This window comes from Drosophila innubila, chromosome X (genome assembly GCF_004354385.1).
Source record: "Drosophila innubila isolate TH190305 chromosome X, UK_Dinn_1.0, whole genome shotgun sequence".
Lineage (NCBI taxonomy): Eukaryota > Metazoa > Arthropoda > Insecta > Diptera > Drosophilidae > Drosophila > Drosophila innubila.
This window is the reverse complement of record NC_047626.1, coordinates 37,011,088-37,299,445: the sequence shown is the minus strand read 5'-3', so window position 1 is coordinate 37,299,445 and position 288,358 is coordinate 37,011,088. Positions and strand designations below refer to the sequence as shown.

The 288,358-nt window shown below is 36.8% G+C and overlaps 8 protein-coding genes, 1 long non-coding RNA gene and 3 pseudogenes across 22 annotated transcripts; 9 read left to right on the top strand and 3 right to left on the bottom strand.

The window, feature by feature from the left end:
* Window positions 1-62,157: 62,157 nt before the first annotated feature.
* LOC117793314 (probable 28S ribosomal protein S25, mitochondrial) lies at window positions 62,158-62,961 on the top strand. Its single transcript, XM_034633604.1, has 3 exons — window positions 62,158-62,372; window positions 62,448-62,642; window positions 62,706-62,961. Exons 1-3 carry the CDS (start codon window positions 62,236-62,238, stop codon window positions 62,875-62,877), a joined length of 504 nt encoding a protein of 167 aa, XP_034489495.1. The 5' UTR covers window positions 62,158-62,235; the 3' UTR covers window positions 62,878-62,961.
* Window positions 62,889-63,922, bottom strand: LOC117793313 (probable RNA-binding protein 18). Of its 2 annotated transcripts, XM_034633601.1 has the most exons (4): window positions 63,871-63,922; window positions 63,690-63,808; window positions 63,387-63,600; window positions 62,889-63,280 (listed from the first exon to the last, which is right to left on the bottom strand). In XM_034633601.1, exons 1-4 carry the CDS (start codon window positions 63,880-63,882, stop codon window positions 62,978-62,980), a joined length of 648 nt encoding a protein of 215 aa, XP_034489492.1. In that variant the 5' UTR covers window positions 63,883-63,922; the 3' UTR covers window positions 62,889-62,977. The 2 variants fall into 2 exon arrangements, with proteins under 2 accessions (XP_034489492.1, XP_034489494.1); XM_034633603.1 differs by lacking the exon at window positions 63,871-63,922 and having other exon boundaries at window positions 63,387-63,554; window positions 63,690-63,814.
* Window positions 63,923-65,126: 1,204 nt separating this feature from the next.
* LOC117794158 (kinesin-associated protein 3) lies at window positions 65,127-141,890 on the top strand. Of its 3 annotated transcripts, none has more exons than XM_034634669.1 (9): window positions 65,127-65,464; window positions 82,863-82,980; window positions 84,718-84,883; window positions 84,933-85,226; window positions 109,710-109,846; window positions 109,903-110,088; window positions 139,345-140,832; window positions 141,272-141,510; window positions 141,577-141,890. In XM_034634669.1, exons 1-9 carry the CDS (start codon window positions 65,169-65,171, stop codon window positions 141,701-141,703), a joined length of 3,051 nt encoding a protein of 1,016 aa, XP_034490560.1. In that variant the 5' UTR covers window positions 65,127-65,168; the 3' UTR covers window positions 141,704-141,890. The 3 variants fall into 3 exon arrangements, with proteins under 3 accessions (XP_034490560.1, XP_034490559.1, XP_034490561.1); XM_034634668.1 differs by having other exon boundaries at window positions 141,565-141,889; XM_034634670.1 differs by having other exon boundaries at window positions 141,558-141,650.
* Window positions 141,891-144,148: 2,258 nt separating this feature from the next.
* LOC117794018 lies at window positions 144,149-159,181 on the top strand (annotated as a pseudogene).
* A 3,635-nt stretch (window positions 159,182-162,816) lies between these two features.
* On the top strand, window positions 162,817-165,186 carry LOC117794159 (annotated as a pseudogene).
* Window positions 165,187-168,769: 3,583 nt separating this feature from the next.
* Window positions 168,770-171,132, top strand: LOC117794160 (kinesin-associated protein 3-like). Its single transcript, XM_034634671.1, is given in 6 exon segments — window positions 168,770-168,978; window positions 168,980-169,116; window positions 169,119-169,608; window positions 169,610-170,210; window positions 170,649-170,887; window positions 170,954-171,132. Coding segments are annotated over 6 exon segments (1,803 nt in total). The 3' UTR covers window positions 171,081-171,132.
* A 3,585-nt stretch (window positions 171,133-174,717) lies between these two features.
* Window positions 174,718-184,109, top strand: LOC117794161 (annotated as a pseudogene).
* Window positions 184,110-218,112: 34,003 nt separating this feature from the next.
* On the top strand, window positions 218,113-219,114 carry LOC117794017. Its single transcript, XM_034634479.1, has 5 exons — window positions 218,113-218,149; window positions 218,236-218,426; window positions 218,492-218,645; window positions 218,774-218,865; window positions 219,061-219,114. The coding sequence occupies exons 2-5, from the start codon at window positions 218,313-218,315 to the stop codon at window positions 219,112-219,114; spliced, it is 414 nt and encodes a 137-aa protein (XP_034490370.1). The 5' UTR covers window positions 218,113-218,149; window positions 218,236-218,312.
* Window positions 219,115-229,977: 10,863 nt separating this feature from the next.
* On the top strand, window positions 229,978-257,869 carry LOC117793868 (polyamine-modulated factor 1-binding protein 1). Of its 11 annotated transcripts, XM_034634355.1 has the most exons (14): window positions 229,979-230,258; window positions 230,341-230,503; window positions 230,596-231,173; window positions 231,236-231,323; window positions 231,395-231,504; window positions 231,593-231,700; window positions 243,891-246,470; window positions 251,077-251,172; window positions 254,776-255,071; window positions 255,144-255,243; window positions 255,444-255,743; window positions 255,903-256,169; window positions 256,225-256,450; window positions 256,519-256,537. In XM_034634355.1, exons 1-13 carry the CDS (start codon window positions 230,220-230,222, stop codon window positions 256,420-256,422), a joined length of 4,923 nt encoding a protein of 1,640 aa, XP_034490246.1. In that variant the 5' UTR covers window positions 229,979-230,219; the 3' UTR covers window positions 256,423-256,450; window positions 256,519-256,537. The 11 variants fall into 11 exon arrangements, with proteins under 11 accessions (XP_034490225.1, XP_034490208.1, XP_034490200.1 ...); XM_034634334.1 differs by adding an exon at window positions 257,336-257,869 and having other exon boundaries at window positions 229,978-230,258; window positions 255,903-256,901; XM_034634317.1 differs by having other exon boundaries at window positions 229,978-230,258; window positions 255,903-256,173; window positions 256,225-257,865.
* On the bottom strand, window positions 237,663-238,723 carry LOC117793931. Its single transcript, XM_034634393.1, has 3 exons — window positions 238,627-238,723; window positions 238,289-238,555; window positions 237,663-238,130 (listed from the first exon to the last, which is right to left on the bottom strand). Exons 1-3 carry the CDS (start codon window positions 238,686-238,688, stop codon window positions 237,677-237,679), a joined length of 783 nt encoding a protein of 260 aa, XP_034490284.1. The 5' UTR covers window positions 238,689-238,723; the 3' UTR covers window positions 237,663-237,676.
* Window positions 257,870-260,680: 2,811 nt separating the features above from the next.
* Window positions 260,681-261,574, top strand: LOC117793942. Its single transcript, XM_034634405.1, has 3 exons — window positions 260,681-260,971; window positions 261,130-261,392; window positions 261,452-261,574. Exons 1-3 carry the CDS (start codon window positions 260,699-260,701, stop codon window positions 261,513-261,515), a joined length of 600 nt encoding a protein of 199 aa, XP_034490296.1. The 5' UTR covers window positions 260,681-260,698; the 3' UTR covers window positions 261,516-261,574.
* A 4,651-nt stretch (window positions 261,575-266,225) lies between these two features.
* Window positions 266,226-267,139, bottom strand: LOC117793485. Its single transcript, XR_004618280.1, has 2 exons — window positions 267,069-267,139; window positions 266,226-266,284 (listed from the first exon to the last, which is right to left on the bottom strand). It is a non-coding gene; the product is annotated as an uncharacterized LOC117793485 (long non-coding RNA).
* Window positions 267,140-288,358: the final 21,219 nt, after the last annotated feature.

Below are 288,358 nucleotides of genomic sequence, written 5' to 3'. Positions count from 1 at the left end.
GCTGCGTGCTGCACCATAATATACATCGGAGTCATCTACCGTCGGTTCACCAGAAACATGGCATCGGCCAAGAAGATTAAGAAGGTGATCGCCGAGATAGGAGCGGCCGAGGGCGGCCTTAACTTAAAAGGGGGAGCAGTTAACAGAGGCCAACGACACCAGCTCCAGATGCTGATATAGCACTGGGCCGGATGTTCCTACGAGTTAACAGGAGTCAGCAAAATGCAATATAACACCAGCCACAGATGCTGACATAGCTCTGGGCCGGATGTTCTTGCACGACGGCAGGGCACGAGGCGCAAGCTAAGCATTCTAGCGGCCGTTGTGAAAAGCACACAATAGCTTAAGTGGTTTTGATCAACCTTTTGCAAATTTGGTTTTTAATTCAGCTTTCACTGAGGCACATCGGCCCAGCGATTTCACGCCTAAAGTAACTCGCTCACTACGGCATATCGGCCTAGTGGTCTATAAACTACATAACGTTAATCAACTTTGTGTTACAAAAATAACAAAATTATCGAAATAAAAGTCTTATAAAGAAAATCCGCGAGGACTTATTATTTAAAGATTAATTGGCGCCCAACGTTTTTCGGACTATTTTGTGCTATAATTATTTTGTGCTGTGCAGTGTAAAGAACTAATCTACCAGTACAAGATACTTCGCGCTGTGTAATGTAATAACAATACCCAACCTGCCAGTGCAAACAATAGAAGCTGTGCCTGACCTACATCAATTTACGTCAGCGGCACAAGCCCAATTAAAAGCCATTTGGTACACCGAAGCCGCTGGAGCTCTTCGGGCAGCGACTTGTCACCAAACCAGCGCGCAAGCCGGTTGAAGCAGCAAAGCAAACCAACACCCATAGACTTCAGCGAGGGATCATACAAAAGCATTCGCGACTGCAGCGTTGGAAGCAGTAGTCTTAGATGTAGTACTACAACCCTTGTAGGATCAAATAAAATGTAAGTGGGCCATCATTTGGCACAAACTTTTTTCAATTTGCGTGATTAATTTTAAAATAAAATCCAAAAATAAATAAGTGAGAAATATAAAAAATTGCAATAATTGTGCTCCCAACTAACTTTAAGTAATAAAATTTTGCATCCATCAGCAATTTTCAATAAAGTCTCCTCTGTCAGCATTCATTTAATTTACTGTTGTTGATTTGCCCTTAAAATTGTGTTGTTATTATTGTTGACAGTAAAGTCCATGAACAGCTCGTTTCTCAGGTCCAGAGACCGCTCTGCGAGGGGATCTGAGTCAGACGACTCAACCACCTTAGATAGGAACCCGTCCCTCAAGAAATCGCTGACAATAGGTGTAAAATGGGAATGGAGCCTGAGCAGCTTAAGGCTTTGGTGCATGCCGCTGTGGCCTCCGCCTTAGAAGCACAGAGCGCAGCATTGAAGAAAAGAGATGCTGAACTAAGGGCTTCCTTAAACGCTCGGTTACAAGAATTGGCAGGCAGAATACCTGCCAGTAGTATAGAAACACCGCCGGTCCAGGCATTTGAGCTGGTGGAAATCAGAAACGACGTCCAATGTAATGAACCATTGGACGCCGTTAAATGCTTACCAGAATTTACGGGGGTGCTAGAGACGTACGCCTCTTGGAGACAAGCTGCGATAGCGGCATATAAAATTTGCAAGCCATACGACGGCAGCTCACGCCCATACCAGGCGGTCATTATTATAAAGAGCAAAATTAGAGGGGCAGCGAACGGCGTTTTGGGTCAGTTCGGCACAGTAATGAATTTTGATGCCATAATAAACCGTCTCGATTTCACATACAGGGATAAGAGAGGCATTCACGTCATAGAGCAAGAGATGAGCACCCTAAGACAGGGCTCATTAACAATTTTACAATACTATGACGAGGTTGAGAAAAAGCTTACTCTTCTCACCAATAAGGTAAACATGTCCTATGAACCAAACATGGCACAAGACACTCTCAATTTTTAAGGGGAAGCTCCCTGCTGCCCTACATCAGTAGGAGAATAGCAGGGAGCCAGATGAGATTTCTCATCGACACGGGCGCTTCCAAGAATTATATCAGACCACATAAAAATCTAAAAGGTGTGTGCCCAGTAAATTCTTCCTTCTCTACCCATTATATACACGGCACCACGAAGATCACTTATAAGTGCCTTATATCTCTGTTCGGCAAAACTGCCACATTTTTTTTACTCCCAGACCTATCCACATTTGATGGAATTGAGGGGCTCGACTTGCTCACGCAAGCAGGAGTGTCGCTTTGTCTTTCTTCTGGCCAACTCAAATGTGCGCGGATGTTAACTTTACCAATGTTGACTGCGCCGACGTGCCCGATGCTGTAAAAGATGCATTCCTAAAGATGCTAAAAAGCAAACATAAGGCCTTCGCGGATCCGGAAGAAGCACTTCCCTATAACACATCAGTGGTGGCCACTATCAGGACCACTGATGAACAACCAGTTTATGTCCGACTGTACCCCTGTCCAATGGGAGCAGCGGAATTTGTTAATAAAGAGATTCAAAGCCTTCTGAAGAACGGTATCATAAAAAAATCTGTTTCCCCCTACAACAACCCCATTTGGGTGGTGGACAAGAAGGGGACGGACGAGTTTGATAACAAGAATATGCGCCTCGTAATGGATTTTCGCAAACTTAACGAGAAAACATTCCAATGATTTTGGGGAATCTTGGCAAAGCTAAATACTTTTCGACATTGGACCTAAAGTCCGGCTATCACCAGATCACGCTAGCAGAGCGTGACCGTGAAAAAACAGCCTTCGCAGTTAACGGGGGGAAGTACGAATTTTGTCGACTTCCCTTTGGGTTGAAGAATGCGGCCAGCATCTTCCAAAGAACTGTTGACGACATACTGCGTGAGCAAATTGGCAAATCTTGCTATGTCTATGTTGACGATGTCATCGTCTTCTCAAAAGACGAAAATTCTCATGTCCAACATGTAGAGTGGGTCTTAAAGAGCCTGTACGAGGCAAATATGAGAATCTCCAAGGAAAAATCGAATTTTTTTTTAGAAAAGCGTAGGTTTTCTTGGTTTCGTGGTAACCAGTAATGGGGCTACAACGGACCCTGAAAAAGTCAAAGCGATTCAGGGTTCCCAGAACCAAAGAATATATTCGAGATTAGATCATTTTTAGGACTGGCCAGTTACTATAGGTGTTTCATCAAAGACTTTGCCTCAATAGCAAAACCCATTTCTGATCTTCTAATGGGCGAGAATGGGTCAGTAAGTAAACATAGATCGCGAAACATCCCGGTAGAATTCTCTGAGCTTCAGCGTCACGCATTCCAAAAGCTACGCAACATTTTGTCATCAGAAAACGTCATGCTCAGATACCCTGACTTTAAGAAGCCGTCTGATCTAACGACGGACGCTTCAGCTTACGGCATAGGGGCAGTGCTTTCTTAAGAGGGTCGCCCCATCTCAATGATTTCCAGAACATTGAAGCCCCCGGAGGTGAACTACGCCACCAACGAGCGGGAACTTTTGGCTATAGTTTGGGCCCTTAGCAAGCTACGTCACTACCTATATGGGGTAAAAGACATTAACATTTTCACGGACCACCAACCATTAACTTTTGCCGTTTCTGAGTCAAACCCGAATGCCAAAATTAAAAGATGGAAGGCGCGCATTGAGGAAACGAATGCGCGAATATTTTATAAGCCAGGCAAGGAGAATTTAGTTGCTGATGCGCTATCGCGACAACAGCTCAACGCTCTTGACGAGCTGAATACTGATTCCTGCGCGGCCACAGTCCACAGCGAGCTGTCCTTGACCTATACAATTGAGTCAACCGAAAAGCCACTTAATTGTTTCCAAAATCAAATTGTCATTGAAGAGGCACGCGTCCCCACCAAACGCAGCTTCATTCTTTTCAAGGACAAGAGGCGTCATGAAGTAAGCTTCACTGATCGCACAGCCTTTCTAGATGAACTCATTGACTTGATTAATCCAAATGCAGTTAATGCCCTCTATTGCAACCTGCACACACTAGCACAGGTGCAGGATGGCTTAGTTCGCATGTTTCCAGGCACAAAGTTCTGGCACTGCAAAAACCGAGTTGCAGATGTCTTCAACGTAGACGAAAGGAAAGAAATTCTCGTTGCCGAACATAATAGAGTGCACAGAGCAGCTCAAGAAAATGTTAAGCAAGTGTTATCAGAATACTATTTCCCTAAAACGGCGAAGTTGGCTAAGGATATGGCAGAAAGTTGTAGAATCTGCTCAGCAGCCAAATACGATAGGCACCCGAAAAGACAGGAGCTCGGAGAAACCCCGATACCTGAGACTCCTGAGGAATTTCTACACATTGATATTTTTTCAACGGACAACAAATTTTTTTTTACCTGTGTTGATAAGTTCTCTAAATTTGCAGTCGTACAACCAATTCAGTCGCGCACTATCGAGGACTTAAAACCCCACTACTGCAGCTCATGAATTTCTTTCCACGAGCCAGAACAATTCTCAAACGGTAAAGACCCTGTTGTTAAACAACTACGGAGTCCATATTGTTAATGCGCCGCCGCTGCAAAGCACCTCCAATGTATAACAAGACAATACATTCGGTCATCAACAAGAAACCTGTTGATGCCTCCATGTGTCCCCAGGCGAACCTCAAGGGGAAATATCAGCAAAGTTAAGGAGTGCACAAGATGCGCTCCGGGCTAGGCTGAACGACCAGCGACAGAATAGAGTCTTTGAAGTAGGCGAAAAAGTCCTAGTGAAAAGAAACCGCAGGCTTGGCAATAAACTCACGCCCTTATGTGAAGAACGGATCGTAGAGGCAGACCTTGGCACGACCGTTCTCATTAGAGGGAGGGTGGTCCACAAGGACAACCTTAAGTAGGGCGAGAGCTGAAGTAAAACATTGATTCTACGCATCTTGAATTTAACTATAAGTTTCAACATTTGAGCCACTAGGCTTTACCTTTAAGTTTTATTATTTACGCCACTTGGCATTACCTTTAGAAAGACACGTGGTAATAGTTTGGTCCGTTTTGTCTGTCTCCCGCAGGTTCGGGTTTCTGATATTTCTATTTTTTGCAAGTGCGACAGCGCGTGTGACTAATTACTCACACGCCAAGTATATTCCCATTGTTGAGGGTCAAGTTCTGGTCTGGGAGGAATCAATTTCGTCAGGCACACAGCTAACATCTCTGAGTACGAGAAAATGGTAAACGACACAATGGAGCTATGTGAAATGTTTCCGCAGTCACACATGAGAAAGCTTCTAAGCGTAGATGCGTCCCACCTCAGGGATCTGTTAGAAGCTCTTGGCGTGCACCACAGGGTGGCAAGAAGTTTAGATTTCTTGGGCACAGCCCTCAAAGTAGTTGCGGGAACACCTGACGCCAGTGACTTCGAGAAGATCAAATTTACTGAGTTACAGTTAGTGAACTCTAACAACAGACAGGTAGCTATCAACACAAAAGTTCAAGAACAAATCAATCAACTCACTACAAGTGTCAACACATTACTAAAAGCTGCCAAAAAGAATCAGATAGATTCCGGGCATTTATACGAGACTCTTTTAGCTCGGAATAGAATGTTGCTGATGAAAATGCAGAATTTGATGCTCGCTGTTACCCTTGCAAAAATTAATATCATAAGCCCAAATATATTAGATCACGCAGATTTGAAATCTGTTTGGATCGATGAACCCACAGGAACTTCAATAGCTGACCTTATGTCCGTTGCGTCCGTGAAAGTATTACAATCTGTTAATGCCCTTCACTTTATCATTTAGTTCCCGAAAATCAAAATGGCTTGCAGAAAGGTGATGCTGTATCCAGTTGCACATGAGAATGCTGTGCTACAAATCGACGACAACATTATAGCTGAGTGCGGAGATCAAGTGCTCGCCCTTAAGAATTGCACTTCCACGCCGGGAGGAACTTTTTGTCAACTTTCACCGACCAGCTCTTGTGCCAGAGAGCTGCATGCTGGTGGCCTGGCAAACTGCCAAATACAGCCGAGTCACTAAGACCCGATCACATGGGTCGATGACGGAATTTTGATCATCAATAACCGGCCTGCTAAAGCTTGCACTGACTACGGTACTGAGACTTGGGGTCACGGAACAAATTTAATCACGTTCACTAATTGGGCTCTGATCAACGAGACTAAGTACTTGAATCGCAACAATGTCCAGAGTAAGTTCCCCGGCATCGCGGCATCTCCCCTTCTGAACGTCACCGGCCACCAAGACGTGCTGAGTCTCCCTTACCTTCATCGCTTGAATGAACGTAACCTGGAGATCATCAAGGAAGTCAAGGACGAAATTGGAAGCGTCGACAGCGTGGTAATAGCCTTCTTGTTGGGTGCTGCGTGCTGCACCATAATATACATCGGAGTCATCTACCGTCGGTTCACCAGAAACATGGCATCGGCCAAGAAGATTAAGAAGGTGATCGCCGAGATAGGAGCGGCCGAGGGCGGCCTTAACTTAAAAGGGGAGCAGTTAACAGAGGCCAACGACACCAGCTCCAGATGCTGATATAGCACTGGGCCGGATGTTCCTACGAGTTAACAGGAGTCAGCAAAATGCAATATAACACCAGCCACAGATGCTGACATAGCTCTGGGCCGGATGTTCTTGCACGACGGCAGCGCACGAGGCGCAAGCTAAGCATTCTAGCGGCCGTTGTCAAAAGCACACAATAGCTTAAGTAGTTTTGATCAACCTTTTGTAAATTTGGTTTTTAATTCAGCTTTCACTGAGGCACATCGGCCCAGCGATTTCACGCGTAAAGTAACTCGCTCACTACGGCATATCGGCCTAGTGTTCTATAAACTACATAACGTTAATCAACTTTGTGTTACAAAAATAACAAAATTATCGAAATAAAAGTCTCTTAACGAAAATCCAAGAGGACTTATTATTTAAATATTAATTTATATATATGAAGTTGTTTGTCCAACTGTCTGAGCATTGTATCGGCCAAACGGCTCAAGATACAAGTTTGAAATTTTGACATATCACAGATATGACAAATTCATCGGCGTTTAAGACGGCGATTTGGCAAATTCGCCCTATAAGTGCGTTAAATTCGATGTCAAAGTTCGCGTTTATTTTGATTTACATATAGCAGCGTTTGGTCAGCCAGCGGGTTCAGAACCTAGATAGTGCAGAGGATGGTGTCGCAGACTCACGCACACGATAACGTGGGTCCAAACTCAGGCAGACCAAGCAACATCTTATATTTTAATTTATTTATTTTATTATTTTTTAAAATTATAATGTGTTGCTACATTCCGTATTTTTATTGTTGTTTGTTTTGTTGAATCCAAGGAAAACTAAACCCAAGGCTGTTAAAGGTTCTGTAAGGAAGCTGTCTTACGCTAAAAATTAATTTTCTTTAAATTAATAATTGTTTTTTCAAATTAATATAATGATAGCTAAATAAACCGAATTGTTTGTAAATTGTTATTAAATAAATGCCGCATTTAGTATGCTTATCGATACATCGCTTTGAATACCATATCGATATTTACTTTGCATAAGTATCGCTTCTTTGCATCAATAAATAGCGATACCCATCACTAATTGTTGAAAATGAATTTTGGCGGCGAGAGGATCGGTGGGTGCGCTGCAGCCCGATTTGCAGCTACAGCAGCCACAGCAACAGGCATATTGTTATGACCAACAACAACAGCAGCAAGGCAGCCAGCAACAAAAACAACAGCAAAAGGAACAGAAACAAATGCAGATGAAGAAGCAATCAAATAACTCAAATATTATGAAAAACTTTGTTGTTTTTTAAGTTATATCAACCAAACTCACAGATTTGATTTTGCACGCCAAGTCTCAATTTTTGTTTAACCAAATCTTGATTTTTCCGCCAAATCTGTCTTTTTCCCGCCAAATCTGGCCATTTTCCCGCCAAATCTGGCCATTTTCCCATAGCCCAATTGCAGAGGCAGCGGGCAGCGTGAATATAATTATTCGTTTCTCTTTCAAAAAATGTTATCTTCTATCTATATATATAATATGTTGTTTGTCCAACTGACTGAGCATTGTACCGGGCAAACGGCTCAAGATACAAGTTTGATATTTTAACACAACACAGATATGACAAATTCATCGGCGTTTAAGGCGGCGTTTTTGCAAAGTTCGCATTTATTTTGATTTACATATAGTAGCGTTTGCTCAGCCAGCGGGCTCAATATAGTGCTTGATAGGGCAGAGGATAGTGTCGTAGGCTCACGCACACGGTAACGGGTTCAAACTCAGGCAAACCAAGCAAGATTTTATTTTTGACTTTATTTTTTTTTAATATTTTCTAAAATCAAAAATAAAATATTGCAACATTTTGCATTTTTGTTGATGTTTGTTATGCAGCTTTATCATTGTTATTCTTTGTGCTAATCTCGCACAAAATCTCAAAGGGCTGCAACATAAAATTTGCTTAACAGATGCCAAAGCTGCTGTTAACAGGCTGTGTTAATAGAATGATTTAAATCAAATATTTGTGATTATTGTGATATTTGCCGCCTATCGTATGGGGTCGCTCACATAGTTATCCATAGGTAATATCGGCTCCAAACGTTTTGCCAGACGAAGAGAGGTAGCAATTTCAAAACTAGACAGCGCATATGCGTATACCCCTTTATGCCCCTTCGAAGCAATTGAGTGAAATTGGACTCAAACTGCAGCAACGGTGGGATGAATAGGAGCAAAAGGGATTGAAAACTTTTTCATCAAACCACGTTGCTGCAGAGTATGCGAACCGGGAGTTCGACTTTGCCAGCGGTCAGCGACGGTGGCTTCTTAGATAAATTGTCCGGATTCGTCGAGTTTTTCTGCACGCTGAGCGGCGCTAGACCCAATTCTACGCCCCCGTCCCATTAAAGACGTGTTCCCGCGAAATGTGCCGATCCAAAAATTCCATTCTTTCGTTGTGGTAAACTGAGCAGTCGCTAACGGCTAACGGCCATCTGTGAGCTGTGTCCCGTGTCGCTTACTCTGCAACATCTACTGGCAGCGACGACTCTCAGTGTGTCCTAGTGACGGCAGTTTCCACTTCCGAAAGAGTCGAGGTAGAGGGCGCCTAATAGCAGCAGTATTGAGCCAACTTTCCCGTCACCGTAGGAGAGCATCTCAACAACCATTGTCGTAGCAGGAGGACCACGAGTGAGTCCACTCCAATTTCCCGCCACATATTGGCCAAAATATAGAAGAGCTGCAAGAGAAATTCCTTTTTGTGTCCCCTGTGCCGCCAAGAAGAAACCATCCGCTGTTGCTTTTGTTCTTTGCGCCTAATTAAAGAAAATTTGAAGCACGTCGTACATAAAAACATACAAGTCGACCATTAAAAGAAATTATAAGACCACAAAAAATCCTCTTTACGAGGTAAAAGTCTTGTGACGAAAGCAATTTCTAGCCCCAAAATTTCTGATATCCAATTTTGTGACGAACAAAATTCAGTTTAATTTAAAAATTTTAAATAAAAATATAAATTAATAAAAAAAAAGCGAAAATTGGCATTGTGCACTGTGAGTAAAAAGGGTGAACTTCTTTGTATATAAAAATTACTTATAGCGCAGTGCCGAATGCCAATTTTCGCTTTTTTTTTATTAATTTATATTTTTATTATTATATTAAAATTTAACAGAAATCGTTAGAGCCGTTTTGTCAAAAATCGCCAAAATGTAAGCTAAAAAGCTTATTTCACCTGTAAAATGTTACCTGAGTACTTTAGAAAAAAAGTTTAAAGGTACGCCCTCAAACACACCTTTCTGATTTAGAAGGTTTCAATTTTACCGGGATTGAGCGTTTTTCCGCTAAATTAGCGGTTTTTTCAAAAAGTCGTAGAACGAACATTTCTAAACTTTCGAAAAGGAATAAATCCCCATCATTACATTTAAGCTTCTTTAGCGCTTTGATACAAACAGACAAACAGACAAACCGACAAACCGACAAACAGACAAACAAAGAAACTGACTTTTCATTTCATTTGGAGAAGTCCACTAAGACTTTCAAATTTATTTATCTTTTTAACCAGTTATCGGATTTGGGTGATTAAGGTATCAATCGACGCGTATTTAAGTGGAAATTTTACCAAAAGACCCCAACAGCACCATTAGCTGCAATCATTTAAATTTTTCCGTCATCTAGATGCTTTCGTCACTAACGCGAACTGCCGTCCGCAGTGTTAAAACGTAAAAATACTTATATTAAAACTTATATAAAATTATATAATAATATTATCAAATTAATTAATAATTAAAATTAAAGTAAAATAAAATAAAGAAAAAAGTAAAGTAAAGTAAATAAAAATAATATCTGTATAAATTAACAATAATATATATATATATATATATATATATATATATATATATATATATATATATGGCGCTCAAATTGAAAATAAAAAAATAGAAGATAATGAGTTGCTTTAAAGGCAAATTCCCTCGTATCCGGGATTTGCGCCTCCGATGTCTTATGTGGCACGATAGGTGGCCGATAATCGCTCGGAGTGCGGCGTAATCCCGGAGTACGATGGAACCATTGACTAACCTATGTTTGCGGTGTTACAGGATGAGTTTTTATGGAGCGGTTGGTAAAGCTTGACACCTTCGTATGTTGACGAAGAGCTCGCAGCAGGCTTTCGTAGCCTGGTGGCATCCGCTCAAAAATAAACTATTCTGTTATAAACTGTGATATTAGGTTAGTTTTTTTTTTTGTTGTTTTCAGTTAGTTTATTTATTTACTTATATTTTTCAAAACCAATCTATTCGTTTTGTGTTATTTTGGTTCACGTAGGGAATGTGCTGACCGTAGTTTAGCAGAGCTTCGGCGACAGGTGTCCCAGAGTAATACAGGATCACTTCTACGTCGCACCTGCCTCACAGCGCACCTCAATTGTGGCCAGAACTGAGACAGAAGCCGAATAGAACTTAATTAGCACTTCTGAGATATCGTTCCTCAATCGCTTGAGGAACCGTGCATCTCACAGATGCTTAAATGTTTATCCATGGCTCAAATTGTGCGTAGTAAAATGTTGGTTAGCCTGTGTTAGTTTTGTTTTCTCTCCCCTTTCCTTGTTATATGTATTTTGGAAAATTGGAAAATTGTTGTTTCATTAATTACAGTTTAGAATATATTTATTTATTATTTTTGCGTTATTATTTAACAATCGTATTTGTTTAGGTATTAATTATTTATTTATTCTCTAGGGTTCGGTACAATTAGGCAGTATTTATTTATTTATTATATGTGATTTTTTTTAAAGTAGATTATCTTAAATATAATGATTGAGGGCGCTCAGTTGTCGTTGTTTAAATAATGGCCGAAGAAACAGGTTGGGAAGCTCAGGGAACGCCAGCTCAACAACCACCACGTCCTTCGGGGGGTTTGGCAAGGACTCCGATGAATTTTCGCGGGTTCCCAGAGAGGCAGCCTCCATCTGCCGAAGAATTGATACACTGGGAGGAAGAGGCGGCCAGTCAAGACCTTCAATATCCGAAGGAGTTGCAGAGGGACACGGTTCTCGCATCTGCAGTGAACGTCGCGGTTGCTGCGATGCATCAAACGTATCGAAGCTCGTTTCGTGATGAAATAAGCGCATCCATGCGCGTGGAGATCAGAGCCCAATTTTTGGAAGTGATGATGGTGATAAATGACAGACTGAGACCTCCGAATAGTGGCTCGAGGACCGAAGCCTCCGTAGCGACGCATCCGGACGAACGGGCACCAAATTTGAGCACCGAAGCCTCGGCAGCACCATTACCAAACACAGGAGCCATTCCGAAACGTGCGGAAGTGCAACGCCCAAATAACGTTCCGCCGCCAGTGACGCCAAGGCAATCCTTACAGGTTCGACAGCCGGAGTTTTGCAGTCCACCGTTCGTGCCGGATCCACAGGCGACGAACTGGAGAAATCACACAGGCGGGAATCCTTAGCAGAACGAGAGGAAAGGTGATGAATTTTGGGAGGATAATATGCATTACAACGCTCTTGACCGCACTCACCTGAAGCTGGAGCGATGGAATTTGAAGTTCGATGGCGAGGATCCCATGCACTCCGTCGAGGACTTCGTTTTCCGCGTGGTGTTCCTGCAAAGGCAATATCAGTGCCCAAGAAAAGATGGCCTACGTGAGTTCCACATCCTATTGTCTGGTCGAGCGCGCGAGTGGTATTGAGTGCACGTGAAGCACTCGAGAGCCGACAATTGGTCACAACTACGCCCAGCTTTGATGGATCGTTTCAGGGGCTACCAGACGGAGCATGACATCATGCAGGAGCAAGTGCTTGGAGCTAGTGTTCGGGAAACTACAGAGAAAGCGCGGTGAGAACAAGGACAAGCGCGTTCGGGAATGGCGACCGCGAAACGGAAGGAGTGGAGTTCCGGCCAAAGGATGTAGAGAAGGAGACGGCAACAGGGTCTGAAAATAAAATAAATCAGTTACAGGAATATAATAATTATAAGGATACGGATAAGGATACATTTAAGACATCTAAAAAGGATAATAACCTCACTAGAGGGAAAACATTACGAGGCTTGCCATACGAAGAACGTGTCCGGGCATACATGTCGGCCCGGAAAACAATTTTTGGCGAGCGACAGCTGGAGGGGATGACACTGGCCACTCGACGCATCCTGAGGGCTATAGCGCGTTTCCAGCGACGATGATTGACGAGGCGACAGGTCATCGAGGCTGTACGGCGGGACGAAAACACGGATCCACGTGTGTTTGCAGATGTGGAGATCCAGGGACGTAGGATGAAATTTCTTCTAGACCCGGGAGCTTCGGTCAATCTACTGGGAAGAGGATGTCGGGAATTAGTTGAGGAGCTGGGATGGACTGAGCAGCGATACACGTCGATGGAGAGGACAGCGGCAGGAGCCAGTCGTCCAATTTTAGGACGTGTGGTGCAGCCTGTGAAATACAAAAGTTAGAACAGAGGAAATCGTATTTTACATGTGCCCTGACCTGCCGCAAGAGTTGTATCTGGGAATCGATTTCTCCTGGAGTGCTCGGAGCACCACGCGATGTCGATGTGCGTCCAGAGGCTTCCGAGATCACAGTGAGCAACCCTGACGTCGACTACTATCGGGACGAGGATGACGTCGTGTCTGATCCGGAGATGTGGAACCTGGAAAAGGGGCAGGAGAGTAAGCTGGAGGCCCTTAATCGCGAATTTCTCCAGTTTGAGAAAGACGGTTTAGGGAAGACTCACCTGCTACAGCATCGGATTCAGCTGATTGAAGAAACCGAACCCGTTAAGGACCGACATTATCCTCTTACGCCGTACCAACTTCTGCTGACCAAGCGCAAGCTCTTTCAACTACTGCTTCGAATATAAGCGCAGCGTCAAAAGCAGCGGGTCCGGCTAGGCAGACTGGAATGGATCGCTACATTCAAATAGAGCGAAAACTAAGCCCACAAAACATACAGGGAAATAAAACAAAAACTAAACGCGGTGATTCAAACCAAACTGCTGGGGACCCAATAAACACCAACAATAGGCTTGCACTGGAAAAGGGAAAATTCACGAAATCTAGCTTCAATCAAAAGACGAGGAGCATTTCCGTAAAATCTTCAAGTATCTAAATGAAGCTAAGAAAAACTTCTACACTTACCAACTAAAAAGCAGCAAGGGCCTGCAGGTGGTACTTAAAGGTATTGAACCGGATGTAACCCCTTCCGAGGTCGAAAGTGCGTTAAAAGATAAGGGCTTTCTCGCTAAGAGAGTCACAAATATTTTAAGCAAAAGTAAAATTTCGCAACCTCTCTTCAAAGTTGAGCTCGTGCCAGATAGTAAAGCCCCAAAGAAAAATAAAGTGCACCCGATCTACAAACTACAGCTCCTGCTGCATCGCCGGATCACTGTTGAGGAACCACACAAAGGGAATGGTCTAGTCCAATGCTCAAACCGCCAGGAATATGGGCATACCAGGACGTACTGCGCTCGGTATGTGAAGCTTGTGGAGACTCCCATGGCCCTGATTCCTGCCAAGTCAAAAAGAATGACCCTAGTATAAAAAGTGCGGAAACTGGGGTGGAAATCACACAGCTAACAACAGAGGCTGTCCAGTCTACAAGGAACTAAAAAACCGCATCCGACGTGTACCAACAGCGCGCCATCCGCACCTGCCAGGTGCAATTATAGCATCTACACCCGACGTCTTTTTCGTCAAAACAGCTAGGTCCTCATTTGGTCCCGCAAACACTATCAACGGCATATCTTTCGCTAATGCTTTAAAATCTGGCCTTCAAAAATCAACTCCCTCAGCAGCGCCCCCAAGGGTAATACAAGAAGATTCGAGTATGGATAACGCTCAGCAACCCATGCAGCAGTCACAAAGCTCTATTGAAGCGATGATTTTCACCCTACAACAAAGTATGATGGAGTTCTATAAAAAATCTCATGCAAAATCAAAACACCTTACTAACAAATATAATTTTCAAATACGCGGCTACATATTCTACGGTACAGATCATCCGGATGGAAAAGCACACGGCGGAACCGGTATTCTAATAAGAAACCGCATCAAACATGAATTCCACAAAAGGTTTGCGGCAAACTATCTACAAGCCACATCTATAATTTTACAATCGGACATCCGCAATCTGACTATTGCCGCTGTATACTGTCCTCCCAGCTTTACAATCTTTAAAGATCAATTCATGCAATTCTACAATTCACTGGGACAACGATTTATAGCAGCAGGAGACTACAATGCAAAAAACCCGCACTGGGGCTCTCGCCTTGTGACCACAAAAGAAAGGCAGTTATACAACGCAATCATAAAACCAAGCAAAAAACTCAACTATGTTTCCCCGGGTAGTCCAACATACTGTCCAGCAGACCCTAACAAACAACCAGACTTAAAAGATTTTGCTGTGACAAAAACATTTCACGCAATCTGATAAGCACTTTTAGATCTTTCATCCGACCACTCCCCCGTGTTATTAAATCTACTCCAATCCCCGGAATATGTGGAATATTCTAATAGACTTACAACACACAAAACCAACTGGCTCAAGAACAACAAATACGTTAGCTGTCACCTCGATATTGCCCCGCAGTTCAACATCGAAGCGGACATCGACTGCTCAGCAGATTTACTAGAATCTGTACTTGTTGCAGCAGCTAAAAGTCGCCATCTACAAAACATCGCTTTAAAGATGCTTCACGCAGACTCAGCAAAGCTCTTAAGCAAGACGAAGCAGATGCCCAACGCCGCTACATAGAATAATTATCACCAACCAGTACCAAGCAGGAGGGCTCACCCTACGCTAAGTGCGCAGATCGTAACGATAACGCCTTTAAGAAACTCCTAAGGCTGCTGGGCCCATAGCGACAAAGTCAGAGCTTACACATTTGCTGCTCACCTATGTAATGCATTCCAACCAAACCCCGCAACAAATTCGTTTTTACTATCATCCTGTGCATCTCAAAGTCCTGGCGAACCTGAACCACCTGAATTTCGTCCAAATGAAATTGTAAAAGTCATAAAAGAACAGATGAAACCAAAGAAAGCTCCAGGCTGCGATCTAATAACTCAAAAAAATGATCATTGAACTTCCAAACTGTGCTATTTCCCTCATCTGTAAACTTTTCAACGCGATTACAGCACTCGGCTGCTTCCCAAAAAAAATGGAAGAAATCGGTCATTATAATGATTCCCAAACCTGGAAAAGATCATACAATACCATCATCGTATAGAGCAATTAGATTACTACCGTGCTTGTCTAAGCTTTTTGAAAAATGCGTCTTGGCGCGCATAATTCCCCATCTGAGAACACACAACACAATCCCAAAACATCAATTTGGCTTCCGAGAAAAGCATGGAACTATCGAGCAAGTTAACTGAATAACATCAGAAATACGTACAGCATTCGAACATCGGGAATACTGCAGTGCAATATTCCTCGACGTCTCCCAGGCCTTCGATCGAGTGTGGCTTATGCATAAAATCAAAACGACGCTCCCGGTGTACACTCATAAGCTTCTCGAGTCGTACCTCTACAATAGAGTCTTCGCAGTGAGATGCAACAATACTACATCTAATGATCATATTATAGTAGCTGGAGTTCCTCAGGGAAGTGTATTGGGACCAACACTTTACGTAATATACACAGCGGACATCCCCATAAACGAGCGGCTTACAACATCTAGCAATCCTTAGTCGCTCCATATGCCCCATTCAAGCAACAGCACGTCTAGATGAACACTTGGCGGTAGTAGAGAAATGGCTAGCCGACTGGCGTATTAAAATAAATAAACAAAAGTGTATACACATCACGTTTACTCTCAACATGCAAACATGTCCTCCGTTAGCACTGTCTAATACGCTACTACCACAAACCAAAGAAGTAACGTATCTTGGCGTTCATCTTGATAGGCGGCTCACCTGGCGTCGTCACCTTGAAGCAAAGAAAACGCAGATTAAACTGAAAGCCAATAATCTTTATTGGCTTTTGAACCCCCAATCTCCTCTCAGCATGGACTACAAGGTCCTACTTTACAATTCCACCATAAAACCAGTGTGGACTTACGGCCCGCAGCTGTGGGGAAGCGCGTGCAGTAGCAATATTGATATCATACAGCGAGCACAATCAAAAATCTTGAGGACTATCACTGGGGCACCATGGTATGTTCGAAACGAGAACATTCATAGAGATTTGAACGTTATATGCGTCCAAGATGAGATAGCACGTCAAAAGGGTCTGCAGTCGAACCCGCCTTAAACGAAACGACCTTTCAGCCCAGCAATAAACCCATGGGGTGCCGTAGTTCATTTTAAGTCAACATGACTGTTAGTTAAGCTTTAAATTGTTATGAACTGCTTTTTCTCCTTGGGCCGCGCCGGCTGGCTCATCGGTTCTCAGGGTAGAGTCCCATTCCTGGCCCGCAGTCCGAACAATCGATTACACCATCGATACACAAAACATCTGCTGACATACTGCACTTTACAACACTACGACAAAAGACAACATAAATCAACAACAGACGACAACAAAACCTGCAATCAACAACAAAACGGTAAGCAAACAAACAAATATTCACAAAACCTTACACTGATCCACCTCTCGTCCAAACAGAATCCCGGTTCCGGACCCAGGCGTATCCGCCCTGCCTGAGATGACCACCTCAATATCATCTCCCTCATGTTGGCCACCGAATAGACCCTTCTTCAACCTGTGTTGGCCATAGTGTTTCTCCCTCCCCCTACAGCAATAATTACTCGGACATTTTCATCATTAGGTAAGTATTATATTATTCCGTCATGTGATTCTTCTCCATAATTAACATCGTATCTTGATTTCTATTTATGTATGTACATTTCTTCATTTCCAAATCAAACACAGACGAGGAACAGAATGAGATCACCAGAAGGAAGCAACCAAGGAAAGTTGCATTTAAAGTTATACGACACAATGCGGCGGAGACGCCGAGGTAATCATATAAATATAGTTTATATAATATGTAAACTAATATTTAAATAATAAGTCCTCGCGGATTTTCTTTATGAGACTTTTATTTCGATAATTTTGATATTTTTGTAACACAAAGTTGATTAACGTTATGTAGTTTATAGAACACTAGGCCGATATGCCGTAGTGAGCGAGTTACTTTACGCGTGAAATCGCTGGGCCGATGTGCCTCAGTGAAAGCTGAATTAAAAACCAAATTTGCAAAAGGTTGATCAAAACTACTTAAGCTATTGTGTGCTTTTCACAACGGCCGCTAGAATGCTTAGCTTGCGCCTCGTGCGCTGCCGTCGTGCAAGAACATCCGGCCCAGAGCTATGTCAGCATCTGTGGCTGGTGTTATATTGCATTTTGCTGACTCCTGTTAACTCGTAGGAACATCCGGCCCAGTGCTATATCAGCATCTGGAGCTGGTGTCGTTGGCCTCTGTTAACTGCTCCCCTTTTAAGTTAAGGCCGCCCTCGGCCGCTCCTATCTCGGCGATCACCTTCTTAATCTTCTTGGCCGATGCCATGTTTCTGGTGAACCGACGGTAGATGACTCCGATGTATATTATGGTGCAGCACGCAGCACCCAACAAGAAGGCTATTACCACGCTGTCGACGCTTCCAATTTCGTCCTTGACTTCCTTGATGATCTCCAGGTTACGTTCATTCAAGCGATGAAGGTAAGGGAGACTCAGCACGTCTTGGTGGCCGGTGACGTTCAGAAGGGAGATGCCGCGATGCCGGGAACTTACTCTGGACATTGTTGCGATTCAAGTACTTAGTCTCGTTGATCAGAGCCCAATTAGTGAACGTGATTAAATTTGTTCCGTGACCCCAAGTCTCAGTACCGTAGTCAGTGCAAGCTTTAGCAGGCCGGTTATTGATGATCAAAATTCCGTCATCGACCCATGTGATCGGGTCTTAGTGACTCGGCTGTATTTGGCAGTTTGCCAGGCCACCAGCATGCAGCTCTCTGGCACAAGAGCTGGTCGGTGAAAGTTGACAAAAGTTCCTCCCGGCGTGGAAGTGCAATTCTTAAGGGCGAGCACTTGATCTCCGCACTCAGCTATAATGTTGTCGTCGATTTGTAGCACAGCATTCTCATGTGCAACTGGATACAGCATCACCTTTCTGCAAGCCATTTTGATTTTCGGGAACTAAATGATAAAGTGAAGGGCATTAACAGATTGTAATACTTTCACGGAAGCAACGGACATCAGGTCAGCTATTGAAGTTCCTGTGGGTTCATCGATCCAAACAGATTTCAAATCTGCGTGATCTAATATATTTGGGCTTATGATATTAATTTTTGCAAGGGTAACAGCGAGCATCAAATTCTGCATTTTCATCAGCAACATTCTATTCCGAGCTAAAAGAGTCTCGTATAAATGCCCGGAATCTATCTGATTCTTTTTTGCAGCTTTTAGTAATGTTTTGACACTTGTAGTGAGTTGATTGATTTGTTCTTGAACTTTTGTGTTGATAGCTACCTGTTTGTTGTTAGAGTTCACTAACTGTAACTCAGTAAATTTGATCTTCTCGAAGTCACTGGCGTCAGGTGTTCCCGCAACTACTTTGAGGGCTGTGCCCAAGAAATCTAAACTTCTTGCCACCCTGTGGTGCACGCCAAGAGCTTCTAACAGATCCCTGAGGTAGGACGCATCTACGCTTAGAAGCTTTCTCATGTGTGACTGCGGAAACATTTCACATAGCTCCATTGTTTCGTTTACCATTTTCTCGTACTCAGAGATGTTAGCTGTGTGCCTGACGAAATTGATTCCTCCCAGACCAGAACTTGACCCTCAACAATGGGAATATACTTGGCGTGTGAGTAATTAGTCACACGCGCTGTCGCACTTGCAAAAAATAGAAATAGCAGAAACCCTGCGGAAGACAGACAAAACGGACCAAACTATTACCACGTGTCTTTCTAAAGGTAATGCCAAGTGGTGTAAATAATAAAACTTAAAGGTAAAGCCTAGTGGCTCAAATGTTGAAACTTATAGTTAAATTCAAGATGCGTAGAATCAATGTTTTATTTCAGCTCTCGCCCTACTTAAAGTTGTCCTTGTGGACCACCCTCCCACTAATGAGAACGGTCGTGCCAAGGTCTGCCTCTACGATCCGTTCTTCACATAAGGGCGTGAGTTTATTGCCAAGCCTGCGGTTTCTTTTCACTAGGACTTTTTCGCCTACTTCAAAGACTCTATTCTGTCGCTGGTCGTTCAGCCTAGCCCGGAGCGCATCTTGTGCACTCCTTAACTTTGCTGATATTTCCCCTTGAGGTTCGCCTGGGGGCACATGGAGGGCATCAACAGGTCTCTTGTTGATGACCGAATGTATTGTCTTGTTATACTCAATCGTGGCTAGCAAAATGACTTCGACTGAGTCGCTGATGTTTCTCTCCAGCTTGATGCAACGTGCAAGCTCGGCTAGAGTGCTATGGAAGCGCTCAACTTGGCCATTGGAGGTGCTATGCAGCGGCGGCGCATTAACAATATGGACTCCGTAGTTGTTTAACAACAGGGTCTTCACCGTTTGAGAATTGTTCTGGCTCGTGGAAAGAAATTCATGAGCTGCAGTAGTGGGGTTTTAAGTCCTCGATAGTGCGCGACTGAATTGGTTGTACGACTGCAAATTTAGAGAACTTATCAACACAGGTAAAAAAAAATTTGTTGTCCGTTGAAAAAATATCAATGTGTAGAAATTCCCCAGGAGTCTCAGGGATCGGGGTTTCTCCGAGCTCCTGTCTTTTCGGGTGCCTATCGTATTTGGCTGCTGAGCAGATTCTACAACTTTCTGCAATATCCTTAGCCAACTTCGCCATTTTAGGGAAATAGTATTCTGATAACACTTGCTTAACATTTTCTTGACCTGCTCTGTGCACTCTATTATGTTCGGCAACGAGAATTTCTCTCCTCTCGTCTACGTTGAAGACATCTGCAACTCGGTTTTTGCAGTGCCAGAACTTTGTGCCTGGAAACATGCGAACTAAGCCATCCTGCACCTGTGCTAGTGTGTGCAGGTTGCAATAGAGGGCATTAACTGCATTTGGATTAATCAAGTCAATGAGTTCATCTAGAAAGGCTGTGCGATCAGTGAAGCTTACTTCATGACGCCTCTTGTCCTTGAAAAGAATGAAGCTGCGTTTGGTGGGGACGCGTGCCTCTTCAATGACAATTTGATTTTGGAAACAATTAAGTGGCTTTTCGGTTGACTCAATTGTATAGGTCAAGGACAGCTCGCTGTGGACTGTGGCCGCGCAGGAATCAGTATTCAGCTCGTCAAGAGCGTTGAGCTGTTGTCGCGATAGCGCATCAGCAACTAAATTCTCCTTGCCTGGCTTATAAAATATTCGCGCATTCGTTTCCTCAATGCGCGCCTTCCATCTTTTAATTTTGGCATTCGGGTTTGACTCAGAAACGGCAAAAGTTAATGGTTGGTGGTCCGTGAAAATGTTAATGTCTTTTACCCCATATAGGTAGTGACGTAGCTTGCTAAGGGCCCAAACTATAGCCAAAAGTTCCCGCTCGTTGGTGGCGTAGTTCACCTCGGGGCTTCAATGTTCTGGAAATCATTGAGATGGGGCGACCCTCTTAAGAAAGCACTGCCCCTATGCCGTAAGCTGAAGCGTCCGTCGTTAGATCAGACGGCTTTTAAAGTCAGGGTATCTGAGCATGACGTTTTCTGATGACAAAATGTTGCGTAGCTTTTGGAATGCGTGACGCTGAAGCTCAGAGAATTCTACCGGGATGTTTCGCGATCTATGTTTACTTACTGACCCATTCTCGCCCATTAGAAGACCAGAAATGGGTTTTGCTATTGAGGCAAAGTCTTTGATGAAACACCTATAGTAACTGGCCAGTCCTAAAAATGATCTAATCTCGATTATATTCTTTGGTTCTGGGAACCCTGAATCGCTTTGACTTTTTCAGGGTCCGTTGTAGCCCCATTACTGGTTACCACGAAACCAAGAAAACCTACGCTTTTCTAAAAAAAAATTCGATTTTTCCTTGAGATTCTCATATTTGCCTCGTACAGGCTCTTAAGACCCACTCTACATGTTGGACATGAGAATTTTCGTCTTTTGAGAAGACGATGACATCGTCAACATAGACATAGCAAGATTTGCCAATTTGCTCACGCAGTATGTCGTCAACAGTTCTTTGGAAGATGCTGGCCGCATTCTTCAACCCAAAGGGAAGTCGACAAAATTCGTACTTCCCCCCGTTAACTGCGAAGGCTGTTTTTTCACGGTCACGCTCTGCTAGCGTGATCTGGTGATAGCCGGACTTTAGGTCCAATGTCGAAAAGTATTTAGCTTTGCCAAGATTCCCCAAAATCATTGGAATGTTAGGCATAGGGTATCTGTCTGCGATGGTTTTCTCGTTAAGCTTGCAAAAATCCATTACGAGGCGCATATTCTTGTTATCAAACTCGTCCGTCCCCTTCTTGTCCACCACCCAAATGGGGTTGTTGTAGGGGGAAACAGATTTTTTTATGATACCGTTCTTCAGAAGGCTTTGAATCTCTTTATTAACAAATTCCGCTGCTCCCATTGGATAGGGGTACAGTCGGACATAAACTGGTTGTTCATCAGTGGTCCTGATAGTGGCCACCACTGATGTGTTATAGGGAAGTGCTTCTTCCGGATCCGCGAAGGCCTTATGTTTGCTTTTTAGCATCTTTAGGAATGCATCTTTTACAGCATCGGGCACGTCGGCGCAGTCAACATTGGTAAAGTTAACATCCGCGCACATTTGAGTTGGCCAGAAGAAAAACAAAGCGACACTCCTGCTTGCGTGAGCAAGTCGAGCCCCTCAATTCCATCAAATGTGGATAGGTCTGGGAGTAAAAAAAATGTGGCAGTTTTGCCGAACAGAGATATAAGGCACTTATAAGTGATCTTCGTGGTGCCGTGTATTGAATGGGTAGAGAAGGAAGAATTTACTGGGCACACACCTTTTAGATTTTTATGTGGTCTGATATAATTCTTGGAAGCGCCCGTGTCGATGAGAAACCTCATCTGGATCCCTGCTATTCTCCTACTGATGTAGGGCAGCAGGGAGCTTCCCCTAAAAAATTGAGAGTGTCTTGTGCCATGTTTGGTTCATAGGACATGTTTACCTTATTTGTGAAAAGAGTAAGCTTTTTCTCAACCTCGTCATAGTATTGTAAAATTGTTAATGAGCCCTGTCTTAGGGTGCTCATCTCTTGCTCTATGACGTGAATGCCTCTCTTATCCCTGTATGTGAAATCGAGACGGTTTATTATGGCATCAAAATTCATTACTGTGCCGAACTGACCCAAAACGCCGTTCGCTGCCCCTCTAATTTTGCTCTTTATAATAATGACCGCCTGGTAGTGGCGTGAGCTGCCGTCGTATGGCTTGTAAATTTTATATGCCGCTATCGCAGCTTGTCTCCAAGAGGCGTACGTCTCTGGCACCCCCGTTAATTCTGGTATGCATTTAACGGCGTCCAATGGTTCATTACATTGGACGTCGTTTCTGATTTCCACCAGCTCAAATGCCTGGACCGGCGGTGTTTCTATACTACTGGCAGGTATTCTGCCTGCCAATTCTTGTAACCGAGCGTTTAAGGAAGCCCTTAGTTCAGCATCTCTTTGCTTCAATGCTGCGCTCTGTGCTTCTAAGGCGGAGGCCACAGCGGCATGCACCAAAGCCTTAAGCTGCTCAGGCTTCATTCCCATTTTACACCTATTGTCAGCGATTTCTTGAGGGACGGGTTCCCTATCTAAGGTGGTTGAGTCGTCTGACTCAGATCCCCTCGCAGAGCGGTCTCTGGACCTGAGAAACGAGCTGTTCATGGACTTTACTGTCAACAATAATAACAACACAATTTTAAGGGCAAATCAACAACAGTAAATTAAATGAATGCTGACAGAGGAGACTTTATTGAAAATTGCTGATGGATGCAAAATTTTATTACTTAAAGTTAGTTGGGAGCACAATTATTGCAATTTTTTATATTTCTCACTTATTTATTTTTGGATTTTATTTTAAAATTAATCACGCAAATTGAAAAAAGTTTGTGCCAAATGATGGCCCACTTACATTTTATTTGATCCTACAAGGGTTGTAGTACTACATCTAAGACTACTGCTTCCCACGCTGCAGTCGCGAATGCTTTGTATGATCCTCGCTGAAGTCTATGGGTGTTGGTTTGCTTGCTGCCCCAACCGGCTTGCGCGCTGGTTTGGTGACAAGTCGCTGCCCGAAGAGCTCCAGCGGCTTCGGTGTATCAAATGGCTTTTAATTGGGCTTGTGCCGCTGACGTAAATTGATGTAGGTCAGGCACAGCTTCTATTGTTTGCACTGGCAGGTTGGGTATTGTTATTACATTACACAGCGCGAAGTATCTTGTACTGGTAGATTAGTTCTTTACACTGCACAGCACAAAATAATTATAGCACAAAATAGTCCGAAAAACGTTGGGCGCCAATTAATCTTTAAATAATAAGTCCTCGCGGATTTTCTTTATAAGACTTTTATTTCGATAATTTTGTTATTTTTGTAACACAAAGTTGATTAACGTTATGTAGTTTATAGAACACTAGGCCGATATGCCGTAGTGAGCGAGTTACCTTACGCGTGAAATCGCTGGGCCGATGTGCCTCAGTGAAAGCTGAATTAAAAACCAAATTTGCAAAAGGTTGATCAAAACTACTTAAGCTATTGTGTGCTTTTCACAACGGCCGCTAGAATGCTTAGCTTGCGCCTCGTGCGCTGCCGTCGTGCAAGAACATCCGGCCCAGAGCTATGTCAGCATCTGTGGCTGGTGTTATATTGCATTTTGCTGACCCCTGCTAACTCGTAGGAACATCCGGCCCAGTGCTATATCAGCATCTGGAGCTCTGTTAACTTGTATGCGTACATCGGTAAATATCGTGTTATGGCAAAAAAAATAATTGTGAATGTAATTATATGAATTGTAAATCGCTTAAAAGTACCTTGCCTTCCTAAAGAGCTTTTTGGGTTAGTGAAGGGGCGATATTAATGTGTTAATTAGTCACAAAAAATGATGCTAACACTGACAAACGATAATAATATATATAATCATTGATTTCTAAATCAAAATTTTAAGAAAAGGTGTTTGTCCTATGTATTATTTTCTTATTTTGTTGCTCGCATCACTAAAGGTGGTATATAATTTTGAAACCTGTTAGTAACATGGGTTTCGTAAAGAAACAAATTTAGAGCAAGTACTCCTTTCTTTTCGTTATTCTCTCTAAATTTTTTTTAGATGTAGGTATTTTGCAATTTTGTTAGATTTTTTAATTAAATTTATCTATGCATAGCATTTCCTCAATCCTCCTTTATTTTTATATAGTTTGAGAATATTGTTAGCAAATAATTATTATTTTGTATTGTAACATAAAACTAAATGTTCATTTTTAGATTGCATCTATTTGCAAGTGAAACATTTTCTTACTGGCACTACCTTGTGGTTTGTGTCTCAGCTAAATGACGTGAGATTACTTACATTATCGATAATTGTCCGCACCTAAAGCTTTTTTTGCTGTCCTGTAAATCTGTGGTGGCACATCTATTGGATAAGCACTAACATTGCGTGTTATTTGCTTGACGCAGTCTATGTTATATGAGCGGCTGTGATTGGTGAAATTATGCGCTAAACTTAGCGAGAACAACCGTAGCAGTAAAGTTAACGGTTTTCATAAATTTAAAATATCAATTTTGTATGTTTTTCTTTCTTTTCTCTATTATTTGCAGCACAAATCTTGTCCGATCTGGGAGTCGAGTATTGAATATTGCTTGGCTATAATCTTTTGGATCTGCCAAAAAAATCCACCAAAGCGTAAGCAACAGCAAACAAAACACATATTTTACGAACTAGGACAGTTCAGATTCAAGCAGACAAATGCAGCACTCAACCAAGGAGTTTAGGCGCAGGACGACGGGTAAGTGTAGTTGCAGTAATAATTGCGATTTTAATAGCAAACATATTAAAAGACAGGTCATTTTATATAACTATATTTATATAGAAACAAATACAATATGTAAAAAATCGTAAAAACAACTAAAAATTCATAATTTTTTCTTTATTCAAAATTCGTGGCACCTAAGAGCTACGAAGCAGGCTAAAATCTAACATGTTAATGAATTACAGATTTGTTTATTAACTTTCAAGAGAAGATATAAGAGAAACTTTTAAAAGATCAAGTTTGCAGCATTCTTTACAAATGTTGAAAAATTTGAAACACTTCTGAAAATCCTTCAAAAAAGTAGGTTTTAAAATTAAAATAATAATGAAACTCTACCATAGAAAACAACATTTTTTTTGTTATCTATCAAAAGATTAAGTTGAAATCAGAATTTCCCCTGTTCTTATATCATCAGATATGTTATTCGAACGACAATAAATGAATGACGCGGTGTGCCTTAACATAATGTAACATCGGCGGTTCATAATTGTATCCGGTCAAACAGAACTTTCTTGTTACCATTGCCAGCGATAACGGCGTTGATACGCTCTTATCCTCATAATCTGCTGCCTGTTCTATATTGCTATTCAGCCTTATCTTAGTGATTCGCCGTGGCCTCGTTTTCCCTAACGTTGATGACGTTGTCGCTCTTCCTGCTAACGTACCTCGACAAACGTTGACAACAACGCTCGTTCGACAATAGGCGTTGCTGACGACATCAGGCGTGACATGGCGTTGGTTTATCTTCTTCTTCGGTAGCGTACCAGCATGACAACAGTAACGGCTGTTGACGTGATCAGCACGACGTTCGTGCGACCGGCGTCATAATAACGCTGACGTCGCGAACGTTGGCGACGTAATGACGACATGACTTAAACGACGTGGCGGCGGCGACAACGGTTTGTCGCTTTTGAACATTTGGTTGTGCCGGCGTTGACAACGGGATCGCCGCGTAAACGTTCAGGACAACGCGAACGGTTTCGTGCCGTTGTGTTCAGCGCATTGGTTCAGGCGTGACGGTTAACGCGTGGTGCGTCGGCGTGTTTATCAGTGACGTGGTGGTGGTTCGCTCATGGCTATAACGCGCACAATAAACTCACTGCTCGCCGTGTTTCTCATCGCTTATCAAAATCATATCTCCTCGCAACAGCGCCGCTGGAAGTTGTGGTGAGCGGTGGTTGAACGTTGAACGTGGCGAAATGTAACGTTTGGCGTGCTGGTTAGCGTGCCTGGCGTGCGTTCATAAACATCTGTAACATGTTAAGCGCCGCTATAATCTATGACATGCGTGACGACAAACATAACGGTTGACGACGATTGAACGACGAACGGCGCGTGGTGACGAGGTGGACGAAAACGAACGACGATTTTTTGAACTGGATGGTTTATGAACATGTTTGTTCTTCGCATGTTCAGCTGTTGCTCGCCATGTTCTTATCTTTCGTTGGACAACGTACATGATCACGTATTCTTCGACATCGTGACCGCCGCGTGTACGACGTCACTCGTGCTTCATGACCTAACAAATCTGCAAATCTTAAGCGCACCGACATTTATCGCTATGACATAACGGACGCAGTCGTATAGTGGCGTTTAACGGCGGGCAATGTGGCAAATTTTCAAATTTATGGCTTGTCAGTCTCCGTGGTCTCGCATTAGCGCTGGTGTTTCGCTCGACACCAGGTTATGTTGACAAACCGTTAACGGTATGGTTGAACATCATGGTTGGGCAATCAAACGACGCGTATAAACGCGAAGTGTGGCAGAAGGCGAAATGTTCGATAACACGTGAACAACGTTGCGTGGCGCGTATCCGGCGACAATCGCATCGCGTATTCTGCCATGATGTTGACTATCGGATCGTAAACAACATGACAATGTTGTTCTTTATCTGTATTCCATCTTTGCGACGTTGTCATTTGTAAAGTATCCTTCTAAGTCGTATCTTCAAAACGTTCGTCTTCTTCTTCAAACGTGGTTAGCGACATGACGACATGGCGTGGCGGACGACGTATATGGTGAACGGTTGATGTTGAACGGCGTATACGCTCTTATATGCGACGCTTGCATATGCGACATAGCGTACGCTTCATCGGCTTGTTGCCGTACCAGCGGATCATTCCGCCTGCGTTATCAACCGTGACTCATTCGCGCCTCGCTCACCAAATGTGAACGCCGTGAATTGTAGCCTTGTTCATAGGTTGACGGACGGGCGGATGGTGGGCGGACAACGTGGCGGACGTGGACGTTGGACAACGGCGTATGTTGTCGACGTGTTGGCGGACTTGCGTTCAAGGTTTTCTGTGGCGGCGTGACAATCTGGCATGCGTTGTTGGTACGCGACGTAGCGTGAACAATAACAAACGCGCGGTAACGGTAGCGTGACGTATGTCGTGCGCCGTTGTTCGGGCCAGTCTCCTCGCTCTGCCTCATACCTCTGCTATCTTGTGCCAGCTCTTCTTCTTCTCTTTCAGATGTTTTCTTGGTACCCAATATATGTACGCCTTCTTACACTAGCCTGCGCTATATAATGGTTCAGCCGTTGACGACGAGGTGACAGGGGCGTTAATGACCTGACGGCAGGACGACGGATGGTGGCCGGCGCGGATAGTGCGGTTTGACATGAACAATGGTGGACATGAGCGTTGTGACGCAAATAACGCGTGACATACCTTCATATGCAGCTCCTGCCATATCCATATTCTAAGGTGGTATCGTCATGCTATGTTGGCAAGGCGAGACGGCTGTCGCAGCTATGGCAATCGCGCGTAACGACATTCTCTGTTCGTTAACTCGTGACGGCGTACCGTTGCTTGGCTATCATTGTGACGTTTTGTGGCGACGACGTGGTGACGAACGACAACAGGTGATAACGGCTTGACGTCCGTGCAATGGACGCGTATGAAACGTTATAAAAGCGGGCGTGTTTGAACGCCTGTTAACCGTATGTGACGACAATAACGTACGGTTTGGTTCGTGAACGGCGTGGCAACAAACAGCTGCGTGTTTGCGGTGGTCGTGACAAACAATGGCGTGCGTCGCGGTTGAAACAACTTCTCGCAACGGTTTAACGACGTCTCGTGGTATAACGTGGTTTCTTTCCCACAAACATGATAAATAGGCGTCGCGTGAGCTGTACATACAAACGTTGCATTTACGTGACGGTTTATCGTGGCGCTGCGTTCTGAACGTGTCGATTCTGGTTAACGTCTTAAGGCGTTTTTGAAATTGACGCGTGGCAGCGAACGACGCGTGACTGTATGGCATGGTTCGTTTGTGACAACATATCGACGACATACTAGATGCTTTATAAATGTTGGCAACAATGACATTATCGAAATATAACCAAATTGTTTATAGCTGTTTATCAATAAACATTATGATGCGATGAACGGCGTGACGATATCGCTTTGGTTCATATCGATGATGTGGTTGACGGTGCGCTCTTTCATAACAGCGGTACCATCACCAACGTCTTGAACGACGGTGAGCATCGGTGCATCGCTGCCGTTTCGTGGACAACAGCACGTGCAGTTATTCACCTCACAACTCTGTACGGCAACAGTGCAAAACAGAAACAACATGGTTATGACAATGCGTTGCAACGCTGTTCTGGCGTATGGCGTTTTTTAAGTTTCAACCAAACCTTGACGACGCCAAGTCTCAAATTTCGACGATTTCGCTTTCTGGCCTTTTCGTTGGCACATCTGGCGAATAGCAATGGCAATTGCTGAGGCAACGGAATATGCATTCGCATAATCTCAATCAAAACATTTTATATATTATAAATTTGTTCCTACGTATTACATTTAGCAGGAAATTTTCAACAACTTAAAATTTTAAATTCTTCTCAAATAATGTTCGACAATTGCTACAACGGCGGTGAACGTAGTAGTCTGATTTGTTGATGGGATCATAGCACAGCAGCCGATTACTGATCCATCAGAAGAAACGAAAAACCTGCCGAATAAACCCAGTGGCGTTTGCTCTTCTGCCGCCGCTGGCTGCGGTTGAAATGCCTATGCCATCTTGCCATTTTATAACAAATACGTTTATTCTAAACATACAACACGCACGATGATCAGATTTTAGAATCAGATTATTTTGTGGTGCCGGTACAGAAAATTTTATAGATAAAAAATTGTAAGTCCGACCGTCAAACGGTGTCCTAGATAACAGGCTAATGAAGTAGAACAGTATTTTATATTTGCGTAAAAGAAGTTTATTCAAGAAAAATATAAGAAGTGCTTGTCTTTATCACGTTTCAATTTCGCCAGGGAAGCGAGCAGGGGCGGAGCCCCCTAGTTGTTAATAAATAAATGCCGCATTTAGTATGCTTATCGATGCATCGCTTTGAATGTCATATCGATATTAACTTTGCGTAAGTATCGCTACCCATCACTAATAGTTGAAAATGAATTTTGGTGGCGAGAGGATCGGAGGGTGCGCTGCAGCCCGATTTGCAGCTACAGCAGCCACAGCAACAGGCATATTGTTATGATCAACAACAACAGCAGCAAGGCAGCCAGCAACTATTATGAAAAACTTTGTTGTGTTTTAAGTTATCTCAACCAAACTCACAGATTTGCTTTTGCACGCCAAGTCTCAAAGTTTTTGACCAAATCTAGGATTCTTTCGCCAAATCTGTCTTTTTTCCCGCCAAATCTGGCGATTTTCCCATAGCCCAATTGCAGAGGCAGCGGGCAGCGTGAATATAATTATTCGTTTCTCTTTCAAAAAATGTTATCTTCTATCTATATATATAATATGTTGTTTGTCCAACTGACTGAGCATTGTACCGGCCAAACGGCTCAAAATACAAGTTTGAAATTTTAACACAACACAGATATGACAAATTCATCGGCGTTTAAGACGGCGTTTTGGCAAATTCGCCCTATAAGTGCGTTAAATTCGATGTCAAAGTTCGCGTTTATCTTTATTTTCATATAGCAGCGTTTGGTAAGCCAGCGGGTTCAGAACCTAGATAGTGCAGTGAGTGGTGTCGTAGACTCACGCACACGGTTACGTGGGTTCAAACTCAGACAGACTAAGCAAGATTTTATTTTTTAGCATATTTTTTTTAAAATATTTTTTAAAATCAAAAATAAAATTTTGCAACATTTTAAATTTTTTTGTTGTTTGCTCTGCAGCTTTATCATTGCTATTTTATTGTGCTAACCTCACAAAATCTCAAAGGGGTGCAACATAAAATTTGTTTAACAGATGCCAAAGCTGCTTTTAACAGGCTGTGTTAATAGAATGATTTAAATAAAATATTTTTTTCTTTTCAAATTTTTCTTATTCAAAATAATGTGTTGCTACTTTCCGTATTATTCTTGTTTTTTTTTTTTTTTTGAATCCAAGGAAAACTAAACCCAGGGCTGCAGCATATCGTATTTGCTTAGCAGCTGTTAAAGGTTCTGTAAGGAAGCTAATTTACACTAAAAAAATAATTGTCTTTAAATTAATAATTGTTTTTTCAAATTAATATTATGAAAGCTAAATAAACCGAATTGTTTGTAAATTGTTAATAAATAAATGCCGTATTTAGTATGCTTATCAATACATCGCTTTAAATGTCATATCGATATACAATTTGCAGCTACAGCAGCCACAGCAACAGGCATATTGTTATGATCAACAACAACAGCAGCAAGGCAGCCAGCAACAAAAACAACAGCAAAAGGAACAGAAACAAATGCAGATGAAGAAGCAATCAAATAACTCAAATATTATGAAAAACTTTGTTGTTTTTTAAGTTATATCAACCAAACTCACAGATTTGATTTTGCACGCCAAGTCTCGATTTTTGTTTAACCAAATCTTGATTTTTCCGCCAAATCTGTCTTTTTCCCGCCAAATCTGGCCATTTTCCCAAAGTCCAATTGCAGAGGCAGCGGGCAGCGTGAATATAATTATTCGTTTCTCTTTCAAAAAATGTTATCTTCTATCTATATATATAATGTTGTTTGTCCAACTGACTGAGCATTGTACCGGCCAAACGGCTCAAGATACAAGTTTGAAATTTTAACACAACACAGATATGTCAAATTCATCGGCGTTTAACTCGGCGTTTTGCCCTATAAGTGCGTAAAATCCGATGTCAAAGTTCGCGTTTATTTTGATTTACATATAGCAGCGTTTGGTCAGCCGGCGAGCTCAGAACCTAGATAGTGCAGAGGATGGTGTCGTAGACTCACGCACACGGTTACGTGGGTTCAAACTCAGGCAGACCAAGCAAGATTTTATTTTTTAGGTTATTTTTTTTTTTAAATATATTTTAAAATCAAAAATAAAATTTTGCAACATTTTAATTTTTGTTGTTGTTTGTTCAGCAGCTTTATCATTGCTATTTTATTGTGCTAATAGAATGATTTAAATAAAATATTTTTTTCTTTTCAAATTTTTCTTATCCAAAATAATGTGTTGCTACTTTCCGTATTATTCTTGTTTTTTTTTTTTTTGTTAAATCCCAGGAAAACTAAACCCAGGGCTGCAGCATATCGTATTTGCTTAGCAGCTGTTAAAGGTTCTGTAAGGAAGCTAATTTACACTAAAAAAATAATTGTCTTTAAATTAATAATTGTTTTTTCAAATTAATATTATAAAAGCTAAATAAACCGAATTGTTTGTAAATTGTTAACACGAGGTAAAAGTCTAGTGACGAAAGCAATTTCTAGCCCCAAAATTTCTGATATCCAATTTTGTGACAGACAAAATCAGTTTAATCTAAAATTTTAAATAAAATATAAATTAATAAAAAAAAAGCGAAAATAGGCATTGTGCACTGTGCGCAAAAGGTGAGCTTTTGTACATAAAAATTACGTTTTGCGCAGTGCCGAATGCCTATTTTCGCTTTTTTTTTTATTAATTTATATTTTTATTTAAAATTTTTAGATTAAACTGAATTTTGTTCGTCACAAAATGAATATCAGAAATTTTGAACTAGAAACACTAGACTTTACCTCGTAGAGGTTTTTTGTCAGATATCAGAAATTTTTGCAATTGCTTTTGCTTTTGACATTGTAACTTTATCATTAATGCAGGCAAATAGTAAAATATATAAATTTAATTGTTCAACATATTTCATATTTAAAAAAAAATTGTTCTTTAATTATAAAGAAAAACTAGCGGGCTCCGCCCCCTGCTCGCTTTGCTCGCGTTGCTACAGCCTAGCATACTCTACTGTCGGAGACCACGTACTTACTATGAAAAAAAAAAAGTTTTTCATACTAAGACTTGGATTTCGCCCGATCGGTGCTATGACAGCTATATGATATAGTAGTTCGATTAAAACCAACTTTGGTCAATGTATAAGTCTAATTTAAATGCATATTCTATTAGTTTGGGTACGATATCTCGTAAAAAAAAAAAATTGTTCATACCAAGACTTAATATTGGACCGATTGGCTATATGATATAGTGGTCCGATAAGAACTAACTTCGGTCAGGATTTTTAAAACTGACTTAAATGCAAATGCTATCAATTTGGTTAAAATATCTCACTAAACAAACAAGTTTTTCATACTAAAACCTTATTTTGACCCGATCGGTCCTATGACAGCTATATGATATAGTAGTCCGATTTGAACCAACTTTGGTCTGGATATTTAAAACCAAGTTAAATGCATATTGTATCGGTTTGGTTGAGATATCTCATAAAACCAAAAAGTTTTTCGTACTAAAACGTGATTTTCGACCGATAGAAAAATGTATGTATTCACTTAACAGGTAATATCTTCCAAACCCCTCGACCAAAATTTATGTTTCATATACCAAAAAACGCGAAATTGTACGTTTTACAACATAATAAAATTTAACAGAAATCGTTAGAGCCGTTTTGTCAAAAATCGCCAAAATGTAAGCTTAAAAACATTATATCACCTGTAAAATGTTACCTGAATACTTTAAAAAAAAGTTTTAAGGTACGCATAAAAGCCCTCAAACATACCTTTCCAATGATATATAGAACATATCTGTAGCTTTGAAACTGTTGGAGTTTCAATTTTAGCGGGATTTAGCGTTTTCCTGCTAAACTAGCGGGAAATTGAAAAAGTCGTAAAACAAACATTTCTAGATTTTCAAAGAGGAATAAATCCCCATCATTACATATTAGCCTTTTTAGCGCTTTGATACAAACAGACAAACAAAGAAACTAACTTTTCAATTCATTTTAAAAAGTCCACTAAAAATTTCAAATTTATTTACCTTTTGAACCAGTTAACGGATTTGGGTCATCAAGGTATCAATCAACGCGTATTTTTGATAAGAATTTTTAAAAAATAAATAATTTTACCAAAAAGCCCCAACGGCTCCACAAGCTGCGATCATACAAATTTTTCCCCTCCCACTTACACCCCCGTATCTCATTACCCAGGTGAATTAGAAAAAGTTTTAGTATGCCATTTTGTAAGTTAGGACTAAACCTTTCGATCGGTATATAACTCGATCTGATCGGACAGTCGTAGAAAATTTTCCAACTTAGCTGTATATATTGTTAGTCGCCTTTCGCACCCTTCGTGCTGCTTTCGTCACTAACGCGAACTGCCGTCCGCAGTGATAAATAAATGCCGCATTTAGTATGCTTATCGATACATCGCTTTGAATGTCATATCGATATTTACTTTGCAGAAGTATCGCTTGTTTGCATCAATAAATAGCGATACCCATCACTAATTGTTGAAAATGAATTTTGGCGGCGAGGATCAGGTGCTGCAGCCCAATTTGCAGCTACAGCAGCCACAGCAACAGGCATATTGCTAACGCCAACAACAACAGCAGCAAGGCAGTCAGCAACAAAAAACAACAGCAAAGGAACAGAAACAAATGCAGATGAAGAAGCAATCAAATAACTCAAATATTATGGAAAACCTTATTTGTTTTTTAAGTTATCTCAACCAAACTCACAGATTGGCTTTTCCACGCCAAGTCTCAAAGTTTTGACCAAATCTAGGGTTTTCGCCAAATCTCTTTTTCCCGCCAAATCTGGCGATTTTCCCATAGTCCAATAACAGAGGCAGCGGGCAGCGGGAATATAATTATTCGTTTCTCTTTAAAAAAATGTAATATTATAAAAATTTGTTCCTACTTATTGCATTCAGCAGAAAATTTTCAACAACTTAAAATTTTAAATTCTTCTCAAATAACTGATTACTGATAATAATTGCTTCGTACGAACGGTGAACAACGTAATAGTCTGATTTGTATAAGAATGTATCATTTCACTTAGCAGGTACTGATTACTGATCCATTAGAATTAGAAAAAGAACTTCTGAGTAAAAAAAAAAAATCCAGCCAAACAAACCCAATGTTGAAAAAACGACCCTTTGCTCTTAAATGACTGAAACTGTAGTTTAAATGCCTTCACTTGCAATGTTTTTCCTATTATACGTTTATTCTCTTCTTACATACAAACACGGTATTATGATCGGATTTCAGAATCAATAATTTGGTGTAGTGCTCGTGTTACAGACTATTTTATAGATACAAATTGAGTGTCCGAAATATCAGGTTGTCCTAATTAACAAGTGTCAAAATTATTGAAGTAGAACAGTAATTTATATTTGCGTAAAAGTAGTTTATTCAAGAAAAATATCAGAAGTGCTCCTCTTTGTCACGTTTCAATTTCGAGAGAAGCGAGCCAGGGTTATGAGCAGAAGGAGCGAGCTTGTCTATATATATAAAGTTGTTTGTCCAACTGACTGAGCATTGTATCGGCCAAACGGCTCAAGATACAAGTTTGAAATTTTGACATATCACAGATATGACAAATTCATCGGCGTTTAAGACGGCGATTTGGCAAATTCGCCCTATAAGTGCGTAAAATCCGATGTCAAAGTTCGCGTTTATTTTGATTTACATATAGCAGCGTTTGGTCAGACAGCGGGCCCAGAACCTAGATAGTGCAGCGGATGGTGTCGTAGACTCACGCACACGGTAACGTGTGCTCAAACTCAGGCAGATCAAGCAAGATTTTATTTTTTAATTTAATTTTTTAATATTTTTTCAAATTAAAAAAAAAAATTTTGCAACATTTTGCATTTTTGTTGTTGTTTGTTATTCAGCTTTATCATTGTTTTTCTTTTGTGCTAATCTCGCACAAAATCTCAAAGGGCTGCAACATAACATTTGTTTAACAGATGCCAAAGCTGCTGTTAACAGGCTGTGTTAATAGAATGATTTAAATAAAATATTTTTTTTTTTTTTAAATTTTTCCTACTAAAAATAATGTGTTGCTACATTCCGTATTTTGTTGTTTTTTTGTAAATTGTTAATAAATAAATGCAGCATTTCGTATCCTTATCGATACATCGCTTTGAATGTCATATCGATATTTACTTTGCATAAGTATCGCTTCTTTGCATCAATAAAAGCGATACCCATCACTAATTGTTGAAAATGAATTTTGTCCGCGAGGATCGGTGGGTGCGCTGCAATTTGCAGCTACACCAGCCACAGCAACAGGCATATTGTTATGGCCAGGAACAACAGCAGCAAGGCAGCCAGCAACAAAAACAACAGCAAAAGGAACAGAAACAAATGCAGATGAAGAAGCAATCAAATAACTCAAATATTTTGAAAAACTTTTTTTGTTTATTAAGTTATTTCAACCAAACTCACATCTTATTATTTCAAAAGCAAATCTTTGCTTTTGCACGCCAAGTCACAAATTTTAACAGAAATCGTTAGAGCCGTTTTGTCAAAAATCGCCAAAATGTAAGCTTAAAAACATTATATCACCTGTAAAATGTTACCTGAATACTTTAGAAAAAAAGTTTTAAGGTACGCATAAAAGCCCTCAAACATACCTTTCCAATGATATATAGAACATATCTGTAGCTTTGGAAACTGTTGGAGTTTCAATTTTAGCGGGATTTAGCGTTTTCCTGCTAAACTAGCGGGAAATTGAAAAAGTCGTAAAACAAACATTTCTAGATTTTCAAAGAGGAATAAATCCCCATCATTACATATTAGCCTTTTTAGCGCTTTGATACAAACAGACAAACAAAGAAACTAACTTTTCAATTCATTTTAAAAAGTCCACTAAAAATTTCAAATTTATTTACCTTTTGAACCAGTTAACGGATTTGGGTCATCAAGGTATCAATCAACGCGTATTTTTGATAAGAATTTTTAAAAAATAAATAATTTTACCAAAAGCCCCAACGGCTCCATGGCTGCGATCATACAAATTTTTCCCTCCCACTTACACCCCCGTATCTCATTACCCAGGTGAATTAGAAAAAGTTTTAGTATGCCATTTTGTAAGTTAGGACTAAACCTTTCGATCGGTATATAACTCGATCTGATCGGACAGTCGTAGAAAATTTTCCAACTTAGCTGTATATATTGTTAGTCGCCTTTCGCACCCTTCGTGCTGCTTTCGTCACTAACGCGAACTGCCGTCCGCAGTGATAAATAAATGCCGCATTTAGTATGCTTATCGATACATCGCTTTGAATGTCATATCGATATTTACTTTGCAGAAGTATCGCTTGTTTGCATCAATAAATAGCGATACCCATCACTAATTGTTGAAAATGAATTTTGGCGGCGAGAGGATCGGTGGGTGCGCTGCAGCCCAATTTGCAGCTACAGCAGCCACAGCAACAGGCATATTGCTAACGCCAACAACAACAGCAGCAAGGCAGTCAGCAACAAAAACAACAGCAAAAGGAACAGAAACAAATGCAGATGAAGAAGCAATCAAATAACTCAAATATTATGGAAAACCTTATTTGTTTTTTAAGTTATCTCAACCAAACTCACAGATTGGCTTTTCCACGCCAAGTCTCAAAGTTTTTGACCAAATCTAGGGTTTTTTCGCCAAATCTGTCTTTTTCCCGCCAAATCTGGCGATTTTCCCATAGTCCAATAACAGAGGCAGCGGGCAGCGGGAATATAATTATTCGTTTCTCTTTAAAAAAATGTAATATTATAAAAATTTGTTCCTACTTATTGCATTCAGCAGAAAATTTTCAACAACTTAAAATTTTAAATTCTTCTCAAATAACTGATTACTGATAATAATTGCTTCGTACGAACGGTGAACAACGTAATAGTCTGATTTGTATAAGAATGTATCATTTCACTTAGCAGGTACTGATTACTGATCCATTAGAAGTAAAGAAGGGAGTACTTCTGAAAAAAAAAAAAATCCTGCCAAACAAACCCAATGTTGAAAAAACGACCCTTTGCTCTTAAATGACTGAAACTGTAGTTTAAATGCCTTCACTTGCAATGTTTTTCCTATTATACGTTTATTCTCTTCTTACATACAAACACGGTATTATGATCGGATTTCAGAATCAATAATTTGGTGTAGTGCTCGTGTTACAGACTATTTTATAGATACAAATTGAGTGTCCGAAATATCAGGTTGTCCTAATTAACAAGTGTCAAAATTATTGAAGTAGAACAGTAATTTATATTTGCGTAAAAGTAGTTTATTCAAGAAAAATATCAGAAGTGCTCCTCTTTATCACGTTTCAATTTCGCGAGAGAAGCGAGCCGGGGGTTGGCGAGCGAAGCGAGCAAGGGGCGGAGCCCCCTTGTCTATATATATAAAGTTGTTTGTCCAACTGACTGAGCATTGTATCGGCCAAACGGCTCAAGATACAAGTTTGAAATTTTGACATATCACAGATATGACAAATTCATCGGCGTTTAAGACGGCGATTTGGCAAATTCGCCCTATAAGTGCGTAAAATCCGATGTCAAAGTTCGCGTTTATTTTGATTTACATATAGCAGCGTTTGGTCAGACAGCGGCCCAGAACCTAGATAGTGCAGCGGATGGTGTCGTAGACTCACGCACACGGTAACGTGTGCTCAAACTCAGGCAGATCAAGCAAGATTTTATTTTTTAATTTAATTTTTAATATTTTTCAAATTAAAAAAAAAATTTTGCAACATTTTGCATTTTGTTGTTGTTTGTTATTCAGCTTTATCATTGTTTTCTTTTGTGCTAATCTCGCACAAAATCTCAAAGGGCTGCAACATAACATTTGTTTAACAGATGCCAAAGCTGCTGTTAACAGGCTGTGTTAATAGAATGATTTAAATAAAATATTTTTTTTTTTTTTAAATTTTTCCTACTAAAAATAATGTGTTGCTACATTCCGTATTTTTGTTGTTTTTGTAAATTGTTAATAAATAAATGCAGCATTTCGTATCCTTATCGATACATCGCTTTGAATGTCATATCGATATTTACTTTGCATAAGTATCGCTTCTTTGCATCAATAAATAGCGATACCCATCACTAATTGTTGAAAATGAATTTTGTCCGCGAGAGGATCGGTGGGTGCGCTGCAGCCCAATTTGCAGCTACACCAGCCACAGCAACAGGCATATTGTTATGGCCAGGAACAACAGCAGCAAGGCAGCCAGCAACAAAAACAACAGCAAAAGGAACAGAAACAAATGCAGATGAAGAAGCAATCAAATAACTCAAATATTTTGAAAAACTTTTTTTGTTTATTAAGTTATTTCAACCAAACTCACATCTTATTATTTCAAAAGCAAATCTTTGCTTTTGCACGCCAAGTCACAAATTTTTTTTACCAATCTAGAAGTATATATAAATATTGAAGGGTATAAAAATATAAAAATCTGATGGGGAAAGCTTGAGGGAAGTCTCAGTAAAACAAATGACATCAAAGCCAAAGCAATGACTGTTTAGAAATAGACTAGTTACGAAAGCAGCACGAAAAGTGCGAAAGCCAACAATCAATATATACAGTTAAACTGGAAATTAAACTTATTTTCTTAGGTAAAGGAAAAACTTTATGTTTTTGGAGATATCTGAACCAATCTGAAAGATAATTCATTTTAGTCAGATTTAAGCATCCTTACCAAATCTGGTAAAAATCGGTATAGCTGCCTTAGGAACGATCGGTCGAAATCAAGTTCTAGTACGAAAAATTGTGTATGATTTCTTTTTTGAGATATCTCAACCAATCTGACAGAATATACAACATGGTCATTACGCCCATTTATCTAATGAGCCAGGTGAGTTAGCAAAAGTCTATCTTTGCTAATTTGTAAGAGAAGACTTTTCTTAAGGGGGGGAGCTGCCAAAAAATGCTTTTATTCCCGTTAGTCTAACATACTTTCTCCAAGTAAAAAAAACTATAACATAAATTCACAAACTTAAGTTTTAAGCTGCTTATTGTAATATAGGTAGTCCGTTATCCATTGCAAAGAAGTTTAATACATCTTCCTGAAAATAAACTATTTTACGATGAACACTCAGCAAGCATACTATATGTCCGATTAAAAAGGGGGGCAACCGCCCTGGGCGCTAAGATATTAGGGGCGCCAATATTTCAAAAAGAGTTTGAATTTACAAAAAAATTGAGGGGTTGAACCTGAAATAAAATAAATCAGACAACGAAAAGTGCGAAAACAATTTTAATATGGGGCTGCAGATGATAGCAAAAACATACCAGAAACTGCTACATTTCGAATTCCATTTTTAGAATCAATCTACCCCACTTTTTATTGTTTCTGATAATTTGAATTTGAAAACAGGACTTTAACACTAAATCCAATTTGGACAGTAAACTTGAAAAGCATACAATGAATTTGACAACGATTTTTTAACGATTCACATCACATCAGCATTAGCACATCGTTTATTTAGCAAACTTCAAATACATTTGAGCCATTTACGATCATCAATTGGACAAGATAACTTAGCAGTCTCCGTTTGCTATCAATCGAATATCTTCAAATATGTGTAAAGTAATTTGAGTTTCATAAAAGCTAACAATTAATACCTTAATTTGGGGGACCTTAAATCAATTTTACTGTTTTCGAAATAACAAACCATTATAAAATTAAAGTTTAAAATTCTTAATTATAACATGTATTTTTAAAGTATGTATTCAGGATGTAATTGTTAAATTCAGACAATATGCGGAAAAAATGGCAACGACTCAGCAATTTAAAAGTCAAAGAAGTCTAAAATATTTGATTTAAGTAAAAACAAGGGGGCTCCGCCCCCTGCTCGCTTCGCTCGCCTACCCCCGGCTCGCTTCGCTCGCGGTGAGGTGCGGCTACAGTCGAGCACGTTTGACAGTAGGATACCCTGAGCCCATGTACTCTTTTATAAAAGTTGATTGTTGCCCATTTTCAATGGGCTCAGGGTATCAAAAATTACACACGCGAAACTATGAACAACTTTCGGTTTTCTGAAGTCACTGTGCTTATCACTGCAGACTACGTTATTAATGCCTCACTTAACTAATACATCACTCGATTACGATTACGACTAGCGATTTACCAATTTATCAATTTCTAATTAATTTTAAATAAGTTTAATATAATAAACTTTAATATAATAAACTTATTTAAAATTAATTAGAAGTTGATAAATTGGTAAGTCCCAAGTCGTAATCGTATTCGCTTGCAATCGATGTAGCGTGTGTCAAGAGTAGCCACAAACTACAACTTTGCTCAGCCTGCAATCTGGCAGCACCCATTTTCCTCTCTCACTCTCTCCCTCTTACGCAACAAATTCAAGCCTGCCAAAGGCTGCTGCAGTGCGCGCGAAATTTGAAATAAAAGGCAATGTCTAATTTTATGAGATTCTTAAAGCGGAAAATGCTAAGTTTTTTTTTACAACGATAATAAGCAGATACTTATTATATATATGTGTAAGGAATCGAAAATATTAATAATTAAAATTATTATTTTGCAGCTTTCAGTGCTCGGCAAAGATGCAAGAGTAGTGCTGCAAAATGATCGCTATTTCTCTCATGCACTTTCATACATACATAGCTATCAGCTTCTGCTGATTTTTGCCATGCAAAAATACATATTTATATATTAACACAATTATATTTTAATCAAATTGTATATTTGTATATACATAAATTATACAATAACATTTTCATTACATGATATCGATAATATTTTTGCTTATCGCGTAATTCTTATTTGGTATCAAAAAAAAAATGGGTACTAAATCGTTTTGTCTTTGTGCGCGCCTTGCATACAAACGTGAACATGCTGTCTCGCTCGCACGTTTGATTTGCCATCCAAATGTAGTTATTGAATTAAATGTAAACTCCGAAATAACTTCTTTATTTATGGGTCAATCGCTTTGAAATTTTCAGGGTCGTTTAATACGCATACTTCTCAACTGATTGTTCAGTTAGGGAGTGCTATGTCAAAAATTGCGCTTGTAAATCGTTTTGTGCAATTTGCTGGCGAAGGGGGCGTGGCACCTAAAATTGGAAACAAACTTGACCTGCGTATGGTATCCAGGAACCTACATAACAAATTTGAAGTCTCTAGGTCATATAGTACTTGAAATCGAAGCCCAAAAGAAAATTGGTACTATTTCTTACTGTGTTTGTGCGCGCCTTGCATACAAACGTGAACATGCTGTCTCGCTCGCACGTTTGATTTGCCATGCAAATGTAATTATTCAACTAAATCTAAATTCCGAAATAACTTCTTTATTTATGGGTCAATCGCTTTGAAATTTTCAGGGTCGCTTAATACGCATACTTCTCAACTGATTGTTCAGTAAGGGAGTGCTATGTCAAAAATTGCGCCTGTAAATCGTTTTTTTTCAATTTGTGGGCGAAGGGGGCGTGGCATCAAAAATTGGAAACAAACTTGACCTGCGTATGGTATTCACAAACCTGCATTCCAAATTTGAAGTCTCTAGCACTTACAGTCTCTGAGATCGACGCGTTCAAACAGACGGACAGACGGACAGGGCTAGATCGACTCGGCTGTTGATCCTGATCAAGAATATATATACTTTATGGGCTCTGCCACCCCTCCTTCTGCCTGTTACATACATTCTGCCAAACACATTATACCCTTTTTTGCCCATTTTCAATGGGCTCAGGGTATAAAAACATGGGCTGACGTGGGTCTGGCCAAATTTTAAAATTTGATTCCTCTAACTCGAATAGTCTCGGAGATAAAAGTGTTCACACGGGTATACCATAATCTGTCACGAATAGTACCCATTTTTATGTAACGAGCTAATTATCATGTTATAAGTTTTTATTGTAGTAACATTTAATTAATTTTAGTAAACATTTTTGACACTGGAGTTGTCAATTTAATATGTTTTTAAAGGAATTATCTTTTTTTTGTTTATTTGCTTAAAAAATGTGTTGCTAAAAAAAAATTGTAGGGGGTGGAGGGGGCGCCGACAAAATCTTTGCCCCGGGAGCAACTTTTCGTCGCAACGGCTCTGGTTAGGGCTAAACCTTTCGATCGGTATATAACTCGATCTGATCAGACAGTCGTATCAAATTTTCCATATTAGCTGTATAAATTGCTAGTCGCCTTTCTCACATTTCGTGCTGCTTTCGTCACTAGCGCGAGCTGCCATCCGCAGTGATACCCGTTGCTTAAAAAATAAGTAAACGGGTATATTGTGTTCGTTGGAGTGTATGTAACAGAGATAGATTAACCAAATTTGGCACACAGATTTCTATAGACCCCACGCAGATCAACTTTTTTTTTGCAAATTTTAAGCCACGGCCCTTTCTGCCCCTAAAAATAGCGAAAAACCACCACACCCACAGTCTTAAAGATAATACAGTATTTATGGTAAATAACGTAATCTATCAATATTATCTATAATCTCACTTAACCGCAGCAAGTAGAACGGGAGTCATAGCTAACCAAAGTTATAAATTAAGTTATTATTTCAATACAATCACTTAAAAGTATGCAGTAGTTTTAATTAGGTAGTAATTTCTTTAAAGTACTTTTATATATATTGAAATAAGTAACGGTTATTCTATGGTCAGGATCTCGACTAAAGCCTTTTCCATTTGTTAATGTTAAGGTTGATTTTTAGAAATTGTTCGATTTTTGGAAATTGTTTGATTTTAAGATAATTACAGAAAACTAAGGCATTTTCTCGGTGAACAGTTTAAAAATTGGTTTCAGTAAAACGTGATGAAATATTTTATTGTGCGACAAATTGTTTCATCGTGCTTTTTGATTACTTCGCATGAAATATATTTTAAATTTTTTAATCATTAAAAAGCTTTATTATTATAATTGAAGTATTTTCTTTGTATTTTAATTAAATTTTTGATGCTTGAATATTAGGTCATATGATTATTATAATACATAAACTCCATTTTGGAAATCAATTTTTAAGAACAGAGGCATAAATAAGAAAAACTGAATTTAATCATTAGGCATTACAATACAAAAAATTTTTCTGCACGAAAATTTAAAATTATGTAAGTTTATGATCAATTTTAAGTTTTTTTGGTGCGATTAACATTGCTTTGGATTTCCCATATATAAAAACTTAATAACCAAGTCTTTACAGCACGAACGATCTTTTGACAGTTGCTGTCGTACATGGTTGTTGCATAGCATTGCTAAAAGCAGTTCTTAATTCAGGAAACTACATTCCGTCCTCGTTTCAAAATTCACAAAGATATAAATCTGTCAGCGTGCAACTATTTTTCCCTGCCAAAGTTTTTTACCACATTTCTGCTTATTGTTTAAAGTTATTTTTTCTTGACTCCACTGCGCGGTACAAAAAATTTGTGCAAAATATTTTAGTCCGTTAATAATCTAGGATGGGGGGCAAGACATATTCATTAGCCTTTACAATAAGTAAAGCTATTGAAAAACGGTTTTGGCATTTTCGAGTAATTATGATAAATGTGGGTGTTAAGACATTTATCGAAAATACTGAAATTGTCTAGTTAACTTAATGAATTCGCCACTGTTAACTTGTATCAAAGTCTCTCTTGTGTGTTCTCTTCGCTCGCCTTATGCGGCGAATCGAGCTAGAATCATAGAATAAAAATAATGAATAAAATACTCTCGCCCCTTTCCGATGAAAAAAGACAACCAAGCCAGTTCACATTTCTTAAGCGCGATCGTCCAACTAAACATAAGTTGCTTGTGCTGTAACGGCACGTTGGAAGGTTATCGTCACCTATTGTGGTGATTTGTATAACTATTTTTAGCGGCCCCGGGTGGACATATCGCGATAAAAAAACGAAATTATATCTCGTTGGTTATGACTGTGCTTGTGTTGGCCAATTCTCAAGTCGGAGAATTTGCAGTTGGAAATATTCGTTGGATCAAGAATCGGTGGATTCTGTCGAGCTGAGCGACGCTGTTCGTCCCCAGCAACACGTTAAATTTCGGAAAGTTGCATACCTAAAGAAATATCAGAAATTTTGGAGCTAGAAATTGCTTTTGTCACTAGACTTTTACCTCGTGTAGAGAACTTTTTGTGGGATATCAGAAATTTTTGCAATTGCTTTTACTTTTGACATTGTGACTTTATTATTAATGCAGGCAAATACTAAAATATATAAATTTACTTGTTGAATTTCTTTCATATTTAAGAAACATTTTTTTTTAATTATAAAAAAAAACTAGGGGGCTCCACCCCATGCTCGCTTCGCTCGCATTGCTACAGTCAAGCATACTGTTGGAGACCCCGTAATTACTATGAAAAAATAAAATTTTTCATACTAAGACTTGGATTTCGCCCGATCGGTCCTATGACAGCTTTATGATATAGTGGTTCTCTTAGAACCAGCTTTGGTCAGGATCTATAAGTCTAACTTGAATGCATATTCTATTAGTTTGGTACGATATCTCATAAAACAAAAAAGTTTTTCATACTAAGACTTTAAATTGGACCGATCGGTCCTATGACAGCTATATGATATAGTGGTCCGATTTGAAGCAACTTTGGTCAGGATTTATAAAGCCAAGTTTAATGCATATTGTATTAGTTTGGCTAAGATTTCTCATAAAACAAAAAAGTTTTTCACAGTAAAACTTTATTTTCGCCTGATTGGTCCTATGACAGCTATATGATATAGTGGTCCGACATGAACTACCTTTGGTCAGGATATATAAAACCAAGTTAAATGCATATTGTATCAGTTTGCTTGAGACATCTCATAAAATCAAAAAGGTTTTCGTACTAAAACGTAATTTTCGACCGATAGAAAAATGTATATATCACTTAAAAGGTAATATCTTCCAAACCCCTCATCCAAATATTTTACGTACCACAACATACTCAAATTTAATAAAAATCGTTGGTGCCGTTTTGTCAGAAATTGCCTAAATGTAAGCTAAAAAACTTTATCTCACCTGTAAAATGTTACCTGAGTGCTTTAGTTTAAAGCAGCGGTGGGCACGAAATTTGCAATCGGGAGCACTACAACAACATCTAGAACAAACACAACTTCTGAAGTCATAAATTAAAGCAAAATGAACACATTTATGACTCTGTGCGTCGCGACGAAAAATCTGTGTGGTTGCTGTTGGTTTTGACAAACCAAAACAATTATACAATAAAAGAAGCTCTAATTAATTTTATTTGCAAGTCGAACGCTTATTATGTGGTAAGAATCAAAACGCATCAAAACCAACTTTACTTTTTCACACAGAGTACAAGACGCTGCTGAAGTCATAAATCATAGCAAAATGAACACTTTTAAGACCGTACGCGTAGCAGCCGAAACTCGAGCATTTGCTGTGTGTTTGTTGTTTAGTTTTATTGGGGGTCATAAATGATTTGCGCGCAGCGTCAAAAGTTGTTGTTGTAGTCGGAGCCCTGGGAGCAGCGAGAGCAAGGGCTTACCCACCGCTGGTTTAAAGGAACGCTTAAAATCCCTTTCCAATGATATATAGAACAAGTCTGTAGCTTCTATGGTTTGGAAACTGTTGAGGTTTCAATTTTAGCGTGATTTAGCGTTTTACCGCTAAACTAGCGGTTTTTTAAAAAAGTCGTAGAACAAACATTTATAGATTTTCGAAATGAAATAGATCCTTATCATTTCATCTTAGCTTTTTTAGCGCTTTGATGCAAACAGACAAAAAAACAGACAAACAATTTTTTTATCTCATTTTGAGAAGTCCACTAAAATTTTCAAATTTATTTATCTTTTGAACCAGCTATCGGATTTAGGTGATCGAGGTAACAATTGACGCGTATTTTTAATTTAAATTTAAAAAAGTTTTACCAAAAGGCCCCAACATTCCCATTACCTGCAATCATTGCAATTTTTCCCCTCCCATTTACACCCCGTTTCTCTTGACCCAGGTGAGTTAGAAAAAGGTTTAGCATGCCATTTTGTAAGTTAGGACTAAACCTTTTCGATCAGTATATAACTCGATCTGATCGGACAGTCAAAGCAAATTTTCCAAATTAACTGCATATATTGCAAGTTGTCTTTTGCACCTTTCGTGTTGCTTTCGTCACTAGCGCGAACTGCCGTCCGCAGTGATACAAAATGCTTAAATTCTTAGCTGGAGGTCAATTAACATGGAAAGTGCATACATAACCCCTTAAGGGAAAACATACAGTAACCGCCTGGTTATCGCGAGACAGAAAAAATTCGCAAAAGGTGCTCATCTCAGAAAATTATTGCTCGTTTTTCATATCTTGTTCGCCGTTGCTTTCGCTCTCCACTTTGCACACAACAGTTGCTTTCGCTTTCCACTTTACACACAGCCGTTACGTTTCGCCCTCTACTTTGCGAGTACACTCAGCTCTCATCATTTGTCGTTTTTCTTACTCTCGGTCTGTGCATACACACTTGCGCATACAGTCGCAGTTTCAGCAGACAATTTGCAGTCTGCATACACATACTTGCACTCTCGCTCTTGCTCAGAAAATAGGCATAGAGCGGGTGCGGCATACACTTGCACACGCACAAGTTCGTGTGCATCAATAGGCAATCTCGTTGATAGCTCTGACAGTGACCGCGCTGACGCACATTTATAAACATTTGGCTCAATAGCAGCAGCTTAGCATTAACATTTAACACTGCACTGTTAAACGCAATACATCGCGTTGAGAAACAGAATTGGTTGATAATCTCGCTCATATTGTATCGTATTGAACAGAGAATCAAGTTGATTGACTAGCTAGCAAAATGACTGGAAAACGACGTGGGCTTAGAAGTCAAAACTCGGTAGAATCACAGGACCCAGTTGACAGTATCACGCAGTTAACAGCAGTAACCAAAGATATCGCGCGCATTAAGCAACCTATTCATGATCAAAAATTTTCGTTTGACGCACTCAAATTAGAACGTCGATTGGAAATTTTTGACAAATACGTATATCATGCGTTTCAGTTACAGATGCAAATCAATGCAATAAACCCTGATTTGGCATCTCGAGCCGATTTGAAGGATATATGCGTGTCTACAAAGGCGTTGCTTATTTCAATTGGAGCACGTTCTAATCGTAGTCGGAATGAAACTAGCTTGAACACAACTTCATCAAATAGCAATAGCTTGCGCCGCCAGAAGTTGCCAAGACTTGGAGTCAGACATTCAGAGTATAAAAATTTCATTGGGTTGTTTAACAGCATGCTAGACAGAGATCCCGTATTGAACAACGATAAGAAGTTCAATCACTTGCTAACGTGCTTAGAAAAACAGGCATTAGGCACCGTGCAGGCTTTCCAAGTCACTGCGCAAAATTACCCAAAGGCGTTGGCTGCATTAAAGCATGTTTACAATAAGGAGTATTTAATATTTTTTGACAATGTCAGTTATTCATTCAATCTTGAGACCATGAAATGCCCGTCTGCTGCTTCATTGAGAACATTAATCGATACTACTACTGCTATATACGAATCGTTACGGTCGGTAGCAGATGACAAAGCGATTTCAAATGCGATTTTATTTATTTATTTAATTATTTATTTATTGTCAACCTATAAGCAGCCGACACTTAACTATACATTTTAATAAACAAAAAAATTAAAATATTACTGTGTAATTTAAATGTATGAATAAATATAAATATTCCGGGAGAAAACGATTGGTCCAACATTTGTTGAAAGGATTGTGAAAAACCCAGAAAAACCCAATCAGACCAAGATAAAATTAGAGATTAGTTAGTAAGTAAGAATAGTAAAAAATACTAATACACAGGCTTTAATAGTAAGCGAAGAAGACTCAAAACTAATCGTACGGTATAGATTGTTATAATCAGCACACAGAATACGAAAAGGTCCAGTTAGTGGTGCAATGCTGAAGATACAGAGGATTAAAGTTAGAAGTTAGTCTAAAAAGTATGTTGAAAGTAATTTCTTCCATCAAACTAACTGAGTCTACTTGACCCTGTAGTAATTTATGGACGAGCATTACTCCAAGCATAATTCTACGATTAGTAAGGGAGGGAAGATTGATTAAGCGAAGTCTTCTAGAGTATGAAGGCATCTGAATTTCTGAGTTCCAGCTCAAGCCGCGAAGAGCAAATATTAAGAATTGTTTTTGAACCGATTCTGCTGTCACGATGTGATTCGTATTGAGGGGACCAAGTGCATGACCCATACTCAAGAATCGGGCGAACAAGAGATGCTTATAAAAGCCTAGTAATCCCTGCAGGAAAAAATAACTAGTGTCAAAAACGAATATTTCTAGATCTAGTATAAAGGCAACTAGTACAAGGAAAACTAGTTAAGTAAATAGTAATAAGGCAACTGAAATTAGATTGGTTGCAGCCGGATAAGATTTGGGTGTGTTAATCTAGCTAAAATTAACAAAAATGAGATGAGAATTTGACTGGTTACAGAGGACTAAAGTTGTGTGATTTAAAAACAATCCCAAATCAGAACTCCTATCAAGAGTCCTTCTAAAACTGTCTTAAATGTAGTTCAAGTGAGATGAGAATTTAAACTGGTTGCAATGGAATTAGGTTTGTGTGAGTTAAAAAATACAAAAACCATAAATCCTATCAACTGTTCCTTTTAAAACTGTGCTAAGAGTAGTTAAAATAATACGAGAGTATAACTGGTTACAAAGGACTAGATTTGTGTGGGTTAACAAACATCCCAAACTGGAACTCTTGTCAATTGCCATTCTAAAACTGTTTTTAAAGTAGTTGAAATGATATGACAATTAAACTGGTTGCAATGAAACCAGTACCGGGTTGATTAGAAAAGCCAGTATGGCAACTAGAAATAAGAAGGGAGCAAATATTTCCGTAATCACCTAGTTACAATACAACTAGTTCCGATCTATATTATTTTCAATTAGTTAATTCAAAGAAAAAAGACCGAAAAATATCAAGCACATTTGGTTATGATTCGTGACCGAATTGTTCTTATTTTTTGGTTAAAAACCAACTACATTTTAAATTCAAGAAGCATAATAGGCGTTAGATATTTAACAACATTACATTGACATACAAAACGATTAATGCTCCAATGGCGCTCTGTGTAGAGTCACCGCTTCAGTTTCGGAATACCCAGGTTCGTTTCCCACTGTGGTCAAGGACAGTTTTTAAGCTTAATAATAAAAATATGTAAGTACATTGCAATACAAACAATTAAATTATTTATAATTCTTACATTATTCGCTATTGTTTCATTTAAGACGCTATCACTGATTAATTCCAATTAATTCGGACCACCAGAGCAGAAGCTTGGGTTAATGGGGGGCTCGGCCGGACGGCCGTTCAACTGCTGGAACTTGTTTGCAAGCTCTTGAAAAGCTTTATTTTATTTTTTGAATGTTGTTTCATTCTTAGAACAAAAAAAAAAAGACCCATAGGCTTAAAAAATTTCATGTACAATATGAGCAAAAGTTGTCAAGCTGTTTTTGACTACGTTTGGGAACGAACTTAGACCGTTTCGACCGGATTTTTTTCAGAGTGTTCCGATCTATAATATATTCAACTAGTACAAATTTGGGTACAAAAGGATTAGTTGTTACACATCTCTTTTGGCAACTAATTATTAATCTAGTTAAGAAACAAATACTTCAGGCCCATAATACATGCAACCAGTCCGAATCTAGTTGAGAAAGGACTAGTTGGAGGCCCAGGACAAGCCTTTGTTAAATGGGCGACTTCAATACATGGGATTGGACTAGATAGGTTACCAGTTGCTCACCCTTCCCCAACTAGTTTTGTACTAGTAAAAGTAAAAAAACTGGTCGTTTACACTGCAGGGAATATAACACATTAACTCTCTCTGTGTCCAGTCGTGTTTTTTCTGTGCTCTGTGAAATTAATAGTTTTTGTGAATATTAACAACCTATCAATATATATGTAAATCGTAATATATGTGTGTAATTGTGTTACCCATTTGATTGGTATTTTATCTTAAATTTTTGATACTTTTGCAGTGTTTTATTTAGTTAAAAATATCAAATCTTATGTGTGCATCAATTTGTGTATTTATATATGTGTTTTTGTTTATTTTTTGCTTTCTCTCTACTTGATCTGCTGCTAAGTACATTGTTTTTGTTTGGGTATTTAACATTCGGTTAACTTGCTCTTTCGCTCTCAGTGTGCTTAGTTGCGCTCTCACTTAACAACGTCTCAAGCATTGCAAGCGCAAGCGCATTGTTTTTGTTCGTGCGTTAAGCCTATTTCTACGTTAGCTATCTCTCTCACTCTATCTTTGTGTTGCTTTTTGTTTACATTCTGCATTTTTGCGTCGGTTTGTAACCAAGCGTTGATTTTGTCGTTTTCTGTGATCTTGTTTTGCATTGGCATTTCGATTTTCATTCCCTTGAAACTTTTGCACCGACTAGAAAATACCCTATATTACAATGCCATCAGATTTGGTCTGTTATTTTAGCAAGTGTCATGTTACTGATTCCAGGCAAGAGTTTACTGCTTGCTTTTCCTGGACTGGACTTATCATTTAAAGTGTGTTGGTTTAACAACTGAAGTCAAAGATTATCTTGAGAAAAACATTGGTTTGAGATGGCGTTGTGAAACTTGCCGGGACATAGATGTGCAAGTTTGCAAATGTATGGAGCGAACCAGAGAAAGTTTTAAGGACTTATCGAAGCTTTTTCATAAAGCAAATGTCGTTTTTTCGGATTTGGAGAACTTGTTCAGTAATTCGTCATTATTGATTGAGCAACCTAAACGGAAAAGGAGTAGCTCTGCTTCGCTCCATGCGCAGCCTTCCTTTTCGATCCCGCCATCAGACCTGGATCTGCAGCAAACAAATACAAATTCCATTTCTCAATCAACCAATTTATTACCTCAACATGCTAGGACTCACCATAACTCACATGTTAGTGAAATATCTGCCTCACAATCAACACTTGCTTCCAATAGTGTAAATCTTAATGTCACGCCAGCCGGTACGGCAGCCAATCCACGGACTACGGTACCGCCTCGCCTGTCAATGCCCCTCCAAGGCTTTTCCCCTCCGAGTAATAAGAGACATGTTTTTATCTCTAGGCTTTGTATGATGTTTAGGCTTATGTCCAAAACAAAATACAAGGTGCTGATATATCGGTGGATAAAATTAATTTTAATTACCCCAGGGAAACCTCATAATTTAAAGTATCGTGTTCAGAAATTGTTTTTGCTAATATTTGTCAAACACACTTTTAGCCTGAACATATCTTTATCATATGCAAATCGAAAGAGAGATCGGAACCCGATATCAGGTGATGGCTCCTCTTTACCTGTTATATCTTCAAATGTAGTCTCAAAAAACTAATTTCCTCTATCTCTGTGGCTTACCAAAATGTACGACGCCTTAATAGTAAGCCATCTAGACTACTTCTAAACAGTCATTCCTTTGACTTTGACATCATCTGTTTTACTGAGACCTGGCTCAAACCTGCCACATCAGATTTTTCTATTCTTTCTTCTTATTATACTACATATAGATGCGATCGTATTACTCGAATTGGAGGTGGAATACTGTTGGCTGTTGACTCCAATCTCGCCTCGGAACCGATTCCAACCACTTTTGATTAGGACATTGAGTTCATTTTTGTAAAAGTATCTTTCAATAAATTTTCTATTTATTTAACATGTTCTTACATTCCACCGCCTGCTGATGAGACAGTATATACTCATCTAAACGCTATTAAATATATCTCATCTTTAGTTTCTGACACTGACTTGCTCTTTGTCTTGGGTGACTTTAGTCTGCCCGATGTTGAATGGATCGCCTCCAATGACTCGAATTTACTTCTTCCTGATAATTCAGCTGATGGTCTCTCAGAGCTATGTTTGGTACAAATCAATCCTGTTTGCAATTCTATCAACATTTTACTTGACCTGCTATTTGTATTGGACTCCTCCAATACCACTATATCTAGGATTGACCCATTGGCTATGCCAGAGGACCCATACAATCCAACTCTTAATACATGCATTAATTTACCTTTGCGTTCAGATGTATTATCATCTGATACCGCTCTGCGCATTCGGTGTTTTTTTAGAAAACAGATTTCAATAAGCTAAACATTCTGATTTCGTGTATGAAATGGTCTCAACTATACGCATGCTCTGATTTGGATGCCAACAAGCTTTTTCAGCAGTGCCTGCTGCTGAGCCCTTTTTTATTGGCTTGATGTAGGTTTTCTTTTCGGAGGCTTGGCATCCCACTAAGACTCTGTACATCAGAGTTGGTCACATTACCGAGATGTAGATCCAATGCATCAGAGCAGGGGAAAGTCCCCATGTGCGGCTTAGCAACTCCTTGGATGCGTATAGCGCAATGGTGGCTTTCTTTACCCTTTCCTTCACATTGGCTCTCCATGTTATTTCGCTGTCCAACACCGTGCATAGGTATTTGACTTGTGTCCTTGGTGTTAGCAGAACTGCTTTAATTTTCGGGCAGAATTCGGTCCAACTTATCCGATTCGATACAGAGTCCGACTTCTTCCGCCCACTTACATATCTCCCTGAGGGTGAGTTCCATTACGAAGTTGAGGGTCGATGAACAGACTCCCGTAATAATAACGTTATGTAGTCGGTATAGGCAGTTCATTTTGGGGCCCTCCTGTGAAATCACTTGATTAGGTCGTAGGTCAATAAAATATATTTCTGCACAGAAAGTTCTAGACGCTAGAACCAAAATGAAGGAGACGTCTCCTCGAAAACGTGAAGTAAGCTGCTCTCCTTGTGTACAGAACTCGTCTTCTCTGTATCTCTTCTACTGTTTGCGCCCTACGAGCAGACCTTACTCAGCAGCAGAATATCTCTGTACGTCTCTCTGCTGCTATGCCTAACACTTTATTGCAAACTTCTTGCAACAACATGTTGTCAACGAAAACGTAAGCGGGTGTATGTGCAATGGTCAATATAGTCTGATTCTGCGACACGGCCTTCCTGACCATTCACACGTCTTAGTGTGTTGCCATCAAACAACAATAATCTTATACCGAAGGGTTACATTTTTATTTTACATGCTAAAACCATTATTACGGTTCTATTACACGTTCTTATTTTTAAAATCATTCATTTTTTTTTAATTGCTTACAAACTTAAAGTCGCTCATACAGTCATCTAATTTAATTGTTTTCCTAATAACAATGCATCTTAACCAATTAACATCTGTTCTTAAACATTTTGCAAAATCAGGTTAAAATCCATTTTCATCATTGTATAAAATTCCAACCAATTGATGACCATCCTCGTTTTTTAACAATACGTGATCTCCTATTTTGTGCTTTGTAAAATTTGGTTTGGTACTATTAAACCTATATTTGTCATAACGTGCATGGTTTTCCATATTCTGTTTAGCTTACTTTCTTAAATCTTCTCTGTCTATCACATCGTCTTCTTTTTCATTTACTGGAAAGAGCCCAAAAAGTCTGACTTCCTTACTAATAAGCAATTCTAGTGGGCTTACTTTAGTGACTCGATTTACCGTACAATTTATTGCCAGTTGAACTTCAAATAACGCATCCTGCCACGATCTTTGACTAGTTTCTACAGCGGTTAACTCTTAAGTGTACTCATTACCCGTTCAACCTGGCCATATGCCGTGCTTGCACCTGTAGCAATTAAATGTAAGTTAATTTTTTGATAAGAACACGAAAATTCACGAAATTTCGCGAAAATTTGTGCTGGCAAAACAACGTCCTTGATCCGCTATTACGCGTGTGGGCAACCCAAATAAAGACACGACTGATTTAAAGGCTTCTATACATCTTTCGGTATCTATGTTCAAGGTGTGGTAAAAATAGACAAAATTTGAAAAGGCAGCTATTACAACAATAACATATTCTTTCAAGTCGTTTTTGCCACTCATTTTACCGGTAATATCAATGTGCCACGGTATATCTACTTTGGGTATCAGATGTAGCTCTGCCTGTATTTTTCCACTAGGTGGTTTTCATAATTTATACAAGATGCAGCTTTAAATAAATCTATGGACATACTTCGACATATTTTCGAACCAGTGATATCCATAAACCATGTCTAATGTCTTTTCCCATCCCAGATGCATAATAGATTCATGAACGTGATTCATCACTGCTCATCTAAAAGCTTTTGGTATTACTGGACTTACCGTGTTTTTGTATTTTCCTATGTAATATTCCCCTTCTTAATTCATATGTTCTTTCAAAGTTTTCGGATAGTTGGTTATTTCTTTATTTTGACGAAATATTTGATATCTCAGGGTTGTTTAGAAACTAACCAGTTGTCAGTTACCTCAGTCAAATTCATTGGCTATTCAATTATTTTATTTAGGCACTTAGTTTCCCCAGGCAATAGATTAAGAGAAAGAAAATCAACGTGCGCCATTCGGTCGCCTTTTTTCATACTAGAGATCAAAGTCGAATAACTGTAAAAATACCCACCATCTAAACACTTTTGGAGTAAGGTCCAATTGCAAATTTAAGTTCATGTAAATAACGACGGGAATGTTTAATTGCGTTAACGACTGCTAGTGTCGGTAACTCACATGAATGATATTTCGATTCAGGAGGACACGTACATTTATTGTAGTATTCCACAGCAAGGGGCTTATGGGGCAGTATCGCGCTTGCATCCGTATGAAACTCTATTGAATATAGTCGGTCAAATATGAATAAAACTGGTGGCTGTGTCAATACTGTGATTATTTTAAAACGTTTTTTTTTTCATGTTCTGGTAACCAAACGAAATCGACGTTTTTCTCTGAAGTCAGTAAATACAGTGACTTAAGTGTCTCCGAAAATGTTGGGACAAACTGTCGAAAATATGAAGCCAATCCTATAAATTGTCTTAATTGTGAAACGGTTTGTGGAGGTGGCAGCCCTATCAATGCTTGGACCTTTCGCGCATTTGGACGGATTTCTCCGTTACTTATTTCGAATCTGAGATACTCTATGGTGGTTTTGAGAAAAGAACATTTGGTTACATTGAAAGAAAATCCAGCATTACTTAACGTTTCCAGCACTGTCCGCAATCAATCTAACGCTTCGTCATTGAATTCGGCCATAATCAACCCATCGTCAATGTACACGACTGCATATGTACGCGCAAGTGTACCTAATGCTTTCATTATGGCTCTTTGAAATACAGAAGGTGCGTTTTTCAGACCAAAGGGCATGGTCAAAAATTCAAACTGCCCTTCTGGTGTAACAAAAGCAGTACGCTCGATTGAATTTTGCCACTTGCCATGTCTACACAAGAGAAATGTCTTGCAATACGAAGCCTGGCTATCTGGTCTGAGATAAGAGGCAATGGATACTTGTCAGCAATTGTGTTCTCATTCAACATGCGATAGTCCACGCAAAGACGGTGGTTGCCATTCTTCTTCCTAATTAACATCATAGGACTAGCGAAAGGTGAACTACTGGGTCGGATAATGTTTGATCTCAGTAATTCAATAATTTTATACCGTACTCCTTTTTCTCATCCTCGCTAAGCCGATAAGGGCGACGTTCCACTGCCTTTTGTGGATCTATTAATCTAATTTCCAACTGACCTGTGGTGACTCGAGTCTTTGGAATTCCATCTAAAAACCAATCATAGAAACATTTTAAGATATTCCTAAGAGCTGTCATATCTGGCTCATGTAAATTGATATTAGTTTCTACAACATCTTCATATTTTGTCAAACTTAAATGATCTACTCTTTTTGATTTATAAATTTTAAATTGATTAGCATCGATTGTTACAACAAAGCCCTGACTTAGAATCTCACGGCCAATCAGCACATCATAATTAAGATATTTAACCATGATAACTTGCAAAAAAATCTCAAAACAGTATTGATCAACATTTATATTACTTAGAATTTGCATTGTATTACAAATAGAATCATTACTTATGCCATTCAATTTTACAATATTGTGAAGTCTCTTTTCCTTAAATTTATCAGCAGCACTTTCCTTGACCAATGAACATTCAGCTCCCGAGTTGAAGAAAATTGGAATAGACTCACCAGATAAACTTATTGTTCCCGTTGGTGGATCTACGGTGCAAATATTAATACGCTTCTCAGAAGTCTTTCCGATTCCATTTGTTCTCCCCTTCGAACATGAAGATGCGTAATGCCCCATTTAGTCTCATCTAAAACATTTGATGTTGGCCCGATCCTTTGCTCCAGACGTGCTGCTCTCGTTGTAACTCTTTTCCTTAGCGCCATCTCCTTTCTCCAATATGTTCCTTTCCACCTGGACATAAGTCGGGTGACGATTCTGCTGCCATATTCAGAGAAATCTTCACCCGACTTTGGACGACCGTTCAAAACATTCATTAGAATGGCAGCAGATGTCTCAATGCCAACAAAGCGTTGAATAAACAGCTCCTTAAACTGTATCCACTGTGACGCGCTGCCTTCTAAAACCTTGCTTAATGATATGTTGGCAAAGCGAATCCCACTTCTGATGTCGGGGTAGTGGTATTATTTTCCATCGTCGTCAATAACGTGTGTCTGCACAGTAAGTTCTGCTCGTTTATTTTGTGGCGCGTTCAAGAACGTCTGTTCGCTTTAGACCAGCGGTGGGCACGAAATTTGCAATCGGGAGCACTACAACAACATCTACAACAAACACAACTTCTGAAGTCATAAATCAAAGCAAAATGAACACTTTTATGACTCTCTGCGTCGCGACGAAAATCTGTGTGGCTGTTGTTGGTTTTAGCAAACCAAAACAATTATACACTAAAAGAAGTTCTAATTAATTTTATTTGCAAGTCGAACGCTTATTATGTGGTAAAAATCAAAACGCATCAAAACACATCAAAACCAACTTTACTTTTTCACACAGTGTACAAAACGCTGCTGAAGTCATAAATTATAGCAAAATGAACACTTTTATGACCGTACGCGTCGCAGCCGAAACTCGAGCATTTGCTGTGTGTTTGATGTTAAGTTTTATTGGGGGGTCATAAATGAGTTGCGCGCGGCGTCAAAAGTTGTTGTTGTAGTCAGAGCACTGGGAACAGCAGGAGCAAGGGCTTGCCCACCGCTACTTTAGACGCTACAACCAAAAAGAAAAGACGTCTCCCTGGAAACATGAAGTTAGCTATCTCTGTCCGTCTCCCTGCTGCTATGTTATCACTTTATTGCAAACTAGTTGCAACAACATGTCGCCAACGAAAATGTAAGCGGATGTATGTGCAATGGTCAACATAGTCTGATTCTGCGGCATATCTAAAATAGCTTGACCTAATACTTTCATACATTGAGCATTGTACAGGCCAAACCGCTTAAGCTAGATGTTTAAAATTTGGACACAATATACCTACGATAATTTCATCGGGAAATTCGGCCTGCAAGTGCGTCAAAATCGAGGTCAAAGTTCGCATTTATTGTGATTTACTTATAGCAGTGTTTGGTTAGCCGGCGGGCTCAGTACATAGGTAGTGCGGAGGATAGTGTATAAGACCCAGGTGCAAGGAGGCACGGATTCAATTCCCAGACCAAGCAAGCTTTTTATTTTTTCATTTTATTTTATTAATATTTTTTTAATTTAACGACATTTACAATTTGCTCAAAATCGGGTTACTATATCAGATAACTGATATAGGAATCATAGAAACAATTGCTATATTTTAACCAGTCTCACAGATTCGCTTTTGCACGCCAAATCTAGAATTTTCTGCCACATCTAGCATTTTCCCGTCACATCTTGCCTTTCCCCGTTAAATCTGGCTTTTTGCCGGCCAAGTTCAGCTTTATTCCATAGCCAAATCTGGCGACTTTTCCCAAACTCCAACTGCAGGGTGACATTTAAAGCAGCGGGCAGCGTGAATATAACACAACCACACAAAAAAAAAAGTGTTGTTCTGATCTGGGGGTCTCACTATGCTTACTATTTGGTTTTGGGCCGCTGAATCCGAATTTGAAGTCCATTTTGCACGTCAGGTTTTCAATATGGCGGAAACTTGTTTGAAAACTTCATCGGATTTGTATGAAACTCGTTTTTAGGGGTTTTGGTGGTCGCTGATTACAAATTTGAAGTCAATCAAAAAAAATTCAAAATGGCGGATCCCATATGGCTGACACTTAATTGAAAAACTTTCATACGAATCCGATGAATTTTTCAAAAATTGACATTCGGCACTGCGCAAAAAGTAATTTTTGTGTACAAAGAATTCTGTAAGCCGGGCACCACACATGTTTTGTTGATTCTAATATCCGATCACATTAACTTGTTTGTATGCAAGAAAAAAATAAAAGTAGCAAAAGTATGTGCAAGAGAAGTCATTTCAACTGCAGTTTCTGTCATTTAACAGCAAAGGGTTGATAGCTTCTTATTCAAATCAGACTATTACTTTTTTCACCGTTCGTACGAAGCAATTATTATCAGTTATCATACGTTATGAAAAAAATTTGAAATTTTTATTCGTTGGAAATTTCTTGCTGACTGAAATAAATAGCAAACATTTTTTAAAATATAACTTTATTTTGTAAAAGAAACGAATAAATGTATGCACGCTGCTAGGTTTGGCAGAAAAGTTCGATATAAAAAAAGGTTTTTAATACTAAAGGTTAAATTTAACCCGACGTTCATATGGCAGCTAAATAATAAAGTCATCCAATTTAGACCTTATTTGAACAGGGTGTAACATTTAGTAGAAAATACATATTCTGTGAAATTGGTTGAGATGGCTCAAAAAACAAAAAACAAATTTCATTCTAATAGTTAATTTGCATCTGATTGTTCCAATAACAGCTATATGATATGGTTACCCGATGTTGACAAAATTTGGTCAGGTTGTAATAGGCAGTCTCAAATACACAATCTGTGAGTTTGGTTGATATGTTTTAAGAAACAAAAAAGTTTTTCATACTAAAGGTTAAGTTGAGCTTGATTGTACCTATGAGAGCTATATGATATTGTAACGAAAATGGCAACCTTGGGCATAGCAGCCCAAGGTTGCCATTGCAGTAACGAGTTGCCAGTGAAAATAAAGCAGTTCGCTTGTCGCTCATCAGCTGTTGGCGGCCGAACTGTCACACAAGTTAAGCTCAGGAGCGACCCTGCAAGCGGGGAAATGCAAACTTCCTTTTCTTTTTTGGAGCCGCGATCAAGCCGGTGTAGAAATAAAGTGTAATCTTTGTAAATACACGACACCCTAAAATAAAAACATTGCGTTTTGTGTTCTGTTCCGCCATTCTGGAGCTTCACAAGTAGGTTTTGTGTTCCTGCCAGGTGGAACTGCCAATTGGCCTGTAATTTACGCGGCAACTTTCCCACACCAAATATAAAATCCGCTCGACCAACCGCCAGTGACGGAGCGGAGTTCTTACTTTCGTTACAATATAGTCATCCGATTTTGAATAAATTTGGTCAGGGTGTAACATACGGTAAAAAAAACACAATCTGTGAGTTTGGTTGGAATAACTTAAAAAACAAAAAAGTTTTCCATACTAAAGTTGAATATAAACCCGATTGTTCCTATTGCAGCCATATGATATAGTAACCAGAGTTTGACCGAATTGTAAAATATCTTAAAATCTTAAAATGGATATCGATTCAGGGGAAATCTTGTTAATAAAATGAAATTAAAAATAAAAATGAAACCTTGACCTGGGACTCGAACCGCGGACATCTTATGTAACCAAAATATATTGCAGGTCGAATTTTCCAAAACGCATTCTTATCTCCCGATGAAATTAACTTAGGTATATTGTGTCCAACTTTCAACTATGTAACTTCAGCGGATTGGCCTGTGCAATGCTAAATCAGTGAGTGAATGAATCAAGCAAACGAATGAGTAAAAGAAACGAATAAATGTATGCACGCTGCTGGGTTTGGCAGAAAAGTTCGATATTTGCCGTGCAAATGCGAATCTGTTAGTTTGGTTAAGATATTGCAAAAATTAAAATAGTTTTTCATACAAATAGTTTAATTGAACCCGACGTTCATATGGCAGCTATATGACTTAGAGCTAATTTGAACAGGGTGTAACAATAAGTAGAAATTACATATTCTGTAAGTTTGGATGAGATAGCTCAAAAAACAACACAAAATTTTCATACTAATAGTTAATTAGCATCCAATTGTTCCAATGGCAGCTATTTAATATAGTTACCCGATGTTTACCAAATTTGGTCAGGGTGTAACAGGCAGTCTCAAATACACAATCTGTGAGTTTGGTTGACATGTCTTAAGATACAAAAAAGTTTTTCATACTAAAGGTTAATTTGAGCTTGATTGTACCCATCACAGCTTTATGATATAGTCAAAATTTGGTCACGGTGTAACATATGGTAAAAAAAAAAACACAATCAGTGAGTTTGGTTGAAATAACTTAAAAAAACAAAAAAGTTTTCCATTCTATAGGTGAATCTTGTAATATATTGTAAAATTTAAAAAAATGTTAATAAAAATAAATTAAAAAATAAAATCTTTCTCGGTATGGGTTCGAACTTGCAACCCCGTGCGCGTGAGTCTACGACACCATCCTCTGCACTACCTACTAAACCCGCCGGCTGACCAAACGCTGCTATATCTAAATCAAAATAACTTGGCTTCGATTTTGACACACTTGCAGGTCGAATTTTCCAAGACGCCGTCTTATCTCTCGATGAAATTGTCATAACTTTGCTGTCCCAAAATTTTAAACTTGTATCTCGTGTCATTTGGCCTGTACAGTGATACATGAGTGAGTGAGTAAAAGAATGTACAGGACGAACAGCTTTATATTAATAGATACAAAAGAACACGAATATTGGCATTCTGCATTGTGCGCAAAAAGGGTGGGCTTCTTTGTACATAAAAATTACTTTTTGTGCAGTGCAGAATGTCAATTTTTGTGTTTATTATTTTTCAATTTATTTAATTTAACCGAAGCAAAACTTTTTTTTAATACTAAACCCGATAAGCCGAAATTATTCTTACCGAAATAACTAATGTAAACAATTCATATATAACGGTCAATATCGGTTCAATCAAGTATTAAATTCAATTATGTTGCTAAGGTGTAATCATTGTTTTTCAACATAAATTTTATTTTTATTTTAATTTCAATCATAGTCACATAAAGAGATCTTGTTTTTAAAAAATAAAGAGTGTCTCTTACAAATAAACATATTTTTAAAAATTTTAAACCAAAGTGTGCTTTTTTTATAAACCGAATTCATACCGGTATTTCGAAACCGAAACCAAAAATAAAAGTAACGGCTACGAAACCGATAAACCAAGATTTTCGTTAACAATAACAGAAACCCTTACTGATACCAATATTCGATTCGGTTTTATATCCTGAAAAAATATCAGGTATATGAATATTTTGACCACCTTTGCTTGCTTTGCTCGCGGTGAGGTGAATCATAATCTAATCGGAATCTGCCTCAGAGCTCATTTCGTTAATACTTTATGTGTGAGCAGATTTTCCTTAAACTTAAGTTTGGCTAGAAACTTCTTATTGTATTGACTGGTTGTGAACAGCTGATCGATGAAATCAAATTCTAAATAAAATATATTCTGAATCTGTTTCAGGAATACCCTAACTATATTTAAGCAGACCAACTGCAAGGCGAACGCAATATAGTTCATGAGTGACTGAATTAGTTCATTCCTTTGTCTTAATTCTTCATTCGTTACACAAGTGCCAATATTATTAAATTAATATTTCAAACGATTTTCGACATAAATTGAGCCTTAAAACCTACAAAATGCCGTTTATGAAGGGACGAGAGCCCATCCGACGCACGCTGCAATACTTAAAAGCAGGCCGGCTGGTTTTAAAGGATAGGATACGCATTTTCAGTGTTAACTACAACACATACGGCAACCATCATGCTGGAGCCAGGTAAAACAGAGTATTAACATACATACACATATCATCACATTTAAATTAACAAGTTCTCTGCGTGTTTATTTTTAGGGATTTTGTGTTCTGGAACATACCGCAAATACAGTTTCAGAACCCGGAAGTGCAGGTCATTACACTTAAGAATAAGACGCCGTCACCTTATGTGCGCTGTTACTTTGACGACGGCCGAGATATACTTATTGACATTGATAGTCGAAATCGAGACGAGATCATCGAGCATTTGGTCAAAGTGGTTGGCAAGACGCGGTGAGTATATGCTCATATAAATATATGGTAATACTCAACTGATTTTAATTTAATGATTTCCAGAGAGCAACTAGACGCTGAAGCGCGTCTTGCGGAAAGCAAAGATAATCCGGCTAACTTCGGGTACGGTTCTGAACGACATTGCATCTGTGAAATACCCGGTCAAGTTTCGTGCTCTGGTACAGTGCCGTTACCCGAGCACATGCGTGGCAAATATAGACATGCTCCCAAATAGTACGCAACTAGTAGAGTGCTTGTTACATTTATTACGAATGAGTCCATTATACCTAAATATATTAAAAAAAAAAAAACTTAAAAATGCACTGTGATTTCAATCAGCGTCGTTTAGAATTTGGTCGATGATATGGCGCAGATGATTTCGATTTACTATATTTTCCATGCGCCCCGGAGCGTTGTAGGGCATCGCGATCCTTGTTAAATTGATAGCGTTGTATAAAAGGTACGTTAGACTCGCGTCCAGTAGTATTTAGTTCCAGATTATCATCAGTCTGTCGCTCCAAAATCTTGAGTTTAGCTTCGATGGCCCGAATCGCTTCACTTTTACTGATCTTTTCTTCACGTCTGCCGCTTCCTAGTGCGGGTATCTCAATTCGAGGCTTTGGCCGTTGCAAATCATCCTGAGAATAAACGTATATTTGCATATGTATTATGATGATTTGCTTAAGCTGAACCCTACATACATGTACACAACTTTAAACTTCAGCGATAATCGAATCTACTTACGTATTTGATGTTTTTGGCAAGACGCACAACTATCGACCGACTGCCCACATTAGTTCCGTCCAGCCTTGTGAGTGCGTTTGTGGCGCCCTTGTTCTGTGCGAATGTGACAAAAGCGTATCCTCGTGACTGGCCGACCATCGGTCCGCCCTTGTGAAACAGCATGTCAAACTTTTCAATAGCGCCGCATTTTTGCATAAGTTTGAGAAGTTGAAACCGATAGTTGTCAAATGCAATGTGTATATTAGCACAATCTCAGTCATATTTCGTCGATTTCGACGCTCAATCGTACAGTTCACAACTTACTCGGTAATACGCGCGTCCAAATTTCCGACCCAAATGCGTCTATGTTCTTCAGAGTTGACATTCAATTCCACTGAAGCATTTTCGCTAATACTGCTGAGCGCAGCGCTTGATGAACTGCTCTAGATAAATAAAAACACATATATTAAGGTACTACTCACTTTGCTTTGTTGATTGGACTTACAGCATTCATCATATTCGCGGCTGGATACTAGAGTTAGGTCGTTTCGTTCTGTAAAGTTCAAATGAACAGGTCATTGAAATGAACGAGTGAATCTATTCAGTAGAGTTGGGATGTGCGTCAAGTTAGCAACGGTTCGCCAGCAACGAAAAACGGAACTTGGGTCATGAGTCGGAACCAGTTATGAATTTCATAATTTTCAACTGTTTTACGACATTAAATTTTGCATTTTAGTATATTTCCCATTTTAGCTGAAATCACATACATAAAACAACGTGGCAGAACTTGTACATTAATATTAAAATGTGGCACCGCTTAAAAAATCGTTGCTAACTTGTTTAAGCGCTCGGCCCCAGATGCACGCTATGTGGGAAGAAAGGCCCCAACGTGGCAGTAAAATTGGGGCCTATCTTCCAACATATCGTGCATCTGGGACCATGACTTAAATAATTGAAATATATGTAAAAAGTTAGCATCGAAATTATTTAGCAGTCAGCTTTCTGCTGTAGCCATTCGCATATAACCCGAGCCATATCACCCAGTTTTCTGTTGCGTAGTAGTTCAGTTAGTTGGAACTACCAGTTCGATAGGACTTGCTCATGAACTTTTTGGGGTTAATTTACAAAAAATTAATTTTCTAAAAAACTGTCTGATAACTTTCTTTAAATTAAATTGAAAAAGCTTCTCCAAACTTGTAGCTTTAATTTGCTATGTGCCGCTTTTTGGGCTGCTCTTCCTGAGAAAATATATTAAGGTTTGAGAACCAGGCATATATTTTGGCGGTCATTTTGTATGAGCCTTTCACTCTGGTAGCTGCGTTCTTTCCAAAATATCTCAAAAACGTTCTGATAACTTTGGTCTCATTAGAAAGGTGAAATTGTAGGCTTAAATCGTGCATTATCGGTTTTCGGGGCCATCCTCCCTGAGCTTAGATATTTAAGAAATGGTGAAAATTTAATTTCTTTCACTTTCTTTCTTTACTTGTTTCACGCAATTCAAAGGCTGAAATTTCCAAAATATTGCTAAAAACTATAAGTAAATCAATTTTCTATAATTCTTCATCATTACTTTATTGATTAATGTCGAAAACATTTAATTCTTGAGCCAAGATCCGTTTTTCGTTGCTGGCGAACCGTTGCTAACTTGACGCACATTAAATAATACCACCAATATAGAAAATAGTTCATGAATGAGTGATAAAGTTTGCTCGTTCACTTAACCATTCCGTTCATTCGAAGTTATTGTGAACGAAACGACACATCTCTTGTATGTGTAATAATCGGTTTTGAGTGTCAACGCGAATGCAACTTGTTTTTCTGCTTATCTTCCAAGTTACATCTGTCTTTGTGTTGCTCATAATCGTTATTCATTATATTTACTACATAATAAATGCTGTTGCCGGCGGTACACATAACTACACTGGCTCAAACGGAACATATGCCAGCACCATTACCACAATAAATCCATATATAACGCAAACCATCAGAACAACAAAACAGTGCAACATAGTAAAAGTTCCATTGTTGATTCTAAAAACCAAAACTTATTTAAGAGCGAGAAAAATGCAATCAAATGATGATGCAAAATTTATTAAGAAGTGAGTATTATAAAAATGTTGAAAAACAAAGTCTACACTCACAATGTGTAAATTCATATCAGACATTAAAATACGATTTTCCTGTGCTATTGACTTAGAAATTTTCCCCTAGCACTGTTTTTTTTTTTTTTTTTTTTTTTTTATTGATTTTTCATCATCCTCAACCTTTAACCACATACATAGTTTGTATGTATGTACATTAGAGTGCATCGATTTTTGTATACCCTGAGTCAGAAGGGGGTGTGGCAGAACCCCCAAAGTATATAAATTAAGTAAATAATGGTTATCCTTTATTTTTATATGATATATTTTTATTTTATATAATATATTTATTATTCATTCAGACATAACTGATTCGAGCAGCGTATGAATAATGTTGTTGACATGTTGTCTCAAGGCACACAAATTATGAACTAAAAATGAAGACGGCATAAAGTTATTTATCAAGCTAGTCAGCGTTTGTGCTAGAGTCAAACCGAGTCGCGTTAACTTATGTTAACTACTCCCCCCTCAAGTCAAGGCCGCTGCATCGTTGATGATGACTATTCCGTCATCTACTCATGTGATTGCGTCTAGGTTGCTTGGCTGAATTTCGCAATGGGCTATACCGCCAGCATGAAGTTCCTTAGCGCATGAGCTGGCCGTTGATCGTTGACAAAATGTCGTTCTTGCGGTGACTGTGCAGATCTCCAGCCCGTAGATTCGTGCCTGGCATTCGGCGGTAATGTTGTTCTCCACTAGCAGCATATGGCTTTCGTGGGCGACAGGGTAGACTGTAATTTTCTTGCAGGTGTGTTTAATTTTTGGAAAAGAGATTATAAAATATATCATGTTTGTGGATTGTAGAGCCTTAACGGACGAAACGGTCGGCAATGGAACTATCTGTGGGCTCTTCAAACCAAACGAATTTTAAGTCTGCGTGGTGTAAGATGTTTGGACTAACAATGTTAGCTTTAGCGAGGGTAATTGCGAGCATTATGTTTTGCAATTTCATCAGTAACATTCTGTTCCTGTCCAAAAGTGTTTCGTATAAATGGCCAGAATCGATTTGCCTTTCCTTTGTGACCTTCAAAATTTGGTTTACCGTGCAGGTAAGTTGATTGATCTGATCCTGTACCCTAGTGTTTATTTCTACCTCTCTATTGTTTGAATTTATTCATGTCCCATCACCAAAACTGATCTAAAATGAGGTGCCAAGTGGCGTAAAATCTTATATCCTATTAGTTTAACATAAAAGAAAAATGCGTAAAAATGAAAAACTGTTTGCTCTACCTCAAGTTGTCCTTGAGGACCACCCTCCCCATAATGAGAACTGTGGTTCCCAGGTCAGCTTCCACGGCTCGCTCTTTACACAAAGGTGTAGGTTTGTTCACCAACACCTTTTCCCCAACTTCAAAGACCCTATTCTGTCGAGAGTAATTTTCCCTAGCTCTCAGTGTGTCTTGTGCCTTCTTGAGCTTGTTCTGAATTTTCATTTGTGATTCGACTGAGAGGGAACAGACAACATCAACTGGTCGTTCATCAGTGACTGAGTGGACTAAAAAATTGAGAGCGTCAGAATCCCCATCTAAGTCGTCAGCTATTTGTGCCTCAGCACTTCTTACTGCCGCTGCGTATTCCTCATATCCACATTCTTGGCTCTGAGTGGTGTGATTTACCCTTTGGCGCCTCTGACCCGTTGCTCGGTCGGAGGTGTTTGTTCTCTTGTACGCCTCCGGGTTACCCGAGTTGACGTACGCTGTCGCCTGCGATGGCATCAGAACTCTAGACATTGAAGGGTCAACGTCCTTTGGTTGCGGATCATTGTTGCCGTTGCTTTGCCTACCACTACGCTGGTTAGTCTGTTTGGGCTGTCGGGACTTTTGTTGCCGCGTGTAATGTGGGTTTTTTGCAACGGCAGGCTGTGCTTTGACTGCATCCGAGCCCTTTTGTCGTTGCTGGAATCGAGGCTTTTGGTCAGGCTTCCGAGCCCTATCCTCAATACTTCTGCCATAGTTTGCTGCGAAGGTTTACCCTTCATGATTAGCCTCGATTTCTTGTGCAAGTGCTAAAGCAGAGGGGAGATCGAGCGGATTGAACAGCAGAGAGCCTACGCTTAAGGCCAGAGATAAATATGAGCAAGACATCACCCCTAAACTTCTCGCACATTCCCTTTGCTAGTACCATGTCGTATGTCATGTTGACCTTGTTAATGAGCAAGGTGAGCTTTTTCTCGGCGTCATCATAATTCTGAGGCAAGGTAAGCTGTCCCTGCCTGAGGGTGCCCATTTCTTGTTCTATGACATGGACCGGCCTCTTGTCACTATAAGTGAAATCTAATCTGTTGATGATAGCATCAAAGTTTAAAATCGTGGCAAACGAAGACATAACTGCGTCAGCCGAGCCCCTTATCTTGCTTCTGAGGATTATCACCTCCTGATAATGGCGAGAGCTGCCATTATATCGTCTAAATATTTTATACGTTGCCATTGCAGCTTGTCGCCATGAAACATAAGTTTCTTGCGATCCCGAGAACTCTGCTAGACACTTGACCGCATCTTGAAGCTCGTCGCTGCGGACGTTTTCAACGATTTGTATTTCTTCAAAAACCTCGACTGGAGGCGCTGTGACTTTCAGGTCTGTTACCTTTTCTGTCAACTCGGCAATTTGCCGGTTGAAGTTCTCCCTAGGGCAGCTGAAACGGCTGCCTCGACTAAAAACCTGAGTTGCTGGGGATCCATATCTGCTCCGTTTGAATGCACTAGTTTTTTTTTCTGAGTGCCTTCTAGATCTGGGTCCACCCTAATATCGTTGCTATCTGAGTCCTCGGAGTCAGACTTGCTCAAACTAGGATCCCTATATTTCTCGAATGCCCTTCTCATAAGTTAAAGAAAATTACCACTAATTACAGAATCAGATTATGACAGATGACAGAAAAAGATTATTTATCAAAATACCAGAACAGTCAATGGCCAATTAGATTTGCATAACACAACGACTAATATACCATATAGCACAACACGAAATAGAAAATTATTTAATTTAATTTTTTTTTTTTAATTTCTTTCTTTTTTTTCTTTATTTTTTTTAATTTTTTCACGCAGTACTTAAAAATTTGAGTGGATGAAAAGCTCACTTCCATGGCTTATGAATTACAGGGTGCTTCTATTCTTATATCAGAAAATATCTGCAGGTGATGCTGCCTCCCTCGCTGCGGTCACGCACAAAAAGGTTTTCCAACGCTGCCCAGATTATCTTGCGCGCTACACTGGTGGCACACCGCTGTCCAAAGAGCTCTAGCGGCTTCGGTGTATAAAAAAATAATTTGTGTAATTTAGCACACGTGCACCGACCAAGTTGGCGTAGGTCAGGCACACTGCACTGCACTTAACGTAAATTACGCTATACCGTCACAACGCAAAACACAGGTTCAGATTTCCTTTTTATCTGTTTTGAATACTTTTGTTAAGTTGCTTTCTTATGTGTGCACCGTTGGTACTGCAACACAAAGCACAGGTTCAGATTTTTCTTTTTATTTGTTTTGGATACTTTATGTCAAGTTTTTTTTTTTTTTTTACAGCACATTTCTAGAAAGTTTATTTTTCTTTCTTTTTTTTTGTATTCCTCTATGCGGCTATGCGATTGGGACGGAGCGCGAGATTAAATACCGTTGGTCGCCAATAAAGTAAATAATGGTTATTCTTTATTTTTATATAATATATTTCTATTTTATATAATATATTTATTATTCATTAAGACAACTGATTCGAGCAGCTTATGAATGAGTTAATTATAACTTGGACATGTTGTCTCAAGGCATGCAAATTATGAACTAAAAATGAAGACGACATAAAGTTACTTATCAAGCTACAAAGAATTATTAATGTATCAAGTTACGCAATGCAAAATTCATAGCGGCTGCAGAAACGCTTAGCTTGCGCCTCGCGCATTGTGAAGACATCCGGCCCAGAGCTGAGTCAGCGTCTGTGCTGGAGTCAAACCGAGTCGCGTTAACTTATATATTCTTGATCAGGATCAACAGCCAAATCGATAGAGCCATGTCCGTCTGTTTGAACGCGTTGATCTCAGAAACCATTAGAGCTAGAGACTTTAAACTTGGTATGTAGATTCCTGGATACCATAGGCAGATCAAGTGAGTTTTTATTTTTGGGTCGGATCACTATATCATATAGCTGCCATAGGAACGATACATCGAAAATGAAGTTTAAGTATGAACAAGTTTTTTGTTTGTTGAGATATCAGAACCAAACTAATAAAAGGGGAATCTGGGCTGGTATTATACATCCTGCATGCAAATCTGTACTTGAACTTTGTCGCGATGTTAGTCGCAACTTCAGAACTATGTATGTAAGCACGCTTGCCAAACCCTAAGTAAAAACACTCACGCGTTTGTTTAAGAACTGTGCCACTTATTCGGTTTGTATGAGGTTTTATAGGATATCTTTTGTACTAATTAGACAGACTTCAATATAGTGTTGACAATATTCTTGGCGTACTTCTTCTCATCGTATCTATGTGATCTTATGTTTTATTAGGATATAGTTGACATGGTGTTAAAGTATGTTTGACTCTTTCCAACTTATTTTTCTATGTTATTTAATCTATTATTTAAAATGGGTTAACCATAAAGTTAACGTGTACTTGGCTCCTTTTTACTTATTGTATAGATTAGCGTTGTAATATATTTGACTCCTTTTTTCGCATTCTTGTGTTACATGATCTTACGTATGTTACTAGCGTGTATTTCTTATCTATTTTGAGCACACATGTTCACACATTGGTCTATTATTTCTGAGCGCCAGGATTGCGACCCATGTGGTAATCCTACATTGTAGTGACCCTTTCAAGTAGTTTGTGTCCCAAATCTGTCACGCAACCCGAGGACTGTTCAAACCGTATGTTCATTTATGAACATTTTGCGGGGGGCCATTATTAGTAGTTGTCGTTGGTAACCCGAAATCTATATTAATTTTTTGCTTATCTGTTTTACATTTTCTTATTACATATATTGTACCTATTACTATAATTCCAATGATTATCAGTGTTAAAGATGTGTGTTACATTGTGAAATCCTATGTTTCTTAGCTTGAATTTATCGTGTTTTTGTTCTTCTATTAATATCTTAATTTTATCATTTATTCATCATTATTTGCTAACTTAATTAAAGGTGCTGCCAGATATTCCACGTCATCTTCTGTTGTAATTTCTTGAGATGCGGCTAGTAGATGTTTTTCTTGGCGGGCTGTACATCCTTCTCCTAGTCGCAAAATGCCTTGTCCTGCGATGTGTTTCACTTTGTTGTGCAGAGTTCCACATGTCCGTTCCAGAACTGGCTCAGTGAAAATTTTAAATAGCCATGTGTTTCGGGGTTGTAGTTGTATCCACATATCTTCCGTTGTAATTTGTTGGAATTCAATCTGGGTCCAGACTTTGCTTTAACGTTGATACTTCGCATGAGTTATCGGTTGCAGGTTACATGACGCTAACTGGGTTTCTGATATCAGCGTGTAGATATCCTGGTTGAAGTTATAAACTAGATATTCAGCCTTTATTTGAACTCTGACTGTCCTTTTGTGTTTGACGATTGGAATCGGGAGAAGTCGGTAGACAGTTGCAGATTCCTGGTTGAATATCGAAATCTCGGCATTACTAGTCGATTATGCATTATCATGGCTTGAGCTTCCATTAAGTTATATATTTCGTTCAGCTCTGTACCTGTCGATGCTCCTGGAAGTCTTTGTTTGGCTGGTAGCCTTTCTTTAATGAAATTGATTTCCTTTTTCAGTTGGGACTGTTTAAGTAGCTGCGGATTGATTCTCCCATGATTCAGGTCTATAAATAAGTTTGTGATTGCTGATTGTATATTTTCGCAGTTTTCTATTAGTTGAATTATTTGTGACAACATTATTTGGTAAGATAATGCCATTTGGTTTATATATATTTTTTCGGCTATATCGTTGCGAAGTCTTTGAATCTCGTTTTGCTGTGAACTGCTTGTTGACGTCGTCCGTAGTTTTCTTTAATATATTGATTGTCGAGTCTATTATCGACGTTTGTTCTTTGTACATTTTATGAAGATCTTGTAGGTTGTCAAATACATTTTGGATGTTGGATTTTAACATTGTCCGGTCGTCTGCATCCATTGTTCCAAATAGGATGTGATGTATTGATCCAACAAATTCAAAGGGTGTTCGTCTCTTTCTTTTTATTTTTAGCAGTAATTCGCTGTTGTTTTTCAGTTGCGCACATCTAAAGGCCATGGCTTGAGTCATCATGTGGCATGCTCCTTCGAATTGAACCAAATTTCTGCAGTTAATTGCTATTTCCTTATAGCCATTTATTCTGTTCAATTCTAATATGTATGGTTCCAAATTGTAATGAATAATCAGGATCTATTTTGATGAAATTGTGTCCAGTTTTTCTTAAACACCTAGATATATCATTGCGTCCTTGACGATGGGTGTCAATTACACTTGCTCCAGCTCTTTTTCCTTAAGGCTGGCGACGTTATTCGTTAAGGTAAGAATAAGTAGACAGCTTAATATAGTAACTAATGTACTTGATTCGTTTTTGAAGTCTGTTTTATTATTTTTTCTATTTGTTTTCAATTGACAGATTTTTCCATATATCCCTAGGCGACATTCTTCAATTAGTATGAGTGGCCGTTTTGTAGGCACTGTGATCAGGTATCTGTTTTTCCATTTTGGCCAAAAGCTTATTCTTATTTTTGATATTAATTTCCAAAGTTCTTTTCATGAAACTCTCTGATCCTCTTGAAAGTCGTTAACGTTGGTCTCCCGATTACCAAGTGTCTTGAAGTCAGAAAGTCATTAGATTCATCGGTGTAGTTCATTGGATATAATAGGCGCAGTGTGCTTTCATTAGTTATTATTTTTAATTGATGCTTTTCTGGTTTTAGTTCAGCTTCCCAATTTCTTCCATATTGGGAACTTGCCGGCGGAAAAAAACTCCGATCTTTAAATATTATTGGTAACTTTGAACGAATAATTATATCATCTGCCATTTTTCTTACTTTTTTCGTGTAATTGTCGACTTTATATTCTTTTATATGATTGTTGACGGGACATTCTTTCTTATTTTCGCTATATGGACGTGTAAGATTATGGTCTTGAAGCGACCTCTTCTCTTTATCTTCAACCACCGGTATCTTCAGTATGAGTCTGATATTTGAATCATTTTTTGTTGTGTCTTTAAGGAGACTCATGCAGCTCTCATCTTCGGAGGAAGTTTGTGAAACTTCTCCAATATTCAATAACTTCCCTACATTGACTGCTGGTTGTAATTTTTTTATTTTCGGGTATCTTCCCTGCTCCAGATTGGATCCATCCAAATTTTGTGCGTTGTCCTATAACCTTGTCCTCTTGTTTTAGACCATTTGTAAGAATTTCCGTAAAAATATCCCCTCCAATTAGAATATCAATCGAACTTCGCGTATTGAATGTGGGATCTGCCAGAACTTCATTTGTCCAAAGCTTTTTATTGTATTCAAAAGATTGTAGAGGCTGAGGGCGTACCACTTTTGTTAATACTACTGCGTCGGCTTTAAATTTGTCGTTGCTTGGAAACCTTGGACGAATTCTCAATTTCACGATTGCTTTAGATACTCCAACTAGATTTTCTCCAAGTCCATATATTTCTGTTAGCCTTTTTCGTTTTGTTAAATTAAGTGTTTGCGCTGCTTCCTCGGTAATAACTGTGATTTGCGATCCAATAGTGCCCGAAGGTTGATCCATTCTCCTGTGTTTGACTGTAATGTAGTGTTTGCTGATCTAGTCGTCATTGCCGTTTTAGTTTTATCTACAAAATGCAGTAATTCGTGATGGTTTTCATTGCATTTCTCACAGGTCTCTTGGCACGGCTGATAAAATGTGAATTTGTGGTTTATGCATCTGAAACATATACGTTCAGATTGGACGAAAGCCTTCCTTTCTACTGGCTCTATCTTTTTGAATTTTTTGCAGTTTAGTATGTTGTGACCTGGTATTTTACAATACTCGCATGCATTGTCTACCGTCGTACTCATAATCTTTGGGTTTTCTTTGTAGCTCCTTGGTCTTGATGCCTGGATCATTTGTAAATGTCTTTCCAGGAATTGTATTACATCCTCTAGCGTCTGAATTTCCTTTGTCTTATTAGAGGAAATTTCATACTGCTGCAGACCCTGCCCATCAAATCTCTGATAAGAATGCTAGCATTGAATGGCTCTGCATCCTTGACTGGGATTTCCATTCCTTTTATTGCGTGCAGACTCCTGTTTGTTTGCTCTGAACACTCTTGTCAGATTCACTGTTCATGTTTGGCAGGTCTAAAATGTGCCAGTGGCTTGAAAATAGTTTTCTCGAATTTTCGTATCTATTCTTTAGGATACTTAACGCTGTGTCGATGTGCTGATGTGTAAGTGCCTTATTAATTGCGCCGCTTCTCCTCTTACCAGTTTTTTTAGTCGTATGAATTTTGACTTGATATCTAACTCGCCATTCGTGTCTACCATTTGAGTAAAGGTATCCGAAAAGCTTGACCATGCCGTTATATCTCCAAGAAACGCCGGTATTTCCACGGGTTTTAGCTTAATTCTTTGTTCTGACGGCCGGTTCTCTGTGAGCCATCGTATTTTTCTCTTTTTTCTTCGTTTAGATCTTCATTTTGATCACGTATCAAATTAGTTGCTTGGCTATGTTTTCTTAATTCCTTAAATAGCTCTGTCAGTCTATCGAAATCTTTGATTTCGTCATAATCATTTTGGTGCTGTTTATGGTTTTCTCCAGCACGATTCATCGTTCTTTGTAAGGTGCGAGCTGCTCGGTAAAATTATTCTGCTCGTATTTCATTTTCTTCTATGTCGTTTATCATTGTCTCATGCAATGATTGCTTAATTGTTTTTTTTTATTTAATTCATTCATTATTCTATTTTTATTAACTTGAGTTTTTTCGTACGGTTCCTTTTCGAAATATTCGCCTGCCAACAGCGATTCATGTGCTTTTAAAATTTGATGTTGTGCTTAGAATAGCTCCAACTGTTCTTGAACCTTTGTCGCCCAATTACGACTAGGCTGCTCGTCTTTGTCCAATTCCGCTTCCCAGCGTTTTAGCTGGGCATATATTGCAGACTGACTTGCCCCTAATGCGTTCAGCTGGTCCCGTGTATAAACCATTAATAATAATTTTCTTTTAAATAAACCAAACCCAAAATAATATATATATATATATTTTTTTTTTTTTCAAATATTTTTGACTTTCAAATTTCTTTAGCTCTCGAATAAGATTTTCTTTTGCTTCGCCAGTGGTAATTGCAATTAATGTATGCAATTCCTTATTCCTTTGGATCCTTTTCCTGGCTCGTTTCCTTGGCTGCTTTTGTGCTTCTGACCTCTTTTCAAATTTTTTCTTCAAATTTTTTAATTTTTTTTTGTTTTTTTTTTTTAACGCCCAGATGTTTTAGGAATCTGGGTGTTTTTTGTTGTTTTGCTGCTCTCCGTGTTTTCAGCTACAATTCCCAGATGTTATAAGGATCTGGTTGCTGCTTGTTCTAGTGATTGCTTATAACCACTTGTAACCGCTTGCTTGTGTTCTCTGTAGTTACGCCGAAACAAACTCAGAGATGGAGCTTCAGATTTTTGTTGCAGGATACCCACGTCGCCTTCTTCAGTGATCGTTGTCAGGTTTCCGCGCCGCCTTTTTTGTTTCTTTTTTTTTTTCCGCCGTTGTGGTTTACTTTTTTTCGCTTGCTCGTGCTCTCTGTGGTTATGCCGAACCGAACTCAGAGGTGGAGCTTCAGATTTTTGTTGCAGAACTCCCACATCGCCTTCTTTAGCGATCGTTGCCAGGTTCCAGCGCCGCCTTTTTGCTTTTCCGTCGTTGTGGTTTACTTATTACCACTTTACCGCTTGCTCGTGTTCTCTGTGGTTACGTCGAATCGTATTCAGAGTTGAAGCCGTAGATTTTTGGGGACAGGATTCCCACGCCGCCTTTTTTCAGCTCTGAATCCTACGACGCTCTTTTCCCGCGTCGCTCAGTGCTGATTCCTTCGCAGATCTGTCTTCTGCGCCGCTTGTTGTTGCTCTGCTGCCTTTCGTACAGTCCCACGCTGTAGTCGCATGTTGTTCGCCGGAGAATTATGTTTGTTTGTTTTTTATTTTCCTAGCTGCGCCACGATGTACGACAGGTGCTATCTATGGACTTGTTTTCTGTGATACCGATTAAAGTATCAACTGGAAGTGGCAGTCACTAAGCAAAATTGCTCGAATGACCATTGCATTCAAATCTGTACTTGAACTTTATCTCGATGTTAGTCACAACGTCAGAACTAGTATGTAAGCACGCTTACCAATCCCTAAGTAAAAGACACACGCTTTTGCTTAAGAACTGTATCGTTTATTCGGTTTGTATGAGGTTTTATAGGATATCTTATGTACTAATTATACAGAGTTCAATATAGTGTTGACAATATTCTTGGCTTACTTCTTCTCATCGTATCTATGTGATCTTATGTATTATTAGAATATAGTTGACATGGTGTTAAAGTATGTTTGACTCTTTCCAACTTATTTTTCTATGTTATTTAATCTATTATTTAAAATGGGTTAACCATAAAGTTAACGTGTACTTGGCTCCTTTTTACCCATTGTATAGATTATTGTTGTTATAATAATTGACTCCTTTCTTTGCATTCTTGTGTTACATGATCTTACGTATGTTACTAGCGTGTATTTCTTATATATTTTGAGCATACATGTTCACACATTGGTCTATTATTTCTGAGCGCCAGGATTGCGACCCATGTGGTAATCCTACATTGTAGTGACCCTTTCAAGTGGTATGTGTCCCAAATCTGTCCTGCATCCCGAGGGCTGTTCAAACCGTATTATCATTTATGAACACATCCTGACCAAATTTGGTTAAAATCGGTCTACTATATCATTTAGCTGCAATAGAGACGCTCAATCGAAAACTAAGTCTTAGTATGTAAATTTTTTTTGTTTTTTGAGATATTTTAATTAAACTGATAGAATATGCATTTAACTTGGCTTTGTCCATCCTGAATGAAGTTCAGAATGAAGCTGTCATAAGACCGATTGGTGGAAAATCAAGTTTAAGTATGAAAAAGTTGTTTGTTTTTTGAAATATCTTATCCAAACTAATAGACTATGCATTTAAGTTGTTTTTTTACATTCTGACCAAATTTGGTTTGTTTTGGTCCCATGTATCATATAATTGCCATAGGAACAATTGGTCGAAAATCAACTTTTATCACTGCGGACGGCAGTTCGCGTTAGTGACGAAATCAGCACGAAGGGTGCGAAATGCGACTAACTATATATACAGCTAAGTTGGAAAATTTGCCACGACTGTCCGATCAGATCAGTTATATATTGATCGAAAGGTTAAGTCCTAACTTACAAAAAAACTTTTTCTAATTCACCTGGGTCGTGTGATACGGGGGTGTAAGTGGGAGGGGAAAAATTTGTATGATCGCAGCTTGTGGAGCCGTTGGGGCTTTTTGGTAAAATTATTTATTTTTTAAAAATTCTTATCAACTTTGTTTTTACGACTTTTTCAATTTCCTGCTAGTTTAGTGGGAAAACGCTAAATCCCGCTAAAATTGACACCTCAACAGTTTCCAAACCATAGAAGCTACAAATATGTTCTATATATCATTGGAAAGGTGTGTTTGAGGGCTTTTAATCGTACCTTATTTTTATTCTAAAATATTCAGGTAACATTTTACAGGTGATATAATGTTTTTAAGCTTACATTTTGGCGATTTCTGACAAAACGGCTCTAACGATTTCTGTTAAATTTTATTATGTTGTAATACGTAAAATTTCGCGAAAATTGGCATTCGGCACTGCGCAAAAAGTAATTTTTATGTACAAAGAAGCTCACCCCTTTTCCTCACAGTACACAATGCCAATTTTCGCTTTTTTTTATTAATTTATATTTTTTTTTCGACCGATTGTTCCAATGGCAGCTATATGATATATTCAACCGATTTTAACCAAATCTGGTCAGAACGTATAATACCAAACCAAATACATAATCTGTCTGTTTGGTTAAACAAAAAACTTTTTCATAACTTTTTTCATGAATCTGATCAAGAATATATATACTTTGGGGGTCTGCCACGCCTCCTTCTGCCTGTTACATACATTCTGTCATTTTAATGGACACAGGGTAAACAAAGGCTCGAGTAATTAGCTTTCTTAATTTGAAATTGTTTTAAAAATATTGTTTTACTATAAGCAAATCTTTGTATGCGAATAACATCATGAAAATCAGCTTCAAAATGCCACCTTTAGCTTTAGCTGCATTTCTGCGCTTGGTTTTCTTGGTTTTTTTTTATAGGCGAGTACTCAGAAAGAGTTTGTCAGACGCTAACGAAAAATGCTCAATAATATGCCAAGGCCTAGAAAAAGAAAGTGGAATGGTAATTCAGTTGCGTTAATTGTGCGCTCTGTGTAAATTTTTAAAACGCACAGCTGATAAAAATATATTGAGGACGCATAGGGAGTGAAAAATGTAGGATATTCAAGGAAGATCAATATTCAGAGACCAAAAAAAATGTGTGGAATATTTTATTTTATTATTAAAAATTAACTATTTTTATAATTTGGGCCCACAGATTGTATCAGTTGTATCTTATGTTAGATTATAGCAATTTCGTCCTCGTTGAACAACTTCAACATCTTTGCTTGTTTTCAAAAGAATAGCGGCCATTTATTTCATGGGCTGTAAAGAGATGGAATATTTCTATGTTTTTACTGGCAGACGAGTGAAAATCAGTTGATACACGTACACTGTTGGAAACCGACAAACCCCCGGATCTGGATACTCTGTCTTTTAGTTCTGAGGAGTGGTCAGCAAAATCGATTGTGAACTTTTTTTTTCTAATCTTAACACCTTGTTTTAAAATGGAGTTGACACCTTGCGAACAGAATTTTTGTTGTCCAGCGTACTCTGCAATCACAATAGCAAAACGCATGACTAACAAAAGCAAAAACAACGCAAACAAGTGTGGAAAACAACAACAAAATGCAAAATATAGTCAAATCTTAAGCAGAGCTCCAAAAATATGCTCAACCAAATTTTTCTGTGCTTTCTGCTCACTAAAAGGACAAAAAAAACTCAGCGGACGCACTCAATCTCTGAGCAGAACACTTATTTTTGTTTCTCTTGTGTTTTTGTTTTTTTGCTGTTCGCAAGAGAGACACACGAACAGTGCTGTCAACTTTTTCTACCAACAAAAATACTTTACTCTTTGCCCATTCCAAATGGGCAAAAAAGGGAATAATATGTTTGACAGAATGTATGTAACAGGCAGAAGTATACATATTCTTGATCAGGATAAACAGCCGAATTGATCTAGCTATGTTCTGTCCGACCTCACAGACTTTAAGACCTAGGAACTCAAACTTTGTATATAGGTTAAAAAATTAAGTATGAGTTAAAAAACCTTTTTTGTTCCTTGAGATATCTTGAGCAAATTGATAGAATATGCATTTATACTGGTCCCGTAGGCTTCAGAGTGCCTGGGCACGGGGTATCACACTGCGAGCCGGCAATAGACAAGCAAAGCAAGCAGGGGTATTAAAATCTTTTGTCATTTCGAAAGGATTGTTACGATAGCGCCGACTTATGGTAAAAAGATGATAGTCTTGCCAAAACTCGTGGAGATATTTGCAAATATCAATAATAATAATAATAAAGCTGCTAGTTTTTTATACTTTTATGTAACCGTTGGAAGCATTGAAAAAAGTCGAAAATAGCCAAATACATTTCTTAACTAGTCGGCCGGTGCTACAGTCGAGCATACTCGACTGTAGGAGACCCCGTACTTACTATCCCAAAAGCAGCCACTTCTAAAAATTAAATAATATTTAAGATAAACTTAAATTCTTATATATAAGCCTACATGAATGTAAATCCTTAACTGAGATTAAATTATAAGTACCTGTTCAACATGCAAAATGTTGTAATAAATATACTAACCAAAACTTAATTCATATAGTAACATAATTAAAGCTCAAAATTTAATTAAATAATATATTTGAATCAAATAAAGTTACCAGATAAATTTATTAGAAACATAAATTTTCATAGTAAATTTATAAAACATTAAATTTACATAAAAATTTAACATAACATTTATATAAATGTCAATATAAAATAATTTAAATAAAATGATTAAACATGTATTCAATATAATATTTATATCGACATATTATATTGAATACATGCTTAATCATTTTATTTAAATTATTCATTCAATTCAATTATTCATGAATAATAAATTTTAAAAAAATTTTGAAATTTAATAATTTTAAAAAAATTAAGAAATAGCAAAAAAATCAGCTGAAAATAAGTTGTCCCCGGCGGGAATCAAACCCGCAACAAAACTCCAAAAAATTTTAAATGACAGAGGCTTAACATTTTGAGCCACACTTGCAATATTTTCTTTTATTACTCAATTACCAACGAACATTGTCTGACTTTCCGCCTCTTAGCACACTACGCCACAAAAGCCTATCAAATCAAACAGTAAAATTTAATATTTGAATATCTTCCCTATTTACTGTCTGATCGGAATGAACTTTTCAGCAAACATCTAAAACACTTACCGCTTCGTCTTACCAAAATCTGGAATCTCAAACTTTTAGATTGTTCTTATAATTTGGATGTGAAATTTCTAAGTCGATTTTTAGGCGGTAAAGGGGGCGTGGCCAAATTCTATAACAAACTTTATCTGCTTGCAATATAATGGAGCCTAAATACCAAGTTTGGTGTCTCTAGCTTTTAAATTGCTCTTATAATATGGATATCAAAATATCTAAGTCGATTTTTAGGCGGTAAAGGGGCGTGGCCAAATTCTAAAACAAACTTTATCTGCATGCAATATAGAGGAATCTACATACCAAGTTTGGTGTCTCTAGCTTTTAAATTGCTCTTATAATATGGATATCAAAATTTCTTAGTTGATTTTTGGGCGGTAAAGGAGGCGTGTCCAAATTTTGAAGCAAACTTGATCTGCTTGCAAGATACAGGAACCTACATACGAAGTTTGGTGTCTGTAGCTCTTATCGTCTCTGAGATCTAGGTGTCCATACAGACGTCAGGACAGACGGACATTGTCATATCGACTCGGCTATTGATGCTGATCAAGAATATATATACCTTATGGGGTCTGCCACGCCCCCTTCTGCCTGTTATGCACATATTCTTTAAAACAAACCTAATAGACCCCTGTACTTTTTTTAAGCACGGGGTCTAAAAAGCCAGAATTCCCTCTTCCCGCCATTCCCAAACTCTAAACGAAATCACAAAGAGAGCGACAATATCTCTCGGTGGTTGAGCAACGAGCGCGTTGCGAAAGAACGAACTTGGAGTGTCTTTTTGATTCTCTTTTCAATCGTGCCCGCGGATGACAGGTCTTTTGTTTACAGTTCGCAAAAAGGGACCACTTCTTGCGAGCTCTGATCTTAAGTTTAATTTAAGAAAATATAAAAAATAATAAATTATGAACATTATGCAAATAATTTTTTTGCTTTGTCCCATCTGAGATTTGAAGCATTTGATTTGACTTTGTAGCGTGCCGTGGCCAAATACAATAATGTATATCAGCAATCTTAATGCAAAAATATAATACATCTCACAATTTTTGCTGCCTTAAAAAAAAAAAAACATTTTTATTGGTGTAATTCATGGCTAATGTTCTTTTTATCGTTTACTGTTCGCACTTAGCGAAATGAAAGTGAGACACAATTAGAATTGCTTGCTTTAACGTTATCTTGCGTTAAATTTTCGTGAGAAATAAAGAAATCTTATTGTTTCTCTTTAAAAAAAATCGTTCGTATTTATTGATGGTTGAATTAGAACTAAAACAATTATGTCTTATAATTATCCACTTAACCTACGCTCTGCCGGCGTCGCTGTTTATGCTGCCGCTGCTGTCGTCTTGGGCTGCCATTTTTCGTTGTTACCGCTGCTGTTGTTAGGGCTGCGTTCCTTAACAGTTGGGTTTGGTCGGGTGTCGTCTTGCATCTGTTGGTCCCACGGTCGCTGACCTAAAGAGTGCGCACTCGCGCACGTGGCTTCGTCTCTGTACCCTCTGCCGTTCGCACCTGCAGAACGTTGCTGAGCGAGGGTGTCCAGTTGCATCCGCCGGTCCCACGGTGGGCTGCTGATAACGTTTGGTCAGCGCTCGCGGCTTCTTGCGCAACCTGTGCCCGCGTGATTTGGTAGTTGCTTAAGTTGTTGTTTTGGTTTGGCCGCTGTTTGTTGTTGCTGTCTCGTCAGCCTTATTGTTGTTATTGTTTGGCGGCCATGTTGTTGTTTTGACAAGGTTGCCTATGTAATCGTATTGTTGTTGTTTTGTTGGGACTTTGACATGCAGGGTGTTAACTTATGGGTTAAACTACATATATTCTTCAGTGTAATCTCCTCTGAGCTTAATACATTTTTTCCAGCGATTTTAAAATTCGATTACCCTGAAGTGTTTTTCTGGAAGGCCCTCAAAATACTCATTTACTGCAAATATCACTTTGTCATTTGATGAAAACGGGTCCCCACGTAGGAATTTTTTTATGTTTGGGAACAAGAGGTAGTCAGAGAGTGCCAAATCTGGTGAAAAGGGTGGATGTGCCAACAATTCATAACGTAAGTCACACAATTTTCCCATTGCCAAAGCACCTTTGTGGGCCGGAGCATTGTCTTGAAGATAGAGGATTTTCTTCTTCGCTAAGCCAGATCTTTTTTTTTTTTTGGATCATCGTCAAAAAACAATATTCCCTTCGCATCCCAGAAGACTGAAGCTATAACTTTCTTCGATGATTTTGACCACCTTGGTTGCTTCAGAGCCGAAACATCTTCAGTCCACTCTGAGGGTTGTCGCATTGCTCGATCATAGTGGTATACCCAAGTTTCATCCATAGTAACAAATCGACGCACAAATCCGGTTTGATTCTTTAGGATAAGATCAAAACACTGTTGGGACAACTTGTAAAAACAACATAAAAATAATATATGTACATTTAACATACATCAATGATGATACTTCACCATTTTTCACAAAAAAATGGGATGCCGACAACTGACTTTAGTAGACATTTTGTAAAGTAAATGAAAAATTATTGGTTGCTAACAATTTACTTTTTGCGTTGGCATCCGGCACAAAAATAGAGCGTGTTAATTCAACACACAAATGACATTTTTAATAAAACTGCTTCGGCTTTTGTCAAGAGGTACAGCGGGGTGCCGTCAAACGGTCAGTGTTGGCATCCGGCCAGTTACCATGTGATTGTTTTAGGAGGGACTTCCTTTAATAAAATTTAAAACTGTTAACTTGTAATTGATTCTACAGATATATATATCCAATCTTTTGCAGACGTTGGAAGGGCGGTTGTATTGAACCACATCCCACGGATAAAGCCTTGATTGTTAACTACCAGTTGGAAGCGACCGTGTTTGGAGAGCCCAACAATCCGATGATTGAGGAAAAAAAGGTTAGATCCGTGCGTCAAAAGAAAAAATTTGAATACCCGTTAATAAAACAAAATAAAATCACGGTGGACGGCAGTCCGCGCTAGTGACGAAAACATCACGAAGGATGAGATTCGCGACTGGCAATATATACAGCACGTATGGTAAATCAATGTGAAAGTAAAAATCTTTGCGACAACAATTTGGAGCCACAAAAATGTGAAGCTCCACTGTGGACACCAGTGTCATATGCCGTCGCAAATTCTTCGTGACCGAGGCTCTCGCAATTTTAATACAAATTGTTTGAGCAGCTGTTCCAGTTAAATTAGCTGAAATGATTTCAATCGAATTGTGACACGCACATTAGAGTGGGTCAATTACCGTATTATGATATCAAATTTTGTGTATCATGATACCTGAGCATGTATCATTATAAAAGACTGCTACTTTGTGCTACTTTTTTGCTCCCTTCATATATTTTTATCAAACTACATGAAATGCTTATCGAAATTTTTCTTTGTTATCAATATGCAACTGCAGCAACAGTTTTTCAATTCCAGATTTTTTAAATCTGGATTTTTTTTCTTACTTTTTTTAGAGTTGCGTCGACATTTTACTCAAGAATGCCAAAAGCAATATTCAAAAGCTTTACTTTACTTCAAGGAAAATAAAAATAATTTTTTTTACATAGCTGCATTAATTACGCGTCGTTTAAGATAAAATTCATTTAAATCTATGGAGAGACGGCGATATAATAATATTTTATATCTAGGGATGTTCTAGTCGATTTTAAAGACTTTCTTGTGGAGCGGCATGACCTTAAGTATAAAATTTTTTTGTGTTTTTTGAGATATCTTAACCAATCTCCGGAATATCAATTTGTTGTTTTCTTACACATTACCAAATACACAACCTGCGAGATTGGATGATATATCTTAAGAAACAGCAGAAGTTTTCATATGGTCATATGGTCAAAATGTGTAAGTAAAGAGCACATTGACATTCTGTGTGATTGGTAAAGATATCTCCAAAAACACAAAAAAATTCTTAGTAAAGGTTATGTCGCTCCACAAGGAAGTCATCAAAATCGACGAAACATCCCTAGATATAAAATATAAAGTCATATCTTAAACGACGCGTAAATAATGCACCTATGTAAATAAAATAAAAAAGAACATGTAATAAATTTTTTTCCACTTCTCCTAGAATTTTAAACAAAAAAAGCTAAACAAAAAATCAACATTTTCTAAATTTGAAAATTTATGTCTCTTAAACTACTGGTTTAAATCTTAGACTTGTATGAATGAATTAGAGACATATTCATTAGCTTTCAGAAAAAGTAATATCGGTTTTGGCATTCTCGAGTAATGATGACAAATGTGGGCGCATCTTTGAAAAAAGGTACGTAAAAAAGCCGGATTTTTAAAAAATTCGAAGAAAAAATCTCACTATAGAAAAAAAAAGAAATGTTTTTCGTCATATAAGGCCCCATATCTTTATAAAAAAAAAGTGGCTTTGGTTCGTGTAATAGCCAAAAAGTTTATATTTGTTGCTTAGTGTTATTGCTGTGTCTTACAATTTTGATAAGAACTTAGTGGTTAATTTGTGTAACGGGTATATCATAGTCGGGGTCCCGACTATTGGCTTTTCCGCTTTTTTCATTGTCTATTGCAGAATAAAAATCTTACGAAATATATAAGTATACAATTATAAAAATACAAACTATAACTTTTTTTAATTAAAAAATTTCTATTTTATAGCATTGCCAGAAAATCATACGTCTGCGCTCTCTAAACGCCCAGACAGATTCCGCATGTCTGGCCCGCGAAGTGGTGGATAAATGTGATCTTATACATAAGTCACAGTTAAACGACGTTGAACAAATAATATTTTATTTAAAGACTCGTAAAGATAATTCAAGTAATGGTGAGTGCGATAAATCCTATTGCTACCAATATTAATTTTCCATATGTAGATTCTACCGACAAAACGTATACAAATAGTCTAAGATCGGCGGCAGTGTCCAATTCACAATTGCGGTCTTCTGCCCGAAAACACACTAATGTGACGGTGATGTCCAGTAGCAACTTGGGGTCGGGATGTAGTGGAGTCACAACACTGGCATCGCCAACAGCAGATGTATGCATTAGTAACCTTAACGATTATGTGGACCTCTTGTACGAGGATCTGGCCGAGCGAGTACGTGGCTCAGCCATGATATTGCATATTGCGCGCAATGCCGACAATCTCGAGGAAATGGAAAATAACGGTAATTAGTTAATGAGCATGTGGGTAATAAACAATATAGTGTCCTTAAGTCTTTTTCTGGAAAAGGTTAACCTTTTCGACAATTCGAAAAAAAATTAAATTAATGTTTCTAATTTTAACAATTTACATATAAACCTGTCTCCAGCAAAATAAAAAGTGTGACCAAGCAGCTAATTTTAAAAAATATTTACTAGGACATGCATGGATTTGACCATGCACCTAAAACGTGCATGGTCACTCTGACACATCAGCTTTGCTTGTAAACAGCGTCAAATTTGAAGCTCAACTAAAATTTAAAATGAAAGCAAATGAACTCTGACGATGAAGTGATTGTGTTGGTGGCGCCAATTATTATTAATTTATTTCTCCAGCAACACTTTTCCGTGCACTTTTCACAGATATATTATGAAAATGATTCTTATTTGTGATTTTCCAAAGACATGGTCGTGCTTCCACTGCTTTTATTACAGCTATCTTTTCCTCGTGCCGATAATGTAAATCACGTTTTTTTCTTTTCCGTACAGCAACATGTGTCACCATGATTGACATATGAGTCGATTAGGATTAAATGCCAAGTATATTTTCCTAATACACTCGTAAGCTGTTTTTTTAGTCCACACATGCTATCGATATGCCAATTATCGATATGGATTTGTGCATTTCGTTCAAGTTGCTGGATACACACGAAACAAAAAAGAAAACTAAAAATTCCTGCCAAAGGTTTTTTATTTGAGGTCTGACAGGAATTTTTATTTTTTGGCCAGGTGGATACTATGCTTAAATCGGAAAAAAAAACCTCTTTAAGCATAATATCTACCAGGAACGAAAATAAAAATTCCTGTTTTTTCATATGAAGTTTGACAGGATTTTTTATTTTTAGGCCTAGTGGATACTATGATTAAATCAGTGATGGGCACGTTTATCGAATCGGTATCGATAGCTCACACAGACACGAGCTGACGAATGCCAAATGCGGGGTCGGTTGCTGCTGAGAACCTACGATTTAAGTCAGTGCACAACTTGCCTTCAAAGAGAGCATAGTCTGGTCGCTCTATGTCTCAAGTTGACATTGCAACACACTGAGAAAAAAAGACTATGTTTTGTACAGAAATTCTGTTGGAAATTTGTATCACCATTTCGGACAGATGGGTGGACTACGCTGTATCACAGAAGCGTTTATTTATGTGTTTTTTACGTAATGACGTTTTTACAATTGGATCTGAAATAAAATAAAAAGATTGATGGAAAAGTTAGATATTTATATTTCAGCCATTACTTCATCAATATTTACCTTGGATTCGCAACATTTAATACGAATTAAATTTTCGAACTGTTTATCGGTCAATCTGTTTCGCAGCTTATTTTTTATAAGCGCTAATGTTGAAAATGCTGCCTCACATAAATAGGGTGATCCGTGCATAGAATACAGCTTGTAAATTTCATTTTTAATTTTGGGATAGTCTGAGTCGCTGACGTTTTTTCCAAAAATCAAGTCCAGACTCAAGTGGCAAATTTAGATTAGTTTGCATTTTTTCCAATTCATCTTTAATATCTTGACTCTAATCTGTAATTTTACATTTTAGTCGATTGTTGTGCAGTTAGAACTCCCAATCTTACCAAAATCATGAAATCTGATTTCATAGCCGTTAATTAAAGAATCAAATACTGTACTGTATTCAGTCAATTTATTGAAGTTTTGAAACTCACAAAGTATCTCGTTTGTTTTTGCCATGTTTGAGAAATCATTTACATTTAATTGATGAACTAAAATTTTAATTTTTCGGCCAAACTCTTCAATTGTTGCGATTAAATCAAAAATGCGTTTATTTTTTCCTTGCAGTAAAAGATTTAGCTGATTGAGAAACAGACTTATATCGCAAAAAAGAACTAAATCTAACAAAAAGTCTGGACTTTTTAAGTGGACAACGATTTGTTCCGATTTTCCATCCTGCTCCAAAAATGTGACAACTTCTCTTCTTAAATCGAAAAGTCGTTGCAAGCATTTCCCACGGCTTAGTCAGCGAACTTCAGTATACATGACTAAAACATCTGCTCAGCTTCTACTTCTTTCAAAAATGCATTTAATTTCCTATGGCTTAGCGCATTATGGCCCCCTTTTATTCTATTAATTATTTGGATAGAGATCTTAATAGCGTTGGAAATATTAAGACATTTTGAAAAAGGGCTTGCTGTCGTATGATGCAGGGAAAGGTTGGCACATCAATTCCACTTTTTTAGGCAATGTCTAATAAGACCTTCATTTTTGCCTGTCATAACGCCGGCACCATCTGTACAGATGGAACTCAATTTATGTTTATCCGTAATATAAAAAACTTTTTCAACCAAAGCATCATAGAAATTTTTCCCTCTTGCATTTCCATGCATCGCAACTACAGCAAGAAGTTCGTTTCTTACAGAAAAATTTGAGTCATCGGCTTGCACACAGATAATAAGTTGATTTAAATCATTAATATCTGTGCTCTCATCTAAACATAAAGAAAAATACTTGCAGCTTCTTATTCTTTCAAGAGTTTTGTAATAAATGTATAATACAATATCCTCTGTTCTGCCAGATATTGTTCGCCTGGACAATGGAATAGAACTAAAAATTTGTAAAAGCTTGGCGCCTTCTTCTCCAAAACATTGCAAAACCTCTTGGCTTAAGTCTCTGAAAAAGATTCCATCCATAAAGGGTCTGTACTGTTTTGCCAACGCTAAAGAGACAACATATGACGCCTTTTTGAATTGAAAGTCGGTAATATGGTTGTTGTCATTTTCTTTATTGTTGATGTCGTTTTTGGACCCAAGAGAATCAGAAATAATTTTTTTCAAAAATGTGTTTTTTTAAGTCCAAAATTAAATTTTACCTTTCATAATTTTTGATACTTTCGTAGCTCTGATGGCAACTCATATAATGCCTCTTGAGACAGAACTCGGGATATCGTGCAAGTGTTCGGTTGCATACCAAGCATTCTGCTTTTCCAAAGAAATTTTCGCTAAATAAATAATTATATTCCAAATATATTTATTCTGCCATTGCTCTCAGTGTAAAAATAGTTGGTGCGCGTACAACCTCCTCGTTCAAGGTTTTTGCTGCGACTGATTTCGTTCTGTTGGTTGCGCTCGGTCTTGCGTGTGTATTGGTCAATCGAATAGCTGATTTGCACACGTGCGAGGCTGTGCCCATCACTGGATTAAATCGAAAAAAAAGCCTCTTCAAGCATAGTACAGGCCCGAAAATAAAAATTTCTGTCAAACTTCATATAAAAAAAACTTTGAAGGAATTTTTAGTTTTCGTTTCGTGTGTATCCAGCAACTTGAACGAAATCCACAGATTCATATCGATAATTTGCATAGCGATAGCATGTGTAAACTGAAAAAAGAACTGATGAGTGTATCAGGAAAATATACTTGGCATTCAATCCTAATCGACTCATATGTCAATCATGGTGACACAAGTTGCTGTGCCGAAAACAAAAAAAAACGCGATTTACATTTTCAGCACGAGGAAAATATAGCTTAATTAAAAGCAGGGGAGGCATGACCATGTCTTTGGCGAATCACAAATATTAATCATTTTGATAATATATTTGTGAAAAGTGCATGGAAGTGTTGCTGGAGAAATAAATTGATTATAATTGGCGCCACCAAGACAGTCACTTTATCGTCAGAGTTCATTTGCTTTCTTTATGCCCTGAGACCATTGAAAATTGTCTAAAAAGGGTATAATGTGTTTGGCAGAATGTATGTAACAGGCAGAAGGGGGCGTGACAGACCCCCAAAAGTAAATATATTCTTGATCAGGATCAACAGCCGAGTCGATTGAGCCATGTCCGTCTGTCTGTCCGTCCGTCTGTTTGAACGCGTCGATTTCAGATACCATAAGAGCTAGAGACTTAAAACTTGGTATGTAGGTTCCTGGATACCATAGGCAGATCAAGTTTGTTTTTATTTGCATATATGTTGGTTTTGTACCTTCTGACCATATTTACAAGCAAAGCTGATTTGTCAGAGTGACCATGCACGTTTTAGGTGCGTGTTCAAATCCATGCAAGTTTTAGGTAAATATTTTTTAATATTAGGTGCTTGGTCAAACTGTTTTAGTTATGTTCCACAAACACAAGAAATAATTAGCAAATTACTGACAGGGATTTTTATTTTGCTTAATTATTTTGATGAACATTTTTCGGGCATATGGGCACCGCGGCTGTTCTTGACGAAGCGCACCCTGGACGTCAAATTTTGGGACACTTTTCGAGTTTTGTTGGTCGTATGCCACGAATGACACAAAAATTGTGAATTTTAAGGCGACAATTATTGCTAGTTTATCAGCATAAATCAGTGAATTCCCACAGGAAATAATAAAATCGCACGACCTTGTACAATTGACAGGTCCCAGTCTCGAAATAAACTTTTCGTCTAATTTTGATTTCAACAAGTCGATGGTTCCGGCACCGTTTGGCACGTAGGTCAATCATTTTGAAACCACATCTCATTATGTCATTCATAATTTCAAACAAAATGGAGACTAGCATTGTTTGTGTTATTCGCGACATATGGCCAGCAGTGTTGTATTATACATCTTTGAAAATATTGGTTCACATCGGTCCACTATATCATATAGCTGCCTTAGCACTGATCGGTCGAAAATCAAGATTTAGTGCGAAAAACATTTTGATTTTATGAAATATCGCAACTAAACTGATAGAATATGGATGTCTATACATGCTGACTTAACTTTATTCAAATCAGTCTACTACATCACATAGCTGTCATAGAAACGATAGGTCGAAAGATATTAAAATTTTTTTTGTATTTTTCAGATATCTCAACCAAACTCACCAAATATCTATCTCATGTCGACTTATGTGACCGGACCGAATTTGGTTGTAATCGGACCAGTATAATATACAGCTTCGTGTTTTATTTAATAATTTATATATTTTTTTAAATTTTATATTAAACTTAATTTAGTTAGTCACAAAATTGGATATCAGAAATTTTGGGGCTAGAATATGCTTTCGTCACTAGACTTTTACATTGTGTAAAGGTTTTTTTTGTTTGATATCAAAATTGTTTGTAATTGCTTTTGCTTTCGATATTGTAATTTTATCATTAATTAAGATTTTCTTTAAATATAAAGAGGAAATGAACACATACAGGCCTGTTCCGAATTCCGAACGTTTTCAAAAAGTAAAAAAGAAACGAAAACGAACGTTTTACTTTTCGCTGTTCCCAATTCCGACCGAAATAGACTTGTTTTTACTTTTCGAACTCGGTTTCGAAAACGTTTCGATAGCAGTAAGTCATCGACCGTATGAGCTGTTTTAGCCAATGAAGAAATAGAATTTTCTTGAATAATATAAATTGCTAATTTATTTCTGCAAAATGTCGGCAATTATGGTTATTGGTTGCTTAGCATTAAATTTTTTTGTCACCAGCTGATTGCCAGGCTTGTGCATATCGACATGAACCAGAGTTGTCATGAATTCAAAAATAAAAACATTCAATCCTCAATTTTTCTCTTAAATCCGATTGGAATTACTTAAAGCTATTTTTGAAAATAAATTTTAAATATTTAATGTTAATATAGCACAAAGAAGCTAAATTAGACATAAATTTCGTTGTTCGAATTTTATTTATCAATTGAAGTAACTCTAGCAACTTTCGATTGCAAGAGCAAGTATCGATAACAAAAAGTAAAGTGAAATTCAGAACAGCTCGGGTTAGTCATTACCATAAAAATGTTAATAAAAATGTTAATAATTGTTAATAAAAATCTTTTAAAATATACTTCACATTTAAACAGTTGAAGTGGTGATATTAAACGATTCTAAAAGTGTTCAAGGTTATTTGAATTTTATGTAGCAATTACTTTTGATTCCGCTCGCTCAACAGCACACGTTTTAGAAACGACAATTCTTGTCGATTTGCGAAATTCGGAACAGCAATCAACTCGATTTGCGGCAATTCCACTCGTTTTCGGAATTCGGAACAGGCCCGATAAATCTAATATTCGTTGCAGGAAGACACGACTAGCTTAATTCATTTAACCTATTACACTAGGCAACACATTTGGATTTTTTTCTTCTGAATTGAACCAAACCGCCTTTTTTTTTTTGATAGATATGTGGCCCCAAACGACGAAAAACATTTTTTTGTACACCCGTTACTTAAAAAATAAGTAAAAGGGTATATTGTGTTCGTTGAAATGTATGTAACAAGGAGGAGGCAATTCGACCCCATAAAGTATATATATTCTTGATCAGCATCAACAGGCGAGTCGATATAGCCATGTGTGTCTGTCCGTTCGTCCGTCTGTCTGTCCGTGTGAGCGCCTAGTTATCAGAGACTATAAAAGATAGAGATACAAACTTTCACCCACAGACTCCAAAAGCGTTGGAGCAGGTCAAGTTTGTTTTAAATTTTTGACACGCACCTTCTGACCCCGCAATTCGCGAAAAGCCGTCTGTTCGTCTTTATAGGCAAAAGGATCTCAGAGACTATAAGAGATAGAATAGCCAAATTCGGCACACAGATTTCTATAAACCCCATGCAGATCAAGTTTGTTTCAAATTTAAGCCACGCCACCCTCCACCCCCGCAAATATGCGAAAAACCAGCACACCAACAGTTTTTAAGATAATACGTTTTTTATGAAAATTAACATTATCTATTAATATTATCTATTAGCTCACTTAACCGCAGCAAGATCGGACAAGTAGAACGGCAGTAATAGCTGACCAAAGTTATTAATAATTAATTCAATACAATCACCTAAAGGTATGCAGTAGTTTTTATTAGGTAGTAATTTCTATAAAGTACTTTAATATACATTGAAATAAGTAACGGGTATCCTATGGTCGGGATCTCGACAATAGGCGTTCCGACTTTATTTTTTCTATGGCAGAGTTTTTTTTAGAATTTTGTAAAATTTGTCTATTTTGCGCCCACTTTTGTCATCATTACTTGAGAATGCCATAACCGATATTCAAAAGCTTTACTTTTCCTGAAAGCTAATGAATATATCTGTAATTCATCCAGCTTAAGAATAAAAGCAGTAGTTTTAGAGCTATCAATTTTTGAATTAAGAAAACTATGTATTTTTTAAAGTTTTTTTTACTCTAAAATTCAAGGAAAAGTCGAAAGAAACTGCGGCTTTAAAATATTGTTGCAAAGCTGCATTTATTGAGAGTCGTTTAAGATATGATTCATTAAATTCTATGGAGAAACCGCGTTATGCATGTTATGCATGTTTTTCTTTATTTTTATACCAAGAGCCCATTGAAAATTTTCAAAAAAGGGTATAATGTGTTTGGCAGAATGTATGTAACAGGCAGAAGGGGGCGTGGCAGACCCCCAAAAGTAAATATATTCTTGATCAGGATCAACAGCTGGGTCGATTGAGCCATGTCCGTCCGTCCGTCTGTTTGAACGCGTCGATTTCAGAGACCATAAGAGCTAGAGACTTAAAACTTGGTATGTAGGTTCCTGGATACCATAGGCAGATCAAGCTTGTTTCCAATTTTGGATGCCACGCCCCCTTTGCCCACAAATCTCTCAAAATGATTTACAGGCTCAATTTGTAAGGTAGCACACCCTAGCTAAACAATCAGTTGAGAAGTAAAATTTGAAAATTTCAAAGCGACTGACCCATAAATAGAGCAGTTATTTCGGAATTAGTTTTAATTCAATGATTACATCTGCATGGCAAATTGAGCGTGCGAGAGAGACGGCATATATACGTTTATAAGAAAGCCGCACACAAAGAGAGTGCGAACTAGTTACCATTTTTTTTTGGGTACCCAGCATAAAATTAGTACCCATTTTTTTGGGTACCGAGCTAAAAAATCGAGCAATAAACAAAAATGTTATCGTTATCCTGTAATGGAAATGTTTATATATAATTAATGTATTTTTGCATGGCAACATTTAATATGACGTCACATTTTTCAATAAAGTCGGACAGAAGCTGATTGCTATGCATGAAATTGAATGAGATGACAAGCGATCATTTTGCAGCACTACTTATTCATTAAGTTTCCGCTTGTTATCATTGAATAAGATACTAAACATTTTCCACTTGTAAAATCGCATAAAACTAGACTTTGCATTTTATTTTAAATTGCGCGCGCAATGCAGCAGCCTCTGTCAGACTCTAATTTGTTTCGAGAACAAAAGTGAGAGAGGAAAATGCTGCCAGAATTTAGACAGACTAAAATTGTAGTTTGTGGCTACTCTTGACACACTCGACTTATCAATTTAAATTTAATTAAGCCCTGAGCCCATTTTTTTTTGAGATATCTTAACCAAACGGATAGTATAAGAAATTACTGTGTTTTTTGAGATATCTTAACCAATCTCAAAGAATATGAACTTGTTGTTGTCTTACACATTATAAACAAACGTTCTTATTTTCTAAGATAATTCAACCAAACTCACAAATTGTATTTTATGTTGCCTTATATACTCGTATCTTCACCAATATCGGCTCAAATCGGTCCACTATATCATATAGCTGCCATAGGACCGATCGGTACATAATCAAGTTTTAGTATAAAAAACTTTTTTATTTTTTGAGATATCTCAATCAAACTCATTAATTGGGTCTTTACCAAATTTTGTTGAAATCGGAGCACTATATCATATAGATGCCATAGGAACGATCGATACGAACGGTCGATAAGCAACCTTTAATAAGAAATACTTTGTAACTTAAACTTTTTAAAGTTTTCTGTACCAAACTTACATATAGTAAACCTTATATTGTCTTATACAACCTGTCCAAATTTGTTTGGAATCGGAAAACTAAAACATATAGCTGCGATGGGACCGATCTATCGAAAATCAAGTTTACTTAAATTTTGTTTGTTTGTTTGCCGTCTCTCCATAGATTTTATCCATATCTTTTTGAACCATATCTTAAACGACTCTCAATTAATGCTTTGCAAAAAGAGGTCAAATTTTTTTGAACTTTCCTTGAATTTTAAGTCAAAAAAGTAAAAAAAAAATGATTTTAAACAACATTTTCTTAATTCAAAAATTAATAGCTCCAAAACTACTGGTTTTAATCATAGATTGTGTATAGATGAATTACAGATATATTCATTAGCTTGCAGGAAAAGTAAAGCTTTTGAATATCGGTTTTGGCATTCTCAAGTGATGATGACAAAATAGGGCGCACCTCTAAAAAACGGCAAGAAAAAAAGACAAATTTTGAAAAATTCTAAAAAAAAAACTGCCATAGAAAAAAAATGTTTTTCGTCGTTTCTGGCCCATATCTATCCAAAAAAGTCGGTTTGGTTAAATTCAGATTTGGGCTATTGCCTAGTGTAATAGTTAAAGCCCGAATTGTCAAAAAAAACCAAACTATCTGGCAACACTGGATATTTCTGCAATGTTAAACAAAATTTTCTGGCAACACTAGTTATATCTGCCGCGCAAAAGCTGTATGCTACATAGGTTTGCTGATTTGACACTTTATTGCTGCTTGAACTTTTAGTAATATGTATATATGCACTTAATTTGTAATATCTTGTCGAAACGAATTTTTACAAATATGTGGGATATACCAAAAACGCGGCATTTAATTGACTATAACATATTAAATTTTAATAATTTTTCAAAAAATCAGAAATTAAAAATTTTGCGACAAAAATTGCTTTTGCCACTAGACTTTTACCTCACGTAGAGATTTGTTTTTGTGGGGTATCAGAAGTTTTTGCAATTGCTTTTGCTTTTGACATTGTAACTTTATCATTAATGCAGGCAGATAGTAAAAATATACAATTTCTTTGTTGAATTTCTTTCATATTAAAAATAAGTTTTTCCTTTAATTATAAAGAAAACAAGTGTGCTCCGCCCGAGCATACTCTGCTGTCGGAGACCCCGTACTTACTATTTGTCATACTAAGACTTGGACTTCACCCGATCAGTCCTATAACAGCTATATGAGTAGTTCGATAAGAAGCAACTTTGGTCCAAATATATAAAACCAAGTTAAATGCATATTGTATCAGTTTGGTTAAGATTTCTCATAAAACAAAAAAGTTGTTCATACTAAAACCTAATTTTGACCCGATCGGTCCTATGACAGCTATATGATATAGTGGTCCGATTTAAACCAACTCTGGTCAGGATATATAAAACCAAGTTGAATGCATATTGTATCAGTTTGGTTGAGATATCTTATAAAACCAAAAAGTTTTTTTTCTAAAACGTAATTTTTGACCAATAGAAAAATGTGTATGTAAAGTAAACAGGTAGTATCTTCCAAACAACTCAGCCAAAATTTATGTTTCATATACCAAAAAACGCAAAATCTTACGTACTACAACCTGAGTACTTTAGAAGAAAAGCTTTAAGGTACGCCTATCTACGAAGATATCTGTAGCTTCTATGTTGGGGTTTCAATTTTAGCGGGCCTTAGCGTTTTCTCGCAAAACTAGTGGGAAATAGAAAAGTCGTAGAGCAAACATTTCTAGATTTTCAAAAAGGAATAAATCCCCATCATTACAACCAAGCGCTTTGATGAACACAGACAAACAAATAATCAATTTTTTCATCTCATTTTGAGAATTCCACTAAAAATTTCAAATTAAATTATCTTTTGAACTAGTTGTCGGATTTGGGTGATCAAGGTATCAATCGACGCGTATTTTTAATAAAAATTGTTAACCAAAAGGCCCCAACAGCCTCATTAGCTGCAATCATTTAAATTTTCCCCTCTCACTTACACCCCCTTATCTCATAATCCAGGTGAGTTAGAAAAAGTTTTAGTACGCCATTTTGTTAGTTTGGACCAAACCTTTCGATCGTTATATAACTCGATCTGATCGGGCAGTCGTAGAATATTGTCAATATTAGCTGTATATATTGCTGGTCGCCTTTCACACCCTTCGTGCTGCTTTCGTCACTAGCGCGAACTGCCGTCCGTAGTGATTCGGAACCAAATTAAACCAAATAGGAGGAATGGGAAATTTTAATAATTAAACGGCAACGATGTAAAAGTAGTGCTGCAAAATGATCGCTTGTCCTCTCATGCAATTTCATGCTTAGAAGTCAGCTTCTGTCCGACTTTATTGAAAAATGTGACGTCATAAGAAATTTTGCCATGCAAAAATACATATTTATATATTAACACAATTATATTTTAATCTAATTGTATTTTTGTATATACATAAATTATACATCAACAATTTCATTACATGATATCGATCATATTTTTGCTTATCGCTCGATTCTTACTCGGTACCCAAAAAATGGATACTATTTCGTACTGTCTGTGCGCGCCTTGCATATAAACGTATACATGCTGTCTCGCTTTTTTTTTTTTTTCCTTTTTTACTCCTCTTGGGAGCTTAGGGCCTCTACTAGATTTCTCCACCGGACTCTGTTTTGCGCAGTCTGCTTCGCCATGTCCCAGCTGATGTTGTGCCGGGTGAGCTCGATTCGCCCAACTCTCCTGCTTCCCTGGGGTTTCCATTCAAGTGCCATCCTGGTGGTACTGCCGTGGGGTTTCCGTAGCGCGTGTCCAATCCAACTCCATTTCTTCTGCATTAGCTGCTGTTGGATCGGGACTTCGTTCGCCAAGTGCCATAGGTCACAGTTCGATATTCTGTTGGGCCAGAATACTGAACATATGATTCTAAGGCATTTGTTGATGAATACTTGCAGCTTGTGTATCATCCGTTGCGAAGTGAGCCACGTCTCGCTGCCATACAACAGTATCGTCTTTATGCACGCGTTGAAGATCCTCAGTTTCGTTCTCCTGCTTATTCGCTGATTTCTCCAGACACGGTACATTCTGCCGAATGCCGATCGTGCTTTCGTGAGACGGCTCTCTACATCTTCATCCACCCCACCGTTGCTGGTGATGACGGTGTCAAGGTAGGAGAACTTGTCGACGAATTCGACTATGTTCCCATTGATGGTGATGCTTCCTTGGTTGACGTGGTTGAAGCGCATTGCCTTTGTTTTGGCTGCGTTTATTTCAAGGACGACTCTACTGGCAATCCTGGTGATGTCATTCGCTTTGGCTTGAATGTCACTGAGTTTATGAGACATGAGGCAGATGTCATCCGCGTAGTCCAGGTCCTCAATGTGTTGTGTGAGGCTCCACGTGATACCGCGTCTGGATGTGCACACTTCTCTCATTATCTCGTCTACTACCAGGTTGAAGAGTAGAGGTGACAGGGGGCAGACTTGCTTGACGCCAGTTCTCGTCTGGAAGGTGGCACTGATTTTTCCCTTGTGCAGTACCGACAGCTCTGCGTTTTTGTACATTGCTTTTATTATTGCAACGATGTTGTCTGGAACTCCTTTCCTGCTTGCTCTCTTTACTGTGTCAAACGCCTTCTTGAAATCGATGAACAGGAGGTACAGCGGTGAGCGCCATTCCACAGCTTGCTCGGTTATTGCGCGTAGTGTGTTTGCCTGGTCTACGCAACTCCTCTGTGGTCTGAAGCCTGCCTGTTCTTCTCGAAGTGTTGGTTCGATCTTCTCGTGTAGTCTTTCGTTCAACAGAGTCGCTAAGATCTTATAGCTAATGTTGAGCAGCGTTATTCCTCGCCAGTTGTTGCAGTCACTGAGATCCCCTTTCTTTGGGAGTTTGATGATGATACCGCGTTTCCAGGCGTCTGGTATCACCTTAAGTTCCCAAATTCGATTGATGTGTGGAAGCAATGTTTCGGCCATCAGTTATGCATCTATCCGGAGGAGTTCGACAGGGATGCCGTCTTCCCCAGCTGCTTTGTTGATCTTGAGTCCTCTAATTGCATTCGTGATGTCTCTCGTGGATGGGGCTAAGTACGAGATCCTCGGGTTACTGCTCGCTGCTGCCGACAACCTCCAGATCAGTTGTTCTTCCTCAGATTCGTCTTGCGTGACTGTCTGACTGATTTCTTGGAAGTGATGTTGCCAGATTTGGAGTTGTGCTTCGTCATCAGATAGGAGATTTCCGTTTTTATCTCGGATTGGCCGGTCTTGTTTTTGGGGGTTCCCTGTTAGCTTGGCGATAGTCTGGTATAAGCCGCGCATGTTGTTGTCCTGGGCTGCGCTTTCTGCATTGGCTGCAAGCTTTTCAGTTATTGCCCTTTTGTCAGCTCTTGCGGATTTCTTTACCAACTTGCAAAGTTAACGATGTTCGTCGTTCACTTGGCTGTTCTGTTGTGCCATGATCTTGAGGCTGTTTCTTCTGCTTATTAGCTCCCAAGTCCTTTCCGAAATCCAGTTAGAGCGACGCCGCTGTTGGGTTCCAATGATTTCTTCCGCTATCTGTTTCAGTGTAGAGCATGCGTGTTCCCAGGGGAGTTCTTCTTGCGTGGTTATCTGGTTTCGCAATGTTGACGTCATTCTGGCCGAGATGGTGACGTCATCGAGTCTGTATAGGTTGAAGCGGGGCGGTCGTGTTGTGCTTCCTCTGTTGGTGGCCGCGGCGTATTGTCTCCTCTTCAATTTGATTTGAATTGTTCCGACTATTAGCTCGTGGTCACTGTCGATGGATGCGCCTCGCTGGTTCCTCACATCAGTTAATGATCGTCTCCATTTCTTACTTATGCATATGTGATTTATCTGGGTATGGGTATGGGTATGGGTATGGGTATGGGTATGGGTATGGGTATGGGTATGGGTATGGGTATGGGTATGGGTATGGGTATGGGTATGGGTATGGGTATGGGTATGGGTATGGGTATGGGTATGGGTATGGGTATGGGTATGGGTATGGGTATGGGTATGGGTATGGGTATGGGTATGGGTATGGGTATGGGTATGGGTATGGGTATGGGTATGGGTATGGGTATGGGTATGGGTATGCAAGCGTATACATCGTCTTTTTTTTTGTACTTTTATTAGTTAGTTTGTTAGTTTGGCATCTTAAAGCATATATTTATTGTACTTATTGATCTAATTCTAAACGATTAACTTACTAAAACATATGTAACTTTGATAATTTCCTGGCACTTAGATACTAACATTTTTATAAAAAGAGTTAAGAAACAGCAAGCTATCGACTGTTCCCGGCCCAAGTCTGTTTCGTTTTCAGTTATAATGTTCCCAGCCATAGAAAATTATCTCTCAGCCGCTGCACTGCTAGCTGGCATAGAGTAAACCTAAAGTGCTAATATGGATAGATAAGGGAACTTCTATTCACCAGTCCATCAAGTTAAAGGTCTCCGTCATATGTACTTTTTCTTTGCAATACCTTTCCACTTCATCTTCTTGACTTTAAAATCTCTGTGAGGAAGATAGCTGCATTAAATTTGAAAAAAAGTAAGCATCATTAGTTTTCTGAGAAGAAGAAGATAAATCTTGGCAAATTGAATTTAAGTTACTCTGATCTGAAGCGTTAGTAAAGTCAAGGGCAAAGTCCGGTGATGGTGAAGGTGTGGTTGGTGATGAACTGTCTTTTCCCATAATAATTGCAGCACATGAATTATCCTGTATGCGAGAAAGGCAAACACTTTCGATATAATCTAAGTCATTTGCTTGCATATTTATAGCTGGTGGGTATAAAAAAAATGCAAGTTTATACTACATATCTAAATTTTGTACCCATATTATGTCTATGTTTTGAATAATATTTTTAAATTGCACCTATATCTTCTTCAGTCGGCTTACAAACTTCCTTCAGGATAATGTTTATATGCAGCATTTGCAGGCTTTCTTCATTTCTGGCCAAGACATTATTAATTTCGCCCCAATTGTCCTTTATCGACTTCAGAATCCCATAGTGCGAGTTCCACCGAGTTGGACACTGGCTTTTTAAAAATGTCGGAGGAGATGCGGCAAATTCGCCTTTTTGAAGTACTTGACTATTTTTTTGCAGGACTCTATAACATCTGCGAGGTCTGTGGTGGCAGCAAAAGATTTGCCCAACACATTTGAAAATAGGTGGCTGCTACAGTTTAAACGCGTCTGAAGTTCCAAGGCCTTGATAATGTTTGATCCCCTGTCGGTGATAAAGATTTAATTTTATTAATATTATCAACACCAAACTCATAAAATACATTAAGCAGTTTTTTCAGGATATTCTCGCTTGTAGACCTTTCAAAATCCATAGATTTCATTCCCAAAACCATGTCAATGAATTTGAAATTCTTTTGGTAATGGAATGTCTAAGAAGTTCCTTTTAACGGAGTTGTCCGACCACATGTCTATTGTTACAGATGCTCCGCCGCTACACACAATATTGAACATCTCATCCTTGACTTTTTCCTTTTTCTCAGTTGCGTCCTTCTGAACTTTCCGCGAAATTGTCGTCGGATCCGGTAGCAAGTCCTCCACATCGACGTGTTCACCGTACGTTTCCCCGATTTTGATGAAAAACTTCACCAGTTTAATGAAGCTGGAGCTCCGCATAGCAGAAAATGGTCTACAGTCCTCAGTCATCCTCGCCGTGCATTTTTCCACAGCCTCAGACTTATCGCGTACCGATACTTCCTAAAGAATGGTTGACTGCTTGATCGTCTTGCAGCAGGGATGCCTATTCAAATTTGACGTTTGTCCGACAGAAAATACAACCAGGCAGGACTTAATTGCCTTCTTGAATAATTTCGGCCAAGACATTCCACACAAAGCTTCGCCCTTTGCGTTGACCAGACAGCGTATAAATTTCACTGGCAATATTTTCCGATATTCATATTCAATTTTCAAATCTCAGTGATCGTTCAGCCTGCTCACCACCTGTGATTTTATTTCAGTTCTTGGGGAAATTTCAGGAACTCCGCCAATCATTCGGGTCTGCCAAAAGCAATAAAAAGGCGTGAATACACTACCTGTTCTTGTCACAAATCTTGGTAAAATTGACAAAATACTTGGGTTTAGGTGTAAGGTTAACATAAAGCCCGTACGCCCGATTCATTTGGCAATAATTTAAATATATTAACCTGTAAACTTTACCAGAAATAAGTAGGAAAAGGAAGATACTTTCAATCGGTATATAATAATATTTTTATTATATACGTAAGTTATTTCGTGTATATATGTACATATATACATATGTATACGCATTTTATTTAGAATATGTATATATATATATATATATATATATACATAATTTAAACATACTTACAAATTGTTGCATTTATATACAAATTTTAGTGTCAGTAAACACCACGCGTGCTTCCTATAGCGCGCTCTGTCGCACATTTTTTAAACACAGGCACCTATACCCATTTAGATACCCAAAAGCAACACCCATGCTCATACTCATATCCATACCTGATTGCATACCCATTCGCATACCCAAAACATTCTCGAGCCTCGTAAACCATTATCGATCTGATCGTTTGAACCAAACGAGTAAACATCAAATCAAGTCAGCCTGCCGGTTCGATCAATACTCTCGATTGAACAAAAACAAACGAGCACAAACGCGCAATGTGATTGAACTGAGCGTTCGAACCGAGCGTTCGAACCGAGCGCTCAGTTCGAGCGGCTCGCTCCTGTCGCTCAACCAAAGCGAAAAATTCATAACAAGTTCGAGTCAATCGTCGAGTATGATCGAACATTTTATACCCGTTGCAGTTCTCTGATATATAGGACATATCGGTAGCTTCTACGGCTTGGATTTTGTTGGGGTTTCGATTTTAGCTGAATTTACCGTTTTTCCGCTGAACTAGTAGTATTTCCAAAAAGTCGTAGAACAAACATTTCTAGATTTCCGAAAAGGAATAAATTTCCATCAATTAATTTAAGCTTCTTTAGCGATTTGATGCAAACAGACAAGCAAACAAACTGACTTTTCATTTCATTTTGAGAAGTTCACTAAAAATGTCAAATTAAATTATCTTCTGAACTAGTTGTCGGATTTGGGTGATCGAGGTATCGACGCGTATTTTTGATGAGTATTTTTAAAAAATACAAAATTTTACCAAAAGGACCCAACGGCCCCATAAGCTGTAATCATTTAAATTTGGCCCCTCCCACTTGCACCCCATTATATAAGAACCAGGTAAGTTAGCAAAAGTTTCAGTATACCATTTTGCTAGTTAGGACTTATCCTTTCGATCAGTACATAACTCGATCTGATTAGACCGTCGTAGCAAATTTTCCGTATTAGCTGCATATATTGCTAGTCGCCTTTCGCACCATTCGTGCTGCTAAGATCAATCAATAAGTCCCGGGCATAGCTAACTTTTCCACAAAATTCGATTTTATTCATCAATGTTAAATTTGTCTAAGATTGTACCCTGATTCTATCGATTCTAAAGGGTGTTTTTCAGAGGTATAGAACTTCGAATTAAAATAAATTACAAGAATATCGGTTTAATGTTTATCAATTTGGCTTTATATGAAGGATTATTTTATTCCATTAATGTTTATATATGATTTCCAGCATGTGGCCGCCGCGGCTGGCTCGAATATAGCAAAGTCTAAAGGTCCAATTTTCAAGCGCTTTTTCGAGCATTTGGGGCCGTATGTCGGCAATAACGCGACGAATGTTGGCTTTCAAGTCACCTAACGTTTGTGGTTTGTTGGCGTAGACCAGCGACTTCACATATCCCCAAAGAAAATAATACAACGGTGTAAAATCACACGATCTTGGTGGCCAAATGACAGGTCCATTCCGCGAAATTATGCGCTCATCGAATGTTTCCTTCAATAAATCGATTGTGACGTGCGCTGTGTGGCATGTAGCGCCGCCTTGTTGGAGCCATATCTCATCCACATTCTTGCCATTCAATTCGGGAACAAAATAATTGGGTAACATAGCTCTATAGCGGTTTCCATTAAGGGAAACTGACACTCCAGCATCATTTCGGAAGAAGTATGGCCCAATGACTCTACAACCCATAGAGCACAAAAAACAGTCAGTTTTTGTGGATGTATTGGCGTCTCAAGGGTGTCATGTGGATTATCTTCACTCCAAATGCGGCAATTTTGCTTGATGTAGCCTTTCAACCAAAAATTAGCCTCATCACTGAACAAAAAAAAGTTGATGGACAAAGCTCCAATTGCTGTGCACGGTGGCGAATCAATTCATTCGGGTCCTCTTCAACACTTTGCACTACAGCGGCAATTGTTTCTTCGGTGCGCACTGTTCGTCGTCTGTGCGGATGCGTATTAGCACATAGAGTAAACGTAGTGCGAAAACGATTCATGGTTAAACGAATTAATTGCTCTGAAGAACGATTATGTCGACCATAAAATGGACGAAGCTTGCGGTAAACTTCGCGAACTGAACCATTATTTTCGAAATAAATTTGCACAATTTGCAAGCGTTGTTCTTTTGTCAACCTGTTCATGATAAAATGGCAAGCCAAACTAAATGACGTTAGAGTTGCCAGATTTAACAAAAAAATGTCAGCTATATCTCTACTCAAAATAAAACCAACTTCTATAAAAAACACCCTTTATATCAATAAGATGGCATTTTTGTAAAAGCTCTTTACTATGGGAGTGTAGTTGTTTTTGACCGATTGTAAGCAATCGCGGCACCCACTTTAAGAACAGCTTTCTTATAGGCAAATGTTTATGCAAGATAGTGAAAACAAAAATTTGATGCCCTTGTAAAGCACTGTAATAAATGTATTGACTTATTGATCCAATGCCGAATTTATTATATAGTAAGTCGGTTGAAACAAAAGTCGGTCAAGATTATCTCAAAAAACAAAAAAAGTTGTACTAAAACTTGATTTTTTGACCGATCGTTCCTATGGTCGAAAATCAAGCCTTTGTATGAAAAACTATTTGCCTATTAAGTTATCTGACAGAATATGCATCTAGATAGGCTTAATACATGCTGGTCAGATTGGGGAAATCGGTCGGCTATATCATATAGCTGTCATACAGTGGTGCCACAGAAATCGAAACCAACCGATAACACGAGCCAACAGCCCAAAAATCAAACGAACGAAACCCACCTATTTGGATAGATTTGGGGCCACAAACGACGGAAAACAATTTTTTTATGGCAGAGTTTTTTTTAGTATTTTAAAAAATGTTTTTTTTTTCTTACTTTTTTTTTTACAGGTGCGACCACTTTTGTCATCATTACTTGTTAATGCCAAAACCCATTTTCAAAAGCTATACTTTTTCTAAAAGCTAATGAATATGTCTATATTTCATTTATGCACAGTCTTAGATTTAAACTAGTAGTTTTAGAGCTATCAATTTTTGAATTAAGAAAATCATGATTTTTTGCTTAGCTTTTTTCAGATATTTAGCTCGGCACCCAAAAAAATGGGTACTAGAGCCTATTAGATTTGTGACAATTATGGTACATTACTTTGAAAACCTTTATCTTCGAGACTATAAAAGTTAGAGCCACCCAATTTTTATTGACAATATTTCGAGGATGTTGACCTATATCAAATTAATTTTTAAATTTGGCCACTCCCACTTCCGCCCACGTAAATTATATAAAATCTAATAACAAGATTAATGATAAAGGTATAGCCTTGAGACTTGGCACACAGGATGGGGGGACGAGTCCTGAGGTTAATACACAGAGAAGATATTTGAGTAAATATGGTATATTTAGGACATATAGTCACCTGGATCTCAGAGACTAAAAGAGCTAGAGCTACCGAATTCGGTGACAATACTGCTATGATGCGCAAACGTTTTATGATTTTTTTTTTGTTTTTTTAGTTATTTTAACTAAACTGATAGATTTATTTAAATTCATTTAACTGCCATATTTTATTTACATAGGTGCATTAATTACACGTCGTTTGATATATGATTCATTTAAATTTATGGAGAGACGGCTAAGTTATTAGCAGGTAACTTAAAAAATAAAGAAGTTTTTCATACTAAAGGTTGCTTATCGACCGTTCGTATCGATCGTTCCTATGGCAGCTATATGATATAGTAGACCGATTTGAACCGATATTGGTGGAGATATAGTAGGCAATATTAAATACATCATTTGTGAATTTGGTTATCTGAAATATCTTAGAAAATAAGAAAGTTTTTCATACTGAAGATAGATTTTCGATCGATCGTCCCTTCGGCAGCTAAATGATATAGTGGACCGATTTGAACAAAATTAGGTATGGATATATAACACATTACCAAATACACAACCTGCGAGATTGGAACCGATCCCTCCTATAATAACTGTATGATATAGTAATGCGTAAGACAACAACAAATTGATATTCTGTGAGATTGGTTAAGGGTTCTCAAAAAATACAAAAAATTTTTATACTAAAGGTCATGCTGCTCTACAAGGAAGTCATAAAAATCTAAAAAAAACATCGATGCAGATAAAAGAAATTTATATCGCTGTTTCGCCATGGATTTTTATAAATCGTATTAAAAACGACGCGTAATTAATGCAGCTATGTAAATAAAATAGAAATAAAAATTTCATTATTTTTTTTCAAGTTTTCCTTGAATTTTAATTGAAAATATGCTGAAAAAAAGCTAAGCAAAAAAATTATAATTTTCTTAATTCTAAAATTGATAGTTCTAAAACTAGTGGTTTAAAGACTGTGTATTAATGAAATATAGATATATTCATTAGCTTTAGGGAAAATTAAAGCTTTTGAAAATCATGCAATGTTGACAAAAGTGGGCGCACCTCTAAAAAAAAAATTAAGAAAAAAAGCCAAAACTCTTAAGAACTTCTAAAAAAAACTTTTTTTATTTTTTATTTTACATTTATTGAATCTTCTCCAAGGTAGACTAACAATAAGTTTATCAATTCTTATATTAAAGCTTAACTAACAGTCATGTTGACTTAATATGAACCACGGTGCCCCAAGGGTTTATTGCTGGGCTGGAAGGTCGTTTCGTTCGGCGGGTTCGACTGCAAGCGCGTGTTAATCGCCAAGCAAGAGGATTTGGGTGCAGGGATAGCTTAATGTTGTAGTTCGCTTTTTGTTGTGCTATCTCATCTTTGACGTATATAACGTTTAAATCTCTATGAATGTTCTCGTTTCGAACATACCATGGTAACCCAGTGATAATCCTCAAGATTTTTGATTGTGCTCGCTGAATTATATCAATATTGCTACTGCGCGCGTTTCCCCACAACTGCGAGCCGTAGGTCCACACTGGTTTTATGGTGGAATAGTAAAGTAGGACCTTGTAGTCCAAGCTGAGAGGAGATCGGTGGTGCAAAAGCTACTACTCTACTACCGCCAAATGTTCAACTAGACGTGCTGTTGCTTGAATGGGGCATCTGGAGAATTGCGGCAAACGTATATGTTGTTAGCCGCTCGTTTATGGGGATGTCCGCTGTGTACATTACGTATAGTGTTGGTCCCAATACACTTCCCTGAGGAACTCCAGCTTCTATAATATGATCATTAGATGTAGTAGTGTTGCATCTCACTACGAAGGCTCTATTGTAGAGGTACGACTCGAGAAGCTTATGAGAGTACACTGGGAGCGTCATTATAATTATATGCATGACACCATCAAGCCACACTCGGTCGAAAGCCTGGGAGACGTCGAGGAATATTGCACTGCAGTATTCCCGATGTTCGTATGCTGTACGTATTTCTGATGTTATTCGGTTAATTTGCTCGATAGTTCCATGCTTTTCTCGGAAGCCAAATTGATGTGTTGGCACGGTTGTAGGCTGATTGGTCTATACGATGATGGTATTGTATGATCTTTTCCAGGTTTGGGAATCATTATAATGACAGATTTCTTCCATTTTTTTGGGAAGTAGCCGAGTGTTGTAATCGCGTAGAAAAGTTTACAGATGAGGGAAATAGCACAGTTTGGAAGTTCAATGATCATTTTTTGAGTTATTAGATCGCAGCTTGGGGTTTTATTTGGTTTCATCTGTTCTTTTATGACTTTTGCAATTTCATTTGGACTAAATTCAGGTGGTTCAGGTTCGCCAGGACTATGAGATACACAGGATGATAGTAAAATCGAATTTGTTGCGGGATTTGGTTGTAATATATTACGTAGGTGAGCAGCAAGTGTGTAAGCTCTGTCTTTGTCGCTATGGGCCCAGCAGCCTGAGGAGTTTCTTAAAGGGGTTATCGTTACGATCTGCGCACTTAGCGTAGGGTGAGCCCTCCTGCTTGGTACTGGTTGGTGATAATTATTCTATGTAGCGGCGTTGGGCATCGTCCTACTTTAGAGCTTTACTGAGTCTGCGTGAATCATCTTTAAAGCGTTGTTTTGTAGATGGCGACCGGTGAGACTGCCATTCACGTCGCGATCGTCGCTTTTCCAGAACAAGCTGTTATATTTGAAGATTAGTTTTGCGTTGATTGGTGTGCACATGCGCGTGTTGTGGAGTAGAGATTTTAGCTGCTGCAACAAGTACAGACTCTAGTTAATCAGCAGAGCAGTCGATGTCCGCTTCGATGTTGAACTGCGGGGCAAGATCGAGGTGAGAGCTAACGTATTTCTTGTACTTGAGCCAGTTGGTTCTGTGTGTTGTAAGTCTATTAGAATATTCCACATATTCCGGGGATTGGAGTAGATTTAATAACACGGGGGAGTGGTCGGATGAAAGATCTAAAAGTGCTTATCAGATTGCGTGGAATGTTTTTGTCACAGCAAAATCTATTAAGTCTGGTTGTTTGTTAGGGTCTGCTGGCCAGTATGTTGGACTACCCGGGTAACATAGTTGAGTTTTTTTTGCTTGGTTTTATGATTGCGGTGTATAACTGCCTTCCTTTTGTGGTCACAAGGCGAGAGCCCCAGTGCGGGTGCTTCGCATTGTAGTCTCCTGCTGCTATAAATCGCTGTCGCAGTGAATTGTAGAATTGCATGAATTGATCTTTAGAGATTGTAAAGCTGGGAGAACAGTATACAGCGGCAATAGTCAGATTGCAGATGTCCCATTGTAAAATTATAGATGTGGCTTGTGGATAGTTTGCCGCAAACATTTTGTGGAATTCATGTTTGATGCGGTTTCTTATTATAATACCGGTTCCGCCGTGTGCTTTTCCATCCGGATGATCTGTACCGTAGAATATGTAGCCGCGTATATGAAAGTTTTAATTTGTTAGTAAGGTGCGTCTCAGAAATCAGCATTACATCAATGTGATTGTCGTATAGGAATTGGGTAAGTTGGCGTTAGCGTTCCACAGAGATATTCGTAGAGGCGCCATTGATTATTTGGATTGTTGAGATGCAAGCATCTGTATCAAGGTGTTTTGATTTTGCATAAGATTTTGCATAGTTAATCTTGTAAACGACATGAACTCCATCATACTTTGTTGTAGGGTGAAAATCATCGCTTCAATAGAGCTTTGTGTCTGCTGTATGGGTTGCTGAGCGTTATCCATACTCGAATCTTTTATTACACTTGGGAGCGCTGCTGAGGGAGTTGATTTTTAAAGGCCAGATTTTAAAGCATTATCGAAAGATATGCCGATGATAGTGTTTGCGGGAGCAAATAAAACCTGGCTGCTTTGTCGAAAAAGACGTCGGGTGTAGTTTAGGATGCTATAACTGCACCTGGCAGGTGTAGATGGCACGCTGTTGGTACTCCTCGGATTCGGTTTTTTAGTTCCTTGTACCTGGACAGCCTCTGTAGTTAGCTGTGTAATTTCCACCGCAGTTTCCGCACTTTTTTGTACTAGGGTCATTCTTGTTGACTTGGCAGGGATCAGAGCCATGGGAGTCTCCACAAGCTACACATACCGAACGCAGTGTGTATCGGTCCCTGATTAGAGCACAAAATCTCTCTTGCAGCAAAAACCATTTAAACAAAATGAAAAGATACTTAAATCTAAATATATTTTTTTTTATAATGTCTTCAAAAGATTGACTACACTAATTTATACATAGATCATTACTAACTTAATCACACTAGAAAAAGTCAATCTAAACGACGCGTGCTAAATTTTACTTTACTTTACACACGCATATATTTCAACATAACAACAATCATTAGAAAGCTACATGATTCTATTTCAGTCAAAATCAATAATTTTTATGTTGTATATCAAAGATTTTTAAATTTTCTTTATTAATGTTTGAATTATTATTATATAACCCGAAACCCCTATTGGGGAATGGCTTGTTAGAAAATTTGACTCCACCCAGGAGGTTAGGTAACAAACCAGGAGAAACCACGTGGAGGTAGTGCGTCGACTTGAGAATAGCAGGGACAAGGATCATCCTGGCATCCACCAAGTTGAATGCAGTCTATGATTTTGACTTTAATACTATAACCCATTCCTTTAAGAATAATTAATGTATTAAATATCTGATCTCTAACTTTGTGACGAGCGATATTAAATTTAATCAATGTAAACATGTTAATATAGTTCGCCACAACTATGGGTGCTAGAAAGGATTTAGTCACTAGACTCTTTAGTGTAAAAAGGCATTTTTTACTAAATATATTCGAAATCCTAAACGATACTACACTATCAAAAATCCAAGAATGTCAAATTTTTTTGTACGTTTTATTTTTATTTTACCTTGAAGTAGTACGAATGTCGCGCCCAATTTCCAATTTTTTAGTTTCATGGTGTTATTTCAATACACCGAACTCTATTAAAGCACTCGTTCTTAATAAAAGACCCATGTCATTGTTCTCATTTTTTCAGAAGCCTGCCTCAGCGCGCTCTCTCGCGTGCTGCGAGAGGATTGGCGTAAATGTTTGGATCTCTCAACCAACATCATTTATATATTTTTTTGTTTTTCTACTTATACGAAGTTTCATCCTCTTATTGTACATTACAAGGTAAATCGAAAGAAAATGCACTTAGTGGATTTTAAATATGGTTAATTGCTTAACAGATAGGATCGCTTTGCATGGATGTTATCGACTACGAGCTGCGCCGATACGAGACCATGCGTAATGAGTTGGACATCCGCAAACAGCCCTATGATTCAACGCCGTTTTCAGCTAAAGCTAGCAAAGAGAAATTAAATCACAGTTCCGATGATTTTTTGGATATTATGAACGAAGAAAGACCCAAAGACGTAAGTAAATTGTTATAGTAAAAAAAGTTTCCAATGGTGTTTTAAACCAGCTCGAGATTGTTGTGTTTTTATTACACGAGGTAAAAGTCTAGTGACGAAAGCATTTTCTAGTCCCGAAATTTCTGATATTCAATTTTGTGACGAACAAAATTCAGTTTAACATTAAAATTTTGAATCTGTATATAAAACCCACAAAAAAAACCTCTACACGAGGTAAAAGTAAAGTGACGAAAGCAATTTCTAGCCCCAAAATTTCTGATATCCAAGTTTGTGACGAACAAAATTCAGTTTAATCTAAAAATTTTAAATAAAAATATAAATTAATAAAAAAAAGGCGAAAATTGGCATTGTGCACTGTGAGCAAAAAGGGTGAGATTCTTTATACATAAAAATTATTTTTTGCGCAGTGCCGAATGCCTATTTTCGCTTTTTTTTTTATTAATTTATATTTTTATTTAAAATTTTTAGATTAAACTGAATTTTGTTCGTCACAAAATTGGATACCAGAAATTTTGGGGCTAGAAATTGCTTTCGTCACTAGACTTTTACCCCGTGTAGAGGTTTTTTTGTGGGATATCAGAAATTTTTGCAATTGCTTTTGCTTTTGACATTGTAACTTTATCATTAATGCAGGCAAATAGTAAAAAATTGGTCTTTAATTATAAAGAAAAACTAGCGGGCTCCGCCCCCTGCTCGCTTTGCTCGCGTTGCTACAGCCGAGCATACTCTACTGTCGGAGACCCCGTACTTACTGTGAAAAAAAAAGTTTTTAATACTAAGACTTGAATTTCGCCCGATCGGTGCTATGACAGCTATATGATATAGTAGTTCGATTAAAACCAACTTTGGTCAGAATGTATAAGTCTAATTTAAATGCATATTCTATTAGTTTGGGTACGATATCTCGTAAAAAAAAAAAAATTTTTCATACTAAGACTTAATATTGGACCGATTGGCTATATGATATAGTGGTCCGATAAGAACTAACTTCGGTCAGGATTTTTAAAGCTGACTTAAATGCAAATGCTATCAATTTGGTTAAAATATCTCACTAAACAAACAAGTTTTTCATACTAAAACCTTATTTTGACCCGATCGGTCCTATGGCAGCTATATGATATAGTAGTCCGATTTAAACCAACTTTGGTCAGGATATATAAAACCAAGTTAAATGCATATTGTATCAGTTTGGTTGAGATATCTCATAAAACCAAAAAGTTTTTCGAACTAAAACATGATTTTCGACCGATAGAAAAATGTATTTATTCACTTAACAGGTAATATCTTCCAAACCCCTCAACCAAAATTTATGTTTCATATACCAAAAAACGCGAAATTGTACGTTTTACAACATAATAAAATTTAACAGAAATTGTTAGAGCCGTTTTGTCAAAAATCGCCAAAATGTAAGCTTAAAAACATTATATTACCTGTAAAATAATACCTGAATACTTTAGAAAAAAAGTTTTAAGGTACACATAAAAGCCCTCAAACATACCTTTCCAATGATATATAGAACATATCTGTAGCTTCTATGGTTTGGAAACTGTTGGAGTTTCAATTTTAGCGGGATTTAGCGTTTTCCCGCTAAACTAGCGGGAAATTGAAAAAGTCGTAAAACAAACATTTCTAGATTTTCAAAGAGGAATAAATCCCCATCATTACATCTTAGCTTTTTTTAGCGCTTTGATACAAACAGACAAACAGACAAACAAAGAAACTAACTTTTCATTTCATTTTGAGAAGTCCACTAAAAATTTCAAATTTATTTATCTTTTGAACCAGTTAACGGATTTGGGTCATCGAGGTATCAATCGACGCGTATTTTTGCCCCAACGGCTCCACAAGCTGCGATCATACAAATTTTTCCCCTCCCACTTACACCCCCGTATCTCATGACCCAGGTGAATTAGAAAAAGTTTTAGTATGACATTTTGAAAGGACTAAACCTTTCGATCAATATATAACTTGATCTGATCGGACAGTCGTAGCAAATTTTCCAACTTAGCTGTATATATAGTAAGTCGCCTTTCGCACCCTTCGTGCTGCTTTCGTCACTAACGCGAACTGCCTTCCGCAGTGATTCTTTGTCCAGTACATTCATTGTACAGGCCAAACCGCTCAAGATACAAATTTGAAATTTTGGGAAAATAAACTTAAGATAATTTCATTGTTTGATAACAGCGATTTGGAAAATTCGACCTACAAGTGCGTCAAAATGGAGGTCAAAGTTCACATGTGTTTTCAGTTTACATGTAGTAGAGTTTGGTCAAGCGCGGCATTCAGTGGAAAAGTAATGCAGATGATGATCTGTTACTCTCACGCGCAAGGCTTTACGGGTTCAAGACCTGCCGGTTCAGCACAGGCATATATTCCTTTTTTTAAATTTATTGTTATTCGTGTTTTTAGAATCAAAATAGTAGAGTTTGGTCAAGCGCGGGATTCAGTGGCAAGGTAGTGCAAAGGGCGGTCTGTTAGACTCACGCGCAAGGCTTTTCGGGTTGAAGACCTGCCGGTTCAGCCCAGGCAAATATTACTTTTTTTTTTTTAATTTATTGTAATTCGTATTTTTTAAAATCAAAACTAATATTTTGCTACATTCTGCATTTTTGTTGTTGTTCGTTATGCTTTTAATATTTGCTTTATCTATTAATCTAACACAAAAACAATTTCAAAGGGCTGTATTGTATAATAGGATCAATTGGGTTTACCTATTTCTAAATATATATAAATGAAATTTAAATTTTCTTCTTGTATTAAAAGTTTTTAAAACACCGAACAATTTTTTATTTCCATTCGTTGTGAATGGCAACTGTTAGCATTTGTATCGTATTTGTATTCTTTATTGAAATTGGTTCATTTTTGGTTTTTGAAATAATTTAAGAATGTAATTAAGATCTAGATATTTTCGCTACCAACAGAAAAAATTTATTGTGCAATCCATAGTATTTTCAACATATGTTCATTTTTAATATGGTTAATTTAAAAACATTTTTTCGTTTTAATAAACGATAAACGACTCGTAATTAATGCAGCTATGTAGATAAAATAGAAATGAATATTTAATTAATTTTTTTCGAGTTTTCCTTGAATTTTAAAGCAAAACAAGTGGGCGTGGTACTCTGTACTGAGGTTAATTTTCGACCAATTGTTCCTATGGCCGCTATATGATATATGGAACTAAATTAAACCAAACTTGGTCAGAATGTACAAAACTAACTTATATGCATATTCTAAAAGTTTGGTTAAGATATCTACAAACCACAACTTTACCCAGCCTGCATTCTGGCAGAACCCATTTTCCTCTTACACTCTTTCTCTCTCTCATGCAACAAAGGCTGCTGCAGTGTGCGCGAAATTTGAAATAAAAGATTATGTCTAATTTTATGAGATTTTTAAAGCGGAAAATGCTAAGTGTTTTTTCAAGCAATGATAATAAGCAAAAACTTATTGTATATATGTGTGGGGAATCGGAGATATAAATAATTAAAATTATTAATTTGCAGCTTTCAGTGCTCGGCAACGATGCAAAAGTAGTGCTGCAAAATGATCGCTTGTTCGACTTTATTGCCATGCAAAATTAAATAATTATTTATTAACACAATTATATTTTAATCTAATTGTATTTTTGTATGTGCATAAATTATACATCAAAATATTCATTACATGATATCGATAATATTTTTGTTTATCGCTCGATTTTACGTTCGGTACCCAAAAAATGGGTACTAGTTCGTACTCTCTTTGTGCGCTTACTTTGCGCGCGGCTTGTACATAAACGTATATATGCTGCCTCGCCCGCACGTTCAATTTGCCATGCAGTTGTTTTTATGGAACTTAAACTAATTCCGAAATATCTTCTCTATTTTTGAATCAATCGATTTTAAATTTTTAGGGTCGTTTAACCCGAATAGCCCCAGAGTTACCATACGGTAACTCGCAATATACATTTACTAAAACTTAATTTTTAGACAATATATTAACATTAGACTTACTTTAATATGATATTCTAAGAATAAATTGCTGTCTCCAACACACATCATTAGAAAGGTAAAAGAGAGCTCTTTCTAATTATTAAAAAAAAATCCGGAAAAAAAACACTTTTTCTCGGTAAATTTACGCTCTTATATTTCTTGTTACCATATGGTAACGCTAGTACCGACAGGGTACAGGTTTATTTCCATACATTTTGTTCGCATAAGGGTATTGTTTTGTTCACAAAATATTGCAGCTATTTGATATAGTGAACCGATTGGTTTGACCAAATTTGGTCAGGATGTACAGAACCAACATATATGCATATTGTGTGAATTTGGTTAAGATATCTCAGAAAACAAAAAAGTTTTCCGTACTAAAGGTAAATTTGACCCCGATTGTTCCTATGACAGCTATATACATACGATATAGTACGCCAATTTAAACCAAATTTGGTCAGATATACCAAGGAGGAGCCCCCCTTTTGGATAAATCTTTGTTCATTAGACTTTTTCCCAAATATTTGTATTTGTAGTATTAAGCAAACCTGTACCCTGTTGGTACTAGCGTTACCATATGGTAGCAGCCGAAAAAATGGTCCTATCTATGATCCTGACAAGGACGAAAAAAAATAATATTTTTTTCGGATTCAGTGACCTCAAATTTATCAGTCCTGAAAGTTTCGTAAAGAAACTCGAAAAAAAATTTGCTCAGGGCTATTCGGGTTAATAGGCTTACTTCTCAACTGATTGTTGCGATTTGTGGGCGGAGAAGGCGTGACATCAAAATTTGGACACAACCTTGACCTGAAGTCTTTTGAAGTCTCTATCCCTAATGGTCTCTGAAATCGACGCGTTCAAACAGACGGACGGACAGACAGACGGACATGGCTCAATCGACTCAGCCGTTGATCCTGATCAAGAATATATATACTTAATGGGGTCTGCCACGCCTTCTTCTGTCTGTTACATACATTCACATTATACCCTCAGGGTATAAAAAGCTTATAAAAAGCTGAGCAAAAACCATAATTTTCTTAATTCAAAATTGACACTGGTTTAAATCTAAGACTGTACGAATGAAATATAGATATATTCATTAGCTTTTAGACAAAGTAAAGCTTTTGAAAATCGGTTTTGGCATTCGCAAGTTATGATGACAAAAGTGGGCGTACCCCTAAAAAAAATAAGAAAAAAAGACAGATTTTTTAAAAAATCTAAAAAAAAATTGTGCTATAGAAATAAAATGTTTTTCGTCATTTGTGGCCCCAAATCTATCAAAAAAAGTGGGTTTAGTTCGTTTAATTTTTGTGCTGTTTCCTTAATAATTATCAATATGAATCTATTGATTTCGTTTAAGTTGCTAGATACACATGAAACGAAAACGTAAATGAAAAATTCCTGGCACAGTTTTTTTAATATGAAGTTTGCCAGAAATTTTTATTTTCCACGATGGTGTAGTATCGAGGGCATTTTTAAGGCCCAAAGCTTGCGATTTTCAATATTGTGAAGAAAACACTAGACAACAGTCACAATCCACTCCTTTAACTCACTATTTGGAGTATTGACTCACACTAGACAATAGCAAAAAATAAAAATAAACGAACCAAAGTCACTTTTGTATCATAGGGCCCCATTTGACAAAAATCCACTTTTTTCCTATGGCACAGTTTAAAACTTTAACCAGAAGCTTAAGAGCTATTAATATTAGAATTAAAAAGAAAATACAATTTTTTCTGCGAAGTAAGTATATTTAGACTTAAACAGGGGTGCGACCGAAATGTAAACCAATCGAAACCCAACCAAAAATCAACTTTAGAAGGCTTTAGATGACCCAGACCCATGCTCGATATGATTTTAAAGCTCTACTATTTTGGCAAGAGATTTGCTCAATTTCAGCAATAAACATGGGGGCTCCGCCTTCTGCTCGCTTCGCTCGCGGTGAGGTACGGCTACAGTCGAGCACGCTCGACAGTAGGCTACCCATGTACTCTTTTATAAAAGTTGATTGTTGCCCATTTTCAATGGGCTTAGGGTATAAAAATTACACACGCGAAACTATGAACAACTTTCGGTTTTCTTAAATCACTGTGTTTATCACTGCAGACTACGTTATTAATGCCCCACTGAACTAATATATCACTCGGTGTTACGTTAAACGTATTTAAAATTAATTAGAAATTGATAAATTGGTAAATCGCAAGTCGTAATCGTAACCGCTTGCAATCGATGTAGAGTGCGTCAAGAGTAGCCACAAACTACAACTTCGCTCATCCTGCAATCTGTCAGCACCCATTTTCCTCTATCACTCTCTCCCTCTTACGCAACAAATTTGAGCCTGACAAAGGCTGCTGCAGTGCGCGCGAAATTTGATATAAAAGACAATGTATAATTTTATGAGATTTTTAAAGTGGAAAATGTAAAGTTTTTTTTTACAATGATAATAAGCAGATACTTATTATATATATGTGTAAGAAATCGAAAATATAAGTAATTAAAAATATTGTTTTGCAGCTTTCAGTGCTCGGCAAAGATGCAAAAGTAGTGCTGCAAAATGATCGCTTTTTCTCTCATGCAATTTCATGCATAGCTTTTAGCTTCTGCCCGACTATATTGAAAAATGTGACGTCATAAGGAATTTTGCCATGCAAAAATTCATATTTATATATTAACACAATTATATTTTAATCAAATTGTATATTTGTATATACATAAATTATACATTAACATTTTCATTACATGATATCGATAATATTTTTGCTTATCGCTCGATTCTTATTTGGTACCCAAAAAAAAAAATGGGTATTTTTTTCGTACTGTCTTTGTGCGCGCCTTGCATACAAACGTATATATGCTGTCTCGCTCGAAAGTTCGATTTGCCATGCAAATGTAATTATTGAAACAAAAAAAAACCTCTACACGAGTTAAAATTCTAGTGACGAAAGCAATTTCTGATTTCTGATATCCAATTTTGTGACGAACCAAATTCAGTTTAATCTAAAAATTTTAAATAAAAATATAAATTAATAAAATAAAGCGAAAATTGGCATTGTGCATTGTGAGCAAAATCGGTGAGCTTCTTTGTACATAAAAATTCCTTTTTGCGCAGTGCCGATTGTCAATTTTCGCTTTTTTTTTTATTAATTTATATTTTTAATTTACAATTTTTAGATCAAACTGAATTTGGTTCGTCACAAAATTGGATATCAGATATTTTGGGGCTAGAAATTGCTTTCGTCACTAGACTTTTACCTCGTGTAGAGGTTTTTTTTGTGGGATATCAGAAATTTTTGCAATTGCTTTTTGACATTGTAACTTTATCATTAATGCAGGCAAATAGTAAAATATATTTATTAAGTTGTTAAATGTAGTTCATATTAATAAAAAAAATTTTCTTTCGATTTGCTCGCGTTCCTACAGCCGAGACCCCGTACTTACTGTGAAAAAAAAAGTTTTTAATACTAAGACTTGAATTTCGCCCGATCGGTGCTATGACAGCTATATGATATAGTGGTTCGATTAGAACCAACTTTGGTCAGAATATATAAGTCTAATTTAAATGCATATTCTATTAGTTTTGTTACGATATCTCGTAAAAAAGTTTTTCATACTAAGACTTAATATTGGACCGATTGGCTTTATGATATAGTGGTCCGATAAGAACTAACTTCGGTCAGGATTTTTTAAAATGACTTAAATGCATATGCTATCAATTTGGTTAAAATTTCTCACTAAACAAACAAATTTTTCATACTAAAACCTAATTTTTACCCGATCGGTCCTATGACAGCTATATGATATAGAAGTCCGATTTGAACCAACTTTGGTCAGGATATATAAAACCAAGTAAGATGCACATTGTATCAGTTTGGTTGAGATATCTCATAAGACCAAAAAATTTTTCGTACTAAAACATGGTTTTCGACCGATAGAAAAATGTATTTATTCACTTAACAGGTAATATCTTCCAAACCACTCAACCAAAATTTATGTTTCAAATACCAAAAAACGCGAAATTGTACGTTTTACAACATAATAATTTAATTTAATAATAATAATTTAACAGAAATCGTTAGAGCCGTTTTGTCAAAAATCGCCAAAATGTAAGCTTAAAAACATTATATTACCTGTAAAATAATACCTGAATACTTTAGAAAAAAAGTTTTAAGGTACGCATAAAAGCCCTCAAACATACATTGATTGATATAAAGAACATATTGATATAAAGAACATATCTGTAGCTTCTATGGTTTGGAAACTGTTGAGGTTTCAATTTTAGCGGGATTTAGCGTTTTCCCGCTAAACTAGCAGGAAATTGAAAAAGTCGTAGAACAAAAATTTCTAGATTTTCAAAGAGGAATAAATCCCCATCTTTACATCTAAGCCTTTTTAGAGCTTTGATACAAATAGACAAACAAAGAAACTAACTTTTCATTTCATTTTGAGAAGTCCACTAAAAATTTCAAATCTATTTATCTTTTGAACCAGTTAACGTATTTGGGTCATCGAGGTATCAATCGACGCGTATTTTTGATAAGAATTTTTAGGACTAAATATTCCGATCAATATATAACTTGATCTGATCGGACATTCGTAGCAAATTTTCCAACCTAGTTGTATATATTGTTAGTCGCCTTTCTCACCCTTCGTGCTGCTTTCGTCACTAACGCGAACTGCCGTCCGAATTGATTAAATGTAAATTCCGAAATAGCTTCTCTATTTATGGGTCAATCGCTTTGAAATTTTCAGGGTCGTTTAATACGCATACTTCTCAACTGATTGTTCAGTTAGGGAGTGCTATGTCAAAAATTGCGCCTGTAAATCGTTTTGTGCAATTTGTGGGCGAAGGGGACGGGGCACCTAAAATTGGAAACAAACTTGACCTGCGTATGGTATCCAGGAACCTACATAACAAATTTGAAGTCTCTAGGTCATATAGTACTTGAAATCGAAACCCAAAAGAAAATGGGTACTAATTCGTACTGTCTTTGTGGGCGCCTTGCATACAAACGTATACATGCTGTCTCGCTCGCACGTTTGATTTGCCATGCAAATGTAATTATTGAATTAAATGTAAATTCCGAAATAACTTCTCTATTTATGGGTCAAGCGCTTTAAAATTTTCAGGGTCGTTTAATACGCATACTTCTCAACTGATTGTTCAGTTAGGGAGTGCTATGTCATAAATTGCGCCTGTAAATCGTTTTGTGCAATTTGTGGGCGAAGGGGGCGTGGCATCCAAAATTGGAAACAAACTTGACCTGCGTATGGTATTCACAAACCTGCATTCCAAATTTGAAGTCTCTAGCACCTATAGTATCTGAGATCGACGCGTTCAAACAGACGGACAGCACTAGATCAACTCGGCTGTTGATCCTGATCAAGAATATATATACTGCCACCCCTCCTTTTGCCTGTTACATACATTCTGTCAAACACATTATACCCTTATTTGCCCATTTTCAATGGGCTCAGGGTATAAAAACTTGTTATGCATACAAAGTGTTACTGTTTTAAAAGTGTTAATACATTTCCGAATTTTGTGTAAAAACACATTTTAGAAGCATGCAAAAAATGGAAATTCTTTTGTATTCAATTTACAAACGATTAATTATTATAATTTTTGCGGTAACTAGCTCACTCCCACTCTATCTTTGAGTTGCTTTGTGTTTACATTCTTTATTTTATCGGAGGTTTGTAACCAAGCATTGCTTTTTTCGTTTTCTGTGATCTTGTTTTGCATTGGAATTTCAATTTCCATTCCCTTGTGAACTTTTGTACGACTAGTAAATACCCTTTATTGCCATCAGATTTTATCTGTAATTTCAATAAGTTTCATTTAAATGAATGTTGGCTTAACAACGAAAGTCAAAGATTATCTTGAGAAATGCATTGGCTTGAGATGGCGTTGTGAAACTTGCCAGGACATTGAGGTGCAAGGTCGCAAATATATATAGCGAACCAGAGAAGCGAATGTCGTGATTTCGGGTATGGAACTTGTTCAGTAATTCGTCGTTATTGAATGAGCAATGTAAACGGAAAAAGAGTAGTTCTGCTTTGCGTCATGCGCAGACTTCCTTTTCAATCCCGCAATAAGACCTGGCTCTGCAGCAACTACATACAAATTCTATATCTCAGTCAAGCAATTTATTACTTGACTCAAAATCTACATCTGTATCAAATAGTGTGAGCGTTAATGTTACGCCAGACGTTACGGCAGCTAATCCCTTGACTACCGTACCGCCCCGCCTGTCAAGCCCCTCCAAGGCATTTCTCCTCCGAAACCTAAGAGACATGTTTTTGTCTTTCTAAAGATCTGTCTTCGTTAAGGCTTATTTCCAAAACAAAATACAATATGCTGATATTTCGGTGGATAAATTCCATTTTAATTACCCCAGGGCAATCTTTTTTTTTTTTTTTTTTTTTTTTATTACTTTGCCTTTATTTATTGAATCTTCTCCAAGGGAGACTTACAATAAGTTTATCAAATCTTTCGTTTAAGGCGGGTTTGACTGCACACCGGAGTTAACCGTTGAGCAAGAGGATTTGGGTGCAAAGATAGCTTAATGTTGTAGCTCGCCTTTTGTCTTGCTATCTCATCTTTGACGTATATAACGTTTAAATCTCTATGAATGTTCTCGTTTCGAACATACCATGGTGCCCCAGTGATAGTCCTCAAGATTTTTGATTGTGCTCGCTGGATGATATCAATATTGCTACTGCACGCGTTTATGGTGGAATTGTAAAGTAGGACCTTGTAGTCCAAGCTGAGAGGAGATCGGGGGTTCAAAAGCCAATAGAGATTATTGGCTTTCAGTTTAATCTGCGTTTTTTTGGTTCAAGGTGACGACGCCAGGTGAGCCGCCTATCAAGATGAACGCCAAGGTACGTTACTTCTTTGGCTTGTGGAAGTTGCGTATTAGACAGTGCTAACGGAGGACATGTTTGCATGTTGAGTGTAAACGTGATGTGCTTACATTTTTGTTTATTTATTTTAATACGCCAGTCGGCTAGCCAATTCTCTACTACCCCCAAATGTTCAGCTAGACGTGCTGTTGCTTTAATGGGGCATCTGGAACGACTAAGAATTGCGGTGTCGTCGGCAAACGTAGATGTTGTTAGCCGCTCGTTTATGGGGTTGTCCGCTGTATAAATAACGTATAATGTTGGTCCCAATACACTTCCCTGGGGAACTCCAGCTTCTATAATATGATCATTAGATGTAGTAGTGTTGCATCTCACTGCGAAGACTCTATTGTAGAGGTACGACTCGAGAAGCTTATGAGTGTACACTGGGAGCGTCGATTTGATTTTATACATGAGACCTTCAAGCCACACTCGATCGAAGGCCTGGGAGACATCGAGGAATATTGCGCTGCAGTATTCCCGATGTTCGTTATTGAAAATATCGTGCTCAGAAAAGGTTTTTGATAATATTTGTCAACAACACTTTTGGTCCGAACTTATCTTTGTGGCTGAGTACAAAAGGAAATGCACATCGAAAAAGATCCGCACCCGATCTTATGTGATGGCTCCTCTCTATCTGGTATATCATCAAATGTAGTCTTTAAAAACTAATTTTCTCTATCTTTGTAGCTTAACAAAATGTAAGTAAGCTATCTAGTCTATTTCTTAGCTGTCATTCCATTGATTTTGAGTCACCTGTTTTACTGAGACCTGGCTCAAGCCTGCCACATCAGATTTTTCTATTCTTTCTAGGGCTGTTGATAATATATCAAAATATCAATATATCGACATATTTTTCCAAAACTGATATATTTATATCGTAATATTTTTGTTATTTTGCGATATTTTTTTTGGGATATTTTATGACATTTTTGTGTTGGTCACTCTGTAGTCTGGGTAGCGAGCGAAAACGGCCCCGAAAATATTGAGCTGAAGTTATATCTCAGCTTGCTGGATGCTTCATGGGAAAGTGATCCCTTGTATTTCTGGAATTCGCATAAGGCGTCCATGCCGTGACTTTATAAAATCTCCTTAAGATACATCATCAGCCCTGGTAGATCAGTGCCTTCGGAGCGGTTGGTGTTCGCTATAAAATGTGTCATCTGTGACTCTTGTAGCCGATTGACAGATCTGCACATAACGCAAAGCGTATTTTTAAAGTCCGTGAAATCAAAGTATTGGAACTAAAAGTTCGTTCTTTTTTAATATTATATAATTAAGTTCGCTTAGTTATATAGCATATTGATATCAAATATAAAAAAAATTAAGTATCTCATTACATACTAATATTGAAGTAATAAACAATGCATCTTTTTATATAACATGTTTATACAGTGCATTAAGTTGCTTTAATTAAAAGCTAGTTACCTTTAACCGCCTGTGTAAATACTTTTTTAATGCGATTTAACGTTAACAGGGATTCAGCGAAGCTCGCTTTTTAAGCCCGTCGCTTATTTTTTACGCTGTTTTAAAAATACGTTTAAACACTTATCGCTTTAAAAATGTACTACAAGACCGTATGGTCGTATATACAAATACTTAGTGCCATTGAAAATGCAACGATATGCTGAATATTTAATAAGTACACAATAAAAAAATGTGTTATAAGAACTTACGGCTTACGTTAAAATCAGGTTTAGCTGCTCTATAAACATGGAAATATACTAAAATTAAAGTTATGAGCAATGTATCTTATTACATACTAAAATAAAAGAAATAAACAATGTTATGTATGTTTAATATATATAATCTATAAATCGTATAATTTCTTCTTGTTGGGCAGAGTATCACTTTTTGTAAGAAATAAGGAAATAATAAAAATATCAAATATATCAAATATATCGATATTTTAAATCGATATATTAAATATCATTTTGATATTTTTTCAAAAAAAAATATATTATCGATACAATATTTCAAAAATATGCGACAACCCTAGTCTATTTCTGTCCATCTTTTTGTGGTGTTGTTTGTCATGATCCACCAAGGTCTGCATGTCTGTCACCGTCAGTCTCCGTCCTTGTCTATCTCCGTCTGTATGCTTGCCTTGTCTGTCACCGTCTGTCCTTGTCATCTCGGTCTATGTGTCTGTATGCTTGTCTTATCAACAGTCACCATAAACTGTTAGCTTCTGTCTTTATCTTTGTCTATCTGTCTAATCTGTATGCTTGCTGCCTACTTCAACGACATTAATAATGGTCGCATTCACCAGGCAGATTTTTTCCCTGATAATTTTTGTGATACCTATGATACTTCTGGTGAACGGCACTGATACCTGAGCATGTATCATAAAAAAAGGCTGCTACTTTGTGCGACTTTACTGCTCCCGTCAGATTTTCTTATCGAAATGCACGAAAACTGCAGCAGCAGTTTTTCAATTACTAATAATTTATTTTAATTTATTGGAAAATTTTAATTTAATTTCCTATCTGAGCTGTTCATAACTTTTATTGTCGATAATTCGATTATCAGGTGTTGGCGAAAAAATGTACATATTAAAGCGTTTACCAGAAAGTATCAGTAGCAAAAAGTTTTTGTTATACTTGATCAGGGAGCATGTTTTCTGGTAAATGCGACCATTGGTACACTCCTGTTTTATCGAATAAAATCAGTTTAACATTCACATTGAAATCGTTACGTTTGCCTTTTTCGCTGAAAATCAGCTGTTATGTTATGTACAGAATTTTGGTATTTTTGTTATCGATGTATGTATTTAATCGACCCTGCGCTTTTATTGAGCCCTGTTAAACCAAATCAGCTGTTCATAAACAAAACAAAATAACAAAAAGTAATTTAACCAAATAAAATGCAGGAAAGCGTTATATAAATTATGTTTGTTATTTGTATTTATGTAATTTAATAGTTATGCATGCTTATTGCATATATTCAATTTTATTAATTAATATTATCATTGAAGAAAGTTTTATTTTATTTTTTGTATATTTATTCATATCTGCTCTCTTTATTTTATCGGCGTTTATAAGCTGCACCTTATACACTTTTCCAAAATCATTAAAACAACACTTTCTTGTTGTGCTCTTAATTGGCGCGCTCATTTTTTTCATTGTTTACTGACGAAAATAGGTTTGAAACCTATTTCCAATACGTAATTGCGAAGAGTGGCTTTAACAGTGCCATGTTATAGTTAACACAACGTTATGCTGATACGTAGCGTTATGTAGCGAGAAGGGTGAACCAAATATCAAACTGAAAATCGTTAATTTATTTAGTGGGATTCCTGAAACAGATTCAGATTTGGTTTTGATTTGGTTTAAGCAAGTCTGAATCAGTTTCAGGAACGATCCTTTATGCACACTGAATTGATCACTGCGGACGGCAGTTCGCGTTAGTGACGAAAGCATCACGAAGGGTGCGAAAGGCGACTAACACTATATACAGCTAAGTTTGAAAATTTGCTACGACTGTCCGATTAGATCGAATTATATACCGATCGAAAGGTTTAGTCCTAACTTACAAAATGGCATACTAAAACTTTTTCTAACCAACCTGGGTCATGAGATACGGTTGTGTAAGTGGGAGGGGCAAAATTTAAATGATTGCAGCTAATGGGGATGTTGGGACCTTTTGGTAATATGCGTCGATTGATACCTCAATCACCCAAATCCGATAACTGGTTCAAATGATAAACAAATTTGAAAATTTTAGTGGACTTCTCAAAATTAAATGAAAAGTTAGTTTCTTTGTTTGTCTGTTTGTCTCTTTGTATCAAAGCGCTAAAGAAGCTTAAATGTAATGATGGGGATTTATTCCTCTTTGAAAATCTAGAAATGTTTGTTCCACGACTTTTTGAAAAAACCGCTAGCTTAGCGGGAAAACGCTAAATCCCGGTACAATTGAAAGCTCAACAGTTTCCAAACCATAGAAGCTACAGATATGTTTTATATATCATTGTAAAGGTGTGTTTGAGGGCTTTTATGCATTCGGCACTGCGTAAAAAGTAATTTTTATGTACAAAGAAGCTCAGCCTTTTAGCTCACAGTGCACAATGCCAATTTTCGCCTTTTTTTTATTAATTTATATTTTTATTTAAAATTTTTAGATTAATCTCGTCACAAAATTGGATATCAGAAATTTTGGGGCTAGAAATTGCTTTCGTCACTAGACTTTTACCCCGTAGGTGTTTTTTTTGTGGTTATTGATTTCGAGAATTTAAAAAAATGGCGGGATGCTATGTTCATGTTATATCGTTTGTACCAGCTCGATGATTCTTTTGTTGTGTTTATTGTTATTATCGGTTTAGTCGATACGATTAATAGGCATTGGCGGTTAAAGAATGTGCAAGGGGGTGGCGACCCTGTATTTTAGATCAGAAAGAGAGGGACTGCGAATTTGATTTTGAAGTAACGGCGAATTTTTTTGGATTTGGGAAAGAAGAAAAGAAAAAGAAGAGATTTTTTTTGGAGGAGAAAAAGAAAACCACGTGGCGGGAGTTCGATTTGATCGGCGAAGAGGATTGGTTGCCTTCTACAGGCACACAGTTTTATTTGAGGAGAGTCGTGCCTTGTGCCGCATCAGCGTGTGTGCCTCATTTGGTGTTACAGCCAACACATTTGTGCTCGCTGGGTGCTGCGACCAAACTTGTGCTGTGTCGGGAATTGTGCCGGGTCAGACGATGTTTGGTGCTTCGACCGACATTGTGCTCCGCATGTGCTGCCCTAGATCTGTTTGTGGTCAATAATTGACTGTTCCACTGTCTGTGCCAGACCAACAAAATTTCGTGCCGTTGCAAAACCTTTGTGGCGTGTTTCGTCCAAAACGAAAGACCGGCTGATTTTTTTGATCGTTTCAACCCGGAGGGGAAACTCTAGTCGTCGTTGGGAATCTCTGGAGGCGTCTATTGACATCAATTCGTCCGAGAGAACCGCAAGGAGCAGCCGTTGTCACATCGTATTAGTAAGTCATATCCGAATTCTCCGCCCAGCGCCGCACAGTGGGGCAGATCCTCGTTTTGCGTTGCAAAAATCATATCTTTTGAACCAGTGAAGATATTTTCAAAATTTAAAAAGCAATTGATAAAAAACTATTTAAGCTTTAAAATGAGTGTTTGCACTGCTTGATAGGCCCACTGATTGATTCAAAGTTTTCGGTCAAAGTTGAAAAATATTTTCAGTGCGTATTTTACATGTAAAATTTAAACAATAAATCTTTTTTTTTTTCGAAATACTAATTTTAATTTTTTTCAACCTTTGAACAGCATTGTTTAATATATAAAAAAGTTTTATTACGCTTGTTACAAAAAAAAAAAAAAATTTAAAAAATTTGAAAATCTGGTATGATGCCTGTCATACCGAAAACGTATGTAATTGTACTGCGCTCTTCCTCTTCTATCACCATCTTTTTGCGAGGTTGTATCAGTTTTTGCCCTATAACTTCCCCAGACGCAGCTGGACGCATGAAAGACCGGGGCTATTTCGTTAGAGAATTGATTAACAAAGACTCCTGTGGTAGTGGGATCGAGTCCAAATGAGTCAAATTTTTGTTCTATTCCATCAAAGTCAAAAACTAGCCTAATTTTAGTGCTTTTTTTAAACATCGCTGGGATTAAAGGTCAACAAGTGAAGAAACAAAATTCTACGGCATTTAATTACAAATGAATGTACTTTTCATATGAAAACAAAAACATAAAGATCGGTCATATAACTTGTCATGAAATCAGCTTTAAAGTTTGCATTTTTTTATAGAATTTTCACATTTTTGCGCGCACTGAAAAATGGGTCAACTTTGAGAGGCTGTCACGACCACAATTTTTACCTGATTTCAAAAATCTTTTGGATTCGTAATCTTTGAAGTTTTCTCTATGCCATTATTACTTTTAACGAACGCTTTCGTCAAAAAAATGATTTTTGCCACGCTTTTCGGCCGCCTGCCCCAGTGTGCGCCGTTGCGACGAAAAGTTGCTCCCGGGGTAAAGATTTTGTCGGCGCCCTCTCCACCCCCTAAAATTTCTTTTTAGCAACACATTTTTTAAGCAAATAAACAAAACAAAGATAATTCCTTTAAAAACATATTAAATTGACAACTCCAATGTCAAAAATGTTTACTAAAATTAATTAAATGTTACTACAATAAAAACTTATAACATAATAAGCTAGCTCGTTACATAAAAATGGGTACTATTAGGTTCGTGACTGATTATGGTATACCAGTTTGAACACTTTATCTCCGAGACTATTCGAGTTAGAGGATCCAAATTGGGTGACAATACTCTAAGGATGTTGACCTATCGGAAGTTAATTTTAAAATTTGGCCAGGCCCACGTCAGCCCATGTGTTTTTAGTTAAATCAAATATTTTAGAATTCTTTGACTTTAATAATGCTGAGTCGTTGCCATTTTATCCGCATATTGTCTGAATTTAACAATAACATCCTGAATACATACTTTAAAAATACATGATAAAATTAAGATTCTTAAACTTTAATTTTATAATGGTTTGTTATTTCTAAAATTGTAAAATTGATTTAAGGTCCCCCAAATTAAGGTATTAATTGTTAGCTTTTATGAAAGCAAATTTATAAATAACTTTACCCATATTTGGAGATATTCGATTGATAGCAAACGGAGACTGCTAAGTTATCAAGAGAGAGCTCTTTGTTTGAGCGAATCAGACGTGTTTTATTTGGCTTCTAAATTTTTATCTGTTTCTGTGAATTATAACACACCTTTCTTATATTTTTTGATCTAAAATTATGCATAAGTGACGAGCTATCGACTTGCTGAGTAAGCTGTAATCATTTGTGCATTGTGGTCCTAATATATAGCATTTTATTTTTGCTAAACTTAGTTTTGCAGTTTCCCTTAAATAATTACATTCTTGTGCGTGTGTTTGTTTGTGTATTTCGGCTTTTGCTTTACACCTCGCTCACACAAGTTTGATGTTATTGTAAGCACAGCGATTGTTTTTGTTTGTGTTTACATCTCCTTATCTCAGTTTCGGCTCTTCGCACATCTTAATACATTTGTTTGTGTGTGTGTTCGCTGTTGCATTTCGTTTATGTTTAGCAGCGCGCTCTAACAAGCGAATTGTTATTTGTTTTGCTCTCTTGTTTAGAGCTTCATTTGAGTGCCTCCCGCTCTATTTAAGTGCGCAATTTCTGCCTATTAAGTATCTGTTTAACCCATGTTGGAAATATGTCGTGCTGAAAAAAAAACCGCACTATCAAGTGTGCTGATGACTCTGAGCAACCGAGATTTATTTATTGTTGGTTGTGTGCGAATATCATGCATGCTGATCTTACAGGTCGAGAATGTGATAATATCATTGCCGTTTCTAAAAAGGAATGTGGTGCAGTGAAATGGTCTTGTCCAGTATGCATCGACATACAAATTGATTTCTCAAGAATGTATAGTTCTGTGAGAAACCAATTCTCAAAACTTAATAAAATGGCTAAGCTTCTTTCCAGTGATTTTGACTCTAGTCTGGAGTTGCTTAGCCAATATAAATTTAGCTCACCACCTGATTCTCAATTTTTATCAGTTACTCAGCCTCCCGTGACTCCATTGGCATCTCGTCAATATCAAGACGCTTCGCCAATTTTGTCTTTATCGCCCTGTCCGGGTATTAATAACCTATTCAATTCTCCTACACCTTCTACAGATGATTATATCACTCAGTCAACTGAATCAGCCCAAGTCATCGTGTCTTCGGTGCGGGCTGGATCTGGTCGGAAGGGTAGACCTCCTCGTACTGCAGCGCCTAGCTATAGAACTGTTAACGTAGTTGCCTCTTCATCTGAGATCCCTATTTTGAATGTTGTTGCTCCTCGTAAGCAAGTATTTGTGTCTAGGTTATCCTCGGACACTACTTGTGAAAATGTGGAGGCATACATTTCTAGCAAAGTCTCTGCTAAGGTCTCGATCACTAAATTTAATATTGCTTCTGCCCGTGAAATAGCATCTTTTAAAATAAGTGTCCCCCACGACTCATTTGCTGTCATTTGTGATCCAAAATTTTGGCCACCTCATATGATTGTTCATGAGTTGAAGCCCAAAGAGCGTAGTAAATCCTTGCCTGTATCGCTTACAGCCGGCAGTTCCAACTTACAGGAGCACTAGACCTGCGGCCCGACTTTGCCTGTATTCATTATCTATATATATTTGAGTAGTATGTCCTTTGATTCTGATATAATTGCTTTGTCAGAAACTTGGTTAAGTCCTACAGTATCTGACTCTGAAGTTATGTCAAATAATTATCTTTTATATAGAAATGATCGACCGACTCGAAGTGGTGGCGTACTTATTGCCACTAAATCGGCACTTCAGTCAGAACGCATTACTTTTAATGTGACTACTGATATTGAAATTGTTGCTGTCAAAGTAACTTTTTCAACTCGATCAATTTTAATCACCTGCTCTTATATCCCTCCAAAAGCTTCTCCTGCAGTTATCTTCAAGTCAAAGACAACGACTTATTTATTGTGCTGGGTGATTTTAATTTGCCTAAAATTTCTTGGTCATTTTTCAGTAGCACAAATTATCTTGTTCCCCTAATCCAAGATAATTTTTTAGAAAACTTGCTTGATCTCTCATTGTTTCAAATAAGTTCAATACGAAATCATAATGATCGAATTCTTAATCTGGTTTTTATTAATGACTTCGCAAGTACTGCCGTCTCTAGGCCATCCCCATTAAGTATCCCTGAAGATTTACATCATCCTACTTTAGAAATTTCTATCTCAATCTCTAAACCTTTTAATCCACCTCTATTATGTCAGCAATCACTTCGTCGATGTTTTCGCAAGGAAAATTATTAATTGCTTAATAAACTTATCCTGGCTACCGACTGGTGCTTTTTAAAGAAAGCGACTGACATCGATATTGCCCTTAGTTCTTTCTATGAGACCTTAAATGCACTCTTAGATGTGTGCATTCCAAATTATGTTCCACCGTCTGGTTCTATAAAGCCTCCTTGGTTTACACCTAGACTGTTTTATTTAAAGAATATTATATCTAAATATTTTTAAAAATATAAGAAGTCTGGTTCGAGTCTTGACTGGTCTAGGTACACAGAAGCCAAGTCGGACTTCGCCAATTTAAACTCGCTATGCTACGAGAATTATCTAACTCGATTCAAAAGACAGTTTTCCCGTGACCCTAAACAATTTTACAAATTTGTTAACTTGAAGCGTAAGTCCCCCAGTTTACCTTCCTCTATTTTTTATGGGATAGATAATGCCAGCAACGACTCTGCAGCCGCTGAACTATTTGCTAACTTTTTTCAATCCACCTATTCTCCAATCTCCACTTCCAACTCATCTTATCCCTATTCTATTTTTCAATCAAACACTATGTTTGCTCCCTCTATTTCTTACAACACTATAATCTCTTCTATTAGCTCTTTAAAATCTTCTTTCGTTCCGAGGCCAGACAACATTCCTAGTTGTGTCCTTAAGGAATGTTGTTCTTATCTTAGCTGCTCCGTTGCATAAGCTTTTTAATCTATCCCTTGAATCTTCAATTTTTCCATATCTTTGGAAAGAATCTTATATCATTTCCCTCCGCAAAGAAGGTGGTAAGTCTGATATTTCGAACTACAGAGGCATTGCAAAGCTGTCAGCCATTCCTAAAAAAAATCCTTGTTTCTTTTTTGCAGCATCAAAGTAAGTTGATCATTTTCCCTGCACAACACGGCTTTATTAAGGGTCGGTCCACTACGACCAACTTGCTTGAGTTTACCTCCCTGTTAAATGATGCATTTTAAGAGAAAAGGCAAACTTATGTCATATACACTGACTTCAGTAAATCCTTTGACTCTGTGAACCATGACCTCTTACTTTACAAACTTAATTGCATTGGTTTCCCCCCCGCCTTTGTACGTTGGGTTTCCACCTACTTAGAGGTAGGAGCCAAAAAGTGCTTCTTAGGTCAACTATTTCGAGTTCGGTTCACGTTACTTCTGGTGTACCTCAAGGTAGTCACTTGGGGCCTTTATTTTTACTCTGTTCACTAACGATCTACCCACTATTCTGTCCCATTCATATACATTAATGTATGCGGATGATGTAAAGCTTATCTTTTCATACACTGACCCTCTTCCTCATAATCGTCTGCAAGACGATTTGAACGCAATTCAACTATGGTGCTCGGCCAATAAGTTGTATCTCAATTGTTCAAAGTGTATGTTCATGACATTTAGTCGTACTAGGCCCTATTTAGGTTCTTATACGATTAACAATACCCCTTTGCAACATATAAAATCTGTAAAGGATCTTGGAGTTTTATTTGTGTTGTTCTTCTTCACTAATTGATTATTGGCGAGATTGATTCTAGTTCCCTTCTGGCCCGCCTCACCTTTTCGGTCCCCCGCAGGTCTACTAGAAATTACAAGCCTTTATTTTTATCTACATGCAGAACTGATTACGCTTCACACGATTCGTTTCGTGTTTTATGCACTACCTATAGTAGCCTCTTTCACGTTGTCTCCTCAGAACTTTCTCTCCCTTCCCTAAAATCCGCAATTTTCCAATACCTATCGTTAAAGCCTTGACCTTACTAATACTATTAACTTGTTTTGTTACTTTATACTAGTCTAACATTCATTCTATTATTATTAACAATACTAATCTTTATTGATCTGATAGGGCTTTTCTGGGTTTTCCCCAATCCTAGCAACAAATGTTGGATCATTTATAATTTTTGCTTACCCCAGATCTAACTTTAATTTTTTTTTCTTTACAGTTCATAATTTATTTTTAATTGTATTTGTATTTTAAATCTTAAACTTAATTTTTATACTTGGTAATATTTTCTTTGCCGACTGCTTTTAGTCGTGCATAAATAAATAAATAAAAAAAACTTGTCCAATTGATGATCGTAAGGCTTAAGATTATTTTAAGTTTGCTGAATAAACGATGTGCTAATGCTGATGTGATGTGAATTGTTAAAAAATCTTTGTCGAATTCATTGTATGCTTTTTAAGTTCACTGTCCAATATGGATTTGGTGTTAAAGCCAGTTTATAAATTCAAATCATCAGAAACAATAAAAAGTGCGTCAAATCTCAATTTTAGTGGCTAAATGATGGGGTCGATTGATTCTAAAAATGGAATTCGAAATGTAGCAGTTTCTGGTATGTTTCTGCTATCATCTGCAGGCACATTTTAAAATTGTTTTCGCACTTTTCGCTGTCTGATTTATTTAATTTCAGGCTCAACCCCTCAAATTTTTTCTATGCTAAAACTCTTTGTGAAATATCGACGCCCCTAATATCTTAGCGCCCGGGCGGTTTACTTTTTTGTCCCGCGGCGTCTCCACAACAGCCTTGAGTCGCACATTTACGGTGCAAATTTGTATATGCCATTATTTATGTTGATGGCAATGTTTCGTTCCTCGTCTGTTGTTTCGTGTAGCAAGGAAGAAATGTACATACCTGAAGTATAAAAGATGTTAGAGATTAAGGATGTTCGACGCGCAATGTATATATATTATGAAATAACACAAATTATACTCATCTGAATATGAAAATGTCCGTCTAATTATTGATATAGGGGGAGAGAAAGCACAATGGCTAACACAGGTTGAAGAAGTGTCCATTCGGTGGCCAACATGAGGGAGATGGAGTTGGGCAGGGCGGGTACGCTTGGGTCCGGAACCGGGATCCTGTTTGGACGAGAGGTGGATCAGTGTTAGGTTTTGTGAATGTTTGTTTGTTTACTTACCGTTTTGTAGTTTATTGCAGGTTTTGCTGTTTATGTTGTGGATTTCTGTCGTCTTTTGTTGTTAGTGATGTGTGGTTCCGTTCGCCACAGCTGTTTGTGTATCGATGCTGTAATCGATTGTTCGGACTGCGGGCCAGGGATGGGACTCTACCCTGAAAACCGATGAGCCACCCGCGCGGCCCAAGGAGAAAAAGCAGTTCGTAACAGGGAAACACAAATTGACAAATAGAAGTGTGAAAACTGTTTTTCTTAGACTTTTTATTAATAGTTAACTTGCAGAATAGTATAATTAGAATAATACTATTTGTTCATAATGCTTAACCTGCAATATTACACATTAACATCTTTATTATCTGCGTCTATATAAGCTATTTCCGTGCATTAGCTTCAATTATCACAGCCCTTTCTTACCACACTTTCCGTATAATTTTTTAAATTTGCCTGGCAGCCCTACACGTTTTGTATGGAGCAACTTTGAACAGAATCGCTTTCAGGAATACCTACATTAAAAAAATATGAAGATATACTTAATTTACTGATCCTATCTAGGAGAATTAATATCCTTAAAGTGACTCCCTTAAAAATAATCGCTGGTACACTAGAACAAATTTTTTTCTTACTTAATAGTGGGTACTGCCTCCACAATTTGAAATATCTTCGACTAGGCGGTCAGGCATTAAAGAAACCAACTTTTCTAGGGTGTTGTGGTCTATTTTGGCCTATTCTTCAATATTTGCCTTTTTGAACTCGACCCAGCTTTCGAATTGGCGTCTATTGCTATTAACATTGCTTGAAAGTATTCCCCAAACATTCTCGATTGGTTTTAAGCAAGCAAGCCATCCTATACGATTAATTTTTTGTCCGCAAAGAACTGCTTTGTCGCTTTGGGAACGTGGCTTGAAGCGTTATACTGTTGAAAAATCCACTCGTCCTCTCAGTTAATTTGGCCAAACTCTATTAATACGTTGTCCATAAGACTTATGTACGAGGGCGGGCTGATAAGTAATCGGCCTTACAAAAAAAAAAAAACATCTTAAACAACCCATAAATATTTTATTCGATTAGTGTTTTCTATCGGCTGATTGCTGAAAAAGTTTTAGGCGTTTTTCTCAACACTGGTAATTTTGGCGGGAGTTTTAGCATGGTCACTTTTGCATTGTCCCCAAAATGAGTAAAATAGAATATCGAGCTGTCATTAGATTTCTGTTTTTAAAAAAGAAATCCAACGATGAAATAAAAAATGAGTTAATCGAAGTTTATGGGGAATCAGCTCCATCGATTTCGACCATTAAATATTGGACTGCTGAGGATAGGCGCGGGCGGACAAGCATTTTTGACGAGGACCGTCCAGGACGTCCCAGGGAGGTGACAACCCCAGAAATGGTAGATAAAGTCCACGGAATGATATTGGATGATCGCCGAATAAAGCTGAGAGAGATTGCTAAGGCCCTAAACATTTCTCGTGAACGTGTTGGAAACGTCTTACACGAATATTTAAATATGAGTAAGCTTTCGTCAAGGTGGGTGCCGCGATTGCTCTCAGTGGAACCCAAACGCAACCGCTTGGTCATTGCGAAGGAGAGTTTGGCATTGTTAAACGCAAATTAGAATGAATTTTTGCGTCGTTTTGTGACTGTCGACGAAACTTGGATACATCACCATACACCAGAAAGCAAGGAACAGTCAAAGCAGTGGATTTCAACCGGAGAAACGGCGCCGAAAAAGGCAAAGATTGGTTTGTCGGCCAACAAGGTAATGGCAACGGTTTTCTGGGATGCCCGAGGCGTAATTCATGTGGATTATCTAGAAAAAGGCAGAACAATTAATGGAGAATACTATTCTAACCTTTTGGGACAGTTCGATTCAGAACTATAGAAAAAAAGGCCGCACATGGCGAAGAAAAAAGTTCTGTTTCACCAGGACAACGCTCCGGCTCACAAGAGCGTTGTTGCCATGATGAAATTGTGTGAACTACACTATGAAATTCTTCCACATCTCCCCTATTCTCCAGATTTAGCACCATGTGACTATTATCTATTTCCAAACTTAAAGAAATGGCTTGGTGGAAAGAAATTTCAGTCGAATGAACAGGTGATCTGTGAAACAAACGCCTATTTTGAGGACCTGGACCAGTCATATTTTATGGAAGGTATAAAAAAATTGGAGGACCGTTGGACTAAGTGCATACGTCTAAAAGGAGATTATGTTGAAAAATAAAAAAAAAAACCGTGTTTTCTTTGGTAGGCCGACTATTTATCAGCCCACCCTCGTATATCTGAGAATTTATTCAAGTTAATACGAGTCACTCTGGTGACCTTCCGTGGTATTAAAATGCGGCCCATACTATTAGAAAGCCACCCCTGGTATTGCGAGCATAGCTTTGCGTTCACGATACAAATATCGCCATCATCATTTTTTCGTCAGGACTATCCAAATTAAATTTTATCTCCTATCAAAAAAATTATGTTTCCCATTCAATTGTCCAAAATTTGTTTTTTTTTCCTGCAAATAGGAGACGCGCCCTTGTATGCCTGGGCAAGAGCCTAGGATTGCGCAACATATTTTCATAGCTAACATTTTTATCGGAACTTATTATTTGCCGAATGCGACGGGGAGTGATCTTAAGAGACAGTTAGGCTTTTATATCCCGTGAACTGTTGTTTATTTGACGTTTTGTTCTTTTAGACACTGTGGAAGGTCGGCTCGTTTTATTGTTTTTTGGTATTTTACCGGGCTTTTCAATATAATTTTGAATAGTAGTCTTGCTTATTTCTTCAATATGGGATATTTCGGTAATACTCTTACCTTCATTGCGCGGATTCATTTAAATATTTTTAAAAATTACGGCGACAACTTCGCTCCATTTCCCACTATTACTATCTTTACGTGTCGCTCTGTACTAAATTACCGTTTATTAAGTTGTAAATAGTTTAATTTACTTGTTCACACCTAGTAAGAATAAACTAGTCACATTTGTTAACAAAAAACTTAAAAAATTGTGTGCCATTAATAATTTCCTACCATGAAAAAAACACGCTTTACAGGACTGTTCGGGAGGTGGGCTTTGCAAGACGCCTGTGCCCGCGCGTTAACAAGTCCTCGCTCGTTGGGCCACTTGAATGTACTGTACGTTTAGTACATCAACGTCAAAACATCTCAAATGAATTATCAGATCTAAATAAGGCTAATGGACAGTATATTCAACGTGTTTGGCAAGAAATACTGGAGAGAAAGAGTGGAGTTTTTTTTAATATGATAGCGCTGCCATCCACGTATCCACAGCGAAAAAGCAGTTTTTAAGACCGAAAAACTGCTCTTTTAGGGTGGCCATCATGTAGTCCTGATTTATACCCAATCAAGAAAGTTTGAAAACTACTTTCGAGACAAGTGTATAAAAACCGGAGCCAATTCAAACCAAGTTTGGTTAAGATAAAGAAGACAAAAAACAAATTTATAATCTGCAAATTTGCTTGAGTTATCTTTAGGAACACAACAAAATTTTTTTATTGTTCCTATGTCACCCGTATGATTAAGTGGACCGATTTCAACCAAATTTGGTCAGGATGTTAGCATAAGACGATACCAACATACATAATTTGTAAGATTTGTTTAAATATATTAAAATCAAAAAAAGTTTTTCTTACTTAAGGCTGATTTTGACCAAACGTTCCTATGGCAAATCGTTTAAATAGGTCCACTCTATCAAATATCTTCCATAATAACGATCGGTCAAAAAACAACAGTTAATATGAAAACCTTTTTTATTTTTAAGATATCTCAACCAAACTCTCATATTATAAATCTTGTATCGTCTTATACAACCTAACCAAATTGGGCGATCGGTCAAGAATCAACCTTCACTTGAAATCGGGTTTGGTAAGTAGCTTTGCTCATATGCTAATGCCGATGTGGTCTGCTTCAACATATGCTGCCCGCAGAAAAAGACGGACTAATCTACGTTTAATTTTAAGATATTTTCAACAAGAAACCTTAGTTCTAAAACCAATTCCTAGTTCCCGCTTTTTGAGTTAAAAACATGTTATTTTTATATTTTTTTTGTCATGAATTATTACCATATCTTATTTTGAGTCCGATCCTGACAAGATTGGTATTAAAACTCGTGTTAGGATCAAGACTTTTAAATACAAAGAAAAATTGTCCTTGCAAGGACTAAAAACGCAAAATTTTTCTACTCAAAAAGCGGGGACTAGGAATTGATTTAAGAACTGTAGTTTCTTGGTAAAAACATCTTCGCCCCCTGCTCGCTTCGCTCGCGAAATTGAAACGTGATAAAGAGGAGCACTTCTTACATTATTCTTGAATAAACTTCTTTTACGCAAATATAAATTACTGCTCTACTACCATTTTTTTTTTGTTCAAAAATCAATGCACCCTAATATGTATATTTAAATATAAACTATACTAGGGGGCTCAGCCCCCTGCTCGCTTCGCTCGCGAAACTGTAACGTGATAAAGAGGAGCACTTCTTATATTATTCTTGAATAAACTTATTTTACGCAAAAATAAATTACTGTTCTACTTCGATAATTGGAAAACTTGTTAGTTAGGACAACCTGGTATTTCGGATACTCAATTTTTGTCTATAAAATATTCTGTAAAACGGGCACCACACAAAATTATTGATTCTGAAATGTGATCATAATAACGTGTTTGTATGTAAGAATAGAATAAACGTATAATAGTAAAAAATTGCAAGTGAAGGCATTTCAACTGCAGTTTCTGTCGTTTAAGAACAAAGGGTCGCTTTTTAAACATTGGCTTTATTCGGCAGGTTTTTTTCTTTACTTCTGATGGATCAGTAATCAGTACCTGCTAAATGAAATGATACCTTCTTATACAAATCAGACTACAACGTTTTTCACCTTTTGTCCGAATCAATTATTATCAGTTATCAGTTATTTGAGAAGAATTTGAAATTTTTAGTTGTTGAAAATTTCCTAAATGTAATAAGTAGTAACAAATTTATATAATATAACATTTTTTGAAAGAGAAGCGAATAATTATATTCACGTAGCTCAAAAAATCTGAGACTTGGCGTGCAAAGCAAATCTGTGAGTTTGGCTGAGATAACTTAAAAAACAAAAAAGTATTTTCATACTAAGGCTTAATATGATCCCAATTGTTCCTATGACAGCTATATGATATAGTTACCCGATTTTGACCAAATTGTTAAATATCGTAAAATGTATAAATATGTTAATATAATGGAATTAAAAAATAAAAATAAAATCTTACCCGGTCTGGGTTCGAGCTGGCGACCCCGTGTCCGTAAGTCTACGGCACCATCCTCTGCACTACCTAAGTACAAAGCCCGCTGGCTGACCAAACGCTGCTATATGTAAATCAAAATAGACGCGAACTTTTACCTTGATTTTGACACACTTGCAGATCAAATTTTCAAAAACGCCGCCTTATCTCCTGATGAAATTATCTTAAGATTATTGCTGCCAAGATTTAATGTCGTACGTCAAACCGTTTGGCCTGTGCAATGCTAATTCAGTCAGTCAGTTGGAAAAAGAGATTTATATATAAAGATAGATGAGCCAATTTTATTAAAACGAAAAAATGTTTTTAAATTAACCAAATTATTTCATTCCATTTAGTCCAAAGCTTAAAAACTCTTTTTTGCGATATTAAAAATGAACATATGTTGGAAAATCCGTGCATTGTATAATACATTTTTTCTGTTGGTAGCGAAAATATCTACCGAGACTCCAGCATTCACCAATTCAAATACGATACAAATGCTAACAGTTACCATTCACAGCGAACGGAAATAAATAATGTTTAGTGTTTTGCAAAACCTTTAATCCAAGAAGAAAATTTAAATTTCTTTAATTCATAGTTAGAAACAGCTAAACCCAATTAATCTTGTTATCAAATTTTATTACTGCTATGAACATTATGGTCGCAGCCTGTTAACAGCAGCTGTGCCATCTGTTGAACAATTTTTATGCTGTAGCCCTGCTACAGCAGCTTTGGCATCTGTTAAACATATTTTATGCTGCAGCCCTTTGATTTTGTTTTTGGGAAATAAATAGATATTTGCCTGGGCTGAACCGACAGGTCTTCAACCCGTGAAGCCTTGCGCGTGAGTCTAACAGACCGTCCTCTGCACTACTTTGCCACTGAATGCAGCGCTTGACCAAACTCTTCTACATGTAAACTGAAAATACATGTGAACTTTGACCTCCATTTTGACGTACTTGCAGGTCGAATTTGATGAAATAATAGTTTCAAGGTCGTACGTTAACCCGTTTGGGTTGTAGAATTTGAGTCAGTTGGACAAAGAGATTTAATATATACTATATGAAATTCAGCGACCTTGTATTAACAATATTTATGATCACCAAAATATAACAAAATTCGATAGGTATCACTGCGGACGGCAGATTAAACTGAATTTTGTTCGTCACAAAATTGGATATCAGAAATTTTGGGGCTAGAAATTGCTTTCGTCACTAGACTTTTACCTCGTGTAGAGGTTTTTTTTGTGGGTAAAATATTACTACCGATTCGAAAAAGAATAAAATTAAAATGCCATTTAAAAATTGCGCTTAATTTTTGTTTTTCAGTGACAATAATAAGTTTTCAATTAACATGCTATTAATCTTCTTCAGATGGAACCACCACGTCGACGCATACCAGAGTTGAAACAGCGGCCCAAATCGGGCAATTGGAGCAGCTTTCACGGAACCATGTCTTCATCATTAATTAAAAGTCAAATACTTAACAGCAGTTATAATGAGGCACTCTCTGAAGGAGCCAATTACAATGCTCATTCGAGTGGACTGGATACCCCAAGTCTAGTTGATTTAAAAGCACACAGCAATGAGTCACTAGATCACAGCGATCCTAAAGTCAAAAAGGAGGAAATTGATCGACTTAACAAACAGCTTAAAATTTTCGCCAAGAAACAGGAACAATTGCTACGCGTTGCATTCTATTTACTGTTAAACATGGCTGAGAATGTTAAACTGGAAGAAAAAATGCGTCGAAAAAATATTGTTAAGATGCTTGTTAAAGCACTAGATCGCCAGAACATTGATCTACTTTTGCTTGCTAGCACATTTCTCAAGAAATTATCTATTGTGGGCGACAACAAAGATGCGATGTGTGCCTTAAACATTGTCTCGAAATTACCTCGCCTTTTTCAAAATGCCCATACGGATCTGGTGCAGGTCACACTCAGACTTGTCTTTAATCTGTCATTTGATGGTGCGCTGCGTCGCAAAATGATTGCAGCTGGTTATTTGCCTATGCTGGTAAAATTTATCAACGATGAAAAACATCACGCCTTTGCCGTAAAAATACTTTACCACATGAGCCTTGATGATAAAGTTAAGGCAATGTTTACTCATACGGAGTGTGTGCAAATGGCGACTGATGCTATAATTCTGAATCTTAACGTAAATGTTGATCCGGATCTTATGGCGCTGTGCATTAATCTGTCACTAAATCGGCGCAACGCTCATATTATGGTTGAAGGTCAGCGGTTGCACAGCTTAATGGACCGTGCCTTTAATTATCAAGATGCTTTATTGATGAAATTGTTGCGCAATATATCTCAGCACGAGTCCTTGCAGCTGCAGTTTATTGACTATGTGGGGGATCTTGCTCGGATTCTGACTATCTGTGACGATGAAGCTTTTATTGTAGAGTGCTTGGGGATACTCGGAAATCTTGCGCTTACCGACATTGATTACTCGCAAATACTTCAAAATTTTCAGCTTTTACCGTGGATTCGTCAGTTGTTAGTGCCTTGTGCACGTTTGGACGATCTAGTACTCGACACTATTGTCTATCTGGGTACTTGCGCTTGTGATGAACTTTGTGCGCTGCTTTTCTGTCGTGCTAAGGTCGTTCTTTCATTAATTGAGCTACTAAAAGCTAAGCAGGAAGATGATGAGATTGTGCTACAAATCATTTACGTGTTTCAGCAAATACTTCGACACGAGAGTACGCGTGAATACATGGTCAAGGAAACTGAATCACCGGCTTATCTCATCGATCTTATGCATGACAAAAACGAGGCAATACGCAAAGTTTGCGATTATTGCCTGGACATCATAGCCGTTAGTAATTCTGAGTGGGCTAAACGTATCAAGGTGAGAACAACATAAAAAATTAACAGAGATCCGCCGCACAACCCATTTATTTTTAAAACTTCACACGAAAAGCCAGTATATATATTTGTTGGACGATTAATTTTTTTTTAATTTAACGACGACCTTTATGTTAAGCAAGATAGCTCACCACCGCATAGTTTTCTCAAAATATATGCACTTATTGCGGTTTAAGTTTAGAAGGTCGTTAATTTTACGAAACGGTCTCTACACTTGTCCGGCAAATTGTCATTGGAATATTTTCTCGGTTATTATGTAGATTATGTAGTGACAGACACGTTTCTTCAAATTTTAAAAACGAGTGATCATCTCTAGTTGAGTGCGGGCACCCTATATGAAATTAAAAATATTAGTCTAATATGTAAAGATATTCATACTGTATATGTGCTCAATCTTATTTAATTGTTTTGTTAATGCGCAGCTGGAAAAATTTCGAAATCATAACTCGCAATGGCTCTGCATGGTAGAGTTGCAGCAGGATCGTGATAACGAGCAGGATGATGATAATGATCTAGACACTTATTTACGATCAGAATACCTGGACAATTGCGATCTCTACAATAGCTCAAACATAAACGAGCACAACAACGACACAAATAGCAACAATAGTAATAATCCAGGCAGTCCAACTATGTCCACTTATAGCAGACCAGTCAGCACGTAAGTTAATCGCACACCAATTTGTTTAAGAGTATATCATTTATAAGTCTGTAGGTATCGGCGCAGTCAAGATCTTGATGAACTGTATAATATAACCTCCAGCTGTAAATCGCAATGCTGTAACCAGGGCGCCAATAATATATTCATGTACAATCAGCAGAACACAATTGAATTGAATGAAGAGCCGATATAGACAACACATTAAATAAATTACTTACTTACAACGCAAGATCAACAATTTCTATTTTTAAAAGAGTCATATTTTAGTATTTATTTATATGTTTCTTAGTTTACACATAATTTACGCCTGACGAGGATTTTATCCTTAGTAAAAACATCTTCACAGGCATATTTTTTTGTATATTGTATAAAATCTAAGCATTCATGAATGTACATTATTTAAATATTAATTAATATTATTAACTTTTTATCATTAATTTGCCATTTAAAGGGCGATATAAATGGTTTGCTTAACATGATAAAATAATGTTGTTGAATTAACGATTAGTTTAAATCATTGAACTATTTATTTTTAACAAATAACAAATCATTAAACATAAAAAATGAATTATTTTTAATCAACTATTGATGAGAATAAATGCTAACGATTATAATTATGAATATATTTTGAATTTGAGTCTTTTTCTACAATAATTCTATGTCTTTGACTTACGAGGACGGCTCAAAATGTTTTAAGCCTGACAATGATATAACAGTTTTATATATTTTTATTCAACATAGTCTTCTAGGTCAGAAAATTTCTTCCAGAAATTCTTTTACCACTTTAACACCTCTAAATATTATGCGCCGTACTGCTTATCCTGTGATAGCCACCTCATTCGATGAAAATGAGGTGTTTTCATGTATTTTTGACATGGCAACTGCTGATGGTGCATTATTCTGGATAAACAAACAAGGTATCAAACCCGGTAAACATCGTGACATATTCAAAATATGACAAACCCGGATTTTAGTCACCTAGGTGATCTCAGCTGTCTTTCTTACTTTGATTCGGCAGTCGCTCCAAACCATTTGTTGGATTTTGGCAATGCTTTCGTCAGTGATTAAAGATTTTGGCCGTCCTGGAAGCCTCTCATCTTCTGAGCTCAGGTCTACATAAACCTATTGTACAACGTGTTTGGCAAGAAATGCTGAAAAGAAAGAGTGGAGTTTTTTTAATAGGATAGCGCTGCAATCCACGTATCCACAGCGATAAAAACAATTTTTAAGGAACGAAAAATTGTTCTTGTCCTGATTTAAACCCAATCAAGTAAGTTTGAGAACTACTACACAACAAAATTTTTGTACTAAACCTTAATTCTCGACAACTTGTTCCTATGTCACCCGTATGATTAAGTGGACCGATTTGAACCAAATTTGGTCAGGATGTTAGCATAAGACGATACCAACACACATAATTTGTAAGATTTGTTTAATTATATTAAAATCTAAAAAAATTTTTCTTACTAAAGACTGATTTTGACCGAACGTTCCTATGGCAAATCGTTTAAATAGGTCCACTCTATCAAATATCTTCCATAAAAACGATCGGTCACAAATCAACAATTAGTTCGAAAATCTTTTTTAGTTTTAAGCCCTTTGAGATTTTGTGCGAGATCAGCACAAAAGAATAACAATGATAAAGCTGCATAGCAAGCAACAACAAAAATGCAAAATGTTGAAATATTTTATTTTTGATTTTAAAAAGTATTAAAAGAAATAAATTAAAAAATAAAATATTGCTTGGTCTGCCTGAGTTTGAGCCCACGTTGTCGTGGGCGTGAGTCCACGACACCATCCTCTGCACTATCTAGGTTCTTAACCCGCTGGCTGACCAAACGCTGCTATGTGTAAATCGAATTTAATGCACTTATAGGGCGAATTTGCCAAAGTGCCGTCTTAAACGCTGATAAATATGTCATATCTGTGTTGTGTTAAAATTTCAAACTTGTATCTTGAGCCGTTTGGCCGGTACAATGCTCAGTCAGTTGGACACACAACTTTATATATATAGATAACATTTTTTTGAAAGAGAAACGAATAATTATATTCACGCTGCCCGCTGCCTCTGCAATTCGACTTTGGGAAATTCGCCAGATTTGGCGGGAAAAAAACAGATTTGGCGGAAAAAACTAGATTTGGTCAACAAATTTGAGACGTAGCGTGCATAAGCAAATCTGTGAGTTTGGTGGAGAGCCTTGATGACAAAGTTAAGTCAATGTTTACTCATACGGAGTGTGTGCAAATAACGACGGATGCTATAATTGTGAGTCTTAACGTAAAGGTTGATCCGGATCTTATGGCGCTGTGCATTAATCTGTCACTAAATCGGCGCAACGCTCATATTATGGTTGAATATTATGGCAATCGCTGACCGATTGCACAGCTTAATGGACCGTGCCTTTAATTATCAAGATGCTTTATTGATGAAATTGTTGCGCAAAATATCTCAGCACGAGTCCTAGCAGCTGCAGTTTATTGACGATGTGGTGAACTTTGTGCGCTGCTTTTCTGCCGTGCTAAGGTCGTTCTTTCATTAATTGAGCTACTAAAAGCTAAGCAGGAAGATGATAAGATTGTGCTACAAATCATTTACGTGTTTCAGCAAATACTTCGACACGAGAGTACGCGTGAATACATGGTCAAGGAAACTGAATCACCGGCTTATCTCATCGATCTTATGCATGACAAAAACGAGGCAATACGCAAAGTTTGCGATTATTGCCTGGACATCATAGCCGTTAGTAATTCTGAGCGGGCTAAACGTATCAAGGTGAGAACAACAAAAAACTAGTCGGCCGGTGCTACAGTCGATCATACTCGACTGTCGGAGACCACGCACTTGTTATTTAAAAGCAGCCACTTCTAAAAATTAAATAATATTTAAGATAAACTTAAATTCTTATATATAACATAAATGTAAATCTTTAACAGAGATTAAATTAAAACTACATGTTCAATATGCAAAATGTTGTTATAAATAAACTAACCAACACTTAAGTCATATAGTAACAAATTTGAAGCTCAAAATTTAATTAAATAATAAATTTGAATCAAAAAAAGTTAACAGATAAATTTATTAAAAACATAAATTTACATACTAAATTTATAAAACATCACTGCGGACGGCAGTTCGCGTTAGTGACGAAAGCAGCACGAAGGGTGCGAAAGGCGACTAATTATATATACAGCTAAGTTGGAAAATTTGCTACGACTGTCCGATCAGATCGAGTTATATACCGATCGACAGGTTTAGTTCTAACTTACAAAATGGCGTACTAAAACTTTTCTAACCAACCTGGGTCATGAGATACGGGGTGTAAGTGGGAGGAAAAATTTTGATAATTGCAGCTTATGGGGCCGTTGGGGCTTTTGGTAAAATTTTTTATTTTTTAAAAATTCTAATTAAAAATACGCGTCGATTGATACCTCAATCACCCAAATCCGATAACTGGTTCAAAAGATAAATAAATTTGAAAATTTTAGTGGACTTCTCAAAATGAAATGAAAAGTCAGTTTGTTTGTCTGTTTGCATCAAAGCGCTAAAGAAGCTTAAATGTAATGATGGGGATTGATTCCTTTTCAAAAATCTAGAAATGTTTGTTCTACGACTTTTTCAATTTCCCGCTAGTTTAGCGGGAAAACGCTAAATCCCGCCAAAATTGAAACCTCAACAGTTTCCAAACCATAGAAGCTACAGATATGTTCTATATATCATTAGAAAGGTGTGTTTGAGGGCTTTTAGGCGTACCTTTAAACTTTTTTTCTAAAGTACTCAGGTAACATTTTACAGGTGAAATAAAGTTTTTTAGCTTACATTTTGGCGATTTCTGACAAAACGGCTTTAACGATTTTTGTTAAATTTTAATATGTTGTAATACGTACAATTTCGCGTTTTTTGGTATATGAAACATAAATTTTGGTTGAGGGGTTCGGAAGATATTACCTGTTAAGTGAATAAATACATTTTTCTATCGGTCGAAAATCACGTTTTAGTACGAAAAACTTTTTGGTTTTATGAGATATCTCAACCAAAATGATACAATATGCATTTAGCTTGGTTTTATATATTCTGACCAAAGTTGGTTCAAATCGGACTACTATATCATATAGCTGTCATATGACCGATCGGGTCAAAATTAGGTTTTAGTATGAAAAACTTTTTTGTTTAATGAGAAATCTTAACCAAACTAATACAATATGCATTTATCTTGGTTTTATATATCCTGACCAAAGTTGGTTCAAATCGGACCACTATATCATATAGCTGTCATAGGACCGATCGGTCCAATATTAAGTCTTAGTATGAAAAACTTTTTTGTTTTACTAGATATCGTAACCAAACTAATAGAATATGCATTTATTTAAGACTTATATATCCTGAACAAAGTTGGTTCTAATCGGAACCACTATATCATATAGCTGTCATAGGACCGATCGGGTGAAATCCAAGTCTTAGTATGAAAAACTTTTTTTTTTTCATAGTAAATTCGGGGTCTCCGACAGTAGAGTATGCTCGGCTGTAGCAACGCGAGCAAAGCGAGCAGGGGGCGGAGCCCCCTAGTTTTTCTTTTTAATTAAAGAAAAAAAATTTTTTAAATAACTAAATTTATATATTTTACTATTTGCCTGCATTAATGATAAAGTTACAATGTGTTACAATTGCAAAAATTTCTGATATCCCACAAAAAAACCTCTACACGAGGTAAACGTCTAGTGACGAAAGCAATTTCTAGCCCCAAAATTTCTGATATCCAATTTTGTGACGAAAAAAATTGAGTTTAATCTACAAATTTTAAATAAAAATATAAATTATTAAAAAAAAAGGGAAAATTGGCATTCGGCACTGCGCAAAAAGTTATTTTTATGTACAAAGAAGATCACCCTTTTTACTCACAGTGCACAATGCCAATTTTCGTTTTTTTATATTAATTTATATTTTTATTTAACATTTTTAGATTAAACTGAATTTTGTTCGTCACAAAATTGGATATCAGAAATTTTGGGTCTAGAAATTGCTTTCGTCACTAGACTTTTACCTCGTTTAGAGGTTTTTTTTGTGGGATTAAATTTACATAGAATTTTAACATGACATTTATATAAATGTCAAAAATTATTTAAATAAAATTATTAAACATATATTCAATATAATATGTCGATATAACATTTATAAATAATAATTTATAAAATTTTTGAAGTTAAATAATAATTTGAAAAAAATTAAAAAATAGCTAAAAAATCGGGTAAAAAAAGTTGTCCCCGGCGGGAATCGAACCCGCAACAAAACTTCAAAAAATATTAAATGACAGAGGTTTAACATATTGAGCCAGACTTGCACATATCCGTTTAGCCTCCCAAATTGCCATATTACTTCTTTTATTACTCAATTACAAAATTAAAAAATTTTATTTTAGCCTTTAATCATCTTAATAATACATTTATTTATTTTAAATGAAAAAGAAAAAAGAATAAAAGTTTAATGACTTTCGCCCACGGCAGAGCTCGAACCCACGAATTTTCTGACCTCCCGTATCGTAGCACGCTACGCCACAGAAGCACATGACTGATCGGAAGCAAATTTGTTATGTAATAAGTTAACTCAATTTTCATGTTATCAAGTTATTCAAGATTTAATTACTTGCCAACGCTCCCTTATCAAATCAAACAGTAAAATTTATTATTTGAATATCTTGACTATTTACTGTCCGATCGAAGTGAAATTTTCTGAAAAAATCCAGAATACTTTTCTCTTTGTCTATGCAAAATCTTAAGTCTCTAGCTTTTTAATTGCTCTTTCAATTTGGATATTAAATTATTTTTTAGATTTGTAGGCGGTTAAGGGGGCTTGGCCAAATTTTGTAACATACTTCATCTGCCTGCAATATAGAGCAACCTCCATACCAAGTTTGGTGTCTCTAGCTTTTAAATTGTTCTTATAATTTGGATATGAAATTTTCTATGTCGATTTTTAAGAGGTAAAGGGGGCGTGGTCGAATTCTAAAACAAACTTGATCTGCTTGCAGTACAGAGGAACCTACATACCAAGTTTAGTGTCTCTAGCTCATATAGTCTCTGAGATCTAGGACATTGCTATATCGACTCGGCAATTGATGCTGATCAAGAATATTTACACTTTATAGGGTCTGCCACGCCTCCTTCTGCCTGTTACGCACATTTTTTTTAAAACAAACTTAATAGACCCCTGTACTTTTTTTTAAGTACGGGGTCTAAAAATAACAGAGATCCGCCGCACAACCCATTTATTTTTAAAACTTCACACGAAAAACCAGTATATATATTTGTTGGAAGATTAATTTTTTTTTAATTTAACGACGACCTTTATGTTAAGCAAGATAGCTCACCACCGCATAGTTTTCTCAAAATATATGCACTTATTGCGGTTTAAGTTTAGAAGGTCGTTAATTTTACGAAACGGTCTCTACACTTGTCCGGCAAATTGTCATTGGAATATTTCCTCGGTGATTATGTAAAATCACAAACTGTAGCCGCAATAGTGACAGACACGTTTCTTCAAATTTTAAAAACGAGTGATCATCTCTAGTTGAGTGCGGGCACCCTATATGAAATTAAAAATATTAGTCTAATATGTAAAGATATTCATACTGTATATGTGCTCAATCTTATTTAATTGTTTTGTTAATGCGCAGCTGGAAAAATTTCGAAATCATAACTCGCAATGGCTCTGCATGGTAGAGTTGCAGCAGGATCGTGATAACGAGCAGGGAGATGATAATGATCTATACACTTACTTACGATCTGAATACCTGGACAATTGCGATCTTTACAATAGCTCAAACATAAACGAGCACGACAATGACACAAATAGCAACAATAGTAATAATCCAGGCAGTCCAACTATGTCCACTTATAGCAGACCAATTTAGCACGTTTGTTAATCGCACACCAATTTGTTTAAGAGTATATCTTTTATAAGTCTGTAGGTATCGGCGCATCTTTAATTATTTACCTTCGGACCGTGCAGACGTGTTTCTTTAAAGCGCTCCGAATTAATCAAAATTGATGCGCACGATCATCCATTTAGTTTTGAAAGTGTTATTAAACAAATATATAAACTTTAAGCAAATCAAATAGAATTTGAATTGATCAAGTGTTAACTTCAATGAGTCACTACGATACCCGTGCCTAACGTCAGCGCGAGCAAGACGAGCGGCGACTCTCTTTGGCCAAAAATAACGCTTACTTTAGCTTTGTCTCAGAAGCAAAACCAACAACGCAACACACAACAGCCAAAAAATCAAAGCAGAACCTCTAAGCCGTAGAAGATGTGAGAGCGCGTTCTTGCTATCCGATTTTACCAACTACAACTCCAAAAACCTGGAGCGAAGAGTGTGCCTCTCCATTACCGACCCCCTCACCGCGGAATCCACTATCACCACCAAACTTGCCCGTACAAGTCGCTGCTGCTAACGCTACGGCAACAACGTTAACTGTGTCAACAGTCGTCGTACCATCTTTGCTGACCAAGCGCAAGCTCTTTCAACTACTGCTTCGATTGCAAGCGCAGCGTCAAAAGCAACGGGTCCGGCTAGGCAGACCGGAATGGATCGCTACATTCAAATAAAGCGAAAACTTAGCCCACAAAAAATACGGGAAAATAAATCAAAAATTAATCGCGGTGACTCAAACCAAACTGCTGGAGACCCAGTAAACACCATCAATAGGTTTGCACCGCTGGCTGATACTGTCAACGACCAGCCTACCAAAGCAGGAAATGGAGCAAAGAAACTAAAGCCCCCACCTATATACATCCGGGAAAAAAAATCCAACGCATTCGTGAACAAGATCGTTGACCTAGTAAGAAACAACAATTTTCATGTCGTTCCTTTAATTAAAGGGAACATTCACGAAATCAAGCTTCAATCAAAAGACGAGGAGCATTTCCGTAAAATCTCCAAGTATCTAAATGAAGCTAAGAAAAACTTCTACACTTATCAACTAAAAAGCAGCAAGGGCCTGCAGGTTGTACTTAAAGGTATTGAACCGGATGTAACCCCTTCCGAGGTCGCAAGTGCGTTAAAAGAGAAGGGCTTCCTCGCTAAGAGAGTTACAAATATTTTAAACAAAAGCAAAATACCGCAACCTCTCTTCAAAGTTGAGCTGGAGCCAGATAGTAAAGCTCCAAAGAAAAATTAAGTGCACCCGATCTACAAACTACAGCTCCTGCTGCATCGCCGGATCACTGTTGAGGAACCACACAAACGGAATGGTCCAGTTCAATGCTCAAACTGCCAGGAATATGGGCATACCAGGACGTACTGCACGCTGCGTTCGGTATGTGTAGCTTGTGGAGACTCCCATGGCCCTGATTCCTGCCAAGTCAACAAGAATGACCCTAGTACAAAAAAGTGCGGAAACTGCGGTGGAAATCACACAGCTAATTACAGAGGCTGTCCAGTGTACAAGGAACTAAAAAGCCGCATCCGACGTGTACCAACAGCACGCCATCCGCACCTGCCAGGTGCAACTGCAGCTTCCCAAAATACACCCGACGTCTCCTTCGCCAAAGCAGCCAGGTCCTCATTTGGTCCCGCAAACACTGTCAACGGCATATCTTTCGCCAATGTTTTAAAATCTGGCCTTCAAAAATCAGCTCCCTCAGCAGCGCCCCCAAGGGTAATACAAGAAGATTCGAGTATGGATAACGCGCAGCAGCCCATGCAGCAGTCACAAAGCCCTATTGAAACGATGATTTTCACCCTACAACAAAGTTTGATGGAGTTCATGTCGTTTATGAGATCAACTCTGCAAAATCTTATGCAAAATCAAAACACCTTGATACAGATGCTTGCATCTCAACAATCCAAATAACCAATGGCGCCTCTACGAATATCTCTGTGGAACGCCAACGGTGTTTCACGGCATAAACTTGAACTTACCCAATTCCTATACGACAATTACATTGATGTAATGCTGCTGTCTGAGACGCACCTTACTAACAAATATAACTTTCAAATACGTGGATACATATTCTACGGCACAGATCATCCGGATGGAAAAGCACATGGCGGAACCGGTATTCTAATAAGAAACCGCATCAAACACAAAAGGTTTGCGGCAAACTACCTACAAGCCACATCTATAATTGTACAATCGGACATCAGCAATCTTACTATCGCAGCTGTATATTGTCCTCCCCGCTTTACAATCTCTGAAGATCAATTCATGCAATTCTACAATTCACTGGAACAGCGATTTATAGCAGTAGGAGACTATAATGCGAAACACCCGCACTGGGGCTCTCGCCTTGTGACCGCAAAAGGAAGGCAGCTATACAACGCAATCATAAAGCCAAGCAACAAACTCAACTATGTTTCCCCGGGTAGTCCTACATACTGGCCAGCAGACCCCAACAAACAACCAGACTTAATAGATTTTGCTGTGACAAAAAACATCCCACGCAATCTGATAAGCGCCGTAGCACTTTCGGATCTTTCATCCGACCACTCCCCCGTGATATTAAATCTACTCCAATCCCCGGAATATGTGGAATATTCTAATAGACTCACAACACACAGAACCAACTGGCTCAAGTACAAGAAATACGTTAGCTCTTCCCTCGATCTTGCTCCGCAGTTCAACATCGAAGCGGACATCGACTGCTCTGCGGACTTATTAGAATCAGTACTTGTTGCAGCAGCTAAGATCTCTACTCCACAACGCGCGCATGTGCAGACGAATAAACGTAAAGCTAATCTTCAAATAGAACAACTTGTTCTGGAAAAGCGACGATTGCGATGTGAGTGGCAGTCTCACCGGTCGCCATCTACAAAACAACGCTTTAAAGATGCTTCACGCAGACTCAGCAAAGCTCTTAAGCATGAAGAAGCAGATGCCCAACGCCGCTACATAGAGCAATTATCACCAACCAGTACCAAGCATCCTTTGTGGAGGGCTCACCCTACGCTAAGTGCGCCGATCGTAACAGTAACGCCTATAAGAAACTCCTCAGGCTGCTGGGCCCGTAGCGACAAAGACAGACCTAACACATTTGCTGCTCACCTACGTCATATATTCCAACCAAATCCCGCAACAAATTCGTTTTTACTATCATCCTGTGTATCTGATAGTCCTGGCGAACCTGAACCACCTGAATTTCGTCCAAATGAAATTGTAAAAGTCATCAAAAAACAGATGAAACCAAAGAAAGCTCCAGGCTGCGATCTAATAACTCAAAAATGATCATTGAACTTCCAAACTGTGCTATTTCCTCATCTGTAAACTTTTCAACGCGATTACAACCATCGGCTACTTCCCAAAAAAATGGAAGAAATCGGTCATTATAATGATTCCCAAACCAGGAAAAGACCATACAATACCATCATCGTACAGACCAATTAGCCTACTACCGTGCTTGTCTAAGCTTTTTGAAAAATGCCTCTTGACGCGCATAATTCCTCATCTGAGAACACACAACACAATCCCAACACATCAATTTGGCTTCCGAGAAAAGCATGGAACTATCGAGCAAGTTAACCGAATAACATCAGAAATACGTACAGCATACGAACATCGGGAATACTGCAGCGCAATATTCCTCGACGTCTCAGGCCTTCGATCGAGTGTGGCTTGAAGGTCTCATGCATAAAATCAACTCGACGCTCCCAGTGTACACTTATAGGCTTCTCGAGTCGTACCTCTACAATAGAGTCTTCGCAGTGAGATGCAACACCACTACATCCGATGATCATATTATAGAAGCTGGAGTTCCCCAGGGAAGTGTATTGGGACCAACACTATACGTAATTTTACAGCGGACATCCCCATAAACGAGCGGCTAACAGCATCTACGTTTGCCGACGACACCGCAATTTTAGTCGTTCCAGATGCCACATTGAAGCATCAGCACGTCTAGCTGAACATTTGGCGGTAGTAGAGAAATGGCTAGCCGACTGGCGTATGAAATAAATAAACAAAAACATATCACGTTTACTCTCAACATGCAAACATGTCCTCCGTTAGCACTGTGTAACACAACTCCCACAAGCCAAAGAAGTAACGTACCTTGGCGTTCATCTTGATAGGCGGCTCACCTGGCGTCGGCACCTTGAAGCAAAAAAAACGCAGATTAAACTGAAAGCCAACAACCTCTATTGGCTTTTGAATCCCCGATCTCCTCTCAGCTTAGACTACAAGGTTCTACTCTACAATTCCACCATAAAACCAGTGTGGACTACGGCTCGCAGCTTTGGGAAACGCGTGCAGTAGCAATATTGATGTCATCCAACGAGCACAATCAAAATCCTGAGGACTATCACTGGGGCACCATATTGCCTGAAACGAGAACATTCATAGAGATTTGAACGTTATATACGTCAAAGATGAGATAGCAAGACAAAGGCGAGCTACAACATTAAGCTAGCTTTGCACCCAAATCCTCTTGCTCAACGGTTAACTCGGGTTTGCAGTCGAACCCGCCTTAAACGAAACGACCTTCCAGCCCAGCAATAAACCATTGGGGCACCGTAGATCATATTAAGTCAACATGACTGTTAGTTAAGCTTTAAATATAAGATTTGATAAACTTATTGTAAGTCTCCTTGAGAAGATTCAATAAATAAAGGCAAAGTAAAAAAAAAAAAAAAAAAATGGCGCAGTCAAAATCTTGATGAACTGTATAATATAACCTCCATTGTAAATCGCAATGCTGTAACCAGGCGCCAATGATATATTCATGTACAATCAGCAGAACTGAATTTAATGAAAATGATATAGACAACACATTAAATAAATTATTACTTACAACGAAAGAAGAAAATTTATTTTAAAAGACTCATATTTTAGTATTTATTTTTATGTTTTTGGTTTACATAATTTACGCCTGACGAGGATTTTATCCTTAGTAAAAACATCTTCACAGGCATATTTTTTTGTATATTGTATAAACCTAAACATTCATGAATGTACATTATTTAAATATTAATGAATATTAATAACTTTTATCATTAATTTGCCATTTAAAGGGCGATATAAATGGTTTGCTTAACATGATAAAATAATGTTGTTGAATTAACGATTAGTTTAAATCATTGAACTATTTATTTTAAATAACAAATCATTAAACATAAAAAATTTATTATTAATCAACTATTGATGAGAATAAATGCTAACGATTATAATTATGAATATATTTTGAGTTTTAGTCTTTTTCTACAATAATTCTATGTCTTTGACTTACGAGGACTGCTCAAAATGTTTGAAGCCTGACAATGATATAACAGTTTTATATATTTTTATTCAACATAGTCTTCTAGGTCAGCAAATTTCTTCCAGAAATTCTTTTACCACTTTAACACCTCTAAATATTATGCGCCGTACTGCTTATCCTGCGATAGCCACCTCATTCGATGAAATGAGGTGTTTTCATGTATTTTGACATGTATTTTGGCAACTGCTGATGGTGCATTATTCTGGATAAACAAGGTATCAAACCCGGTAAACATCGACATATTCAAAATATGACAAACACGGATTTTAGTCACCTAGGTGATCTCAGCTGTCTTTCTTACTTTGATTCGGCAGTTGCTCCAAACCATTTGTTGGATTTTGGCAATGCTTTCGTCAGTGATTAAAGATTTTGGCCGTCCCGGAAGCCTCTCATCTTCTAAGCTCAGGTCTACATAAACCTATTGGACAACGTGTTTGGCAAGAAATACTGAAAAGAAAGAGTGGAGTTTTTTTTAATAGGATAGCGCTGCAATCCACGTATCCACAGCGATAAAAACAGTTTTTAAGGAACGAAAAATTGTTCTTGTCCTGATTTAAACCCAATCAAGTAAGTTTGAGAACTACTACACAACAAAATTTTTGTACTAAACCTTAATTCTCGACAACTTGTTCCTATGTCACCCGTATGATTAAGTGGACCGATTTGAACCAAATTTGGTCAGGATGTTAGCATAAGACGATACCAACACACATAATTTGTAAGATTTGTTTAATTATATTAAAATCTAAAAAAGTTTTTCTTACTAAAGGCTGATTTTGACCGAACGGTCCTATGGCAAATCATTCAAATAGGTCCACTCTATCAAATATCTACCATAAAAGCGATCGGTCACAAATCAACATTTAGTATGATAATCTTTTAGTTTCAAGCCCCACAAAAAAATAAATGATGAAGCTGCATAATAAACAACAAAAATGCAAAATGTTGCAATATTTTATATTTGATTTTAAAAAATATTAAAATAAATAAATTAAAAATAAACTATTGCTTGGTCTGCCTGAGTTTGAGCCCACGTTGTCGTGGGTGAGTCCACGACACCATCTCTGCACTATCTAGGTTCTGAACCCGCTGCTGACCAAACGCTGCTATATCATCATACAAATCAAAATAAACGCGAACTTTGACATCGAATTTAACGCACTTATAGGGCGAATTTTCCAAAGCGCCGTCTTAAACGCCGATGATTTTGTCATATCTGTGTTGTGTTAAAATTTCAAACTTGTATCTTGAGCCGTTTGGCCGGTACAATGCTCAGTCAGTTGGACACACAACTTTATATATATAGATAACATTTTTTTGAAGAGAAACGAATAATTATATTCACGCTGCCCGCTGCCTCTGCAATTCGACTTTGGAAATTCGCCAGATTTTTGGGGAAAAAAACAGATTTGGCGGAAAAATCTAGATTTGGTCAAAATTTGAGACTTGGCGTGCAAAAGCAAATTTGTGAGTTTGGTTGAGATAACTTAAGAAAAAAAAAGTTTTCTTACTAAAACTTAATACTATCCCGATTGTTCCTATGACAGTTATATGATAGTAACCGATTTTGACCAAATTGTTAAAATATCGTAAAATGTATAAATATGTTAATAAAATGAAATTAAAAATAAAAATAAAATCTTTCTCGGTCTACGTTCGAGCAGCGACCCCGTGTCCGTGAGTCTACGACACTATCCTCTGCACTACCAAAGTACTAAGCAAGCTGGATCAAACGCTGCTATATGTAAATCAAAATAGACGCGAAATTTGACCTCGATTTTGACACATTTGCAGGTCAAATTTTCCAAAACGCCGCCTTATCTCCCGATGAAATTATCTTAAGATTATTGTTGCCAAGTTTTAATGTCGTACGTCAAACCGTTTGGCCTGTAGAATTCTAAATCGGTCAGTCAGTGGACAAAGAGATTTATATATAGATAGATGAGTATTTTTTATTAAAACGAAAAATGTTTTTTAAATTAACCAAATTATTTCATTCCATTTAGTCCAAAGCTTAAAACTCTTATTTACGCTATAAAAATGAACATATGTTGGAAAATCCGTGCATTGTATAATACTTTTTTCTGTTGGTAGCGAAAATATCTAGATCTTAATTACATTCTTAGAATATTTCAAAACCAAAATGAGCCAATTGCAACATAGAAGTGCCATTGCGCCAACAGAAAAATACGCCAAGTGTGGCAACCGAGATTCCAGCATTCACCAATTCAAATACGATACAAATGCTAACAGTTTCCATTCACAACGAACGGAAATAAATAATGTTTAGTGTTTTGCAAAACCTTTAATCCAAGAAGAAAATTTAAATTTCTTTAATTCATAGTTAGAAACAGCTAAACCCAATTAATCTTGTTATCAAATTTTATTACTGCTATGAACATTATGGTCGCAGCCTGTTAACAGCAGCTGTGCCATCTGTTGAACAATTTTTATGCTGTAGCCCTGCTACAGCAGCTTTGGCATCTGTTAAACATATTTTATGCTGCAGCCCTTTGATTGTGTTTTTGTGTGAGATTAATAGATAAAGCGAACATTACAATGCACAGCAAACAACAACAAAAATGCAGAATGTAGCAAAATATTAGTTTTGATTTTAAAAAATACGAATTACAATAAATTAAAAAAAAAGTTATATTTGCCTGGGCTGAACCGGCAGGTCTTCAACCCGAAAAGCCTTGCGCGTGAGTCTAACAGACCGTCCTCTGCACTACTTTGCCACTGAATGCCGCGCTTGACCAAACTCTACTACATGTAAACTGAAAATGCATGTGAACTTCGACCTCCATTTTGACGCACTTGCAGGTCGAATTTGGCAAAACGCCGCATCATCTTCCGATGAAATAATAGTTTCAAGGTCGTACGTTAACCCGTTTGGGTTGTAGAATTTGAGTCAGTTGGCGAAAGAGATACTATATGAAATTCAGCGACCTTGTATTAACAATATTTATGATCACCAAAATATAATAAAATTCGAAAGGTATAAAATATTACCACAGACACGACAAAAATAAAATTAAAACACCATTTAATAATTGTGCTTAGTTTTTATTTTTTAGAGACAAAAATAAGTTTTCAAATAACATGCTATTAATCTTCTTCAGATGGAACCGCCACGTCGACCCATACCAGAGTTGAAACAGCGCCCCAAATTGGGCAATTGAGCAGCTCTCACGGAACCATGTCTTCATCATTAATTAAAAGTCAAATACTCAACAGCAGTTATAATGAGGCACTCTCTGAAGGAGCCAATTACAATGCCCATTCAAATGGACTGGATTCCCCATATCTAGTTGATTTAAAAGCACACAGCACTAGATCACAGCGATCCTAAAGACTAAAAGGAGGAAATTGATCGACTTAACAAACAGCTTAAAATGTTTGCCAAGAAACAGGAACAATTGATACGCGTTGCATTCTATTTACTGTTTAACATGGCTAAGAATGTTAAACTGAAAGAAAAATGCGTCGAAAAAATATTGTTAAGATACTCATGCTTGCTAGCACATTTCTCAAGAAATTATCTATTGTGGGCGACAACAAAGATGCGATGTGTGCCTTAAACATTGTCTAGAAATTACCTCGCCTTTTTCAAAATGCCCATACGGATCTGGTGCAGGTCACACTCAGAGTTGTCTTTAATCTGTCATTTGATGGTGCGCTGCGTCGCAATATGATTGCAGCTGGATATTTGTCTATGCTGGTAAAATTTATCAACGATGAAAAACATCACGCCTTTGCCGTAAAAATACTTTACCATATGAGCCTTGATGACAAAGTTAAGTCAATGTTTACTCATACGGAGTGTGTGCAAATGGCGACTGATGCTATAATTCTGAATCTTAACGTAAAGGTTGATCCGGATCTTATGGTGCTGTGCATAAATCTGTCCCTAAATCGGCGCAACGCTCATATTATGGTTAAAGGTCAGCGATTGCACAGCAATGGACCGTGCCTTTAATTATCAAGATGCTTTATTGATGAAATTGTTGCGCAATATATCTCAGCACGAGTCCTTGCAGCTGCAGTTTATTGACTATGTGGGGATCTTGCTCGATTCTGACTATCTGTGACGATGAAGCTTTTATTGTAGAGTGCTTGGGGATACTCGGAAATCTTGCGCTTACCGACATTGATTACTCGCAAATACTTAAAATTTTCAGCTTTTACCGTGGATTCGTCAGTTGTTAGTGCCTTGTGCACGTTTGGACGATCTAGTACTCGACACTATTGTCTATCTGGGTACTTGCGCTTGTGATGAACTTTGTGCGCTGCTTTTCTGTCGTGCTAAGGTCGTTCTTTCATTAATTGAGCTACTAAAAGCTAAGCAGGAAAATGATGAGATTGTGCTACAAATCATTTACGTGTTTCAGCAAATACTTCGACACGAGAGTACGCGTGAATACATGGTCAAGGAAACTGAATCACCGGCTTATCTCATCGATCTTATGCATGATAAAAACGAGGCAATACGCAAAGTTTGCGATTATTGCCTGGACATCATAGCCGTTAGTAATTCTGAGTGGGCTAAACGTATCAAGGTGAGAACAACATAAAAAATTAACAGAGATCCGCCGCACAACCCATTTATTTTAAAACTTCACGAAAAACCAGTATATATATTTGTTGGAAGATTAATTTTTTTTTAATTTAACGACGACCTTTATGTTAAGCAAGATAGCTCACCACCGCATAGTTTTCTCAAAATATATGCACTTATTGCGGTTTAAGTTTAGAAGGTCGTTAATTTTACGAAACGGTCTCTACACTTGTCCGGCAAATTGTCATTGGAATATTTTCTCGGTTATTATGTAGATTATGTAGTGACAGACACGTTTCTTCAAATTTTAAAACGAGTGATCATCTCTAGTTGAGTGCGGGCTCCTATATAAAATTAAAAATATTAGTCTAATATGTAAAGATATTCATACTGCAAATGTGCTCAATCTTATTTAATTGTTTTAATAATGCGCAGCTGGAAAATTTCGAAATCATAACTCGCAATGGCTCTGCATGGTAGAGTTGCAGCAGGATCGTGATAACGAGCAGGATGATGATAATGATCTAGACACTTATTTACGATCAGAATACCTGGACAATTGCGATCTCTACAATAGCTCAAACATAAACGTGCACAACAATGACACAAATAGCAACAATAGTAATAATCCAGGCAGTCCAACTATGTCCACTTATAGCAGACCAGTCAGCACGTAAGTTAATCGCACACCAATTTGTTTAAGAGTATATCATTTATAAGTCTGTAGGTATCGGCGCAGTCAAGATCTTGATGAACTGTATAATATAACCTCCAGCTGTAAATCGCAATGCTGTAACCAGGGCGCCAATAATATATTCATGTACAATCAGCAGAACACAATTGAATTGAAGGAAGAGCTGATATAGACAACACATTAAATAAATTACTAACTTACAACGCAAGATCAAAATTTCTATTTTTAAAAGACTCATATTTTAGTATTTATTTATATGTTTTTTAGTTTACACATAATTTACGCCTGACGAGGATTTTATCCTTAGTAAAAACATCTTCACAGGCATATTTTTTTGTATATTGTATAAAACCTAAACATTCATGAATGTACATTATTTAAATATTAATGAATATTATTAACTTTTATCATTAATTTGCCATTTAAAGGGCGATATAAATGGTTTGCCTAACATGATAAAATAATGTTGTTGAATTAACGATTAGTTAAAATCATTGAACTATTTATTTTTAACAAATAACAAATCATTAAACATAAAAAATGTATTATTATTAATCAACTATTGATGAGAATAAATGCTAACGATTATAATTATGAATATATTTTGAGTTTTAGTCTTTTTCTACAATAATTCTATGTCTTTGACTTACGAGGACTGCTCAAAATGTTTTAAGCCTGACAATGATATAACAGTTTTATATATTTTATTCAACATAGTCTTCTAGGTCAGAAAATTTCTTCCAGAAATTCTTTTACCACTTTAACACCTCTAAATATTATGCGCCGTACTGCTTATCCTGTGATAGCCACCTCATTCGATGAAAATGAGGTGTTTTCATATATTTTGACATGGCAACTGCTGATGGTGCATTATTCTGGATAAACAAACAAGGTATCAAACCCGGTAAACATCGTGACATATTCAAAATATGACAAACACGGATTTTAGTCACCTAGGTGATCTCAGCTGTCTTTCTTACTTTGATTCGGCAGTCGCTCCAAACCATTTGTTGGATTTTGGCAATGCTTTCGTCAGTGATTAAAGATTTTGGCCGTCCTGGAAGCCTCTCATCTTCTGAGCTCAGGTCTACATAAACCTATTGGACAACGTGTTTGGCAAGAAATACTGAAAAGAAAGAGTGGAGTTTTTTAATAGGATAGCGCTGCAATCCACGTACCACAGCGATAAAAACAGTTTTTAAGGAACGAAAACCCAATCAAGTAAGTTTGAGAACTACTACACAACAAAATTTTTGTACTAAACCTTAATTCTCGACAACTTGTTCCTATGTCACCCGTATGATTAAGTGGACCGATTTGAACCAAATTTGGTCAGGATGTTAGCATAAGACGATACCAACACACATAATTTGTAAGATTTGTTTAATTATATTAAAATCTAAAAAAGTTTTTCTTACTAAAGGCTGATTTTGACCGAACGGTCCTATGGCAAATCATTCAAATAGGTCCACTCTATCAAATATCTACCATAAAAGCGATCGGTCACAAATCAACATTTAGTATGATAATCTTTTTTAGTTTCAAGCCCCACAAAAAAATAACAATGATGAAGCTGCATAATAAACAACAACAAAAATGCAAAATGTTGCAATATTTTATATTTGATTTTAAAAAATATTAAAAATAAATAAATTAAAAAATAAACTATTGCTTGGTCTGCCTGAGTTTGAGCCCACGTTGTCGTGGGCGTGAGTCCACGACACCATCCTCTGCACTATCTAGGTTCTGAACCCGCTAGCTGACCAAACGCTGCTATATCATCATACAAATCAAAATAAACGCGAACTTTGACATCGAATTTAACGCACTTATAGGGCGAATTTTCCAAAGCGCCGACTTAAACGCCGATGATTTTGTCATATCTGTGTTGTGTTAAAATTTCAAACTTGTATCTTGAGCCGTTTGGCCGGTACAATGCTCAGTCAGTTGGACACACAACTTTATATATATAGATAACATTTTTTTTAAAGAGAAACGAATAATTATATTCACGCTGCCCGCTGCCTCTGCAATTCGACTTTGGGAAATTCGCCAGATTTGGCGGAAAAAAACAGATTTGGCGGAAAAATCTAGATTTGGTCAAAAAATTTGAGACTTGGCGTGCAAAAGCAAATTTGTGAGTTTGGTTGAGATAACTTAAGAAACAAAAAGTTTTTCTTACTAAAACTTAATACTATCCCGATTGTTCCTATGACAGTTATATGATATAGTAACCCGATTTTGACCAAATTGTTAAATATCGTAAAATGTATAAATATGTTAATAAAATGAAATTAAAAATAAAAATAAAATCTTTCTCGGTCTACGTTCGAGCTCGCGACCCCGTGTCCGTGAGTCTACGACACTATCCTCTGCACTACCAAAGTACTAAGCAAGCTGGCCGATCAAACGCTGCTATATGTAAATCAAAATAGACGCGAAATTTGACCTCGATTTTGACACATTTGCAGGTCAAATTTTCCAAAACGCCGCCTTATCTCCCGATGAAATTATCTTAAGATTATTGTTGCCAAGTTTTAATGTCGTACGTCAAACCGTTTGGCCTGTAGAATTCTAAATCGGTCAGTCAGTTGGACAAAGAGATTTATATATATAGATAGATGAGTAATTTTTATTAAAACGAAAAAATGTTTTTAAATTAACCAAATTATTTCATTCCATTTAGTCCAAAGCTTAAAAACTCTTATTTACGCTATTAAAAATGAACATATGTTGGAAAATCCGTGCATTGTATAATACTTTTTTTCTGTTGGTAGCGAAAATATCTAGATCTTAATTACATTCTTAGAATATTTCAAAAACCAAAAATGAGCCAATTGCAACATAGAAGTGCCATTGCGCCAACAGAAAAATACGCCAAGTGTGGCAACCGAGATTCCAGCATTCACCAATTCAAATACGATACAAATGCTAACAGTTTCCATTCACAACGAACGGAAATAAATAATGTTTAGTGTTTTGCAAAACCTTTAATCCAAGAAGAAAATTTAAATTTCTTTAATTCATAGTTAGAAACAGCTAAACCCAATTAATCTTGTTATCAAATTTTATTACTGCTATGAACATTATGGTCGCAGCCTGTTAACAGCAGCTGTGCCATCTGTTGAACAATTTTATGCTGTAGCCCTGCTACAGCAGCTTTGGCATCTGTTAAACATATTTTATGCTGCAGCCCTTTGATTGTGTTTTTGTGTGAGATTAATAGATAAAGCGAACATTACAATGCACAGCAAACAACAACAAAAATGCAGAATGTAGCAAAATATTAGTTTTGATTTTAAAAAATACGAATTACAATAAATTAAAAAAAAAGTTATATTTGCCTGGGCTGAACCGGCAGGTCTTCAACCCGAAAAGCCTTGCGCGTGAGTCTAACAGACCGTCCTCTGCACTACTTTGCCACTGAATGCCGCGCTTGACCAAACTCTACTACATGTAAACTGAAAATGCATGTGAACTTCGACCTCCATTTTGACGCACTTGCAGGTCGAATTTGGCAAAACGCCGCATCATCTTCCGATGAAATAATAGTTTCAAGGTCGTACGTTAACCCGTTTGGGTTGTAGAATTTGAGTCAGTTGGCGAAAGAGATACTATATGAAATTCAGCGACCTTGTATTAACAATATTTATGATCACCAAAATATAATAAAATTCGAAAGGTATAAAATATTACCACAGACACGACAAAAAATAAAATTAAAACACCATTTAATAATTGTGCTTAGTTTTTATTTTTTAGAGACAAAAATAAGTTTTCAAATAACATGCTATTAATCTTCTTCAGATGGAACCGCCACGTCGACCCATACCAGAGTTGAAACAGCGCCCCAAATTGGGCAATTGGAGCAGCTCTCACGGAACCATGTCTTCATCATTAATTAAAAGTCAAATACTCAACAGCAGTTATAATGAGGCACTCTCTGAAGGAGCCAATTACAATGCCCATTCAAATGGACTGGATTCCCCATATCTAGTTGATTTAAAAGCACACAGCACTAGATCACAGCGATCCTAAAGACAAAAAGGAGGAAATTGATCGACTTAACAAACAGCTTAAAATGTTTGCCAAGAAACAGGAACAATTGATACGCGTTGCATTCTATTTACTGTTTAACATGGCTAAGAATGTTAAACTGAAAGAAAAATGCGTCGAAAAATATTGTTAAGATACTCATGCTTGCTAGCACATTTCTCAAGAAATTATCTATTGTGGGCGACAACAAAGATGCGATGTGTGCCTTAAACATTGTCTAGAAATTACCTCGCCTTTTTTCAAAATGCCCATACGGATCTGGTGCAGGTCACACTCAGAGTTGTCTTTAATCTGTCATTTGATGGTGCGCTGCGTCGCAATATGATTGCAGCTGGATATTTGTCTATGCTGGTAAAATTTATCAACGATGAAAAACATCACGCCTTTGCCGTAAAAATACTTTACCATATGAGCCTTGATGACAAAGTTAAGTCAATGTTTACTCATACGGAGTGTGTGCAAATGGCGACTGATGCTATAATTCTGAATCTTAACGTAAAGGTTGATCCGGATCTTATGGTGCTGTGCATAAATCTGTCCCTAAATCGGCGCAACGCTCATATTATGGTTAAAGGTCAGCGATTGCACAGCAATGGACCGTGCCTTTAATTATCAAGATGCTTTATTGATGAAATTGTTGCGCAATATATCTCAGCACGAGTCCTTGCAGCTGCAGTTTATTGACTATGTGGGGGATCTTGCTCGAATTCTGACTATTTGTGACGATGAAGCTTTTATTGTAGAGTGCTTGGGGATACTCGGAAATCTTGCGCTTACCGACATTGATTACTCGCAAATACTTAAAAATTTTCAGCTTTTACCGTGGATTCGTCAGTTGTTAGTGCCTTGTGCACGTTTGGACGATCTAGTACTCGACACTATTGTCTATCTGGGTACTTGCGCTTGTGATGAACTTTGTGCGCTGCTTTTCTGTCGTGCTAAGGTCGTTCTTTCATTAATTGAGCTACTAAAAGCTAAGCAGGAAAATGATGAGATTGTGCTACAAATCATTTACGTGTTTCAGCAAATACTTCGACACGAGAGTACGCGTGAATACATGGTCAAGGAAACTGAATCACCGGCTTATCTCATCGATCTTATGCATGAAAAACGAGGCAATACGCAAAGTTTGCGATTATTGCCTGGACATCATAGCCGTTAGTAATTCTGAGTGGGCTAAACGTATCAAGGTGAGAACAACATAAAAAATTAACAGAGATCCGCCGCACAACCCATTTATTTTTAAAACTTCACACGAAAAACCAGTATATATATTTGTTGGAAGATTAATTTTTTTTTAATTTAACGACGACCTTTATGTTAAGCAAGATAGCTCACCACCGCATAGTTTTCTCAAAATATATGCACTTATTGCGGTTTAAGTTTAGAAGGTCGTTAATTTTACGAAACGGTCTCTACACTTGTCCGGCAAATTGTCATTGGAATATTTTCTCGGTTATTATGTAGATTATGTAGTGACAGACACGTTTCTTCAAATTTTAAAAACGAGTGATCATCTCTAGTTGAGTGCGGGCTCCCTATATAAAATTAAAAATATTAGTCTAATATGTAAAGATATTCATACTGCAAATGTGCTCAATCTTATTTAATTGTTTTAATAATGCGCAGCTGGAAAAATTTCGAAATCATAACTCGCAATGGCTCTGCATGGTAGAGTTGCAGCAGGATCGTGATAACGAGCAGGATGATGATAATGATCTAGACACTTATTTACGATCAGAATACCTGGACAATTGCGATCTCTACAATAGCTCAAACATAAACGTGCACAACAATGACACAAATAGCAACAATAGTAATAATCCAGGCAGTCCAACTATGTCCACTTATAGCAGACCAGTCAGCACGTAAGTTAATCGCACACCAATTTGTTTAAGAGTATATCATTTATAAGTCTGTAGGTATCGGCGCAGTCAAGATCTTGATGAACTGTATAATATAACCTCCAGCTGTAAATCGCAATGCTGTAACCAGGGCGCCAATAATATATTCATGTACAATCAGCAGAACACAATTGAATTGAAGGAAGAGCTGATATAGACAACACATTAAATAAATTACTAACTTACAACGCAAGATCAAAAATTTCTATTTTTAAAAGACTCATATTTTAGTATTTATTTATATGTTTTTTAGTTTACACATAATTTACGCCTGACGAGGATTTTATCCTTAGTAAAAACATCTTCACAGGCATATTTTTTTGTATATTGTATAAAACCTAAACATTCATGAATGTACATTATTTAAATATTAATGAATATTATTAACTTTTTATCATTAATTTGCCATTTAAAGGGCGATATAAATGGTTTGCCTAACATGATAAAATAATGTTGTTGAATTAACGATTAGTTAAAATCATTGAACTATTTATTTTTAACAAATAACAAATCATTAAACATAAAAAATGTATTATTATTAATCAACTATTGATGAGAATAAATGCTAACGATTATAATTATGAATATATTTTGAGTTTTAGTCTTTTTTCTACAATAATTCTATGTCTTTGACTTACGAGGACTGCTCAAAATGTTTTAAGCCTGACAATGATATAACAGTTTTATATATTTTTATTCAACATAGTCTTCTAGGTCAGAAAATTTCTTCCAGAAATTCTTTTACCACTTTAACACCTCTAAATATTATGCGCCGTACTGCTTATCCTGTGATAGCCACCTCATTCGATGAAAATGAGGTGTTTTCATGTATTTTTTGACATGGCAACTGCTGATGGTGCATTATTCTGGATAAACAAACAAGGTATCAAACCCGGTAAACATCGTGACATATTCAAAATATGACAAACACGGATTTTAGTCACCTAGGTGATCTCAGCTGTCTTTCTTACTTTGATTCGGCAGTCGCTCCAAACCATTTGTTGGATTTTGGCAATGCTTTCGTCAGTGATTAAAGATTTTGGCCGTCCTGGAAGCCTCTCATCTTCTGAGCTCAGGTCTACATAAACCTATTGGACAACGTGTTTGGCAAGAAATACTGAAAAGAAAGAGTGGAGTTTTTTTAATAGGATAGCGCTGCAATCCACGTACCCACAGCGATAAAAACAGTTTTTAAGGAACGAAAAACCCAATCAAGTAAGTTTGAGAACTACTACACAACAAAATTTTTGTACTAAACCTTAATTCTCGACAACTTGTTCCTATGTCACCCGTATGATTAAGTGGACCGATTTGAACCAAATTTGGTCAGGATGTTAGCATAAGACGATACCAACACACATAATTTGTAAGATTTGTTTAATTATATTAAAATCTAAAAAAAGTTTTTCTTACTAAAGGCTGATTTTGACCGAACGGTCCTATGGCAAATCATTCAAATAGGTCCACTCTATCAAATATCTACCATAAAAGCGATCGGTCACAAATCAACATTTAGTATGATAATCTTTTTTAGTTTCAAGCCCCACAAAAAAATAACAATGATGAAGCTGCATAATAAACAACAACAAAAATGCAAAATGTTGCAATATTTTATATTTGATTTTAAAAAATATTAAAAATAAATAAATTAAAAAATAAACTATTGCTTGGTCTGCCTGAGTTTGAGCCCACGTTGTCGTGGGCGTGAGTCCACGACACCATCCTCTGCACTATCTAGGTTCTGAACCCGCTAGCTGACCAAACGCTGCTATATCATCATACAAATCAAAATAAACGCGAACTTTGACATCGAATTTAACGCACTTATAGGGCGAATTTTCCAAAGCGCCGACTTAAACGCCGATGATTTTGTCATATCTGTGTTGTGTTAAAATTTCAAACTTGTATCTTGAGCCGTTTGGCCGGTACAATGCTCAGTCAGTTGGACACACAACTTTATATATATAGATAACATTTTTTTGAAAGAGAAACGAATAATTATATTCACGCTGCCCGCTGCCTCTGCAATTCGACTTTGGGAAATTCGCCAGATTTGGCGGGAAAAAAACAGATTTGGCGGAAAAATCTAGATTTGGTCAAAAAATTTGAGACTTGGCGTGCAAAAGCAAATTTGTGAGTTTGGTTGAGATAACTTAAGAAACAAAAAAGTTTTTCTTACTAAAACTTAATACTATCCCGATTGTTCCTATGACAGTTATATGATATAGTAACCCGATTTTGACCAAATTGTTAAATATCGTAAAATGTATAAATATGTTAATAAAATGAAATTAAAAAATAAAAATAAAATCTTTCTCGGTCTACGTTCGAGCTCGCGACCCCGTGTCCGTGAGTCTACGACACTATCCTCTGCACTACCAAAGTACTAAGCAAGCTGGCCGATCAAACGCTGCTATATGTAAATCAAAATAGACGCGAAATTTGACCTCGATTTTGACACATTTGCAGGTCAAATTTTCCAAAACGCCGCCTTATCTCCCGATGAAATTATCTTAAGATTATTGTTGCCAAGTTTTAATGTCGTACGTCAAACCGTTTGGCCTGTAGAATTCTAAATCGGTCAGTCAGTTGGACAAAGAGATTTATATATATAGATAGATGAGTAATTTTTATTAAAACGAAAAAATGTTTTTAAATTAACCAAATTATTTCATTCCATTTAGTCCAAAGCTTAAAAACTCTTATTTACGCTATTAAAAATGAACATATGTTGGAAAATCCGTGCATTGTATAATACTTTTTTTCTGTTGGTAGCGAAAATATCTAGATCTTAATTACATTCTTAGAATATTTCAAAACCAAAATGAGCCAATTGCAACATAGAAGTGCCATTGCGCCAACAGAAAAATACGCCAAGTGTGGCAACCGAGATTCCAGCATTCACCAATTCAAATACGATACAAATGCTAACAGTTTCCATTCACAACGAACGGAAATAAATAATGTTTAGTGTTTTGCAAAACCTTTAATCCAAGAAGAAAATTTAAATTTCTTTAATTCATAGTTAGAAACAGCTAAACCCAATTAATCTTGTTATCAAATTTTATTACTGCTATGAACATTATGGTCGCAGCCTGTTAACAGCAGCTGTGCCATCTGTTGAACAATTTTTATGCTGTAGCCCTGCTACAGCAGCTTTGGCATCTGTTAAACATATTTTATGCTGCAGCCCTTTGATTGTGTTTTTGTGTGAGATTAATAGATAAAGCGAACATTACAATGCACAGCAAACAACAACAAAATGCAGAATGTAGCAAAATATTAGTTTTGATTTTAAAAATACGAATTACAATAAATTAAAAAAAGTTATATTTGCCTGGGCTGAACCGGCAGGTCTTCAACCCGAAAAGCCTTGCGCGTGAGTCTAACAGACCGTCCTCTGCACTACTTTGCCACTGAATGCCGCGCTTGACCAAACTCTACTACATGTAAACTGAAAATGCATGTGAACTTCGACCTCCATTTTGACGCACTTGCAGGTCGAATTTGGCAAAACGCCGCATCATCTTCCGATGAAATAATAGTTTCAAGGTCGTACGTTAACCCGTTTGGGTTGTAGAATTTGAGTCAGTTGGCGAAAGAGATACTATATGAAATTCAGCGACCTTGTATTAACAATATTTATGATCACCAAAATATAATAAAATTCGAAAGGTATAAAATATTACCACAGACACGACAAAAAATAAAATTAAAACACCATTTAATAATTGTGCTTAGTTTTTATTTTTTAGAGACAAAAATAAGTTTTCAAATAACATGCTATTAATCTTCTTCAGATGGAACCGCCACGTCGACCCATACCAGAGTTGAAACAGCGCCCCAAATTGGGCAATTGGAGCAGCTCTCACGGAACCATGTCTTCATCATTAATTAAAAGTCAAATACTCAACAGCAGTTATAATGAGGCACTCTCTGAAGGAGCCAATTACAATGCCCATTCAAATGGACTGGATTCCCCATATCTAGTTGATTAAAAAGCACACAGCACTAGATCACAGCGATCCTAAAGACAAAAAGGAGGAAATTGATCGACTTAACAAACAGCTTAAAATGTTTGCCAAGAAACAGGAACAATTGATACGCGTTGCATTCTATTTACTGTTTAACATGGCTAAGAATGTTAAACTGAAAGAAAAATGCGTCGAAAAAATATTGTTAAGATACTCATGCTTGCTAGCACATTTCTCAAGAAATTATCTATTGTGGGCGACAACAAAGATGCGATGTGTGCCTTAAACATTGTCTAGAAATTACCTCGCCTTTTTCAAAATGCCCATACGGATCTGGTGCAGGTCACACTCAGAGTTGTCTTTAATCTGTCATTTGATGGTGCGCTGCGTCGCAATATGATTGCAGCTGGATATTTGTCTATGCTGGTAAAATTTATCAACGATGAAAAACATCACGCCTTTGCCGTAAAAATACTTTACCATATGAGCCTTGATGACAAAGTTAAGTCAATGTTTACTCATACGGAGTGTGTGCAAATGGCGACTGATGCTATAATTCTGAATCTTAACGTAAAGGTTGATCCGGATCTTATGGTGCTGTGCATAAATCTGTCCCTAAATCGGCGCAACGCTCATATTATGGTTAAAGGTCAGCGATTGCACAGCAATGGACCGTGCCTTTAATTATCAAGATGCTTTATTGATGAAATTGTTGCGCAATATATCTCAGCACGAGTCCTTGCAGCTGCAGTTTATTGACTATGTGGGGGATCTTGCTCGGATTCTGACTATCTGTGACGATGAAGCTTTTATTGTAGAGTGCTTGGGGATACTCGGAAATCTTGCGCTTACCGACATTGATTACTCGCAAATACTTAAAAATTTTCAGCTTTTACCGTGGATTCGTCAGTTGTTAGTGCCTTGTGCACGTTTGGACGATCTAGTACTCGACACTATTGTCTATCTGGGTACTTGCGCTTGTGATGAACTTTGTGCGCTGCTTTTCTGTCGTGCTAAGGTCGTTCTTTCATTAATTGAGCTACTAAAAGCTAAGCAGGAAAATGATGAGATTGTGCTACAAATCATTTACGTGTTTCAGCAAATACTTCGACACGAGAGTACGCGTGAATACATGGTCAAGGAAACTGAATCACCGGCTTATCTCATCGATCTTATGCATGACAAAAACGAGGCAATACGCAAAGTTTGCGATTATTGCCTGGACATCATAGCCGTTAGTAATTCTGAGTGGGCTAAACGTATCAAGGTGAGAACAACATAAAAAATTAACAGAGATCCGCCGCACAACCCATTTATTTTTAAAACTTCACACGAAAAACCAGTATATATATTTGTTGGAAGATTAATTTTTTTTTAATTTAACGACGACCTTTATGTTAAGCAAGATAGCTCACCACCGCATAGTTTTCTCAAAATATATGCACTTATTGCGGTTTAAGTTTAGAAGGTCGTTAATTTTACGAAACGGTCTCTACACTTGTCCGGCAAATTGTCATTGGAATATTTTCTCGGTTATTATGTAGATTATGTAGTGACAGACACGTTTCTTCAAATTTTAAAAACAGTGATCATCTCTAGTTGAGTGCGGGCTCCCTATATAAAATTAAAAATATTAGTCTAATATGTAAAGATATTCATACTGCAAATGTGCTCAATCTTATTTAATTGTTTTAATAATGCGCAGCTGGAAAAATTTCGAAATCATAACTCGCAATGGCTCTGCATGGTAGAGTTGCAGCAGGATCGTGATAACGAGCAGGATGATGATAATGATCTAGACACTTATTTACGATCAGAATACCTGGACAATTGCGATCTCTACAATAGCTCAAACATAAACGTGCACAACAATGACACAAATAGCAACAATAGTAATAATCCAGGCAGTCCAACTATGTCCACTTATAGCAGACCAGTCAGCACGTAAGTTAATCGCACACCAATTTGTTTAAGAGTATATCATTTATAAGTCTGTAGGTATCGGCGCAGTCAAGATCTTGATGAACTGTATAATATAACCTCCAGCTGTAAATCGCAATGCTGTAACCAGGGCGCCAATAATATATTCATGTACAATCAGCAGAACACAATTGAATTGAAGGAAGAGCTGATATAGACAACACATTAAATAAATTACTAACTTACAACGCAAGATCAAAAATTTCTATTTTTAAAAGACTCATATTTTAGTATTTATTTATATGTTTTTTAGTTTACACATAATTTACGCCTGACGAGGATTTTATCCTTAGTAAAAACATCTTCACAGGCATATTTTTTTTGTATATTGTATAAAACCTAAACATTCATGAATGTACATAATTTAAATATTAATGAATATTATTAACTTTTTATCATTAATTTGCCATTTAAAGGGCGATATAAATGGTTTGCCTAACATGATAAAATAATGTTGTTGAATTAACGATTAGTTAAAATCATTGAACTATTTATTTTTAACAAATAACAAATCATTAAACATAAAAAATGTATTATTATTAATCAACTATTGATGAGAATAAATGCTAACGATTATAATTATGAATATATTTTGAGTTTTAGTCTTTTTCTACAATAATTCTATGTCTTTGACTTACGAGGTCTGCTCAAAATGTTTTAAGCCTGACAATGATATAACAGTTTTATATATTTTTATTTAACATAGTCTTCTAGGTCAGAAAATTTCTTCCAGAAATTCTTTTACCACTTTAACACCTCTAAATATTATGCGCCGTACTGCTTATCCTGTGATAGCCACCTCATTCGATGAAAATGAGGTGTTTTCATGTATTTTTGACATGGCAACTGCTGATGGTGCATTATTCTGGATAAACAAACAAGGTATCAAACCCGGTAAACATCGTGACATATTCAAAATATGACAAACACGGATTTTAGTCACCTAGGTGATCTCAGCTGTCTTTCTTACTTTGATTCGGCAGTCGCTCCAAACCATTTGTTGGATTTTGGCAATGCTTTCGTCAGTGATTAAAGATTTTGGCCGTCCTGGACGCCTCTCATCTTCTGAGCTCAGGTCTACATAAACCTATTGGACAACGTGTTTGGCAAGAAATACTGAAAAGAAAGAGTGGAGTTTTTTAATAGGATAGCGCTGCAATCCACGTACCCACAGCGATAAAACAGTTTTAAGGAACGAAAACCCAATCAAGTAAGTTTGAGAACTACTACACAACAAAATTTTTGTACTAAACCTTAATTCTCGACAACTTGTTCCTATGTCACCCGTATGATTAAGTGGACCGATTTGAACCAAATTTGGTCAGGATGTTAGCATAAGACGATACCAACACACATAATTTGTAAGATTTGTTTAATTATATTAAAATCTAAAAAAGTTTTTCTTACTAAAGGCTGATTTTGACCGAACGGTCCTATGGCAAATCATTCAAATAGGTCCACTCTATCAAATATCTACCATAAAAGCGATCGGTCACAAATCAACATTTAGTATGATAATCTTTTTTAGTTTCAAGCCCCACAAAAAAATAACAATGATGAAGCTGCATAATAAACAACAACAAAAATGCAAAATGTTGCAATATTTTATATTTGATTTTAAAAAATATTAAAAATAAATAAATTAAAAAATAAACTATTGCTTGGTCTGCCTGAGTTTGAGCCCACGTTGTCGTGGGCGTGAGTCCACGACACCATCCTCTGCACTATCTAGGTTCTGAACCCGCTAGCTGACCAAACGCTGCTATATCATCATACAAATCAAAATAAACGCGAACTTTGACATCGAATTTAACGCACTTATAGGGCGAATTTTCCAAAGCGCCGACTTAAACGCCGATGATTTTGTCATATCTGTGTTGTGTTAAAATTTCAAACTTGTATCTTGAGCCGTTTGGCCGGTACAATGCTCAGTCAGTTGGACACACAACTTTATATATATAGATAACATTTTTTTGAAAGAGAAACGAATAATTATATTCACGCTGCCCGCTGCCTCTGCAATTCGACTTTGGGAAATTCGCCAGATTTGGCGGGAAAAAAACAGATTTGGCGGAAAAATCTAGATTTGGTCAAAAAATTTGAGACTTGGCGTGCAAAAGCAAATTTGTGAGTTTGGTTGAGATAACTTAAGAAACAAAAAAGTTTTTCTTACTAAAACTTAATACTATCCCGATTGTTCCTATGACAGTTATATGATATAGTAACCCGATTTTGACCAAATTGTTAAATATCGTAAAATGTATAAATATGTTAATAAAATGAAATTAAAATAAAAATAAAATCTTTCTCGGTCTACGTTCGAGCTCGCGACCCCGTGTCCGTGAGTCTACGACACTATCCTCTGCACTACCAAAGTACTAAGCAAGCTGGCCGATCAAACGCTGCTATATGTAAATCAAAATAGACGCGAAATTTGACCTCGATTTTGACACATTTGCAGGTCAAATTTTCCAAAACGCCGCCTTATCTCCGATGAAATTATCTTAAGATTATTGTTGCCAAGTTTTAATGTCGTACGTCAAACCGTTTGGCCTGTAGAATTCTAAATCGGTCAGTCAGTTGGACAAAGAGATTTATATATATAGATAGATGAGTAATTTTTATTAAAACGAAAAAATGTTTTTAAATTAACCAAATTATTTCATTCCATTTAGTCCAAAGCTTAAAAACTCTTATTTACGCTATTAAAAATGAACATATGTTGGAAAATCCGTGCATTGTATAATACTTTTTTTCTGTTGGTAGCGAAAATATCTAGATCTTAATTACATTCTTAGAATATTTCAAAAACCAAAAATGAGCCAATTGCAACATAGAAGTGCCATTGCGCCAACAGAAAAATACGCCAAGTGTGGCAACCGAGATTCCAGCATTCACCAATTCAAATACGATACAAATGCTAACAGTTTCCATTCACAACGAACGGAAATAAATAATGTTTAGTGTTTTGCAAAACCTTTAATCCAAGAAGAAAATTTAAATTTCTTTAATTCATAGTTAGAAACAGCTAAACCCAATTAATCTTGTTATCAAATTTTATTACTGCTATGAACATTATGGTCGCAGCCTGTTAACAGCAGCTGTGCCATCTGTTGAACAATTTTTATGCTGTAGCCCTGCTACAGCAGCTTTGGCATCTGTTAAACATATTTTATGCTGCAGCCCTTTGATTGTGTTTTTGTGTGAGATTAATAGATAAAGCGAACATTACAATGCACAGCAAACAACAACAAAAATGCAGAATGTAGCAAAATATTAGTTTTGATTTTAAAAATACGAATTACAATAAATTAAAAAAAAGTTATATTTGCCTGGGCTGAACCGGCAGGTCTTCAACCCGAAAAGCCTTGCGCGTGAGTCTAACAGACCGTCCTCTGCACTACTTTGCCACTGAATGCCGCGCTTGACCAAACTCTACTACATGTAAACTGAAAATGCATGTGAACTTCGACCTCCATTTTGACGCACTTGCAGGTCGAATTTGGCAAAACGCCGCATCATCTTCCGATGAAATAATAGTTTCAAGGTCGTACGTTAACCCGTTTGGGTTGTAGAATTTGAGTCAGTTGGCGAAAGAGATACTATATGAAATTCAGCGACCTTGTATTAACAATATTTATGATCACCAAAATATAATAAAATTCGAAAGGTATAAAATATTACCACAGACACGACAAAAAATAAAATTAAAACACCATTTAATAATTGTGCTTAGTTTTTATTTTTTAGAGACAAAATAAGTTTTCAAATAACATGCTATTAATCTTCTTCAGATGGAACCGCCACGTCGACCCATACCAGAGTTGAAACAGCGCCCCAAATTGGGCAATTGGAGCAGCTCTCACGGAACCATGTCTTCATCATTAATTAAAAGTCAAATACTCAACAGCAGTTATAATGAGGCACTCTCTGAAGGAGCCAATTACAATGCCCATTCAAATGGACTGGATTCCCCATATCTAGTTGATTAAAAGCACACAGCACTAGATCACAGCGATCCTAAAGACAAAAGGAGGAAATTGATCGACTTAACAAACAGCTTAAAATGTTTGCCAAGAAACAGGAACAATTGATACGCGTTGCATTCTATTTACTGTTTAACATGGCTAAGAATGTTAAACTGAAAGAAAAATGCGTCGAAAAATATTGTTAAGATACTCATGCTTGCTAGCACATTTCTCAAGAAATTATCTATTGTGGGCGACAACAAAGATGCGATGTGTGCCTTAAACATTGTCTAGAAATTACCTCGCCTTTTTCAAAATGCCCATACGGATCTGGTGCAGGTCACACTCAGAGTTGTCTTTAATCTGTCATTTGATGGTGCGCTGCGTCGCAATATGATTGCAGCTGGATATTTGTCTATGCTGGTAAAATTTATCAACGATGAAAAACATCACGCCTTTGCCGTAAAAATACTTTACCATATGAGCCTTGATGACAAAGTTAAGTCAATGTTTACTCATACGGAGTGTGTGCAAATGGCGACTGATGCTATAATTCTGAATCTTAACGTAAAGGTTGATCCGGATCTTATGGTGCTGTGCATAAATCTGTCCCTAAATCGGCGCAACGCTCATATTATGGTTAAAGGTCAGCGATTGCACAGCAATGGACCGTGCCTTTAATTATCAAGATGCTTTATTGATGAAATTGTTGCGCAATATATCTCAGCACGAGTCCTTGCAGCTGCAGTTTATTGACTATGTGGGGGATCTTGCTCGGATTCTGACTATCTGTGACGATGAAGCTTTTATTGTAGAGTGCTTGGGATACTCGGAAATCTTGCGCTTACCGACATTGATTACTCGCAAATACTTAAAATTTTCAGCTTTTACCGTGGATTCGTCAGTTGTTAGTGCCTTGTGCACGTTTGGACGATCTAGTACTCGACACTATTGTCTATCTGGGTACTTGCGCTTGTGATGAACTTTGTGCGCTGCTTTTCTGTCGTGCTAAGGTCGTTCTTTCATTAATTGAGCTACTAAAAGCTAAGCAGGAAAATGATGAGATTGTGCTACAAATCATTTACGTGTTTCAGCAAATACTTCGACACGAGAGTACGCGTGAATACATGGTCAAGGAAACTGAATCACCGACTTATCTCATCGATCTTATGCATGACAAAACGAGGCAATACGCAAAGTTTGCGATTATTGCCTGGACATCATAGCCGTTAGTAATTCTGGGCTAAACGTATCAAGGTGAGAACAACATAAAAAATTAACAGAGATCCGCCGCACAACCCATTTATTTTAAAACTTCACAAAAAACCAGTATATATATTTGTTGGAAGATTAATTTTTTTTTAATTTAACGACGACCTTTATGTTAAGCAAGATAGCTCACCACCGCATAGTTTTCTCAAAATATATGCACTTATTGCGGTTTAAGTTTAGAAGGTCGTTAATTTTACGAAACGGTCTCTACACTTGTCCGGCAAATTGTCATTGGAATATTTTCTCGGTTATTATGTAGATTATGTAGTGACAGACACGTTTCTTCAAATTTTAAAAACGAGTGATCATCTCTAGTTGAGTGCGGGCTCCCTATATAAAATTAAAACAAGGGGGCTCCGCCCCCTGCTCGCTTCGCTCGCGGTGAGGTGCGGCTACAGTCGAGCACGCTCGACAGTAGGATACCCTGAGCCCATGTACTCTTTTATAAAAGTTGATTGTTGTCCATTTTCAATGGGCTCAGGGTATCAAAAATTACACACGCGAAACTATGAACAACTTTCGGTTTTCTGAAATCACTGTGCTTATCACTGCAGACTACGTTATTAATGCCTCACTGAACTAATACATCACTCGATTACGATTACGACTTGCGATTTACCAATTTATCAATTTCTAATTAATTTTAAATAAGTTTAATATAATAAACTTTAATATAATAAACTTGCTTAAAATTAATTAGAAATTGATAAATTGTAAATCGCAATCGTAATCGTAATCTTGCAATCGATGTAGCGTGTGTCAAGAGTAGCCACAAACTACAACTTTGCTCAGCCTGCAATCTGGCAGCACCCATTTTCGTCTCTCACTCTCTCCCACTTACGCAACAAATTCAAGCCTGCCAAAGGCTGCTGCAGTGCGCGCGAAATTTGAAATAAAAGGCAATGTCTAATTTTATGAGATTCTTAAAGCGGAAAATGCTAAGTTTTTTTTACAACGATAATAAGCAGATACTTATGATATATATGTGTAAGGAATCGAAAATATTAATAATTAAAATTATTATTTTGCAGCTTTCAGTGCTCGGCAAGATGCAAGAGTAGTGCTGCAAAATGATCGCTATTTCTCTCATGCAATTTCATACATACATAGCTATCAGCTTCTGCTGATTTTTGCCATGCAAAAATACATATTTATATATTAACACAATTATATTTCAATCAAATTGTATATTTGTACATACATAAATTATACATTAACATTTTCATTACATGATATCGATAATATTTTTGCTTATCGCTTAATTCTTATTTGGTACCAAAAAAAAATTGGTACTAATTCGTTCTGTCTTTGTGCGCGCCTTGCATACAAACGTGAACATGCTGTCTCGCTCGCACGTTTGATTTGCCATCAAATGTAATTATTCAACTAAATCTAAATTCCGAAATAACTTCTTTATTTATGGGTCAATCGCTTTGAAATTTTCAGGGTCGTTTAATACGCATACTTCTCAACTGATTGTTCAGTTAGGAGTGCTATGTCAAAAATTGCGCCTGTAAATCGTTTTGTGCAATTTTGGGCGAAGGGGCGTGGCACCTAAAATTGAAACAAACTTGACCTGCGTATGGTATCCAGGAACCTACATAACAAATTTGAAGTCTCTAGGTTATATAGTACTTGAAATCGAAGCCCAAAAGAAAATTGGTACTATTTCTTACTGTGTTTGTGCGCGCCTTGCATACAAACGTGAACATGCTGTCTCGCTCGCACGTTTGATTTGCCATCCAAATGTAATTATTCAACTAAATCTAAATTCCGAAATAACTTCTTTATTTATGGGTCAATCGCTTTGAAATTTTCAGGGTCGTTTAATACGCATACTTCTCAATCCTCCCACCCCTCCTTCTGCCTGTTACATACATTCTGCCAAACACATTATACCCTTTTTTGCCCATTTTCAATGGGCTCAGGGTATAAAAATATTAGTCTAATATGTAAAGATATTCATACTGCAAATGTGCTCAATCTTATTTAATTGTTTTAATAATGCGCAGCTGGAAAAATTTCGAAATCATAACTCGCAATGGCTCTGCATGGTAGAGTTGCAGCAGGATCGTGATAACGAGCAGGATGATGATAATGATCTAGACACTTATTTACGATCAGAATACCTGGACAATTGCGATCTCTACAATAGCTCAAACATAAACGTGCACAACAATGACACAAATAGCAACAATAGAATAATCCAGGCAGTCCAACTATGTCCACTTATAGCAGACCAGTCAGCACGTAAGTTAATCGCACACCAATTTGTTTAAGAGTATATCATTTATAAGTCTGTAGGTATCGGCGCAGTCAAGATCTTGATGAACTGTATAATATAACCTCCAGCTGTAAATCGCAATGCTGTAACCAGGGCGCCAATAATATATTCATGTACAATCAGCAGAACACAATTGAATTGAAGAAAGAGCTGATATAGACAATTTCTATTTTTAAAAGACTCATATTTTAGTATTTATTTATATGTTTTTTAGTTTACACATAATTTACGCCTGACGAGGATTTTATCCTTAGTAAAAACATCTTCACAGGCATATTTTTTTGTATATTGTATAAAACCTAAACATTCATGAATGTACATTATTTAAATATTAATGAATATTATTAACTTTTTATCATTAATTTGCCATTTAAAGGGCGATATAAATGGTTTGCCTAACATGATAAAATAATGTTGTTGAATTAACGATTAGTTAAAATAATTGAACTATTTATTTTTAACAAATAACAAATCATTAAACATAAAAAATGTATTATTATTAATCAACTATTGATGAGAATAAATGCTAACGATTATAATTATGAATATATTTTGAGTTTTAGTCTTTTTCTACAATAATTCTATGTCTTTGACTTACGAGGACTGCTCAAAATGTTTTAAGCCTGACAATGATATAACAGTTTTATATATTTTTATTCAACATAGTCTTCTAGGTCAGAAAATTTCTTCCAGAAATTCTTTTACCACTTTAACACCTCTAAATATTATGCGCCGTACTGCTTATCCTGTGATAGCCACCTCATTCGATGAAAATGAGGTGTTTTCATGTATTTTTGACATGGCAACTGCTGATGGTGCATTATTCTGGATAAACAAACAAGGTATCAAACCCGGTAAACATCGTGACATATTCAAAATATGACAAACACGGATTTTAGTCACCTAGGTGATCTCAGCTGTCTTTCTTACTTTGATTCGGCAGTCGCTCCAAACCATTTGTTGGATTTTGGCAATGCTTTCGTCAGTGATTAAAGATTTTGGCCGTCCTGGAAGCCTCTCATCTTCTGAGCTCAGGTCTACATAAACCTATTGGACAACGTGTTTGGCAAGAAATACTGAAAAGAAAGAGTGGAGTTTTTTTAATAGGATAGCGCTGCAATCCACGTACCCACAGCGATAAAAACAGTTTTTAAGGAACGAAAAACCCAATCAAGTAAGTTTGAGAACTACTACACAACAAAATTTTTGTACTAAACCTTAATTCTCGACAACTTGTTCCTATGTCACCCGTATGATTAAGTGGACCGATTTGAACCAAATTTGGTCAGGATGTTAGCATAAGACGATACCAACACACATAATTTGTAAGATTTGTTTAATTATATTAAAATCTAAAAAAGTTTTTCTTACTAAAGGCTGATTTTGACCGAACGGTCCTATGGCAAATCATTCAAATAGGTCCACTCTATCAAATATCTACCATAAAGCGATCGGTCACAAATCAACATTTAGTATGATAATCTTTTTTAGTTTCAAGCCCACAAAAAAAATAACAATGATGAAGCTGCATAATAAACAACAACAAAATGCAAAATGTTGCAATATTTTATATTTGATTTTAAAAAATATTAAAAATAAATAAATTAAAAAATAAACTATTGCTTGGTCTGCCTGAGTTTGAGCCCACGTTGTCGTGGGCGTGAGTCCACGACACCATCCTCTGCACTATCTAGGTTCTGAACCCGCTAGCTGACCAAACGCTGCTATATCATCATACAAATCAAAATAAACGCGAACTTTGACATCGAATTTAACGCACTTATAGGGCGAATTTTCCAAAGCGCCGTCTTAAACGCCGATGATTTTGTCATATCTGTGTTGTGTTAAAATTTCAAACTTGTATCTTGAGCCGTTTGGCCGGTACAATGCTCAGTCAGTTGGACACACAACTTTATATATATAGATAACATTTTTTTGAAAGAGAAACGAATAATTATATTCACGCTGCCCGCTGCCTCTGCAATTCGACTTTGGGAAATTCGCCAGATTTGGCGGGAAAAAGACAGATTTGGCGGAAAAATCTAGATTTGGTCAAAAAATTTGAGACTTGGCGTGCAAAAGCAAATTTGTGAGTTTGGTTGAGATAACTTAAGAAACAAAAAAGTTTTTCTTACTAAAACTTAATACTATCCCGATTGTTCCTATGACAGTTATATGATATAGTAACCCGATTTTGACCAAATTGTTAAATATCGTAAAATGTATAAATATGTTAATAAAATGAAATTAAAAAATAAAAATAAAATCTTTCTCGGTCTACGTTCGAGCTCGCGACCCCGTGTCCGTGAGTCTACGACACTATCCTCTGCACTACGAAAGTACTAAGCAAGCTGGCCGATCAAACGCTGCTATATGTAAATCAAAATAGACGCGAAATTTGACCTCGATTTTGACACATTTGCAGGTCAAATTTTCCAAAACGCCGCCTTATCTCCCGATGAAATTATCTTAAGATTATTGTTGCCAAGTTTTAATGTCGTACGTCAAACCGTTTGGCCTGTAGAAATCTAAATCGGTCAGTCAGTTGGACAAAGAGATTTATATATATAGATAAATGAGTAATTTTTATTAAAACGAAAAAATGTTTTTAAATTAACCAAATTATTTCATTCCATTTAGTCCAAAGCTTAAAAACTCTATTAAAAATGAACATATGTTGGAAAATCCGTGCATTGTATAATACTTTTTTTCTGTTGGTAGCGAAAATATCTAGATCTTAATTACATCCTTAGAATATTTCAAAAACCAAAAATAAGCCAATTGCAACATAGAAGTGCCATTGCGCCAACAGAAAAATACGCCAAGTGTGGCAACAAATGCTAACAGTTTCCATTCACAGCGAACGGAAATAAATAATGTTTAGTGTTTTGCAAAACCTTTAATCCAAGAAGAAAATTTAAATTTCTTTAATTCATTGTTAGAAACAGCTAAACCCAATTAATCTTGTTATCAAATTTTATTACTGCTATGAACATTATGGTCGCAGCCTGTTAACAGCAGCTGTGCCATCTGTTGAACAATTTTTATGCTGTAGCCCTGCTACAGCAGCTTTGGCATCTGTTAAACATATTTTATGCTGCAGCCCTTTGATTGTGTTTTTGTGTGAGATTAATAGATAAAGCGAACATTACAATGCACAGCAAACAACAACAAAAATGCAGAATGTAGCAAAATATTAGTTTTGATTTTAAAAAATACGAATTACAATAAATTAAAAAAAAAGTTATATTTGCCTGGGCTGAACCGGCAGGTCTTCAACCCGAAAAGCCTTGCGCGTGAGTCTAACAGACCGTCCTCTACACTACTTTTCCACTGAATGCCGCGCTTGACCAAACTCTACTACATGTAAACTGAAAATGCATGTGAACTTCGACCTCCATTTTGACGCACTTGCAGGTCGAATTTGGCAAAACGACGCATCATCTCCCGATGAAATAATAGTTTCAAGGTCGTACGTTAACCCGTTTGGGTTGTAGAATTTGAGTCAGTTGGACAAAGAGATTTAATATATACTATATGAAATTCAGCGACCTTGTATTAACAATATTTATGATCACCAAAATATAATAAAATTCGAAAGGTATAAAATATTATCACAGACACGACAAAAAATAAAATTAAAACACCATTTAATAATTGTGCTTAGTTTTTATTTTTTAGAGACAAAAATAAGTTTTCAATTAACATGCTATTAATCTTCTTGAGTTGAAACAGCGCCCCAAATTGGGTAATTGGAGCAGCTCTCACGGAACCATGTCTTCATCATTAATTAAAAGTCAAATACTCAACAGCAGTTATAATGAGGCACTCTCTGAAGGAGCCAATTACAATGCTCATTCAAATGGACTGGATTCCCCATATCTAGTTGATTAAAAAGCACACAGCACTAGATCACAGCGATCCTAAAGACAAAAAGGAGGAAATTGATCGACTTAACAAACAGCTTAAAAGCCAAGAAACAGGAACAATTGATACGCGTTGCATTCTATTTACTGTTTAACATGGCTAAGAATGTTAAACTGAAAGAAAAATGCGTCGAAAAAATATTGTTAAGATACTCATGCTTGCTAGTACATTTCTCAAGAAATTATCTATTGTGGGCGACAACAAAGATGCGATGTGTGCCTTAAACATTGTCTCGAAATTACCTCGCCTTTTTCAAAATGCCCATACGGATCTGGTGCAGGTCACACTCAGAGTTGTCTTTAATCTGTCATTTGATGGTGCGCTGCGTCGCAATATGATTGCAGCTGGATATTTGTCTATGCTGGTAAAATTTATCAACGATGAAAAACATCACGCCTTTGCCGTAAAAATACTTTACCATATGAGCCTTGATGACAAAGTTAAGTCAATGTTTACTCATACGGAGTGTGTGCAAATGGCGACTGATGCTATAATTCTGAATCTTAACGTAAAGGTTGATCCGGATCTTATGGTGCTGTGCATAAATCTGTCCCTAAATCGGCGCAACGCTCATATTATGGTTAAAGGTCAGCGATTGCACAGCAATGGACCGTGCCTTTAATTATCAAGATGCTTTATTGATGAAATTGTTGCGCAATATATCTCAGCACGAGTCCTTGCAGCTGCAGTTTATTGACTATGTGGGGGATCTTGCTCGGATTCTGACTATCTGTGACGATGAAGCTTTTATTGTAGAGTGCTTGGGGATACTCGGAAATCTTGCGCTTACCGACATTGATTACTCGCAAATACTTCAAAGTTTTCAGCTTGTGCACGTTTGGACGATCTAGTACTCGACATTATTGTCTATCTAGCTACTTGCGCTTGTGATAAACTTTGTGCACCGCTTTTCAGTCGTGCTAAGGTCGTTCTTTCATTTATTGAGCTACTAAAAGCTAAGCAGAAAGATGATGAGATTGTGCTACAAAACATTTACTTGTTTCAGCAAATACTTCGACTCGAGAGTACGCGTGAATACATGGACAAGGAAACTGAATCACCGGCTTATCTCATCGATCTTATGCATGACAAAAACGAGGCAATACGCAAAGTTTGCGATTATTGCCTGGACAGCATAGCCGTTAGTAATTAGTCTAATATGTAATGATATTCATACTGCAAATGTGCTCAATATTATTGAATTGTTTTGTTAATGCGCAGCTGGAAAAATTTTAAAATCATGGCATGGTAGAGTTGCAGCAGCATCGTGATAACGAGCAGGATGATGATAATGATCTAGACACTTATTTACGATCTGAATACCTTGACAATTGCGATCCCTACAAAAGCTCAAACATAAACGAGCACGACAATGACACAAATAGCAATAATAGTAATAATCCAGGAAGTCCAACTATGTCCACTTATAGCAGACCAATCAGCACGTTTGTAAATCGCACACCAATTTGTTTAAGAGTATATCATTTATAAGGCTGTAGGTATCGGCGCAGTCAAGATCTTGATGAACTGTACAATATAACCTCCAGCTGTAAATCGCAATGCTGTTACCAGGGCGCCAATGAGAGTAATAATATATTCAAGTACAATCATCAGAACACAATTGAATTGAATGAAGAGCTGATATAGACAACACATTAAATAAATTACTTACCTTAAACGCAAGAGCAAAAATTTCTATTTTTAAAAGACTCATATTTTAGTATTTATTTTTATGTTTTTTAGTTTACACATAATTTATGCCTGACGAGGATTTTATCCTTAGTAAAAACATATTCACAGGCATATTTTGTTGTATATTGTATAAAATCTTAACATTCATGTATGTACATTATTTAAATATTAATTAATATTATTAACTTTTTATCTAATTTGACATTTAAAGGGCGAAATAAATAGTTTGCTTTATATATTAAAATAATGTTTTTGAATTAACGATTAGTTTGAATCATTGAACTATTTATTTTTAGCAATTAACAAATCATTAACCATAAAAAATGTATTATTATTAATCAACTATTGGTGTGAATATATGCTAATGTATAAAATTATGCATTTATTTTTATGTTGCATTTTAGTCTTTTTCTACAATAATTCTATGTCTTTGACTTACGAGGACGGTTTAAAATGTTTTAAGCCTGACAATGATACAACAGTTTTATATATTTGTATTTATTTTTTTATCACTGCGGACGGCAGTTCGCGCTAGTGACGAAAGCAGCACAAAGGGTGCGAAAGGCGACTAACAATATATACAGCTAATTTGAAAAATTTGCTATGACTGTCCGATCAGATCGCTGGTTCACGTGATACGGGGGTGTAAGTGGAAGGGGGAAAATTTCAATGATTGCAGCTAATGGGGCTGTTGGGGCCTTTTGGTTTAATTAAAAATACGCGTCGATTGATACCTTGATCACTCAAATCCCATAACTGGTTCAAAGTATAAATAAATTTGAAATTTTTAGTGGACTTATTAAAATGAAATGAAAAGTCAGTTGGTTTGTCTGTTTGTATCAAAGCGCTAAAAAAGCTTAGATTTAAAGATGGGGATTTATTCCATTTCGAGAAACAAGATATGTTTGTTCTCGACTTCAACCGCTAGTTTAGCGGGAAAACGCTAAGTCCCACTAAAATTTAAACCTCAACAGTTTCCAAACCATATAAGCTACAGATATGCTATATATCATTGGAAAGGTGTGTTTGAGGGCTTTTAGGCATACCTTTAAATGTTTTTTCTAAAGTACTCAGGTAACATTTTACAGGTGAAATAAAGTTTTTATACCCTGAGCCCATTGAAAATGGGCAAAAAAGGGTATAATGTGTTTGGCAGAATGTATGTAACAGGCAGAAGGAGGGGTGGCAGACCCCATAAAGTATATATATTCTTGATCAGGATCAACAGCCGAGTCGATCTAGCCCTGTCCGTCTGCTTGAACGCGTCGATCTCAGATACTATAAGTGCTAGAGACTTCAATTTTGGAGTGCAAATTTTGTGAGTACCATACGCAGGTCAAGTTTGTTTCCAATTTTTGATAACACGCCCCCTTCGCCTACAAATTGCATAATACAATATACAGGCGCAGTTTTTGACATAGCACTCCCTAACTGAACAATCAGTTGAGAAGTATGCGTATTAAACGACCCTGATAATTTCAAGGCGATTGACCCATAAATAGAGAAGTTATTTCGGAATTTACATTTAATTCAATAATTACATTTTCATGGCAAATCGAACGTGCGACCGAGACAGCATGTTCACGTTTGTATGCAAGGCGCGCACAAAGACAGTACGAATTAGTACCCATTTTCTTTTGGGTTTCGATTTCAGGTACTATATGACCTAGAGACTTCAAATTTGTTATGTAGGTTCCTGGATACCATACGCAAGTCAAGTTTGTTTCCAATTTTAGGTGCCACGCCCCCTTCGCCCACAAATTGCAAAAAACGGTTTACAGGCGCAATTTTTGACATAGCACTCTCTTACTGAACAATCAGTTGAAAAGTATGCGTATTAAACGACCCTGAAAATTTCAAAGCGATTGACCCATAAATAGAGAAGTTATTTCGGAATTTACATTAAATTCAATAATAACATTTTCATGGCAAATCGAACGTGCGACCGAGACAGCATGTAAATTAAGATAAATTAGAATCTTGTAGTTGTTTTACTTTATAAAATAGAATCTTTATTTCTATTCAACTGTATAATTCAAGGGTTCTTATTAAACTAATTTACAAAATATTCTTAAGTTCTCATAAAACATAGACTGCGCTGTAGTGCCGTCGACAGATTGCTGACTATGCGCCTCGTGCCGTTCTTCAGCGGCCACTTGGCGTGCATGCCGAAGGGATCATATTACTCCACTCAGCTGGCTGTTGACCGGCCGGCAATGCGGAGTTGGCAATGCAAGATCAGCGTTTCTGCGGCAGAGTGTCGCAACAATGTCTTGACGGCATCCGGTTGCCGAATTGAACCTAGCTGGCGTTAACTCCTCCCTCAGCTCCCGACCGCCACGTCGACGCATACTAGAGTTGAAACAGCGCCCCAAATTGGGCAATTGGAGCAGCTCTCACGGAACCATGTCTTCATCATTAATTAAAAGTCAAATACTCAAAAGGTATCTTAGAAAAATACTACAGGAAAAGGGCGACGATTTTCTACATTCGAACGCAAACGCTTACACGATGACCGACCAGACTATAGCACGAGAGCATGTAGGAAAAATTAGTGAGTTAGATAGACTGCCAGATGTAGTAAGAATTTTAAAAGATTTTTCCGGTAACAAAGCTGAATTCACCTCATGGCGCAAAAGTGTGGACAGAGTATTTGAAGTTTACTCCGGTCAACAAGGTACCCCAAAACATTATGGGATTTTACTGGTAGTACGCAGTAAGATAGTAGGGGAAGCTGATGCCGTACTAGAGGCATATAACACCCCATTAAATTGGAAAGCAATCGCGCAGTGTCTTACAGATCATTTTGCAGACCGCAGAGATCTTAAGACACTAGAATACCAGTTGTATACGCTCAGTCAACGCGGCAAATCGATCGACGAATTTTATCAGACGGTGTACTATCATCTGTCTTTAATTCTGAATCAAATTAACAATCACGATTCATCGCCAGAGACGTTGAGAGCCCTTACAAAGATCTACAGGGACAAAGCCCTGGATACTTTCATAAGAGGCCTTAATGGAGATTTGCCTAGATTGTTAGCTATCAAAGAACCAACTGATCTAAAACATGCCCTTCACTTGTGCCGACTAATCGAAAACCAATCTATTAGGAACGCCGTTAATCCCATCAAGCCTCCTTTACTACCACCAAGAAACAACCAACAGGCTCAAAGATTCATTTACCAATACCCATTCCGATCTAACACTTCTCAAGCCATCAATAGGAACAATTTTAACCCAAATTTATATTACACTCCAAAACCCGTTGTCTTTTCACAACCACCCAATTTCGCTCCAAGACAAACGTATCAACAACCGCAGCAATTTTTTAACGCACCACCAAGACCATCGGCTCCTAAGCCACAACCGCCTCCACAACCAATGGAAGTGGATTCATCTATCCGAACAAGAAACATTAACTATATGAACAGACCGGACAATAACCAGTTCGCGGGAAAAAGACCCTTATCTTCAAGGGCAGATCAAATTCCAAACAAATTCCAGAGACAATTCCACATTAATACGGGAGAAACATTAGGGCAGGTCACGGACGATCATGCTGAAGGCGAAGCTAGTGCTTATGCTGAGGCTTATGCTAACGCTTACACCGACGCCTATGCACACTACATGGACGAACAAAACTACTTTACAGAAATGGAAGAACAAGGCATTCCCGAGATGCCATATGAAACCGAAAGCTTCCAGAACAACGACATTCCAACCGAGACAACAGACGTCTCTGAACTCAATTTTTTAGTCTAAATCGTTCCTCGGTGCCTTATTTTCAATGTAGAACGAGGGACGGCAAGATATTAAACTTCCTCATTGACACCGGATCCAACCAAAACTACATACAGCCTTCATTAGTAGAAAACCCGAAAGTAAACAAAGAAGATTTCTACGCTAATTCGATTGGCGGAAAAATAGCAATTACCCATCACGTTTTTCTTAATCTTTTCAGTCTCTACGACACACCAATCAGATTTTTCATACTACCCACTCTCAAAACGTTCCATGGCATCTTGGGTAATGATACTATGAAACAACTTAACGTAATAATCGATGTCAGAAATGACATTCTCGTAGTAAATGGAAACAAACGTTTCCGAATCAAACAATTGCCTGCACAGGCAATTAACAATATAAAAGTAAGAACCGAACACATGTCCGATAGTCAAAAGAAAACAATAGACACCCTAACGAATACCTTTAGAAATCTTTTCGCAGACCCAGAATACGCTACAAACGTGGTAGGCGAGATCCGAACGTCCTCAGACACCCCTGTTTACACCAAACATTATCCGTATCCTATCGCACTCAAGCAAGAAGTAGAGAAACAAATCGCAGAAATGTTAGACGACGGAATAATACGACCTTCTAGATCGCCATACAATGCACCAGTTTGGGTAGTACCAAAAAAAAACCGATGCTTCAGGAAAAAAGAAACTCAAGAAAGAAAAGAAAACTCAATTTAGTAACTATACCTGATCGATACCCCATGCCCGAAATAGGGGAAATCATAGCCCAGCTAGGAAACAATAAATTTTTCACGGTCCTTGACCTAAAAAGCGGTTTCCATCAGATCCCGTTAAAAAGACAAGACATAGAAAAAACGGCTTTCGCAGTCAATGGCGGGAAATATGAATTCACAAGACTACCATTCGGTCTCAAGAACTCCCCCTCAATTTTCCAAAGAGCCCTAGATGACATTCTAAGGGAACATGTTGGAAAAATTTGCTATGTCTACATTGATGACAAAATCGTTTTTAGCAAAACAGAAAACGAACATGCTCATCACTTGGAACAAGTCTTCACGACGCACAGTGGGGCAGATCCTCATTTTGCGTTGCAAAAATCATATCTTTTGAACCGGTGAAGATATTTTCAAAATTTAAAAAGCATTTGATAGAAAACTCTTTAAGCTTTAAAATGAGTGCTTGCACAGGGTGTTTGGCCCACAGGGCGATTCAGGGTTGTTGACCAAAGTTGAAAAATATTTTCGGTGCATTTTTGACATGTAAAATTAAAAAAAAAACCAATTTTTTGGTGTTTAGTATATTTATTTTAATCTTATTTCATTATTAAACAATATTTTTTAACATATTAAATAGTTTTAATAACCTAACAAAAAAAAAAAAAAAATTTTTTTAATATTCTATGAGCTTAGCTGTGTATATATTTATTTTATGCCTGATTTTTTCAAAATATTCATCAACATTTGGATTAATATCTAATAAACTTATCATTTCAGGACTATAATTATTTTCTTCTAAATCCTTTCGTGATTTAACATGTCTAAAGGATGAAACAAGTGGATATGAAGAGGCCGACAGCATATTAAAAAGGTCTTCATTCTGTCTCTCACGTGAAATCTTGCAAGTATTCGTGTACCTAAATTTTTTATATTCCTTGTTTTTGCATTCCTGTGCTTCTTCGGACAACTCTCCAAGTGGTAGGCATTGGTACTCAATTAAATCTGCGCCATGATCCAAAATCCTGTGAACGGTAGGAGTAAGCAACTTCTTGGGGTACATTTCAATCAAAAGTTGCTTTGTTTTTGATGCATATTTTGAGCAATTTATCATTTCCTTAGAATTTATGACATTAAGGATAACTGACAACCTTTTAATAATGTCATTGTGAACACCTGTTATTTGAGAGGTCACTTCATCATTAGCAAAAAATCTTCTGGACGTATTTCCATCATTCGTATTTCCATAATTGTGCTTTGGGTAGTCCACCTTTAATCCAAGCCTGTTAGTAAACTCGGCTTGAATAATCTTTTTCCGGTCAGCTCTGATTTCCTTCTGTGTTTGTTTATCGTCATATTTTTCTCCTGGCCGTGGAATTGTGTACGCAAGCTTTAAAATAAAGTCCATACACTTTATTCTACAATGTAATGGAGAAATTCCATGCTTATAGCATTCCTTATCCTGCGTTGAATCGTCCAGATTATTTTCCTGCATTGAATCGTCCAGATTATTTTCCTTCGTTGAATCGCCCTTTTCCGAATATTGCGATTGAGTCTTTTTACAAATTGCACACCTCAGGGTTGACTTATTATGTGCAATATCATTTAAGACTTTTCCATCAATCATGGTGAAAAAAAACGAAAAATCAACTTTCAAGGTTTTCCCATTCTTGGTTGTAATATCAGTTGGAATTAGTCGATCTATTTGTGAATCCATGTCGTCTCTAGTTGATTGTGTCAGCTCGCTTGTTTCTTTAGCATATTTGAAGAAAATTGGACGGCAGTAATGAACAGAGGATGGTCGAGGATTTCTCCAATGCTCAGAGCTTTTACTTCTTAGTCGTAAGGGAACTAGAGATGCCATAAACATTTTTTCATCAGAAATGGTTTCGTCTTCTGTATGTATTATTTGCTTTTATGCACTTTGACCAGACGATCCATCACATCCCCACTTGCTCAGTAATGTAAGTTGTTCGGGAAGCAGTTCAACCTCTTCCTCAGGCAAACTTTGTATTAGGCGTCTAGCGGTGTGATCCATCAAATCCTGAAGTCCAACCTCAACAGATACATTGGTTATTGTCAAATTGGGCGGAACGGCTTCCTTTTTAGCAAATCCAATTCTTTTATATCCGGGAAGAACATCGACATTATGTCGAAGTAAGGAGCCTCGTAAAGTGTAATATTTTTCCTTAGTCAATCCCAAGTCCATAAATAAAGCAAAAGCTTCGTCAACTGTATAACTTGTTGCCGCAGAATTGGGTGGCGTTGGAATGCTTTCCTTTATTCTGTTCAGTCGTAATGTACTTGCGATCTTCACTGCTTTTGTAATATCCGCTTTTGTCCTTTCCTGTACTTTCACATATTTTGAGGATAGCGCATCTGCCAAATGTTCCGTGGATATTGCTTCTGTAGCATTGTCTATCTTGCGTTTCCTTGTGTACGTCGAGCAGTCTTCGAAAGGCTTCCTCGGTCTTCCTCTGCCTTGGCTAGTAGATGGGCCCGTTTCTTCTCCTGCCACCTCAAGTTCCGTAAAGTCATTAAGCCAGTCAAATACATTCTCTGAAACCTTTCTGCTGATCGTTGGGATCTTTGCCATTTTTTGTCCAAGTTCCGATAAAGTTGGTAATTTTGCCTATTAACTCAGCTGACAAATCGTTTAAGGATATCTTTAATTCATTCATTATAGCCATTTGGAATTGAGCTTTGTTTTTTGGCAACGAATATTTCGAAACATTTTGAATTATTTAAAGCCATGATTACACTTCACTTATAGTACTGACGAAAATTTTCTGAATTATATTTAAAAATACTGTTCAAGAAAAAAGCAGCTCCTGATAGGTAATGGCTCTTATGTTGTCAAAAATGAACTGTCTAACAACATTGACTGCATTTCATTAAATGGTTTTTTTTTTAAATTAGGTAAAACATTTCATTAAACAGGTACATACTTCCTTTTTAATTAGGTAAAAAACAACACCTAGTTTACCCAATATTGCCTTTGAATCATTAAATAGGTATTTCCTTTTTGACTAGGTAAAAACTAAAACTCTATTGAAAAAGAATAGGCAGTGATTTCCATTCATATTGCATCAGAACGGATAAAAGTTCGTATAAATTTCCTCCACTATTGGTTTTACCTGCAATACATACCTGCTCAAAATTTCCCAAACATAATTTGCGCAATAACGGCTCTAAACAATTTTAAGACAGGTACAAATTACAATAATGCTAATTCATTATATTCGCATCTATATTTTGTGCATCTTATTCATTAACAGACAGGCATACCGAAAACGTATGTAATTGTACTGCGCTCTTCCTCTTCTATCACCATTTTTTGCGAGGTTGCATCAGTTTTCGTCCTATAACTCTCCCAGACGCAGCTGGACATGAAAGACCGGGGTTATTTCGTTAGAAATTGATTAACGAAGACTCCTGTGGTAGTGGGATCGAGTCCTTCAGGTCAATTTTTTTCTATTCCATCAAAGTCAAAAAATAGCCTAATTTTAGTGCTTTTTTTAAACATCGCTGGAATGAAAGGTCAACAAGTGAAGAAACAAAATTCTACGGCATTTAATTAAAATGAATGTACTTTTCAGATGAAACCAAAACATAAAGATCGGTCATATAACTTGTCATCAAATCAGTTTAAAGTTTGCAATTTTAGGAAAAAATCCACATTTGTGCGCACTGAAATAAGGGTCAACTTTGATAGGCTGTCACGCCCACAATTTTTACCTGATTTCAAAAATCTTTTGGATTTGTAATCTCTGGAGATTTCTCTATCGAATGCCTTTATTACTTTTTACAAACGCTTTCGTCAAAAAAATGATTTTTGCCACGCATATCGGCCGCCTGCCCCAGTGTACGACGCAAATATGACATTCGGCTTGAATCGCCAATCGAGGCAACCCAAATGGGACTGATGATACTGGCATCTCTTGAATCAGCTGTACCATGCCATGCTCCACGCTTTTATGCAAGTGTTGTGTGTTGTTGGTTGTATCATGTGGCCTGTTACGCAGTAGAGGGGTCGGTAACCAAAGTGATTAAAAAGTTGGCCGAAAATCTTATGTATTAGGTTTCCGTCTGTAGACGGTCTTCCGTTTTTAGATTATAAATGGGAAACTCATAAGTATTTCTTTTCGAGTTTATTTATTATGTATTTAGAACTGATTTTCTGACTTTTTTAAATTTATATGACTGTTTTCCGATGAGCCGTTTTTTTTTACAGAATTTTGCTAAACATTGAAATAGTGAAAAATACCAAATTTATTTATGACCTAATAAATTGCAATTTCAATTTCAAAAAAAAAATTTTTTTTTGACGAAGCCTATCGATTTGTGAATTAGACTGCTAGTAGGTAATATTATTCTCTAATGTTTTGTAAAAAAAATAAATACAAAAATGCAACTTGAAGTATTCTTATAAAGCGAAATACTGAAGATCGTCTGTAGACGGTCTTGTCGGTTTGTGCGGAAAAAAATATGGCCGTTCGCTTGTATCACAAGGGAATATCGAACGCGACTTTTGGCGACATCTTTTGCTATTTTTTGCTTCTAAGTTTTTGAGTTAATAATCACTAATATAAATATTATTATGAAATTTTCTTTAATTAAAGTGTCTATTATTTATAAAATATATTAATTTATAATCAATTTTAAATGAACAATTGCTTGAGTTGGTAGATTCTGTAGAAGCGATGATAAGTTTAGCAGTAATAGTGATAGGACTCCGATGATGTTGTCGACAACATTCAATCTAGAAACCCAGACTATTCCGAAATCATTAGAAAATTTGAAAATTATATTTCCGATGCATCCTTTATAAAGCATTCGATTACACTGGCAACAGCCCAATTCTGAATTCAACCAAACCGACTTTTTTGGATAGATATGGGGCCCCAAACGACGAAAAGAATTTTTTTTTATGACAGGGTATTTTTTTATAGAAATCTTTAAGATTTGGTCTTTTTTTCGGCCCGCTTTTTAGAGGTACGCCCACTTTTGTCATCATTACCCGAGAATGGCAAAACCGATTTTCAATTTCGATTTCCTTTTCCCAAAAGCTAATGAATATATCTGTAATTCATCAATACACTGTCTAAGATTTAAGCCAGTAGTTAAGGAGCTATTAATTTTTGAATTAAGAAAATGTTTTTTTTTAAGCTATTTAAGCATTTTTTAATTTAAAATTCAAGGAAAATTTGAAAAAATTTCTGAACTTCGATTTATTTTTTTTTTGCAAAGCTGCATTAATAGATATGGGCCCCCGTCGCTTAAGATATGATTCATTAAAATCTATGTTGAAACGGCGATATAATAAAATTTTATATCTATGCATGTTTTTCTTGATTTTTATGACTTCCTTGTAGAGCGGCATGACCTTTAGAGTACAAATTTTTTTTTATTTTTTGAGATACTCTACCCAAGCTTACAGAACTCGAACTTGTAATTGTCTTACACATTATGACCAAAGTTAGTTCGAATTGACCATATCATATAGTTGCCATAGGAACGATCGGTCAAAAATGAAGTTTTAGTATAAAAAACTTTTTTGTTCTTTTGAGATATTTTAACTCAACTGACAGAATATGAATTTGAGATAGTCATTTGAACTATTAACTTTTCATACTTAAGATGGATTTTTGACCGATCGCTCCTATAGCAGCTATATGATATAGTAATCTGATTTGAGCCTTATGTGGTCAAAATGTGTAACTTAACAGGAAATTAATTTCCTGTGAGCTTGGTTTGGATATCTCAAAAAATACAAGAAATATTCATTAACATTCATAGATAAAAAATTTTATTCTATCGCCGTTTCTACATAGATTTTAATGAATCATATCTTAAACAACGGTCAATTAATGCAGCTTTGCAAAAAAAAAAAAAACCGAAGCTCAGAAATTTTTTCGAGTATTCCTTGAATTTTAAAGTAAAAAAAGCTAATACAAACAGCTTTAAAAAAAATAACATTTTGTTAATTCAAAAATGAATAGCTCATTAACTACTGGCTTACAATCGCACTGTACACTTTCAGGAAAGCGATTGGCCTGAAATGGGGCATGTCGCCATACATTGTCCATTGGCTATACATAGCAATAGTCAGACCGATTTCGCTATATGGTATCGCACTTTGGTGGCCCGCTTTAACAAAGCAGTTCATCGCCAAGCAACTTAACAAAATTCAACGGATGACCGAAATCTGCATCACAGGTGCTCTTAACACAACACCGGGTAAGGCTCTAGACGCCGCGGCGCGCCGTCCTTAATATACAGCCAATTAGGCAAGTAAGCAAAATTATCTCCACCCTGACAGCAGTCCGACTAAGAGACTCTAACTTTTGGGTAGAGAGCTCCACAGGGCACTTCGCTATTCTAAAAAAAATCAAATCGTTCCTTCCAGAACGGATTATTGTATGCCAACAGAGTATGTTGAAACTCCCTTTACAACCACCATTCAGCGCAGGGAGGAATGATTAACACATACTCCAGAACACTCTGGGGCCTTATCATACTACACAGATGGCTTAAAATTGAAAAATCAAGTTGCTGGAGGGGTATACTCTCAGGAACTAAGCATAAAAGTTTCTTTTAGTCTACCTGATCATTGCAGCGTTTTCCAAGCCGAAGTCCTGGCTATAAATGAAGCCTTTAATCTCCTACAGGAATCTCAAGTCAATTCGGGCCGTATTAACATATACAGTGATAGCTAGGCAGCTATCAAGTCTATAGAATCGACCACAACTAACAACTAAATGGGCCCAACTGTTGCCTAAGTGAGTCGAAAATCGACAGCCGCTCTAACCTAAACTAATTTAACTACTGGCTTAAATCTTAGACTGTGTATGGATATATTACAGACATTTTCATTAGCTTTTTGGAGAAGTAAAGCTTTTGAAAATCGGCTTTTCCATTCTCGAGTAATGATGACAAATGTGGGCGTACCTCTAAAAAATGACTCGAATAAAAAAGCCAAATTTTAAAAAATTCTCAAAAAAAAAAACTCTGCCATAGAAAAAAAAAAAAAAATTTTTTTGTCGTTTGGGGCTCCATATCTATCTAAAAAAGTCGGTTTGGTTAAATTCAGAAGAAAAAAGTCCAAATTTGTTGCCTAGTGCTAACATTGCCCATATTTGAACCAACTAGTCCTCAAATCCAGTCTACTTCCAGCCGAGTTCTGCTCCAAGAGGAGTTACCTTAAATTCGGTATTGTGGAAAGATTACAAGTGCGATAGGCATCTATATATATATGTTAGGATATCACCATTCCTCAGAGCCAATCCCAATGAGGAAATAGCTAAAGCACTGCATTATGGTAGGATGCAGAAGCTATATAAAGAAATTGCAATGCCAGTAGTGGTACTCTGAATCGGTCACGGTATTCACCCTGGTGGACTCGCTGGCAGCAGCTAGCAAACAGCCTTTGGGGGGGTTCTTTGGACTCAGCGCCGCGACACCTACTGCATTTAATTCTAAACGAGTCCTAAATGTCTTCTTTTTTTTCATCAAACCACACACCTAAATCTAGCATAAGAGGATAGCCAAAGAGAAAGAGGAAGCATTAATTACATATTTTTATGCTACGATGATGCACTTGTAGCAGCGCTTCTATACCCTTACAACCCTTGATTGCATTACATATGTACAAATGTAAACAAAGCATATATGCAAAACAAATATCAATTTAAAATTGTTACATTTTGTTTGTTTTTTTTTTTTTTGTTTTGTTTTTACTGTTGTTACTCACCCCGCTGTTAACTCTTACGACGATCGTTGGGCCCAGTGGCCCAATGGGCCCACAAACGTAGGTAACTGCAGCTGTTTGAAAGAATAAAATCATGGCATACATACAAATGTTTTTTACACTTTAACATTCGATCGCATAGTAATCAGCTTCTTCACTTTTCTTGCTAATAAAAAATTTAAACCCTAACACTATTTGTGCATTATGTGTATAAGTTAACACGAGTTGCCAAACCGTTCCTTAAGTGGCACAGCAGAAGCGCAACAGCCGTGTCGTTGACCAATATTGTGCAGTTCACAATTCGTCTAACGTCAGCGTCTCAAGTTCGACATCGGTCAACAGTTCGACATCGGTCAACAGTTCGACGTCCGCAACTTCAGTTGAATACGAGCGCCACCGTGGGAACGCTGATTCTGGAGTTTTAGGGCATAGGGCAAGTTTTAATTATAAATCATTCTGTTTTCTAGAGTTAATTCAATTTTGGCAATAAATGAATACGGTTCGGATCTCGAATCTCGGATCAAAGATAAAGTTATATCTATTTACTGGACGGTTCGGTCAACTCATTAACTGGCGCCCCACGGAAAAAAAACTCGATGCCCCCCAGAGGGCGCAGTTTCAAGTGCACTGGACCAGCAGGAAAAAAAATTTGAGAACAAATTTCAGGAGATTAAAGGACAATTTAGCAAAGTTAATATTACATCCCCTGAAATAGTGACATATAAGGATGCCACTATTATATTATCGGTCATCTGTCACGAAAACTTAGACGAAGTAAAGTCTCTTCCAGACTTCGAGGGCAAACATGAGATATATGTCTCATAGAGAAAAGCGGCTCATACCGCTTACAGGGTTTTCGAGAACTACGTCGATAGTTCCAAACATTAACGATCATGAGGAATAAAATTAAAGGACCGGCGGACACGATTCTCTCTTCTTTCGACATCCCACTGATCTTCAAGGCAATAATTGACCGAATAGACTTTACGTACGCAGACAAACGACCCATCTTTTTAATAGAGCAGGAAATGTCAACACTTTGTCAGGGAAATCTTTCCCTGCTACAATACTATGATGAGGTGGAGAAGAAACTAGCTCTCCCCACCAACAAGACAATAATGACCTACGAAACTACTGTGGCTGCGTCATTAAATGAAATATCCTTTTTAGAAATTCGTCAAGCGTTCTCCGCAAGACCAACCGATTTCCCTTCCGCACTAGCGTTGTCCCAATAAGCTGAATCCAACCACGAAAGGTACAATTTTGCTAGTAATTTTGAGCGACGTATGGAGGACAGAGCACAGAAATTTAAGCGAAAACAGCAAAGTAGGGACAGAACTGTGACATCGGACAGAAGCGTTCAACAAGGAAAAAATCCTTACTTTTCAAGGAGACACGGGCTCCCAGACAAGACCAAGTTCAACCCATGGACGTGGATAACTCATCCCGTTTCAGACAATCTACAAAATACCAGTCAGTCTCAAAAACAAACCCCAAATACAAGAAACAACCAGACTAATTCATACAACAACTTTGGACAAAACAACTTTGGACAAATAAACAAACGACCAAACGGTGGAACCGCCAAGTTCACAGGACCGAAATAGCAAAGAATTAACAATTCAGAGGAGGACTTTAACAACCAGAAGACGCGTACCAGACTGAAGCAGAGTTAGAAGCAGAGGACATAGACGACGAATTGACGGACTATGACCAGCTAAATTTTGTAGACATAGCTCCCAGCTTCCGTTCATAGAAAGAACAATAGCAGGGAGAAAGATAATCCTTCTAATCAATACAGGGGCCTCAAAGAACTATACAAAAGCTATGAGAGAACTAAAGAATGTGGTCCCGGTCAATCAGACTTTCCAGGTAAAATCAATTCATGACCATAACGCCATAGACAAAAAGTGCGTAATGCACCTCTTCGGAACCCCCACTACATTTTAATTTAACCAAACTTAATGGTATTCGACGGAATTATTGGACTTGACTTACTACAAAAGACCGACGTTCAATTGGACTTTAAATATAAAAAACTAATAACCAACAGCAGTTCCGAGGAAATCCAATTCCTTAAATGCCAAGAAAAATGCGCGAAAAGTCCAAATTTTCAAAGAAAGTGTCGAATACTTAGGCTTTGTCGTATCACGAGGAGGAATTAAAACTTGTCCGATCAAGGTAAAAGCCATTCGTGACTACGAACAGCCCACAACATTGTTCAATGTCAGGTCGTTCCTTGGACTAGCAAGCTACTACAGATGCTTTATTGAAGATTTTGCATCTATAGCAAAACCGATAAGGGACATTTTAAAAGGTGAAAATGGCAATGTAAGCGCGACAAAATCAAAGAAAATCCGATAGTCTTTGATGAAAAGCAATGTCAGGTGTTTCAGAAACTTAAAGAGGTCCTTGCATCTGAAAACGTTATACTATTTTATCCGGATTATAAAAAAGCATTCGACCTAACAACAGATGCTTCGTCCTGTGGATTGAGAGCTGTCTTATCTCAAGACGGAAAACCAATGACCATGATTTCAAGGACTTTGAAGGATAGAGATCTTAACTTTGCGAAAGAGAATTACTCGCTATAGTTTTGCTCTGAAAAATCTCAGAAACTATACGGAGTAAAAAACTTGAACATTTTTACGGATCATCAGCCTCTGACTTTCGCGGTCTCAGATCGCAACCCAAATGCAAAAATCAAGTATTGGAAAGCATTCATAGATGAACATAACGCACAAATTTTGTACAAACCAGGCAATCAGATATTGCCACAATACACAGCGAAATACTGCTTACCTACACTATAAAAACATCTGACAAACCAGTCAATTGCTTACGAAATTGAAGAAAGCCAGGTTGACTCAGATCGTACGGTTGCTATGTTCGGTGAAAAAACCCGACACCTCATAAGCTTCTCAAACAGAGAATCGCTTAACAAAAGAGTATGCGATGTTGTCAAAAAAGATGTAGTAAATGCAATCTTATGTGATCTCCCAACATTGGCATTTGTGCAATACAAGTTAGTAGAAACCTAAACGACGACAACATTTCACCAAACAAAACGCATGGTAACCGACATCATAAATAAAAGGAAGCAAAAAGAAGTAATCGTTGCATAGCATAATAGGGCCCATAGAGCCTCCCAGGAGAACACTAAACAAATTCTCGAAGATTTTTACATTCGATGCAAATAAAGCTCTCAATGAAATTTTGTTGTAGAAGAAAATTCGAACTACTTGAAATTGTTGATCCGAAAATATAAAAATATTTATAGCTGCAGTTGATAGTTTTTGAGAGGTCTCAAAAGTCAAAATTCCGACAAGCTAAAATATCCGGGTGGACTCGCTGGCAGCAGCTAGCAAACAGCTTTTGGGGGGGTTCTTTGGACTCAGCGCCGCGACATCTACTGCATTTAATTTTAAACGAGTCCTAAATGCATTTTGTAAAAAATCAAACCAAACACCTGAATCTAGCATAAGAGGATAGCTAAAGAGAAAGAGGAAGCATTAATTACATATTTTTATGCTACGATGATGGACTTGTAGCAGCGCTTCTATAGCCTCCCAACCTTTGATTTTCTGTTAGCGCAACAAAACATAATTTAGAAAATCCCTAAGCCAGTTACAGATCTATTTGCAACTACCCTTACCTTCTAGAAAAAATAAAAATATTTAGAAACTCATTTTAAATTCAGTGCATAATTTAATCATAACAAGGGGGCTCCGCCCCCTGCTCGCTTCGCTCGCGGTAAGGTGCGGCTACAGTCGAGCACGCTCGACAGTAGGATACCCTGAGCCCATGTACTCTTTTATAAATGTTGATTGTTGCCCATTTTCAATGGGCTCAGGGTATAAAAATTACACACGCGAAACTATAAACAACTTTCGGTTTTCTAAAATCACTGTGCTTACTACGTTATTAATGCCTCACTGAACTAATACATCACTCGGTATTATATTAAACTTATTTAAAATTAATTAGAATTTGATAAATTGGTAAATCGCACTTCGTAATCGTAGTCGCTTGCAATCGATGTAGAGTGTGTCAAGAGTAGCCACAAACTACAACTTCGCTCAGCCTGCAATCTGGCAGCACCCATTTTCCTCTCTCACTCTCTCCCTCTTACGCAACAAATTCGAGCCTGCCAAAGGCTGCTGCAGTGCGCGCGAAATTTGAAAAGGACAATGTCTAATTTTATGAGATTCTTAAAGCGGAAAATGCTAAGTTTTTTTTTACAACGATAATAAGCAGATACTTATTATATATATGTGTAAGGAATCGGAAATATTAATAATTAAAATTATTATTTTGCAGCTTTCAGTGATCGCTTTTTCTCTCATGCAATTTCATGCATAGCTATCAGCTTCTGCTGATTTTTACCATGCAAAAATACATATTTATATATTAACACAATTATATTTTAATCAAATTGTATATTTGTATAAGTTAACGCCAGCTAGGTTCAATTCGGCAACCGGATGCCGTCAAGACATTGTTGCGACACTCTGCCGCAGAAACGCTGATCTTGCATTGCCAACTCCGCATTGCCGGCCGGTCAACAGCCAGCTGAGTGGAGTAATATGATCACTTCGGCATGCACGCCAAGTGGCCGCTGAAGAACGGCACGAGGCGCATAGTCAGCAATCTGTCGACGTCACTGCAGCGCAGTCTATGTTTTATGAGAACTTAAGAATATTTTGTAAATTAGTTTAATAAAAACCCTTGAATTATACAGTTGAATAGAAATAAAGATTCTATTTTATAAAGTAAAATAACTACAAGATTCTAATTTATCTTAATTGGCGCCCAACGGCATTAAACTCCGCGAATATTTATAATTGCTACGCTAGCTCACGCCGCGAGTAAAAGTTTGTTCGCGTTAAAACAAAACGTTGTCATTATAGTGATCAACTAAAATTAAATTGGCCGAAACAAAAATCCTACTTAGCTTACGCAATAAGTGATTAAATAAAATTGGCTAAAAACAAAATCCTACTTAGCTTATGCTTTAAGTGATTGATTGAAATTAAAATTAACTAAAACAAGTGTTACTTAGCTCACGCTATAAGTGACTGACTAAAATTAAAATTTAATAAACCAAAAAATCCACACGGAGTGCAAATTTTAACAAAGTGAATAAAGTTAATGTTGAATTGAAATTTTAACTGTAAACAGTAAATTTATTTAAAAAAAAAAATCTAAAATCAAAATTAAAGAATAATATAAAATAAAACAAAAAAATAAACCCCAACCGAAGGTTGAGCGAGTTAAAAATTATTACCATCGAAATTAAAAAAAAACAACAACAAAAAAAAAACCCCAACTGTAGGTTGAGCGAGTTAAAAATCATCAATACAACTACAGCAACAGAAGCTGCGACTAGAAGGAATCACCGAGACTTTCTCACCACACCTACGTTCAAAATCTTGAAATAATGAAACTTATGTAAGTGGAGTGCTGAATTATTTGTTCCTTAATTTAAATAAATAAATATAAAAAAATCACAACGAATATCAATACCAGGGTGATCGGTATAAATAAAGTAAATTTTAAAATAAGTCAAGTGTTTTTATTTTCTGTTTCTTGAACTCTACTGAATCGGACATTAAACAAATTTGACCAATTTTTATGTGGAGGGCCGGACTAGAAAAAGTTAACGAAGAAGAAGAGGATCTTATTGACTCTAACAAAGAAACCCGTTCAGACAATAAAATTAGTGACGACTTGGTGAAATTAATGGAGGCAGCCCTCCTGCATCAGGCTACAATGATGGAGAGATGTTTCGAGGAAAAAATTTTGAAAATTACAAAGTCTTTCGAGGAAAAAATCTAAAAATTACAGGCCCCAACAGAAAATATTAAAGAGAAGAAACGATATGATAGAGTCAATATTGTTGAAGGAGGAGGTTGTGACCTGCCATTAGACATGGTTAAATGTTTACCAGAGTTCGATGGCAAACAAGGCGAATATGCCGCCTTTTGTGAAGCGGCTACTGCTGCTTACGATGTCTTTAAAAATTTCGTTGGCAGTTACAGGCATAACCTCGCTGTGGGAATTATTCGTAACAAGGTTAAGGGCGCAGCGAGTGCTACGTTGACGTCCTATAACACAACACTCAACTTTGAGGCCATCATAGACAGATTAGATTTTGTCTACGCTGACAGAACACCAACGCGCGTCCTATTACAAAAGCTTGGCACACTACGACAGGGTGAGATGCCTTTGCTTGAGTATTATGACTTGGTCGAGAAAACATTGACCCTTCTCACAAATAAAACGGTAACGACACATAGCCCTGAAGAAGCTGAGATTTTGAATGAACAGTTTAGGGAAGACGCCTTACACTCATTTGTATCAGGTCTCAAGAAATCTCTCAAACTGGCAGTATTCCCAGCCAAACCTGAGGACTTACCTACAGCCTTGGCGATTGTACTGATGGCAGAAGTCAGCAATGACTACGCTCAGTTCGCGGCAAGTTTCGCAAAGACTACTGAGGAAAGGCAGAGTCAAAAATTTTCAGAACAGCGTCCGCGCTACCAACGTAGCGAAGGCACAAGCCAAACAAAACTCCCACAGTTGAGAAGCAACTTTGGGAATAATAGGGACAAGGCAGGTCCGTCCGGGACCCAGCCACAACCAAATCCACAACCCAGTAGCTCGAAACAACGTTTTCAACGTGAGCAACAGGCTCAGGCTGAACCCATGGACGTCGATCCGTCCATTTCACGATTTCGACAACCAACAAATTTCAAGAAACCTGGCTCGGCTCAGAGCCGACAGAAAATAAATCATACAATGCAGGAACAGAGTACTGATGACATTGATTATCAGTCCGTTGCAGAAGAGGGTGTCAAATTATTCGAAGTCGATGTCTCCGTTGAAGACTCCTTGAATTTTTTAGGACTAGGTCCTACCTCCCTTACATCACACGACATGTAGCGGGACGGTCTATTAAACTATTAATCGATACAGGAGCGTCTAAAATTATATCAAACCTTTGCCCGAATTAAAAAATATCATCGACGTTGAAAGGCCTTTCCAAGTCAAATCCATCCATGGGGGCACAAAAATTGATAACAAAAAAAATGTATAATAAACATATTTAACGTAGAATCATCCTTTTTTATTCTTTCAACCTTGGACGGCTTCGATGCCATAATAGGTCTTGACCTACTTACGGAAATTGACGCAAATATTAATTTGACAAATAACGAAATTAAATTCAATGGTGGCACTGAACAACTCCAATTCAGAAAATGCTTTAACGTCAATTTTATAAAAGTTGATGATGCAGATGTGCCCCCTGCAATGAAAGAATCTTTTTGTAAAATGATCAAACTACGATCAAAGGCATTCGCGGATCCGAACGAATCCCTGTCTTATAATATTAACACTGTAGCCACCATCAGAACGGATGATGAGCCAGTGTATTCCAAATTATACCCATATCCAATGGGTGTTGCCGACTTCGTGAACTCAGAAGTCCAACAACTTCTAGAGAACGGCATTATTAGACCGTCCAGGTCTCCATACAATAACCCCATTTGGGTTGTTGACAAAAAAAGGTGTCGACGAGCTCGGCGATAAGAAAAAAAGAATGGTAATTGACTTCAGGAAACTGAATCAAAAAACCATCAGTGACAAATACCCAATACCCTCTATTTCGACAATACTGTCAAACATGGGTAAAGCCCAATATTACGCGGGCATGAGGGTATCTCAAGAAAAGTTCAAATTGTTTAAGAAAAGTGTAGAATATTTGGGATTTGTAGTCACCAGGGGCGGAATAAAGACATCCCCCGACAAAGTACAGGCTATCTTAAACTTCAAGCCACCCTCTAGTCTCTTTGACCTTAGGTCATTCCTAGGGCTATCCAGCTATTACAGGTGCTTCATAAAAAACTATGCCACCTTGGCAAAACCTCTTACTGAGCTGCTGAAAGGTGACAATGGTAAGGTAGGTGCTAATCAGTCAAGGAAAGTTCCAATTGAACTAACGGCTAAACAGCTAGAAACCTTTGACAGATTAAAAAAAACCCTTATATCCGAAGATGTGATGTTAAGGTACCCTGATTTTAAAAAATGCTTCGATCTGACTACTGACGCCTCAGCACATGGCCTTGGAGCTGTGTTGTCACAAGAAGGTCGCCCGATTACAATGATCTCAAGAACATTGCGGGATAAAGAAGCAAATTTCGCGACGAACGAGCGAGAACTGTTGGCAATCGTTTGGGCTCTTAAAAGTCTCCGGAATTACCTGTACGGAGTTAAAGACCTCAATATTTTTACTGACCACCAGCCCTTGACCTTCGCCGTATCGGACCGTAACCCAAATACAAAGATAAAACGCTGGAAAGCTTTTATTGATGAGCATAACGCAAACCTGATCTACAAACCTGGCAAAGAGAATTATGTGGCTGACCCATTGTCGCGTCAAAACGTGAACGCCCTAGATTCTGATTCTCAATGTTCGGACCTCGCCACAATACATAGTGAGGAATCCTTGACTTACACCATTGAGACCACGGATAAGCCAGTCAATTGTTTCAGGAATCAGATAATAATTGAAGAATCTGATTCCTCATCCGTCCGAACTTTCCTGCTTTTCCAAAATAAAGCAAGGCACGTCATTCGAGTCTCAGACCGCAGCACACTGCTACAGACACTACAAGACGTAGTGAATGTAGGGGTTGTAAACGCAATACATTGCGAGCTGCCAACACTTGCTTTTATTCAGCATAGGCTCATCGAGCTTTTTCCGTCAACTACATTCAGGTACTCCAAAAACCTGGTTGCGGACATCACGGACAAGACAGAACAAAGAGAAATAGTGACGGCTGAGCATAACAGAGCTCACCGAGCAGCGCAAGAAAACGTGAAACAAATATTGCGTGACTACTTCTTTCCCAACATGAATAGACTGACGACAGAAATCGTTGCCAATTGCAGAGTCTGTTCACTGGCTAAATACGACCGGCACCCGAAAAAACAGATGCTGGCGAAACGCCAATCCCTTCTTATGCAGGATAACTTTTACACGTAGATGTATTTTCCACCGATCAAAAATACTTTCTTACATGCGTCGATAAATTTTCCAAGTTCGCTGTGGTTCAAACGATTTGTTCAAGAGCAATTGTAGACATGAAAGACCCAATACTACAGCTCGTAAATATTTTCCCTAGCATAAAAACTATTTACTGTGACAACAAAAGATCCCTTAATTCTGAAACAATTAAAACAACTCTTTTAAAATTCAACATTCAAATTTCAAACGCGCCACCTTCACACAGCATTTCAAATGGCCAGGTCGAGAGATTTCATAGCACTTTGGCGGAAATCGCACGGTGCATGAAAATCAGTAAACAAATAAGTGAAACTGTCGACCTAATCCTGCTTTCAACCATAGAATATAATAGGACTATTTATTCAGTTACCAATATGAAGCCAATTGAAATCATCCATTCAAATTCCATAGAAGTCGGACTACAGGTCAGAGATAGAATTGAAAAAGCCCAAAACAGGAAAATAGAACAGGAAAATAAAAAAAAGGGAAGATAAGGAATACCAGGTGGGTGAAAGGGTATGGGTCAAATCAAATAGACGCCTAGGAAATAAGTTGACCCCACTATGCACAGAAGGCATAGTGGAAGCAAATCTTGGAACGACAGCTCTTATTAAAGGGAGGGTGGTCCACAAGGACAATCTTAGAAAATAAAAAAACCTTTTTATATTCTTTTTAGTTTAAAAATTTATTTTCCGCTACCTTAGATTAACATCGCTGCTTACAACTCTCATGACGATTTACACGACTGCGACTGTGAAGCTGACAAATTACACTACCTCAGACTACATACCAGTATCGGACGGAGATGTGATCATTTGGAAGGAGCACGGATACTTTAGACACACTACGAACTTGACATCGTACGAGACCTACGTGGACGAAACCAGAAGGATTTTGGACTTATTTAACAAGGATCATGAAAGGAGAGTAATAGCAACTGATCTTAGTCATATTGAAACGCTAGTGGAAACCCTTAGGATCAACCACAGGCATTCACGTAGCATAAATCTGTTAGGAACAGCCCTCAAGGTAGTGGCGGGGACTCCCGATTTTGAAGATTGGGAGCAGATAAAATTTAAGCAGACACAACTAATAGAAGCAGAAACTAGGCAAATAGAAATAAACACTAGAATCCAAACGAGACTCAACGAACTGACCATGACACTAAACTCAATACGTGACACTGACGGAAATGACATGGGACATATGTACGAGACAATTTTAGCAAAAAACAGAATAAAAATTGACTTGATCAGCCCGGTAATATTGGATAATGATGACATTAAGGAATTAATACTTCAGCATTTCACCAATATTAGTGTAGCGGATTTATTCGAAGTAGCTAAGATTAAGGCATTTCAAAATAATGAAATTTTATACTTTTTGATTAAATATCCCATACCTAAATTAGTCTGTAAGAAAATTAATTTTTTTCCCGTGAGTCACGGAAATATTATCTTGAATTTTGAAAACATTAGTACTGTTGCCGATTGCGGAACAAACATCTTGGCAATCGACGGGTGTGGTGTGGCTGTCAGTTCAACATTCTGCAAACAACTGGTGACATCAAACTGCGTACAACAGCTGGTTGCAGGAACCCTTGCGCAATGCAGCACGCGACCCGGTCACCTCGACGAATTGACTCTGGTAGACGACGATGCAGTAATCATCAACAATGCAGCTGCAAATATAACCGACAATGCTGGCTTTCAACAATTGGTTGTCGGAAGGTATCTCCTCACGTTCGATGACAAGGTCTGGATAAATGGGACGTTATTCGTCAACAACTATGGTGTCTTCAAAAGGAAACCAGTGGTACAGGCTGTTGCCCAAATCAACATAACTGAGCACCGAAAACACCTCAGCCTGCCCTATCTGCATGAACTAAGTCTGGCAAATCTTCAACACATCAGCCAGCTACGATCCAGACTCCTGTCAAGTCCGGCTATGAGCAGCAGCATCACCTTAACCCTCATCGTCATTTGTCTGGTTGCTGCCCACAAGATCTGCCAACGAAGATAGCGTCAAAAACTATCTGCCAGGCCAGCAGACCTGCAGGCAAGCATGAGTAAGCCCGGGGACGCGCTTAACTTAGCTGAGGGAGGAGTTAACGCCAGCTAAGTAGGTTCAATTCGGCAACCGGATGCCGTCAAGACATTGTTGCGACACTCTGCCGCAGAAACGCTGATCTTGCATTGCCAACTCCGCATTGCCGGCCGGTCAACAGCCAGCTGAGTGGAGTAATATGATCCCTTCGGCATGCACGCCAAGTGGCCGCTAAAGAACGGCACGAGGCGCATAGTCAGCAATCTGTCGACGTCACTGCAGCGCAGTCTAGGTTTTATGAGAACTTAAAAATATTTTGTAAATCAGTTTAATAAGAACCCTTGAATTATACAGTTGAATAGAAATAAAGATTCTATTTTATAAAGTAAAGCAACTACAAGATTCTAATTTATCTTAATTTATACACCAATATACTTACACATAAATATAAGACATAGATGTCAGCATTGCATGTTTCGGGTTAGCTGAACCCAACATGAATATATAAGATGCATTCTAAATAAAGTAACCCTGCGGAGCAGACGCTCCAAATGAAATTGATAAAGTTTAATAAATATTACACTATAAAACAGGAAATTGGTGAGGCGCCAATCCCTTCGTGTGCAGGGGAAATGTGCATGTGGACATTTTTTCAACCGACAAAAATTTTTTTCTGACTTGCATTGATAAGTTCTCGAAATTCGCTGTAGTTCAGCCAATCCCATCTAGGACAATAGAGGATCTGAAGGTTCCGCTGTTACAGCTCATGAATTTCTTCCCGGGGGTTAGGACAATCTACTGCGACAATGAGCCAGCTTTAAGCTCCCAAGCTATCATCTCACTGCTGATGAACAATTATGGAGTCAGCATTGCAAACGCGCCGCCCCTGCATAGCGTTTCTAACGGGCAGGTCGAGCGATTCCATAGTACCCTGTTAGAAATCACCAGATGTCTGAAGATCGATAAGAACATTAGTGATACCGTAGAAATAATTTTGTTGTCCACGGTGGAATACAATAAGACAATCCACTCAGTCACTGATAAACGACCAGTTGTTGTCCGTTCCCTCCCACACGAATCACAAATGAATATTCAGAACAAGCTCAAAAAGGCACAAGACACACTAAGAGCTAGGGAAAATGACTCTCGACAGAATGGGGTCTTTGAAATTGGGGAAAAGGTGTTGGTGAAGTCTAATCGCAGGCTTGGAAACAAACTCACACCTTTGTGTGAAGAGCGATCCGTGGAAGCTGACCTGGGAACCACAGTTCTCATTAAGGGAATGGTGGTCCACAAGGACAACTTGAGGTAGAGCATCCAGTTTTTCCTTTTTATCATTAACATTTTTTTACCTTATCGTGCCATTAGGAATTTTTCTCTTATGTTAAGCTTATAGGATATACGATTTTACGCCACTTGGCACCTCATTTTAGATAAGTTTTGGTGATGGGACATGACTAGAAGTTTAAGATTTATGCCACTTGGCGCCTTACTACAAAATGCTAAAAAAAAATAAAAAAAAGAGTAATTTCCACGTCACTGGTTTGGGTTTCTCACACTATTCCTTCTCACGACGTCCTCGGCATGCATTACCGACTACTCGCATGCCAAATACATTCCAACCGTCGATTGTCAAGTCCTTGTGTGGGACGAATTTGCTTTTGTTAGACACTCAGCGAACATATTCGAATATGAGCGCATGGTAGACGAGACGGCAAAACTATGTGAGATGATCTCGCATATGAGGAATCATCTGAATGTGGATGCAGAGCATCTCTAGGATATGCTGGAAGCCCAAGGCACACACCACAGAATCTCTAGGAGTCTGGATTTTCTGGGTTTAGTCTTAAAAGTGGTGGCAGGCACTCCAGATGCCAGCGACTTAGAAAGAATAAGAATTAATGAAGCTCAGTTAATAAATTCAAAGGTAGAGGAAGGTAGAGATAAACACTAGGGTACAGGATCAGATCAATCAACTTACCTACACGGTAAACCAAATTTTGAAGGCCACAAAGGATAGGCAAATCGATTCTGGCGATTTATACGAAACACTTTTGGCCAAGAGCAGAATGTTACTGATGGAATTGCAAAACATTATGCTCGCATACATACATATACCCCCATTGCCGACATAATGTCCGTTGCGTCCTTAAAAGTGCTACAATCCACAAACATAATATATTTCATAATATCATTTCCAAAAATTAAGTCCACCTGTTGGAAAATTACGCTCATCCCGGTCTCGCACAAGAGTCACATACTGCGAATGGATGACAACATCGTCGCCGAGTGCCAAGACTAAATTTATGCGCTGAAAAATTGCACAGCCGCAGCGAGAACAACAACTTCTGTCAATTATCAACAGCCAGCTCGTGCGCCAAAGAACTACATGCCGGTGGAGTGGCTCACCTCCCTCTTCCTCACCTCTCCCTTACCTTCATCGACTGAACAAAGTAACCTAGAGACAATACAGGAAGTCTGAGTCGATATAGGCAACACAACCATAATATTGCTTCTTTCGGGTGTGGCATGGTTATCTGTATCGGTTTCACCTATTGGCGAATCACCAGGAAGAGGATCGCAGCTAGGAGAATGAACGAGGTAATCGCTGAAATAGGATCGGCCGAGGGCAGCCTTAACTTGATGGGGGAGTGGGGAGGAGTAACAGTGCGGCCGGGTCCTCGACTCCAACACAGACGCTGACTCAGCTCTGGGTCGGATGTCGTTGCTTTAACATAACGTTGCCGCCGGCCGTATGTCGTTACATAGCAGGCAATACACGAGATGCAAGCTAAGCGTTTCTGTGGCCGCTATGATTTCACTTTTTATATTTTTTAGCTTTTAAGAGAAAAATAATGTCTTAGCTTTTAGTTCTGATTTGATTTACGCTGCGACAAGTCGTCCAGTAAATTTCAGACTCCCGCACGCTCTAAAACGTAGACGTGCTTCATTTAATTATAATTAATAAACGGATTAATTTTAAATATAACACATTATCTTTTTAATTTATACATATCTTATTGAATCACAATTGTTTAAAGGCACGATCTCTGCTGCTGATGAGTTGAAGACGCTGTTATAATGCTGCATCAGTTGCATTAGCAACTTCAACGAGGGGTGCTTGAAGAGTTTGATGTATGAGTGTGAAAAGTCGACGAAGCCATATGCCAAATAATTTGATGCCAAGTAATGCTGACTTTGAGACGATACTAACCAATGTATCCAGCTGATGCTGGGATCCAAGCAGATCTGCCGCTCCTGCAAGAGAGTCGGACTTAGAATATTCTCCGGGTTACTTGGCCAGTCGGTATAGATTCTAAAGAGTATTTAATAATTAGCTAATTAGCTTAAAAAAAATACAACACAATCCCTGCACTAACATACCTTAATAACCTCTGAGACCACTTTTATGTTTTTACAAAAAAAATTGGCACTGAGACGTCTTTACTGGTCGATAAGCCTTGATCTTTTGACCGCCGAAACTCGCTTCGTTGCTATGCAAAGCTATGCTAAACCGCGCTTATCTTTATCTATAGTAATACCCTTCCCTTTGCATAGCTGTAAACAAATGCCATCTATGCTTCCTACTTGTTCGCTGCACTTGCAATTGCTTTCTTTGTGTCTGTGAGAAAATGCACTCCAGGGAGTTTTGAAGATAAATGCATGCGAAATCATTAGGGGAGCTCCTGATAAAATACAATAATTGTTTATCTAGCTTAAATTGAAATTTTATATTACATACAATAAAAATGATTATGAAATTTTACATTTCTGTGCAAAAATAGTTATGCAGCAGGAATTGTACATTACAACCACAGACGTTTCTAGAGCCTTTGGCTTGGAGAAAAAGACTGAAAAAAAAAACAATTACTGCCGAATGTCTTTGGCGTGGTACGTTCGCTGAAGCCGCCCTAGATCTTCCAAAACGTAACAGCTGCCACCCACCTTTTCACGCGCTCGAGCTTTAAGCCATGCCGGATTAAGTTTGGCATTAATGTTCTTGGCAAAATTGCTCTTGTCATTTAAAGGAAATCTCACGCGTACGTAAATTGTACTGACTTGCTTGCTGATCATATGCTTTGGATATATTTTTCCTTAATTCACGACGAATAAGGTTGAGCTGATCATCACTTCCAAGAACATTTTGCGGTTCATCCAACACACCCAAATTTCTTAGAAGCTGATAGCTCGACCCATGAGTTGCCATATCAAATCCATGCAAAGCATGATAGGGAGAACAATTAATGCTTTGATGAAATGAGTTTCTAAGCGCACAACTTATCGCGTGGATATGCTGATCCCATTCACGATGGTCATCTTTTAAATGAGCACGAATTGCGGCAATGATTGACCGATTGACTCTCTCTGATGCGTTTGACTGAGGCGATTACAATGCGGTATAAATATGCTTTACGCCAAGCGATGCTAACCAAGCATTAAAGTCTCCTGCCCCAAATTGAGAGCCATTATTTGCGTACTCCATATACAAAAAAGATATTATTTTGAAGATATTCTTTTATCACGTCAGACGAAAATTTTTTTAAAGGACATAGTCAATGAAATTTAGAAAGATGATCAAGTACAATCAAAAGACCAATGTGGCCACTTTTGCTTCTTGGATATGGTCCAAGAATATCAACGTAGAGACGCTGAAACGGGCGTTTGGAAACTGCTTGCTTACCCATTGGTGGCTTTAGCGTGATATTAGGCGCTTTTGTCTCTTTGCACACATCACAATTGCGCACATAGTCACGCACTTGGGTTACCATACCTGGCCAATAAAAATGCCGTCGAATGACTTCTTAAGTCTTGGCCATTCCACAATAAGCAGAAATCACAGCGTCATGAGCTCGCTTCACCACCTCAACAGTCAAATCCTGTGGGATCCACAACTTCCAGCTATTCTGATTACTAAATTCTGAGCCATCGTCATGCTCAGTTTTAATGTAAACAAAATGATCTACGATCTTGAGATCAGGGTACCTTCCTTCGTCCTGTCGTATTCTGTCTCTGAGTTTTCGACAGTCTTCAGCGTTCAACATTCAGAATTCAAATCTACCTCGGGCTCAATTTGTTTCAGGACTGCAACTTCTACTGAAATTATTCGCGATAGCGCATTTGGTACAATGTTCTCACGACCTCGCCTATGACTCGCTGTGAACCTATACCCTTGCAAGCGCATTGCCCACTTTGCAAGTCTTCCCTTAAGATTGGGTTGTCTCATCAGCCAAACCAAACTTGCGTGATCAGTGATGATCCCGAACTCTTGCAGCTCCAAATAACATCTGAATCTTTCGATCGCTTCAACAGCAGACAAGCACTCCCGTTCAGTAACGCTGTAGTTACGTTGAGTAGTGCTCAGTTTCCCTGACTTAAATGCCAATGGACGTTCATGGCCATCTTCAGATAACTAAAATAAAACAGCACCGATGCCAAATTCACTCGCATCACAATGTAAGTAAAACTTCTTATCAAAAACGGGAAAGACGGGCGCCGAAATTAATAAATCAAACGCTTGTTGCGCGGCTTCAGTCCAAATAAAAATTTTCTTTGCAGATAGTAATTCTCTTATCGGAAAAGTCGCATCAGGAAATTGTTCGATAAAAACGTCGGTACCAGCCAACCAAACCAAGAAATCTTCTGACTTGTTTTATTGATTTCGGAACCGGCCACTTTCAAAATTGACTACCTTCTGTGGATCTGTCTTAATCCCGCCTTGTGCGATGACGTATCCAAGATACTGAACTTCAGTAACGCAGAACTTTCCTTTTCTAACTTTCAATGTTAAATTGGCCCTACGAAACTGTTCTGATAAACGAACAAGTACTGACAAATGGGATTCAAAATCTTCCGACACAGCGCATAAATCATCAAGATACACAAAGACGCAAAACGTTAGCTCGGCTGGAATTAACTAATCCATTAAGCGACACATAGTCTGCGGAGCGTTACACAGGCCAAATGGCACTACAGTGAACTGGTAGAGTGGACGACCAGGTACTGTGAATGCTGTAATGTCTTTCAAGTCCATCTTGTTGATTATACTCGCTTTCGGTAGCCTAGCAAAAATACCATCAATACTGGGGAGAGGATACGCGTCCTTTTTGGAACACTCTCTAATTTTCCTGGCATCAAGGCACAAGCTCACCTTTCCGGGTTTCACAACGCGACGCATGGCCGAGCACCACGCACTGCTTGAACGCTTTATAACCCCCAAATCAAGCATTCTATTTATTTCCTTAAAGAGGAGTCATTCGACTGCCAGCGAAACAGGATAAAAACGTTGTTTGACTGGGACAGCCATGGCTATGTCGATGTCATGTTTTAATAGAGGGGTCCTACCAAGTCCTTGGTGTTCAAAACTAGGGAACTTATTACTGCCTCCAGGCGTCGGTTTTGCTCTGCTGTCAAAGGATATTTCCCTTCAGAACTAGTACTTGGATTGTCGTCAGAAGCAGATTAATCTATGGTGACCCAAGACATCACACCAGGCGCTAACTCAAAAGTTCTCCAAAAATCAATACCAAGTATGACGTTTTTGACAATCGATGGTATAATATAAAAGTTAATGGGCTTTAAATGATTTTTGTACGAGACATTTGTACAAATCGAACCGATTACACTGTGACTCTTGCCATCAGCTGTTTTGACACTCGATACGATTTTGCGAAAAGCAGGGTAAATTTTCCAATCTGTTTTTGAAAGTTCTGAACCGATGCAACTTATATTTGCTCCGGTATCAAGCAAACCTAATTCAGAAAAAACCAAAAAAAGAAATTGGAGCATATAAGCGACCATCTGTCTCGTTATTCGCAATCGTTGATATTAATAAATTCCGGCTAGAAAGAGCCTTGCGCGAAAAATTGCGCATGCGCACAGCTGCTCGCTTAGGCGTAAGCCTACAGCTTGCTATGGCGTCATCAAAGATTCTAGCTCTAACTTCCATGTAGTTCGCAAAACTTTCATGATAAGGACGAATTGGATACAATTTGGGATTATCTGGAGATGAACCAAATTCGACTTCAGTATTTGTAGCTTCAAGGCACAACTCATTATCATGCTATGTACTTGAGCTGGCAAACCTACAAATGAAAACTCCTCACAACTTATTATATTTTCTTTGGGGCCATCCGACTGTTGTTGGTGGATGGTCCCTTCCGATAGTTTTCCGATTGTTTCATGCAAACTTCGCACTGCGGCTTATTAACGCCCTTGGCTCCACAACCATAACAAAAAATGTTTCGATCATGTAAGCACATATCCCATGCATGCCCTTCTTGATCACAGTTCCAGCATGTGAACTTCTTACCATTATGCTGCACAGCACTGACATCTAGCTCGCTAGTTGCCGACTCAATATCACAAGCGACAGCAGGAGTATCTACCGCTGATACAACCCGTTTAAATGGCTTTGGAACCGCACTCCGTCTCGTCTTCTCCCAAAAAATTTTCACTCAACCAGTTGACGCAAATGGGCAACTGTGTGAACAGTCTCGTATAACAGAGCATGTCTCACCTCTGAAACAAGATTCCTCTTCAGCTGCTGTATTAACCTATGCTCATCCATAGGTACTGACAAACGAGAAACTAAGGTAATTATATTCTCGTAGAAAGCATCAAACAATTCGCCATTTCGTTGCTTTCTAGCACGGATATCTTCAAGAATGCTGTCACCATCCATATTATCATGATATTGGCTTTTAAGCTCTTCACAAAACTCCTCCCACTCAACGACAGGATTTTCCTTTCTAAATCTCCAGTACTATTCACGAACCTTACCAACAAGAATGACATGCAAGTTCTTACATAGAAGTGAAAAGTCATTCTGAAGACTGTCAGCTGACAGAGAACGCACTCCATACAATAATTCTTGCACAGTGGGCTCCTTAGCCGAACAATCAAGCTTTACATTCCAACTTTGAATGATCTGGGTCGCTTTATCTGTCCTAGCAGTCTGATTTTTATGATTAGTTGACGCCTGCGAAGCTCTCTGTGTTCCAAAACTTTGCGTCTGCCTATTTACGGACATTGCGGAAAAGTTATCATCAATAAGTTGGCTCATTCTTGCAAAAATCATGTCATAATCGACTTGATTCTGCCCTGAGTTTCTACGAGAACCTGACGAAAAATTTTCTTGAGCCTTATAACCTCGTGGTGCTCTCTGATTTTGAGACTTGCCTCCTCGCCCTTTTCGTGACTGATTCACGGCACTGTTAGCAGCACCCGCCTGATAATCGAGGCTTGCACCATCTTCATCATCTTGAGCATCCCTTTCTTAGGACGTGTCCGGACGTGGCTTGCTTCCATACCGGGTATTATGTCCGTGTACCTTCGGAACTGTTCCCGTAGCAACTTTGTTTGCAGGTGGCTGTCCGACCAGTAGCTTAACATATATAACATTCATTCTTTGAGCGAAGATATTGCATAATACATGCAGAATGAAAAGTGTGAACGCATTTAGTTATAACCGTTCCCTGCGATTCTTGCATTGGCTCTTTACAAATCGGACACTTGTTATTAGGCTTAATCTGAGATTCTCCCGCAGCGGAAGTATTAACGTTCTCATTACTACGCATGGTAAACATTTTGAAATTTAGATGAATATATATATTCCACCAAATAAAATTAATTTAAATTTTAGATATTATCATAAATAAATTATTTCCTACCCTGTAAGTCAAGGCAAATAGAGAACAATAAATATGTAAATAATACTATGCAAAAGGGAGTACTAAGTCCTTAATACAAAACTTGCGTATTGCATCTTCTTATCCTCAGAAATTCGAAATATTATGCCAACTTATCACCAGTGAAAAATTAACCCTTACATAGTCGATAAATTGATCTTATATCAAAATATACGCATTTCCAGGCTTGGTGTCAAAATCTCCATGAGTAAGTCATAGCACTTTCTTTCAAAGATAGACTGAAAATTTAAAGGGAATCGTTATCGGTCAAAATCCAGCTGTATACAAACTAGAAGCCGTTGAAACTCGTGCTGAGGTTACTCAAAAAATATGCATCTATATGATAATATTCCGTCAGACAAGGCCAATTGAACTAGTTCGCGCTTATTTCAAGCGATAACAATACAAACGATATAAAAAACAATTTTTACAAATGTTTCAAGCAAGACTTTGTTGCTATAAAATCGATCTATTGGATGACATTTGAACTCTTTAGCTAAAGTCATGTTCCTAATAGCCGATAATACGTAACAGACACACCATTCGATTTGTAGTTGGAATCTACTTTATATTATAGAGAGAGAAAATCTATCAAAATCTATATAAGAACGATCATAGTGGTCGATATGCTTGGAAAAATCAAACTTCGCAATTCCAACTACGCACTCGATGCAAATAAAGTTCTCAATGAAATTTTGTTGTAGAAGAAAATTCGAACTACTTGAAATTGTTGATCCGAAAATATAAAAATATTTATAGCTGCAGTTGATAGTTTTTGAGAGGTCTCAAAAGTCAAAATTCCGACAAGCTAAAATATCCGGGTGGACTCGCTGGCAGCAGCTAGCAAACAGCCTTTGGGGTTCTTTGGACTCAGCGCCGCGACACCTACTGCATTTAATTTTAAACGAGTCCTAAATGCCTTTTGTAAAAAATCAAACCAAACACCTGAATCTAGCATAAGAGGATAGCTAAAGAGAAAGAGGAAGCATTAATTACATATTTTTATGCTACGATGATGGACTTGTAGCAGCGCTTCTATAGCCTTCCAACCTTTGATTTTCTGTTAGCGCAACAAAACATAATTAAGAAACCTCCTAAGTCAGTTACAGCTCTATTTGCCCTACCCTTACCTTCTAGGAAAAATTAAAATATTTAGAAACTCATTTTCAAATTCAGACAGTGCATAATTTAATCATATAAACAACAGTTTTCAAATTCATAGTAAATCAAGTAATAGTATAGTATAGTAAGTATTGCTAAAGTAAAAGTGAAAAGTGATGAAATTAACAACATATATACTGACGAGTGTTTAAATTCCCTGCAGTAATGGAGGTGGCGATTGGCCATGCTTGAACTACCTACCCCACTACTTCCCACATGGGTACTTACTTTACTGACCTATGGTAAGCAGAACGCCGAACCACCGAGTGCATGGTGCCTTTACTGACCCTATGGTAAGCGAACGCCGAACCACCGAGTGCATGGGTACTTACTTTACTGACCCTATGGTAAGCGAACGCCGAACCACCGAGTGCATGGGTACTTACTTTACTGACCCTATGGTAAGCGAACGCCGAACCACCGAGTAAAAAATATGTGCGCTCGAAAGCGAAAACGAAACGTAACGGATTAGCATCACATTTGTTTTTGTTAATTTGCGAATAAGACATAGATGACCGAAAAAAACATAACTTCGATTATGCTTTCTGTCGCTGTTTGTTTATGAATTTACAAAAACAATTGTGATGCTAATTCGTTTGTTTTCGTTTTGCTTTCTGCTCTTTTGCAATGATCGAACGCTGTTGCGTTTGCCGGTTGACCAATTTTGTGAGAGCATTGAAGTTGTTGGAGTGCAGCAGAAGTGTTGGAGTGCAGCAAATACGAATAAAGTGTAAATTTAATTAAAAAAAATAAAACAAAAGTGACTTATATAAATTAACAACAAAGGTAAGTGTGCTACGATAAATTATATAAATTAATCAAAACTAAAAAAAATATTTTTTTTTACTTTCAGCTGAAACGAAAGTTCTTGTAGACGAAATTCAATCTTTAAGAGGTATAAGTATGATTATTAATACCTTATTTAAATATGCATACATTTATATATTTACATATATTCTATATACATATATTTATATTTAGCTGATCAAAATGCGACGCAGGCTAAAATCGAGGTCCTTGTGGAAGCTGCCTCGGAGCAAACCGCCACTATCAAAGGAATGACAAAGCAGCAAGGACAAGGACAAACAGTGGCCAGAAAATTTCCGATTCAGAGTGTAAAGGATCTAAATCAGATGAGCATGGAAATTAACGACACAAACCGAGAGCTTTATGTTAGTATGGATTCAGTTAAAAGTTACAGTTTCCTGTAAGTTTAATTCTTATTTATTTTTTACAGATTGATGCAATTAAGATCCACATTATGCATGGTGGAATTATGAAAAACCTAAAAAATGTGTTGTCAAATACTGTTGTCTTGGCCTATAATGTTGATGGCGTCCAAGGCAAAGCTGCCTTGAAAAACGAAAGCAGTTTTTATGGAGTTTTGCTTGGTAGGTTTTATTAAATTCATTGTAATAGTAGTTGGGCATGTACAAATTAATTTTTTAGCATAAACTAATTTTTAATTGATTTGTCGATTCATTAAAGACTAATGGAATTTCTTTTATTTTTTTCCCAGATGCAATCAATTTGGTAGAAGGACTGGATCAGCTGAGGACAATCTACGAAAGGCCTTGCAGCTGCAAAAAAAACGCTATTTTAAGAACTCCAGTTGCAACAAAAACAAAATTGAACATGAAAACAACAACAACGTATAAATAATAACAAGAATATATATATATTAAAATAATTAGTAGTTTTATTTATTTTAGCTATTGGATATTGAAGAAAATAAATGGAATTTTAGATAATAAAAAAATTGAATTATAAATTATTTAAATTTTTACTTTTGGGGACCTATTTCAGCACCCTTGGGTACCCATAAGTACCCTTCTCATGGGTTCCCATATCACCACCTAGCATGGGTACCCTTTTCATGGGTACCCATGTAAGTACTTCAGGGGTGCCCATGTAAGCCTTTTCATGGGTACCCATGTAAAATACCCTCATGGGTACTCATTTCACTAGTTCGTGGTAAACGATGTGGTGGCGATTGACCCTTTTTGCGGACATTTCATACAAAAAACGAAATGATGAAACGCATTGCTTAGGGTTAGCAAAGTAAGTAGAGGTGGCTCCCTAGTAAGTACTTATTTCACCAGTTTCGAACTAGTGCCCATTACTGAAGGGTTATGTATTCAACATATTTATGTGGCATGCCAAAAAGTATGCAATGCAAAAAAATGTATGCATATTTAAACGTATGTATGTACGTACAAATGTAAACAAAGCATATATGCAAAACAAATATCAATTTAAAATTGTTATATTTTTTTTTGTTTTTTTTTTTTTTTTGTTACTCACTCCGCTGTTAACTCTTACGAAGATCGTTGTGCCCAATGGTGACGTAGGTAACTGCAGCTGTTTGAAAGTATAAAATCATGGCATACATACATATGTTTTTTACACTCGAACATTCGATCGCATAATAATCAGCTCCTTCACTTTTCCCTGTTAATGCAAAATTTAAACCCTAACAATATATGTGCATTATGTGTATAAATATGTACATATATCAAAAATAACTTCACTTTATGCAAGCGCCTGCGGCATTAACAGAAAGTTAACATGACATGTTAGAATATACATATGTACACACATAGCACTTAACAATTGTATGCAAATTTGAATATTATTATTTTTTTATGTTTTCCAGAGCCGTATCTACAATTTCAATATGGTGATGCCATCATATTTATATATGTTTAAGCACAATTGTCGGATTTTCGATGGTTATAAGCAAGCCGGTAACGAAGAGCGGATCAAAACAAAACTGATAGCGCCAGTGTATAAGAACGTATGTATGTGCGTTTATACAGGCCTACAAATATAACAACAATATTTCTGCCACTTCACAGCTGATTTGATGCGTCGATGTGTTTGATGCACTATATATGTATATATATTATGTATTTATACTTGTATATATATCTTATTTAATCACAATTGTTTAAGGGCACGATCTTTGCTGCTGATGAGTTGAAGACGCTGTTATAATGCTGCATCAGTTGCATTGGCAACTTCAACGTGGGGTGCATGAAGAGTTCGGTTTTTATGAGTGTGAAAAGTCAACAAAGCCAAATGCCAAATAATTTGATGTCAAGTGATGCTGACTTTGAGACGATGTAATGTATCCAGCTGATGGTGAGATCCAAGCAGATCTTCCGCTCTGCCAGTCTGGCACTTAGAATATTCTAAGGCTTACTTGGCCAGTCGGTATAAATTTTAAAGAGAATTTAATAATTAGCATAAAGAAATAGAACACAATCCCTGCACTAACATACCTTGGAATTTTAAGCCCACCGACACCCACATTAATATATATTTATATTTATATAATATATTATAAAATATATAAAAATTTGTATAACCTCTGAGGGCACTTTTATGTTTTATCCAAAAAAATTTGGCACTGAGACGTCTTTATTTCGAAACTCGCTTTGTTGCTGTGCAAAGCTATGCTAAACTGCGCTTATCTTTATCTATAGCGGTACCCTTCCCTTTGCATAGCTGTGAACAAATGCCATTTATGCTTCCCACTTGTTCGCTGCACTTGCAGTTGCTTTCTTTGTGTGTGTGAGAATATGCACTCCAGGGAGTTTTAAAGATAAATGCATACAAAAGCATTAGGGGGCTCCCGATAAAATATAATAATTGTTTATCTAGCTTAAATTGAAATTTTATATTACCTACAATAAAAATGATTATGAAATTTTACATTTCTGTGCAAAAATAATTATGCAGCAGGAATTGTACATTACAAAATTAGTTACCTCCAAATAAATGGGGAATACAATAATCACATTGGAAGGAGTCCCTTTGATGGACGGTCTTATGGGCAGTTACAATCCAAGGACGAAGAGCAGAAACATTAAGCTATTCTACTATATGATGAGTGACATTTCCGTAATTTCGTGAACATGAATGCCACTAATGCAAACATATTATACAAGTGGGTTCTTGCATAGAAAATTTTCGACTCAAGCTTTACGATCGCAGAGCAGCTGAAGCAAGCTGAGTTCCTTACAAAAATAGCAAAAGGACTTGTTGCCTTCAAGGAAATGGCATGAAACGACTTAGCCGGCTTAGCAAGCACTGGAAACGAGCTGTTCATCTGAAATCAGATAAAGATTTGAAAATTCAAATCATTTTCCAATTTGGTTGAATAAAAAGGAAAAAGATGCATATGGTCAGTATTTTGGTGAATGCTCAATTTATACAAATCAGTCTCCCAAAAATTCTTTTTGTTTACATATGTACATATGTAAATAAACACATTTTAAGACATCTAACTTAAAAAAAAACCTGTGAAAGGATTTTTTACAAATTACATAGAAACGGTCAACTCAAGCAATTGTTCACGTAAAATTGCTTATGTATTGATATATTTTATAAAAGTTACTTAAATTTAAATAAATTGCATATTATTATAGTTGTATAAGTGATCACCAACACAAAAAAAAAAAACACTTTAGAAGCGAAAAACAGCAATGGTTATCGCCAAAAGTAGAGTACGATTGTGATGCAAGCGAACGGCCATATTTTTTCCGCTCAAACCGACAAGACCATCGACAGACTGCTTTTAGATTTTTTTTTTCAATTATGAAATGAATAACTTAACCTTATTTAACCAATACTTAATTATAAAATAAAGGTAAATATCTATTATACGGTTCTCATCTCAAAAAAAAAAAAAAAACCACAAATAGGGTGATTTATGATGAATTTATCAGTAAAATTAGATTGGGGACTCACTTGGTTTATTTTAAAAATCTTTGAAATTTTCATACAAAATTAAATTTTGCATGGTTGTATTGTGCAATTTGTCACTACTTTGCCCGTTTACCAACACTACTTTTGTAAGCGAATTTGGGTAAGTACCTAATTTTGACTCGCCCGATTTCTAGCCGTTTTCCAACACTATATATAACGGAATCGTGCAGAAAGCTTTAATTTTTATAAAATGTCGTGCACAGGTTGTGATGTTACTGCGAGACAGTTTCTTAGACTCATTAAAAGTGAGTTGTTAGACTTCTTGCGGAGTTACAATGTAATACTCAGTGAAAAGTTGAAGTTTAAACATGTCACGGATAGGATCCATGAGGGGTTTATGGCCATTGGAAGGCTTTACAACCCTTCCAAAGAGGTGGTCATAGATGAATATGTCCATTTAGATGGGCTGAGTTGATAAGGTGAGAAAAAAGCGCCTCAGGCAAAAATTTTTTTTTAAAAAATCGCGCGATTTTTTTTAAAGAAATTTTTGGTTACGGCCCATATATTTCACATCCTCATGGGAAAACGATGATGACGCAGAAGCTGCAGATGGTATATTTTAAAATGAAATATGCGGTTAACTAATTAAATATTTTATTAATTTAAAGTTACGGCAACATTTAAACACCAGTTCGAAGTAGTGTTGGTAAACGGTTATAAATCGTGCGCGTCAAAATTAGTAACTTAACCTGATTTAGTTACAAAAGTAGTGTTGGTAAACGGACAAAGTAGTGACAAAATGCACAAAACAGCCATGCAAAATTTAATTTTGTATGAAAACTTCAAAGATTTTTTAAAATAAACCAAGTGAGTCCCAATCTAATTTTTTACTGATAAATTCATCATAAATCACCCCCTATTTGTGGTTTTTTTTTTTTTTTTTGAGATGAGAACCGTATAATAGATAATTACCGTAAAAACGAAACAAAAACGAACGTTTAACTCAGGGGTGCTCAAAGATGCCTTTTGGATGTGCACCAGAGAACTGCAACGGGTATGTTCGAGTATGATTGAGCACCAGAGCGACAAGTTCGATCAAATCAACTCAGAGACTCGGTCGCAACGGGTTCGATCGAGTCACGGGTCTCTTTGTTTACGATCAAGTCGCGGGTATGATTTTTTTTGCTTTCGAACAATTCGGGTCGAGTAGCGTTCGAGTCATACGATCTGATTTGATTGTGATTGCTTGTGAGCGTTCGTTTCGATCCGATCACGTTCGAGTAGCAGCGATCGTCATGGATCGTGATCGTTTGTGAGCGTTCGTTTCGATCAATCACGTTCAGTAGCAATGATCGAAATGATTTTTGAGCGTTTGTGAGCGTTCGTTTCGACCGAGTCACGAGTCATGATCGAACTTGCTGACTGATTTGATTTGATTGTGATTGTTCGAGTATGATCGAAAACGACACTGTTGATTTTGTATTTTTTTTCCTGCTTCTTCTTCTAAGTAAATATGCGCATATATGTACATACATTTATATTTATGTAATTATATTATATTTATGTAAATGCATATTTATATGAACGCAATTATTTACACACATTTTATTAAAACTATTATTTATAATTTATTTATTTATTATTTATTTAGTTTTAAATATTTTTTTATTTATTTAATGTCAACTTAGAATAGTTTATAAAATTTAAAATAAAATGATGAAAAATGTCTGTTAAAAATTTAAATTTTAAATTAAAAGTAAAATGAAAAAATTAAATTAATTAATATTATAAAAGTATAATTTATTTTAAATAATTTAAAGTTTGATAGTTTTTCCAGTCTTTAAAAAAATTAAAACAGTATTATTTTATTATGGGCATGTGTAATTGCATGTATGTATGTATACGCATATGTAATAAATTTTACAATAAACGTCTTAAGCATAAATACTATTGCATTTATATACATATTTACGCGCATAAATACATATCATTGCAAGCGCAAACGCTGCCACGTGCGCGCTCTGCCTCGCACATTTTCTGAACGAGTCAACTCGAGTATGACTCGATGATTGATCCGATCGTTTGAACAAAACGGGTATGAATCAAATCAAATCAACCAGCAAGTTCGATCATGACTCGTGACTCGATCGAAACGAACGCTCACAAACGCTCACAAACGCTCAAAAATCATTTCGATCATTGCTACTCGAACGTGATTGGATCGAAACGAACGCTCACAAACAATCAGCATGATTGCGGACGATTTGATTCGAACTGACCGTTCGAATCAAACGCTCAGTTCGAACGATCCGCTCCGATCGCTTGAGCAAAGTGAAAAAATCACAACGAGTACGAGTCAATGTTCGAGTCTGATCGAACATCTCTTACCCGTTGCAGTTCTCTGATGTGCACGCACAAATCCAAATAAAAGAAATCACACGCACACATGTAACGTTTTTTTGTTTCAATGTGTACACTGAAAAAATTAGTAACATGTTTCTTCATGTGAAAAATATGAAATTACAAATGAAAAATTGCGAATAAAATACATCGTTTTTCAGTGTACACGACGGTAAGGCAACAACCAATTACACTCGGATTGTTGTTGCTGAGCTCATCGGCATGACAGAAAATGATTACAAACTTTGTAATACAAAGAGAGCGAATGCGTAAAATTGTTTTGGTTTTGAAAGGATCAAAAGGGACGGAAAACGAAAACTCAAAAATTGTTTGTGTAATTTGTCAATGTGCACTAGGAGCCTACTAATATGTAAGCTTACACACTTCCATATGCTATATGCACAACAAAAACAAATTTGCGTCGTGTGCATAGGCACTGAGCACCCCTGGTTTAACTATTTGCTATTTCCAATTCCAGCCTATATGGACTTGTTTTTACTTTTCGAGCTCGGTTTCATTAACCATATCAGCTGTTTTGGCCAATGAAGAAATAGAAATTGCTTAAATAATATAAATTGCTAATTTAATTCTGCAAAATGCAAATTGAGCCGAAATGTGAGGCAAAAAATATTTGTTGACCTGTAAAATTTTACCTCAGCACTTTATAAAAAAAGTTTAAAGGCACGCCTAAAAGCCCTCAAACTTACCTTTTCAATTAAATATTTTCGCTTTTGTGGCTTGTAAACTGCGAGATTTAGCGTTTTCCCGCTAGAACAAACATTTCTAGATTTTCAAAGAGGAATAAATCCTCATCAGAAAATCGAAGCTTTTTTTAGCACTTTGATACAAACAAACAAACAAACACACAAACAAACTGTGCATGCAAATCTGTACTTGAACTTTGTCGCGATGTTAGTCGCAACGTCAGAGCTAGAATGTAAGCACGCTTGCCAATCCCTAAGTAAAAACACTCACGCGTTTGTTTAAGAACTGTTATCGTTTATTGATCTGTATGGGGTTTAACAGGTTATTTTATGTACTAAAGGACAGAGATCACTATTGTGTTAAAGTATTCTTTACTATTTTCTTCTCATTGAGTTAATGAGTCTTATGTGACGGAGCTATATCTTATCTATTATGTATTCAGTTTTGTTTATGTTGCCCTTGCCCATCTATTTCTGAGCGCCAGGATCGCTTCCCATGTGGTAATCGAACGCCTTGGTGACCTTTTTAAGTAGTTTGCCGCACATCTGGCAGCGCATTCCGAGAGTTGCTTAAATACCATGTTCATTTTTGAACAAACTGACTTTTCATTTCATTTTGAGAAGTCCGCTAAAAATTTCAAATTTAATTATCTTTTGAACCAGTTATCAGATTTTGATGATCCATTTTTTTGAATAAAAAGTTACCAAAAGGCACCAACAGCCCCACTAGCTGCAATCATTTAAATTTTGCCCCTCCCACCTTCACCCCCTGATGTCATGAACCAGGTGAGTTAGCAAAAGTTTTATGTCATTTGTTATTATTTGTTGAACGCCATTTTGTTGCATGCCATTTTGGTATTTAGGACTAAACCTATCGATCGGTATATAACTCGATCTAATCGGACAGTCGTGGCAAATTATCCATATTAGCTGTATATATCTCTAATCGCCTTCGCACCCTTCGTGCTGCTTTCGTCACTAGCGCGAACTGCCGTCCACAGTGATATGGCCTTCCCTAACCGGAAGAGCTCTTGTGGGTCAGAAGGGGGGCAACATAGCAATGGATACACGTAAGTATGTGTGTAACAAAACAATTTTCGGTAATTGTCTGTTTGACGCCGAAAGGCTCAAAAAAAAAAAACCTCAAGTAGAGGGCGATTTATCACGCATTTCGCACCCATCGTGCTGCTTTCATAACTAGCGTAACTAATTTCATCATGGGCCAACCAACTGAATCGAAACCAAAAATAATTTCCCTCAGACGACACGTCCACCGAAAAATTTTCCAGTGGACGCCTCGTCATGCTCTTAGCTGAGACACTCAGTTCTATGGGATGACTTCTCTATAGGTTATTTGCTTAGTGGTTCTGTTTAACCAAATCAACTGTTCATAAACAAAACAAAATGACAAAAACAAATGCAACCAAATAAAATGAAGAAAGGCGCTAAATAAAGGTAAATATCTATTATACGGTTCTCATCTCAAAAAAAAAAAAAAAAACCACAAACGGACAAAGTAGTGACAAAATGCACAAAACAGCCATGCAAAATTTAATTTTGTATGAAAACTTCAAAGATTTTTTAAAAATAAACCAAGTGAGTCCCCAATCTAATTTTTACTGATAAATGCATCATAAATCACCCCCTATTTGTGGTTTTTTTTTTTTTTGAGATGAGAACCGTATAATAGATAATTACCTAAATAAATTTTGTTTGTTATTTGACTGTAATTGCATAGTTATGCATTTTTTTCACTTTTTTTATATGGAGTTTTTTTCCGAGGACGTTTCGCTCCGAGTGTAACTAGGATTTAATTATGTAAATCGAAATTTACTTATTGAAACGACACGTAAAAATTTACGTATTATATACGAATTAAAATTCGTTAACCTGCAATATATATATACATATATATGTATACGACCGAAACATATATTTTATTTTATAAGAAATGGTGGGTTTACATAGGGGCACAATGCGACATCATATTCTGCGGCAATTTCTGACAGCCCGTGACACTAGTCAAAGTGTTCACATTGTCGTCACTTAAAATGTGCTTCACAGCGCTGTGCCAAGCCAAAATGACTGCCGTGAATGTGAACACTACTTGTCACACAGCGCCACGACTTTAGAAAGTTCACAAAAATTGAACATTGAACAAGCAAGTGCGCAATACGCAAGTTCCACAAAAAGAATAAAAACAAACAACAATTAATTTTATGCATATTTATCAAATAATGACTATATGTGAGCTTTTCACACATCTTCGCTAGCATCCCTTCCTTCTTGTGGGTTAAATTATCATTGGCAATTAAAATATATTCATCCAATATCACCAAGATCACATTAATTTTAAAATTATAAAATGTACAATAAATCCATTTCAAAACATAACAATTGCCAAAATAACATAGTTAGTCGTGCTACAGTGTCCCAAAAGAACCAACTTGGTCGATGTGCTTGGCACGGAAGAAAGCGTTTATTTGAGCTGGTTCTACCACTAAGCAAATAACCTATAGAGAAGTCATCCCATACAACTGAAAGTGTCTCAGCTAAAAGCATGACGGGGCGTCACTGGGTAATTTTTCGGTGGACGCGTCGTTTGAGGGAAATTATTTTTGGTTTCGATTCAGTTGGCTGGCCGAGCTCGTTGCTGGCACAGCAAGCGAAGCACAAAACATGCGTGCTATGAAATACCCTTTAGCTATAAAAAATAATTCTCTTTAATATTTTATAAAGAAAATTTTCGTAAATCTAATAATTTTATAAATGTAGATAATAAAAAATATGCGATGTATTGTTTTCATAATTTAAAATATTTATTTGCGCTTGAAATTTCTTCATTAAAAAAATTTTTTACAGGGTATTAAGCTTACATACAAGATTTAAAGGGAAGCAACTTATAAACAAAGAGATGTTGTCAATTCTCTCAGCAGCCCATACATATGCACACACTTATTGTAAGATGCACGCATCCATAGAGATGAGCCTGCGCGCCCGAATACATGTATGTGCAAAGAGGGCGAGAGATGAATATTCTCATTTTGTATGACTTTTCGACGCGCGCTGCTTGCGCGCTAGCTGAGCACCATGGGGAATTTGAGCAGTTTTATAAAATTAATTAATATAACTTGTAAACTGCGCAAGATATTCTGATATTGTTTTTTAGTATTATTATTATTTGTTGTTGGAAACGCCACTGTTCCATATTACTGCCATTAAGCAAAAAAAAAAAAGTGATTTTAAGCTTTATTTTATTAAATATAATATATTTGAATAATAAATAATAACAGTTAAATAATTTAAAATTTATTTAATTTTTAGTTTTCACACAGCTTGGGTGAAATATAAAAAATTATTAAACTTTTGCTCTTGGATCAGAATAGAAGAGGAACCATATCACCACATCAGCCACAAACATAAATGCAGAAAATCTGAACATAATTTTATTTTATAATATGATGTTTTTCATTCAAATTATATGTGGTGATATGGGATGACTTCTCCATAGGTTATTTGCTTAGTGGTTCTACTAAAACAGCTGTCAAACTATTTTCTGTCAAATTCGTGCCAGCCTCTGGCACAAAAAATATGAGGCACGGAATGACACCGGTGTTCACATTGACAGTGACACATTTTTTGTGCCACTTGAATTTTATGTCACATCATATGTGTTCACAGTTCTCCGTGCCAAACTCCATATAAAAAAAACAGTGGCGGAACGCAAGATAAATTATCTCGCTTCAGTTCCGCTGGTGCGGTACTCACAAAAGGCATGAAAAAAGAGTTGCCAGATAAGGTGCGGCGCTTGTCAGCACTATAGGCAACAGCTGATATTTTTTCAGTCGACTTACCATTTATATGTCTTGTTCAATATAAGGACAGCCATTAGAGAAATGTCAGCTGTTTTTTGTGCACACAAGAGATAATACATTGAATAAATTAATGACAAAATTTAAAAAGAAAAGAAGACGCTTGGACTTCTTTAAATCAGACGATAAGATAATGTGAATAAAAGAAGTAGAGAAGTATACCATCCTATATCACTTGGACGAAAAAAGCATTTCGATGCAATTTTTATAGATTAACCCAATATGCGCGTAGCCTGCGTTCCTCCTTCTCTTTTTCTTTCAGCTTAGGGCAATATGCCAACAATCCTTTCACCATATCTTAAAAACTATTCTTTTTATTTATTTTTCAAGTTTGGTGCACTTAAATATGTAAGCAAACCACAGCTGATGCCGCAATATGACCACTCAACATTTGCTTACTTTTTGGTGTTGCGTTGGTCACACTAATTTGCGACTTTTTTTTCGCTCCTCAAAAGTTTTAGTGAGTACCTAGGTTTAGTAAAGATGACATTTAATCCTATCAAGGAGCTATGTGTATAGTATATTAATTTTATTGTTTATAAAAAGTTAAAATGTGAAGAAAATTAAATTTATTTTGGCCAACCGTAAAATGACAAAATAAGTTCATAAATGACATTTCAGTGACCCGCTCATTTAAATTTGTTTAGAACGAATGGACCAAACTCTACCCAGTATTGGTTTGGTGAATAAGTTTCCCACACACGACTAGCTCGACTCGTTTTTGTTCACAGACGTCGAGCGGCTCGTTGTGCAAAAGAGCTATTTATTGTGTTTACAATATAGATTTTATTTAATTCGCTTACGATTAAATTTAAATATTTTTGTTTGTATTATATTTCCTGCTATCTGAAAATTTAACATATCTCAAGACATCGAGCCGCTCGCCAACTTGCCTGTACACCATAAGAATTTCAACGAGCCGAGCATACCCAACAAACGTGCATCAAACATCTCGTGTGTGGGCACTTTCAAAGCAACTCTGTGCCTAAAATGAGTAGTAATGTTAAAGTACTCATTTCAAAAAATTTTTTCATCGCTTTTCGTTACAAGCGCGCCCATTTTCGGCGTCTAGGTTATACCGTTTGCATTTACCGTAGTCTTGTCCTTTGTTTAAAGCGCGTGCATTATGTTTGGTTTGCCTTTAAATTGTAAAGTCTTCTAATGAAGTTGGGTAGAGCGAAACAAATTTGAAGAAACAAATAATCCACGCGTTCAATGTTATATTTCTGTGTTCAACATTAAATTTGTTTTTTCCTTTTTTTTTTTTTTGTAAATAATGGAGCTTCGTGTTTGGAAGTTGCTACTGTTGCAGTGGGTATGTTTTTTTTGAGGAGCGCATAAAAAGAAGGAAGTCGAAAGAAACATAAAATTAAATATTTTTATTTCTAATCTTTCAGGCGAAAGAATGTAATTTTATAGAGGAAATTTCCACTATAGAAGATTCAGATATTGAGGCATTTTATGCCGTCTATGTGCAGCATGCTCAGGTTAAGCCACGATCGGATATGGATATTCTAAAATATTCGACATCTTTAGGATCGCTGAACATATTTCTTCGAGGTAACTGGGCGTTTAGTATTCATCTCTTTACATGTCTTCTATATGTGTGTATTCTCTTAATCAAATCTGTATATGTGTATGTATATATGCAGATATCTATCCAGATTTTATCCCAAATTTGGACCGCGATGGTCGGGTGTCGCGGAAGGATTACATCTTTGTGTATACACTTCTCATGCACTATGCCTGTGTTCAGAATCCCAGCAAATACTTTCATAATATCTGCGAACATTTACCAGAGACTGTGCAGCAATGTATTGCGGCATTTCTCCAGCAGACTGTTAATAAGCCAGATCTTACACGTGACTACTTGCATGAGACCATTGTAAATGTGAGAAGTGATGTGGACATCAGTTCTCTAGATCCTTTGCCATTATCATTACCTGCAACATGTGGGCGTTCGATTTCCAATGACAGTAGCTGCTGCAGTTCCGCCATCACCACCGTGAATGCCCACGGTGGCCTCGATGGTTTCAACAGTTTGTCAGGCAGCAACATTAGGGATTTGACCACAATCGACAATGAAGCGAGTGGAAGTACGAAATCTCTGTCGCTAACGCCGGTGCCACAAGAGCGTCTTTCTACGCTGAATGACAGTCAAATTTTTGCCCCACCAACACCAAAAACCGAGCTCCTTGAACAGCGGACTCGCGAGCTCCTAGGATTGCGGGTAAGTAGAATTGCTTAAAATTATATCATATATATATTCTGTATTTATGTCTACAAATGAAGGCACAACTGGAAACAGAGCGGTATGAAAAGACTGTCTTAGAAGAAAAAATTTTAGAAAATGAGCATCTAATCAAATCGCTCAGCAGAGGTAAAAAGTTAATTTCCGTTTTGATTGTATAGCTTATGCTTAATACGATTGCTTGTTTCCCATCATCACAGAAAACAACGTGAAAAAAATGCAGTTATCAAAACTGAAAGCCACAGTACAAAACGAAAACAACGAAGAGGATATTTACATGGATAACTATCTACCTAATGAATTTGAAAACGTATGTATAGTCGCGAATCGCGATAGATCGTCCGCCGTCTACCTGAACCATTAGTGTATATTTAATAATAAATTTACCTAAATTGCAGTTGAAACGTCGGTTGATGAAGGAGCTAAGCAACAGGAATGCAGACCTTGCCGCGAAAAACGAACAGTTGCAGGAGCTTAGGGCCGAGCATGGTGTAGTGGTTGATAAGGTAAGCCTGGAAGGAAATCGTAAAGTTCGCACAAACCGATGATTTGTATTGAATTTTTTAATTTAATTTAGTAATTTTATATTTTTTTTTTTATATAAATATATTCTTGCACAGGGCTCGACCAATACTAAATATTTTATTTTGTGTCCTTTTAAACATTTATATTTTTTTTTTTTATAATTTCAAAAGACTATTTCTACACAAGGGAACAGACTTCAACATTTTTTTTTTGTTGCATGGAATTTTATGCCTGTTGGTTACTAATTTTAAGTCGCTGAATTTAAATCTACTCTTATTTGTTCTGTAGCAGCTTTAGTTTTAAAGATTCAGTTATCTTAAAATTTAAACATTTGTTAACTTTAAGCCGGTATTATTGATAGCTCACAAATGAAAAGGTTGATAAAGGAAGAAAACTTTAAAAGTTACATGACTGATATTTAAAAAATAAACATTGAACAAATACCTTGGGAAACAACAACATGAACAACATTGGGAAACAAATAGGATGAAAGATATGCGGAACATATTGAACTCATGTTACACTTCTAGCAGCTTGGTTTTAATAATAGCATCACGGTGCACTACCTCCACATAGTAGTAGTGAAAAGTAGTGGATGTTTTGCTAATGATTTTAAAAAAAATGTTCTTTGAAAAAGCTTTAATTATATCTCATAAACTAAAGCTGATACAAACAATCTGACTCCAGATCTGATTTCAGCATCTTGAGGAAGTATAATTTCAGTCATAATATTTCATGAAACAAATATTCCCCTGTGGTATGAATGATCTTTAAAGAGCACCTTTTAACCTTCAGATAATAATGAGATCAAGCCATAAGACATTTTGAATAGCCGTCGTAAATTGTTGTTTTATTCACAGAAAAGCGTATACCATTAAAATCCGGGTCAATAACACTAGATAACAGCCAAAAAATTAAACTAACGAAACCCACTTTTTTGGACAGATTTGGGGCCCCATATTAGGAAAAAAAATTTTTTTTCTATGCAGTTTTTTTGTTTTAGAATTTTTTTCTTACTTTTTTTTTAGAGGAGCGCCCACATTAGTCATTAGTATTAATCGAGAATGCGAATGTATTAATGTGCGAAATAATAAGAACAGCATATGTGAAAATTTAAGTTGATAAAAAATGGTTATAAAAACATTTTTATATTAAGTCTTAATACTATTTTAATAGTACATATATTAACCTATTTATACAAAAAAAAAAAATGCATATACTGTTATGTCCTTATCTATTATAATATCAAATTTGTTGTGTTAAATCAAAATTCAGCTGTGCGAAAAAATAAGAAAATACTTGGTAGAATATTATAACACAAAAAAAAAACCTCTACACGAGGTAAAAGTCTAGTGACGAAAGCAATTTTTAGCCCCGAAATTTCTGATATCCAATTTTGTGACGAACGAAGTTTAATCTAAAAATTTTAAATAAAAATATAAATTAATAAAAAAAAAGCGAAAATTTGCATTCGGCACTGCGCAAAAATAATTTTTATGTACAAAGAAGCTTAAAGGTTTAAAGGAACATATCTGTAGCTTCTATGGTTTGGAAACTGTTGAGGTTTAAATTTTACCGGGATTTAGCGTTTTCCCGCTAAACTAGCGGTTTTTTCAAAAAGTCGTGGAACAAACATTTCTAGATTTTCGAAAAGGAATAAATCCACATCATTACATTTAAGCTTCTTTAGCGCTTTGATGCAAACGGACAAACACAAACAAACTGACTTTTCATTTCATTTCGAGAAGATCGGACAGTCGTAGCAAATTTTCCAACTTAGCTGTATATATTGTTATTCGCCTTTCGCACCCTTCGTGATGCTTTCGTCACTACCGCGAACTGCCGTCCGCAGTGATATTTATATGCCACGCTATTATAGGATCTTTAGACTCCAGAAGTGTCAAAATGATGCGGAAAACTGGTTGATATCCGTCCTATTAAATCTACGGACCTAAGTGTATACCCATAAATCGTTAAAAGCCAATGTAGGAATCGGTAATCCATTAACATTTATCATTGTTCTTATATTTTGCACAGCTGAATTTCGACTTAACACAGCAAAGTTGATATTATAATAGATAATTACATAACAGGATATGCATTCTTTTTGGATATAAATAGCTTAATATATGTACTATTAAAATCACACAAAAAAACCTCTACACGAGGTAAGAGTCTAGTGACGAAAGCATATTCCAGCCCCTAAAATTTCTGATATCCAATTTTGTGACGAAAAAAAATAAAGATTAATTTAAAAATTTTAAATAAAAATATAAATTTAAAAAAAATACACAAAAATAGGCATTCAGCACTGTGCGCGAAAAGGGTGAGTGCCGAATGCCAATTTTCGTGTTTTGCTTTTTTAAATTGATATTTTTTATTTAAAAGTTTTATATTAAACTTTATTTTGTTCGTCACAAAATTGGATATCAGAAATTTTAGGGGCGGAAATATGTTTTCGTCAATAGACTTTTACCTCGTGTAGAGGTCTTTTTTGTGTGATATCAGAAATTTTTGAAACTGCTTTTGCTTTAGACATTGTAGCTTTATCATTAATGCTTTCAGATAGAAAAATGTGTAAATTTATTTGTTAAATTTCTTTCATATCTAAAAAATCGTCAAAAAACAAAACTTAACTATCTGGTAACACTGGATATTTCAGCAACGCAAAACAAAACTGTCTGGCAACACTGGTAATATGTGCAGCGCCATTCTGTCAGCTACAATCTTAAGCTCTGGCTGTTACGCCTGCCTTGTTGCTACTTTCCTCTCTTAATACTTATTAAATTTTTTAATAATTCTGACACTTGTTAATTAGGACAACCTGAAATTTCGGACACTCAATTTTTATCTATAAAAAATATTTTGTTACCCGGGCACCACACAAATTTATTGATTCTTAATCCGATCATATTAACGTGTTTGTATATAAGAAAAGAATAAAATTACCAAAAATATGTGCAAGAAAAGGCATTTTAACTGCAGTCTCTGTCATTCAAGAGCAAAGGGTCGTTATTTCTAACATTGGGTTTATTCGACAGGTTTTTTAATGAGTAATGCCTTCTTTACTTCTGATGAAGATCAGTAATCAGTACCTGCTAAATGATATGATAGCTTCTTGTACAAATCAGACTACTACGTTTTTTCACCGTTCGTACGAAGCGATTATTATCAGTTATTTGAGAAGAATATAACATTTGTTGTTGTTGGAAATTTCCTTATGAATGTAACAAGTAGCAAAAAAACTTATATAATATAACATTTTTTGAAAGAGAAACGAATAATTATATTCACCTTGCCCGCTGTCCATGCAATCTGTAAGTTTGGTTGAGATAACTGAAAAAACAAAAATAATTTTCATACTAAAGCTTCTATATATATTATAAAGCAGCGGTGGGCAAGCCCTTGCTCGCGCTACTCACAAAACTCAACCGGTAAATTGGCTTGCTCGAGATTTTCGACAGTACAACAACAACTTTTGACGCCACGCGCAAATCATTTATGACCCCCAATAAAACTAAACAACAAACACATAGCAAATGCTTTAGTTTCGGCTGCGACGCGTACCGTCATAAAAGTGTTCATTTTGCTATGATTTATGACTTCAGCAGCGTCTTGTACACTGTGTGAAAAAGTAAAGTTGATTTTGATGCGTTTTGATTATCAGCGTTTTGTCATATCTGTATTGTGTTAAAATTTCAAACTTGTATCTTGGGCGGTATAATGCTCAGTAAGTTGGACAAAGAACTTTATATATCTAGATTTAAATTTGTATATTAAACTTTTTTTGTTCGTCGTAAAATTGGATATCAGAAATTTTGGGGCTAGAAATTACTTTCGTCACTACACTTTTACCTCGTGTAGAGGTTTTTTTTTGTGGGGGATTACCTTTTGGTAATATTTTATATTTTTTAAAAGTTTTTATCAAAAATACGCGTCGATTGATCCCTCAATCACTTAAATCCAACAACTAGTTCAAAAGATAATAAAATTTGAAATATTTAGTGGACTTCTAAAAATGAAATAAAAAGTCAGGTTTTTAAGCTTACATTTAGTCGATTTCTGACAAAACGGCTCTAACGATTTTAATTAAATTTGAGTATGTTGTAGTATGTAAAATTTGTCGTTTTTTGGTATATGACTCATACGTTTTGAGGGGTTTGGAAGTTATTACCTGTTCACTAAATATACAAATTTTTCTATCGGTCGAAAATCACGTTTTAGTACGAAAAACTTGTTTGTCTTATGAGATATCTCAACCAAACTAATACAATATGAATTTCCCTTGGTTTTATATATCCTGAACAAAGTTGGTTTAAATCGGACTACTATATAATATAGCTGTCATTGGACCGATTGGGTCAAAATCAGGTTTTTGTATGAAAAACTTTTGTGTTTTATGAGATATTTTATCCAAATTGATTGAATATGCATTTCAGTTAGTTTTATACATCCTGACCGAAGTTCGTTCAAATCGGACCAGTATATCATAAAGCTGTCATAGGACCAATCGGGCGAAAATTAAGTTTTACGGTGGAAAGGTTTTTCGGTTTATGAGAAATCTCAACCAAACTAATACACTATGCATTTAATTTGTTTTTATATATTCTGACCAAAATTGGTTTAAATCGAACCACTATATCATATAGCTGTCATGAGACCGATTGCGGAGGGGTTGCGGAGCCCCCTAGTTTTCGTTATAATTTAAGAAATCTTTTTTTTAAATATGAAAGATATGAAATGTGAAAGATGCATGCAGATAGTAAAATATATAAATTTAGTTGTTGAATTTCTTCCATATTAAAAAAAAAAATGATTCTTTAACTATAAATAAATTAGGTAAAAGGTGCATGGTCACTCTGACAAATCAGCTTTGCTTGTAAACAGCGCCAAATTTGAAAGCTCAACTAAAATTGAAAGAGAAAGCAAATAAACTCTGACGATAAAGTGATTGTGTTAGTAGCGCCAATTATTATTAATTTATTTCTCTAGCCACCATAGCTCGCAAATAACTGTTGACCGTTTTTTTTTCTTGCGCTCTCGTTGCGAGCACAACCGAAAGAGTTCATACTCTCTCGCTCTCGCTCTGAGCAAGAGACTCTTGCTGTCTTCATTTATGTTTTCTGTTGAGCTCTTTGTATGTCGCTCTTTCAATGAGCAGTGCGTAAAGAGCGAAACGAAAAACGCTCGCACAATGAGACTCAGCAAAAGACCGGTTGACCAAAAAACTCAACGCAAACGGTCTTCACATTTATTTTCGTTGTTGTGAAAAAGAAATAATATAATTTTTTTAACAGAAAAATTTAAATTTATTTTCATTTATATTCCATTTAAAACTCTAATGAGTTAACAAAAGAGTTTTATTCATATATATATTTTTTGTAATATTTTTTATATATTATGTGTTAAGCTCAATGACTAGTAAGGCGTTCAGATTTTCTGCACTAATCGAACTTCTTCGTTCACTTAATATAAAGTGTAGGGCTGAGAATGCCCGTTCGACGCAAACTTGCGTTGCAGGTGTAGCCAGCACAACCTGCGCTAGTGCACTTATGTGAGTAAACTTAAGCTGCGAGTCATTAAAAATTCCAATATATTTGAATTTAATGGCAAGCGACCATATGTAACGTCGAAGTTTTCGATGTCAGCATAAATTTTGACAAGTTTTGCAGAAACAGGGTCTTTTTTGCTTTCTGACACTGTCTGAAAATCGTCCAAAAATGCGGTTGAAAAAATTGACGAGAATGAGGAGTCAAACATCTCTTCACGCACAGGAGTTTCGAGCGCTGGAACATTTTGTGTTTGTGCCTTAAATAATAAAGCGATAATAAGTATGAAATACTTTTTGGATTTTAGTTTAGTACAAGTATTAGTTTTTGACGAAGACAATTTTAATTATTAACATTTGTTTCTCAAAATTACAACATAAACAAAACAGGACCACAATTTCAAACATTCTACGACATACAGCTTACTTCTTTCAACTCAAATAAACGAAAAGCTAATTTTTTTAAATTAAGCTTTGCTAACGATTTCTGATAGTTCGTCAACATGCAATTTACCCGAGATCCATGTAACAATTTGCTTTCCCTTATTTTTATCTGTGCCGTTAGTTTTTTTTTAATCCAATTGTGGCTATTCTCGCATTTCAATTTTAGCTCCATCCATACTACGAAAAACTCACTATAAACTAAATTTTTGTCTTGTAGCTTTAGGGTTGCCTGGTATGTATCACTGAAAGCGTCAATGTACGTCTCCATCCAATCCCAATCGGCATCTACACAAATATCAGACTGCGTAGCCAGGAAATCCTTTAAGTCCAATAATTTTTTTAGCATTAAATAGGTCGAATTCCATCTTGTAACAACGTCGAGCGATGGTATTTTTCTTTTGTTCTCAATTAAGATACGTCTGCATAGATTTTATAAATAGTATATATAATATATATACTTATATATTTACAAATATATATATAAATATATAATATATATATATTTATATATTTATATATATTTATATAAATATATAATATATATATATTTATATATATATAACTAATCATTAGTTACCTATATGTTTCTGTGCGCAGCAATTTGCATAATGTGCGACAGGAACTTATTTTATCGGCGATCTCCTTTGTCTTGTTCACATCGAATACGCACAGTTGCATAGTGTGTGCTGCACATCTCACAAGGTATATATTAGCAAGTTCAATAGTATCCAGTTCATTCAGAACATTCTCACTTTCTGTGTCATCTTCAAAAAGGGATTCCTCTGTGGCATCATTTAACACTTGGACGGCTTTTATCATGTTTCGCCCATTATCAGATGTAATGCTGTGTGCATGAATATGCAAGTTCTTTTAAAAATCACATATATTAAAAATTGTATGTAGTTAAATTTTTACCTGTAGATTTGATCTAGTGATATTCCATAGTCATCTAAGATTTCTAGAATTTTGTTCTTCATGTATATTCCAGTGTGAGATTCCCCGAGCTCAATCATGCCTTAAGTCTTTAAAATGATCTCGGTTTTAGTCAGGCCATTTTGCCCAACTTCACACACTCAATTCACGATCGCAATTAATATATTTCGTCTGCAAAATAGACGCTGAACGATTTGCTTGCCTATGCGTGTGAATGTATACCAATACATACGCAAAAGACTTTTTGCTTCACTGAACACGACGAAACGGTCTTGGAACAACCAGAACAAAACAGAATAGAAAAATACTGTTTCGCTCCGAGCGCGAGCGAGCTCATTCAACCAATAAATCGGTTGCTCGCTGAGTCTTTACGTAAAGAGTCAGGAAAAGACACTTATTTGCAGACAACGAGAAACGGTCGACAGTTATTTGCGAGCTATGCTAGCCACACTTATCCATGCACTTTTCACAGATATGTTATCAAAATGATTCTTATTTGACATACAGTGGTCGGCATATTTATTTTGACAAAATGTACAGTTAAATCTACTCATAATTTGAACTAACTTTATGACAATTTAAGCATCAATGAAAAGGTCATTTAAATCCTGTTTGAATGATACAAAATTTTCCTTAACCCATTAAGTAAATTAGAATTTATGTCGACGAAGAATTGAGTCAAATTTTAAAACTTTTTTTCTCGGGCTTAGTCAAAAAATGTTTTGATGCAAAATCTTTTTTCAAACAATTCTAAGAGTTACTGCAAAAAGAATTTTTCAAAAATCTCTTTGCTTATATTTTTATGATTTTTTGAAAATTGCTAAATATGACTATTTTAGCCACTTTTTCCTCCTTTTCATACAAAATTTTTCTGAGATCTACCCATTCAAAAAATCATAAAAAATATAAGCAAAGAGATTTTTGAAAAATTCTTTTTGCAGTCACTATAAGAATTGTTTGTTTTGTTTTTAAATCAAAATATTTTTTGTTTAAGCCATGGGAAAAAAGTCAAAAAGTAGATTTTTACATAAATTCAAAAATTTCAATGGTTACTTAATGGGATAAGGAAAATTTTGTATCATCCAAACAGGATTTAAATGACCTTTTCATTGATGCTAAAATCTTCAAAAAGTAAGTATAAATTATGAGTAGATTTAACTTTACGTTTTGTCAAAATAAATATGCCGACTACTGTATGAGTCCATCAGGAATAAATGCCAAGTATATTTTCCTGATACACTCATCAGCTGTTCTCTCAGTCCACACATGCTATCGATATGGCAATTATCGATGTGAATCTGTGGATTTTGTTCAAGTTGCTGGATACACACGAAAAATTCCTGCTTGTTCTTTTTATGTGAAGTTTGACAAAAATTTTTTTTTCCGAGCCTGGTGGATACTATGCTTAAGGCTTGGATTTCGCCCGATCGGTGCTATGACAGCTTTATGATATAGTGTTTCGATTAAAACCAACTTTGGTCAGGATCTATAAGTCTAATTTAAATGCATATTCTATTAGTTTGGTTACGATATCTCGTAAAACAAGAAAGTTTTTCATACTAAGACTTAATATTGGACCGATCGATCTTATGCCAGCTATATGATATAGTGGTCCGATTTGAACCAACTTTGGTCCGGATATACGAAACCAAGTTAAATGCATATTGTATTAGTTTTCTCATAAAACAAAAAAGTTTTTCACAGTAGAACTTGATTTTCGCCCGGTTTGTCCTATGACAGGTATTTGATATAGTGGTCCGATTTGAACCGACTTCAGTTAGAATGTATAAAACTAACTTAAATGCATATTCTATCAATTTGGTTAAAATATCTCATAAAAAAAAAGTTTTTCATTGTAAAACCTAATTTTGGTCAGAATATATAAAACCGAGTTAAATGCACATTGTATCAGTTTTGTTGAGATATCTCATAAAACTAAACAGTTTTCGTACTAAAACGTGATTTTCGACCGATAGAAAAAACCCCTCAGCCAAAATGTATGTTTCATATACTAAAAATCCCCCGGCAGGTGGCAGTTGGCGCTATTCACGAAAGCAGCTCAAAAGGTGCGAAAGCTATATATACAGCTAATTTGCTATGACTGTCCGATCAGATCGAGTTATCTACCGATCGGAAGGTTTACTTACAAAATGGCGTACTAAAACTTTTGCTAACTCACCTGGTTCATGAGATAAGGGGGTGTAAGTGGGAAGGGAAATTTGAATGATTGCAGCTAATGGGGCTGTTGGAGCCTTTTGGTTAAATTTTTTTTTTTATATTCTTATTAAAAATACGCGTCGATTGATCTCGATTGACTCGATCACCCAAATCCGATAACCGGTTCAAAAGATAGAAATATTTGCAATTTTTTGGACTTCTAAAAATAAAATGAAAAGTCAGTTTGTTTGTTTGTCTGTTTGTATCAAAGCGCTAAAAAAAATTTAGATGTAGTGATGGGGATATATTTCATTTCGAAAATCTAGAAATATTTGTTCTACGACTTTTTGAAAAAACCGCTAGTTTGGCGGGAAAACGCAAAATCCCGCTCCACAGTTTCCATAGAAGCTACAGATATATCCTATATATCATTGGAAAGGTGTGTTAGAGGGCTTTAAGGCTTACCTTTAAACTTTTTATCTTAAGTACTCAGGTAACATTTTACAGATGAAATAAGGTTTTTTAGCTTACATTTAGGCGATTTATGACAAAACGGCTATGTATGTTGTAGAACTTAAAATTTTGCGTTTTTTGGTGTATGAAACATACACTTGCTTGAGGGGTTTGGAAGATATTACCTGTTAACTGAGTTTTTTTTATGGGATTGAGATATCTCCAAAAACAAAAAAAGTTTTTTAAACTAAAACTTGATTTTGTACCGATCGGTCCTATGGGAGCTATATGGTAAGGATGCATAAGACCAACTTATATGCTTATTCTATCAATTTAGTTAAGATATCTTAAAAACAAAAAAGTTTTTCATTTTAAAACTTGATTTTAGACCGGTCGGTCCTATGCCAGCTATATGATATAGTGGACAAATGCAAACCAAAATTGGTGACGATGTAAAGGACAACATAGAGCACAATTTGTGAGTTTGGTTAAAATATCTTAGATGATATAAAAGTTTTTCATAATAAAGGTGGATTTTCGACCGATCGTTCCTATTGCAGCTATATTGAATAGTGATCCGATTTGAGCTAAATTTGGTAGGGATGTATAACACATTACAAGATATACCACATGTGCGAATGGTTGATATGTCTCAAGAAATAACACAACTTTTCATACTAAAGATGGATTTTTGACCGATCGTTCCTATGGCAGCTATATGATATAGTAATCTGATTTTAGCCTAATGTGGTCAAAATGTGTAAGACAACAGCAAATTAATTTTCTGTGAACTTGGTTAGGATATCTTAAAAACACAAAAAATGTTCATACTAAAGGTCATGCCGCTCTACAAGAAATTCATAAAACATGCATAGATATAAAAATTTATTATATCGCCGTTTCCCCATAGATTTGAATGAATCATATCTTTAACGACGCACAGTGGGGCAGATCCTCGTTTTGCGTTGCAAAAATCATATCTTTTGAACCAGTGAAGATATTTTCAAAATTTAAAAAGCAATTGATAGAAAACTTTTTAAGATTTAAAATGAGTGCACTGCTTGATAGTTTTCGGTCAAAGTTGAAAAATATTTTCAGTGCATATTTTACATGTAAAATTTAAACAATAAATCTTTTTTTTTTGTCCGAAATATTAATTTTAATTTTTTTCAACCTTTAAACAGCATTGTTTAATATATAAAAAAGTTTTATTACGCTTGTAACAAAAAAAAAAAAAAAAATTAAAAAAATTTGAAAATCTGGTATGATGCCTGTCATAGCGAAAACGTATGTAATTGTACTGCGCTCTTCCTCTTCTATCATTTTTTTGCGAGGTTGCATCAGTTTTTGTCCTATAACTTCCCCAGACGCAGCTGGACGCATGAAAGACCGGGGTTATTTCGTTAGAGAATTGATTAACAAAGACTCCTGTGGTAGTGGGATCGAGTCCAAATGAGTCAAATTTTTGTTCTATTCCATCAAAGTCAAAAAATAGCCTAATTTTAGTGCTTTTTTTAAGCATCGCTGGGATAAAAGGTCAACAAGTCAAGAAACAAAATTCTACGGCATTTAACTAGAAATGAATGTACTTTTCATATGAAAACAAAAACATAAAGATCGGTCATACAACTTGTCATCAAATCAGTTTTAAAGTTTGCATTTTTTATAAAATTTTCACATTTTTGCGCGCACTGAAAAATGGGTCAACTTTGAGAGACTGTCACGCCCACAATTTTTACCTGATTTCAAAAATCTTTTGGTTCTTTGAAGTTTTTTCTATCGAATGCCATTATTACTTTTTACGAACGCTTTCGTCAAAAAAATGATTTTTGGCACGCTTTTCGGCCTCCTGCCCCAGTGTGCGACGCTCATTTAATGCAGCTTTGCAAAAAAAAAAATTAAAACCGAAGTTCAGAAATTTTTTCGAGGTTTCCTCGAGTTTTAAAGTAAAAAAAGCTTAAAAAAATGCAACATTTTCTTAATTCAAGAATTAAAAGCTTTTAAACTGCTGGCTTAAATCTTTGAGAGTCGGTTTTGATAACAAAAGTGACGACAAAAGAGCCAAATTTTAAAAAATTAAAAAAAAAATCATGTTTTTCGTCTATCCAAAAAAGTCGGTTTGGTTCAATTCAGAAGAAAAAAGTCCAAATGTGTTGCCTAGAGTATTCAACCAAACTTTTATTTATCATTTTTAAAATAAAAATGACGTTATAACTGTTTTTTGTATATTTGAAAATAAAAATAAGCGATACGAATCTGATTTCAATTTCGTTCTAGCACGTCAGGATTTTTTCCTAGCTTTAAAAAGCCGGTCTGTCAAAAAAAATCGGTCACGTTTTTTGAGGTAACGAGGAAACCTACATATGCAGAAATAAATTGAACTTAGTTTCGGATTCAGCGCTTCAAAATACAAAAGGAAATGAAAGTCTGATCTCCGAAACCCGGCATATTTTTTTGAATGGTTTTGTTAGAAAAAAGAAACATATTTGAGAGTTAATAATTTTAATTAATAGTTAATCTAGCTGTTTATTTTACTGTGCGATCGAATAATATCGGTAAATTGTAGGTGCACTTTTATTTTTACTTTTTATTTTTGATTGGAACTGTATTATTATCATTTTTCGTTTCATGCGCAGTTAAAGATATCAGAAAAGCAGTTCGTTACGTGCATGGACCAACTTGTCGAGCTAGAGTCGCACGTACAAAACTCCACGCAGTTATTAAGTGACAAGGAAAATGAAATTGCTAGTCTTCTGCGAGACAAGCTGGAGCTGCAGCAGTGTCTGCAAGAAACTCGAAATGAGCTTTACAATGGTCGGGAGGTTCTGAACGCTTCTTCTGATCTTCTGGACACTTCGCAATTGCACAGCAGCATGAACACAACTCCCGAGAATTTAGCTACCTCAGTAATTGATAAGCAATTGCGTGAAAAGGAGCAGGAAAACGATCAGCTATGCGAGCAGCTCGCACTCAATGCGCAAGAGAAGGCACGTATTGTAGAAGAACTCTTGCAGATCGTTCAAAAATTTCATCTGGAGATACCTACTACACCTGACAAATCCGAAACGCGATTGCTGTTCCTAATTAAGCATAATATGGAGCAGATGTCATTTAATTATGAGAAAGAGCAGAAAAGGACAAAGGAATTGCAGGCACAGTACAACACGATGTTGCACCAAAATATTGTTGACGAAGATCATATTCAGAAACTGAAGAATGAAGTTGATAAATTAAATCTGGAACTGGCAGAGAGTAACACCAATCTGCTGAGTAAAAACAAGACATTGCAGCAATATGAAAAAGAATTTGAAGATAAGTTATCCAGCATTCGCCAGGAGTTGGAGAATAAAGATCGAGAACTCGTACAGATAAACAGGGAACTTACAGATGCATCCAGTTTAAATAGTTGTTTGGATACACGCATCAATAACGAAATGGATCGTTGGACCCAATGCAATAACGAAAAGATAGAACTGAAGCATCAGCTGGACATCCAAAAAGAAGATCGTTGTCTTGAGATGTCGATAACATTAAAGCAGCTTAGGAATATTACTTCAATTAATGGGCAGCTGGAAGAGGAATTACAAGCCAGCATCGAAAATTCAAACAAGAAGCAAGAAGAAAATATAGTACTGCAAAAAAAACTGGAGGATGCAATGCAAGAACTTTGCAAGCAGAAAATAGAGCATACGAGAGTTATTCAAAATCTAATGGCTATCAATGAAAGTCATATACAGCTGGAGAAGGAGGCAAAAACAACAAATGATACGTCAAATGATCAACGTAACCAAATACTTTTACTAGAGCAGAAACTGGAGCTCGCATCACAACAACTTTGTGTACAGAATCTGGAACGGGAGCATATTGAGAAGGAATTAAAAGCTGCAAAGATAAATGAAGCACAGTTGAAAACCGAGCTTAATGCAAGCATTAAAAAAAAAATCGAGTTTGAGACGGCAAAAATTCAACTGGAAAAGCAAGTAGACTCGATGCGGCAGGCTCTCAAAGAGCGGAAACACGAGCAAGAACAATCCTTGGTGGAATCGGAAAAACAGCTTAGGCAGTTACAGGATCAAATAGAACAGACAGAGCTGCAACGCGATGAGCAGCTCTCTGATGTTCGAAAATTACTTTTAAATGAAGAGAAAAAATCTGAGCTTCTGGAAAAACAATTAAATCATATGGAAGTCAAGTTCGTAGCCAGTGCAAGAGATATGAAAGATATACTTTCAAAAAAGGAGGAGGAAAATCAGAAGATCGAAACACAGTTAAATCTGACCACCAAACGCCTGGAGAAATTGTCCATAAAGCTGGGTGAACAGCAAGCTGCTCTATCCAAAAAGCAACGCGATGTTGCTCAGGCTAAGCTTTTACAAGACGAACAAACGGACATTATTCGCACATTAAAACATGAAAAGGAAAATTTGCAGTTAGAGCTGCGACAGAACAAAGAGCGTGTTAAACGTGCCGAAGATAAATTGATTAGTTTGGAACAGCAACGTTCTTCAGAAGAAACGGAACTCGTTGCAAAGAATGACCTTGTTGTCATTCTCCAAAAAAAGTTAAAAAGTACAGAGATGAAAATGTGCAAGCTAAATCAAGATTTAAGCCTAGCAGAGAAGGAAAAAGTGCGTTTGAGTCTTGATATTGGGGGGCTTAACTCAGAAATACAGCAGTATCAGAAGCGTACAGTAGAGCTAAGTGAACAGCTCCAATTATTTAACGAAGCCCAAGCCTTAGATAAAAATTCCAATGTTGAGAAGTTCGAACTGTCAAATATGCAACAGCAGTTGGATGGAGTCAAGCTCCAGTTATCAGAGGTGCTGCAGGAGCTAGACAGTACTCGGCTAATGCACACATCGGTTCAGTGCGAACTAGATGAAAAAAATCATATACTAAAAACTCAGCGCGAACAATCAGTAAAACTTGAAGCTCAACACAAGCAAATAACTAGCTCTCTACAGAAAGAACTTGATAAGTGCTATGCCGAACTTACAGAGATTCGCAAAAGCCGTGATGAACTCCTGGACACCTTGCATAAGTCGCAGGAACAAATAACACAGCATCAAGCTAAGGCACAGCAGTTGGAACTTAACTGTCAGATACTACAGGCAAAGTATCGTGATGCCAAGGAAGAGATAAGTCACTTCGATCAAAAACTTAAAGATCAGCGTCTTGAAATGGAGGGCAAACTAGAAAAGATGAAAATTAAAATGGTAAGTACACGTTCTGTGCGATTTTTGCTCTATGTTTCAGTTTTGTATGGTACCGTAACATTGAGTGGAATTATTGTCAAACAATGCCGATTCTTATTTCCTTTCCTCTTATCTTGTTAATGACGCGGTACCATAATTTACTAATGTATAACATTTGATGCAATTAAATAAAACAAAATAGTAAATTCAAGGAATATTGTTAGAGACCTAACAAAACGGCAATCTTCGTTATAACTAAACATAAATACAATAAGAAAGCTTGTTTTTCTGATATTGTCCAATTTTGGCCAACATTTGTTTAGGACATATAACACGATACCGAATTCACCTTCTGCAAATTTTGTTGGGGAATCTTGAGAAACAACATAAATTTTTATACTTATTTTTTCTATTGTGTTTAAATCAGGGGCCGTAAATAATAGCTATGAATGAAATTGTTAATTAAATAAATCAATGTGAGAGAAATATCTTAGGATAACTTAGGATAGAATTGCTATTTTTTTTTTTTTTTTTTCATATTTAGCGATATCAGCCCAAAATATATATTTTTAATTCGTGTTCTTACTTTTTATTTAAAAAGTTCAAAGTAATAATTAAATGTAAATCTTTATTTAAAAGTTACGAAATAAAATTTATTTTTGATTGAGCTAAAAATCAGAGCTGTTTTAATTTTTATTTTAAAAGTTACAAATGACAATTATTCCGTAAATTTTACTTTAAAAATCAAAAAATTAGTCAGGTGGAATATCTTTTGAGTCAAGTGGTGTTTTACCAAAATTTAAACATATTTCTATTCTCGGATTCAATACCTTTCATATGATACCGCTCACGTCATCCAAGAACGAATATTAAGGATCCTATTTTTCATTAATTTATTAATACACCACTTGTTTCAAAAGATATTCTTCTTAACTTTTATTTATGGATCTTTTAAATAAAAGTTACGGAATAACTTTTAATTGTATCTTTTAAAATAATAATATAAAGTAACACTTATAATAATTTTTTCAACAAAAAATTAATTACTATTTTTCACTTTTTAAATAAAAATTAAGAATAAGTGTTAATTCGTAAAATTATATATTAAAGTTTGGAAATAATTGTTGGATTGAATAAAATTATAAATTAAAGTTTGGAAATAATTGTTGGATTGAATAGAAGGTGGTGTGACAGACCCTATAAAGTGTATATAAGTACAGTGGGGAGCCAAAATGAGTACAAGTTCTTAAAAATTTTCTTTCGGCAAGTAAAATAACAAAACGATAAAAGCAACAGGCAAAAAATTATTTTTTCCATATTTATTATATTATTTGTAAGAAATATTAGTAAATAGCAAACATAAAATAGTTATTTTCAAGGATTGGAAAATAAAAAACCAAAACAACTCGCATGTACTCACTTTTGCACCTTTCGTGAAAACTGAAGATATTAAATAATTTATATTATTTCGACATAGAAAAAAGGTTTTGTTGACTTAATTTATAAACTTTAATATATTCTCTACAATATTCTCAAATATCTGTTTTGGAATTCGATTCCACTCTACTTGTTCACGGCTCTAAAGATCGTCCATGGCGGATAGGGCGGATAGCAAAAAGTTAGGACTAACTAAGAAAAATAATAATTATTTTTTAAATTATTATCTTTTGGAGTGAAATCGCAGTCGATGCGCTACCTCAGAATAAACAAAAAAAAAAATGGATTTTTTTTTTAAGATTTTGCTTTTATATCGTATCATCCATTGATGATACAGCGCTTTCGAAAATAAAACATGGCAACAGTCGAGCACGTTTGACAGTAAGATTCCCTGTGCCCAGGTACTCTGAACTAAAATTAGATTTTAAACTGATTTCTCCTATAGCAGCTATATAATACTGTGGACCGATTTGAACCAAATTTGGTTAAGTTGTATTAGCCGAACTTTAATGCATATTCGTTGAGTTATTTGTCACATTGGGGTAGATATCTCAAAAAACAAAAAACTTTTTCATACTAAAACTTGATTTTCGACTGAAAGTGTCAATGTCAGCTATATGTTATTGGTTAGGATGTATAATACCAGCCCAGATGTATATTGTGTCAGATTGGTTTAGAAATCTCAAAAAACCAAGAAGTTTTTCATACTAAAACTTTATTTTCGACATATGAATATATATACTTTATGGGGTCTGCCAAGCCCCCTTCTGCCTGTTACATACATTCTGCCAAACACATTATTTTTTGTCTAATTTTAATGGGCACAGGGCATTAAAAGTAATTTTCACCGCACTCCAATATGCATACTTATTGCGGTTATTTCTGTCATCTTCTCTTATTGTTTTCTGTTTGATTGTGTTTTTATCATTAACTTTGAGGAACCTTAAGACTTTATAAAAAAAAAAAGTAGTTTAACTATTATTTTATCGTATTGCTTTTATAACAATTTCCTCTTCTATTCCTCTTTTCTTCCTCCGTCCTTACGCCGTCTATATTGCTTAATATCACTACCCACTCACTCTAATTCTAATAAATTTGTTCAAAAACGGCATGTCGAAAATTCAGGAATCCATAGATTTTTGTCAGGAAGTCAATTGTGAAAAACTCACACAATCCCACACAATCCCAAAACGTTTTTTTCAAGAACGAGCTCAAAATTTCCTTACTTGTGACTTTTTCAGCAATACGTATTTCAAGTTTTTAATTATGCTTGTGGTTTTTATGGGCATATCGTATATGGTACTTTTGAACAACAGTGTTGAGATTAATTTAATTGCTCGAAAACCAATTGAATTTTAGATACAAAAGTAAATACGCAAAGAATATTAAAATAACTTTCCAAAATAAATATATTTCCAGGGTCAACTTTTATATTTCTAGCCTTAGAAAGCACAAAACTATATTTGTTGTATTTCCCGTTGTTGTATAATCCTTTATTAGATGTCATTATGTGGGTAACCGTTTTTTGTGCCTGGATGCACACATTTCTAAGAACCGTAATATTTGGCATGGCGACCCCTGCTTTTTTTTTTTTGTGAATTTTGTTGTTTTATAATGATAAGACAGTTGGTCGAAAATGTGCTTTTAATGTATTGGAGCCTTTTTTTTTTACAACTGTTTGTAAACAGTTAATAGTGTTAAATTATTTTTCTTTCAAATATGTCACACAGTACAATAATATTAAGTGACCAGAGTAACCAAAATTGGCCTAAAATGAGTATGGGCTATTGTCATAAAATAAAAAAAAAAAAATGGGTAAATCGATTCGGAGCTGGAAAGTTTTTGTGAATTTCTAATATTTATATGGTTTTAATTCCAATTTAAAAGAAAACATTCGATATTTGTACGATATCAGCGAATTATTTATGGACAATCAAGCGAATCTACTAGATATTGACTCTCTGACCTTAGAAAAATTTGAAATGTTTTTCATATTTTGTACTCCATATGTATCATAAAATGTAGGTTTGGTAAAAACAAAAAATAATAATTAGCTTGGTGTACTTAGGATAAATATAAATTACACTAGGCAACAAATTTGAACTTTTTTTTTAGTAGAACCAAACCCACTTTTTTCTATAGATATGGGGCCCCAAACGACCAAAAACATTTTTTTTCTATGGTGAGATTTTTTTTTTATAATTTTTTAAAATTTGTCTTTTTTTTTAAATTTTTTTAAAGGTGCGCCCACATTTTTCATCATTACTCAAAAATGTCAAAAGCGATTTTCCAAAGCTTTACTTTTTCTGAAAGCTAATTAATGTGTAAGATTTAAATCATTAGTTTAAGAGACATCAATTCTTGAATTAAGATAATGATGATTATTTACTTTAAAATTCGAGGAAAAGTCGAAAAAAAATTGATTACATTTTATTTTCTATTTTATTTGCATAGCTGCATTAACTACACGTCCTTTAAGATATTAAAATGTTTTTCGTCAAATGGGGCCCCAAATCGATCCAAAAAAGTAGGTTTGATTCTTGTAATTTTTTGGCTGCTGCCTAGTGTTATTAGGTGCCAAGTCATCATCGAAAAAGCTGTCGACATTGTTTCATCATCCCAAAATTTTCTGTAGGCAGTTGTAAAAAACTAGAGGTCGCAAATGTTGATCTTCGATTTGAGGTCTAAAAAAAAGTGTTATTTTCGGAAACATTAAATAGACTAAACTAAATTTCTTATTTCATTCAGTTTTTGGTTTTCTGTCATTGCAAAGCGAAAACAATTCTCCAATTTGTTTATTTCAAATTATTTTATTGCCTAAAAATAGACAAATGGTCGTTCAACAAAGTGTTTAATGAAAGTGGTCAACGCGACCCGGCCACACTAGAAGTAAGCAAGGCTATAAATATAAAAGCTGACCTTCATAGTAAAGATTAAATAAACAATTTGTAAAGTGAGTTCTTTCTTTTGTTTTTTTTTTTAATCATCTAAAAACGCAAGCCTTAGTAACTCAATTACGCCAGCCAACATAAGTTTCAATTTATATATTTATTGTCTTTACTGGTGTAATATCTTAACTTTTGCTGCTCGGTTGTCCCCTTTCACTTCTCACCACTCACTACTGACTACTAACACTACCACGCTTAACGTGCGTTTTCTGTCGTGTTTCAAACCACATCTGATACTATAGCGCACACTGTACAAGGCGGAAGTGACCCGAATGAAGGAAAAGCAGGAGCGTGATGCGGCCAGTGGCCAGTCGGAACTGGATAAACATAGTGCTCAGGTTAGTAGACGTTTAAAAAATATAACTATAATTTAACGATTAACACCGACATAATATTGTATAATTTGAAACTGCGATCATGCTAAGTTTTTTTCATATGTCACTTTACTTATTACTTATTGATGGACAATAATAACACTAGGCAAGAGCCAAAAAGTTACTGGGTCAAACCCACTTTTTCAACCCCCTACGTAAAAAAAAGTACAGGGGTCTATTAAGTAAGGAGGCGTGGCAGACCCCATAAAGTATATACATATATTATTGATCACTATCAACAGCCGAAGTGGATATAGCAAAGTCCGTCTGTATGAACACCTAGATCTCAGAGACTATAAGACCTAGAGACACCAAACTTGGTATGTAGGTTTCTCTTTTTTTTTTTGGATCGGTGCACTGTATCATGTAGCTGCCATTGGACACAACAGTCGAAAATCAAGATTTAGTGTGAAAACTTTTGCTGTGTCTTAAGATATCACTGCGGACGGTAGCTCGCTCTAGTGACAAAAGCAGCGCGAAGGGTGCGAAAGGCGACTAGCAATATATACACCTAACAATGAAAATTTCCTACGACTGTCCGACCAGATCGAGTTATGTGCCGATCGAAAGGTGTAGTCATAACTAACAAAATGGCATGCTATAACTTTGGCAAACTCACCTGTTTCATGAGATAATGGGGTGTAAGTGGCAGGGGCACTGATTGCCTCTAATGGGGCCGTTGGGGCCTTTTGGTACAATTTTTTATTTTTTAAATAAAAAAAACACGCGTCTATTGATACCTTGATTAACCAAATCCGACAACTACTTCAAAAGATAATTAAATTTGAATTTTTAGTGGACTTATTAAAATGAAATGAAAATTCAGTTTGTATGTTTGTCTGTTTGTTTGTTGTATCAAAGCGCTAAGGAAGTCGGATATCTCTAATTATAGGGGCATCTTTAATCTTTCTGCGATCCCCAAACTTTTCGGAAAGATTATAACCTCCCAACTGCAATATTTCTGTCATCCGATATTAACCGAATTCCAGCATTGTTAATTCAAGATTTTGTCGTAAATATCAAACTGACGTCATCTATACCGACTTTAGCAAGGCATTTGATTCTGTCAACCACTCTCTTCTTCATAAATTAAATCATCTTGGTTTTACACCTATATTTTCTTAATGGATCAGAGCTTTTCTTATAAATAGATCTCAGCGGGAGCGATTTAAATCATCGTACTCTAAGTCCATTTTGGTTACGTCTGGTGTCCCTTAAGGAAGTATTCTTGGGCCCTTACTATTTAACCTTTTTATAAATGACCTGCCACTCGCATTAACACACTCTCGTGCCTTAAAGTATGCAGACGACGTCAAACTTTGCTTATCCTTTAACAATCCTTTTTATCCAATCCTTTTGCAATCTGATTTAGTCTCCCTTAATAATTGGTGTCTCATCAATTGTTTACCCCTTAATATCTCCAAATGCAACGTCATGAGCTTTAATCGTGGCAAGCCTTATTTATTTAATTATTCAAATGATGACAAATCATTAAAGCGTTTGCTTAGAGTTGTAGACCTGTGCATTATTTTTGAGCCTAATTTATGTTTTAATGTCCATGTTTCGATGATTTCATCTAAAGCATCCGGCATCCTTGGGTATATCAAGAGATGGTCTAAGGAATTCGACGATCCCTATACAACTAAGCAGCTTTCGCTTGTCCGGCCCATTCTTGAATATGGTTCTTGTATTTGGTCTCCTAAGTACCAACGATACCAGGATATAATTGAATCCGTTAAAGAGCAGTTTCTTACATTTGCTTTTCGAAGCCTAAATAGACATCTTCCACATTATGAGGATAGAATTCGTATGATTGACTTACCTTCGACTCCCCTTCGACCCCTTCAACTCTCCGTTTGCTCAACAAATTACTCCGAACTTGAAGCCTTTTGCAAAAGCTATAATAAACTCTTTTACCTATTTAATTTCGACTTTCACGCCGATCTTGTGAGAAATTCCGTAATGAGTTGTTCGCATCTATAATTTGTATTTCTTTTTTTTTTCCTAATTATGAATTTAATTGTAAATACCAGCCTCCGTCCACCCGATGTAAGTCGGAGCATATCGTTAGAAAGTTAACTTTAAAAGTTGTTTGGACGGGGGTCAGGAATAAATGTTATATAGTTATTAATCATATGTGTCGACTGATCATAGTTCTCCAACAAACGAATTAAACAATTAAAAAACATGCGATAATGTAATTGTGAATTGATTTTTAAATTTGGAGTCACAAAATATTATATCAGAAATTTTTGGGCATGGAATGAATTTCGTCACTAGACTTTTACCTCGTTTAGATGTTTTTTTTTGGGAGATCTTAGCCAAACTCACAAATTGTGTTTCTCGAGTTACCTTACACATCCTGACAAGATTTGGTTAGAATCGGACCACTATAACATTGCTGCATGGGCAAAATAAAAAAAATGTTAATTTTCTTAATTGAACAATTGAAATCTGTAAATCTGCTTGTTTGAATGTAATACTGTGTATGAATAAATTACAAAAAAATTAATAAGCTTTCAGATAAAGTAAAGATTTTTAAAAGCCCTTTTGGCATTTTTAAGAAATAATGAGATACGCAAGCTACCATCTGAAAAATGCTAAAAAGAGAATTAGAATTTTAAAAATGAAAAAAGAAAACGATACTATAGAAACTCTAGGAGACCCCACCGCCTGCTCGATACACTCGCGGTGCTAAAGTCGATTGCACTCGACTGTCGGAGACCCCGTTCTTACTATAGAAAAAGATAAGGTAAAAATTAAAAAAAAATATAGAAGTTTACACGCAAAAGATTTGATGCCCTTGCTCTTCCATTAATTGTTCCTATATGAGCTATTTGATATAGTGAACCGATTTAAACCAAATTTGCTCACGATGCACCAGACCAACTTAAAAGCATATTCTGTCAATTAATGGTTGAGATTAAGGTTCAAGATATTTGAGTTTCCATAACTTCTGAAGATTGTTAAAACTTAGTAAATACTATGAAGAAGCGAAATAAAGTCCTTATTAAAATAAAGGAAAATGTTACTCGTACTTATTTATGTAGTAGTAATGAAACGTACGCACGCTTTAATATGAAATGAATTCTAATTCAATAACCTTTCCAAAAAGTATAAACTTTAATATGCAATCATCACCTAGACGTAGATAAAAGCCATTGAAAGTTGTACTATCAAGGTTAGGGCTTGTATCACTAAACATAATAGTATTTTTTACTGAAACTTGATATTCAACCGATTGGAGCTATGACAGCTATATGATATAGTGGACTGATCCAAAAACTGGATCTGCCTGCAATATAGAGACAAGTTTGGTTTCTCTAGGTCTTATAATCTCTGAAATCGACGCCTTTTGGAGTCTGCCACGCCTCCTTTTGTTTGTTCCATACAGTTTGCCAAACACACTATACCGATTTTGCCCAATTTTAATGGGCACAGAGTATAAAAATAGTTTTGGTTCATGTAATAGCCAAAAAATTCAATTTTGGGTTCTAGTAATATTAATCTTGTGTTTTTTGTAAATATTTTCTTGTACATCTACCAAATTAAATTTATTTATTACAGAACATCAAGTATGAGGAACACACGCGAAAACTGTCAAATCAGATTGTTCGTCTTAATGAAAAGATATTAGAGCAGCAAAAGCAATATGCCGTACTTAGCACTAAGTTACGCCACTTTCAAGAAGCCGATCATGCTACAGCTAATTCCTCGGCCAATGAAGAATGGCAGCCCTTTAAGCGTCCTAGTGCTCCTTCTTCTAATTTAGGCAGTAATCTTGCTATGGAGGATGAAGAAGGCGAGATCTTCAATAACACCTATCTGACTGATTTGAAGTTGGGTCGAGTGCCGGATATGACGTAAGTAATTCACTAAATTATGTGTACGTAATAATATAGTGATCACTACTCTTTCTCGGATCTTTACCGCAGCGCTGAAGAACTGCAATATCGCAATTCAATGCAGCCGCCGCATTTGAAGAGCGCCTATGCGGCACAATATGACTTGGGCACTCAAGAAGATGATCTCAAAGTAAGTTTTCATAATATCCACGATTAACCGTAGTAAGCGGCGAATATAATCCGCCACGTGATTTTCTATGATACTCGTTGGTTATAATTGTGCCTGTATCTATAAGATTATTAATCCTTGTTGCATTTATTTTAGGTAGAGTCGATGCACAATATTATAAATTATTAATTTTTTCTTTACTGTCTTTCAACGTACGATAGGACTGTCAACTTAGCCTGGATGATAGCATGAGCACACTGCTTTGTATTAAAGGCGGCAACGCTGTTGGTGCACGAAAAAAGTCTATGGGCACGCACTATAAGCGTCCGGGACCGCCAACCCCTAGTAAAAATGGTGGTCGTTTATCATTTGGCAGCTCAGATCCACCGAGGGAAATATTACGCGAAGCTTTTGATCATAATTGTACTGTCAAGACGCCAGCGCGTTTTAAGATGTTTGCCTCACGTTTTAGCATGGGCAGTAGTGGTATAGGCGGCGGACATTTCTTACCACGCGACGAGGTATGTTATGAGAAAAACATATTTGTTTTTTGTTCTGTTGTCTTCTGTGTGTAAGTTATAGCATTTTGTTACCTGCCTGTCGTCGTCCTCGTTCCAATTCTTGTAATTTGATGTGGTTAGTACCACAATTGCACTATAAAACTATATGCTCCTTCACAGCAGCGGCGACATCGACAACGTAATCTGTTATCGGGTGTTCAGCGTCGTAATCTGAAGCTCCGTGCCTCTGGCGCATTCTGCACTTCTACACCGCGCAAGAGCCGGCCCTATAACGATCTTAAGCGCAAGTTCGTGAAAAGTGATCCCTTATCAGAGGATCAATCAGGTCTACAGCAGAAGGATGGCACACCGCATCTGTCTACCGCTGAACTACTGACAATGACATACGGACACGAGCGCAAGTTGAGCACCTGCCGACGCCAGTCAGTGGGTACAGAAAGTTCATGCAGCAGTGTTGCATCTAATAGCAATGATTTTGCAGAGACACCACGCACTTCATTCTGTTTGCACGGAAATATCATTGCAAAGACCAGAACACGCATTAAATTTTCTCCAAAGGAGCAATTATGTTATCAACGAACACAGCAGCGAAGCAAAATCCGCCAGCAGCGCTTTGAATGTTTTGATCAGGCAAGGCGTTTGTCCGACTATGATTCAGAATGTGAAGAACAGGAGGTGATTGTACCTTCACAGGAAAACAGCGCAGGGTATGCGCTATATAACGATAATAATAATTACAGTACGCATAATAAAAACTATTCGCTGATGGTTACAGATACCACACTCCAGCTGGAGAAGCTAAGTATCAACCTCACGGAGTGTCACTTAGAATCTTCGTTGGATCAGAGTTTAAATGCGGCTGCCACTTTTAATATCGCCTCAGTAAATTCTGCTGCTACATGCTCTAATTGGATGGGGATGCAACAGCCATCGGTTGTGAAGGCGCTGGTCGCCACATACGATTATAAGAATATCACTAGCCCGGTATTGCAACATTTTGAGGAGGACCAAGCTTGCACATGGCAAACGGATACTGATGATCAGTCTGCCGTGCAGCCATGTCTATACAGGAATACAGTGGTGCACACCCAGGAGCATAACCAAAACGAGACTCCCTTATCACTCGATCAACAGGTCAACAGCAATAATAACCTAACGGTCAGTTGCACAACCAACTCTTCTTCTCGTCAATCCTGGACCACACACTCCTTGGGCCATATTCAGTCGCATCGGCTGCCAAGCATTACCGTGAACACTATACAGGCCCTTAGTGACGTTCAGGAAACACCCAATCGGATGAATTTGTGGTGCCGGCAGTGGCATTGCATGCGTTTGAATCAACGTTCCGTGATGTTGATAGTACTGGCACTATTTTTGTCGCTATTTTACTTTATCTACGACAAAGTGGTCCTAGCCATCACCTTGGCTCTATTACTTTTGCTTAGTACATACTACTTTTTCAGCAAATAAATGCTGGAAGAAGGGACAAACAATAATTCGACGACAACAGGCAGCGTTTTTTTCTTTCTTTCATAAAATTTCCACAGTATTATTTAATTTTTATATTCATCATTTCCGTTGTTCATTTGCAGAACTCGCCTCCTAAGCGACGCCTCAGTAACATGTTCAAACGCAAGTAGTCGTACTCATCAGATTAGTTATGTTGTGATGCCCTAATGAAATCACAACGTCTGTGGTAGTAGTCTACCGTAATTTTGTAAATACAGTATCGTCAAAATCTCTGAATATAAGTCTTTAGTGATGTAATCAATAATTCCAACAATTCATAATTACGACATGAAGTACACGCATTTATGTTAAGGATAAAAAATAAATAATTTAATTAAAGAAGGTTTATTTTTCGAATCGTCAATCCAAATTTGGTCATGTTTGCCATCTATGTATGTAGTAGAATACATTTAAATAAGACCTTATATATTAATGGCACACGCTAGTTATTTTGTAATGTATCACTTTATGTTAATGATAATGAAAAAAAATGAAAGTATGAAAAACAATGAAATATGTATGCCTTGCGCTTTAATTAATTCTATGAACGCATTTCCCTTTTTTTTTTTATTAATATATCCTTGCGATGAAGAAATAAACAGAGGATTCTCAATTTTGTTCATTTATTGTAATTAATAGTTCGTTTAAAAAAATAAACTGCTACATAAAATATATTCATTAAATGTAAATGTGTTAAAATAAAATAAATTTCTCAATGTTATTGAGAAAATATCGTAAAGCATTAAAAAGGGTGTTTTTTTTTAGAGGTATAGAACTTCGAATTGAAATAAAACACAAGAAAATCGTTTTAATGTCCATCAATTTGGATTAATTGGAAGGATATTATTATGCCATTAATGGTTAAATATGATATCCGGCATGTGGCCGCCGTGGCTGGCTCGAATATAGCCAAGTCTAGAGGTCAAATTTTCAAGCACTTTTTAGAGCATTTGGGGCCGTATGTCGGCAATAACGAGACGAATGTTGGCTTCCAAGTTCCCTAACATTGGAGGCCAACGTGACTTAGCACTAAGTTACGCCACTTACAAGAAGCCGATCATGCTACAGCTAATTCCTCGGCCAACGAATAACACCTATCTGACTGATTTGAAGTTGGGTTGAGTGCCGGATATGACGTAAGTAATTCACTTACTTACACATAGTTTAGTGATCACTACTCTCAAAGTAAGTTTTCATAATATCCACGATTAACCGTAGTAAGCGGCAAATATAATCCGCCACGTGATTTTCTATGATATTAGTTGGTTATAATTGTGCCTGTATCTATAAAATTATTTATCCTAGTTGCATATATTTTAAGTAGAGTTGATGCACAATGTGCATTGCACATATTACAAATTACACTAGGCAACAGCCAAAAAATTATAAGAACCAAGCCTACTCTTTTGGATAGATTTGCGGCCCCAAACGACGAAAAACATTTTTTTTTATGGTGAAATTTTTTAAAGAATTTTTTAAAAACCTGGCTTTTTTTTATTGCTTTTTTTCAGAGGTGCGCCCACGTGTGTCATTTTAATGAATTATACCTTTAACGACGCGTAATTAATGCAGCTATGCAAATAAAATATAAAATAAAATGTAATACATTTTTTTCGACTTTCCTCGAATTTTATAGTACAAAAAGTTAAGAAAAAAGTTTAAAAAAAATAATTTTCTTAATTCAAGAATTGATATCTCTTAAACTACTGGTTTAAATCTTAAGCTTTGTATTAATGATTTATAGATATATTCATTAGCTTTCAGAAAAAGGAAAGCTCTGGAAAATCAAAAAATGTATCACTTTTTGTTAATGATAATGAAAAAAAATTAAAGTATGAAAAGCAATGAAATATGTATCCCTTGCGCTTTAATTAATTCTATGAACCCATTTCCCTTTTTTTTTATATTAATATATCCTTGCGATGAAGAAATAAACAGAGGATTCTCAATTTTGTTCATTTATTGTAATTAATAGTTCGTTTAAAAACATAAACTGCTACATAAAATATATTCATTAAATGTAAATGTGTTAAAATAAAATAAATTTCTCAATGTTATTGAGAAAATATCGTAAGGTATTAAAAAGGGTGTTTTTTTTTAGAGGTATAGAACTTCGAATTGAAATAAAACACAAGAAAATCGTTTTAATGTCCATCAATTTGGATTTATTGGAAGGATATTATTATGCCATTAATGCTTAAATATGATATCCGGCATGTGGCCGCCGTGGCTGACTCGAATATAGCCAAGTCTAGAGGTCAAATTTTCAAGCACTTTTTAGAGCATTTGGGGCCGTATGTCGGCAATAACGAGACGAATGTTGGCTTCCAAGTTCCCTAACATTGGAGGCCAACGTTACTTAGCACTAAGTTACGCCACTTACAAGAAGCCGATCATGCTACAGCAAATTTCTCGGCCAACGAAGAGTGGCAGCCCTTTAAGCGTCCTAGCGCCCCTGCTTTAATTCCAGGCAGTAATCTTGCTATGGAGGATGAAGAAGGCGAGATCTTCAATAACACCTATCTGACTGATTTGAAGTTGGGTCGAGTGCCGGATATGACGTAAGTAATTCACTTACTTACACATAATTTTGTGATCACTACTCTCAAAGTAAGTTTTCATAATATCCACGATTAACCGTAGTAAGCGGCGAATATAATCCGTCACGTGATTTTCTATGATATTATTTGGTTATAATTGTGCCTGTATCTATAAAATTATTTATCCTTGTTGCATATATTTTAAGTAGAGTCGATGCACAATGTGCATTGCACATATTACAAATTACACTAGGCAACAGCCAAAAATTACAAGAACCAAGCCTACTCTTTTGGATATATTTGCGGCCCCAAACGACGAAAAACATTTTTTTTTTATGGTGAGATATTTTTTTTAGAATTTTTTAAAAACCTGGCTTTTTTTATTACTTTTTTTCAGAGATGCGCCCACATGTGTCATTTTAATGAATTATATCTTTAACGACGCGTAATTAATGCAGCTATGCAAATAAAATAGAAAATAAAATGTAATAAATTTTTTTCGACTTTTCCTCGAATTTTATAGTACAAAAAGCTAAGAAAAACTCTTAAACTACTGGTTTAAATCTTAAGCTTTGTATTAATGATTTATAGATATATTCATTAGCTTTCAGAAAAAGTAAAGCTTTGGAAAATCGCTTTTGACATTTTTGAGTTATGATGACAAATATGGGCGCACCTCTGAAAAAAAGTATTAAAAAAAAGCAAAATATTAAAAAATTCTAAAAAAAAATCTCACCATAGAAAAAAAAATGTTTTTCGTCGTTTGGGGCCCCATATCTCTAAAAATAAAGTGGGTTTGGTTCTTGTATTAGCCAGAAAGCTCGAATTTGTTGCCTAGTGCTATTAATTTTTGATTTACTGTCTTTCAACGTACATTAGTACTGTCAACTTAGCCTGGATGATAGCATGAGCACGCTGCTTTGTATTAAAGGAGGCAACGCTGTTGGTGCACGAAAAAAGTCTATGGGCACGCACTATAAGCGTCCAGGACCGCCAACCACTAGTAAAAATGGTGGTCGTTTATCATTTGGCAGCTCAGATCCACCGAGGGAAATATTACGCGAAGCTTTTGATCATAATTGTACTGTCAAGACGCCAGCGCGTTTTAAGATGTTTGCCTCACGTTTTGGCATGGGCAGTAGTGGTATAGGCGGCGGACATTTCATACCACGCGACGAGGTATGTTATGAGAAAAACATGTTTGTTTGTTGTCTGTTGTCTTCTGTGTGTAAGTTATAGCATTTTGTTACCTGCCTGTCGTCGTCCTCGTTCCAATTCTTGTAATTTAATGTGGTTAGTACCACAATAGCACTATACAACTATATGCTCCTTCACAGCAGCGGCGACATCGACAACGTAATCTGTTATCGGGTGTTCAGCGTCGTAATCTGAAGCTCCGTGCCTCTGGCGCATTCTGCACTTCTACACCGCGCAAGAGCCGGCCCTATAACGATCTTAAGCGCAAATTCGTGAAAAGTGATCCCTTATCAGAGGATCAATCAGGTCTACAGCAGAAGGATGGCACACCGCATCTGTCTACCGCTGAACTACTGACAATGACATACGGACACGGGCGCAAGTTGAGCACCTGCCGACGCCAGTCAGTGGGTACAGACAGTTCATGCAGCAGGGTTGCATCTAATAGCAATGATTTTGCAGAGACACCACGCACTTCATTCTGTTTGCACGGAAATATCATTGCAAAGACCAGAACACGCATTAAATTTTCTCCAAAGGAGCAATTATGTTATCAACGAACACAGCAGCGAAGCAAAATCCGCCAGCAGCGCTTTGAATGTTTCGATCAGACAAGGCGTTTGTCCGACTATGATTCAGAATGTATCATAATAATAATAATAATTACAGTGCGCATAATAAAAACCTTTCGCTGATGGTTATAGATACCACACTCCAGCTGGAGAAGCTAAGTACCGACTACACGGAGTGTCACTTAGAATCTTCGTTGGAGCAGAGCTTAAATGCGGCTGCCACTTTTAATATCGCCTCAGTAAATTCTGCTGCTACATGCTCTAATTGGATGGGGATGCAACAGCTATCGGTTGTGAAGGCGCTGGTCAGAATAGCACTAGCCCGGTATTGCAACATTTTCAGGAGGACCAAGCTTGCAAATGGCAAACGGATACTGATGATCAGTCTGCCGTGCAGCCATGTCTATACAGGAATACAGTGGTGCACACCCAGGAGCATAACCAAAACGAGACTCCCTTATCACTCGATCAACAGGTCAACAGCAATAATAACCTAACGGTCAGTTGCACAACCAACTCTTCTTCTCGTCAATCCTGGACCACACACTCCTTGGGCCATATTCAGTCGCATCGGCTGCCAAGCATTACCGTGAACACTATACAGGCCCTTAGTGACGTTCAGGAAACACCCAATCGGATGAATTTGTGGTGCCGGCAGTGGCATTGCATGCGTTTGAATCAACGTTCCGTGATGTTGATAGTACTGGCACTATTTTTGTCGCTATTTTACTTTATCTACGACAAAGTGGTCCTAGCCATCACCTTGGCTCTATTACTTTTGCTTAGTACATACTACTTTTTCAGCAAATAAATGCTGGAAGAAGGGACAAACAATAATTCGACGACAACAGGCAGCGTTTTTTTCTTTCTTTCATTAAATTTCCACAGTATTATTTAATTTTTATATTCATCATTTCCGTTGTTCATTTGCAGAACTCGCCTCCTAAGCGACGCCTCAGTAACATGTTCAAACGCAAGTAGTCGTACTCATCAGATTAGTTATGTTGTGATGCCCTAATGAAATCACAACGTCTGTGGTAGTAGTCTACCGTAATTTTGTAAATACAGTATCGTCAAAATCTCTGAATATAAGTCTTTAGTGATATAATCAATAATTCCAACAATTCATAATTACGACATGAAGTACACGCATTTGTGTTTAGGATAAACATGAAATAATCTTATTAAAAAAAGTTTTCATTTTGAATCGTCAATCCAAATTTGGTCATGTTTTAGCACGGTACCCAGAAAATGGGTACTAGAGCCTATTTGATTCGTGAAAATTATGGTACACTAATTTGAACACCTTTATCTCCGAAACTATACAAGTTAGGGCGATCAAGCTTGGTGACAATACTCCGAGGATGTTGACCTATATCAAGTTTATTTTTAAATTTGGCCACGCCTACTTCCGCCTATGTAAATGATATAAAATCCAATAACAAGAGCAATTTTAAAGCTACAGCCTTGAGACTTAGCACACAGGATGGGGGGACGAGTCGTAAGGTGTGTTGAACATTTCATCGATATCGGTTCTTAAACAGAGAAGATATTTGAGGAAATATGGTATATGGAGGACATATAATCACCTGGATCTCAGAGACTATAAGAGCTTCAGCTACCGAATTCGGTGGCAATACTGGTATGTTGCGCGCGCAGATCAAGTTTGCTTTTGAATTTTGCCACGCCCCCCAGTTTTCCTCTAATCGACAAAAAACTGAAATATCCAATTACAAGGCCAATTCAAATTCAGCTTACGTATAAACTACCATCTTTTTAATGTATGCTAATAATTCCATTGCGATCGGATTATAAACAACGAGTTTATTAAGCAAATAACTTTCGCTTTGCACGCCATGGTACGCACAGTCTGGAGGGGTGGGGGTAACAGCAGGCACACATGTTATGTTAATGGTATAATAACATAATATAATTTTAGTTATACATATTACATCAATGTTATATTATCATAGTATAATTTATGCTAGACATATATGTTTTGTTAATTAATTTTATGTTAATATTTTCTTCTCTTAATTCAATTGCTCATTAAATTATGTTCATCTAAAAACGTATAAGTTTGAATATATTTATGTATGTTTGATGCTTCTTTAATTTTAATATTTTTAACGTTAAAAGTGTCAATTAAATTAAGCCTCTGTACGAATCGAAGTTTTTTAAGTATTTATTTATTTAGTTAATGGTCATTAAATCTAACTGCAGTGAAGATGTGGGTAGCGAGCATATAACTGTCGAGTGGGCTCGACTGTAGTCCTTTCATACATCACCGCGAGCAGGGGGCGGAGCCCCCTTGTTTTTTTTTATTAATATATCCTTGCGATGAAGAATTAAACAGGGGATTCTAAAATTTTTTCATTTATTGTAATTAATAGTTTGTTTAAAAACATAAGCTGCTTACATAAAATATAATCATTAAATGTAAATGTGTTAAAATAAAATAACACAAGAAAATCGTTTTAATGTCCATCAATTTGGATTTAATAAAATAGTCGGTTATCATGGCTCCATACCGGTTTCCATTAACGGTAACTGACTCTCCAGTATCATTGCGGAAGAAGTATGGCCCAATGACTCCACCAGCCCATAGAGCACACCAAAAAGTCAGCTTTTGTGGATGTAATGGCGTCTCAAGGGTCTCATGTGGATAATCTTCATTCAAAATGCGGCAATTTTGCTTGTTGACGTAGCCATTCAACCAAAAATTAGCCTTATTATATAATTAGCCAAAATTTTGTGATGAAATTCAGCATCGAGATCAATCTCATTTTCGGCCCATACACCAAAATCACGACGCATAGCATGGTCTCGCGGCTTTAATTCTTGAACAAGCTGGATCTTGAAAGGTCGTAAGCCAAGATCTTTGCGCAAAATCTTCCATAAAGTTGATAGACAAAGCTCGAAATACTATGCACGGTGGCGAATCGATTCATTCGGGTCCCTTTCAACAATTTGCTCTACAGCGGCAATTGTTTCTTCGATGCGCACTGTTCGACGTCTCTGCGGATGCGTATTATCACATAAAGTTAACATAGTGCGAAAACGATCCATGGTTAACCGAATAAATTGCTTTGATGGACGTTTATGTCGACCATATAATGGAGGGAGCTTGCGGTTAACTTCACGAACCGAACCATTATTTTCGAAATAAATTTGCACAATTTGCAAGCGTTGTTCTTTTGTCAACCTGTTCATGATAAAATGGCAAACCAAACTGAACATAAATGACATTAGAGTTGCCATATTTAAAAAAAATAATGTCAGCTTTATCTCTACTAGAAAAACCAACCCCTAAAAAAAACACCCTTTATATATGTTAATATACTTAATTATTTGGTATTGACGTATAGTATAAAAAATTATGTAAATGATCGTTGGATTTCAAATTGATTCTTTACTTAACATCCCACCCGGTCTTCGAAGAATTTGAAGTCCACTTACGCCACTATTGAAAGCCATCGCATTCAAAAAATCATAAAAAAAATATAAGCAGAGATTTTGGAAAAATTCGTTTGGCAGTCACTATAAGAATTGTTTGAAGTAACTTTTGCATTAAAACATTTTTTGATTAAGCCCGAGAAAAAAGTTTTAAGATTTGACTCAATTCTACGTCGACATAAATTCAAAACTTCAATGGGTGCTTAATGGGTTAAGGAAAATTTTGTATCATTCAAACAGGATTTATATGACCTTTTCATTAATGTTAAAATCTTCATAAAGTTAGTTCAAATTATGAGTTGATTTAACTTTACATTTTGTCAAAATTATTATGCCCACCACAGTAGTTTAATTTCGGAGCTTTTTCTAGCATATCGAAACTAAAATGTAAGTAGCAAGAGACAAAATTTATAAGTTTTATTGACATATCTTAAAAAAAAATAAATATTTTTTTCGCACTGAAACTTTATATTCGAACGATCATTCTGATATAGTAAACCGATTTGAACCGAATTCGGTCATTACGTATAAGACAAAAAAAAAATTTTAAATCTGCGAGAATTGTAGAAAAATCCTCTATACGAGGTAAAAGCCTAGGGACGAAAGTCTTTCCATGACCAAAAATTTCAGCTATCCCATTTTGTGATAAACAATATTCAATGTATTACATAAATTATTCTTTATAAATAAAAAGGTTTGACATTCGGGCATATGGCGCAAAAATGGTTTTTTGCGAAGGGCCGAAAGCCAAACTTGTTTTTTTGTATGATTGGTTACGATATCTCCGAAAAAAAAAATCATTTTTCAAACAAAGTTCACATGTATTTTTAGTTTACATGTAGTAGAGTGTGGTCAAACGAGGTATTCAGTGGCAAAGTGGTGCAGAGGATGGTGTGTTAGATTTAGAAGCAGAAGGTCCGGGCTCGAATCTCGCTTGATCACGGTTTTTTTAAAAAATCAAAATCGGGTTACTATATCATATAGGTGCAATAGGAACAATCGGGTTCAGATTCTACTTTTTAGTATGGAGAACTTTTTTGTTTTTCAAGTTATCTCAACCAAACTCACAGATTGTGTTTATTTTTTTTTACCATATTTTACACCCTGACCAACTTTTGTCAAAATCGGATGACTACGAGGGTGGGCTGACAAATAGTCGGCCTACCAAAGAAAACACGTTTTTTTTTTATTTTTCTTTTTTATTTTTCAACATAATCTCCTTTTAGACGTATGCACTTAGTCCAACGGTCCTCCAATTTTTTTATACCTTCCATAAAATATGACTGGTCCAGGTCCTCAAAATAGGCGTTTGTTTCACAGATCACCTGTTCATTCGACTGAAATTTCTTTCCACCAAGCCATTTCTTTAAGTTTGGAAATAGATAATAGTCACATGGTGCTAAATCTGGAGAATAGGGGGGATGTGGAAGAATTTCATAGTGTAGTTCACACAATTTCATCATGGCAACAACGCTCTTGTGAGTCGGAGCGTTGTCCTGGTGAAACAGAACTTTTTTCTTCGGCATGTGCGGCCTTTTTTTCTTTAGTTCTGAATCGAACTGTCCCAAAAGGTTAGAATAGTATTCTCCATTAATTGTTCTGCCTTTTTCTAGATAATCCACATGAATTACGCCTCGGGCATCCCAGAAAACCGTTGCCATTACCTTGTTGGCCGACAAACCAATCTTTGCCTTTTTCGGCGCCGTTTCTCCGGTTGAAATCCACTGCTTTGACTGTTCCTTGCTTTATGGTGTATGGTGATGTATCCAAGTTTCGTCGACAGTTACAAAACGACGCAAAAATTCATTCTTATTTGCGTTTAACAATGCCAAACTCTCCTTCGCAATGACCAAGCGGTTGCGTTTGTGTTCCGCTAAGAGCAATCGCGGCACTCACCTTGACGAAAGCTTACTCATATTTAAATATTCGTGTAAGACGTTTCCAACACGTTCACGAGAAATGTTTAGGGCCTTAGCAATCTCTCTCAGCTTTATTCGGCGATCATCCAATATCATTCCGTGGACTTTATCTACCATTTCTGGGGTTGTCACCTCTCTGGGACGTCCCGGACGGTCCTCGTCAAAAATGCTTGTCCGCCCGCGCCTATACTCAGCAGTCCAATATTTAATGGTCGAAATCGATGGAGCTGATTCCCCATAAACTTCGATTAACTCATTTTTTATTTCATCGTTGGATTTCTTTTTTAAAACCAGAAATCTAATGACAGCTCGATATTCTATTTTACTCATTTTGGGGACAATGCAAAAGTGACCATGCTAAAACTCCCGCCAAAATTACCAGTGTTGAGAAAAACGCCTAAAATAAAATATTTATGGGTTGTTTAAGATGTTTTTTTTTTGGTAAGGCCGATTACTTATCAGCCCGCCCTCGTATATCATATAGATCTCATAGGTACAATCAAGCTCAAATTAACCTTTAGTATGAAAATTTTTTTTGTATTTTAAGACATGTCAAACAAACTCACAGATTGTGTATTTGAGACTGCCTGTTACATCCTGACCAAATTTGGGGCAAATCGGGTAACTATATTATATAGCTGTCATTGGAACAATTGGATAGAAATTAACTCTTTGTACAAAAATTATTTTTGTTTTTGAGCTATCTCAACCAAACTCACAGAATATGTCTTTTTTACTAAATGTTACACCCTGTTTAAATTTGGTCTAAATCGGATGACTATATAATATAGCTGCCATTTGAACGTCGGTTTCAAATTAACCGTTAATATGAAAAACTTTTTTAATTTTTGCAATTTCTTAACCAAACTCACAGATTCGCTTTTACACGCCAAATATCGAAGTTTTCTTAATCAAAAAATGTTATCTATATATAAATCTCTTTGTCCAACTGACTCACTGACTGACTTAGCATTGTACAGCCCAGATGGTTTGACGTACGACCTTGAAACTTGGCCACAATATTCTTAAGATAATTTCATCGGGAGATAAGGCTGCGTTTGGCCAATTTTATTTTTTTTTTTAATTTTAATTTTTAATTTAATTTTATTAACATATTTTTAAATTTTAGGATATTTTACACTTTGGTCAAAATCGGGTAACTATATCATATAGATGTTATAGGAACAATCGGGTTCAGATTCTACTTTAGTATGGAGAACTTTTTTGTTTTTCAAGTTATCTCAACCAAGCTCACAAATTATGTTTTTTTTTACAATAATTTACACCCTGACCAACTTTTGTCAAAATCGGATGACTATATCATATAACCTTTAGTATGAAAACCTTTTTTGTATCTTAAGGCATGTCAACCATACTCACAGATTTTGTATTTGAGACTGCCTGTTACACCCTGACCAAATTTGGTGAACATCGGGTAACTATATTATATAGCTGCAATTGGAACAATTGGTTAGAAATTAACTCTTAGTACGAAAATTATTTTTATTTTTTGAGCAATCTCTACACCACGCCAAAGATCGAAGTTTTCTACCAAATCTAGCCGCGTGCATTCGTTTCTTTTACAAAAAATGTTATATTTTATAATTTTGTTGCTACTTATTGCATTCAGCATAACATTTCCAACAACAAAAATTGTCTAATTTTTTTCAAATAACTGATAACTGATAATAATTGCATCGTACGAAAGGTGAAAAACGTAGTAGTCTGATTTGTATAAGAAGGTATCATGTCATTTAGCAGGTACTAATTACTGATCTATCAGAAGTAAAAGATAATAATAAACTGATAAAAAACGTGCCGAATAATCCCAATGTTAGAAATAACGACCCTTGGCTCTTAAATGGCAGAAACTGCAGTTTAAATGCCTTTACTTGCACATGTTTTTGTTACTTATATTATTTTCTTACCTACAAACGAGTTTATGTAATTGGATTTCAAAATAAATAAATTTGTGTGTTGCCGGGTTACAGAATATTTTATAAATAAAAATTGAGTGTCCGAATTATAACGTTGTCTGAAATATTGAAATAGTACAGTTATTTAGTTTTGTGTTAATGAAGTTTATTCAAGAAAAATATAAGAAGTGCTCCTCTTTTCAACACATCAATTCCGCGAGCGAAGTGATCCAGGGGTTGGCAAGCTCAGCGAGCAGGGGGGCGGACTGATTCACTGACTGACTTAGAATTGTACAGCCCAGACGGTTTGACGTACGACCTTGAAACTTGGCCACAATATTCTTAAGATAATTTCATCAGGAGATAAGGCTGCGTTTGGCCAAAATCGACCTGTAAGTGCGTCAAAATGGAGTTCGAAGTTAACATGTATTTTCAGTTTACATGTAGTAGAGTTTGGTCAAACGAGGTACTCAGTGGCAAAGTGATGCAGAGGATGGCGTGTTCAGAAGCAGGAGGTCCGGGTTCGAATCTTGCTTGATCATGGCTTTTTTAGACCCCGTACTTAAAAAAAATACAGGGGTCTATTAAGTTTGTTTTAGGGAATATATGCGTAACAGGCAGAATGAGGCGTGGCAGACCCTATAAAGTATATATATTCTTGATCAGCATCAATAACCGAGTCGATATGACAATGTCCGTCTGTCCTGACGACCCGCCATCCTGACGTCCTGCCGTCCTGACATCTGTATGAACACCTAGATCTCAGAGACTTTAAGAGCTAGAGACACCAAACTTGGTTTGTAGGTTCCTCTGTATTGCAAGCAGATCAAGTTTGTTTCAAAATTTGGACACGCCCCCTTTTTCGCCTAAAAATCGACTTAGAAATTTTGATTTCCATATTATAAGAACAATCTAATAGCTGGAGATTCCAGATTTTGGTTAGAAGAAGCGGGAAGTGTTCTAGATGTTTGCTGAAAATTTCATTCCGATCGGACAGTAAATAGGGAAGATATTTAAACAATAAATTTTACTGTTTGATTTGATAAGGGAGTAATAACTTGAACAACTTGAGAAGATAAAAATTGAGTTAGCATATTACATAACAAATTGGCGTCCGATCAGTCATGGGCTTTTGTGGCGTAGTGTGCTAAGTGGCGGGAAGTCAAACAATGTTCGTGGGTTAGAGTCAATTTTTATTCTTTTTCATTTAAAATTCAGTGTTTATTTATAAATGTATTATTAAGATGATTAAAGGCTAAAATACAATTCTTTAATTTTTTAATTGAATAATAAAAGATGTAATATGGCAATTAGGGAGGCTAAACGCATATGTGCAAGTGTGGCTCAATATGTTAAGCCACTGTCATTTAAAATTTTTTTGGAGTTTTGTTGCTGGTTCGATTCCCGCCGGGAACAACTTTTTTTTCAGCTGATTTTTTAGCTATTTTAAAATTTTTTTAAAATTATTATTTAATCTCAAAATGTTTTTAAATTTATTATTTATCAATGTTATATTGACATATTATATTAAAAAAATGTTCAATCATTTTATATAAATTATTTAATATTGACATTTATTTAAATGTTATGTTAAAGTTCTATGTAAATTTAATGTTTTATAAATTCACTATGTACATTTATTTTTTTAAGAAATTTATCTGTTAATTTTTTTTGATTCAAATATATATTTAATTAAATAATAAGCTTCAATTATGTTACCATATGAATTAGGTGTTGGTTAGTTTATTTATTACAACATTTTGCATGTTGAACTTGTATTTTTAATTTAATCACTGTTAAGGATTTACATTTATGCAGGCTTATATATAAGAATTTAAGTTTATCTTAAATATTATTTAATTTTTAGAAGTGGATGCTTCTGGATAGAAAGTACGGTGTCTCCGACAGTCGAGTATGCTCGACTGTAGCACCGGCCAACTTGTTTAAAATTAATTTGACAAAACAATGACATACATTTACTTAATTAACATATAGCAGTGTTTGGACAGCTGTCGAGTTCAGTACCTAAGTAGTGAAGAGGATGGTGGGTTAGACCAAGGTGCAGGGAGGCGCGGTTTCATTTCCCACACCAGGCAGGATTTTTATTTCATTTTATTTTTTAATTTAATTTTATTAACATATTTTTAAATTAAAGGATATTTTACAATTTGGTCAAAATCGGGTTACTATATCATATAGGTGCAATTGGAACAATCGGGTTCAGATTCTACTTAAGTATGGAGAACTTTTTTGTTTTTCAAGTCATCTCAACCAAACTCACAAATTGTGTTTATTTTTTTACCATATTTTACACCCCGACCAACTTTTGTCAAGATCGGATGACTATATCGTATAACCTTTAGTATGAAACACTTTTTTGTATCTTAAGACATGTCAACCAAACTCACAGATTGTGTATTTGAGACTGCCTGTTACACCCTTACCAAATTTGGTAAACATAGAGTAACTATATTATATAGCTGCCAATGGAACAATTGGATAGAAATTAACTCTTAGTACGAAAATTATTTTTGTTTTTTGAGCTATCTTAACCAAACTCATAGAAAATGTTTTTTTTTACTGAATTTTACACCCTGTTCAAATTTGGTCTAAATCGGATGACTATATAATATAGCTGCCATATAAACGTCGGTTTCAAATTAACCTTTAATATGAAAAACTTTTTTAATTTTTGCAATTTCTTAACCAAACTAACAGATCCGCTTTTTCACGCCAAATATCGAAGTCTTCTTTTACAAAAAGTTTTATCTATATATATAAATCTCTTTGTCCAACTGACTCACTGACTGACTAAGCATTGTACAGCCCAGATGGTTTGACGTACGACCTTGAAACTTGGCCACAATATTCTTAAGATAATTTCATCGGGAGATAAGGCTGAGTTTGGCCAAAATCGACCTGTTAGTGCGTCAAAATGGAGTTCAAAGTTCACTTGTATTTTCAGTTTACATGTAGTAGAGTTTGGTCAAACGGGGTATTCAGTGGCAAAGTGGTGCAGAGGATGGTGTGTTAGATTCAAAAGCAGAAGGTCCGGGCTCGAATCTCGCTTGATCATGGCTTTTTATACCCTGAGCCCATTGAAAATGGGCAAAAAAGGGTATAATGTGTTTGGCAGAATGTATGTAACAGGCAGAAGGGAGGGGTGGCAGACCCCATAAAGTATATATATTCTTGATCAGGATCAACAGCCGAGTCGATCTAGCCCTGTCCGTCTGTCTGTTCGTCTGTTTGAACGCGTCGATCTCAGATACTATAAGTGCTAGAGACTTTAAATTTGGAATGCAGGTTTGTGAATACCATACGCAGGTCAAGTTTGTTTCCAATTTTTGATGCCAAGCCCCCTTCGCCCACAAATTGCACAAATTGATTTACAGGGGCAATTTTTGATTAACACTCCCTAACTGAACAACCAGTTGAGAAGTATGCGTATTAAACGACCCTGAAAATTTCAAAGCGATTGACCCATAAATACAGAAGTTATTTCGGAATTTACATTTATTTCAATAATTACATTTGCTTGGCAAATCAAACGTGCGAGCGAGAGAGCATGCATACGTTTGTATGCAAGGCGCGCACAAAGACAGTACGAAATAGTACCCATTTTTTTTTGGGTACCAAATAAGAATCAAGCGATAAGCAAAAATATTATCGATATCATGTAATGAAAATGTTAATGTATAATTTATGTACATACAAATATACAATTAAAAAATTAAAATATAATTGTGTTAATATATAAATATGTATTTTTGCATTGCAAAAATCAGCAGAAGCTGATAGCTATGCATGAAATTGCATGAGAGAAAAAGCGATCATTTTGCAGCACTACTTTTGCATCTTTGCGGAGCACTGAAAGCTGCAAAATAATAATTTTAATTATTAACATTTCCGATTCCTTACACATATATATAAGTATCTGCTTATTATCGTTGTAAAAAAAAACCTAGCATTTTCCGCTTTAAGAATCTCATAAAATTAGACATTGTCTTTTATTTCAAACTTCGTGCGCACTGCAGAAGCCTTTGGCAGGCTCGAATTTGTTGCGTGAGAGTGAGAGAGGAAAATGGGTGCTGCCAGATTGCAGGCTGAGCGAAGTTGAAGTTTGTGGCTACTCTTGACACACTCTACATCGATTGCAAGCGATTTATCAATTTCTAATTAATTTTAAATAAGTTTAATATAATACCGAGTGATGTATTAGTTCAGTGAGGCGTTAATAACGTAGTCTGCATACATAAGCACAGTGATTTAAGAAAACCGAAAGTTGTTTTTAAATCAATTTGACAAAACAAAAACATACATTTACCTAACTAACATATAGCAGTGTTTGTTCAGCTGTCGAGATCAGTACCTAAGTAGTGCAGAGGATGGTGTGTTAGACCCAGGTGCAGGGAGGCGCGGTTTCATTTCCCACTTTGCATGCAAATCTGTACTTGAACTTTGTCGCGATGTTAGTCTCAACGTCAAAACTAGTATGTAAGCAGCACGCTTGCCAATCTTTAAGTAAAAACACTCACGCGTTTGTTTAAGAACTGTCTCGTTTATTGGGTTTGTATAAGGTTTTATAGAATATCTTATGTACTAATTAAACAGAACTCAACATATTGTTGACAATATTCTTGGCTTACTTCTACTCATCAAATCTATGTGATCTTATGTATTATTAGGATTTAGTTGACATGATGTTAGAGTATGTTTGACTCTTTTCTACTTATTGTTCTATGCTATCTAATCTATTATTTAGAGTGAGCTAACCATAGGGTTAACGTGTACTTGGCTCCCTTTTACTTGTTGTATAGATTAGCGTTGTAATATATTTGACTCCTTTCTTTGCATTCTTGTATTAAATGATCTTACGTACTAGCGTGTATTTCTTATCTATTTTGAGAATACTCATATTTTTGAGCGCCAGGATTGCGACCCATGTGGTAATTTTACACTGTAGTGACCCTTTCAAGTGGTTTGTGTCCCAAATCTGTCACGCATCCCGAGGGCTGCTCAAACCGTTTGTTCAATTATGAACATTTTGCGGGGGGTCTTTATTAGTAGGTGTTGTTAGAAACCCGAAATCTATATTAATTGTTTGCTTATCTGTTTTACATTTTCTTATTACATATATTATACCTATAAATATAATTCCAATTATTATCAGTGTTAAAGATGTGTGTTCAGATACATTGTAAAATTCTATGTTTCTTAGCTTAAATTTATCGTGTTTTTGTTCTTCTATTAATATCTTAATTATATCAATTTCTTCTGTGTTGTTTATCAACTTATTTGCTGGTGGTCTTATTTGAGTTAGTGGGATGTTATTTGTTAATTTAATTAAAGGTGCTGCCAGATATTCTACGTCCTCCTCTGTTGTAATTTCTTGAGATGCGGTGTGTTTCACTTTGTTGTGCTGAGTTCCACAGGTCCATTCCAGAACTGGTTCAGTGAAAATTTTAAATAGCCATGTGTTTCGGGGTTGTCGTTGTGTCCACATATCTTCCGTTGTAATTTGTTGGAATTCACAATCTGGGTCCAGACTTTGCTTTAACGTTGATACTTCGCATGAGTTATCGGTTGCAGGTTACATGACGCTAACTGGGTTTCTGATATCAGCGTGTAGATATCCTGGTTGAAGTTATAAACTAGATATTCAGCCTTTATTTGAACTCTGACTGTCCTTTTGTGTTTGACGATTGGAATCGGGAGAAGTCGGTAGACAGTTGCAGATTCCTGGTTGAATATCGAAATCTCCGCATTTATTACTAGTCGATTATCCATTATCATGGCTTGAGCTTCCATTAAGTTATATATTTCGTTCAGCTCTGTACCTGTCGATGCTCCTGGAAGTCTTTGTTTGACTGGTAGCCTTTCTTTGATGACATTGATTTCCTTTTTTCAGCTGGGACGGTATAAGTAGTTGCGGATTGATTCTCCCATGATTAAGGTCGATAAATAAGTTTGTGATTGCTGATTGTATATTTTCGCAGTTTTCTATTAGTTGAATTATTTGTGACAACATGATTTGGTATGATAATGCCATTTGGCTTATATATATTTTTTCGGCTATATCGTTGCGAAGTCTTTAAATCTCCTTATCCATTGCAGTGAACTGCTTATTGACGTCGTCCGTAGTTTTCTTTAATATATTGATTGTCGAGTCAATTATCGACGTTTGTTTTTGTGCATTTTATGAAGATCTTGTTGGTTGTCAAACGCATTTTGAATGTTGGCTTTCAGTATCGTTCGGTCGTCGGCATCCATTGCTTCAAATACGATATGATGTATTGATCCAACAAATTCAAAGGGTGCCCGTCTCTTTCTTTTTATTTTATTTTAACTCGATATTGTTTCTCAGTTGCGTATACCTTAAGGACATGGATTGAGTCATCATGCGGCATGCTCTTTCGAATTGAACCAATTATCTACAGTTTATTGCTACTTCCTCGATGTAGCCATTTATTTTGTTCAGTTCTAAAATGTATGGTTCCAGGTTGTAATGAATAATTAGGTTCCATTTTGATGCAATTGTGTCAAGTTTTCCTTGGACGTCTAGATATATCATTGCATTCTTGTCGAAGGGCGTTACTTGCACTTGATCCAGTTTTGTTGTATTTAGGGTGACGACGTTGTTCATCAATGTAAGGATAAGCAAGCAGCTTAATATGGTGACTGATGTACTTGTTTGGGTCCTGTGGATTACTTTATTTTCTTCATTGTTGGTTATAAATGGGCCAATCTTGTGGATTGGTCTTTTTATCACTCCATTTTGAGTGTTAATTGAGACTTCTCTGACTTTCCCATCTATTCCAGGGTGGGTTTCTTCGATTCGTCCAAGTGGCCATTTTGTAGGACTTGTATTTTCACTTTTTACTAACACAATTTCCCCAATTTCCAGGTTTGATGAGTATATCCTTTTGCCATTTTAATCGTTTTTGAAGGGTTACAAAGTATTCGTTCTTCCATTTTTGCCAAAAATGTGCTTTTATTTTTTAAATTAGTTTCCAACGATTTGTTAATGACACCTTCGGATCTATCTCACTTTCCGTTACCTCTAACATTGGTCTCCCGATGAGAAAGTGTCCAGGAGTCAGGATGTCATCGAACTCATTGCTGGAGTCTATCGGATATAATGCTCATTTCCCCGTATGTTAAAGTGTTGTCTTCAATTATTCTTTTTAAGTGATATTTCACCGATTTTACTCCAGCTTCCCAAATTCCTCCAAAGTGAGGACTTGTCGGCGGAATAAAATGCTATTCTATCCTTTCCTTTTCCAATATTGGAGCTATGCTGTTCTGTTCAATAGCTTGAATAAATTCGGAGTTCAACTTTCTTTCTGCTCCTACGAAGTTCGTCCCATTGTCTAAATACTGGTGTTGACATTTTCCTTTCCTTAATGTAAATCTTTTAAGTGCTGCTATAATGCCTCTGTCGTTAGGTCACTCACAGCTTCTAGATGGACGGCCTTTGTGCATACAAAAAGCGCTATGATTCCATTGTATGACTTTTATCGCCTTGCTTTAGAGACTCTCAAATTAATTGGTCCTGCATAGTAGATTCCTGTGTGACTGAATGGTTGTGATATGGTGACTCTATGCTCTGGAATCTGACCCATTAATTGTTCCGTGCTTGATTGACGACACCTTTTTTAATCCGTTGATCCAAAATTGCCGCTTTTTTTGTGCTTCGGTTATTCTATTCCCTCCGTGAAGAGTTTCTAGCTGTGCCTTTTCAATTATAAGGTCTGCCAGATGTGATTTATTCATTATTAGTGGATGCTTTGGATTGTATTGTAGCTCTGCGAATTGTAATCTGCCGCCTACTCTCAAAACTCCATTATCGTCGAGAAATGGCGCAATTTTACTTTTTGTGTCTATTTGTAATTTATCTTTGAGTTTCGTTACTTCGGTTGTGTATTCTCTATATTGGTTATGTATTGCTATCACTTGTTTGGCTTCTCTTAGCTCGTTTGCTGATAGTCTTCCTTGATTGCCCTTTTTCTTGCAAAAGCTCAAAAATCGTACGCAATGACTTTAATCACTTTTTTAAAACTACTGAATTTGGTTTCTAACAAGTTTAGAAAGTTTTTCCTGTCTTGCGTTTGAAGTTTAATTTTTACAATGTTTTTTTTTCTGTTGGCCACTCATTTGGATCCTTTGTCAACCAGTCTGCGCCATTCCACCATATCTTAGACATTGTTAATTTGTGTGGTGTAATTTCCCTTGTTCCTAAGTCCGCTGGATTTTCTTTGGTTCCAACGTGTCTCCATGTTGCTGTTGGCGCCAATTCTTTGATTTGCTCTACTTTCATTCGCACGAATTTGCCCTTATTTCTGTTGTTCCTGATCCATCCTAAAGTAATTGTAGAGTCGCTCCAAGCGTGTATCTCTGCATTTACTTGTATTGTCGCTGTTACGACACTTAGTAATTTCGCTAACAGATGTGCTGCACACAATTCCAGTTTTGGCAATGTCTTTCGATTTTTGATTGGGTTCACCTTCGTTTAACTGGTAATTATAGCTATACCCGTAGGTGTCTTTCTATAAATAACTGCAGCATAAGCCATTGCAGAGGCATCTGCTAATCCATGAATTTCTTGTGGTGTACCGTAGCATGCTCCTGTCCATCTTGGAATCTTTAGGCTTTCAATGGACTTTAGTTTCTTGTAAAACTCTACCCATTCTTCGGAAAGCGTCGTACTCAGTGTCTCATCCCAACTAATTTCTGACATCCAAAGTTTTTGAATGAACAATTTGGCTACAAATGTAATTGGTGATAATTTTTCGGTGACTTGCCCAGATAACGTTGTCGTAACTGATTTGTCATTCGATGTCCATTTCCGCAGGTGAAATCCATAATTTTCTAGCTCCTTTGATATGTTTTTATAAATGTCGACACATTCTTCTTTACTTTCAACTCCTGTCATAAGGTCATTTATGTAGAAATCGTTTTTTATGATTTCCTTTATGATTGGTGTTGTACATCTGTCTGATATTTCTAGCAAGCATTTTGTTGCTAAGAACGGCGCCGATGTTGTCCCATATGTTACTGTTGTTAACTTGAATTTCTTAACTGGTTCTTAAGGGTCGTTTCTTAATAGGATTTTCAGATACTCTTGATCTTCTTCTAATACTTTTATTTGCCTGTACAAATTTTTTCCACGTCAGCGGTCATTATATATTTCCAGTTTCTCCATTTTAGAATTATTTCAAAAATGGTTTTTTGAAAATGGGGTCCAGTGAGTTGAACGTCATTTAAACTTTTCCCATTTGTTGTTTTCGATGAAGCATCGAACATCCACCCAAAGTTTTGTTGTCAAGCTTTCTCCTCTAATCACTGGTTGATGTGGTATATAATAATTTCCGTCTCCAATTCTTCCAATCCAATCCTTCGTTTCTCTCATGTGATTGTTTTCCTGATAGTCTTTCATAGTCTTTTTTTCATGGGTGTACTGTATCCTTAGATTACTGTCTTTCAGTAATCTTTTCTCCAAATTTATGAAACGTGCAATTGCTCGATTCTGGATTCCCCTAATTCTTTGTCTTCAATAAATGGCATTTTTACCAAGAATCTGCCATCTTTATCAATCTGTGTTGATTCTTTAAAAAGTTCCATGCACTTTTCTTCTTCATTAGATGTTTTTGATTGTTGAACTTCTTCAATTTCCCAAAACTTTTCTAAATTAACTGCCGTTTGAATTCGAGTTTGGTGCATTGTCCTATTACCGTGTCATCTTGTTTCAGTCCTTTTGTTAAAATTGCTGCTAGCAACTCGCCTAAAATCAGAATATTAATCCGACTTCTCTTATTAAATGTGGGATCTGCCAACACTTTATTCTTATAAATATTTTTATTATACTCGAATACTCGACTATCAACTTTTGTCAGGACTACTGCGTCGGCTTCGAGCTTGTCGTCGCTTGAGAATCTTGGTCTCCAACTCAGGGACCGTAATGATTATAAGTTATATTATAAAAATAACTTGGTTTAAACTTTTATATTTAAATTTTTTATGTTTTTCATTAAGAATAATCATAAGTTTTGAGTAATTTCATACAACTTACACCATAATCATTATTTATGAATAAAAAAAAATAAAAATCAAAAAGAATAAAAATCAAAAATATTCATTATTATTGATCAAAAAAAAAAAAAAACAAAAGTCAAAAATGATTTTTACTTATTTCGCTCAAAATAAAACTCAAATATAGTACTGGGGGTTAGCTTTATGATTCCTTTAAAGGGATATGCAATTATATTGGTGAAAAGTCGAACACAGAATGCGTAAATTACTGTTGAGTTTTTTTTATTTTTTTTTTATCAATAATAATGATCATTTTTGATTTTTATGTTATTTGATCAATAATAAATATTAATTATTTTTTTTAACAAAAATAATGATTGTATTTTTTTATCAAAAATAATGATTATAGTGTAAGTTTTACCACAAAAAAAACATCTACAAGAGGTAAAAACAATATTCAGTTTAATCTAAAAATATTAAATAAAAATATAAATTAATAAAAAAAAGCGAAAATTAGCATTGTGCACTGTGCGCAAAAAGGGTGAGCTTCTTTGTACATAAAAATTACTTTTTTATTTTAGCTTTTATTTCACCTAACTTTATTTCACCTGTAAAATGTTAACTGAGTACTTTAGAAAAAAATTTAAAACAAGGGGGCTCCGCCCCCTGCTCGCTTCGCTCGCCTACCCCCGGCTCGCTTCGCTCGCGGTGAGGTGCAGCTACAGTCGAGCACGCTCGACAGTAGGATACCCTGAGCCCATGTACTCTTTTATAAAAGTTGATTGTTGCCCATTTTCAATGGGCTCAGGGTATAAAAATTACACACGCGAAACTATGAACAACTTTCGGTTTTCTTAAATCACTGTGCTTATCACTGCAGACTACGTTATTAATGCCTCACTGAACTAATACATCACTCGATTACGATTACGACTTGTGATTTACCAATTTATCAATTTCTAATTAATTTTAAATAAGTTTAATATAATAAACTTTAATATAATAAACTTATTTAAAATTAATTAGAAATTGATAAATGGTAAATCTGAAGTCGTTATCGTAATCGCTTACAATCGATGTAGCGTGTGTCAGAGTAGCCACAAACTACAACTTTGCTCAGCCTGCAATCTGGCAGCACCCATTTTCCTCTCTCACTCTCTCCCTCTTACGCAACAGATTCAGGCCTGCCAAAGGCTGCTGCATTGCGCGAAATTTGAAATAAAGGCAATGTCTAATTTTATGAGATTCTTAAAGCGGAAAATGCTAAGTTTTTTTTTACAACGATAATAAGCAGATACTTATTATATATATGTGTAAGGAATCGAAAATATTAATAATTAAAATTATTATTTTGCAGCTTTCAGTGCTCGGCAAAGATGCAAAAGTAGTGCTGCAAAATGATCGCTTCTTCTCTCATGCAATTTAATGCATAGCTATCAGCTTCTGCTGATTTTTGCCATGCAAAAATACATATTTACATATTAACACAATTATATTTTTATCAAATAGTATATTTGTATATACATAAAATATACATTAACATTTTCATTACATGATATCGATAATATTTTTGCTTATCGCTTGATTCTTATTTGGTACCAAAAAAAAAAATGGGTACTAATTCGTTCTGTCTTTGTGCGCGCCTTGCATACAAACGAGAACATGCTGTCTCGCCCGCACGTTTGATTTGCCATGCAAATGTAATTATTGAATTAAATGTAAATTCCGAAATAACTTCTTTATTTATGGGTCAATCGCTTTGAAATTTTCAGGGTCGTTTAATACGCATACTTCTCAACTGATTGTTCAGTTAGGGAGTGCTATGTCAAAAATTGCGCCTGTAAAACTTTTTGTGTAATTTGTGGGCGAAGGGGGCGTGGCACCTAAAATTGGAAACAAACTTGACCTGTGTTTGGTATCAAGGAACCTACATAACAAATTTGAAGACATTAGGTTATATAGTACTTGAAATCGAAACCCAAAAGAAAATGGGTACTAATTCGTTCTGTCTTTGTGCGCGCCTTGCATACAAACGTGATCATGCTGTCTCGCTCGCACGTTTGATTTGCCATGCAAGTGTAATTTTTGAATTAAATGTAAATTCCGAAATAACTTCTCTATTTATGGGTCAATCGCTTTAAAATTTTCAAGGTTGTTTAACACGCATACTTCTCAACTGATTGTTCAGTTAGGGAGTGCTATGTCAAAAATTGCGCCTGTAAATCGTTTTTTTGCAATTTGTTGGCGAAGGGGGCGTGGCATCAAAAATTGGAAACAAACTTGACCTGCGTATGGTATTCACAGACCTGCATTCCAAATTTGAAGTCTCTAGCACTTATAGTATCTGAGATCGACGCGTTCAAACAGACGGACAGACAGACGGACAGGGCTAGATCGACTCGGCTGTTGATCCTGATCAAGAATATATATACTTTATGGGGTCTGCCACCCCTCCTTCGGCCTGTTACATACATTCTGCCAAACACATTATACCCTTTTTTGCCCATTTTCAATGGGCTCAGGGTATAAAAAAGCCCTCAAACACACCTTTATAATGATATATAAAGGATGTTTTTTTAGAGGTATAGAAATTTAAGTTGGCATCACTGTTCAAGATGGCGACCGATCGACCAGCTGTTAAGTGATTTTTTCTCAGTTTGGTACGGCAATTCATCATGAGTAGACTCACGCCTGAGCAACGCTTGCAAATTGTGCAAATTTACTTTGAAAATGGTGCTTCTGTGCGGAACACGTTTCGCGCACTACGTCCGTTTCACAAGCAAATTTTGTTCAGCGATGAGGCTCATTTCTGGCTGAATGGCTACGTGAACAAGCAAAATTGCCGCATTTGGAGTGAAGATAATCCTCGTGTCTATATCGAAACACCATTGCATCCGGAGAAACTAACTGTTTGGTGCGCTTTATGGGCCGGTGGAATCATCGTTCCGTATTTCTATAAAAATGATGATGGCAGGAGCGTAACAGTCAATGGCGATCGCTTCAGAGCCATGATCACTGACTTTTTGGTTCCGTCATTGATCAGCCATGATGTCAAGGACCTGTGGTTTCAACAGGACGGCGCTCCCTGCCACACAGCTCAAGCCACAATTCAATTGCTGAAAGAGACGTTTGGAGACCGCCTAATTTCCCGTTTTGGAGCAGCGAGTTGGCCACAAAGATCGTGTGATCTAACCCCGCTAGATTACTTTCTGTGGGGTTATGTCAAGTCGCTGGCTTATGCGGATAAGCCGCAAACCCTTGACCACTTAGAGGACAATGTTCGGCAAGTTATTGGCGTTATACGGCCACAATTGTTGGCCAAAGTGGTCGAAAATTGGACCTCTAGATGAAACTATGTCCGGGCCTGCCGTGGCGGCCATATGCCTAAAATTATATTGAAGATGTAATGCCATGAATTGATCTACCAAATAAAAAAAAAATCATGCCAATATCTTTATCCATCGTTGTGTTATTCCAATTTAAAGTTCTATACCCCTAAAAAAAACACCCTTTATAACATACCTGTAGCTTCTATGGGTTGGAAACTGTTGAGGTTTCAATTTTAGCGGGACTTTGCGTTTTCCCGCAAATCAAGCGGTTTTTTTCTAAAAGTCGTAGAACAAACATATCTAAATTTTCAAAATGGAATAAATCCCCATCATTACATCTAAGCTTTTTTTAGCGCGTTGATACAAACAGACAAACAAAGAAACTGACTTTTCATTTTGAGAAGTCCACTAAAATTTTCTAATTTTTTTTATCTTTTGAACCAGTTATTGGATTTGGGTGATCGAGTTAGTATGAAATTTAACCAAAAGGCCCCATCAGCCCCATTAGCTGCAATCATTGAAATTTTCCCCACTTCCACTTACACCCCCTTATCACATTAACCAGGTGAGTTAGTGCGCCATTTTGTGAGTTAGGACTTAACCCTTCTATCGGTAGATAACTCGATTTGATCGGACAGTCATATAAAAACATTATTTACGGTCCCTGCTCCAACTAGATTTTCTCCAAGTCCATACAATTCTGATCGCTTCTTTTGTTTTCGTAAATTAAGCGTTTGTGCTGTTTCCTCGGAAATAACCGAGATCTCTTAGTCCACTAGTGCCCGACAAATGATCCAACAAATGATTGCAACTCAACTTGAGCTGTAGCCAGCAATGTAGTTTTTGCTGCTCTTGTTGTCATTAACGTCCTTGTTTCATTTTCGAGACGCAGTAACTTGTGATGTTTCTCGCCGCATTTCCCGCATTTTTCTTGACAATATTTTTTTTTGAATGTATTTGTGATTGAGTCATCTGAAACATATCCCTTCAGGTCGAACGAATTGCCATTTTTCACTTGTTTCTATTTTCTTGAATTTGATGATGTTGATGACCTGTAAGCCATCGTATTTTTTCTCTATTATCTTCGTTTAGATCTTTATAGTGATCCCGTATCGAATTATTTGCTTGGCCATGTTTTCTCAATTCCTTAAATAGCTCTGTCAGTCTATCGAAATCTTCTTTGATTTCGTCATAATCATTTTGGTGCTGTTTATGGTTTTGTCCAGCACGATACATCGTTCTTTGTAAGGTGCGAGTTGCTCGGTGAAATTCTTCTGCTCGTATTTCATTTTCTTCAATGTCGTTTATCATTGTCTCATTTAATGATTGCTTAATTGTTTTTTTATTTAACTCATTCATTATCCTATTTTTGATAACTTGAGTTTTTTCGTATGCTTCTTTTTCGAAGTATTCGCAAGCCAAAATTGCTTCATGTGCTTTTAAAATTTGATGTTGTGTTTTGAACAGCTCCCACTGTTCTTGAACCTTTGTCGCCCAATTACGACTAGGCTGCTCGTCTTTGTCCAATTCCGCTTCCCAGCGTTTTAGCTGCTCATATATTGCAGACTGACTTGCCCCTAATGCGTTCAACTGTTCCCGTGTATAAACCATTATTATTAATTTTTTTTGAATAAACCAAACCCGAAATAATATTTTTTTTTTTTTTTTTCAAATATTTTTGACTTTCAAATTTCTTAAACTCTCCAACAAAATTTTCTTTTGCTTCTCCAGTGGTAATTGCAATTAATGTATGCAATTTCTTACGTCTCTTATTCCTTTGGATCCTTTTCCCGGCTCGTTTCGTCTTCTTCCTCGGCTTTTGTGCTTCTGACCTCTTTTCACGCCTTTTCACGCTTGCTCTTGCTCTCTGTGGTAACGCCGAACCGTACTCAGAGTTGGAGCCGTAGATTTTCGGACAGGATTCCCACGCCGCCTTCTTTAGCGATCGTTGCCACGACGCTCTTTTCCTGCGTCGCTCTGTTCATATCTTCGCAGATCTGTCTATTGCGTCGCTTGTTGTTGCTCTGCTGCCTTCCGTTCAGTCCCATGTTTGTTTGTTTTTTGTATTCCTAGCTGCGCCACGATGCACGGCAGGTGCTATCTATGGACTTGATTTTCCGTGATATCGATTAAAGTATCAACTGGAAGTGGCAGTCACTAAGCAAAATTGCTCGAAGGACCATATGCATGGAAATCTGTACTTGAACTTTGTCGCGATGTTAGTCGCAACGTCAGAACTAGTATGTAAGCACGCTTGCCAATCCCTAAGTAAAAACACTCACGCGTTTGTTTAAGAACTGTCTCGTTTATTGGGTTTGTATGAGGTTTTATAGGATATCTTATGTACTAATTAGACAGAGCTTAATATAGTGTTGACTATATTCTTGGCTTACTTCTACTCATCGAATCTGTGATCTTATGTATTATTAGGATATAGTTGACATGATGTTAAAGTATGCTTGACTCTTTTCTACTTGCTGTTCTATGTTATCTAATCTATTATTTAGAGTGAGTTAACCATAGGGTTAACGTGTACTTGGCTCCTTTTTACTTATTGTATAGATTAGCGTTGTAATATATTTGACTCCTTTCTTCGCATTCTTGTATTACATGATCTTACGTACTAGCGTGTATTTCTTATCTATTTTGAGCATGCAGGTTCACACATTAGTCTATTATTTCTGAGCGCCAGGATTGCAACCCATGTGGTAATTTTACACTGTAGTGACCCTATCAAGTGGTTTGTGTCCCAAACCGTACGCGTCGATTGAAATCTCGATCACCCAAATCCGACAACTAGTTCAAAAGATAATTAAATTTGAAATTTTTAGTGGACTTTTCAAAATGAGATGCTAAGTCAGTTTGTTTGTTTGTCTGTTTGTATCAAGGCGCTAAAAAAAAGATTGGATCTAATGATGAAGATTTATTCCCCTTCAAAAATCTAGAAATGTTTGTTCTACGACTTTTTCTACATTTTTCTATCTGTTAAAAATCACGTTTTAGTACGAAAAACTCTTTGGTTTTATGGGATATCTAAGCCAAACTGATACAATATGCATTTAACTTGGTTTTATATATCCTGACAAAAGTTTGTTCAAATCGGACCACTATATCATACAGCTGTCATAGGACCGATAGGGTCAAAATTAGGCTTTAGTATGCAAAACTTTTTTGTTTGAAGAGATACTAGGGGTCTATGGCCCCTGCTCGCTTCGCTCGCCAACCCCCGGCTCGCTTCGCTCGCGAAATTGAAACGTGATAAAGAGGAGCACTTCTTATAGTTTTCTTGAATAAACTTCTTTTATGCAAATATAAATTACTGTTCTACTTCAATAACTGGAACACTTGTTAATTAGGACAAACTAGTATTTCGGACTTTCAATTTTTATCAATAAAATATTCTGTAACACACAAAATTATTGATTCTGAAATCTGACCATTATAACGTGTTTGTATGTAAGAATAGAATAAACGTATAATAGTATAAAAATTGCAAGTGAAGGCATTTCAACTGCAGTTTCTGTCGTTTAAGAGCAAAGGGTCGCTTTTTCAACATTTGGTTTACTTGGCATTTTTTTTTTCCTTACTTCTGATGGATCAGTAATCAGTACCTTCTTATACAAATCAGACAGATCGTACGAAGCAAGTTTTAGTTGTTTAAAATGTCCTGCTGAATGTAATAAGTAACAACAAATTTATTTGATAATATATTTTTTGAAAGAGAAAAGAATAATTATATTCACGCTGTCAGATTTGGCGGGAGAATTCTAGATTTGGCAGAAAAATTTTAGACTTGACGTGCCAAAGCGAATCTATGAGTTTGGTTGAGATAACTGAAAAAAAAGAACAGCTTTTCTTACTAAAGCTTAATATGATCCCTATTGTTCATATGACATATATTTTGTTAAATATCGTAAAATTTATAAAAATGTTAATATAATGAAATTACTAAATAAAAATAAAATTTTTCTTGGTCTGAGTCCGAACTCGCGACCCCGTTTCCGTGAGTCTACGACACCATCCTCTTTACTACCTAAGTACTAAGCCCACTGCAAGCAACAATAAAAATGCAGAATGAAGCAAAATATTAGTTTGGAATTTAAAAAATACGAATAACAATACATTAAAAAAATAAAAGTAATATTTGCCTAGGCTGAACCGGCAGGTCTTGAGCCCGTGAAGGCTTGCGCGTGAGTCTAACAGACCATCCTCTGCACTTCTTTTCCACTGAATGCCGCGCTTGACCAAACTCTACTACATGAAAACTGAAAATACATGTGAACTTTGAACTCCATTTTGACGTACTTACAGGTCGATTTTGGACAAACGCAGCCTTATCTCCCGATGAAATTATCTTAAGAATATTGTGGCCAAGTTTCAAGGTCGTCAAACTGTTTGGTCTGTACAATGCTAAGTCAGTCAGTCAGGGAGTCAGTTTAGTTGGACAAAGAGCCTTATATTGCAACGAAGCTTTTTCAGCCGAGGTCGACGTCTCAGTCCGGCCAGGACCATTTACAGAAAATTTGTAAATACTGGGACAACTGGAGGTTAGGGCTACGGGGGCGCAAGAGGGTGGGTTCTCGTAAGGATCGGTTGATTTCCCTGTCTGGTTGATTACACAGGCCAACAATGAAAAAACTTTTTCAATAATTTTACCTAATTCCTGTGTAGTTTCGTGTGCTGATTCTGAAAATAATAATAAAAATTTTGTATCACCCACCAATTTCTCACATTTTAATATTAAAAAAAATATAATATAATATAAGAGTTAATACAATTCAAATACCCCTCCAAAATGTAATCAGTAACTAGATGGCACTGTTGTCAGTACAATTCAGTACAATATGACTAGGCAGTCTAGTACATAATCATTTGTGTCTTTGCTGATCAAATGTTATAAGGTTGGTAGTTCTGATAAATGACACCGCTGTTTGTTTTCTTCCGGTAAATATAACCTCGCAGTGCGTTTGTAATCTTTATTCGTGGTTAACCTATGTGCTTTTAAACGCTCTAAGTATGGCTAGTCGTGGTTGTAAAAACTCTCCTAACACTTTTTGTTATATATGTGGTGAATTTGTGGTTAAAAAACATCAAAGGAACATTAATGACTTTGTGAAAAAAGTATACTTTGCATATTTTGGTGTAGAAATCGTTAATCAAGACAAATGTTGGGTTCCTCACAAAGTATGTTATGTTTGTGTCGAAGATCTTCGGAAATGGTATAAGAAAGCGAAAAAAGCATTTAAATTTGCAGTACCCATGGTATGGAGAGAGCAAAAAAATCATTCAAATGATTGTTATTTTTGCAGCATTGATGTTTCTGGATATAACTCCAAAAATAAGAAAGTAATTGTCTATCCTGATTGCACTTCAGCTGATCGGCCGGTAGAACATGGACCGGGACTTCCTGTGCCTGAGCCACCTCAGTTTATTGATGAAGTTTTACAGTCCAGTCCCGAAATTTATGAAAGTGATGATGAATTCCAATGTTCTCCAGACAATACAAAACCACAGTTATTTACACAAGCTGAGTTGAATGATTTAGTGAGAGATTTGGGTTTAACAAAAGAAAAAGCAGAATTGCTTGGTTCTAGACTGCAAGAAAAACATTTATTGGAATATGGAACGTCAATTTGCCATTATAGAACAAGAGATCAACAGTTTGCTCAATTTTTCAAGCAGGAAGATGATTTGGTTTACTGCCATGATATTGGCAGTCTAATAAATGAGTTTGGCATTGAGTACAAGAAGGAAGATTGGAGACTTTTTATAGACTCATCAAAAACTAGTTTAAAAGGTGTTTTGTTACACAATGGAAATATTTATGCTTCATTGCCTGTTGCTCATTCAGTCCATATGAAGGAAACATACGAAAATCTTGACAAAATTTTACATCACATTAACTATACAGCTCACGATTGGATGCTATGTGGAGATTTAAAAGTTATCTCCATGCTCCTTGGTCAACAAAAGGGTTTTTCAAAGTTTCCGTGTTTTATATGTGAGTGGGACAGCAGAGCACGGGATCAACATTGGTCCAAAAAACAATGGCCTGTAAGGAAAATTTTGACATTTTACATAAAACTTTAGTAGACCCAAATAAGATTCTTCTACCACCACTACACATAAAGTTGGGCTTAATGAA

Bases quoted from the DNA above. Each gene is read 5' to 3' on its own strand.
- LOC117793314 (XM_034633604.1), top strand. From the start codon at position 62,236: ATGCCGTTTATGAAGGGACGAGAGCCCATCCGACGCACGCTGCAATAC. The intron at 62,373-62,447 runs GTAAAACAGAGT...GTTTATTTTTAG, and splicing joins AACCATCATGCTGGAGCCAG to GGATTTTGTGTTCTGGAACA. The intron at 62,643-62,705 runs GTGAGTATATGC...AATGATTTCCAG, and splicing joins AAAGTGGTTGGCAAGACGCG to AGAGCAACTAGACGCTGAAG.
- LOC117794017 (XM_034634479.1), top strand. From the start codon at position 218,313: ATGACAAAGCAGCAAGGACAAGGACAAACAGTGGCCAGAAAATTTCCG. The intron at 218,646-218,773 runs GTAGGTTTTATT...TTTTTTTCCCAG, and splicing joins TTTTTATGGAGTTTTGCTTG to ATGCAATCAATTTGGTAGAA. The intron at 218,866-219,060 runs GTTGCAACAAAA...GACCTATTTCAG, and splicing joins ACGCTATTTTAAGAACTCCA to CACCCTTGGGTACCCATAAG.
- LOC117793868 (XM_034634302.1), top strand. From the start codon at position 230,220: ATGGAGCTTCGTGTTTGGAAGTTGCTACTGTTGCAGTGG. The intron at 230,259-230,340 runs GTATGTTTTTTT...CTAATCTTTCAG, and splicing joins AGTTGCTACTGTTGCAGTGG to GCGAAAGAATGTAATTTTAT. The intron at 231,324-231,394 runs GTAAAAAGTTAA...CCATCATCACAG, and splicing joins AATCAAATCGCTCAGCAGAG to AAAACAACGTGAAAAAAATG.
- LOC117793313 (XM_034633601.1), bottom strand. The intron at 63,601-63,689 runs GTAAGTTGTGAA...TGACAACTATCG, and splicing joins TTGGACGCGCGTATTACCGA to GTTTCAACTTCTCAAACTTA. The intron at 63,281-63,386 runs GTAAGTAGATTC...GTTTATTCTCAG, and splicing joins TTGCCAAAAACATCAAATAC to GATGATTTGCAACGGCCAAA.
- LOC117793931 (XM_034634393.1), bottom strand. From the start codon at position 238,688: ATGAAGAACAAAATTCTAGAAATCTTAGATGACTATGGAATATCACTA. The intron at 238,556-238,626 runs GTAAAAATTTAA...TCATGCACACAG, and splicing joins TCACTAGATCAAATCTACAG to CATTACATCTGATAATGGGC. The intron at 238,131-238,288 runs GTAACTAATGAT...AAATCTATGCAG, and splicing joins CTGCGCACAGAAACATATAG to ACGTATCTTAATTGAGAACA.
- LOC117793942 (XM_034634405.1), top strand. From the start codon at position 260,699: ATGAGCACGCTGCTTTGTATTAAAGGAGGCAACGCTGTTGGTGCACGA. The intron at 260,972-261,129 runs GTATGTTATGAG...GCTCCTTCACAG, and splicing joins ATTTCATACCACGCGACGAG to CAGCGGCGACATCGACAACG. The intron at 261,393-261,451 runs GTCAGTGGGTAC...ATGATTTTGCAG, and splicing joins TTGAGCACCTGCCGACGCCA to AGACACCACGCACTTCATTC.
- LOC117794158 (XM_034634668.1), top strand. From the start codon at position 65,169: ATGCAACTTGTTTTTCTGCTTATCTTCCAAGTTACATCTGTCTTTGTG. The intron at 85,227-109,709 runs GTAATTAGTTAA...TCATTTTTTCAG, and splicing joins CGAGGAAATGGAAAATAACG to AAGCCTGCCTCAGCGCGCTC. The intron at 110,089-139,344 runs GTAAGTAAATTG...AATCTTCTTCAG, and splicing joins ACGAAGAAAGACCCAAAGAC to ATGGAACCACCACGTCGACG.